This window comes from Rhinopithecus roxellana, chromosome 12 (genome assembly GCF_007565055.1).
Source record: "Rhinopithecus roxellana isolate Shanxi Qingling chromosome 12, ASM756505v1, whole genome shotgun sequence".
NCBI classification, from domain to species: domain Eukaryota; kingdom Metazoa; phylum Chordata; class Mammalia; order Primates; family Cercopithecidae; genus Rhinopithecus; species Rhinopithecus roxellana.
Genome location: NC_044560.1, coordinates 105,035,776 through 105,261,214, shown reverse-complemented (window position 1 = coordinate 105,261,214; position 225,439 = coordinate 105,035,776). Strand labels below are relative to the sequence as shown.

The window sequence follows — 225,439 nt, the reverse complement described above, 5'->3', positions numbered from 1 at the left end:
AATACAAAAATTAGCTGGGCGGTAGTGGTGCACACCTTTAATCCCAGCTACTAGGGAGGCTGAGGACAGGGAATCGCTTGAGTCTGGGTGGCAGAGGTTGTGGTGCACTGAGATTGTGCCACCGTGCTCCAGTTTGGGTGACAGAGTGAGACCTTGTCTCAAAAATAAATAAATAAATAAATAAATAAATAAATAAATAAATAAATAAATTTTAAAAAGAGATTTCGCTCTGGCCCTGCCTTCCCTCCAGCTGCCCTTTCTCTGCTCCCTGTGCTCGACTCTGAGCTCCACCCACCTTTTAACGTTCACAGGCCTCAGCTTTCTTCTGGCCTAGAGCTTTGTGCATGATGGTCTCTCTCCCTGGAACACCTTTCTCACCTCTCTCATCCATCCCCTCTTGCTGGTTGATTTCTTCTAATTATTTTCTGGCTCTACTCAAACCTCGCTTCTTCCAGGAAGCCTTCTCTGATCACTTGGCCAACACTCACACCCCACAGTTGACAGTAGGCATCCTGTCATAATAAGTCTTTTTTTTTTTTTCTTTTCTGGGACGGAGTCTTGCTCTGTCACCCAGGCTAGAGTGCAGTGGCATGATCTTGGCTCACTTCTGCCTCCTGGGTTCAAGCAATTCTCCTGCCTTAGCCTCCTGAGTAGCTGGGATTACAGACACATGCCACCATGCCTGGCTTTTTTTTTTTTTTTTTTTTCAGTAGAGATAGGGTTTCACCATGTTGACCAGCCTGGTCTTGAACTCCTGACCTGGTGATCCACCCGCCTTGGCCTCCCAAAGTGCTGGGATTACAGGCAGAAGCCACTGTGCCCAGCCCATAATAAATCTTTATGGTGACTTGAAGTTTTCCTTCACAGCACTTTTGCAGTTGTGATTATACATGCATGAGCACGCACGAGCGCGCACACACCCCACACACGCACATACACACACACACATTTGAGACAGGGTTTCACTCCTGTTGCCCAGGCTGGAGTGCAGTGGCACAATCACTGCCCACTGCAACCTCTGCCTCCCAGGCCTAAGTGATTCTCCCACCTCAGCCTCCTGAGTATCTGAGACTACAGGTGCGTGCCACCACGCCCAGCTAAGTTTTGCATTTTTTTGTAGAGACGGGTTTTTTTTTTTTTTTTTTTTTTGAGGCGGAGTCTCACTCTGTCGCCCGGACTGGAGTGCAGTGGCCGGATCTCAGCTCACTGCAACCTCCACCTCCTGGGTTTGCGCCATTCTCCCGCCTCAGCCTCCCGAGTAGCTGGGACTACAGGCACCCGCCACCTCACCCGGCTAGTTTTTGTATTTTTAGTAGAGACGGGGTTTCACCATGTTAGCCAGGATGGTCTCGAGCTCCTGACCTTGTGATCCGCCCGTCTCGGCCTCCCAAAGTGCTGGGATTACAGGCTTGAGCCACCGCGCCCGGCCATGTAGAGACGGGTTTTCACCACATTGCTCAGGCTTGTCTTCAGCTCCTGAGCTCAAGCAATGTACTTGCCTTGGCCTTCCAAAGCGCAGGAACTACAGGCGTGAGCCACCGCTCCAGGCTGTAATCATATATTTATTTGTATGTTTGATATCTGTTCTTTGAGGCCAGGCCTGGTGCCTCACCCCTGTAATCCCAACAATTTGAAAGGCTGAGGGGAGAGGATCACTTGAACCCGAGAGTTTAACCAGCTTGGGCAATGTGGTGAGACCTTGTCTCTAAAAAATTTCAAAAAATAAAAATTAGCTGGGCTTGGTGGTGCACAACCTGTGGTCCTAGCTACTCAGGAGGCTGAGGTGGGAGGATCACTTGAGCCCAAGAAGTGGAGGCTGCAGTGAGCTGTGACTGTGCCACTGCACTCCAGCCTCGGCGACAGAGCAAGACCCTGTCTCAAGAAAAAAAAGAGAAAAAAATCTGTTCTTTGAGGGCAGGTGCTGAGGGTGTCATGGTCACCTTTCTGTTCCCAGGGGCCAGCACAGGATTAGGTACATGGTAGATGTCACATAGCTATTTGTTGAAGAAACAAAAACTAGCATTTATGTTTTATTTTATTATTATCATTATTTTTATTTTTATTTGAAATGGAGTTTTGCTCTTGTTGCCCAGGCTGCAGTGCGATGGCGCAATCTCAATTCACCACAACCTCCACCTCCCGGGTTCAAGTGATTCTCCTGCCTCAGCCTCCTGAGTAGCTGGGATTACAGGCGTGAGCTGCCACGCCCGGCTAATTTTGTATTTTTAGTGGAGACGGGGTTTCTCCATGTTGGTCAGGCTGGTCCCAAACTCCCGACCTCAGGTGATCTGCCCGCCTCGGCCTCCCAAAGTGCTGGGATTACAGGCTTGAGCCACCATGCCTGGCCGCATTTATTTACTTATTATTATTTTTGAGACAGACTCTCCCTCTGTCACCTAGGCTGGAGTGCAGTGGCATGATCTTGGCTCACTGAAGCCTCTGTCTCCTCAGCTCAAGTGATCCTCCTGCCTCAGCCTCCTGAGTAGCTGGGACTACAGGCATGCTCCCAAGTAGCTGGGACTGCAGGTGTGTGCCACCACACCTGGCTAATTTTTAAAATATTTTTAGTAGAGACAGGGTTTCACCATATTGGTCAAGCTAGTCTCAAACTCCTGACCTCAAGTGACCCACCCACCTCGGCCTCTTAAAATGCTGGGATTACAGGTGTGAGCCACCACGCCCAGCCAAAACTAGCATTTATTGAATGCTTAGTATGTGCTAAACCCAGTTTTAACTGCTTTATGTGATTTGAAATTAACTCACCTAATTAACAGACTATCTACAATAGTAATATGTAATTAACAATAGTAATAGTCTTTAATTAACAATTAGATTATTGTAATGCTACAATGTAGCATCACCTACATTGTAGATAGGCTGATTATTAACTACTTTGCAGATACAAAAGTGTAACCCCAGGCCAGGTGTGGTGGCTCACACCTGTAATCCCAGCACTTTGGGAGGCCAAGGTGGGCGGATCACGAGGTCAAGAGATCAAGACTATCCTGGTCAACATGGGGAAACCCCATCTCTACCAAAAAATACAAAAATTAGCCAGGTGTGGTGGTGTGTGCCTGTAATCCCAGCTAATCTGTAGGTTGAGGCAGGAGAATTGCTTGAACCTGGCAGGTGGAGGTTTGCGTGAGCTGAGATCATGCCATTGCACTCCAGCCTGGGCAACAAGAGTGACGCCAGGATTATGAACCCAGGAATTTTGGTTCCAGAGCCCACAAGTTAGCAACTAAACCACACTGCCTTTTCGTTATTCCCTTATTAAAACACCTATCACAGTATTTGGCAAAAAGTAGGTGCTCAATAAATAGGAAGAGCTGTTTATAAGTTGTTTATACCATAGAAGTCTGGGATACAGCATGTATTTTATATCATTTTGACCATGTATTTTATTTTGCTTTGTTTTCATTCATTTGTTTTTATTTTATGTTATTTAAAAATTATTTGTATTACTTTTTTGTTTTAGAGCAGGTATTTTATAAACGCATTTTTGGTGCTGCAAAGCCATTTCTAACTTTGGGCCCAGAAAGGATCACCAGTGTCCCTGTCATTCTCCGTTAGAATCTCTATTCGCTACTGAGACGAATTTGTTTGTTTGTTTGTTTGTTTGAGACCAGGTGGAGGGGCGGGGGTTCTCGCTATCTTGCTCAAGCTGATCTCGAACTCCTGGGTTCGATCAATACTCAGACAATCTTGGCAGGCGCAGGAGGACCAAATTCTAGTGAATGAGATCGATTCTCTCGGCTCTCTCCCTTCCATGTTTTCTTTTTGATTGGCCCTCGACGATCCTCAGTGACGCCTCCCGCACCGCCTCTCGCGACAGTCAGCAGCCCTCGCTTTTCCGTGCGCACGCGCAGTATCCCGATTGGCTCTGCCCTAGCGGATTGACGGGCAGATCACCCAATGGTCTCGTAATATAGGTGGAGCGAGCCCTTGAGGTTGTCCACGACCCGGCCTCTTGCTAAATATTCATGAGGGAGGCGGGTGGATGCCGCTGCACACTCCGGCCGGCGCCATGAAGTGAGAAGGGCGCCGGGGGTCGCGGCTCGCGAGCGGGCGCCGGGGGGGTTCTTGAAGATGGGGTCACTAGTGGGCGCGCCTGGGTCCCCAGTGGGGCGAGGGGAGGGTGAAGGGGTGGGGCGGGGGCAGCTTCAGGGAGCAGCGGTGATAGCGAGGAGACACTGAGCCTCCTGAGTACCTGAGGGTTACCGGGGGCGCCGGGCAGGTCACCCTTCTGGGCCCCACGACCGGGCAGTGTGGAGGCGGGAGAGGGGCTGAGGGGACGGGGACTGACCCAGCAGCCCCTGCCGCCAGGCTCAACGTGGACGGGCTCCTGGTCTACTTCCCTTACGACTACATCTACCCCGAGCAGTTCTCCTACATGCGGGAGCTCAAACGCACGCTGGACGCCAAGGTGGGTGGCCGGTGGGCCCGACCCGCCCACTTGACCGGAGGGGCTGCCACGCCTGGGCCTAAAACAGATTGCAGGACGTCTGGATTTTAGAAGTACGAGGTCCTTGGGAATCCAGGACCCCATAATCTTCCGTTATCCAAAATAATAATGGCGAATAGGCTGGGCGCGGTGGCTCGCGCCTGTAATCCCAGCGCTTTGGGAGGCCGAGGCGGGCGGATCACTTGAGGTCAGGAGATCGAGACCAGCCTGGCCCACATGGTGAAACCCCGTCTCTTCTAAAAATACAAAAATTAGCCAGGTGTGGTGGCGGGCGCCTGTAATCCCAGCTACTCGGAAGGCTGAGGCAGGAGAATCGCTTGAACCCGAGAAGCGGAGGTTGCAGCTAGCCGAGGTGGCGCCATTGCACTCCAGCCTGGGCGACAGAGTGAGACTCGGTCTCAAATATAAATAAAATAAAATAATAATGGTCAATAGGCTGGGCGCAGTGGTTCGTGCCTGTAATCCCAGCACTTTGGTGCGAGGTGGAGGTGGGAAGATCACCTGGGACCAGGTATTGGAGACCAGCTTGGGCAACACAGCAAGATCCTATCTCTACGAAAAATTAGAAAATTAGCTGGATGTAGTGGTGCTTGTCTGTAGTCCCCACTGCTTGGGAGGCTGAGGCAGGAGGATCGCTTGAGGCCAGGAGTTGGAGGCTGCAGTGAGCCATGATTGTGCCGTTGCATTCCAGTCTGGGCAACAGAGTGAGACCTGTCTCTTTTTTTTTTTTTTTTTTTTTTTTTTTTTTGAGACGGAGTCTTGCTCTGCCGCCCAGGCTGGAGTGCAGTGGCCGGATCTCAGCTCACTGCAAGCTCCGCCTCCCGGGTTCACGCCATTCTCCTGTCTCAGCCTCCCGAGTAGCTGGGACTACAGGCGCCCGCCTCGTCGCCCGGCTAGTTTTTTGTCTTTTTTAGTAGAGACAGGGTTTCACCGTATTAGCCAGGATGGTCTCGATCTCCTGACCTCGTGATCCGCCCGTCTCGGCCTCCCAAAGTGCTGGGATTACAGGCTTGAGCCACCGCGCCTGGCCTTTTGAGACCTGTCTCTTAAAAAAGAAGGGAGAAAAGTTCACTATATATCAGCTACTGGGCTAAATATTTAACGTGCAATTTCTCACTAATCCTCGCAGTCATGTTATGAGGAAGATTTTATTAGGCCCATTTTATTTTATTTATTTATTTTTGAGACAGAATTACAGATGCACGCCACCACATCCGGCTAATTTTTTGTATTTTTAGTAGAGAAGGGGTTTCACCATATTGGCCGGGCTGGTCTCGAACTCCTGACCTCAGGTGATCCACCTGCCTCGACCTCCCAAAGTGCTGGGATTACAGGCGTGAGCCACCACGCCCGGCCTTAGGCCTGTTTTAGAGGTAGGGATACTGAGGTCCGGGGAGGTGAAGGTACTTGCCTAAGACCACTCAACAAGGAGGAGGCAGAAGTGGGTTTGAACCCCACTGCCCAATGTGAACTGCTGCTGTGTTATCCTGCTGTTCTAAGTTGGTGGCATTGGAGGTCGGGGAGAGTCCCCAGAGTTTGTGTGCCCAAGGTTTTGAGACCCTGTGTGTTGTCCCTCTGGTTCCCAACATGCAGGGTCATGGAGTCCTGGAGATGCCCTCAGGCACTGGGAAGACAGTGTCCCTGTTGGCCCTGATCATGGCATACCAGCGGGTGAGTGATGCGTTGAACCCGAAAAGGTAGACAAAAGAAGGGGCAGGACAGGGACTGAGTCCACTTGTTATCGGCAGGCATATCCGCTGGAGGTGACCAAACTCATCTACTGCTCAAGAACTGTGCCGGAGATTGAGAAGGTGAGCCAGGACTCATCCTGGTGCTCCAGCCCCACTGTTCCCTAGGCCCTATTGGTCCCCCTGGTGGTGGCCATCACCAGCTTTCGGGGTGTCTGGGAAGCTGGGGAAGAGGCTGGGGCCTGGCAGGGCAGGGGTTTGTGCCTCCAATGAACACAAGCTCCCCCTCCCTCCCCCCAACTTTGGAGTAGGTGATCGAAGAGCTTCGAAAGTTGCTCAACTTCTATGAGAAGCAGGAGGGCGAGAAGCTGCCATTTTTGGGGCTGGCTCTGAGCTCCCGCAAAAACTTGTGTATTCACCCTGAGGTGAGCACCCGTCCCTTCTCCTTGCCCTTAGCCCAGAGGTAGAGGAAACTCTTTCGTCCAACTGCAAGTCCTGGATCCCCAGGCCAGACCTCTTGCAAAGGCATGCAGTGGCTACACAGAGAATTCCTGTCTCACTGGTCAAATTCTCATCGTGGCCCAGGCAAGCACACTTCCTCCAGGGAGTCTTCCAATTCTACCCAGGCCTGGGAGAGGTTAAAAAGGCAGCTCTTAGAGGCTCTGGAAGGCCTGGCTCTGAAACTTACCATCCAGGTATTTATGGAGAGGTGTTTTCTGCCACCTGGGCCTCAGTCTTCCTTTCTGTAAAATGGGGATAATTATGTGCCTGCCTCATAAGGTTGCTGATGATAAAATTGGATGAAATGATGGCAGCTGATGCCCTTAGCATGTACAAAGAGCTAAAAGAATGTTAGAAATTCTCGGCTGGGCACGGTGGCTCACACCTGTAATCCCAGCACTTTGGGAGGCTGAGGTGGGCGGATCACAAGGTCAGGAGATCGAGACCATCCTGGCTAACACGGTGAAACTAGGGGTTTAGTAGAGACTAAACCCCGTCTCTACTAAAAATACAAAAAAAATTAGCCGGTCATGGTGGTGGGCACCTGTAGTCCCAGCTACTCGGGAGGCTAAGGCAGGAGAATGGCGTGAACTCGGGAGGTGAAGCTTGCAGTGAGCTGAGATCACGCCACTGCACTCCAGCCTGGGCGACACATCGAGACTCCGTCTCAAAAAAAAAAAAAAAAAAGCCGGGCGCGGTGGCTCAAGCCTGTAATCCCAGCACTTTGGGAGGCCGAGACGGGTGGATCACGAGGTCAGGAGATCGAGACCATCCTGGCTAACACGGTGAAACCCCGTCTCTACTAAAAAATACAAAAATCTAGCCGGGCGAGGTGGCGGGCGCCTGTAGTCCCAGCTACTCGGGAGGCTGAGGCAGGAGAATGGTGTGAACCTGGGAGGCGGAGCTTGCAGTGAGCTGAGATCCGGCCACTGCAGTCCAGCCCTGGCGACAGAGCGAGACTCCGTCTCAAAAAAAAAAAAAAAAAAAAATTCTCATGATAGGCTGAGTGCGTTGGTTCACACCTATAGTCCCAGCACTTTGGGAGTCTGAGGTGGGCAGATCATTTGAGGTCAGGAGTTCGAGACCATCCTGGCCAACAGGGCAAAACCCCATTTCTACTAAAAATACAAAAATTAGCCAGGGGTGGTGGCGTACACGTCGGTAATCCCAATCGCATGTACACAGGAGGCAGAGGTTCCAGTGAGCTGAGGTCACACTACTGCACTCCAGCCTGGGGGACAGAGTGAGACTCTCTAAAAAAAAAAAAGAAATTGTCATGATATTTATATACATAATATATGACAAATACAATATTAATTGTTATTAAATTATGCTATAAAACCATTGTATTTGGCTGGGCATGGTGGCTCACGCCTGTAATCGCAGCACTTTGGAAGGCTGAGGTGGGTGGATCAACTGAGGTCAGGAATTTGAGACCAGCCTGGCCGACATGGAGAAACCCCATCTCTACTAAAAAGAAAAACAAAAGTTTGTTGGGCACATGCCTGTAATCCTAGCTACTCGGGAGGCTGAGGTAGGAGAATCGTTTGAACCCCAGAGAGGGAGGTTGCAGTGAGCCAAGAACGTACCACTGTACTCCAGCCTGGGCAACAAGAGTGAAACTCCGTCTCAGAAGAAAAAAAAAAACACTGTACTCACTGTGTGCCAGGCACTGTTCTGAATACTTTACATGTGGTAACTCATAGAATGTATATATGTGTATATACTTACATATATGTGTGTGTGTGTATATATATATATATTTTTTTTTGAGACGGAGTCTCACTCTGTCACCCAGGCTGGAGTGCAGTGGCGCAGTCTTGGCTCACTGCAACCTCTGCCTCCCTGGTTCAAGCGATTCTGTTGCCTCAGCCTCCTGAGTAGCTGGGATTACAGGCGCATTCCACCACACCCAGCTAATTTTTGTGTTTTTAGTAGAGACAGTGTTTCACCATGTTGGTCAGGCGGGTCTCTTAACTCCTGATCTCGTGATCCGCCCACCTTGGCCTCCCAAAGTGCTGGGATTGCAAGCATGAGCCATCGTGTCTAGACTTAATTATTTATTTTTTTTGAGATGGAGTTTCACTCTTGTTGCTCAGACTGGAGTGCAGTGGCGTGATCTCGGTTCACCGCAGCCTCCACCTCTCAGGTACAAGTGATTCTTCCGCCTCAGCTTCCTGAGTAGCTGGGATTACAGGCGCCCACCACCACGCCCGGCTAGTTTTTTGTATTTTTAATAGAGATGCATTTCATCATGTTGGCCAGGCTGATCTCAAACTCCCACACTGGGCCCACAGACTATATATTACATCACATTATTTGTAAGAATATATGAGAAATAATATATCTAGTGAATGACAAAGAGCACAGGCCTCGGTGACTGATGAAAGGGGAAATGGAGAGGGAAGGGCTGGCTGCCTTGGAGCTTTCCGTTTGGTGTAGGAAAAGGATTTGTTCTTGGGAAAGATAGCCTTAGGCTGTGATGGTGCCTTAGAGGATACAGAGCAGGTCAGGGGTGACGGGAGTCCCAGACTGTGCAGGACCTCCTTTGATTCTTAGGCCCTGCCAGGGTTCCATGTGTTTTGGCATTTCCAAGGATGAAGTAATTATCCTCAATCTATATGCTAAAGATTTTCAAGGCTTAGTGTTTTAAAATATTAGTTTTGGTTGGCTGCGCACAGTGACTCAGCCTGTAATCTCAGCACTTTGGGAGACTGAGGTGGGAGAATTGCTTGAGGCCAGGAGTTTGAGACCGGCCTGGGCAACATAGCAAGACCTCATCTCGACTAAAAAGACAAAAATTAGCCAGGCATGGTGGTGCACACCTGTGGCCTCAGCTACTTGGGAGGCTGAAGGGGGAAGGATCAATTGAGCCTGGGAGGTCAAGGATGTAGTGAGCCATGATTGCACCACTGCATTCCAGCCTGAGTAGCAGAGGGACCTGTCTCCAAAAATATATATGTATAACTTGTAGTTGTAAGAATGTAACAATTTTACTACTCTCTTTTTGTTTTTTTGAGAAGGAGTCTCACTCTGTCGCCCAGGGTGGAGTACAGTGGCATGATCTCGGCTCACTGCAACCTCTGTCTCCTGGGTTCAAGCAATTCTCCTGCCTCAGCCTCCCGAGTAGCTGGGATTCCAGGTGTGCACCACCTTGCCTGGCTCATTTTTGTATTTTTATTTTTATTTATTTATTTTTTTGTGATGGAGTCTCGCTCTATTGCCCAGGCTGGAATGCTGTGGCGCGATCTCGGCTCAGTGCAAACTCCGCCTCCCGGGTACAAGTGATTCTCCTGCCTCAGCCTCCTGAGTAGCTAGGATTACAGGCACGTGCCACCACACCTGGCTAATGTATTTTTAGTGGAGACAGGGTTTCACCATGTTGGCCAGGCTGGTCTAGAACTCCTGACCTCAGGTAATCCGCCCACCTCGACCTCCCAAAGTGCTAGGATTACAGGCGTGAACCATCGCGCCCGGCTAATTTTTAGTAGAGATGGAGTTTCAGTTTCATCATGTTGGCCAGACTGGTCTCGAACTCCTGATCTCGTGATCTCCCCACCCCAGCCTCACCAGGTGCTGGGATTATAGGCGTGAGCCACCGCGCCCAGTCCAGTTTTACTACTCTTGTATCCCTGCATTAAGTTCCCATGTGTCTTAACTAATAATGCAACAGACTGAGGTTCAAGTTGTCCAAAACCCCAGCCAGCTGGGAGGTGTGGAGACCTGCGTTTGAAGAGTGGTTGGGTTTCTACTCTGTCTGGGTGCTAAGATGCTCCACACCCCCAGGTGACACCCCTGCGCTTTGGGAAGGACGTCGATGGGAAATGCCACAGCCTCACAGCCTCCTATGTGCGAGCGCAGTACCAGCATGACACCAGCCTGCCCCACTGCCGCTTCTATGAGGTGCCTGGAGGGCAGGGCTGAGGGAGGGAGGCTGGATGGGTGGCCTGGAGCAGGCAGCCTCCCTGACCCCTGGCACTCTTGTCCCAGGAATTTGATGCCCATGGGCGCGAGGTGCCCCTCCCCGCTGGCATCTACAACCTAGATGACCTGAAGGCCCTGGGGCGGCGCCAGGGCTGGTGCCCATACTTCCTTGCTCGATACTCAGTGAGAAGGCTGGTGGGGCGGGCAGAGGGGCGAGTATGAGGATGTGGGCTGCCCGCCCGTCTACTGTCTGCCCATGCCTGTCTGTTGCTTGCTGTGAGTCTGCCTGTCTGCATCTCCCTGTTGATGGGTGCCCATGTCTGTCAGTCTGTCTCTACCCATCTGCTCATATTTCTGCCTGGCCTGTGTCTGCCTCTGCAGGCCTGTGTGGGAATGATGGGCCAGTGTGGCCAGGGGTAGGGGTTGGGGTGGCAGGGCCCTGGTGACCCTGCTCCCTGGCCCCCCAGATCCTGCATGCCAACGTGGTGGTTTATAGCTACCACTACCTCCTGGACCCCAAGATTGCAGACCTGGTGTCCAAGGAACTGGCCCGCAAGGCCGTCGTGGTCTTCGACGAGGCCCACAACATTGGTGAGGGGGGCGCCAGGGGCCAAAGGGACGCCAGCCCCTCTGAGTGAGGCCCCTGCAGGCATGTCTGAGCCGGCTCTGTCCCCCTTCTCCAGACAACGTCTGCATCGACTCCATGAGCGTCAACCTCACCCGCCGGACCCTTGACCGGTGCCAGGGCAACCTGGAGACCCTGCAGAAGACGGTGCTCAGGTGGGGCCGGGGACGGCTGGAGGACCCTGGTGCCTGCCCTGCCCCTGGGACCCTGGCCTCTGTCTGACTTGTCCCCAGGGGTGCCAGCCCCACCCCAACCCCAGCTTATCTTCCCGCAGGATCAAAGAGACAGACGAGCAGCGCCTGCGGGATGAGTACCGGCGTCTGGTGGAGGGGCTGCGGGAAGCCAGCGCCGCCCGGGAGACGGACGCCCACCTGGCCAACCCCGTGCTGCCCGACGAGGTGCTGCAGGGTGAGCTCCCACCCCCCGCGGCCCCCTAGTCCCTTTCCCGCCTCCCCATGGCCACTGATAGCGTCTCCTCGCAGAGGCTGTGCCTGGCTCCATCCGCACGGCGGAGCACTTCCTGGGCTTCCTGCGGCGGCTGCTGGAGTACGTGAAGTGGCGGCTGCGTGTGCAGCACGTGGTGCAGGAGAGCCCACCCGCCTTCCTGAGCGGCCTGGCCCAGCGCGTGTGCATCCAGCGCAAGCCCCTCAGGTGCGGCCCCATACAGCGCGGGGATGGGGGCTCAGCAGGTCCTGGTTAGGCAGAGCCATGTCCTCCATGCCTGTAGCCCAGGATCACCATTGCCAGCCTCAGGAGTGAGTGAGCTAGGCGAGGCACGTGGGACCCTGTCTGGTCTAACCTGGCAGGTCCGGGAGCAAGGTTGGAGTTGGTCCTGGGTCCCTGCATTGGGCAGGGGCCTGGCAGGCAACACCTGGCTGGATTGGAGAGTCTACCCCACCCAAGAGAGAGTAGTGGGAGCACCATTTACAGAGGAGTGGACTGGGGGAGGAGCCAAGGAGGGTGGTGGGAGGTGAAAGCTGGGAGCTAAGCCAGGCCACAGCGGCAGGGAGGGAGTGTGTTGAGAACCAGCTGGTGGGGGCCTGGACAGGGGCTCCTGCTGGGAGCAGAAACCAGAACCTGGGTCTCGCAGGCTAGGAGCTGGGGGAGGAGGCCCCGGCCCATGTCTCTTCCCACCATTGCCTCTAATCTTCCAAGTCTGAGGGCAGGGGCGTCCCCATGGAGCAGTCTGGGCGCATTTTGGGGGAGTCAGTCTCTTGAGGCACAGGGCAGGCAGAGAATGACCAGGGATAGAAGGGGGCTTTTCCTTTGCTGCTTTGGGTAACTCATGGGTCTTCTCTAAACTGCAGTTTTCTCCTTTGTAAAACGGCCAAGGAGTCGGATCTTTACTTCACAGGGTTCTGTGGTGGTTAATGAGAGAGCAGCGAAGCCAGTCAGCTACCCTGTCCTGAGCACTAAGGAGGAGCTAAGCCCTTTATGTTCCTTACCTCAATTGTACCCCCAGTACAGCATCCCCACCCTGCACATGAGGACACTGGGGCTCCCAGAGGGGAAGCCTTTGCCCAGAGCCGCACAGCACTGTGCCCAGTAGTTGGGGCTTGAAGCCAGGCCTGTGGGCTCCAAAGGCCCTGGCTGCCCTGCCTCTGTGGGTGAGGCCACCTTCCGTGTGGGTTTGCCCATCTTCCCCAGAATTGGAGACTTGTGAGGGCAAAGAGGGGATCTCGGTCACTCAATACACATTCCCCAAGTGCCTGCTCCATGCTGGGGACACAGCCGTAGAGGCTCCATGGCCCAGTGTAGGGGACAGACTCATCCCCAGCTAGCGACCAGCCAGGGTAGGCACCTGGGGTTAGAGGAGACAGGCTGGGAGGGCTGAAGTGTGGGAGGCAGGTTTGCAAGTGTGACTGCCCGCCTGGCTTTAAAGCCAGCTGCTCCATGACTCGTCCCCGGGGCTGAGAGCCTCAGCGCTGCCTGTGTGCAGTTGTGGCCGAGTGGCCCTGTGTGTCCCATGCGTGAGTATCCGTGGGACTCTGCGGGATGTGGGTGATGACTGCATTCCTCTGTGAGCCCATGGGGTTCCGACACTGTCTGTGTCCCCGCAGGTGCATGAGAGACAGTGGGAGAGGTTCTGGATGTGAATGCGTGACTATGTGGCCATGCAGGATTAATGCCATGACTGGGGGATTCTGGGTGTGATAATGAGTCTGTTGTTTTGATCAGAACCCACTTAGGGCCGGGTGCAGTGGCTCGCACCTGTCATCCCAGCACTTTGGGAGGCCGAGGTGGGCGGATCACCAGGTCAGAAGTTCGAGACCAGCCTGGCCAACATAGTGAAACCCCCGTCTCTACTAAAAGTATAAAAATTAGCTGAGCGTGGTGGGCATCGTAATCCCAGCTACTCGGGAGTCTGAGGCAGGAGAATTGTTTGAACCCGGGAGGTGGAGGTTGCAGTGAGCCGAGATGGCGCCAGTGCACTCCAGCCTGGATGACAGGGTGAGAGTCCGTCTGAAAAAGAAAAAGAGAAGAAAAAAAACCCACTTAGGAGGTCGTGCTAGCAGGTATGACAAGTGACCACATGACTCTGGGGTGTCTGATTATTGCTCTGTCTGTGTCATCGTGCAGCAGTGGCTGTGTGTGACATGCAGATGTATAGCGTGGGGGTGCACGTTTCCAAAACAGGCCCACTGCCCGCCCTCACCGAGTGCCCATTGTCTGGGGAGACAGGCACGTGACTGCCATGATGGCGGAGGCAGGGCTGCTGGTCCTGTTCATGCTTCCATCTGACCCTGACCCTGACCCTGACCCTGCCTCTCCTCCCCACCAGATTCTGTGCTGAACGCTTGCGGTCCCTGCTGCACACCCTGGAGATCACCGACCTTGCTGACTTCTCCCCGCTCACCCTCCTTGCTAACTTTGCCACCCTTGTCAGCACCTACGCCAAAGGTAAGCTCACCTTTTTCTATCCCTGCTGGGCCTCCTAGGAGCTGGAATCAGGGTTGCAGCAGAGTCTAGAGGGTTGTTGGCAGGAACTTGGACACACAGGGCTTTGCGGGGCTTGGCTTGGAAGTGTGGGCTCTATTTTGAAGGCAGTGGGGAGCTGTAGATAGTTCTTGAGTAAGCCTTGTGCTCAGATTTACATTTTCACAGACTTCCTCGGGCTGCAGAGTGGAGAAGGATGGCGTGGGCAGTGGTAAGGGATGAGGCCAGAGAAGCTCTATGGGGTCAGCTGACACTAGAGGGCATGGTAATGAGTTGATCATTTTGCTCCTGTGGGCACTGGAAAGCCATGGTAGGTTCTAGCAAGCAAGGTGCCAGGTCAGATTTGTGCTTTTTTTTTTTTTTCTGAGACGGAGTCTCACTCTGTTGCCAGGCTGGAGTGCAGTGGTGTGATCTTGGCTCACTGCAGCCTGTACCTCTTGGGTTCAAGCAATTCTCCTGCCTCAGCCTCCCCAGTATCTGGGACTACAGGCGCATGCCACTACGCCCAGCTAATTTTTGTATTTTTAATAGAGATGGGGTTTCACCATGTTGGCCAGGATGGTCTTGATCGCCTGACCTCATGATCCACCCACCTTGGCCTCCCAAAACGCAGCGAGTCACTGCGCCCAGCCCAGATTTGTGCTTTGGAAAGACTTCTTCTGGGTGCCGGAGGTGGTGGCTCATGCCTGTAATCCCAGCACTTTGGGATGGTGAGGTAGGCAGATGACCTGAGGTCAGGAGTTTGAGACTGGCCTGGTCAACATGGCAAAACCCCATCTTTACTAAAAATACAAAAATTAGCCGGGGGCCGGACATGGTGGCTCACGCCCGTAATCCCAGCAGTTTGGGGGGCCGAGGTGGGCAGATCACTTGAGGTCAGGAGTTTGAGACCAGCCTGACCAACATGGTAAAACCCTGTCTTTACTAAAAATACAAAAATTTGCCAGGTGTGGTAGCGGGCTCCTGTAGTCCCAGCTACTTGAGAGGCTGAGGCAAGAGAATTGCTTGATCCCAGGAGGCAGAGGTTACAGTGAGCCAAGATTGTGGCACTGCACTCCAGCCTGGGCAACAGAGCAAGACTTGGTCTCAAAAAAAAAAAAAAAAAAAAAAAATAGGCTGGGCGTAGTGGCTCATGACTGTAATTCCAGCACTTTGGGAGGCCCAGGTGGGTGGATCACCCGAGGTCAGGAGTTTGAGACCAGCCTGACCAATATGGTGAAACCCCATCTCTACTAAAAATACAAAAATTAGCTGGATGTGGTGGTGCATGCCTGTAGTTCCAACTACTCAGGAGGCTGAGACAGGAGAATTGCTTGAACCCAGGAGGCGGAGGTTGCAGTGAGCTGAGATCGCACCAGCTGCACTCTAGCCTGGGCGAAAACAAGAGTCCATCTCAAAAAAGAAGAAAGAAAGATTTCTTCTGGCAGGGATTAGAGGCAGGAGACTGGGTGGCAGGCAGGGACCTGAGCAGGAGGGGAGGGGCCTTGGCCAGGATGTGGCCATGGTGAGAGAGAAAGGTATGGTTTGGAGAGAGATGTGGGAGGTAGAGGCTGGGATGTGGGGAGCATGGTGTCTGGGTTTTGGGACCTGGGACAAGAGGGGTACAGGCTGATGTTCAGATTTTCAGGTTGCGAGAGAGGGCCATCATTCTGGAGGCTTTATGGGCCAGTGTTCCCTCCCCGTCCTCAGCGTGAAGCTCACCAGGGGTTCAGTCTGCCTCCTGGGGGTTTATCCTGTACCCAGGAAACCAGATCAGGCCTCATGTCCTGCGGCAGGGCCTGACAGGAGGATGGAGATCTCGGCCCCTGCCCCGGGGCTGGGTAGCGAGGCCTGCTGGCTGCTGCTTCTGCCTCTGTCTCTCTGTCCCACCCCATCTTCCATCCCTGCCTTTGTCGTTCTCTATCCACTGTTTCCCAACTGCCAACACCTCATGTTCTTTCACCTGGAGCATCCTTCCTCATCTTCCTCATCCCCCAGCCACCTCCCCCTCATCCTTAGGTTCTCAGCTTAGTAGAGATGTCTCCTTCTCCAGGAAACCCTCCCTGACCCCCAGGCTGAGTCAGGCCCCTCCTCTGGGCACCTCTGTCCCAGCACTGCCCACTGTCAGTCATTCCTGTCTGAGGACAAGTCTGTCTCCTGCTGGACTGCGAACCCATGCAAGCAGCGGCAAGGCTGGCTTGGTCACCACTGTGTCCCCAGCACAGACAACTTGATTTTTTTTCACTGCGTGAAACTGAATATATAAATTCATTCATTCATTTATTTCTTCAACAAGCGGGCCAGGCTCAGCACTGTGGAAGCAGCAGGAACCAAAAAAGATCTCATTCCTAACCCCCCAGAACTTACATTCCAGAGGGGAAAACCAGTAACAAAGATGCAGTCAAATAAACAAGGAAATAATTCCAGAAAGTGGCAGTTATCATGAAGAAAAAAAAAAAAATGTTGTTGCATTGGAATATGTCTGCATAGAAAAGGTGGCTGGGGAGGGCCTTTCGGAGGGGTTGACTTTTGAGCAGTCTCAGATGACCAAATGGAGCCACCTCGGGAGGTTTTCCAGGCCACATGGGACCAGCAAGTGTAAACATGCCGGGGGGACTGAGCCTGCTGATTTTTGAAGGTCAGGCACCAGGCCACTGGAGGCATGTGGGGGCCATGGGAGGCTTCTGCAGGGGGCGGAGGTGATATGGCCGGGCTCAGGTTTCCATAGGGTCCCTCTGGCTGCCGTGACATGAGCAGGGGATGATGGGTCCAGGCAGGAGGTGATGGTGGCTGGCCCCAGGTGGGGTCGGGGGCAGTGGTCAGATTGCAGGTAGGTTTTGGAGGCAGAGCTGCCTGGCTTTGCTGATGGCTTAGGTAGAAAGGTCGTGGGAGGCCAGGCGCAGTGACTCATACTTATAATCCCGGCACTTTGGGAGCCTGAGGCGGGCGGATCACTGGAGGTCCCCCATCTCTACTAAAAATACAAAAATTAGCTGGGTGTGTTGTAGGGGGGGTGTACCTGTAACCCCAGCTACTCAAGAGGCTGAGGCAGGATAATCAATCACTTGAACCCGGGAGGCAGAGCTTGCAGTGAGCTGAGATCGCGCCACTGCACTCTAGCCTGGGCTACAGAGCGAGACTCCATGTCAAAAAACAAAAACAAGGGTCCTGGGAGAAAGCTTAAGGCTCTGGCTCCTGGCTTTGGTGTGGGTGCTGGGGGGGCCCTGCAGTACTGGGAGAGTGATCAGTGGGCGGGGCTGTGGCGCTCTCTACTTGGGATCCTTCGTGAAAGTTTGCACAGGTGTGGGCCCTGTGGAGAGGCAGAAAGACTGGGGTGTATTTTAGACTCAGATGCCTAGTTTGGGGCTTAAGCAGCTCATGTTTGGTCCCATTCACTCCCAGGCAGTATGGGATGGAGACTGGGGTGAAGCAAGGGAGCGGGAGAGGGAATGGCTGAGTGGGTGCCACTGTGGCTGTAGTGGGGGAATCTCACCCATCCTTGCCTGCCCTCTGCAGGCTTCACCATCATCATCGAGCCCTTTGATGACAGAACCCCAACCATTGCCAACCCCATCCTGCACTTCAGGTGGGACCCTGCCCGGTGGGGGTGTGACTGCACTGTGGGTCAGGGGCCCAGCCCTCCGGGCCCTCACCGCCCTCATCTCTCTCCAGCTGCATGGACGCCTCGCTGGCCATCAAACCTGTATTCGAGCGCTTCCAGTCTGTCATCATCACGTCTGGGGTGAGGACCCTTCTCCTGTTCCTCCCAGTCCCTGGCCTCCCTCCATGGGCCTCCTGGTCTCTGCCCAGTCCTGCTGAGATCCCTCCCACTGTCCCCCCTACAGACACTGTCCCCGCTGGACATCTACCCCAAGATCCTGGACTTCCACCCCGTCACCATGGCAACCTTCACCATGACACTGGCCAGGGTCTGCCTCTGCCCTATGGTGAGTGGGAGAGGCTGGGGCTGGGACTGGGAGGGGAGGTGGGAGCAAGGGGCCGCCCCCCTTCCATGGCTTCCCCCACTGCTCAGGCAGGAGAGTTTTACATTGAAGAGGCCGGGTGTGGGACTCAGACAGACTTAGGCTTGATTCTGCTTCTCCGTGGGTACAACTCTCAAGCCTCAGTTTTCTCATCTGTGAAATAGGAATGTATCCTCCCTGATCTCCCAGGGCGGTTGAGAGGATTGAGAGAACTGGGGTAAAACACTTAGGTAGCCCAGGGTCTGGCACAGGTAGGCACTTAGCATCTTGGTTAACGTGGCTTTGCCGGGTACGTGGTCTGGCTGTGACCCAGGTAAGTGGGCCTTGCTGTCCATCTCCATCTCTGTAACATGTGCATGTCAACATGGGCCCTCAGTCCCTTATCTGAAGTCCCAAGGCTGGTTTTTTGTTTTGAGACAGACTCTTGCTCTGTTGCCCAGGCTGGAGTGCAGTGGCACGGATCTCAGCTCACTGCAACCTCCGCCTCCTGGATTCAAGTGATTCTCCTGCTTTAGCCTCCTGAGTAGCTGAGATTACAGGCATGTGCCACGGCGCCCGGCTAAATTTTGTATTTTTAGTAGAGACAGGGTTTCACCATGTTGGCCAGGCTGGTCTCAAGTGATCTGCCCACCTGGTCCTCCCAAAGTGCTGGGATTACAGGTGTGAGCCACTGCACGCGGCCATTTGTTTTGGAATTCAGAATTTTCCAGCCTTTAGAGACAAGGCATATGCTGTGTGGTGTGTGATGTCCCCAGTGGGGTCTGGGTGGCTCCCCCGAGTCAAACTCCTATTTTGGCAGTAAAAGATTTGGAAGCATCACATTAAGGAGTAAGGCCTCTGCAGAGAGACTCAGGGCAGGGCAGGTTTTGCTACTTAATGAGTTTGTGCCCAACTGGAAAAAGAAATGTGTTCAGAGCTTTTGGCTTTTGGAGTTGCCTGTCAGAGGTTGTGGACCAGTAATGACCACCCACTGCATGGTGGTTGTGTGAGGTTGCCGGCTGGCGGGGATGCCCACCGGCATAGTGAGGGGTGTTCTTCGGGATCCGGCTGGCCTGGGGCCTGGGGCTGGCTAGAGTGTAGCTGCTGGTGGAGAGTGTGGACAGACTTGGGTCCAGTTCCATCTTTGCCACCTATTTGCTGTGTGACCTTGGGCAGGCAACTCACCTTTTCTGAGGCCAGGTCATTTGTGCAATGCAGATAACAGGGTAGCTGAGGGTTCATTCAATGACATTGTGTTTATAAAGTTTAGAGCAGACTGGGTGTGGTGGCTCACTCCTGTAATCCCAGCACTTTGGGAGGCCAAGATGGGACGGTCGCTTGAGGCCAGATGTTCAAGACCAGACTGGGCAACATGGTGACACCCTGTCTCTATTTAAAAAAAAAAAAAAAAAAGCTTAGAACAGCACCAGCAGGTGGTCAGCACTCACACGCTGGAGCAGTTGCTGCTGCCTCGCTTATCATGACCTCTGTTGCTCTCTTCAGATCATCGGCCGTGGCAATGACCAGGTGGCCATCAGCTCCAAATTTGAGACCCGGGAGGATATTGGTATGCTGCCAGTGGGGCTGGTTTCTGTGGGTTCCAACAGGGAGGTGTATCTGTCAGATGGGCTGAGTCACGCTGCTGTAACAAATATCCCTGGCCTTAGTTGCTTAGCCCAGAGCTTCCTTCTTGCCCATGGGACACGTCCACTGTGAGCTGGTAGGGGGCCTGCCCTGTGTCTCCTCACCTGGGAACCTCCACCGCTGGGTGCGTCAGAGGCAGCATGATGTGACAGGTGGGATCACAGTGGTCACAGTGAATTGTGCACTGGTTCCTAAGGGTGCTCCCCTGGAAGTGACACATGGCCTTTTTTTGAGACAGAGTCTTGCTCTGTTACCTAGGCTGGAGTGCAGTGGCATGATCTCGGCTCACTGCAACCTCTGCCTTGTGGGTTCAAGCAGTTCTCATGCCTCAGCCTCCCAAGTAGCTGGGATTACAGGCGTCTGCCACCACGCCAGGCTAATGTTTGTATTTTTAGTAGAGATGGGGTTTTGCCATGTTGGCCAGGCTGATCTCAAACTCCCGACCTCAGATGATCCACCCACCTCGACCTCCCAAAGTGCTGGGATTACAGGCGTGAGCCACCGCACCTGGCCTCTTCTGCACTGATTTCATTGGCCATGGCAAATTACATAGCCAGGTGTGACTTCAGGAAGTGGCAAGGAGGGTCCTCAAACACGCCTGGGAGGAGGAGGAAGGGGATGTGTGTGAATAGCCTGACAGCCAGCCTCAGTGGGGTTTCCAGAAACTCCTAGTTCGAAGACAGAAGGGGGGAGGAACTGAGCCAGGAGAGGGCCTAACCTCTGACCCCTCGCAGCTGTGATCCGGAACTATGGGAACCTCCTGCTGGAGATGTCCGCTGTGGTCCCTGATGGCATCGTGGCCTTCTTCACCAGCTACCAGTACATGGAGAGCACCGTGGCCTCCTGGTATGAGCAGGTATACCTGGCCACCCCCTCCCTGCACTTATTCTCCTCAGCCCCTGGCACTGCAGGAGGGGAGTCACCTGCTCTCCTCAGCCCCTGGCAATGCACTGCTGTGTCAGCTTCATTCCTCTTACCCTCTGATGGTGACAGGTGTCCTGTATGACAGGAGAGTGCATGCAGCATGTAGGAATGGGGTGTAAGCAGCACACACTCTATGCCCCGCCCCCAGTACATCAGGCTGAGAACACAGACATAAGCCCCAATGTGGGCCCCTCCCTCAGAGGAGTACCCTGTGGCAGAGTCACCCCCACCTTCTAGGTTCCTTGCTCCTCTGCTGCTCTTTGGGGCTACCCCATCCCTGTGATCCTCCAGCACAGATGGCCTGGTGGGGAGGCCCAGGTAGCAGGTGTGACTCTATCTAGGTTACAGGAAGGTTCTAGAGAATCAAGGCTGGACTGGGACTCGGCAAAGCCTCTCAAGGGTCTGCAGGAGCCCCTTCAGGGAAGTAGGCAGAGGAGGTTGTGGGGCATTCTGGAAACAGGGCTCACCACAGCCAGGCCCTGGGTGGGAGGGGAGGCCACTCTGCACTTTGTGCCTCTGAGCACACCATGGCCAGGCTCTCAGGAGTGGGTGAAAGCACTTTGGGGCGAGGTGAGTGAACTTGGCTAATCCAAGTATTGGAATGGCACTCATGGGAGGCAGGAACCTCATCCTCACAGCCAGGACATTGGCCTTGTGCTTCAATAGGTGGCTTCTACACGGCGGAAAGGTGATCCAGTCCCCACAGCCCAGGTGCCTTTTGTGTCCTATTTAAGACACCTTTGCCTACCCCAAGGTCATGAAGAGAGGCTGCTGTATTTCCTTCTAGGAGCTTGTGGTTTTAGCTTTCACATCTAGGTCTATGAGGTACTTCAAATTCATCTTTCTTTATGGTGTAAGGTAGGGGGTCAAGGTTCATTTTTTGGTTCCATTTGGAAATCCACTTGCTCCAGTAAAACTTCTCCCCACTGAACTGCACAGGTGGCTGTGTGTTTCTGAACTCTCCATTTTGTCCCACTGGTCTGTGTCTGTCCTTGCGCTGGCTCTACACTGTCTGTATTGTAGTGTCACATGGGAATTCTCACAGCAGCCTCTGCTTGACTCTGCCTGCCTCACAGTCAGTCCCTCCACCAGTCGCTGGCAGGGGATGGGGTGCCCTGATTGGCCACCCCCTTGGGCCACATACCTGCCCCACTTATCCAGCAGTGATTGGTTCCCCACCCAGATCACTAAGTTCCCCCCGAAGAAGTAAGGTTGGACAATTCCACCCTCCCTCCCCACATCTCAGATGAGCCAGCTGAGGCCCAGAGAAATGGTGATGTAGGAGTCCCCGGGAGAGTTGGATATAACCAGGATGGCCGTGCCCTGAACCCACCCTCTGCCACCCCCACCCTGACCTCCCTGGGTCCTCCCCAGGGGATCCTTGAGAACATCCAGAGGAACAAGCTGCTCTTTATTGAGACCCAGGATGGTGCCGAAACCAGTGTCGCCCTGGAGAAGTACCAGGAGGTGGGTGTGTGAGGCCAGCGTGGAGGGGGTGGGGAGGTGGCTCCAAGGAGTGATCCAACTTGCATCTTGCTTCCCCACCTCAGGCCTGTGAGAATGGACGCGGGGCCATCCTGCTGTCAGTGGCCCGGGGCAAAGTGTCTGAGGGAATCGACTTTGGTGAGTGGACTCGCTCTTCCTCCCCAGGTGTCTTCCCAGAGCTCTCCGAACACCTGCCCGCTCTGCTGTCTGCTCCCGCGGGGGACCACCCACCCACAGCCTGGGTGCACAGAGGGACCCTCCCCTCCCCTCTGTCCCTAGGCACCCGGCGGGAGCACACCCTCTCTCTCCCACTCAGACACAGCATCCTGGGGCGTGTGAGGCTGTCCCTGTCCCACCAGCCACACTTGTAACTCCCCTCGACCCCTCTCCTCTGCCCACCAGTGCACCACTACGGGCGGGCCGTCATCATGTTTGGCGTCCCCTATGTCTACACACAGAGTCGCATTCTCAAGGTGAGTAGCTCTGGCTCCCAGAAGTCCCAAAGTGTTAGGGCCAGGGGAGGGATGGCTCCCCCACCTCCCCAGCTCCTCATCCTTCGTTTCTGCAGGCACGGCTGGAATACCTGCGGGACCAGTTCCAGATTCGTGAGAATGACTTTCTCACCTTCGATGCCATGCGCCACGCGGCCCAGTGTGTGGGTCGGGCCATCAGGGGCAAGACGGACTACGGCCTCATGGTCTTTGCCGACAAGGTGCAGGTTCAGGGGTGCCCCTGTGCTCCCACCCCAGCCTCCGAGAACCAGGCTATTTGCCCGTTCATTTCCCAGATGGGGGGTGTCACAGGGTGGAGGGTGGCCCACGCTCCCCAACTCGGGTCCTGACGTTCTCTCCCTGGCCTGCGCTTCTGCCCACAGCGGTTTGCCCGTGGGGACAAGCGGGGGAAACTGCCCCGCTGGATCCAGGAGCACCTCACAGATGCCAACCTCAACCTGACTGTGGATGAGGGTGTCCAGGTGGCCAAGTACTTCCTGCGGCAGATGGCACAGCCCTTCCACCGGGTGAGGCCTGCATCCCCCTCCCAGCATCCTCCCAGGCTAAGCTCCTCCTCCAGAAAGGCCCCTTGGATTCTCCCCAACCCCAGCTTGTCCTCCTGCCCTCTACAGAGAGAAGTTTATTGTGCATCTACATGCCGGGCTCTGGGGGGTAGGGGGAGATTCAAGGGGCCACAGATGCCAGCAGGTGGCCCAGGCAAGGCGGGGTGAGGAGGTACCAGGCATTGAGACTGTGCTGGCCTGGGGAAAGCCCGTCCTCTGACTCCCTGGCTGGCTCTTATGTTGACAGGAATGTCTGTGGATTATACTGACACCTCCAAATTCAAACATCCTGGGCCTCATGTCTCAGACCCCTAATGCCCATCAGGGGTGGGTGGTCAGGGAAGTACAGCAGCTGCCTAGGCCCCTTCCTGACAGTGCCCCCCCTTACTTTCCTCTGTTCTCTGCAGGAGGATCAGCTGGGCCTGTCCTTGCTCAGCCTGGAGCAGCTGGAATCAGAGGAGACGCTGCAGAGGATAGAGCAGATTGCTCAGCAGCTCTGAGCGGGGTGGGCAGGGCCATAAATGGTTCCTGGTGACTCCTGAGTCTTGCCTGGCCCTGGGTCCCAGCAGCTCTGAGGCTGCAGCAGGAGTGGTGCTGGAAGGTCTTATGAACTCAGGTGACATTCCTCACTGTCACATCCACAGCCTTTAATCACAGAAGAGGGCAGGGGGCGTCTAAGAGATGATAGACCCCTCCCGCACTGTTCCCGAGAAGCTGAGGCCAACACAGGTCACTGGATGTTAGCGGGGGCTCAGGTCCTGGGTGCTGGCGCTGAGGGTCCGAGGGGCCTTGTCCATGTGCCAGCTGGGGAACTGGAGACAGGCACAGGGGATGGTTGGAGGGGCAGGTGCCACGTCCAGCCTGGCAGCCCACTGTCTACCCATCTGACCTCTACCACAAGTAAAACCCATCTTTGCTCCTGTCCTGGGTCTCTTCCAACACCAACCCACCACCTGCTGACTCCGATGCTGGCCCAACTGCCCTGCTTTTGCCTTATCTCTGCACCTACCCACATGGCCCCACTCCATTTTTGACCCAGGTGTCCCCTCACCTGAGTCCCAGGAGCCCTTGGGCCATCCACGTTCAGTGTGTTGAGCGACATGGCTCTCTTCATTCTGCAAAGGGGGCAGCAGGGAAGAAACGAGTGAATCCAGGATGGAGCTTTCCAGCACAGGATTTGATCTGTGTGTATCACAGGGGAGATGGGAGCCATGGAAGGTTCTTGAGCAGGAGGGGGTGGGGGGTGGGCTATGAATTCTGCTGATGTCAGGGCTCTTTGCCGACCTGATCAACACTCACCCGGCTGCCCCCACCGCCCCCTCGCCTCGGAGACGGGAGACCAGCTTCTCACTTCCTCGCCGGATAGACTCGCGGATTTTAGAGAGTGAGCTGCTGCGGCGAAGGGCCTGGGGAGGGGCAGGGATGCTGCTCAGTCCCCCGAGCCCATGCAGTCCCCACGCCTTCCCCAGGAACCGAAGCACAGCCCATCCTCACCTGTTCCGTGTCACCAGCTGTGCCTGTGTTGGGGGCACCTAGGGGAAAGATGGGGGACACTGAAATGGGGACATAGAGAAGCCACCAGGAGGGCAGGCAGGGGCTAGGGGCTCACCGAGAGGGGCAGGTAGATCCTCCTTGTGGAGGATTTCTTTGTACAGCTCTTCCGCTTGTTGGTACTTGTTCTGTTTCAGGTAGGCTGAGGCCTGCGGAGAAGGGAGTGTCTTGGGTGATCTTGGCTCTAGTCTGGGAACTTTTCAGACCCCAGTTCCCAACACTGCCTCCAGTCCCACTTTTTTTTTTTTTTTTTTTGTAGAGACAGGGTCTTGGTATGTTGCCCAGGCTGGTCTTGAACTCCTGGCCTCAAGTGATCCTCCTGCCTTGGCCTCCCAAAGTGCTGGGGTTATAGGCGTGAGCCACCACGCCTGGGCCCAGTCCCACTTTCTAATGTGCTGACCTGGCCGTATCCCTCCCCTGCCTAAAGCCTTGCCCTGGGGCAGAGTGGGTTTGGAGCTCCGTCCTACCTCCTGCCTGGGGGATGGAGGGCAGGCAACCTGTTTCTGAGCCTGCCTGCTCTGCTTTGGGCTGGTGGCATGGCCTCTGTGCCTCAGTCTTCTTACATGCAAAGTAGAGCGACAGCTCCCACCTCATAGGGACACTGTAAAAACTAGTGATGTGGGGACCGGGCTAAGAGGGGAGCCGGCCACAGTGAGCTCAATAAATGTCTGCTGCTGCCATCTGCGCCTGCCAGCTTCCCCTTCACTGACTGTCCTCTGGGTGCCGTGGACTTAACACATTTCCTGATTCCGTGTTCTGTGCTGAGCCAGCTCCTGTGTCTGATGGGACACTTGCTCCAAGGGCCCTGCCTCGGGGGGACCCTCCCCCATGGTGCGCACCCTGTATCCAACCAATGGGTGCCGCCCCAGGGCAGGACCCTCCCCTCCGGGCCCACTTAGCCCCAGGGGCCTCACCAGGTTGTTCTTGGTCTTGGCCACGTTGGGGTCATGGGGCCCGCCCAGGGCCTCATAGATGCTCAGGGCCCGGGCGTAGTGCCGCTCCACGTCCTCAAACTTGCCCTGGTTCTGGCACAGCAGGGCCAGGTTGTTGAGCTGCTTGGCCACATCTGGGTGGTCAGCACCCAGGACCTGGGGGCCAGGGGTCACAAGTCAGAGGCGTCATACAGGATTGGTGGGACACGTGACATCACTTCTGTATGGTGGTCACAAGTTAGGGATTACAGGGCCAAAGCAGAGTGATCTGAGAGGTTGGGGGCTGGGGCACAAGTGACACCGTCGAGCAGGATTACTGAGGTCAGAGGCCATGGTGATCCAGAAACTCGCAGGGCACCAGGTGAGATGGGTAGGTCAGGGCTGGGCTTGTGCCAGTGGCCATGAGGGGTTGGAAAGGCTGTGGGGGGACCCAGTTGGGGGGTAGCATGTGAGGTAAGGCAAGAGGTCAGAGTCAGGGTCAAGACCAAACTGGGATCTCAGAAGGTCAAGGGTGATGGGTTGGGCTCCAATTGGGGTCTCCAAGTACCAAACGCAAGGGGCCCGAGGATCAGGGTCATGATGTAAGTACTCAGGATCCACGGAGAGGGCTACAAGGGGTTCCTCGGGGTTGGGTAAGGGGGATGGGACCTTCTCTCGGATCTCCAAAGCGCGCTGGCACAGGGGCTCTGCCTCCCGGTAACGCCCGCGCTTCCCATAGAGGACGGCCAAGTTGTTGAGTGTGGCAGCCACCTGTGGGGTTAGGGGAGACACAGGTCAGGGATGGGCAGGCACGGCCCCACTTCGTCTCCCTGGGGCCCCACTCACCGCAGGGTGCTCGGGGCCCAGTGTCTGCTCTCGGATCTGCAGGGCATCATGGAGGAGGTCTGTGGCTTCTTTGTACTTGTTCTGGTCTCTGTGGGGAAGCCAAGGGATGGCAGGGGTTAGCCGGGGGTTGGGGCAGCTGCAGCCACAGGGGCTGGGCTGACCCTGGCAGGCCCAGGGAACCTGGCTGAACCAAGCATGGGTGGCACCCTTTGGGGGTCTTTTGTGGGCCCCTCCATACCTTCCAGTTCTCTAACACCAGGCCCTGTATCCCCAGACCTCTGCCAAGCCTCTAACCACCCCAGTTATCTTGCCTGCTCTGTTGGGGTCCCTGGTGTCTGTGCTCTGACTCCTCTCTGCCTGGCTCAGTGCCCCTGCACCCCCCCCCCCAGATCCCTGGCCCACTCCCTCTTTGCCGTTCTTATAGCAGGAGGCTTCCCTTCCTTTCCCATTCTGGCTGTCCCCTCCTCTGACCTCCCCAGGTGCTCCATGGTGGCAGAGGGGGCACCAGGGTCCCACCACTTGCACCCAATGGGTCCCTGCCGTGCCTGCCCCCTGCCATGGCCGGCCGCAGCTCTCACCGGTACACCAGCGCCAGGATGTTGAGCATGGTGGCCACGTCAGGGTGGCAGTGGCCCGAGCTGCGCTCCAAGTCCTCCAAGGCCTGGCGGCACAGGGGCACCGCCACCTCATAGCGGCCCTGCCCCGCGTACTGGATCACGAGGTTATGCAGGGTCCGAAGGCGAGCAGGGATCTCATAGCCACCCTGCTGAGCTGCTGCTGCTCCTGCGGCCTCAGGACCTGGGTGGGGCGGGGTGGGCTCTGGGTCACTGCAAGCCTCCTAAGCCTCCTGCCCCTCCATCCTCGCACGAGGAGACACACGCCCCAGACTGCCTAACTGGCCCCTGGGACTATGGGCCCCCATGTTAACTTCTGAGATTGTAGTCACTATCATCTAACCAGCTGGTGGGATGCATCCTGGCCTCAGGACAGGTACATGGCGGCCTACCTGCCCTGCAAGATGTGCCTACGGGGCCTGCCGGGCTCATGGCAGCTACCCTGTCTTCGCAGCTCCCAGCCTCACCTGCCCACTGTCACATTCAGGGTCCTCCTGACCCTGCCCTCACCTCCCCATCCCTGCTCAGAGACTTTGGGGTCCTGCAGCTCAGAGCCCCCTCCCCACCCTGGCCCACCATCATCTGTGGCATGTACTCCTGACACCCACCTTTCCTCTCCTCCTCCTCGCTGGGGAACAAGGAGGCCAGGCTGTCTCGGCGAGGCGGGGACTCAGACTGCTGCAGGGACAGGAAAGTGGGGGGCCGGGGGAGTGGGGGCTTGTTTCAGAGACTGGAGCCCTGGATCTATCTCAGGGTTTGAGGGAGATGGTGATCATGAGTGTCAGGGGCCCCCTGGGGGACTGGCGAGGCCTGGGGGCTTCGGGGAGCAGTTAGTGGGGGCGTCTACGGAAGTTCTGGTGGGTCTGGGGGCTCTGTGGAGGGTTGGGGGACTGGGATTCTAAGGAGGGACTGTGGGATTCTAAGGAGGGACTATGGGATTCTAAGGAGGGACTGTGGGATTCTAAGGAGGGTCTGGGGAACTGTGGGGCTCTGTGAAGGGCCCAGCACCCCCACCTTGCCCTGCCCATGGCACCTGGGTCTCCGTGGGCGGGTCGTACTGTCGCAGCTGCCCCAGGAACTCCAGGTGGCGCTTCTCCTCCTCCAACTGGGCCACGGCCTCCTCGCTGGCCCGAAGCCGCCGCTGCGTCTCCTCCAGTTCCTCCCGCAGCCACACGTTCTCCTGGGCCAGCCGCCGGGCCTGGGAGCGCAGCCGCTGCTTCTCTGCCTCCAGTGCACCCACATGTGCTGACAAGGCCAGCAGCACCTGCCCAGGGTGGGGGTCCCAAGTCGAGGTTGGTTCCTACCCTGCCAGCCAGCCCCTGACCCAGCCCAGACCTTGAATCAGGCTGCTGCACCCCACTACTATGCACGACACTCCCAGATTCTGCAGAGACTCCACCAACGTGGCTCCACTGCCCTCAGAGACTCTGAGGGGCCCCTCTGATTTTACCCCCGAAGTTGCCCTAGGACCCACAGTTTACTGAAGAATGCCATCTGGTTCAGGGGTCCCTGTCACATACAAGGACCCCCTAGAACTGCCAAGGGACTCCATCTCTGGCCTGGAGCCTCACCTTCCCAGGCCTCATTCCCCTAGGCCTCCGCCTGCCCCAGATGTGCCTTTCTGCCATACTTGTTTTTGTTGTTTTTTGAAACAGTCTCTCTCTGTCGCCCAGACTGGAGTGGAATGGCACGATCTCCACTCACTGCAACCTCCACCTCCCAGGTTCAAGTGATTCTCATGCCTCAGCCTCCCAAGTAGCTGGGATTACAGGAGCCCTCATGCCCAGCTCATTTTTGTATTTTTAGTAGAGATGGGGTTTCGCCATGTTGGTCAGGCTGGTCTTGAACTCCTGACTTCAAGTGATCTGCCCACCTCAGCCTCCCAAAGTGTGCCCCTCAGCAATAGTGAACCCCTCTCCCAGCCCCCTGCATACCTGTCCCCCTCATACCTGGCCCTCCCTCCGCCCTCAGTTAATCCTCTCCCAGTTCCCCAGCTGGCCCCCTCATACCTGGGCCTCGCCCAGCCCCAGCTCGATGGCCTCCAGCGAGTGGCTCACCACCTGCTGCTTTTCCTCCAGCATCTCCAAGCCAGTTGCCGGGCCCTGTCCCGCCAGGGCCTCTGCCAGGTGCCCAGCCAGGCCACGGTGCTCTGCCCGCAGCGCCTCCAGCCCCTGGACCACTTGCCGCGTCTGCCGTACCAGCTCCTCAGGGCTCAGGCGCTCTGGGCCCAGCCCCGCACTTCCGGGAGCTGCCACCTGCACAGACATTGCTGCTCCTGGGGGGCAACGGTGAGGGGTTTGGGGAATCATGGCCCAGGCCAGTCAGTTGGCCCCCACCCTCTATTCCCATAATGGCCATCAGGACCCCTAACTTCTCCCCATCTTGGCTCTTCCCTGCTCCACCCATCCTGGCCAGCCCTCTGCCTCCACACCCTCTCCATCCCAGTCTCCACACCCATCCCAGCCAGCTCTCATCTGGAACAGTCTAGTCTACCTTCGTCTGTCCTCCCATCCCAGGGTTCTGCCCTGAGGACAGTTCCCAAATCCTATGTGTAATTAACCAAGAGAAGGCAAACAGCTAGGCTGGGGTCCCCCATTTGCTCTCAGCTCACCTGGCCACCTTCCCCACCCCAAGGCCCCTGGATCCCCTGGCCCAGAGCTCCCGGTCGGCCGTGTGACCTGGGACCAGAGGCACCCTCCTCTGCCAGACGAGTGGGGCGGGGCGTGTGGAGGCGGCAGCCTCTGCGTGAGCTCATTCTTAGGGTGTTTTTGTTGGGAACAAGTCAGACCACTGGGGGTGGGTGCGGTGGGAGGAGAGGGCTGAGGGGCCAGGGCCCGCAGAAGCCCAGGAGGCCTCTAGGCTGGGGGGAATGAGGACGGGGCCATGTGTTGGCTCCCAGGCAGCAGATGGACCCTGGAGGAACAGGGGCTCTGCCCTCCTCCATCAGACAGGCTCAGCCAGCCCAGGGCCTGTCGGGACACACGTGTGATAGGTGTGGTCCAGGGATGTCACACTGGCCATGTGACAGCTGAGAGTCTGAAGCCCAGCTCATAGTGGGCGGGGGCCCCCCCCTCTATGGGACTTCATGCGGTTGTATGTGGGTGACAAGGTCACAGAAACTTAGCTGGTGGTGCCCCTGGGGTCCTCACAGACACACAAACACACTCCTCAGAAACACACCTCACACACCCGCACCCTCCCTTCTTAAAGACACAATGCAACATACACATTTTCCTCTCCAAAATACAATTTGACACACACATGCACTCTCCCTTCTCTCCAATACAACATGGGGCCAGGTGTAGTGGCTCACGCCTGTAATCCCAGCACTTTGGGAGGCCGAGGCAGGCAGATGACTTGAAGCCAGGAGTTTGAGACTAGCCTGGCCAACATAATGAAACCCCGTCTCTACTACAAATAAAAAAAATAAAAAATAAAAATTAACCGGGGTGGTGGCACATGCCTGTAGTCCGAGCTACTTGGGAGGCTGAGGCAGGAGGATTGCTTGAACCCGGGAGGTGGAGGTTGCAGTAAGCCAAGGTCACGCCACTGTAATCCAGCCTGGGTGACAGAGTGAGACTCCATTAAAAAAAAAAAAAAAAAAAAAAAAACCCACGATACACACACGCACCCTCCCAGAAATACAGTGACACACACACACACACTTCCGCATTAGAAACACAATGTAGGCCGGGTGCGGTGGCTCACACCTGTACTCCCAGCACTTTGGGATTTTGGCTGAGGCAGGAGGATCAGCTGAGCCCAAGAGTTCAAGACCAGCCTGGGAAACATAGCAAGACCCCGTCTCTATAAAAAAAATTTAAAAATTAGCCAGGTGTGAGGCCGGGCACGGTGGCTCAAGCCTGTAATCCCAGCACTTTGGGAGGCCGAGACAGGCGGATCACGAGGTCAGGAGATTGAGACCATCCTGGCTAACACGGTGAAACCCCGTCTCTACTAAAAAATACAAAAAACTAGCCGGGCGAGGTGGCGGGCACTTGTAGTCCCAGCTACTTGGGAGTCTGAGGCAGGAGAATGGCGTAAACCCGGAAGGCGGAGCTTGCAATGAGCTGAGATCTGGCCACTGCACTCCAGCCTGGGCGACAGAGCCAGACTCCGTCTCAAAAAAAAAAAAAAAAAAAATTAGCCAGGTGTGGTGGTGGTGTTCCTGGAGGCTGAAGTAGAAGGATCACTTGAACCCAGGAGGTTGAAGGTGCAGTGAGCCATGATAGTGCCACTGCACTCAGCCTGGGCGAGAGAGTGAGACCCAGTCTAGAAAGAAAGAAAGAAGGAAAGAAAGGGAAGGGAAGGGGGAAGGGAACGGAATGGGGAAGGGGAGGGGAGGGGAGGGAAGGGGGAAGGGGAGGGGAGGGGAGGGAAGGGGGAAGGGGAGGGGAGGGGAGGGAAGGGGGAAGGGGAGGGGAGGGGAGGGGAAGGGAAGGGAGGGGAGGGGAGGCAACATAATATACATTCTTCTCTTAGAAATAACAACATGGACTTGCTTTCTCCTATTAAATATACAATTCAATACAAATACCTACATTTTCCTTTTAGAAATACAACCTAAGACAACACACCAACTCAGGCGCACACATACACTATTCTTTCAAAAACAATCTGTATACAATCCCCTTCTGCAAATCCCACCTAACACACAGGTATATTCTCTTAGAAATAAAAACCAAGCCTGGGCACAGTGGCTCACATCTGTAATCCCAGCACTTTGGGAGGCCGAGGTGGGTGGATCAGTTGAGGTCAGGAGTTTGAGACTAGCCTGGCCAACATGGTGAAACCCCGGCTCTACTAAAAATACAAAAGTAGCCAGGTGTGGTGGTATGCGTCTGTAGTCCCAGCTACTCAGGAGGCTGAGGCACGAGAATCGCTTGAACCCGAGAGGCAGAGGTTGCAGTGAGCCAAGATTACACCACCACACTCCAGTCTGGGCGACAGAGCGAGACTCCGTCTCAAAAAAAAAAAAAAAAAAAAAAAAAAAAAAAAAGAGAGGAAAAGCCAACCCACGCAGAAACTAACTCTGTCTCTCCCACTCCCCAAATCACTCACATTCAGACCATCTCCTTGCACTTGACCGTGACACTCATTGTCCCCTGAACTCATACAACCCAACTCCCCACAATGTGCCCAACGCACCTCCAGATGCACACACTCCCAGGATTCACTGTGGATCCCTCACCAGTTTCCCCACTTCCTCTTCCTCCCCCTCCAGGCCTGGCCAGCAGGGACTCCCACACCTACACGCCATGCACTCATGAATACTTGGATTCAGTAGGAACAGACAGCTGTGAATAGGCATAGAGGGATGCCACGTTTTTGCACGCTTCACTTGAGCCACTGCATCCACCATAGGCAGCCCAGCGGTTTCTGCACAGGTTGCACACGCACAATCACATACAGTAAGGGTCCTGTACATTTTGTGCACCACAGACTTGATCATTTTTTAAAAAACTAAACTATGCCCAGCTAATTTTTGGGTTTTTTTTGTAGAGATGGGGTATCACCATGTTTCCCAGGCTAGTCTAGGACTCCTGGGTTCAAGCAATCCCCTCACCTCAGTCTCCCAAAGTGTTGAGATTACAAGTATGAGCCACTGCACCCAGCCAATCTCTATGTGCATGTGTATGTCACACCATACCTAGTCTCACACCTCACTCACAAACATCATAAATGGTTGAACTCACAACCACACAGGCTCATCAAGAGTCATCCTGACAACCACAACCATTCTTCACACAATTTTGCCGATGTAACAACCTCCCTCCATAATCTCAGACACAGCCTTACACACACCACTCCACAGCCAGATGGACAACCACAGCAACAAACACGGCTTAACCACAGCCATCCAGCACTCGGGCTGTGTCCCAGACACACAGCAGCTCCCAGACTCACACAGAGCCCCGGGTGCAAAACCGCACAGCTGATAATCATAGGCACAGTCTCACACACCGATCCCAGGTGCTGACCCCCTTTTCCATCTGGTCATCTGCTCAGAGGTGCACTCCACCTAAATGTCCGCATCTCCACTCCTGTCTCCCACACTACACAGCCCCACAACAAACTCTCCATTGCACACCACTGCCAGCCACGGCATCAGTGCAGGTCACACACCCTCCAGTTCCTCTCTCCACACACACACACACGGCTTTACACACCTCCACACCTCACTCATCCAACCCCGAGGTTCCACACACACCGTCCCATGAAACACTCCCGCTTCTGGACACAGTTCCGCCCAGCCCCATACATCATCAGTGACAATCAAAAGTCAATCATAAGGGCCGGCGCGGTGGCTCAAGCCTGTAATCCCAGCACTTTGGGAGGCCAAGACGGGTGGATCACGAGGTCAGGAGATCGAGACCATCCTGACTAACACGGTGAAACCCCGTCTCTACTAAAAAATACAAAAAACTAGCCGGGCGAGGTGGTGGGCGCCTGTAGTCCCAGCTACTTGGGAGGCTGAGGCAGGAGAATGGCATAAACACGGGAGGCGGAGCTTGCGGTGAGATGAGATCCGGCCACTGCACTCCAGCCCGGGTGACAGAGCAAGACTCCGTCTCAAAAAAAAAAAAAAAAAGTCAATCATAGTCACCTATCACTGATCCAGTGCCACACACTGTCCACCACACACACACACCCCCCCAACAGGCAGAAAGACAACCACAGCTGCACAACCTCTTGGTCAACATTCACACCTAATCCTACAACCAGTTCCACTCCCTGCCATAAACACAGCCACACACACAGCCACACACATGCACATCAGGCCAAGCAGAAAGTTGACTACAGTCGCACTCGCTCTTAGTCATAGACATAAAGTGCTACTGACAATCCGATTCTACACATACACCATTCCCGTCAGAGGTCGCCCACATTTTCACATTGCTGAAGGTGTCACATCGTACACACAGTCGCATCACAGGGTTACACGGAGGACAGTCGCTTTCACCCTCATACCCACAGCCTGACACACTTTCTTGCACACACACAAAGCCTCACACACACAGGCAGGCAGGAGGCTCCCATCGTGGCCCAGCCCCGCAAACCGCACCACCTTTCCCTGGCCGGCCCAGCCCTGCGCACCAGGCTTACCCGCCGTCACAAGGGCCCCCTCCTCCCTCCCTCCCCCTAGGCCACGCCCCGTCCTCGCTGTTTACCTGCACTGGGGTGGGGGGGCGCGCGGCCCCAGCCAGGCCTCCAGACCCCAGAGAGCCCCAGGACGGGCCAGAGGGTATCTGGGAGCCCCAAGGCCCTTCCCCGTCGCAAGACAAGCGGGCCCAGGGTTGCTCCAGGCCCCATCCTCACCCTTCGCTCCCGCCCCCCATCATCGCGGCTCTCCGAGAGTCCCGCGCCCCACTCCCGGCGCCCACCTGACCACGGGCGGCTCCAGGCTCCGCTTCACCCCACTGCGCTCGGTCGCGTCCCGCAGGCCAGGCACACCCAGCCGCTCCCGCTGCGCCGGGCGTCTGGGACCGCGGGCGGCTCCTCCGAGGGGCGGGGCGGCTGGTAGCCATGCCCCCGCAGGTGAGCCGGCCACGCCCACCGCCCGCGGGAAGTTCAGCCTCGTGGCTGCGGCCCCGCGGGAATGGCAGAACTTCGCACGCGGAGCTGGTAACCTCCAGGGCACCTCGAATCAGGGTGATTGCAGCGAAGGGGCCTTGGCGAAGCTAAAACCTTGGAAACTTTAGATCCCAGACCTGCGGTTTTCTTGCAGTGCCTGCCGCGGAGCCTTTTCCTTGTTTGCGTCGCCTGCTTCGATCACTCTTCCCATAGATCTCATCGTCTTTAGGTCTCTTCTCAAAGGCCACCTCCTCCGGCAGGCCTTTCCTGATTGCCCCCTTCTAAATGGCACCCTTCCACCAAAACATTACATACTCCTCTTGATTTTGTTCACAAAACTTTTCAGGGCCTAAAATTTTTAAATTTAATTTGTTTATTGAGAGGGAGTCTCGCTCTGTCACCCAGGCTGGAGTGCAGTGGCGCGATCTTGGCTCACTGCAACCTCCGCCTGCCAAGTTCAAGCCATTCTCCCATCTCAGCCTGCCCAGTAGCTGGGACTACAGTTGTCCACCACCACGCCCGGCTACTTTTCACATTTTTAGTAGAGATGGGGTTTCGCCATGTTGGCCCAGGCTCGTCTCGAATTCCTGACCTCAAGTGATCCTCCTGCCTCGGCCTCGCAAAGTGCTGGGATTACAGGTGTGAGCCACCGTCCCCGGCCCCTAAAGTTATTTTATATAACATATATCACATCATTATGTTATATAATATACATTACGTTATTGGTAAGAGAATGTGATATCTAAGAATTGGGCTCGGGGTTCAAATGTGATTCTGGCACTCACTTGCTGTGCAGGCCTTGGGCAAGTAACTTAACTTCTCTGTGCCTCAGTTTCCCTAGTCAATAAAATGGAAATAGTCTAAGGCTTTGAGAATTGAATGTTAACTAATACAGGGATTTTTTTTTTTTTTTTTTTTTTTTTTTTTTTTGAGACACAGTCTTGCTCTGTCACCCAGGCTGGAGTACAATGGCGCTATCTTGGCTCGCTGCAACCTCCGCCTCCCGGGTTGAAGTCATTCTCCTGTCTCAGCCTCCTGAGTAGCTGGGATTATAGGCACCCACCATCATGCCCAGCTAATTTTTGTATTTTTAGTAGAGATGGGGTTTCACCATGTTAGCCAGGCTGATCGTGAACTCCTGACCTTAGGTGATCCTCCCACCTCGGCCTCCCAAAGTGGTGGGATTACAGGCGTGAGCCACCGCGCCGGGCCAGGACAGTACTTTTATCAGGGCCTCGCACATAGAAAGTACTTAGTAAATACTTGCTACTGACTGTATATTTATCCTCTAGAATGTCAGCTCTGAGGGAAGGGCTCTATATTGTCACCACTGTATCTTCAGCAAGAGCCTGGCGCAAAGTTGGTGCTCAATAAATTGTGACTAAATGAAGGAATCAAGTCCTAGAACAGTAAACTGGCCAAAGCTGGGCGGGCACGATTCTAATATAACTTGACGACGGCACAGTGGCTCACACCTGTAATCCCCGCACTTTGGGAGGCCGAGGCTGGTGGATCACTTGATGTCAGGAGTTCGAGACCAGCCTGACCAACATGGTAAAACCATCTCTACTAAAAATACAAAATTAGCTGGTACTAAAAAATATAAAATTAGCCGGCCGTGGTAGCACACGCCTGTAATCCCAGCTACTTGGGAGGCTGAGGTAGGCGAATCGCTTGAACCTCAAAGGCGGAGGTTGCAGTGAGCCGAGATCACGCCATTGCACTCTAGCCTGGGCAACAAGAGCGAAACTCCATCTCAAAAATACATACATACATACATACATACATACATACACACTCACACACACTTGGTTCCATGCGCGCTGTACCCCTGGTCACTGCACTATGGGATGCCTCCAGCAGAGGGCGCCGCTGGTCTGTGGACCAAACGCCAGACTCAGCATAGATTCGCACTCGCTGGGAATTGTAGCTATCGTGCGCCCTACTTCCCTATTGTCTGAGCCCCAGTGCTGATGCTTCCTCCTCCAGGAAGCCCTTTCTTTTCTTTTTTTTTTTTTTCCGAGACGGAGTCTCGCTGTGTTACCCAGGTTGGAGTGCAGTGGCGCGATCTTGGCTCACTGCAAGCTCCGCCTCCCAGGTTCACGCCATTCTCCTGCCTCAGCCTCCAAGTAGCTGGGACTACAGGCGCGCACCACCACGCCCGGCTAATTTTTTGTATTTTTAGTAGAGACGGGGTTTCACCGTGTTAGCCAGGATGGTCTCGATCTCCTGACCTCGTGATCCGCCCGCCTCGGCCTCCCAAAGTGCTGGGATTACAGGCTTGAGCCACCGCGCCCGACCAGGAAGCCCTTTCTTACCTCCCAGGTTTCCAGCCTCTTAGGCTCCCATGTCCAGCTCCCATGTCCAGCTCTGGGTCATCAGTGTTGAGGTACAGGCCGTCCCATATTAGACTATGAGCCCCAAGAAGGGAAGAGGTGGCCAGGGTCCATGTCAGTCTCCACTGTGTCCCCAGTGCCACCCAGCACAGGTCCAACACAGACAAGGCATTCGGGAGAATGGGTGCTGATTGAATCATGGAAATAAAAATTCGAACTCATATCCTAACTACTCCAGCTCTTTTTTTTTTTTTTTTTTTTTTTTTTTTTTTAAAGACAGAGTCTCGCTTTGTTGTCCAGGCTGGAGTGCAGTGGCACAATCTTGGCTCACCGTGTAACCTCTGCCTCCCAGGTTCAAGCGATTCTCCCACCCCAGCCTGCCAAGTAGCTGGGATTACAGGCATTCGCCATCATGCCTGGCTAATTTTTGTATTTTTGTAGAGATGGGGTTACCCCATGTTAGCCAGGCTGGTCTTGAACTCTTGACCTCAGGTGATCCACCCACTTCAACCTCCCAGAGTGCTGGGATTCCAGGCATGAGCCACCACACCCAGCCTATTCCAGCTTTTTTTAAAGAGAGGCATCACTCTGTCACCCAGGCTGGAGTGCAGTGGCAAAGTCATAGCTCACTGCAGCCTCGATTTCCCAGGTTCAAGCAATGCTCTCTCCTCAGCCTCCCAAGTCCCAGGTAGCTGGGACTACAAATGCACCACCATGCCCAGCTAATTTTTGTTATTTTTGGTAAAGATGGGGGGGGGGGTCTCCCTTTGTTGCCCAGGCTGGTCTTGAACTTTTGACCTCAAGCGATCCTCCTGCCTTGGCCTCCCAAAGTCCTGGGATTACAGGCATGAGCCACTGCGCCAAGCTCCAGCTCGCTCTTTCCTTCCTTTCTTTCTCTTTCTTCTTTTCTTTTTTTTTTTTTTTTTAAGACAGCATCTCGCTGGACACGGCTCATGCCTGTAATCCCAGCACTTTGGGAGCCTGAGGCGGGTAGATCACCTGAGGTCAGGAGTTCAAGACCAGCCTGACCAATATGATGAAACTCCATCTCTACTTAAAATACAAAAATTAGCCGAGCATGGTGGCATGTGCCTGTAATCCCAGCTCATCAGGAGGCTGAGACAGAAGAATCTCTTGAACCGGGGAGGTGGAGGTTGCAGTGAGCTGAGATCGCACCATTGCACTCCAACCTGGGCAACAAGAGCGAAACCTCCGTCTCAAAAAAAAAAAAAAAAAAAAAAAAAAAAAAAAAAAAAAAAAAAAAAAAGACAGCATTTATCTCTCTCTGTCACCCAGGCTGGAGTGCAATGGCGTGATTTTGGCTCACTGAAACCTCCATCTCCCGGGTTCAAGAAATTCTCCTGCCTCAGCCTCCAAAGTAGCTTACAGGGATTACAGGTGTGTGCCACCATGCCCAGCTAATTTTTGTATTTTTAGTAGAGACGGGGTTTCGCCATGTTGGCCAGGCTGGTCTCGAACTCCTGACCTCAGGTGATCCACCTGCCTCGGCCTCCCAAAGTGCTAGCTGCAGCTATTTCTACAGCACAGGATTGAGGGGCAGCAAAGCTCTTCCCCCTGCCCCCCCCCATTTTTTTGGCCTCAGGACACTGGACATTGGATCTGGATCTGCCACATGCTTACCACAAGGCAGTGCAGGGACTGGAGCCAGGCAGCCCAGATATGAATCTCTGCTGGGTAATTTGCTAGCTGTGTGAACCTCTGAGCCAAGAAGCAACCTCTCTGGACCTCAGATTTCTGGTCTGTCGAACAGGACTCACAGGGTACCCTATTTTGAGGCTGTGGCGAGGATTAATGTATAATCCCTCAGAAAAAGCTTAGAACAGGGTAGCACCCGGTAAATACTGTGTGTTGGGGGAGGGCAGGGGATGAAGGACAGGAGGGAGCCAGGCAGATCTAGGTTTAAATCCTGGCCCTGCCATTTCTGTTCCATGTAAACTGGGAGAACAATGATCTCTGGCTGAGCCTCTGTTTCCTCATCTGTAAAACAGGGATGATCACACTCATCACACAGCGTTGCGGTGAGGATTAAATGAGATAAAGATTGAAAGAAGAAGATAGTGTAAGTGTAAACTAAGGAAAACCTTTCCTGTTTTTTGTTTTGTTTTGCGTTTTTTTTTTTTTTTTTTTTTTTGAGACGGAGTCTCGCTCTTTCGCCCCATCTGGAATGCAGTGGCGCGATCTCGGCTCACTGCAACCTCCGCCTCCCAGGTTCAAATGATTCTCCTGCCTCAGCCTCCCGAGTAGCTGGGACTACAGGTGCCTGCCACCACGCCCAGCTAATTTTTTATATTTTTAATAGAGATGGGGTTTCACCGTGTTAGCCAGGATGGGCTTGATCTCCTGACCTTGTGATCCGCCTGCCTTGGCCTCCCAAAGTGCCACCGCACCTGGCCAGGAAAACCTTCCTTTAGGCCAGGCCTGTTCCAAGTACTTTTGCACTACACCAGCGACAGCTGATGTTTGAGTTCTTACCCCAGAACGGCCCTGTGCCAACTCCTATGTGCAAATTGTTAATACTCACACCAGCTGCCATGATTTGCTCCGTTCCACAGGTGAAAAAAAATGAGGCACAGAGAGGCTGAGTAACTTGTCTAAGGTCACACAGCCAAGGAGTAGCAGAGCCCCAGAATCTTTGTAGCTGACCCCTCAAGGTAGGCAATATTACCGGCCCCACCTAAAAATGAGGGAACTGGCTGGATGTGGTGACTCATACCTGTAATCCCAGTGCTTCAGGAGGCCGAGGCAGGAGGATTACTTGAGCCTAGAAGTTTGAGACCAACTTGGGCAACATAGGGCAAACCTGTCTCTACAAAAAAAAAAAAAAAAAAAAATATATATATATATATATATACACACACACACACACACACACACACACACACACACACATATATATTATTTGTTTATTTATTTATTTATTTATTTATTTTGAGATGGAGTCTTACTCTGTTGCCCAGGCTGGAGTGCAGTGGTGTAATCTTGGCTCACTGTAACCTCTGTGTCCTGAGTTAAAGCAATTGTGCCTCAGCCTCCTGAGTAGCTAGGATTACAGGAAGCACACCTGGCTAATTTTTTTTGTATTTTTAGTAGACATGGGGGTTTTACCATGTTGGCCAGGCTGGTCTCAAACTCCTGACCTCAGGTGATCCGCCGGCCTCGGCCTCCCAAAGTGCTGGGATTACAGGTGTGAGCCACCGCGCCTGACAAAGAAAAAAAATTTTTTTTTAATTAGCCACACATGATGTTTCACACATGGTCTTAGCTACTCAGGAGACTGAAGCAGAGGGACTGCTTGAGTCCAGGAGTCTGAGGCTACAGTGAGCTATGATCATACCAAAGCACTCCAGCCTGGGTGACAGAATGAGCGCCTGTCTCAAAAAAAAAAAAAAAAAAAAAAAAGGAAACTGAGGCTCAGAGAGGAGAAACTGCTTGCATATCCAACATGGCATTCAACAAATACTCCACCCTATCCCTTAAGGCCTTAGTTTTCCATGTCAGGAAAATGGGTACATAGGGCAGGAGCTTTTCTATTTTCACCTTCTGGCCATAATTTTTTAATTTAAAAATAATGGCTGGGAGCAATGGCTCACACATGTCATCCCAGCACTTTGGGAGGCTGAGGCAGGTGGATCACTTGAGGTCAGGAGTTTGAGACCAGCCGGGCCAACATGGTGAAACCCTGTCTCTACTAAAAACACACACACAAAATTAGCCAGGTGTGGTGGCACCTGCTAGTAGTCCCAGCTACTCAGGAGGCTGAGGCAGGAGAATCACTTGAACCCGGGAGGCAGAGGTTCCAGTGAGCTGAGATCGCACCACTCCACTCCAGCTTGGGCGACAGAGTGAGACTCCATCTCAAAAAAAAAAAAAAGAGGAATGCAGTTAGAAAAAACATTCATAGAGAATAAAAGACTATAGAGTGAAAGTAGGCGTTATCTCACCCTGATCCCGGGACTCCCTTCCCGCAAGCAAACCTGATGACCGTTTCCAATATCCTTCCAGAGATATTCCATGAATATGGATTGCGTGTGGATGTACCAGTGCGTGGGCCCATTTAAGAAAAGCACACCGGCCGGGCGCGGTGACTCACGCCTGTAATCCCAGCACTTTGGGAGGCCGAGGCGGGCAGATCACAAGGTCAGGAGTTCAAGACCACGGTGAAACCCCATCTCCACTAAAAATACAAAAAAAAAAAAAAAAAAAAAAAACTAGCCGGGCGAGGTGGCGGGCGCCTGTAGTCCAGCTACTCAGGAGGCTGAGGCAGGAGAATGGCGTGAACCCTGGAGGCGGAGCTTGCAGTGAGCCGAGCTGGCGCCACTGCACTCCAGCCTGGGCATCAGAGCAAGACTCCGTCTCAAAAAAAAAGAAAAGAAAAGCACACCTGATATAATCCTTACCTGTGGAGGACAAAATGACAGGCCTTGACTTTGGGCGTGACCATGTGACTTGCTTTGGCCAATAGCAGAGGGGCATAAGTGACAGTCGTGTCGGTTCTGAGCTTAGGCCTCAAGAGACCCTGAACATTTCTTTCTGCATCTCAGCATGGCCATGAGAAGGGCTTCCCCTGAGAGGTTCCTCTCCCCTCAGCCTGCGCTCCACAAGGTTCCCATATGAAACAGAGCTTCCCATTTGAGCCCAGCCCACATTGGCCAACACTCAGCCAACCGCACATCCATTTTAGAGCTATTGACCAGGCATGGTGGCTCACATCTCTAATCCCAGCACTTTGAGAGGCCAAGGCAGGAGGATTGCTTGAGACCAGGAGTTTGAGACCAGCCTGGGCAATATAGCAAGATCCCCATCTCTACAAAAAAAAAAAAAAAAAGTTAAAATGAGCCAAGTGTGGTGACGCACACCTGTAGTTCTACCTACTTGGGAGACTGAGGTGGGAGCCCCAGAGGTCAAGGCTGCAGTGAGCTATGATGGCACCACTGAATTCCAGCCTGGGTGAAAAAGAGTGGGGCAAGAGGTGAGAACCTCTCTCCAAAATAAAAATATACCAAAATAAAATATAAAAAACCATAAACCAAAAATAAAATGTTAAAAAAAAAAAGCCAGTCGCAGTGGCTCATTCCTGTAATCCTGGCACTTTGGGAGATCGAGGTGGGTGGATCACCTGAGGTCAGGAGTTTGAGACCAGCCTGGCCAACATGGTGAAAACCTGTCTCTACTGAAAATACAAAAAGTAGCCAGGTGTGGTGGCAGGCGCCTGTAATCCCAGCTACTTGGGAGGCTGAGGCTGAAGAATTGCTTGAACCGGGGAGGCGGAGGTTGCAGTGAGCTGAGATCACGTCATTGCACTCCAGCCTGGGCAACAAGGGTGAAATTCCCTCTCAAAGAAAAAAAAAAATTACCTTTTTTTTTTTTCCCCCGCTTGCAGCCATGCGGTCCAAGGGCCTACTGCAGTCTGTGCAGGTCTTGGGTCGCAAGAAGACAGCCACAGCTGTGGCGGGCTGCAAACGCGGCAATGGCCTCATCAAGGTGAACAGGAGGCTCCTGGAGATGACGGAGCCGCGCACATTACCATAGAAGCTGCTGGAGCCAGTTCTGCTTCTCGGCAAGGAGCGATTTGCTGGTGTGGACATCCACGTCCATGTGAAGGGTGGTGGTCACGTGGCCTAGATTTATGCTCTCCATCAGTCCATCTCCAAAGCCCTGGTGGCCTATTACCAGAAATATGTGGATGAGGCTTCCAAGAAGGGGATCAAAGACATCCTCATCCAGTACGACCAGACCCTGCTGGTAGCTGATCCCTGTCGCTGTGAGTCCAAAAAGTTTGGAGGCCCTGGTGCCCGTGCTCGTTACCAGAAATCCTACCGATAAGCCCATCATGACAATCAAAATTTACCTGTATAATGAAGTTTTTGAGGGATTTTAAAATTTCAAGAAAAAAAAATTAGCTGGGCATGGTGGTGCACACCTGTAACCAGCTACTTCAGAGCCTGAGGCAGGAGAATTGCTTGAACCTGGGAGGTAAAGTTGCAGTGCGCCAAGATCGCCTCATCGCACTCCAGCCTGGGTCTCAGAGTGAGAGTCAAAAAAATAAAAAATAAAACAAAAAATAAAAGCTATTGCATTTTGGGGTACTGTGTTCCACTAAAAAGAAAGAAAAAAAAAAAAAGAACAAAGCAACAAAAGACAAAGCAGAGATTTATCCAAGACAATTCACAGAGTGGGAGAGGGCTTGAGCGCCTCCCCAATTAGGGTTCTTTTTGAGACGGAGTCTTGCTGTGTCGCCCAGGCTGGAGTGCAGTGACACAATCTCAGCTCACTGCAACCTCTGCCTCCCGCATTCACGTGATTCTCCTACCTCAGCCTCCTGAGTAGCTGGGACTCCTAGCACAAGCCACCAAGGACGTGCCACCAGGGACGCACCACCATGCCCGGCTAATTATCGTACTTTTAGTAGAGACGGGGTTTCACCATGTTGGCTAGACTGATCTGAAACGCCAGATCCCAAGCGATTTGACCGCCTTGGCCTCCCAAAGTACTGGGATTACAGGTGAGCCACTGCACCAGGCCTGCCAGTTAGGGTTTTTATTAAGCTAAAAAAGGACCCAGCAACACCCCTAGGTGCCCTTCAGAGGCCTCCAATTGGTTACACGCTATGAAGGACTGGCTCACGACCAATCAGAGCCCAAGTGGAGACCTGGCTCGCAGTCAATCAGAGGCTGGAGTGGCTTATTATCATGGGAGGGAGGATATAGCCTGTATGAACCTGTGGCTCTCCTGACTATATCAACTGGCTGCACCTGCTATTCTGTTGCTTATGCAAAATGGCGGTACCTGATGAACTCCCAGTTACCCTAATTACCTATTCTACTGCCATACCAGCACTTTGGGAGGCTAAGCCTGGAGCACTGGAATTGGAGGCCGTAGGCTCATTTGAGGCTGGGTGTTCAAGATCAGCCTGGGCAACATAGCAAGACCCACCCCATCTGTACCAAAAAAAAAGAGAGAGAGAGAAAGAAAAAAAGGAATCTCAAGAGACAGAAAGTTGAGCAAAAGAAATCACACAAATGGGCTGGGCGCAGTCACTCACGCCTGTAATCCCAGCACTTTGCGGGCTGAGGCGGGCAGATCACGAGGTCGGTAGTTCGAGACCAGCCTGACCAACATGGTGAAACCGCTACTAAAAATACAGAAATTAGCCGGGTGTGGTGGCATGCATCTGTAATCTAGCTACTCAGAAGGCTGAGGCAGGAGAATCGCCTGAACCCAGGAAGTGGAGGGTTGCAGTGAACCGAGATCAGGCCACTGCACTCCAGCCTGGGTTGACAGGTCGAGACTCTGTCTCAAAAAAAAAAAAAAAAGAAATCAGACAAATGAACAGACATCCTGTATGATTTTATTTATACGAAGTTCAACAAACAGGCAAAGCTAATCTATGGTGTAAAAAGCCAGGAGAATGGTTTTATTTACTTTCTTTTTCCTTTTCTTTTGTTTTTTTTGAGATGCTCAGTCTCCCAGGCTGGAGTACAGTGGTGCGATCTCAGCTCACTGCAACCTCCACCGCCAGGTTCAAGCGATTCTCCTGCTTCAGCCTCCGAGCAGCTGGGATTACAGGCACGTGCCACCACTCCCGGCTAACTTTTGTATTTTTAGTAGAGACGGGGGTTTCACCATGTTGGCCAGGCTGGTCTCGAACGCCTGACCTCAGGTGATCCACCCACCTCGGCCTCCCAAAATGCTGGGATTACAGGTGTGAGCCACCGCACCCGGCCTTTTTTTTTTTTTTTTTTGAGACAGAGTTTCAATCTTGTTGCCCAGGCTGGAATGCAATGGCTCCATCTTGGCTCACTGCAACCTCCGCCTCCTGGGTTCAAGCAGTTCTCTGCCTCAGCCTCCCGAGTAGCTGAGATTACAGGCATCCACCACCACACCTGGCTAATTTTTTTGTATTTTTAGTAGAGATGGGGTTTCACCATCTTGGCCAGGTTGGTCTTGAACTCCTGACCTCATGATCCACCCACCTTGGCCTCCAAAAGTGCTGGGATAATGGGAAGGGAAGGAAAGGGAAGGGGAAGGGAAGAGGAAGGGGAGGGGAGGGGGAAATTATGCCTCAATAAAAAGAGTAAATTTGGCCGGGCGTGGTGGTTCACGCCTGTAATCCCAACACTTTGGGAGGCTGAGGCGGCTGGATCACGAGGTCAGGAGTTCGAGACCAACCTGGCCAACATGGTGAAACCCTGTCTCTACTAATAATACAAAAATTAGCCAGGCATGGTGGCACATGCCTGTAATCCCAGCTACTCGGGAGGCTGAGGCAGGAGAATCGCTTGAACCTGTGAGGTGGAGGTTGCGGTGAGCTGAGATGGCGCCATTGCACTCCAGCCTGGGCAACAAGAGCGAAACTCCATCTAAAAAAAAAAAAAAAAAAAAGTAAATTTGAGAAAATAAAATATGAATAAGTGTGAATATCCATACACTCGAAATATAACAGTTCCAATAAAAAGAATACATTTGAAACGATAATAGAACATAAAAACAGGACAGGTATGTGCCAGGTGCGGTGGCTCATGCCTGTAATCCCAGCACTTTGGGAGGCCGAGGCGGGCGGATCACGAGGTCAGGAGATCGAGACCATCCAGGCTAACACAGTGAAACCCTGTCTACTACAAACACACAAAACATTTAGCCAGGTGTGGTGGCAGGCGCCTGTAGTTCCAACTACTTGGGAGGCTGAGGCAGGAGAATGGCATGAACCCGGGAGGCGGAGCTTTCAGTGAGCCGAGATCACGTTATTGCACTCCAGCCTGGGTGACAGAGGGAGACTCCAGCTCAAAAAAAAAAAAAAAAAAAAAAACCAAAAACCAGGCCAGGTGGTATGGTGGCTCACACCTGCAATCCCTGCACTTTGGGAGGCTGAGGCAGGAGAATTGTTTGAGGTCAGGAGTTCAAGACCAGGCTGGGCAACATAGCAAGACTGTGTCTTTACAAAAGATACAAAAATTAGCCGGGCGTGGTGGCACGCATGTGCGGTCCCAGCTACTGAGAAGGCTGAGGTGGGAGGATCGTTGAGCTCAGGAGATGGAGGCTGCAATGAGCCAGGATCACACCACTGCATTCCAGCCTGGGAGACAGAGTGAGATCCTGTCTCTAAACAAACAAACAACATAAAGAAAAAAGCAAAAATGGTTAAAACAAAACAAAAAAACAACCTGGGATAAAGCTAAAGCATCACCTACAGGGAAATGTATAGCTAATTTGATAAAATTGATTGATCTGGGGCCGGGTGCAGTGGCTCATGCCTGTAATCCCAGCACTTTGGGAGGCTGAGATGGACGATCAGTTGAGGCCAGGAGTTCAAGACTAGCTTGGCCAACATGGTGAAACCCCATCTCCATTAAAAATACGAAAATTGGCCGGGCGCAGTGGCTCACGCCTGTAATCCCAGCACTCTGGGAGGCCAAGGCGGGCGGATCACGAGGTCAGGAGATGGAGACCATCCTGGCTAACACGGTGAAACCCCGTCTCTACTAAAAATACAAAAAATTAGCCGGGCCTGGTGGCGGGCGCCTGTAGTCCCAGCTACTCGGGAGGCTGAGGCAGGAGAATGGCATGAACCCGGGAGGCAGAGGTTGCAGTGAGCCGAGTTTGCGCCACTGCACTACAGCCTGGATGACAGAGCAAGACTTCGTCTCAAAATAAATAAATAAATCAATCGGCCGTGCGCGGTGGCTCACGCCTGTAATCCCAGCACTTTGGGAGACCGAGGCGGGTAAATCACAAGGTCAGGAGATCGAGCCCATCCTGGCTAATATGGTGAAACCCCGTCTCTACTAAAAATACAAAAAAAAAAAAAAAAATAGCTGGGCGTGGTGGCAGGCACCTGTATTCCTAGCTACTCGGGAGGCTAAGGCAGGAGAATGGCATGAACCTTGGAGGCCGAGCTTGCAGTGAGCCGAGATGGCACCACTACCCTCCAGCCTGGGTGACAGAGCTAGACTCTGTCTCAAAAAAAAAAAAAAAAAAAAAAATCAAACCTTCCCACAGGGTGTGGCTGGGCTGTGCCACCCAAAATGTGTGTGGCATGGATCCAGTCTCTTCCCTGCTTATGACCCTCAGTGTCTCTGGTCAATCTCACAGTGAGATGATGATGATGATTTTTTCCATTTAATATTTTAAAAAATTATTCTGGCCGGGCGCGGTGGCTCAAGCCTGTAATCCCAGCACTTTGGGAGGCTGAGGCGGGCGGATCACAAGGTCAGGAGATCGAGACCATCCTGGCTAACACGGTGAAACCCCGTCTCTACTAAAAAATACAAAAAACTAGCCGGGCGAGGTGGCGGGCGCCTGTAGTCCCAGCTACTCGGGAGGCTGAGGCAGGAGAATGGCGTGAACCCAGGAGGCGGAGCTTGCAGTGAGCTGAGATCTGGCCAGTGCACTCCAGCTTGGGTGACAGAGCGAGACTCCATCTCAAAAAAAAAAAAAAAATTATTCTAAAAAAATTTTTGTGGGTATTTAGTAGGTGTGTATATTTATGGGGTACATGAAGTGTTTTGATCCAGGCATGCGACTTGTAATAATCACATCATGGAGAATGGAGTATCCATCTTCTCATGCATTTATCCTTTGTATTACAAACAATCCAATTATACTCCTTTAGTTATTTTATTTTAATTAATTAATTTTTGCATGCATGAGACAGGGTCTCACTCTCTTGCCCAGGTTGGAGTGTAGCAGTGGCTCGATCACAGCTCACTGCAGCCTCAACTACCCGGGTTCGAGCAATCCTCCTACTTCAGCCTCCTGAGTAGCTGGGACCCCAGGTGCACTCCACTACTCCCAGCTAATTTTTGTAGTTTTTTGTATTTTTTGCAGAGATGGGGTTTAGCTATGTTGCCAAGGCTGGTCTCAAACTCCTAGGCTCAAGGAAACCTTCCTCCTTGGCTTCCCAAAGTGCTGGGATTACAGGTGTGAGCCACCGCACCTGGCCTATTACCCTTCCCGGCCCCTGGTGTCCATCTTTCTGCTCTGTCTCCCTGAGTTCAATTGTTTCAATTTTATTTTATTTATTTTATCTTGTTTTTGACAGAGTCTTACTCTGTCACCAAGGCTGGAATGCAGTGGCACGATCACAGCTCACTGCAGCCTGACTTCCCCAGGCTCAAGTGATCCTCCCATCTCAGCCTCCTGAGTAGCTGCAACTACAAGATGTGTACCACTATATCCAACTAATTTTTGTATTTTTAGTAGAGACAGGGTTTCATCATGTTGGCCAGGCTGGTCCTGAACTCCTGAGCTCAAGCAATCCTCCTGCCTCAGCCTCCTTGTTTTGATTTTTAGATCCCACAAATACAGCTGGGCACAGTGGCTCAAGCCTGTAATCCCAGCACTTTGGGAGGCCGAGACGGGCAGATCACGAGGTCGGGAGATCGAGACCATCCTGGCTAACTCGGTGAAACCTCGTCTCTACTAAAAATACAAAAAACTAGCTGGGCGAGGTGGCGGGCGCCTGTAGTCCCAGCTACTCGGGAGGCTGAGGCAGGAGAATGGCGTGAACCCGGGAGGTGGAACTTGCAGTGAGCCGAGATCCGGCCACTGCACTCCAGCCTGGGTGACAGAGCCAGACTCCGTCTCAAAAAAAAAAAAAGATCCCACAAATAACATGTGATGTTTGTCTTTCTATGCCTGGTTCATTGAACAATTTCTTTTTCTTTCTTTCTTTTTTTTTTTTTTTTAGTGCAATGGCACCATCTCAGCTCACTGCAACCTCTGCCTCCTAGGGTCAAGCAATTCTTATGCCTCAGCCTCCCAACTAGCTGGGATTACAGGCATGTGCCACCACACCCGGCTAACTTTTGTATTTTTAGTAGAGATGGGGTTTCACCATGTTGGCCAGGCTGGTCTTGAACTCCCGGCCTCAAGTGATCTGCCCTCCTCTGCCTCTGCCTCCCAAAGTACTGGGATTACGGGCCTGAGCCCGGCCCATCTAACATTATCGCTGTCAATCACAATGGGATTAAAACTCCTCCCACAGCCCCTAGGGTACGATGGGTCTCCTCCTGGTCCCCCTCCAACCTCATCTTCTTCCTCCCACTCTCTCCTTGGCCCCATCTGCTCCACCCCGCTGGCCTCCTTCCTGTCTGTCCTCAGATGAGTCCAGCCATTCTCACCTCAGCGCCTTTGCACCTGCTGTTCCCCCTAGATCCACACACTGCTGGCTCCCTGCTCTCCTTCAGGTCTCTGCTCAGATGTCACCTTCCCAAAGAGGCCTGCCTCGACCTCCCCTGCTGCTGTGCTCTTCCCTCATCTGTGACCCTCTTGAAATATCACCTCCAGGAGGGTAGGGGTTTTGTGTTTTGTTGTAGCCTCAGGAAGTGTCTGATAGATTATTGTTTTAAGACCAGTTCCACTTAGTTTTCTGGGCCTCAGTTTCCATAACCATGAAGGAGACCCTTGCCGATCTGAGCTTGCTGGGAAAGGGCTGGGCCCCGGGTAAACATTTCTAAAGCACCCCTCTCCCCTCCTCCCTCAGATCAGGAGTCTGGGGGAGAGGCAGAGAGGCTCCCTTTTTCTAAGCCAGTCCTCACCTGCCTAAGAAGATATAAAGGAGACCCAGGAGGCCCTGGGAGAGGGAGGAACCCAGAAGGAAGGGACATTCTTTTCTTCACAATCCTGGGAGCTCCCTGGAGGAGGAGACCCGATCAGCCTGCAATCTTGGCGCGTCCCAGGAGGAGAAAGCGGCTTCCTCTATACTGTACCCGCCTCCATAGAACCTCCTTCTCAGCCCTGGAAGTCCTTGGTCACAGCCGAGGCGCCCAGAGTGCTTGCTATGCCCAGATCTGCGCGAGTCTGGCACTGGTGCTCTGAACCACATCGCTGCCCAGCCCCCTTCCCCGGGAGGTGGGAGCAGCCACCCAGGGCCCCGTGGCTGCCCTTGTAAGGAGGTGAGGCCCTGGGACACCCGAGACGCCCGGTTATAATTAACCAGGACACGTGGCAAAGCCCCCTCCAACACCTGCCCCCGAACCCCCCCATACCCAGCACCTCGGGTCTCAGCCTTTGCCGGGAGGAGACAGCAAAGCGCCCTCTAAAAATAACTCCTTTCCCAGTGGCTGAGACCCTCCCTGTCCCCCGCACAGCAGAAATCTCCCAGTGGCACCGAGGGTGCAAGGGTTAAGCTGGGGGAGGGTGACCACCGCCTCCCACCCTTGCCCTGAGTTTTAATCGCTCCAACTCAGCCAGCCTCAGTTTCCCCTCCACTCAGTCCCTAGGAGGAAGGGGCACCCAAGCGCAGGTTTCTGGGGTTAGACTGCCCTCTATTGCAATTGGGCTTGGTCAGACCCTCCCTATAGGTGGTGGCAGCAGGCGGCCACGCAGCCTCTCCCGGCCTCTGCTTCCTCCTGCTTACAGGGTCCCTGGTCCTCCTGGAGCAACAGCATGGTTCCCCGAGGTGCCGCTGGGACTCGGGTAAGGGCGAGGGCCCAGGGGGCACAGGAGGAGCCGAGGGCCACAGGAGGGGCTGGTGGCTGGAGGAGACTCAGGGCCAGGGGAGGGTGGCTTCTACGTGCTTGGGACGTTCCCAGCCACTGTCCCATGTTCCCGGCGGGAGGCCAGCTGTCCCCACCGCCAGCCCGACTCAGCACTTGGTCAGGGTATCAGCTTAGTGGGGGGGCTTGGGCCCAGCCCCTGGGGCAGCTCAGCCCATACAAGGCCATGGGGCTGGGCGCAAGGCATGCCTGGGTTCAAGGTGGGCATGGTGCCCGAGCAGGGAGGTGAGAGGCTCAGCTGCCCTCTAGAACTCCTCCCTGGGGACAGCCCCTCCCAGCCAATTGCACAGCCTAGGTCCCCCTATAAAACACCACGGCTGCAGGCCCTTCCTTTGGGTCAGTGTCACCTCCAGGATACAGACAGCCCCCTTCAGCCCAGCCCAGCCAGGTACTGCACGGGGTAGGAATCTGGGTGGGAGCCAGAGTAGGGGGTTTCTCTGGGTGCTAGAGGCTGTCTTGTCTTGGGAAAGGGCCTGTGTGTCACCCCTTGCTCCACCAACATCCTCCTATACAAAGGCAGGTCGGTGCGTGGGAAGGTTGACCTTGTGTGTCTGGGAGTCCCCTCCATCTGTGAGGACGCCTGAACCCCCGCTGGGACCTGTGATTTCTGTGGCACAAGTCTTGGGTTATGGGGAGGTATCCCAGAGATGAAAGGGGTCCTGACAGCTGCCAACTGTCACCCCCTGCAAGGGGCTGTTGAGCCAGGCCTGCGTTCATTACAGTTTGTCACCAACACTGGCGCCACAAGCCGTAGGAGGTGTGTCTGTCGCCTAGCAGAGTCTGCAAGAGCAGGTGTCACGGGCTTCTTTGCGTTTGCTACCGTGTAGGTCTCTGTGACCTTGTATCTGACTTGGTAGCGGACACATGAGTGCCTCTATCTTGGGCGTGTCCTTGAGCTTGGAAGTGTGACTGTGTGACTCAGTTTACAGTGTGATCTGGGGAGTCTGTGGTGGTGGGGGTGTGTGGCTCTGGGGCTTTCTGCTTGTGTCTTTTGGGGGGGGTCCCCCATCTTGCCTCAGTGCCCTCTCCTGGGGTGTCCCTGGCAGGGATTGGGGGGACATCCTCTGAAGGGAGGGGGTCTGGTCTGCCAGCCCGGGATGTCCTTGAGCCCCGGGGCTGAGCCCCGGGGCCTGGACCCGTGTCCTCCCAGCCACCCTGGCCCACCTGTCTTGGGCCTGCTGACTTGGTGCAAGCCGAGCCCCGGAATGTGGGGGTGGGGAGGGGCAGCAGCTGGGGGTGGGGTGGCAGGCAATTGCCAGAGTCTAAAAATAACCACTCTGGACAGCAGCGCCCAAGGTCTTTGGCGGGTCCCTGTTCCTCTTCCCTGGCCTCAGCTCACCATGGTCCCAATTTCCCTCCCACAATCCCACCTGCTTCCTATCCCCCTCTCCCACCGCTGTTGGAGGTCCCTTCTCCTTTCTGGGTCCAGTGAATAAAATAATAATAACAATAGGACCTGGTGCAGTGGATCACATGCATAATCCCAGCATTTTGGGAGGCCGATGCTGGAGGATCACTTGAGGCCAGGAGTCCCAGACCGGCCTGGGCAACATAGTGAGACCTCATCTCTACAAAAAAAAAGTAGTAATAACAATAATAGCAGCCACCAGGGTTCCAGGCTCCAACTCCATGTCAGGGCCTGTGCTCAGCCAACCTCATGGCCAAGCTCAGAGGATCCTGGCAATCCTATGGGGCAGGCTCAGTTCACAGGAGACAAGGTCCAGAGAGGCCTAGTGACTGGCCTGGGTTCATACAGCAGGGAAATGGCATAGCTGGGATTTGAACCTGGCTCTGACGACCCAGAGGCTGAGTTTTTCTTCCCTGCTGAACCCCGTGGGAGAATTGTCAGCAGGCAGAGGAGGGGCAGCCACCCAGCCCTCCCCCGACCCAGGCCCTTTGTCTTTGGATTGCTCATCCAAGAACCTGCTCACATACTCACTCCCAGCAACACCCTCACCTCCACCTTCTCACCAGCTCCTCACACGAACCTTTAAAATAACAACAGGCCAGGCGCGGTGACTCATGCCTATAATCCCAGCACTTTGAGAGGCAGAGGTGAGTGGATCACTTGAGGTCAGGAGTTCAAGACCAGACTGGGCAACATGGCAAAACCCCATCTTTACTAAAAATACAAAAAAAAAAAAAAAAAAATTACCTGGATGTGGCGCATGCCTGTAGTTGCAGCTACTCGGGAGGCCGAAGCAGGATAATTGCTTGAACCTGGGAGGTAGAGGTTGCAGTGAATTGAGACTGCGCCACTGCACTCCAGCCTGGGTGACAGAGCGAGACTCCGTCTCAAACATAATAATAATAATAATAATAGCTAAGTGAAATAATGCTTGTTGTGAACCAGGCACTGTTCCATGAGCTATACTTGCATTCACACATTTAATCCTTTCAACACCTGCCATGCGGTGGGTGCTGTTAGGATCCTCATTGTCCAGATGAATAAACTGAGGCACAGAGAGGTTAAGCAACTTGCCCCCGGGCACACAACTGGTTGTAGGTAGCAGAGCTGGGAATCAAACCCTGGGCCGATTCCAGAACCTACACTCTTACCCACGCATGATATTTTTCCAGCCTCCGCCTGGGGCCCATTTTCCACCTAGGGAAATTGAGTCTCCAAAAAGAATGACTAGTCCAGGCTCACCCAGCTGGGATGTGGCAGAGCCGGGCCCTCCATCTAAGACTCCGGATGCCTCCTGCTGAGACGTAGGGGCTCGGAGAGAGGATTTCTCTTGCTCCAAGTCACACAGCCTGCCTGACCCCAATGCCTGGCTCAGTTCTCTTGCTGCTGTCTGCAAGATACGAGGTAGGCGGGGCACAGTGGCTCACGCCTGTAATCCCAGCACTTTGGGAGGCCGAGGTGGGTGAATCACTTGAGGCCAGGAGTTTGACACCAGCCTGGCCAACCAGTAGAGATGGTGAAACTCCATCTTACTAAAAATACAAAAAAATTAGCCGGGCATAGTGGTGTGCTCCTATAATCCCAGCTACTCAGGAGGCTGAAACAGGATAATCGCTTGAACCTGGGAGATGGAGGTTGCAGTGAGCTGAGATCTTGCCACTGTACTCCAACCTGGGTGACAGAGTGACACTCCTTCCCAAAAAAAAGAGCTGTGGCTCACGACTGTAATCCCAGCACTTTGGGAGGCTGAGGCAGGCAGATCATGAGGTCAGGAGATTGAGACCAACCTGGCTAACACAGTGAAACCCCGTCTCTACTAAAAATACAAAAAATTAGCCTGGCGTGGTGGCGGGCGCCTGTAGTCCCAGCTACTCGGGAGGCCAAGGCAGGAGAATCACTTGAACCCGGGAGACAAAGGTTGCAATGAGCTGAGACTGTGCCACTGCACTCCAGCCTGGGTGACAGAGGGAGACTTTGTCTCAAAAAATAAAGAAAGAAAGAAAGAAAGAAAGAAAGAAGAAGAAGAAGAAGAAAACAGATGCGAGCTAATCTTCCCCTCCTGCCCTGCCCATCAGGTCTCACCGCCGCCATGCCGTTCGGTAACACTCACAACAAGTTCAAGCTGAATTACAAGCCTGAGGAGGAGTACCCCGACCTCAGCAAACATAACAACCACATGGCCAAGGTACTGACCCTTGAGCTCTACAAGAAGCTGCGGGACAAGGAGACCCCATCGGGCTTCACCCTAGACGATGTCATCCAGACAGGAGTGGACAACCCAGGTGAGCCTCCCCAGTGGAGCACTGAAGGGGCTACATGGGGGCTCCAGAGGCTGCAGGCTACGCCCCAATCCCACCTCCCCTGAAGTGGGGGGAGGGTCTCAGTTTTCTCATCTGTAAACTGGGGCTGTTGTGAGAATCAGTGCACTAATATACGTAAAGGGCTTGGAACAGTGCAAGGTATGCAGCAAACCACGCAATAAACATGCATGAGAATAATGTGAGATCCCCGAGGAGATCGGTTCATCTCCCGAACCTCAGTCCCCTCATCTGAAAAATGGGCACCCATGTTGTGAAAACACAGGTCAATGGCTGTGCGGTGCTTAGAGTGGCGCCTAGCACCAAGTGAGTGCTCAAGCTCTGATGGGAGTCCAGGTGCACTGGCTCATGCCTGTAATCCCAGCATTTGGGGAGGCCCAGGTGGAAGGATCGCTTGAGGCCAGGAGTTTGAGACCAGCCTGGGCAACATAGCAAGACCCTGTCTTGACAAAAAATACAAAAGAATTAGCCAAGTGTGGTAATGAGGGCCTGTGGTCCAAGCTACTCAGGAGGCTGCGGTGGGAGGATAGCTTGAGCCTGGGAGGTGCAGGTTGCAGTAAGCCGAGATCGCACCACAGAGGGAGACCCTGTCTCAAAAAAAAAAAAGAATCAGATAGGGGATGTTATTAATGTTATGGTTGTTTCTCAAAGCCCTTTCGCTCACAAGGCGAAGAGAGCTGGGAGTGGAGAGCAGGCTCTAGTGCCCCTCACGTCCAGCTCTCTGTGCGATGCAGTGGAGAGGCCTCTCTCTACAGGCCCCTGTTTTTCCACTGGGAAATAAGAGCCTTTCAAGTCTCTTGCCTTCCTGACCCTCTGTGGCAGGTGGTACCCCAAGATCCTAACAACATTTCAGGCTGAGACGTCATGACTTTGGGTGCTAACATTTCCGAGATGCTGATATTTTTAGCACCATGTACCCTCTGAAGCTCCCCCTTCTCCTTTGACTCCACACCCAGCATTCTTTCTTCTCTCCTACCTTGACCCCTCCCAGCCACCTTGACCTCTCCCAGTCTTCCCTCCCAGTTCCCACCAGTCCTCAGTCTTATTTCTTTCTTTTTTTTTCCTTTCTTTTTTTTTGAGAAAGAGTTGCTCTATCATCCAGGCTGGAGTGCAGTGGTGCCATCTCGGCTCACTGCAACCTCCAACCCCTTGGTTCAAGCAATTCTCGTGCCTCAGCCTCCCAAGTAGCTGGGATTACAGGCATGTGCCCCACACCCAGTTAATTTTTGTATTTTTAGTAGAGATGGGGTTCACCCTGTTGGCCAGGCTGGTCTCAAACTCCTGACCTCAAGAGATCCACCCGCCTCACCCTCCCAAAGTGCTAGGATTGCAGGTGTGAGCCACTGCGCCCAACCCTTAGTATTCTCAATTCCCACCCAGAGGTATTGAATGTACCCCACCCCCCACCCTGACACACACGTGTCCACAGAGTCTCCACTGAGCCCATGAGCCCAGGCCCTGTTTGCTGGGGACTAGCAGCTCTGACCTCACCCCCACCCCTCCAGGTCACCCCTTCATCATGACCGTGGGCTGCGTGGCTGGTGATGAGGAGTCCTATGAAGTTTTCAAGGAACTCTTTGATCCCATCATCTCGGATCGCCACGGGGGCTACAAACCCACCGACAAGCACAAGACTGACCTCAACCATGAGAACCTCAAGGTCAGTGTCTGCACGGAGGGGAGGGCCGAGGGGTGAGGAGGAGAGAGATCACAGGAGAGATGGGGGGAGAGAGAAATACAGAGACACAGAGGTGTGGAGAAGTAGAGAGATGGAAAGAGAGAGGGACATTGGGAGGCCGAGGCGAGCATATCACTTGAGGTCAGGAGTTCAAGACCAGCCTGGCCAGCTGGGCGCGGTGGCTCACGCCTGTAATCCCAGCACTTTGGGAGGCCGAGGCGGGCGGATCACGAGGTCAGGAGATCGAGACCATCCTGGCTAACATGGTGAAACCCCGTCTCTGCTAAAAATACACACACACAAAAAAAAATTAGCCAGGCGAGGTGGCGGGCGCCTGTAGTCCCTGCTACTCGGGAGGCTGAGGCAGGAGAATGGCATGAACCCGGAAGGCAGAGCATGCAGTGAGCCAAGGCCGAGACACTGCACTCCAGCCTGGGCGACAGAGCGAGACTCCGTCTCAAAAAAAAAAAAAAAAAAAAAGAATGGGCCAGCCAGGCATGGTGGCTCACGCCTGTAATCCCAGCACTTTGGGAGGCCAAGGTGGGCAGATCACCTTAGGTTGAGAGTTCGAGACCAGCCTGAACAACATGGAGAAATCCTGTCTCTACTAAAAATACAAAATTAGCTGGGTGTGCTGGTGCATGTGGTGGCACATGCCTGTAATCCCAGCTACGCAGGAGGCTGAGGCAGGAGAATCACTTGAACCTGGGAGGCGGGGGTTGCAGTGAACAGAGATCGTGCCATTGCACTCCAGCCTGGGCAACAAGGGCGAAACTTGGTCTCAAGAAACAAAACAAAAAAACAAAAAAATAAATTAGCTGGGCATGGTGGTGCACACCTGTAATCCCAGCTACTCAGGAGGTGGAAGCAGGAAAATCTCTTGCACCCAGGAGACGGAGGCTGCAGTGAGCTAAGATCATGCCACTGCACTCCAGCCTGGGTGACAGAGCTAGATTCTATCTCAGAAAAAAAAAAAAAAAAGGAAAGAGAGAGGGACAGAGAGACACAGAGACAGCCAAGGAGACAGAAAGAGGAGAGGGAGAGGGAGAAGAAAGGCACAAAAGCATGTAGAAAAGGAAGAGGCATAGCTGGGCACAGTGGCTCACACCTGTAATCCCAACACTTTAGGAGGCTGAGGTGGGTAGATCATGAGGTCAGAAGTTTGAGATCAGCCTGACCAACATGGTGAAACCCAGTCTCTACTAAAAATACAAAAATTAGCTGGACATGGTGGCGCGCACCTGTAATCCCAGCTACTCAGCCTGGGCAACAGAGCGAGACTCTATCTCAAAAAAAAAAGGGAGAGGCCGGGCGCGGTGGCTCAAGCCTGTAATCCCAGCACTTTGGGAGGCCGAGACGGGCGGATCACAAGGTCAGGAGATCGAGACCATCCTGGCTAATACGGTGAAACCCCGTCTCTACTAAAGAATACAAAAAACTAGCCGGGCGACGAGGCGGGCGCCTGTAGTCCCAGCTACTTGGGAGGCGGAGGCAGGAGAATGGCGTGAACCTGGGAGGCGGAGCTTGCAGTGAGCTGAGATCCGGCCACCGCACTCCAGCCTGGGTCTGGGTGACAGAGCCAGACTCCGCCTCAAAAAAAAAAAAAAAAAAAAAAAAGGGAGAGACAGAGACATAGGAGACAGAAGGGAGCATCAGAGAAGGCAGGAGAGACAGGCAGAGAGAGACATGCAGTTGCAGTCAGAGACAGACAGGGAGAGTGGGAGAAAGGGAGACAGGAAGAGAACAGAAATGGGCAGAAAGGCTGGGTGCAGTGGCTATACCTGTACTCCCAGCACTTTGGGAGGCTGAGGTGGGAGGAGCACTTGAGGCCAGGAGAGTTCACGACCAGCTTGGGCAATATAGCAAGAACCTGTCTCTACCAAAAAAAAAAAAAAAAAAAAAAAGCCTAAACATTTAGTTAGGCATGGTGGCTCACGCCTGTAATCCCACTGCGTTGGGAGGCTGAGGCAGGAGGACTGCTTGAGCCCAGAAGTTTGAGATCAGCCTGGGCAACATAGTGAGACCCTGTCTCTATTTTTTTTTTTTTTTTTTTTTTTGAGACAGAATCTCACTCTATCACCCAGGCTAGAGTGCAGTGGCTCAATCTCAGCTCATGGAAACCCCCGATCCCCAGGTTTAAGTGATTCTTATGTCTCAGCCTCCTGAGTAGCTGGGATTACAGGCACGCACCACCACACCCAGCTAATTTTTTTTTTTTTTTTTTTTTTTTTTTTTTTTTTTTGAGACGGAGTCTTGCTCTGTCACCCAAGCTGGAGTGCAGTGGCATGATCTCAGCTCACTGCAAGCTCCGCCTCCCGGGTTCATGCCATTCTCCTGCCTAAGCCTCCCGAGTAGCTGGGACTACAGACGCCCACCACCACGCCTGGCTAATTTTTTTGTATTTTTAGTAGAGACGGGATTTCACTGTGTTAGTCAGGATAGTCTCGATCTCCTGACCTCGTGATCCGCCCACCTCGGCCTCCCAAAGTGCTGGGATTACAGGCATGAGCCACCGCGCCCGGCCAATTTTTGTATTTTTAATAGAGATGGGGTTTTATCATGTTGGCCAGGATAGTCTCGATCTCCTGACCTCAGGTGATTGGCTCACCTCGGCTTCCCAAAGTGTTGGGATTACAGGTGTGAGCCACCACGCCCAGCCCCTGTCTCTATTTATAAAAAATTTATTTTAAGTTAGCCGAACATGGTGGCACATACCTGTTAGTCCCAGCTACTTGGGAGGCTAAGGCAGGGGAATTGCTTGAGCCCAGGAGTTTGAGGTTGCAGTAAGCTATGATGGCACCACGACACTCCAGCCTGGGTGACAGTGAGAGACCCTGTCTTGGAAAAAAAAAAAAAAAAAAAGGAAAAGAAATATACAAAGGTTGGGGGAGAGAGGTATAAAGAAAAACAGAGATAGGAGATGGGAGAGAGACAGAGAAGGGAGAGACAGAGCCCAGGTATGGGTGGCGGGGAGAGGCTCTGCACAACCAATCAGTGAGGACGCAGAGGGCAAAGGAAGCAACAGGGAGACTGAGGGGAGCATCTGGGGGAGACCTGGGCTTGCTGGAGGGGGCGGAGGATCTACCTGGTCCTGATCTCCCACCCGCTCTCCAGGGTGGAGACGACCTGGACCCCCACTACGTGCTCAGCAGCCGCGTCCGCACCGGCCGCAGCATCAAGGGCTACACGTTGCCCCCGCACTGCTCCCGTGGCGAGCGCCGGGCGGTGGAGAAGCTCTCCGTGGAAGGTGAGCGCCCCACCCCGTCCACTGCTGGGGTCACCCAACCCTGTCTCTGTTCCTCCATGGGCAGGTCCTCGGGTCTCTTTGGGCCCCCGTTTTCCAAAGTAGGGGAAGAGCTTGGTAAATTGTGGGGGCTTGGGGAGTGGTGCTGGCCGTCGGCATTGCCTGCTGTGCTGGAGATCCGGGGGTGCTGTCCAGACTCAAGGGCCCCTGAGAAGACCCACACAGACACCTGGCTGCCCCCAGCGTCCTGCCATCCGTTCATCCAGCACACATTTCCAGGGCTTCTTGCCCTGTGTGGGGAGATAGGGGTCCCTCACTGTTCTCATAGAGTGTTCAGCTGGTGGGGAGATGAGAAGAAATACAGAAACCCACAGATGAACAAGATAATTCAAAAGTGCCATGAAGCCAAGACATGGGTGTGGTGGAGAATGACCGAGGGGAGCCGCCTCAGAAAGGAGGAGTTGAGGCCGGGCACAGTGGCTCACAACAGTAATCACAGCAGTGTGGGAGGCCTAGGAGGGGGTATTGCTTGAGCCTAGGAATTCAAGACCAGACTGGGCCACATAGTAAGACCCCGTCTCTACAAAAAATACAAAAATGAGCCACGAGTGGTGACACACACCTGTCATCCCAGCTACTCAGGAGACTGAGGTGGGAGGATCGCTTGAGTCTGGAAGGTTGAGGCTGTAGTGAACCGTGACTGTGCCACTGCACTCCAGCCTGGGTGACAGAGCGAGAACCTGCCTCAAAAACAAATGAAAAGAGGCCGGGCACAGTGGCTCACACCTGTAATCCCAGCACTTTGGGAGGCCAAAGCAGGTAGATCACCTGAGGTCAGGAGTTCGAGACCAGCCTGGCCAACATGGTGAAACCCCATCTCTACTAAAAGTACAAAAATTAGCCGGGTGTGGTGGCATGCACCTGTAATCCCAGCTACTTGGGAGGCTGAGGCAGGAGAATCACTTGAACCCAGGAGGCAGAGGTTGCAATGAGCCGAGATCATGCCACTGCACTCCAGCCTGGGTGACAGAGTGAAACTCTGTCTCAAAAAAAAGGAAGGAAGGAAGGAAGGAAGGAAGGAAGGAAGGAAGGAAGGAAGGAAGGAAGGAAGGAAGGAAAGAAGGAAGGACTTCAAGACAAGAAGTCAATAATAAATGTAGTAAAATAATAGGAAGTATTAGTTTTGAGTATTTATTACCTTTGTTTTAAATATAATGTATTTAGCCTGGGCACGGGGTGGCTCACGCCTATAATTCTAGCACTTCAGGAGTCTCAGGTGGAAGGATTGCTTGAGCCCAGAAGTTTGAGACCAGACTGGGCAACATGATGAAACCCTATCTCCAAAAAATACAAAAATTAGCCAGGTGTGGTGGTATGCACCTATGGTCCCAGCTACTTGGGAGGCTGAGGTGGGAGGATTGCTTGAGCCTGGAAGGTCAAGGCTGCAGTGAGCTGAGATCACACCACTGTACTCTAGCTTGGGTGACAGATGGAGACTTGTCTCAAAAATAAATAAATAAAAATAAGCAATTTTTAAAATAATTTATTTAAATATAAAATTTGCATATTTAATCTTAACTATGTATAACATGGCATGTGATATGTAGCATAGTGTATAGTATATTACAGGCATACCTCAGAGATATTGTGGGTTTGGCTCCAGACCACCGCAATGAAGCAATTAGCACAATAAAGCAAGTCACGCAAATTCGTTTCCCAGTGCATATAAAAGTTACAATTGCCCAGGCGAGGTGGCTCACACCTGTAATCCCAGTACTTTGGCAAGTTGAGGTGGGTGGATCATTTGAGGACAGAAGTTCGAGACCAGCCTGGCCAACATGGTAAAACCCCGTCTCTACTAAAAATACAAGAATCAGCTGGGTCTAGTGGCACACACCTGTAATCCCAGCTACTCGGGATGCTGAGGCAGGAGAATCGCTTGAAGCTGGGAGGCAGAGGTTGCAGTGAGCTGAGATCATGCCACTGCACTCCAGCGTGGGGGACAGAGTGAGACTCTGTGTCAAAAAAAAAGAAAAAGAGTTATGTTTTCCCTATACTGTAGTCTGTTAAGTGCACAATAATAGCATTATGTCTAAAAAAAAAAAAAAAGTACATACCTTAATTTTAAAATCCTGCTAAAAATGCTGTGATCATTTGAGGACTCAGCAAGTTGGAATCTTTTTGTTGTATAGGGCCTTGTCTTGATGTTGATGGGCTGCTGACTGATCAGGGCGGCTGCCGTTCAAGGTTGAGATGGCTGATGCAATTTCCTTCCTTCCTCCCTCCCTCCCTCCCTCCCTCCCTTCCTTCATTCCTTCCTTCCTTCCTTCCCTCTCTGTCTCTCTTCAAGCCAAGGTCTTGTTCTGTTGTCCAGGCTAGAATGCAGTGGTGCAATCGTGACTTACCATAACCTCCAACTCCTGGACTTAGGTGATCCTCCCATGTTGGTCTCCCAAAGTGCTGGCATTACAGGTGTGAACCACAGTGCCTGGCCAGCAGTAATAGTTTGAAAAGAATCTCTTTTTTGAGATGGAGCCACACTGTCACCCAGGCTAGAGTGCAGTGGTGCAATCTTGGCTTATTGTCACCTCCACTTCCTGGTTCAAGCAATTCTCGTGTCTCAGCCACCCGAGTAGCTGAGACCACCAGCGTGCACTACCATGCCTAGCTAATTTTTGTATTTTTAGTAGAGTCGGGGTTTCGCCATCTTGGCCAGGCTGGTCTCAAACTCCTGATTTCAGGTGACCTGCCTGCCTCAGCCTCCCAAATCACTAGGATTATAAGCATGAGCCACTGCACCTGGCCTATGAAGCTTTTGATTTAAAGTGAAAAATGTTGACTCTTCCTTCCACTTGAACACCTTGAGGCCATTATAGGGTTATTAATTGAATTGGCCTGATTTCAAAATCGTGTGTCGTAGGGAATATGGAGGCTCAAGGAGATGGGGAGAGATGAGGGAACGGCCGGTCAGTGGTGCAGTCAGAGCACACACAACATTTATCCATTAAGTTCACCCTTTTATATGGGCAAGGTTGGTGGCACCCCCCCCCCAAAATTAAAACAGTAACATCAGAGATCATCGATCACAGATCACCATGACAGATCTAATAATAATGAAAAAGTCTGCAGTACTGTGAGAATTACCCACATGTGACACAGAGACACGAAGCGGCACATGCTGTAGGAAAAATGGCTCCAACAGACCTGCTGGACAAAGGGTTGCCACAAACCTCCAATTTGTAAAAAACACAATATCTGCAAAATGCAATAAAATGAGGCATGTCTGTATATTATATTAATATGAATAATATATATAAATATTATATATTTATTGTACATATGCACAAATATAAATTCATTATACACATATTTTTATATATATGAATATACAAAAAAACACACAATTTTTTTTTTTTTTAAGACAGAGTCTTACTCTGTCACCCAGGCTGGAGTGCAGTGGCGAAATCTCAGCTCACTGCAACCTCCACCTCTTGGGTTCAAATGATTCTCGTACCTCAGCCTCCTGAGTAGCTGGGATTATAGGCACGTGCCACCATGGCCGGCTAATTTTTGTATTTTTAGTGGAGATGGGGTTTCACCATGTTGGCCAGGCTGGTCTCGAAATCCTGACCTCAAGTGATCCACCTGCCTTGGCCTCCCAGAGTGCTAGGATTATAGGCATGAGCCACTGCACCCGGCCTACAATTGATTTTTTAAAGATGGGGGTCTTGGGGCGCCCAAGTGGAGAAACCCCATCTCTACCAAAAATACAAAATTAGCCGGGCGTGGTGGCACATGCCTATAATCCCAGCTACTCGGGAGGCTGAGGCAGGAGAATCGCTTGAACCTGGGAGACAGAGGTTGCAGTGAGCCAAGATCGCGCCATTGCACTCCAGCCTGGGCAACAAGAGCAAAACTCTATCTCAAAAAAAAAAAAAAAAAAAAAGATGGGGGGCTCTTGCTATGTTACCCAGGCTGGACTCAAACTCCTGGCTTAAGTGATCCTCCTGCCTCAGCCTCCCCAGTATCTGGGATTACAGGCTCATGCCAGTGCACCTGGCTACCATTCTGCTTTATAATAATTTTTACTAATGGCCTCAAAGTCCTGAGACTTTAGCCATCTGTCTGGCCAGCCATTAGGCGCAGGCACCAGCACACTGTAGCCTGCAGGTGGACTGGATGTGAGGGTCCCTCAGGGGAAGGGGTGGCTCTGTTCTCTAGATTGAACACATTGTGTGGCCATTCCTGGGGGCCTGGACAGATGGCAGGAACAGATTTTGGGGAACTGTCACAAGTGTGGGTTTAGACCACAGGGTTCAGATGCCTTTAGGACATCCAGGGGGCCAAGGCCCAGGCCCATTAGGAGCAGCAGCAGGGGGAACCCTGGGCCTCCACACCCTGGTTGAAGTGGGACAGGCTGCCAACCACTCCCTCGTGTGTCCCTATAGCTCTTAACAGCCTGACGGGCGAGTTCAAAGGGAAGTACTACCCTCTGAAGAGCATGACAGAGAAGGAACAGCAGCAGCTCATCGATGACCACTTCCTGTTTGACAAGCCCGTGTCCCCACTGCTGCTGGCCTCAGGCATGGCCCGCGACTGGCCCGACGCCCGTGGCATCTGGTGAGGCCCCTCCCCGCCCCCTGGCTTCCTCTTTCCCCAGCCTCCTCCAGTCCCACAATGGCCCTCCTCACTCCTCCACCAAAGCCAAGGCCATAAACATAATTATGATCTTCTACATGCCACAGAAAATGATCTTGCCCTCCACCCCTGCCTATCCTGTGGTCTGTGTGTCAGATTTTGGGAAATCTGGACCGGAGAAGTGGTAGTTAAAAACAGACTTGGCCGGGCGTGGTGGCTCACACCTGTAATCCCTGCACTTTGGGAGGCCAAGGCGGGCAGATCACTTGAGGTCAGGAATTTCAGACCAGCCTGGCCAACACGGTGAAACCCGATCGCTACTAAAAAATACAAAAATTTAGCTGGGCGTAGTGGCAGGCGCCTGTAGTCCCAGCTACTTGGGAAGATGATGCAGGAGAATCGCTTGAACCCAGGAGGCGGAGGTTGCAGTGAGGCGAGATGGCGCCACCACTGCACTCCAGCCTGGGCGACAGAGAGAGAGTCTGTTTCCAAAAAAAAAAAAAAAAAAAAGCCAGGTGTGATGGCGTATACCTGTGGTCCCAGCTACTCCAGAGGCTGAGGATCGCTTGGGCCCAGGAGATTGAGGTTACCGTGAATCGTGATCGAAGTACTGCACTCCAGCTACCCTGTCTCAAAAATAAGAACTTAGACTTGAACCATACTCCCTAAGTTCAAATTCCAGCTCTACCATTTACTAGCTTTACTAGCTTTGTGAACTTGGGTAACTTATTTTATTTTTCTCTACCCCAGTTTCCTGTCTATAGGATAGGGATCACAGTAATTTGTAGCTTCTGGTGTTCTTATGAGGATTAAGTGAGTTAATTTGTGTAAAGTATTAAAAGCAGTGCCTGGGCCGGGTGCGGTGGCTCACACCTGTAATCCCAGCACTTTGGGAGGCCAAGGCAGGCGGATCTCGAGGTCAGGAGATCCAGACCATCCTGGCTAACATGGTGAAACTCTGTCTCTACTACAAATACAAAAAATTAGCCGAGCTTGGTGGCAGGCGCCTGTAGTCCCAGCTACTCATGAGGCTGAGGCAGGAGAATGGCGTGAACCTGGGAGGCGGAGCTTGCAGTGAGCCGAGATTGCATCACTGCGCTCCAGGCTGGGCGACAGAGCGAGACTCTGTCTTGGAAAAAAAAAGCAGTGCCTGGTATACACTAAGTGTTCAGTATATCTTGGTTATTCATCTTATCTTTATTATAAACTATTATTGCTAGACTTGCTTTGACTCTTTGAATTCCTGATTCAGATAGTCAAAGATCTAAAAAGATTTAGAGAACCCAGGTTTCAATTGATGAGGGGAGCCTGGGTGCTAAGATATACAGGTGGGATGATTCTAAGATTTCAAGATTTTAAATATTTTCAGGTTTTAAGATTCCACTCATTTCAAATTCTGTGATTCCATAATTTGAAGCATTTCCGGATTTATTTATTTATTATTTTGAGATGGACTCTCACTCTGAGGCCCAGGCTGGAGTGCAGTGGGACGATCTCGGCTCACTGAAACCTCCGTCTCCCGGGTTCAAATGATTCTCACACCCTCCGCCTCCTGAGTAGCTAAGACTACAGGCATGTGCCACTGTGCCCAGCTAGTTTTCGTATTTTTGGTAGAGACAGGGTTCTGCCATGTTGCTCAGGCTGGTCTCAAACTCTTCACCTTAAGTGATCCGCCCACCTCAGCCTCCCCAGTGGCTTGGACTACAGGCATGTGTCCCACCATGCCTGCTAACTTTTTAAATTTTGTAGATATGTGGGTCTTGCCATGTTGCCCAGGGTGGTCTTGAGCTCCTGGGTTCAAGTAATCCTCTGGCCTCGTCCTCCCAAAGTGCTGGGATTACAGGCGTGAGCCACCACACCCGGCCATTTCCAGATCTTAATATTTTATGGCTTTTTTTTGTTTTTTTTTTTTTGGAGACGGAGTCTTGCTCTGTCACCCAGGCTGAAGTGCAGTAGCCTGATCTCGACTCACTGCAAGCTCCGCCTCCCGAGTTTACGCCATTCTCCTGCCTCAGCCTCCTGAGTAGCTGGGACCACAGGTGCCCGCCACCATGCCCGGCTAATTTTTTTGTGTTTTTTAGTAGAGACGGGGTTTCACCGTTTTAGCCAGGATGGTCTCGATCTCCTGACCTCGTGATCCGCCCGCCTCGGCCTCCCAAAGTGCTGGGATTACAGGCTTGAGCCACCGCGCCTGACCTTAATATTTTATGTTCTAAGATCCTGCTTCTGAGATGCTAGGATTGGGAGCTAACATACTGCAATGGGAAGATTTTCTGGTCCTGAGACCAGATGTAGGATTTCCAAGATGTTATCAATTCTGATCCCAAGCTTTTGTTTGTCAAACATCCTGAGATCCCAAGGATCTATAATAATGCTGTTCAAAGACTTTAAGTCCCTAAAAGTCCTTGATCCCAGGATTCAAGGTTTTGCAGATCCTGTGACGTTAGAGTCTACAGGTTCAAGCTTCTGCGTTTTGAGGAGGCAGATGCCACCCACCTCCCACCTCTTAGGCCCTCTTCCCCCTGACGGTGGGCAGATGTTTAGGGGAGGGCTGGGAATGGGGCTCCCGCGGGGCTGAGACCTTGGCCTCTTGCTGTGGCACCTTACCCTAGGCACAATGACAACAAGAGCTTCCTGGTGTGGGTGAACGAGGAGGATCACCTCCGGGTCATCTCCATGGAGAAGGGGGGCAACATGAAGGAGGTTTTCCGCCGCTTCTGCGTGGGGCTGCAGAAGGTGGGTGTCTGCCCTTAGCTGCTGACTTCTGACTCCACCTTGAACGCCCCACCTGCTTTCCGAGGCCCCGCCCCTGCCCCTATGCTAAGCCCTGCCCCGCCCATTTTCCAGGGCCCTGCCCCCCGGACCTGGCTCCACCCCATGCCAAACCCCGCCCCTCAAAACCAGCCCCATCCGCCTTTCAGGACCCCGCCCCTGGACCCAGCTCCACCCTATGTCCAAGCCCCTCCCTTAAGGATCCGCCTTCAGGCCGGGAGCGGTGTCTCACGCCTGTAATCCCAGCACTTTGGAAGGCCGAGGAGGGTCAGGAGTTCAAGATCAGCCTAGCAACATGGTGAAACCCCCCCGTCTCTATATTAAAAATACAAAAAAAAAAAAAAAAAAAAAAAAAGCCAATCGTGGTGGCACGGGCCTGTAGTCCCAGCTACTCGGGAGGCTAAGGCAGGAGAATCACTTGAACCTGGGAGGAAGAGGTTTCAGTGAGATGAGATCACGCCATTGCACTCCAGCCTGGGTGACACAGCGAGACTCTGAAGAAAAAAAAACCCGCCTTCAAAGCATTCTTAGTCCCCACCCCTCAAAATCCTGCCTTGGTCACCATTGTCTAGCCAGTACCCTCAGAATCTCCTACCTCCCGGCTCCCCTCAGAATCCCACCTCCACCACGTTCCCACGCCCTGTACCTCCGGACCCTGTCCATGTTGCGGGTGCATTTGGGGGTGCCTGCCGGCGCTGACCCCTGGTCCTGTCTCCCCAACCTCAGATCGAGGAGATCTTTAAGAAAGCGGGCCACCCCTTCATGTGGAACCAGCACCTGGGCTACGTGCTCACCTGCCCGTCCAACCTGGGCACTGGGCTGCGTGGAGGCGTGCATGTGAAGCTGGCGCACCTGAGCAAGCACCCCAAGTTCGAGGAGATCCTCACCCGCCTGCGCCTGCAGAAGAGGGGTACAGGTACGGCTCCCACATCCTTTTGCACCACGACAGGTGGGGAGAGCCCTTTGCGGGGATGGAAGGAGAGGTGCGACATCCCTGCGAGTTCTGGGGATCCGGGACGGGCTGACCCTCTGTGAGCTTGCATTTCTTCCTCTGTAAAATGGGTGTCAATACCCCTAAGTCACAGGAGTCAGTGTGGGATTTTCATGATTATATAATATGCATTGCACATGCCCTTGGACCTCCCTCGGGGCCTCAGTTTCCCCATTTATAAAGCGAGGAGTGGTCAGGATTCGACCGCAGGCCGCCTGGCTCCAGAACCCACTCTTACCCACTATACGATATTTTCATGTTTGATAATTGAGTCTAAAGCCAGAGACTCGTGAGTCCATGAATAAACAGGCATTACCTGTGTGCAGGTAACCTGTTACACAGTAGGCACTCACTACATGCCGCTGTTGCATTTGGCACGGGGACCACGTCCCAGCCCCTCTGCACCTTCGCTGCCTCTTCACTTCCCTGTGCCTTGCTCCCACAGGTGGCGTGGACACAGCTGCCGTGGGCTCAGTATTTGACGTGTCCAATGCTGATCGGCTGGGCTCGTCCGAAGTAGAACAGGTGCAGCTGGTGGTGGATGGTGTGAAGCTCATGGTGGAGATGGAGAAGAAGCTGGAGAAAGGCCAGTCCATCGACGACATGATCCCCGCACAGAAGTAGGCGCCCTGCCCACCTGCCACCGACTGCTGGAACCCAGCCAATGGGAGGGCCTGGCCCACCAGAGATGCGCCCCCTCACTCCTTGCCCCGCCCCCTGTCCCGGAGTCCCACCCTGTGATGGTGCTGTCTCCTGGGGACTTTCTCCACACTTCTCAGAGTTCCAATTTCAACCAGAGTTCCAACCAATGGGCTCCATCCTCTGGATTCTGGCCAAATGAAATATCTCCCTGGCAGGGTCCTCTTCTTTTTCTAGAGCTCCGCCCCCACCAGGAGCTCTAGTTAATGGAGAGCTTCCAGCACACCCGGATCTTGTGCTTTGTCTCCACGCAAAGCAACAAATAAAAGCAATGGTGGCTTTAGCTTTGTGCCATAGTTATTGAGGGAGGAAGTGCAATTGGCCACTGTGTGGCCTCGGAGTGGTTGTCCTTTCTCGGCATGTACTAAACATGTCTTATCCCGGGTCTAAAATGAGGCAAAGTTAGGTCACAGAATCTAGTCCAAAAATTAGAAGGCTCTGTGGGGAATCTGAGACCCGGAGAGACACTGAGCCCAGTGTCACTCACCCAAAGCATGGGCCCTTTCCAACTTTGGTTTTGAATTAGTCATGCTCAGATCTCAAACTGAGGAGGAATGCAGCCAAACGAAATGTCTGAAACTTGAATTTAGCCCAGGGGTCTCCAGTTCGAGGCTTCCCACGCAGCTCATCACATCTGCCTCTATTCTGCTTCTCACTGGCTTCCTTCTGTCCCGTCTGACTTCATCCCTCTGTAGCTGCTGCCAGGCCCTTACTTTGCTCAAGAACCTGCCATGGCTCCCCATTTCTCCTAGAAAGCCTTTCTGTTATTTGCAATTCAAGGTCACACTGAAATGCATACCATTTGCTGGAGACTCACCTTTCCAGTTCTTTCCCCATTACTCCTCTGATTCTTTCACAACTCCTCTGATTCTTTCACACCTTACACCCTCCAATTCCCACCTCAATGTCTTTGACCAAGCTGTTTTCCTCTCCAATCTGGAACTTTTGAGTCTGAGCATCTCCATGAAGTCTTTAGGGATAAGCATTTTGGAGAACTCAGTCCCAGGAAGGAACAGGAAAGAGGCATGGTAGAGCAATTGGTGGAGGGAGAAGAAGAATTAATAGGAGTCAAACAGTATCTGAACAAGCACTGGGCGTTGGACATGTCAATCACCTCCACCCAGCCAAACAGGCCAATGTCTCTAAGGACACAGTGGGTGGGCCCCAAAAGACAAAGGTTTTAGGGGTAAAAAAAAAGGTGAGGCGGGAGTAAATGGAAGACCTGACAGAGCCCTCAGGAACCTAAGGTGCTTTTTCAAACCTGAAGAGTCACAAAGATTAAGGGCCCTTGTAGTTCAATCTGCCCTGTTTTACAGAGGGGAAATTGAGGCCTAGGGATGTCCCCAAAAGTTCCCAGGGAGATTACTAAAGGAAAGGTTAGAAGAGATCCCAAACATCAAGGTACGCAGAACCTGTGAGATGCTGCGATGTTCTTTACTGTACTGTCCCCAGTTGAAGATGCCAGCTCCACACCCAGAGGCTACACAGACCACACATGCCAGTGGGGACCATCTGAGCCAGCCAAATCCACAGTCCAGACACCTGTCAGTAACCATGTCCCCCCCACTTTGCCTCATAGGACTCTCTTAAATCTATCCGTGCTTTCCCCATCTGTCGGGCCCAGACCTCTTTCCTGCTCTTCTGACCTGCTAACTTCCCTCCCTTCCACCCTGCACATAGCACAAACCCGCCCATCTCTACACTGCCCACAACCTTGCCATGGTTCCCCCAATGCCCTTGGAAGAAAGCCCAGGCTCGTCCATAACCTTCAAAGCCCTACTGACGCCCCTAGCCCCATACCTCACAGCAATTCTACACTTACCAAGTCACATGCCATTTGTTGAAGAATGTGTCCTCTCTCCTGCTCCCTGGCCCTTGTATGTGCCAATCGCTCTGCCTAAAATGCACTCCTATCCATGTCTAGCTGGCTCCTTCTCCTCCAGGAAGCCCTCCCTGGCTGAGGCAGGCATCACTTCTGGACTCCCCTACACCAGCCCTGCCCAGTTGCTGCCTGAGGACACGTCTGCCTCCTCCATTGGACTGTGAGCTCTATGAGGGCAGTGTTGGGGCTGTCTTGATTACCACTGTGTCCCCAGCACAGAGGATGCTCTCAGTAATTGACCAAGCCTCTTCCCTGAAGTACCCTGAACTTCCATGGCTCCCCAGTGTCATGGGGAGAAAGTCCAGCTTATTCATTTTGGCCCCAAAGGCACTGTGTGAATAAGCTCTCCCCTTCTGTACTGCACAGCTTTCAACCACTATAATCTGTCCAGCTCCCATGCCTTTTCTCCTGCTCGTGACTCCTGACCTTCCTTTGAGGAACCCCTACTAAGTGCAGTTCTAAGTATGAGTCTGGCCACTCCAGAGTCACAGTGATTGGTTTAGAGAAAATCACATGGCCCATTTGGGCCAATGACAGTCTGCCCTGGGACTTTTGCTGGGAAACTGACAATGAGGATCTTTCTGCTGCAGAAAGCTGGAGGGATAGAAATTTCTAACTGCTGAAGTCATCTGTGCCATCAGGAAAGGTGCACTTACTTGATAAAAACTACTAGAATTCAGCTTACACTGAAAAATAGATGCAATGGTCTGATGCCTAGATCAAACCTACCTGAAGTCAGGTGCCCCTGTAATATTAAGTAACCTAAGCCAACAAATACCTTTTTGCTTAAGCAGTGTAGATGGATTATTAGTCCTAATACAGCATTTCTCTTGTTAATTCTCCATCCATGCCCAACACAGTAGCCACACTGAAATTACCCAGTTCTCTGAAGATATACCACATACTCTCACTTCTGGGCTTTTGCCCAGGGCAAACGCAATGCCTAGCCAACTCCTACTCATCCTTCAACACCCCACTGCAGCATTAATTCCTCTAGAGCATCTTCCCCAGTGACCCCACCCTGCCCACTTTCTCTTCTGGACTCCCCTGTCCAGTGTCTGTATCAGAATCCATGTCTCCCACACAGGGCTTCATGTCTGTGTGTCCAGCACTGGACCTGGCATGGAGTAGGCAGGGGTCAATGATTGTTTATTGAATAAATTTACTACTGGAGTAAGAAGTGGCTTAGAGTCCAGTGTAACATGGTGGCTGGGAGTGTGAGTGGATGAATGGGGGCCCGATATAGGAACTGGGGCCTCGGGGATGAGGCCGAGTTCCATCCTGCCTTCTTCCACGACCATCCTTACCTTCCCACCCCCACTGCTCCCATTCTGCATATGAGAAAACCGAGGCTCCGAAAGGAAAAACCACTGCCTGGATTCCCAGGCCTCTTCTTCAACTCATTTGCAGGTGAGGGCAGGGAAGGAAAATCCTAGGGTCAGCACTGGGGTGGGGGGGACTCTCCTAAATTTATTGGGCAACAGGCTGCAGGTGAGGGGGCTGACAGGAGGAGGGTCGGGGTGTAATAACTTAAAAACCGTAGGTGACAGCGGCAGCTCCTCAAGAGACCTTTGCAGAGGGGAGGGTGTGGGGTATTTACAAGGATTTGTACAAAGTGCCCCGCGCCAGCCTGGGGCAGGAAGTGGGGGTTTGAGCGTGAGGGGAGGGGAGGGGAAGGAATCTGCCTCTCTGACCCCCACTCCCAGTCCCCCAGATTCTCCAGTCTTTAGGCTCAGCAGCTCTCCCTGCCCTTGCCCAAGGCCTAATTTTGAGCTGTTGGGAGGAATGGAAGATTTCCTCAGTTTCCCTCCCTGCCCCTGCCCTGTCCCCAAAGTCTCCTCAGGTGCCCTCTTGGTAGGGCGAGGGAGGACAGGACTGGCCGGAGGCTCCAGGAAGGTGCCAGCTCCCCCCACTGAGCCCCCTCATCCTTCTGTGCTGAGCGGCCCCAGAGAACAGCAGAGGGGACAATCTTTGCCCCCAAATCTAATTCAGGGAAACTGAGGTGATGATAAAGGGAGAATTTCCCTCCCTGGCCCCTTCCCCTCCTTTAGAAGTGAAGGGGACAAGGGAGAGGAAGAGGAAGGGCCCTGGGCCCGTGATGGCTCAGAGCTCGAGGTCGTTGGAGATGCGGGTGACGAGGGTGCGGAAGGCCAGGGCGGTGCCCGCCACACGGCGGAAGAGAACTCCCCGCAAGCCTGGCCGGGGCAGCTGGCAGACCTCCACTTCGAAGTGGGACAGGGGCTCGGGCCCGCCCGCACCCCCGTGCAGGCAGGCCAGCAGGAACGGCTGTGGCTGGCGGCAGCGGCAGCGGGCGGCTGCTGTGGCCTGGCGGAGAGCTGCCATCAGGGCCTCGGGAGGGCGCGAGCTGGTCAGCTTCACACTCCAGGGGAATCGGAGCAGCCGGGGGGCGGTTTCCGTTTGATCCCAAGGTAGATGGCAACTGAGGCGAGAAGATATCAGGGGTCAGAGATGGGAGCAAAGAGGAATGTGGTGGAGGGCTGAAGGGATACCTCTTCCCAATTTGGGACAGATTCCTAGCCATCCCCTCAAAAAACTTCTTCCCCTGCTATGCCAGTGACAGTTTCAACTGGAACAGAGCTGACCCCCAGCTAGAGACCACACTTTCCAGCATCCCTTGCAGCCAGGTGTGACCCTGTCTCTAAATTCTGGGACATGAGCAGAAGTGAGGTGTGCCATCCACATCAGTTCCTTCAGAGAACCTGCATGCTCCAGGCTCTCCTGTCCCACATCTCCCATGAGCTGGACTTAGCAGTGGCACAGGCCAGCCTCAACTGTGAAGATGACATAACGGCTCTAGGGAATGGGGATGGAAGAACCTGGGGACGTGAATGATTGCACAGATCAGGGTGGCCCTACCAGCCTGGCTTGGCCACATGGTTTGAATGAGAAATTTCTTTCTGCTTTTTTTTTTTTTTTTTTGAGAGGGAGTTTTGCTCTTGTTACCCAGGCTGGAGTGCAATTGCACGATCTCGGCTCACCACAACCTCCACCTCCTGGGTTCAAGCGATTCTCCTGCCTCAGCCTTCTGAGTAGTTGGGATTACAGGCATGCGCCACCACGCCCGGCCCTGGCTAATTTTTGTATTTTTAGTAGAGATGGGGTTTCTCCATGTTGGTTAGGCTGGTCTCGAACTCTCGACCTCAGGTGATCCACCCGCCTTGGCCTCCCAAAGTGCTGGGATTATAGGCGTGAGCCACCGTGCCCGGCCTTTGTTTTTTTTTGAGTCAGAGTCTCGCTCTGTCGCTCAGGCTGGAGTGCAGTGGCGCGATCTCGGTTCACTGCAAGGTCCACCTCCCTGGTTCAAGCGATTCTTCTGCCTCAGGCTCCCGAGTAACTGGGACTACAGGCGCCCGCCACCACAACCGTTTTGTTTTGTTTTTGTTTGTATTTTTAGTAGAGACAGGGTTTCACTGTGTTAACCAGACGGTCTCGATTTCCTGACCTCGTGATCCGCCCGCCTCGACCTCCCAAAGTGCTGGGATTACGGGTGTGAGCCACCGCGCCCGTTTTGTGTGTGTGTGTGTGTGTGTGTGTGTGTGTGTGTGTGTGTGTGACAGAGTTTCGTTCTTGTTGCCCAGGCTGGAGGGCAATGACACAATCTCGGCTCACTGCAACCTCTGCTTCCCGGATTCAAGCAATTCTCCTGTCTCAGCCTCCCAAGTAGCTGGGAGAACAGGCACCACGCCCAATTTTTGTATTTTTAGTAGAGACGGAGTCTCACCATGTTGGCCAGGCAGGTCTCAAAACTCCCGACCTCATGTGATCCACCCGCCTTGGCCTCCCAAAGTGCTGGAATTACAGGCGCGAGCCACAGTGCCCAGCCACTTTTTAGTTTTTTTTTGAGACAGGGTCTTGCAGTGCAGTGGTGCAATCACGGCTCACTGCAGCCTTGACCTCCTCGGCTCAAGTGATCCTGCTGCCTTGGCCTCCTGAGTTGTTGGAATTACAGGCATGAGCCACTTGTGTTCGGCCTCTGGGGGCTTTTTGTCACGTCTTAGGATGGGCGCACTGTTGGCATTGACTAGGTTAGGGATAGGTTAGGTCAGAGATGATAAACATTCTCCAATGTGCAAGAGGGCCCTGCACAACAAAGAACTGTCCCGCCTGAAGTACGAGAGTGCTGCACTGGATGAGCATCCCAGGGCTAGCCCCCCTTGTTTCCGTGTGGCCACCCCTCAACTTGGGTGAAGGAGAGCATTCTACTTCCGATCTCTGTGCGCGGATCAAGGGTGACCACATGACCAGGTCTGACCAACCAGAGTACGTCTCCTTTCTGGCTGCAGACATTGGCTTAGGAATGAGCATGTGACCTAGTCCCAGCCAATAAGAGTCACCCTTAGCAGTTTGTTGCAGCTGCTGGCAAGGCTCGGGTTTCCACCTGGGTCTCTAAACCGGGAACTCAGACTAAACCAGGGCTTGGCAAACTGCGGTGCTGTCTGCTTTTGTAAATCAAGTTTCATTGGAACACAGCCATACCCATTTGTTTTGTGTTGAATATGACTGCTTTTGCACTCCAGTGGCACAACTGAACAGGCGTGACAGAGGGTGCCTGGCCCTCAAAGCCTAAAATCATGATCTGTGTCTGTACAGATGTTTGCCTCCTGCTGGCCCTGAGGTGCCAGGCAAACATTGTGCCATGACTGGATGAGAAGCAAAAGGAGGTGGGGGCATAGACCAGAAGTTGAGTTGTAGATGAGATCAGGCTTTTTTTTTTTTTTTTTTTCTTTTTTTAGACGGAGTTTTGCTCTTGCTGCCCAGGCTGGAGTGTGATGGCACGATTCCGGCTTACCGCAACCTCTGCCTCCCAGGTTCAAGCGATTCCCCTGCCTCAGCCTCCCGAGTAGTTGGGATTACAGGCATGCGCCACCACACCCGGTTAATTTTTGTACTTTTAGTAAAGACAGGGTTTCTCCATGTTAGGTTGGTCTTGAACTCCCGACCTCAGGTAATCCGCCTGCCTCGGCCTCCCAAAGTGCTGGGATTACAGGCATGAGCCATGGCGCCTGGTCAGAGGCTGAAGTTTAAGATGGTCAAGAGAAGGTGCTTGTGATGGGGTGGGAATGAGAGGAGCTGGCAGAGAAGGCAGGGGCCATAGGGCATTTCAGGAAGTTGGCCTTGCAGGATGAGACTGGGGCCCCATCTAATTCCCTGGGGTAAGTGTCAGGAGGTGCGGAGGCAGGAGAGGGGAAGGGCTGGTGTGGCAGTCGGGGGTAGGCCCAAGCACTCACCTTGTGACCTCAGGTCCCCCGATTCTCTCAGGTTCGTCTGCGACCCTAGGGGAGGGGAGGGGGACAGAGTGTCTAATCTGGACATAGGGAACCCACCTCCCCCAACCCACTGCCTCCGGGATTCTGAGCAGCCCCTGCCTCAACCCCAGTCCCTCTGGGCTGGCTGGCGAGGGCCCGGAGACAGGATTTGATCTCCCTGTCCATCCCCATAATGGGGCTCATTCTGAAATGGGTTAGTGCAGGTCACAGGAAAGATACTGAAGAATGTGGAAGATGAAAGGGAGGGGAGTGGGCAGAGACACACCCTTATATAGAGAAGTGGCCAGAGACGCGCACACGTGCGCACACACACACTCACATATACAATCATGCTTTGCCCAAACAACACCTTTGTGAGGCCTGCCCTTTTTTCTTTCTTTTTTTGAGACAGAGTCTCCCTCTGACATGCAGGAGTGGCGTGATCTCGGCTGGCTGCAGCCTCCATCTCCCGGGTTCAAGCAATCTTCCTGCCTTTGCCCCTGAAGTAGCTGGGACTACAGGTGCGTGCCACAAATTTTTTCTTTTTTTTGGTAGAGATGGGGCTTTGCCACATTGCCCAGGCTGGTCTCAAACTCCTGGACTCAAGCGATCCATCCAAAGTGCTGGGATTACTGGTCTGAGCCACCTCATCCAGAGGCCTGCCTATTTAATGCTGCACCCCTCCCTTCCCCACACCTCTCATTCCCCTACCTGTTCTATTTTTTTTTTTTCTTTTTTTAGAGACAGCGTCTTCCTCTGTTACCAGGACTGATGATCATAGCTCACAGCAGCCTCGACCTCCTGGGTTCAAGTGATCCTCCTGCCTCCCAAGTCCATGGGACTACAGGTGCAGTCGCCATGCCCGGCCAATTATTTATTTTTTGTAGAGATAGGACCTTGCTGTGTTGTCCAGCCTGGTCTTGAACTCCTGGGCTAAAGTGATCCACTCGCCTCAGCCTCCCAAAGTGCTGTGATTCCAGGCATGAGCCACCAAATGTGGCTTCTATTCTATTTTTCTTCTTCGTTACTTCCCACTACCTAGACGTCTATATAATAAGTATATTTTACTGATTTCTTTTTCTGTCTAGATCCCTTAATAGAATGTTGGCTCTGCCAGGGCAGAAGTTTTATACTTTTGCTCACCCTCTACTACAGGGCCTAGGACAGTGCCAGGCACACAGTAAGGACTCAATGAATAATAGCAATTAATAACTAATACACATGTAAAGCACTTTCCAAGGCAAGGTTCTAAGCTCAGTCCATACATCACTTCATTTAGTCCTTACAATAACCCTAGGAGACAGGTACTGTTATTACTATAGCCATTTTACAGAAGAGGAAAGTGAGGCCCAGAGACCTTGAGTAACTGCCATTTGAACCCCCAAATCTGGCTCCAGAGGCTATGCTTCTGTGAGTAAATGAAAAACCAGACTCCACGTACTGACCCTGTACTCCACTCACATCTACAGAGCCCCCTCCCCAGTGCCCGCATACACAGGTGAGACATGCAGACAGGGAGGCAGAGCCAGCGAGAACAGGGCATGGATGGGACTTACTGATCTTGGATCCCTGGGGCAGAGAGGCGCCCGAAACACAGCGGTTAGAGTTCTGCCGTTTAGAGGGATCGAGGGTAACCCTGCAGTGTGAGGAGGGCGGTGAGGGACGACAGGGGAGGAGGAGAGGAGGAGGAGGAGGAGGAGGAGGAGGAGGAGGAGAAGGAGGAAATGTTCGGGTACAGGAGACAGAGCAGAGTAGAAGACAGGTTAGGTCCCATCAGCCCCCTACCCTGCTCCACCCCGCTTCTGCCATCCCTGCGGAGCTCACCTTCGGGTCAGTTTGGAGGTTAGCTTGGTGAAGAGGTTGGTGGTGGGGCGGGGCCGCCCGGCAGGCAGGGGTGCAGCCTCATGGGCCAGCGTGGGAGAGGCAGGGGGCCCATTCTGCACACCCCCACCACCCCCACCCCCTGCCCGCCGGTCCCGGACCTGGCCACCGTGGAAGGTGCTGCGGATGGTGGAGCCGCGTGCCAGGCGGCTCCGCTCCCCTGATGGGGGTGCCAGGCTGTGACTGGAGGGGGAGGCAGGGGGCACCCGTGGGGTGCCTGAGCTGTGGGCAGAGAGAGACAAGTCAGGGTGGGGGACTGAGGCAAGCCAGGACCCCAGTCCTTCTGATTCTTCATAATCCTGTCCTGAGACCAGGAACTGCAACCAGCCTGGAACTCAGAGACAGGGCTGCAATGTACAGTTGTGCAGGCTGTGCACTATACAATCCTAGCATTATTTTACTAACTCTCCTCTCCTATTACCCCTCCTTCAAACTGTCCCTTCTTCAAACTCTACCCCCTCCAAACCATCTCCTATCACAACTCTCCTCTCTCCAAACGCAGCAACTGAATAGATGCACAGAAAGTTTTGGGTGACTTCCTTGCTATTTGCCGAAACCTCAGGAACCAAATCAACTTGGCAAACACTTTGCTATCTGAACTCCCATCATCTAAAATCAGGAAAGGGAAAGATGTAAAGGTCAAGGATACCTGCATTCACTATGATAATTTGAGCAGTGGGGGTCCCACTGTCCCAGGACCCTCCTCCAGCCCCTCGGACCCTCCTCGTTGACAACAAGGGCCAGACCTCCATCTTCCGAGTTCAATTCTTCTGCCTCACCCTCCCGAGTAGCTGGGATTACAAGTGTGTGCCACCATGCCTGGGGTTTTTTTTTTTTTTTTTTTTTTTTTTTTTTTTGTGAGACAGTCTTACTCTGTCACCTAGGCTGAAGGGCCATGGGGCGATCTTGGCTACTGCAACCTCCGCCTCCAGGGTTCAAATGATTCTCCTGCCTCAGCCTCCTGAGTAGCTGGGACTATAGGCATGCAGCACCACGCCTGGGTAATTTTTGTATTTTCAGTAGAGATGGGGTTTCCCCATGTTGGCCAGGCTGGTCTCAAACTCCTGACCTCAGGTGATCCACCCGCCTTGGCCTCCCAAAGTGCTGGGATTCCAGGCGTGAGCCACTGCACCCAGCCCAGACCTCCAATTTCTATCCTCCCAGGGACTTCAGGCCCAGCCTGGATCTCAGAGAAGAATCCTGATTGTGGCACAGGCTGTTACTTCTCCCTTAGAATCCATCCTCCCTGTTTTGCTCTTGGTAACCAAACCCCTAAGAGTATGAGCACTGCACACGGCCACCCAGCCAGAGTCTACACTTCCCAGACTCCCTTGCAGTTAGGGATGGTCATGTGACCATGCTCCAGCCAATGGGATATAAGCAGAAGTGCTCTGTACGATCTTCGGGTCACGCCTTTAAAAAGAGTTGCTGCTTGTCCCCTGCTCTTTCCCCACTTCTTGCTGATTAGGAAATGATGGCAGCTGGTGCAGTGGCCTCAGTCCCAGAGCTGGAAACTCATGTTGGGGCTGGAAGAACTTACCTGGGTCCTTGGAGGACCCTCTGGACTAAATCTCCTTTTTATTTAAATTACTCTACCCTGGGATCTCTTTGTTTTTGTTACAGCAGCTGAGTCTATAATTTTTATTTTTTGTGTTTTTAAATTTTTAATTTAAATTTTTTTTTTGTCTGAGTCTGTAATTTAACTGTTCTACTGTCTCTTGAGCAGAACTGGAAGGCCATATATTATGGTGATTACAAATAGATTCTGGAGTCAGTCTGGAATCTGCTTCTTGACTTACCAGCTGTGTGGCCTTGGACAAGTTACTTAACCTCCCTAGGCCTTATGTTCTCAGCTGTAAAATGGAGATATTAGGATCTACCTCACAGAGTTGTTAGGGGCATTGAGCCAGGCGATAGACATAGAAGCTGCTATTATTTTTATTTGATAACTACCAAGGAAAAGCACTCTCAGTCACTGAATGAAGGCCTCTTAAGCATCAGACCCAGTGCCAGGTACAGGACACACCTGATCTCTACTGGATCTCTATAATGGGGCCTGGAAGTAGACAGCATCAGCCCATTTTTTTTTTTTTTTTTTTTTTTTTTGAGATGGAGTCTTGCTCTGTCGCCCAGACTGGAGTACAGTGGTGCCGTCTAGGCTCACTGCAAGCTCCACCTCCCGGGTTCACGCCATTCTCCTGCCTCAGCCTCCTGAGTAGCTGGGACTACAGGCACCCACCACCACGTCTGGCTAATTTTTTGTATTTTTAGTAGAGACGGGGTTTCACCATGCTAGCCAGAATGGTCTCGATCTCCTGACCTCGTGATCTGCCTGTCTCGGCCTCCCAAAGTGTTGGGATTACAGGTGTAAAAAGACCGCACCTGGCCTTTTTTTTTTTTTTTTTGAGACAGAGTCTCCGTGTGTGGCCCAGGCTGGAGTGCAGTGGCGCAATCCCAGCTCACTGCAACCTCTGCCTCCCAGGTTCAAGCGATTCTCCTGCCTTATTCAGCCTTCTGAGTAGCTGGGATTATATGCGCATGATACCATTCCTGGCTAATTTTTGTATTTTTAGTAGAGACAGGGTTTCACCATGTTGGCCAGGTTGGTCTCAAACTCCTGACTTCAGGTGATCTGCCCACCTCGGCTCCCAAAGTGCTGGGATTACAGGCGTAAGCCACCGTGCCCAGACAGCATCAAGCCCATTTTATGCAGGAGGAAACAGAGGCTCAGAGATTTACCCAGTCATTCTGCTAGCAGTGCGAGCACAGAGGTAAGATTCGAACTCAGAACTGAGTATTCACAGAATCGTGACTGTTAACTACCTCATTCCCCCGCCCACACCCAGTGGGAAGATCTGCATCCACTAATCAGGTGCATCCCACAGTGTGCCCTGGTGTTGGCCATCAATCTGCCCTACAGTCCTGGTGGGTGTCAGCGTCCTCGTCGTGGAGCTGGCCCCACTCTGACTGGCCTTGACCTGTGATGTGAACCAATCCCTTCCCTCTCTCTGCTCCAGCCAGTCTGAACTGGTTTATCTCCCTTGCCAGCTGGAAGAGACCTCACAGACTCAGGCCAACAAGCTGGAAAACCAGCCAACCAGATGATGCTGAAGCTGTGACATTCTGGGGCTTCTCTCAAGTTCTAAAAATGGATCATTCAAAAAATCAATTCAGGTTCCCAAGGCTTGTAGGCGGAGAACAGGGCCAACTGCTTTCCTGGTGCTGAAGACTTATTAATTAAGTGGGGAGGATTTTCAGGGGGGTACATGGCAAGGGCACATGGCCAAGGGCAGGGCAGATACACTCCCTCTCTGGGCCCCGGTCCCCACAGCACCAGCCTCCAACGCCTATCATCTCAGATCAAGGGAGGTCCTGTTCACCTACCCCCTACTTCCCACCCCTCACCCTGTTGCTGCCCGCTCCGTACCTGTTTTCTTTCCCATTTGGCAACAGTGACGGGCGCTCAGCCCCCGGGCGTTCTGTGCAAACGTAGGTGTTTCTGCGGGTCATCATGCTGGGAGGGAGGTTGTTCTGTAGGAGACACGGCCAGGAAGGGAGTGAGGGGGTGAAGACACGCCCCTGCGCTCCACCCTCTTCCCTTCTCTGCCCTCCCCATCGACGAATGAGTCAGGGGCTCGTGTGGGAAGCCAGGGTGAGTAGGAAATGGTCAAAGGTCTCAAAGACGTGAAAGGCTCATGAGAATCCCAATCACCTAGGCTGAGTCAAGGGAGACCCCTGGAGCCCGGAGAAGAGGGCGACACTGAGGGAAAACGAGGCAGGGAAGGTTTCCAGGGGGCATCTTGTCCACTGCTCTTCTCCCAGCAATGCCCACCTTCTCAAGGTCCGGCCCAGCCACACCAAACATTTGCTAACGTACTTATTCTTTTTTTTTTTTTTTTTTGAGACGGAGTCTCGCTCTGTCACCCAGGCTGGAGTACAGTGGCCGGATCTCAGTTCACTGCAAGCTCCGCCTCCCAGGGTCCACGCCATTCTCCTGCCTCAGTCTCCCGAGTAGCTGGGACTACAGGCGCCCGCCATCTCGCCCGGCTAATTTTTTGTATTTTTTAAGTGGAGACGGGGTTTCACTGTGTTAGCCAGGATGGTCTCGACCTCCTGACCTTGTGATCCGCCCGCCTCGGCCTCCCAAAGTGCTGGGATTACAGGCTTGAGCCACCGCGCCCGGCCTAACGTACTTATTCATGCCACATTCTGTCATTGTGCCTAGCCTTTGCACTGGCTGTCTCACCTGTTAGAACATTCCTCCTACCTTTTCCCCTGACTCACTCCTACATATCTTTCAGGTGTCAGTTCATAATCTACCACCACCCCCGGCCCCAGGCTGAGTCACGTGCCTCCTTTGGGTTCCCACAGGTCCCTGGGCTCCCCACTGCAGCTTCAATCACTGTGCTATCAATGTCTCTTCTCATATACATCCCCATCCTATACTGGGGTGTGAGCTCTGGGAACATAGGGAATATCAGGATTATGCTGCCTCATAAACCTGTTAGGCAGAGAGCCCTCTTTTTCTATTCTCTGGAAGTTTGTGTAAGGTTAGTGTTATTTCTTCTTTAAGTGTTTGGAAGAATTCCACTGGTGGGAGTCATCAGAGCCGGAAATTTTCTTTATGGGGAAGGTTTTCAGTTATGAATTCAATTTCTTTAACAAGAATATAAGACTGTTCAGGTTTTCTATTTCTTCTTGTGTCAGTTTTGATACAGTGTGTTTTTAAAGTAATGTGTCCATTTCATCTAAGTTGTTACATTTATTGGCATAAAGTAGTTCCTAATATCATCTTACTATCTGTTAATGTTAGAACAAAGTTCCCCTTTTCATTTTGGATACTGGTAATTCATGTTTGCTGTCTTTTTTCCTTAATTGATTTTTACCAGGGATCCATTGGATTTTATTTATTTATTTTTTAGGACAGAGTGTCACTCTTTTTGCCCAGGCTGGAGTGCAATGGCATGACCTCAGCTCACTGCAACATCCACCTCCCAGGTTCAAGTGATTCTCCTGCCTTAGCCTCCCAAGTAGCTGGGATTACAGGCGTGCACCACCACAACCAGCTAATTTTTTGTATTTTTGGAAGACACAGGGTTTCACCATGCTGGCCAGGCTGGTCTCAAACTCCTGACCTCAAGTAATCCACCCGCCTCAGCCTCTCAAAGTGCTGGGATTACAGGCATGAGCCACTGCACCCAGACTGATTTTATTAATCTTTTCAAAAAACCAACTTTAGGTTTTGTTGCTTTATTGTACCTCTTCCTTCTCCTTCCCTGATTTATTTTCTTTAATGCCTCCTCCCTTTTTTTGAGATGGGGTCTTGTTCTGATGCCTAGGCTGGAGTGCAGTGGTGTGATCATGGCTCACTGCAGCCTCCCAAGTAGCTAGAACCTCAGGCATGTGCCACAACACTTAGCTAATTTTTATTTTTGGCAGAGATAGGGTCTGTGTTGCCCAGGATGGTCTACAACTCCTGGGTTCAAGCAATCCTCCTGTCTCAGCCTCCCGAAGTGCTGGGATTACAGGCATGAGCCACCACTTCTGGTCCCTTCTACTTTCTTTGAGGTTTATTTGCTTTTCTTTTTTTTAACCTTCTTAAAGTGTGGGTTTTGTTTAGCAATAACAATAGCTCTCATTCACTGAGTGCTTACTGTGCCAGTATGTGAAGTACCTCACGTTTGAGATCTTACAAGATCCTCACAATGACCCAGGTTCTCTAATGAGCCCATTTCACAGAGTGAGACACTGAAGCTCAGAGAGATGAAGTTACTTGCCCAAGGTCACACGGCTCGTTAATGTAATTCAAACTCTACGTGGCTTCAGAATCCTGGCCACTTTCTCAAACTGCCTCCACCCTTTTTCTCTTTTTTAAGAGATAGGATCACAACATGTTGCCCAGGCTGGTCTCAAACTCCTGGCCTCAAGCAGTCCTCCCACCTCAGCCTCCCAATAGCTGGGACTACATGTGTGTGCCACCATGTCCAGTTGCCTCCACTCTCCTGTTCCTATATTGAGGGTATTTTCATACTATGCTGTTCTTGGGAACTCAGATGCAGGAAAGCCAAGTCTACATTTCCCAGAGTCCTTTGCAGCTCAGGTTCTGCATACAAGTTGGGTTCTGCCAATCTTTGCACTCATGAAGATTTGGAAGGTGTAAATGGGGCAGCAGCTGCTGTCCTGCCTGCTTTGACTTCAGCTCACACAGGCAAGGCTATGAGATGAAGGTCTTTGCTTCAGCAGGGCCCTACTGCCCATTGTCCAGCCCTCTGGGCATCAATAAGCTCTTTTGACTGATGGAGGATGAGGTTTTTGAGTCTTGGGTTACAGCCATGTCAATGTGTTGGGGTTTTTTTTGTTTTTTTTTTTGAGACGGAGTCTCGCTCTGTCCCCCGGCTGGAGTGCAGTGGCGCGATCTCGGCTCACTGCAAGCTCGGCCTCCCGGGATCACGCCATTCTCCTGCCTCAGACTCCTGAGTAGCTGGGACTACAGGCGCCCGCCACCACGCCTGGCTAATTTTTTGTATTTTTAGTAGAGACGGGGTTTCACCGCGGTCTCGATTGATCTCCTGACCTTGTGAACCGCCCACCTCGGCCTCCCAAAGTGTTGGGATTACAGGCGTGAGCCACCGCGCCCGGACTTTTTTTTTTTTTTTTTTAAGACGGAGTCTCGCCCTGTCACCCAGGTTGAAGTATAGTGGCGCAATCTCAGCTCACTGTAACCTCCGCCTCCTAGGTTCAGGCAATTCTCCTGCCTCAGCCTCCCAAGTAGCTGAGATTACAGGCGTGCACCATGCCAGGCTAATTTTTGTATTTTTAGTACAGATGGGATTTTGCCATGTTGGCCGGGCTGGTCTTGAACTCCTGACCTCAAGTGATCCACTGCCTCGGCCCCCCAAAGTGTTGGGCTTACAGGCATAGGCCACCGTGCCCGGCCTAACAATGCACTCTTGAATTTATCAGTGCTGGGACAGCCTCAGAAGCAGCAGCTCCCTTGGTGGGTCAGTTCTGCGGTGTGGTTGCGACTGTTGTTCCTGCAAATCCTGCCCACTGTCCGCTCCTCCAGTCCTTCCTACAATTTTTTCTTTTTTTTTTTTTTTTTTTGATAGGGAGTCTTGCTCTGTCGCCCGGGCTGGAGTGCAGTGGCCGGATCTCAGCTCACTGCAAGCTCCGCCTCCCGGGTTTACGCCATTTTCCTGCCTCAGCCTCCGGAGTAGCTGGGATTACAGGTGCCCGCCACCTCGCCCGGCTAGTTTTTTTGTATTTTTAGTAGAGACGGGGTTTCACCGTGTTAGCCAGGATGGTCTCGATCTTCTGACCTCGTGATCCACTCGTCTCGGCCTCCCAAAGTGCTGGGATTACAGCTTGAGCCACCGCGCCCGGCCTTCTTTTTTCTTTAACCACACTCCCATCTCATCCTCTCCTTCTCTAGCCCTGCTGCTCCCACCCATTCTCTGGGTTATGGATCACTCTCTGACACATGGGCCTCAGAGGCTGCCATGTGGAGCTCCAGGTCTCGGGGCTGGGGAGGAGCCAAGGGGCGTGAATTTGTACTGATCCGGAATACTCAGGACACACAGGCATCCCCGCCTCCCTCCTGTACCACCTGCCTGAAGTTGAGTTGATGCCCTCAAGATCTGTTTCCCCAAGGCCCTTCTGGTATAAGGTGGCCAGTGAGCTGTCCTCAGGTGCACCCTCTCCTGGCCCATCCCCACAGGGTCCCCTCACAACATTCCACTCCCCTCCCTACTGACCCCGGGCTCTGTGCAGCCCTGGAGTTCAGGGCCCTGAACACGGACTAGCAGTCCTCACAGGTGGTGGCAGAGTCACAGCTGGTCAAACCAAACACAGCCGGTCACTGCCAGTTGCTGCTGGCTACTGCTGGTCATGGCCTAACACTGCTGGTCAAAGCCTGTCACAGCAAGTTAAGGCTGGTCATGGTCAGACACCAACAGTCAGGGACAGTTAAAGCTGGTCATGAGTGGTAATGGCCAGACACCACTGGTCACAGCCAGATACCATTGGCCAAGGGTGGTCACGGCCAGTCAAGGCTGGTCAAAGCCGGTCACAGCCAGTTGCTGCTGGTTAATACTGGTCATGGCTGGACATTGCCAGTAAAGGCTGGTTAAAGCTGGCCACAGCTGGCTGCCACTGGTAACAGGTGGACACTTGCGGTAAAAGCTTCAGTAGGGCCCTGGCAGGCATTGCCACTGAAGGCCAGTCACAATCGGTCAAAGCCAGTCAAGGCTGATAAACGCTGGTAACAGCCAGACACCACCAGCCACTACGGCTGGGTTCCTCCTGATGGTCGGGACCTCCGCAGAAACGCCCCTACCCTGCAAACAGCCGTGCAGTGAGACCTTGGTTTGCCTTGGGTGTTTAGAACCAAAATAAACTGGAGGTACCCAGAGGCACCAAGAGCACTAAGAAGAAATTAAAAAGATGAATGTTCTCAAGTACGTACAAGAAAAATTAGTATTTAAAAACTTATTTTTTTGTTTGTTTGTTTGAGACAAGGTCTCCCTCTGTCGCCCAGGCTGGAGTGCAGTGGCGCGATTTTGGCTCACTGCAACCTTCACCTCCTGGACACAAGTGATCCTCCTGCCTCAGCCTCCCAAGTAGCTGGGACTACCGGCACGTGCCACCACCACACCGGACTAATTTTTGTATTTTTTGTAGAGAAGAGGTGTCACCATTTTGCACAGGTTGGTCTCAAACTCCTGAGCTCAAGCAATCCACCCACCTCAGGCTCTCAAAGTGCGGAGATTACAGGCATGAACCACCATGTCTGACGAAAAATGTAATTTTTATGACGTATTTTTGTTTTGTTTTGTCTTTTTTTTTTTTTTTTTTTGAGACGGAGTCTTGCTCTGTCACCGAGGCTGGAGTGCAGTGGCTGGATCTCCGCTCACTTGCAAGCTCCGCCTCCCGGGTTTACGCCATTCTCCTGCCTCAGCCTCCCGAGTAGCTGGGACTACAGGCGCCCACCACCTCGCCTGGCTAGTTTTTTTTGTATTTTTTAGTAGAGACGGGGTTTCACTGTGTTAGCCAGGATGGTCTCGATCTCCTGACCTCGTGATCTGCCCGTCTCGGCCTCCCAAAGTGCTGGGATTACAGGCGTGAGCCACCTGCGCCCGGCCGTCTTGTTTTTGAGATGGAATCTTGCTCTGTCGCCCAGGCTGGAGTGCAGTGGCGCAATCTCGGCTCACTGCAACCTCTGCCTCCTGGGTTCAAACAGTTCTCCTGCCTCAGCCTCCTGAGTAGCTGAGATTACAGGCATGCGCCACCACGCCTGGGTAATTTTTGTATTATTAATAGAGACAGGGTTCCACCACGGTGGCCAGACTGGTATCGAACTCCTGACCTCGTGATCCACCCACCTTGGCCTCTCAAAGTGCTGGGATTACAGGCATGAGCCAACGCACCCGGTCAACTTATTTGTTAAAGAGCAAAATCTTATGGTAAAAATAAGATAACTATAAGTATTTTGTGTCTGTGTGGGTAGTAACCCATGCTTTTTTTTTTTTTGAAACAGTCTCACTCTGTCGCCAGGCTGGAGTGCAGTGGCGCGATCTCAGCTCACTGCAAGCTCTGCCTTCCGGGCTCATACCATTCTCCTGCCTCAGCCTCCCGAGTAGCTGGGACTACAGGCATCCACCACCATACCCAGCTAATTTTTTTTTATTTTTAGTAGAGATGGGGTTTCACCATGTTAGCCAGGATGGTGTCGATCTCCTGAACTCGTGATCCACCCGTCTCGGCCTCCCAAAGTGCTGGGATTACAGGTGTAGGTGTAAGCCACCGTGCCCAGCCAATCATGCTTTTTTTTTTTTGAGACGGAGTCTCACTCTGTCGCCCAGGCTGGAGTGCAGTGGCCGGATCTCAGCTCACTGCAAGCTCTGCCTCCCGGGTTTATGCCATTCTCCTGCCTCAGCCTCCCGAGTAGCTGGGACTACAGGCGCCCGCCACCTCGCCCGGCTAGTTTTTTGTATTTTTTTAGTAGAGACGGGGTTTCACCGGGTTAGCCAGGATGGTCTCGATCTCCTGACCTCGTGATCTGCCCGCCTTGGCCTCCCAAAGTGCTGGGATTACAGGTGTAAGCCACCACGCCCAGCCGACCATGCTTTTAAAAGTTTAGGCCCACAACTGGCTCAGACTCATACCTGTGTGCACCCTGGTCAAGGCTGGGACTTGGCTGGTAGTAACCTGCCATGACCAGCCTTGAAAGGCCAAGGGCACAGCCACGTGGGGCGGCTCCTGAACATGTGCAGAGCAGAGGAGCAAGGAGTGGGACAGAATGTAATGTAGATGCCGGAAGAGCTGAGGAGCTGGGGAAGCTGCTGCTGCTTCCCACGACTTTTTTTTTTTTTTTTTTTTTTTTTTTGAGACGGAGTCTTGCTCTGTCACCCAGACTGGAGTGCAGTGGCCGGATCTCAGCTCACTGCAAGCTCCGCCTCCCGGGTTCACGCCATTCTCCTGCCTCAGCCTCCCGAGTAGCTGGGACTACAGGCGCCCGCCACCTCGCCCGGCTAGTTTTTTTTTTGTATTTTTAGTAGAGACGGGGTTTCACCGTGTTAGCCAGGATGGTCTCGATCTCCTGACCTCGTGATCCGCCCGTCTCGGCCTCCCAAAGTGCTGGGATTACAGGCTTGAGCCACCGCGCCCGGCGACTTTTTTTTTTTCTTGAGACGGAGTCTCACTCTGTTGCCCAGACTGGAGTGCAGTGGTGTGGTCTTGGCTCACTGCAACTTCCGCCTCTCGGGTTCAAGCGATTCTCCTGCCTCAACCTCCAGAGTAGCTGAGACTATCGGTGGATGCACCACACCCAGCTAATTTTCTGTATTTTTAGTAGTGACGGGGTTTCACTCTCTTAGCCAGGACGGTCTCGATCTCCTGACCTCATGATCCACCCGCCTCAGCCTTCCAAAGTGCTGGGAGTACAGGCGTGAGCCACTGCACCCAGCTGTTTTTTTTTCCTTTAATGGAGTCTCACCTGTCACCCATTCTGGAGTGCAGTAGCACAGTCTTGGCTCACTGTAGCCTCCGCACCCTGGGTTCAAGCGATTCTCCTGCCTCAGCCTCCCGAGTAGTTGCGATTACAGGTGCCCGCCACCATGCCCGGCTGATTTTCATATTTTTAGTAGAGACGGGGTTTCGCCATACTGGCCAAGTGGATCTCAAATTCCTGACCTCAAGTGATCCGCCCACCTCTGCCTCCCAAAGTGCTGGGATTACAGGCATGAGCCACTGTGCCTGGCCTGATTTTTAAAATTACTATTAATATTTTATTTATTGATTCATTAAGACAGGGTTTTGCTCTGTCACCCAGGATCACAGCTCCCTGTAGCCTCAACCTCCCTGTAGCCTCAACCTCCCGGGCTCAAGTGATTCTCCCACCCCGGTCTTTCGAGTAGCTGGGACCACAGGCACATAACATGATGCCTGGCTAATTTTTTTGATTTTTAGTAGAGATAGAGTGTTGCTATGTTTCTTAAACTCCTGGCCTCAAGTGATCCTCCTGCCTCGGCTTTCCCAAAATGCCAGGATTCCAAGCATGAGCCACCATACCTGGCCCTTCCCACATTTTTAAAAGCACTTAATTTCCTGTATCAAATCCTTTCTGCCAAGAGTATGTTCTTCACGACACAGAACGTTATACACGAACATCAAGTGTTTGTGTATAAATTGAGCTCAGGCAAACAGAGGCACTCGATCAATGTTTGTTGAATGAATGAATGGGTATAAGAAGGAATTGGTAAGAAGGAGTTCTGCCTGGGGAATGAGATGAAGGCAGGGCCTGAGGAATGTGGCTCAGGTGGTGGCCGCAGGCTGGCCACAGGTGGCGGCGCCCCCAGCCCTGCCCCCCAGCCCTGGTCACTCACGGGGGTGCTCGTGCTGTCCTTCCGCCGCTCTGGGATCTCTGCCTTGTTGGGGTTGTGGGCGCTGCTGACCATGGGGCTGGAGGGGGGCAGCCCTCGACTCCCGCTCCCCGCGGCACTGCAGCTCGCCTTCCGGCCTGGCAGCCGCTCCTCCTTCAGCTCTGCTTCCCCCGTGCTCGTCGGGCTGCGTTTGGGGTGCAGGGGTGCAGGGGATGGGCCACCTGGGGGAGGGGGCACCGTTTAGAGCTGGCATCACCACGGAAACCCAGAACTGACTCTGGGGGATCGTTGGAACCTGAGAATTCCTCATGTGGGCTGCAATCTCTGTGTGGGCCATTCTGACAGTATCTGTCAAAATTACCTCAAGATTACCAACGCACATATACTGACCTAGAAACTCCAAATCAATGACATCATGCACATACAGGCCATTCATTGCACCTTCTCTTTTTTTCTTTTCTGAGACAAAGTCCAGCTCTGTCGCCTAGGCTGGAGTGCAGTGGCGCAATCTCTGCTCATCGCAACCTCCACCTCCCAGGCTCAAGTGATTCTCCTGCCTCAGTCTCCCAAGTAGCTGGAATCACAGGTGTGCGCCACCCCACCCGGCCTGCACCATTAGACCCTTAGTAGGGGAATGACTACATAAGTCAAGGTATTTCCACAGTGGAAAATTATGCAGCTATAAAAAAGAATAAGGAAGCATTTTATGCACCAATACAGAATGACCTTCATGATAGACTGGAAAGTAGAAAAGGCAAGACAAGAGATGGGTCAACAATGGGTTATCATTTGTCTACAAAAGCAAAAAAGTGTGCATCTATATATCTCTATCTACTTGCGTATATATGAATATCTCCAAAAGACTATAACTTGTTTCAAAAGGGGAGAATTTACTTATTGTTTTTATGTATCTTCAGTTTCCTTCTTTCTTTTTCTTTTTTTGAGACAGGATCTCGCTCTGGTGCCCAAGCTGAAGTACAGTGGCGTGACCTCAGCTCACTACAACCTCGGCCTCCTAGGCTCAAGCCATCCTCCCACCCACTTCAGCCTCCCAAGTAGCTAGGACTATAGGCACACACTACCATGCCCAGCTACTTTTTGTATTTCTTTTGTAGAGACGGGATTTTGCCATGTTGTCCAGGCTGGTCTCGAACTCCTGGACTCCAGTGATCCTCCCAACTTAGCCTCCCAAAGTGCCGGGATTATAGGCGTGAGCCACCACGCCGGCCCTCATATCTATCTTTTTACATGTTTATTTATGAATAAAATCTCTCCAAAAGAATTCATATAAAACCCGTAACAGGGCCAGGCACAGTGGCTCACGCCTGTAATCCTAGCACTTTGGGAGGCCGAGACGGGCAGATCACGAGGTCAGGAGATCGAGACCATCCTGGCCAACACCGTAAAATCCCGTCTCTACTAAAAATACAAAAAAAAATGAGCCAAGCATGGTGGCAGGCACCTGTAGTCCCAGCTACTCGGGAGGCTGAGGCAGAAGAATGGCGTGAACTCGGGAGGCAGAGCTTGCAGTGAGCTGAGATCCTGCCACTGCACTCCAGCCCGGGTGACTGAGCGAGACTCTGTCTCAAAAAAAAAAAAAAAATTAGCTGGGCGTGGTGGCACGTGCCTGTAATCCCAGCTACTCGGGAGGCTGAGGCAGGAGAATCGCTTGAACCCAGGAGACGGAGGTTGCAGTAAGCCGAGATCACACCACTGCACTCCAGCCTGGGTGACAGAGCGAGACTCTGTCAAAAAACAAAACAAAAACAAAAACAACAACAAAAAAAACCCTAACAGTCGCTGTATTTGAGAAACTGGGAGCTGGGGATATGTGTTGGATGAAGACTTTTTCACGGTCTATCCTTTCCAAACTAACACATTTTCAAGGATGTGATTGTATGAACAATTTCAAAAGCAACACAAAATAATTCTGGTCCCTTGGAACATCTTAGGAATCTACTGTTTTAGAACCCAGGGGTGCCAAGTGATCTCAAACTTGAGAGAGTCAGAACATCTGCATGTTAGATCCTCAGGAGCGATATATGCTCCAAAATCCCAGAACCACAAGCTGAGAGCTCTACAATGACAATGACAGATACCTGGCACTCCTGAGAATCCCTCTCCTGAGAATCCCTAGAACTCAGGTCTCAGTGTGGGGAGTTCTGAAGGTTACCATGTTCTAACCATATGATACTGAACTCACAAGCTCCTTAGGAACTTTCTGGGCACATCCTGTCATTTTACAGGTGGGGTAGACAAGACACAGGGAATGGTTTCACCATCCAACAATGGTGGAGGTAGGGCAGAAGCACCACTTCCCGTATGGGGCTCATGCTGGGTCTCAGCTTCCCTGACACCTCTCTCCTCCCTTACTTCAGTGTGGAGGGGAGGCCAGAGCACAGGCTCTCAGCAGCCACTTTGTGCAATGTGTCTTCCTGTGCCCCCGTTACAGTGGATTAATCCCAACCAGACTCAATATCAGAGCTGCAACCTGATCCTGATGAGGGGACCAAGGAGATTCTAGCTAACACTTGGGGTGGATTCTTTTTTTTTTTTTTCCTGAGATACAGTCTAGCTCTATCACCCAGGCTGGAGTGCAGTGGCATGATCTGGACTCATTGCAACCTCAGTCTCCCAGGCTCAAACCATCCTTCCACCTCAGCCTCTCAAGTAGCTGGGATTACAGGTGAACACCACCATGCCCAGCTAATTGTTTTGTTTTTGAGATGGAGTCTCGCTGTTGTCGCCCGGGCTGAAGTGCAATGGCACGATCTTGGCTCACTGCAACCTCTGCCTCCCAGGTTCCAGCAATTCTCCTGCCTCAGCCTCCCAAGTAGCTGAGATTATAGGCACCCACCACCACGCCCGGCTAATTCTGATACTTTTAGAAGAGACAGGGTTTCACCACGTTGGCCAGGCTGGTCTCAAACTGCTGACCTCAGGTGATCCACCCAGGTCAGCCTCCCAAAGTGCTGGGATTACAGGCATGAGCCACTGCTCCCAGCCTAATTTTTGTATTTTTTTGTAGAGATGAGGTTTCATCATGTTGCCCAGGCTGGTCTCGAATTTGTGAGCTCAAGTGATCCACCAACTTCAGCCTCCCAAAGTGCTGGGATTACAGGTGTGAGCCACTGCACTCAGCCCTGGGCTGGATTCTAAAACTGAGATGTAAGAAATCTAGTAGCAGCCGGGCACAGTGGCTCATGCCTGTATTCCCAGCACTTTGGGAAGCCGAGGCAGGCGGATCACCTCAGGTAAGAGTTCAAGACCAGCCAGGCCAACATGGTGAAACCCCGTCTCTACTAAAAATACAAAATTAGCTGGGTGAGGTGGCATGCACTTGTAATCCCAGCTACTTGGGAGCCTGAGGCAGGAGAATCGTTTGAACCTGGAAGACTGAGGTTTCAGTAAGTCAACATTGTGCCACTGCACTTCAGCCTGGGCAACAGAGCGAGACTCTGTCTCAAAAAAACAAACCAAATAAAAGAAATCTAGGAGCTGAGAGATCTAGAAAATAAGATAAGGTGAAATATGCAAGAGACAGAAAAAAAAGATCAGATTAGCAGACACCCCAGTGCCTGACCCAGAGTAAAAACTTCACCCCTGCAGACAAGCAGGGCTGTAAAAAGAACAGAGTTGGAAAACACTCTGGAAGTTCCTCAAACTATTAAACACAGGATTACCAGATGACTCAGCAATTCCGCTCTCAGATATGTACCCAAGAGAAATGATGGCAAAACACAGCCACATGAAAACACGGACACAAATGTTCACAGCAGCGTCATTCACAACAGCCAAAAAGTGGAGGCAATCCACATGTTCATGAATGAATAAACAAAATGTGGTCTATCTATGCAATGGAATATTACTTGGCAATGAAAAGGAATTAAGTGATGAAGTGCTGATACCCACATCATGGATGAACCTTGAAAAATTTCTGCTAAATGAAAGAAGCCAGTTAGTGAAGGCCACGTCGTATAATTCCATTTACCTGAAACATCTAGAATAGCCAGATTCATAGACACAGAAAGTAGATTAGTAGCTGAGGGTGGAAGGGGGATTGGAAGTTGATTTTTTTTTTTTTTTTTTGAGAAGAAGTCTCACTCTTATCGCCCAGGCTAGAGTGTAGTGGCAGGATCTCAGCTCACCGTAACCACTGCCTCCCGGGTTCAAGCAATTCTCCTGCCTCAGCCTCCTGAGTAGCTGGAATTATAGGTGCCTGCCATTACGCCTGGCTAATTTTTGTATTTCACTGTGGAGACGGGGTTTCGCCATGTTGCCCAGTGGTCTCGAACTCCTGCGCGCAGGTGATCTGACTGCCTCAGCCTGCCAAAGTGCTAGGATTATAGGCATAAGCCACCGCGCCCAGCCTAGAAGGTGATTGCTAAAGGTTGTGAATTTTCTTTTTTGGGGTAATGAAAATGTTCTGAAATCACTCATCATGATAGATGTACAATTCTGTAAATATATTAAAGCCATTGAATTGTGCACTTTTTAATTTACTTTTTGACGTGAGGTCTCACTCTGTCACCCGGCTGGACTGCAGTGACGCGATCATGGCTCACCATGACCTCGATCTCCTAGGTTCAAGTGGTCTTCCTACCTCAGCCTTCCAAGTAGCTGGGACCGCAGGTATGCACTACCACACCTAATTTTTAATTTTTGGGAGGGCAGGGGGATGGAGTCTTGCTCTGTGGTCCAGGCTGGAGTACAGTGGCATGATCTCGGCTCACTGCAACCTCCACCTCCCGGGTTCAAGCAATTCTCTGCCTCAGTCTCCCGAGTAGCTGGGACTACAGGTGCCTACCACCACACCTGGCTTTTTTAGTATTTTTAGTAGAGATGGGGTTTCACCATCTTGGCCAGGCTGGTCTTGAACTCCTGACCTCGTGATCCACCCACCTCGGCCTCCTAAAGTGCTGGGATTACAGGCGTGAGCCACCGCGTCTGGCCAATGTTTAATTTTTTGTAGAGGCGGTGTCTTGCTTTGTTGCCTAGGCTGGTCTAAAACTCCTGGGCTCAAGCAATCCTCCTGCCTCACCCTCCCAAACTGCTGGGATTACAGGTGTGAGCCACTGTGCCCGGCCTGAATTGTGCACTTTAAATGGGTATGTTGTTTGGTATATGAATTTTAACCTTAATAAAGCCATTAAAAGAAATAGCAGAGAGAGTTATAATCTGATGAGTGTGGGGGTTAAGGGACCTCTTGGAAGTTTCTATGCATAATGGGTGCTGATGGTGGGTGTATCAATTTTTTTTTCTTTTTTTAATTTTTTTGAGACAAGGTCTCTCTGTTGCCCAGGCTGGAGTGCAGTGGTGTGATCTCGGCTCACTGCAACCTCGGCCTCCTAGTTTCAAGCAATTCTCCTGCTTCAGCCTCCCGCGTAGCTGGGATTATAGGCACGCACCAACACGCCCAGCTAATTTTGTATTTTTAGTAGAGACAGGGTTTCACCATGTTGGCCAGGCCAGTCTCAAACTCCCAGCCTCAGGTGATCCGCCCACCTTGGCCTCCTCAAGGAATTACAGACATGAGCCATCATGCCCGGCCCAGATTTATTTATTTATTTATTTACTTATTTATTTATTTATTTTTGAGACGGAGTCTTGCTCTGTCGCCCAGGCTGGAGTGCAGTGGCCGGATTTTGGCTCAATGCAAGCTCCGCCTCCCGGGTTTATGCCATTCTCCTGCCTCAGCCTCCTGAGTAGCTGGGACTACAGGCACCCGCCACCTCGCCCGGCTAGTTTTTTTGTATTTTTTAGTACAGACGGGGTTTCACCATGTTAGCCAGGATGGTCTCGATCTGCTGACCTCGTGATTCGCCCGTCTTGGCCTCCCAAAGTGCTGGGATTACAGGCTTGAGCCACCGCGCCCGGCCCGGCCCAGATTTAAACTCAGACTCTCTCTTAATTTTCTGCAGCAGATGAGATGTCTGTCAGTAGCAGAATGTGGGGTATAATCAGCTGTCTGCCCAGCCCTCTTCCACTAGGAAAAGCCTCCTTCACTTCAGTGTGGAGGCAAAGCCAGACGGCAGGCTCTCAGCAGCCACTTTGTACAATGTGTCCTCCTGTGCCCCAGTTACAGTGGATTAATTCAAACTGGACTCTGATATCAGAGCTCCATCCTGGACCAAAGAAATTCCAGCTGCCATTTGGACTGGTCTCTAAGGCAAGAAATCGGGGGCAAGGTGCAGTGGCTCACGCCTGTAATCCCAGCACATTGGGAGGCTGAGGTAGGCAGATCATGAGGTCAGGAGTACAAGAGCAGCCTGGCCAACGTGGTGAAACCCTTCTCTACTAAAAACACAAAAATTAGCCAGGTGTGGTGGCAGGTGCCTATAATCCCGTCTACTCAGGAGCCTGAGGCACAAGAATAGCTTGAACCCGGGAGGCAGAGGTTGCAGTGAGCCAAGATCACGACACCGCACTCCAGCCTGGGATACAGAGTGAGACTCTGTCTCAAAAAAAAAAGAAAAAAAAGGCTGGGCACGGTGGCTAACACCTGTAATCCCAGCATTTTGGGAGGCCGAGGGTGGGTCATGAAGTCAGGAGTTTAAGACCAGCCTGGCCACCATGGTGAAACCCCATCTCTACTGAAAATACAAAAATTGGCTGGGTACTATGGCAGGCACCTGTAATCCCAGCTACTCAAGAGGCTGAGGCAGGAGAATCACTTGAACTCGGATGGCAAAGGGTGCAGTGAGCCAAGATCATACCACTGCACTCCAGCCTGGGCAACAGAGTGAGACTCCATCTCAAAAAAAAAAAAAAAAAAAAAAAAAATCGGGGAGCTAAGAGATCAGGAAAAAAGATAGGATGAGATAAATAAGAGACAAAGGAAAAACCACACAAGCAGAGAGGAAGCAGGACAGAGTGTCTGCTCTGGGTCCGGCTGCTTTTCTGGTTTTAATCCCTTCCTGAGCCTGGCTGTGCACTCCTGCCTCCAAGTTCCGTGCAATGCCCTGTGTCTTTATAAGACATTCCTCCCTCTCTGCAGTTAGCTCCAGTGGGTTTCTGTTGCTTGCCAATCAGAGAACCTTGACATAACTGTAAGTCTGGGCCTTGGGGAGGAGGAGGGCGCGTGAGGGCGTGGGGTTGATACTCACAGAAATCGCTGTGCCTGCGCTGACGGTGGTAGGTGGAAGAGGAACTCCGCTGCCCTTTGCTGTGGCTGGTGCCTTTGCTGGAACTTGTTCCATTGGTGGTGTCGCTGGGCGCCCGCACCCGTGCCAGGGCCAGCCCTGGGGCGCCCCGGTCCCCACCCTCCTGTGAGAGGATGACAGATGAGGCTCTTCTGCACCCCAAGTCCCTCCACCCAGGCATCATGCATTCCCAAGGGCCCCTGGCGCCCACTGACCTCAGTCTTCCTGCCCAGCAGGAGGTAGGTGGCGGTCACTTCATTGTACTTCTGGCTGGTCAAGGCCTCTTTGATTTCTTCCCGTGTGTAGCCCATACCCACCATCACCTCTGGGAAGCGGGGATGGAGAGAAGGTTCAGACTTCTGGAAACTTTAACTTCTACCCATTTCTCTTTTTTTTTTTTTTTGAGACGGGGTGTCACTCTGTCACCCAGGCTGGAGTGCAGTGGCACAATCACAGCTTACTGCAGCCTCGGCCTCCTCAGGCTCAGCTGATCCTCCCACCTAGGTTTTTGTATTTTTAGTAGAGACAGGGTTTTGCTATGTTATCCAGGCTGGTCTGAAATTCCTGGGCACAAGCAATCCACCCACCTGGGCCTCCCAAAGTGCTGGGATTACAGGCATAAGCCACTGCACCTGACCCACTTCCACCCATTTCCGTATCATTCAGCGGTGTCTGCTCTTTGACCTGGCCAGCACCCATCCTCAAGGCCTTCCCAACAGCACGCTGATTTCCTCTGAAAGAACATTCTTGGCCAGGCGCGCTGGCTCACGCCTGTAATCCTAGCACTTTGGGAGGCTGAGGCAGGCAGATCACGAGGTCAGGGGATCTGGACCATCCTGGCTAACACAGTGAAACCCCGTCTCTACTAAAATTATGAAAAAATTGGCCAGTCGTGGTGGTGGGCACCTGTAGTCCCGACTACTCGGGAGGCTGAGGCAGGAGAATGGGGTGAAACCAGGAGGCAGAGCTTGCAGTGAGCCAAGATCCCGCCACTGCACTCTAGCCTGAGCGACAAAGTGAGACTCTGTCTCAAAAAAAGAAAAGAAAAGAAAAGAAAAGAAAAGAAAAGAAAAGAAAAAGAAAGAAAGAAAGAAAGAAAGAAAGAAAGAAAGAAAGAAAGAAAGAAAGAAAGAAAGAAAGAAAGAAAGAAAGAAAGAAAGAAAGAAAGAAAGAAAGAAAGAAAGAAAGAAAGATTCTTTCCGCTCAGATGACGTGGATGGCCCCTCTGCTCCAATCTTAAGGCAAGCAGATAACCCAGGTCTGGCTAATTAGTGTGTTCTACACCTAGAGCCACACTGACTGGTTCATTGCAGGCATGTGACCCAGATCTGCTTGCCTCCTAGGGTGACAGCAGCCTGGCAAAAAGCTACCATAGAAAACATTCCCCAAAACTGTCTCTGGGCACCTGGATTCAACTGTGCCTGAAGGCTGCATACTCTATTCATTTTAGTTATGTGACAGAATAAATTATCACTATTAGGTTAAACCATACAAAATTGGTGGTACTGACAATTTTAAACCAATAAAATGGCAATTTCATACGGTTCAACTTTTTGTTGTGTTCAACCTATTAATATCATTAGGTTGATGCAAAAGTAATTCCGGATTTTGCCATTTAACAGTAAATACCGTAATTATTATTATTATTTTAGATGGAATTTTGCTCGTCGCCCAGGGTGGAGTGCAGCGGCGTGATCTCAGCTCACTGCAACTTCTGCCTCCCGGATTCAAGCAATTCTCATGCCTCAGCCTCCAGAGGAGCTGGGAGTATAGGTGCCTGCCACCACACTCATCTACTTTTTGTATTCTTAGTAGAGACGAGGTTTCATCATGTTGGCCAGGCCTGTCTCGAACTCCTGACCTCAAGTGATCTGTCAGCCTCAGCCTCCCAAAGTGCTGAGATTATAGGCGTGAGCCACTGCGCCTGGCCCTTTTTCTTTTGAGACAGGGTCTCACCCTGTCGCCTGGAGTGCAGTGGCATGATCATAGCTCACTGCAGCCTCAAATTGTTGGGCTCAAGGGATCCTCCTACCTCAGCTTCCTAAGTAGCTGAGACTACAGGTGCACACCACCACAAATGGCTAACTTTTTATTTTTATTTTTTTGTACAGACAGGGTCTCCCTATGTTGGCCAGGCTGGTCTCCAACTCCTGAGCTCAAGTGATTCTCCTACCTTGACCTCCCAAAGAGCTGGGATTACAGGCATGAGCCACCTCGCCTGGTCTCTTTTTATGTCTTAATATCAAAGTGAACACGGGCCAGGGGCAGTGGCTCACACCTGTGATCCCGGAAATTTGGGAGGCTGAGGCGGGCAGATCACCTGAGGTCAGGAGTTCGAGACTAGCATGGCCAACATGGCAAAACCCTGTCTCTACTAAAAATAACAAAAATTAGCTGGGCATGGTGGCAGGCGCCTGTGGACCCAGCTACTTGGGAGGCTGAGGCACAAGAATCTCTTGATTCTGGGAGGTGGAGGTTGCAGTGAGCTGAGACTGAGCCACTGCGCTCCATCCTGGGTGACAGGATGGCTCTCCCTGACCCTCACCGATTCTCTTGGTGTCCCCGAAGTCCTCCTCGGGCTCTGTGTATGGCTTCAATTCCTCACCCTCATAGCCGATGTTGATCCATTTGTCTTTCATGATTTGCTGCAGGCATCAGGAGCAGGGAAGGGGGAAGACAGGTGTCAGAAGGAATCATACAGCTTCCCACCTCCCAGAGGCCCCCAGGTAGGGCTACCTGCCCTGTCCCAAACCTCCGAGGCCTAACACCCAGTATTGCGGGCTTCCTAAGAGATAGCGCCTCCTGGGCCTCCCTCTCCCCCGCGTCCCCTGCCGGAGCCTCCTGATGCCACCCTCCCTCCTCCGCATCATCTGGGTCCCTGGCACCCTGTAATCATCCTAGGAGCTCATTAGCTAATTACTGGCAAGGCGGGGAGTGGGTGAGCCTGTCGGGGGGGTGGCGTCAGGACAGGCCCGGGAGCTTTTCCGTGGATGGCCTGTCTACCCCCACTCACCAGCAGCAGATCTTAGGTGGGCATGGGAGAGGAAAAGTGTGTCAAGAAGGCTTTTGTGGGTGGGGGCAGGCAGAGTCTAGGGGAGTCAGGAGACAAGAAGGGCCCCCGCTGGCTGTGAGGCTGGGCTCACCTCGAGAGTACAGCGTTTAGCTGGGTTCAGCACCAAAAACCTCCGCAGGATGCTCTCACAGTCTGTTGACATGTAGAAAGGGACCCGGTACTTCCCTCTGAGGACTCGCTCCCGCAGCTCCTGCAGGGAGGGGGTTACTGGAGGCGGGGGGTCTGCCTCGCCCCCCCACCTATTACACACACACGCACGCACACACATACACGCACTGTGACACACACATACTACATATGCACACATACACACACACTACACACGCACACATACACACACGCGCACACATACACGTGCGCACACGCACATACACACATACATGGCACATACACACGCACACACACATACACACACACATATACACACACTCACACATACACTGTCACACACAGACACACACACACACACCTTTGTCCCAGCCCCTTTGATAGAAGTGACAGAAGCTCTGAGTCCCAGCTCTTGACAAGGTAGGCAAAACCCCATTCCTCTCTCCTGACCTCAGTTCCCTATCCATAAAATGGGAACATCATACGGACCCTGCAATTAAAAAAAAAAAAAAATTCTTGGCCAGGCGTGGAGGCCAAGATGGGAGGATCGCTTGAGCCCAGGAGTTTAAGAACAGCCTGGGCAACACAGAGAGACCTCATCTCTACAAAAAATACAAAATGACCTGAGCATGGTGGTGCACACCTGTAATCCAAACATTTTGGGAGGCCGAGGGAGGGGGATCACTTGAACACAGGAGTTCAAGACCAGCCTGAACAACCAGTCTGCCTCTACAAAAAAACAAAAAACAAACAAACAAAAAACTTAAGCTACATAACTTTTCATTCAGAGGAAAACTTGCAGAGAAAGTTTATTCTCTGGCCAGGCACGGTGGCTCACACCTGTAATTCCAGCACTTTGGGAGGCAGAGATGGGTAGATCGCCTGAGGTCAGGAGTTTGAGACCAGCCTGGCTAACATGGTGAAACCCTATCTCCACTAAAAATACAAAAATTAGCTGGGTGTGGTGGTGGCTGCCTGTAGTCCCAGCTAGTTGGGAGGCTGAGGCACGAGAATCACTTAAACTCTCAGGAGGTGGAGGTTGCAGTGAGTTGAGATCACGCCACTGCACTCCAGCCTGGGTGACAGGGCAAGATTCCGTCTCAAAAAAAAAAGGAAGCTTATTCTCTAAGTCAGGTAAGAGGGAGGTAGGTAAGTGAGTCAGCCACTGGGGCCTCAGTCTCCTTGTCTGTGAAAGGGATTACAGGACCCACTTCACATGCTTGCTGCCAGGGTACAAGTGAGTTAATATCTGTAAAAATGTGGCCAGGTGCCGTGGCTCACGCCTGTAATTCCAACACTTTGGGAGGCTAAGGCAGGTGGATCACCTGAGGTCAGGAGATTGAGACCAGCCTGGCCAACATGGCGAAACCCCATCTCTATTTAAAAAAAAAAAAAAAAATACAAAAATGAGCCAGATGTGGTAGCGGAAGCCTGTAATCCCAGCTATGCGGGAGGCTGAGGCAGGAGAATCACTTGAACCCAGGAGGCGGAGGTTGCAGTGAGCCGAGATCACACCACTGCACTCCAGCCTGGGCGACAGAGCAAGACTCCGTCTCGGAAAAAAAAAAAAAAAAATCTGTAAAATGCTTACCACATGCCTGTCCCAGAGCCAGTGGTATGTAAATACGAGATTCACTCAAGGGCAAGGAGAAGACCTCCTGCCTTCCCATCTCTCCCCTCCCCAAGCCATGCCTGTTGTCCAAAGATAGACTCCTCAAGGCCATTCATGGATTTATCTGATGACTTTCTCTTTAAGGGCCATTTATGAGAGGCCCTACCAAAGCTGTGAAAAATCAGATAAATCCATGGCTTGGCAGACCGGGGGAGCTCTTTCCATCTGAATAAAAAACTGCAACAGCCAGGCGTGGTGGCTCACGCCTATAATCCCAGCACTTTGGGAGGCCAAGGGGGGAAGATCGCTTGAGCCCGCGAGTTCGAGACCAGCCTGGGCAACACAGTGAGACTCCGTCTCTACAAAAATTACAAAAATTAGCCAGGTGTGGTGGTATACGCCTGTGGTCCCAGCTACTCGGGAGGCTGAAGCAGGAGGATTGCTTGAGCCTGGGAGGCTGAGGTTGCACCGAGCTGTGACTGCACCACTGCACTCCAGCCTGGGTGACTGAGTGAGACTTTGTCTCAAACAAACAAACAAACAAATGGAGGGAGGCAGAAAACCGGTAGGAATGAAGTAAGCGTGGGGGGTGAACAGGACTCCTTTGGGACAGGGTCCTCTGCTGGGGCATTCTCCTAAAATGGCTGAAAGATGCCCATGCCTGGGGAGCCTCTGCAGATCATAAAGGGCTATTAATATTTAATGTGGATCACTTTCAGGACACTTACCCCTTAGCAGGCAGTGTTCTAAGTGCTTTATGCATATTACATCAATTTTCACAACAACACGAAGCCCAGCTATAATGCCCACTTTCCAGACGAGGAGGTTGAGGCCCGGAAGGGTTTGGTCACTTGCCCCAGAATTGCACAGCCAGAAGGTGGCAGGGCCTTGGCTCTGGAGCCTGTGCTGTGTGACCACCATGCCATGCTGCCTGTCATGTGATGGGGAGAAGCAGCCATCAGGCCACCACTGCCACCTCCAGCGCAGCTCCCAAGCATGATGCTGTGGCCAGATGCCAAGCTCCAGCGAAGGGCTTAACACATGCAGACAGGCTGCAAGCAGACGCTTTTTTTTTTTTTTTTTTTTAAAGAGACAGGCTCTTGCTCTGTCACCCAAGCTGGATGCAGTGGTGTGATCATAGTTTGCTGTAGCCTGGAACTCCTGGGCTCAAGCAATTCTCCCACCTCAGCATCCCAAGTAGCTGGGACTATAGGCATGCACCACAATGCCCGGCTAATTTAAAAAACATTTTTTTTTTGTAGAGATGGGGTCTTGAAATGTTGCGCAGGCTGGTGTCAAACTCTTTTTATTTTTTTGAGATGGAGTCTTGCTCTGTCGTCCAGGCTGGAGTGCAGAGGTGCAATCTCGGCTCACTGGAGCCTCTGCCTCCTAGGTTCAAGTGATTCTCCTGCCTCAGTCTCCCGAGTAGCTGGGACTACAGGCATGCGCCACCACACCTGGCTACTTTTTGTATTTTTAGTAGAGACGGGGTTTCACCACGTTGGCCAGGCTGGTCTCGAACTATTGACCTCCAGTGATCTGCCCGCCTCGGCCACCGAAGGTGCTGGAATTACAGGCATGAGCCACCACACCTGTCCTGAATACTCTTAATGTCTTCATCTTATAGGTGGGAAATTGAGGTTCAGAAAAGGACATGTCCAAGGTCACTCAGAAAGGAACTGACAGAGCTAGAACCTGCCTCTTCTCAGCTGTGTGCCTCCTTTGCCCAGCAAGGCCAGGGGTGCCTGGTGGGAACACCAGGATGGCAGAAAGTGACAAGGTCCTGGGGCAGATGAGACACTGGCCTGGCCCTTCAAAAAGGTCTTTTAGCTTCATGCTTGAGGCTCAGAAAAATTATTCTGTGACAGCACCTCCCTACCCCAGGCTTCAGCTATGGCCGGAGTGTCAGAGGCTTTTTTGGTTTTTTTTTTGTTTTTTTGAGACAGAGTCTTGCTCTGTCGTCCAGGCTGGAGTGCAGTGGTGTGATCTCGGCTCACTGCAACCTCTGCCTCCCTGGTTCAAGCGATTCTCCTGCCTCAGCCTCCCGAGTAGTTAGGATTACAGGTGTGTGCCACCACACACGGCTAATTTTTGTGTTTTTAGTAGAGACGGGATTTTACCATGTCAGCCAGGCTGGTCTTGAACTCCTGACCTCAGGTGATCCGCCTGCCTCAGCCTCCCAAAGTGCTGAGATTACAGGCGTGAGCCACCGCGCCCGGCCAGGAGGCTGTCTTGAATGAGCACTTTGCATCCCAGATCTCAGCCAGTCCTTAAAAATCACTGCCACAAGGTTGGTATCATCTTTTTTTTTTTTTTTTGAGACAGAGTCTCGCTCTGTCGCCTAGGCTGGAATGCGGTGGCGCCATCTCGGCTCACTGCAAGCTCCGCCTCCTGGGTTCACACCATTCTCCGGCTTCAGCCTCCTGAGTAGCTGGGATTACAGGCGCACGCCACCACGCCCAGCTTATTTTTTGTATTTTTAGTAGAGATGGGGTTTCACCTTGTTAGCCAGGATGGTCTCGATCTCCTGACCTCGTGATCCGCCCGCCTCGGCCTCCCAAAGTGCTAGGATTACAGGCGTGAGCCACCGCGCCCAGCCTACAGGGTTGGTATCTTTATGATCCTCATTGAACAGCAGGCGAGACTGAGGCTTGGAGGGGTTAGCTACGCAGCCAAGGCCACTGTGAAGAAGGGACTCCCTCCTCCTTATCACTGAGGGCTCTGCTTTGATGGTCTGTCCCCTGCAAGTATTTCCCTGACTTTCCAATTTCAGATCACAGTCCATGCTCCTCATGGACCACACAGAGCAGGGCAGAGCGTCCCAGCTGCAGAATTCCTGCCCCAATGCACCCCGGATTCCAATCGAGAGGAAACACCAGGCAACACAAATTGAGGGACGTTCTGCAAAATTAACTGGCCTGAACTAATCGATAATGTCAATGTCACGAAAGACAAAAGAGAGGCTGAGAACTGTTCTGGATGAAAGGAGACACAAGAGATGGCGCAGCTAAATGCAACTCGGGGACCCGAGTGGATCCCTGACTGGGGAAAAAAATAGCTGCCAAAGATATTCGTGGGATGATGGATGAAATCTGAGTATGGGCCATGGGGTGGAGGCCAGGATTATACCACTGTTGTATTTCCTGTATGTCACCATCAACAGGAAAACGCCCCTGGTCTCAGGAGATAACCCGCTGTCGCCTTTAGGGATAAAAGGACACAGTGTCTGCAACTGTCAAATGTCTCATCAATATCAATGACAGCAGCAAAGATCATGTGCAAACACAGACAGATACAGCAAATGTGGACACAGGCCAGCGATTGTGAAGCTCCTGAAACATACCATGTGTTATTCGCTCTATTGTTGCAACTTTTCCATAGATTGGCAATGGTTCAAAATAAAAAGTTCAAAGGAAAAAAAAAATAAAGCAAGCAACAACTCAGCCCACACCTCCCACCCCCTTACAATATTCCCCCCACCCCGCACAGCACTGGCCAGCATCTGATATCGTATCTAGTTTGTGTATTTGTTTTGTTAGCTGCCTGGCTCCAGTAGGAATGTTAGTCTGAGAAGATAGGAATTGTTTTGTTTGAAGCGAAGGGCACAATTCGATGGTTTTTAGTGTACGCACAGAGTTGTACAATCATTACTACATTCAATTTTACTTATTTATTTTTTTGAGACAGAGTGTCGCTCTGTCACCCAGGCTAGAGTGCAATGGCACGATCTCGACTCACTGCAACCTCCGCCTCCCGGGTTCAAGCAATTCTCCCGCCTCAGCCTCCCGAGTAGCTGGGATTACAGGCGCCCGCCACCATGCCCAGTTAATTTTTGTATTTTTAGTAGAGATGGGGTTTCACCATGTTGGCCAGGCTGGTCTCGAACTCCTGACCTCAAGTGATCCACCTGCCTCAGCCTCCCAAAGTGCTGGGATTACAGGTGTGAGCCACCAGGCCGGCCACTACATTCAATTTTAGAACATTTTTCATCCCCTCAAAAGAAACCCTGTACCCTTTAGCAATCAGCCTCCAACTCGCTTCTCCCCACCAGCCTCAGGCAACCAGTAATCCACTTTCTGTCTCTATGGATTTGCCTATTGTGGACATTTCACATTAATGGAATCACTTAGCACAATGTTTTCAAGGTTCACCCACGGCGTAGCATATACGAGGGCAGGGTTTTTTTGTTTGTTTTTTAATTTCTTTTTGGAGACAGGGTCTCCCTGTGTCACCCAGGTTGGAGGGCAGTGGCACGATCTCAACTCACTGCAGTCTTGATCCCCCAGGCTCAAGTGATCCTCCCGCGTCAGCCTCCCAAGTAGCTGGGACTACAGGCGTGCGCCATTATGCCCAGTTAATTTTTGTATTTTTTGTAGAGACAGCGTCTCCCTGTTGCCCAGGCTGGTCTCGAACTCCCAGGCTCAAGTGATCCTCCCGCCTCTGCCTCCCAAAGTGCTGGGATTATAGGCATGAGCCACCGCACCCAGCCAAGCGGGAGTTTTTGTTCTCGCCTTACATGCAGAGCCCAAAACAGAGCCTGACACAGAGAAGTGGGCCATAAATATTAGCTCAGTGAACGGATGAGTCAGGATTTGAACTCAAGCCTGTTGGCTGCAAAGATCATGCCCTTAACCCCAGCATGGCACAGTCCATCCGGCCGGCCTCACTGCAGAGGGGACTTGAATCCTGCCTGTCCCGTCTTCCCATGGGAATTCAGGTCAGTCCCACCACTGAGGCCCTCTGTAGGGGAGGGGTGTGGGGGATGGGGGCCTGACTGTTGGGAGGGGCTGACACCCCCGCACCCAGCCCCGCCCGGTACCTTGAGGTTGTGCCCGTCGAAGGGCAGGGAGCCGCTGACAAGGGTGTACAGGATGACTCCCAGGCTCCAGATGTCCACCTCCGGCCCGTCGTACTTCTTGCCCTGAAACAGCTCCGGGGCAGCGTATGGGGGGCTCCCACAGAATGTGTCCAGCTTTGAGCCCAGCGTGAACTCGTTGCTGAAGCCAAAGTCAGCGATCTTGATGTTGGCCTCGGCGTCCAGCAAGAGGTTCTCAGCCTGTGGGGAGAGGAGGAGAGGGACTCAAGGCCAAAGCCCTTTGCGGACATGGGAGGTGGACAGGAGCACAGGTTCTAGGGTTGGCCCACAGGGATCAATTCTTGGGCCTGTCCCTTACTCTCTGCCTGACCTTAGGTAGTGACTTCACCTCACTGAGCCTCAGTTTCCTCATCCAAAGAATGGGGATAATCTTAGTCCCTACTTCACAGAGTAGTTTGAGAATTATGAGTTAACCTGCATAGAAAACCTAGCACGGGCTGGGCACGGTGGCTCACCCCTGTAATCCCAGCACTTTGGGAAGCTGAGGTGGGTGGATCACCTGAGGTCGGGAGTTCAAGACCAGCCTGACCAACATGGAGAAACCCCGTCTCTACTAAAAATACAAAATTAGCTGGGCATGGTGGCGCATGCCTGTAATCCCAGCCACTCAGGAGGCTGAGGCAGAATTGCTTGAACCCAGGAGGCGGAGGTTGCGGTGAGCCGAGATCACGCCATTGCACTCCAGACTGGACAACGAGAACAAAACTCTGTCTCAAAAACACATTAAAATAAAAATGAGCTGCCATGGTGGTATGCGCCAGTAGTCCCAGGTACTCAGGAGGCTGAGGCACAAAAATTGCTTGAACCTGGGAGGCAGAGGTTGCACTGAGCTAAGACTATGCCACTGCACTCCAGCCTGGGCAACAGAGTGAGAACTTGTCTCAAAAAAAAAGAAAAGCAGCTGGGCGCGGTGGCTCACACCTATAATCCCAGCACTTTGGGAGGCCGAGATGGGCGGATCACGAGGTCAGGAGATCAAGACCATCCTGGTTAACATAGTGAAACCCCATCTTTACTAAAAAATACAAAAATAAGCCGGGCGTGGTGGCAGGTGCCTGTAGTCCCAGCTACTCGGGAGGCTGACGCAGGAGAATGGCGTGAACCCAGGAGGCAGAGCTTGCAGTGAGCCGAGATTGTGCCACTGCACTCCAGCCTGGGTGACAGAGCTCCATTTCGGGAAAAAAATAAAATAAAAGAAAAGCTAAAACAATATTTCATACCCAGTGAACACTATGGAATATCACCATTACCCTGTGTGGTCTGCAGAGCTGGGGGTCTTCAGGTAATCTCCTGCCCCTCTTGGAGCCTCAGGTTACCCAGTAGAAACAAAATAAGGCCTGATTGCTCAAGACCCAGGAAAATGAAAGCAATAATTTAATCCTGGTTGCATACCTACCATGCACTGGGCTCTGTTGACTATCAATTATAACAGTGTCCGTCTGCATAATGTGAAGGTGAAACTACAGACTCTTGGAGAATTCCAGCTGCAAATCCCAGCTCTACCACTTACTCGCTGTGGGACTTTAGGTGGGTTACCAGACCTCTCTGTGCCTCAGTTTCCTTGTATGTAAACCGAGGGTGATCTCGACACCTGCCTCAAGCACTGTTGTGGGTTTAAGGGTAAAGTGCTCACAGCAGCCCCTAGAACGCAGTCAGTGATCAGTAAACATTTCCTGGCCGGACGCTGTGGCTCACGCCTGTAATCTCAGCACTTTGGGAGGCCAAGGCAGGCGGATCTCCTGAGGTCAGGAGTTCGAGACTAGCTTGGGCAACATGGTGAAACCCCATCTCTACTAAAAATACAAAAATTAGCCAGGTGTAGTGGCGGGCGCCTGTAATCCCAGCAACTCGTGAGGCTGAGGCAGGAGAATCGTGTGAGCTGAGACTGCATCACTGTACTCCAGCCTGGGCAACACAGCGAGACTCCATCTCAAAAACAAATAAACAAATAAACGTTCTGTATTGTTATAAAGTTTTGTCTATTTTTTTGTGGCATGCAGTCTTACAATTGCCATTTCACAGGGGAGGAAACAGAGGCTCAGGGAGGCCACATCTCATGCCCATTGCAAGAAAGCAGCAAAACTAGAATCTAAACAAGGCCACCCATTTCCACAGCGCGTGGAGGAAGAAGCCTCCAGCCTTCTGACTACAAACAGACGCAGAGTTCCACCTTTCAAAATGTTACCCGCATCTGGTCCATCCCAACTGCAGTCCTTCCCTCGCCCAGGTCACCAGCATCCCTGGCTTCCTCCCAGGTCTCCCTATGTCTCCTGGTTTATTTCTGGACCACACTTCCCCAGCTCCTGCCCCAGTAAAGTCCCAGACCCTACAAAGACACAGCAGAGAGCTCCTCCCCAAACCTGAATCTAATAGCATCTGCCTAGCTCAGGGCTTATATATATATATATATATATATATATATATATATGTATGTATTTTTTTTTGAGATGGAGTCTCATTCTGTCACCCAGGCTGGAGTGCAGTGGCACAGTCTCGGTTCACTGTAACCTCTGCCTCCTGGGTTCACGTGATTCTCCTGCCTCAGCCTCCCAAGTAGCTGGGACTACAGGTGCATACCACCACACCTGGCTATTTTTTTTTTTATTTTGCCTGAGGTGAGGTGATCCGCCCACCTCGGCCTCCCAAAAAGTGCTGGGATTACAGGTGTGAGCCACCACGCCAGGCCAGGGATTACGTTTCTTTTCCTGTCATTTGAGGCTCCGCAATCCAGCCCCAAGGTCACATTTGGGTTGGTCCCCTTGGTTGATACCCCTGGTGTACTAATAGGACCCCAAACTTCGTGTTAGCTGTTTTGGGGACCCTCCACCAGGGGGCGTACGACCTCCAGGTTAATCATGGAAGCCTCTAAGGTGCTGCCTCCAGGGCTGTGTGGAGGGACACCCTGGCCCAGCAGAAGGAAGTCAAGAGAGGGTTAGCACTTCAACCTCTACAGCAATTTGTTTTTTGTTTTCATTTTTCATTATTTTTCTTTTTTTCAGATGCACTTTCTGCTTTTGAATTTTTTGTTGTTTTTAGAGACAGGGTTTTGCTCTGTCACCCAGGTGGGAGTGCAGTGGTACAATCATGGCTCCCTGCTGCCTCAACCTCCTGGGCTCAAGGGATCCTCCTGCCTTAGCCTCCTGAGTAGTTGAGACTACAGGCATACGACCTAATCTTTTTCTGTTTTTTTTTTTTTTTTTTTGAGATGGAGTCTTGCTCTGTTGTCCAGGCTGGAGTGCACTGGCATGATCTCAGCTCACTGCAACCTCCACCTCCCAGGTTCAAGCAATTCTCATGCCTCAGCCTCCCAAGCAGCTGGAATTACAGGCACACACCACAACGCCCAGCTAATTTTTGTATTTTTAGTAGAGATGAAGTTTCACCATGTTGCCCAGGTTGGTCTTGCACTCCTGGCCTCAAGTGATCTACCTGCCTAGGCCTCCCAAAGTGCTGAGACAGGTGTGAGCCACTGCACCCAGCCAAGCTAATTTTTTACAATTATTTTTTGTAGAAATGGGGTTTTGCTATGTTACCCAGGCTGTTCTTGAATTTCTGGGCTCAAGCAATCCTCCCACCTCAGCCTCCCAAAGTGCAGGGATTGCAGGTATGAGACTGCACCTGGTCCTGCATAGGAATTCGACTGTGGAATTTTGCGTCTTTAGAATCTGATAATAGCTTTTAAAATGGGGTTTGTGGCTGAGCGCAGTGGCTCACGCCTGTAATCCCAGCACTCTGGGAGGCCAAGGCGGGCAGATCACCTGAGGTCAGCAGTTCGAGACCAGCCTGGCCAACATGGTGAAATCCTGTCTTTACTAAAAATACAAAAATTAGCTGGGCATGGTGGTGCCCATCTGTAGTCCCAGAAACTCAGAAGGCTGAGGCAGGAGGATCACTTGAGCCCAGGAGTTCAAGATCAGCCTGGGCAATGGAGTGAGACCCCCATCTCTACAAAAAAATTAAAAATTAGCCAGGCTTGGTGGCTCACACCTGCGGTCCTAGCTACTCAGGAGGCTGAGATGGGAGGACTGCTTAAGCCCAAGGGGTCGAGGCTATAGTGAACTGTGATGGAACCATCACACGTCAGCATGGGCAAGAAAAAAACAAAACAGCAAAAGCAACCCAGTCCTTCCTCACTGATAGTTCCAGAAGCACTTCCTTAAAGCACTTAGGATGCTACCTGGCACACAGGTGCTCACAAAACGACAGTCAATGGGATTTGAGCCAACCAAACGTTCAGCCACCTGGTCTTGGAGCGGGAGGCCAGAGACATGCAGCGGAAGGTGTGGAATGGGGACCCGGGGGCCACAGGTACTCGAGGAGGCTGCCCGGCTCAGCTCCTACAGGCAGCTGGAATGGAGCCCCGTTGAGTCCTTTCCTGCCTGGTACTGGCCAAAGTGGTTTTTCTCTCAAAGTCCCTTCCAAGACTGGGTGCGGTGGCTCACATCTGTAATTCCAGCACTTTGGGAGGCCGAGGCAGGTGGATCACGAGGTCAGGGGTTTAAGACCAGCCTGGCCAACAAGGTGAAACCCTGTCTCTACTAAAAAACCCTGTCTCTACGAAAATTAGCCGGGTGAGGTGACAGGCGCCTGTGATCCCAGCTACTCGGGAGGCTGAGGCAGGAGAATCGCCTGAACCCGGGAGGCGGAGGTTGCAGCCAGCCAAGTGGGGCCGCTACACTCCAACCTAGGCAACAGTGTGAGACTCTGTGTCAAAAATAAAAATAAAAACAAAGCCCCTTCTCAAGTTCAAAGAAACAAAGCCCCTTTTCAAGTTCTCAGATACCCTGCGGGCAGAGGGACTCTGGGGCTCTGCAACCTAAATCCTCGAGGAGTCCTGAACGTCCTAAGGTCGGAGAATGCCAAGGTCCCAAAGGCTCTGAGAGCGACAAACCCCTTATCATATCCCAGCGTCCTTATCCAACAGCCCTGTAGCATCCAGGGCCGTTCTGGGACACTTTGTTTCTCCCCGCTTTGTTCACTCCTCCTGTCCCCTCCTCCCCATCCGCTCCCCCATCTGCTGGCCTTGTTTCTGCCACAAAAGCTTGGGAAAGGGTCAAGGGGGTGCTGGGTGCGGAGGGAGGAGCAGGAGGAGAAAAGGGCTGGGGGAATTTGCTGGAGGCCAGAGGAACCATGGAGGGCTGGGGGCAGGGAGAAGTCTGAGGGCTGAGCTGGGGTCCCCGAGGTCACAGCAGGGTGGGGGCTTACCTTCAGGTCCCTGTGTACAATGTTTTTCTGGTGACAATAGTGCACAGCCGAAACAATCTGGGAGGGAGGGGGAAGGTTGGTTATTTGTGGCTCCCGAAACCCTCAGCCTCCCTCAGTTGGACTGTGAAACCACTCACAACCAAGCCCCAGGCCTCCCCAAGGCACAGCCTGAGACCTGAGGCCTCGCACCCCGATTCAGTCCCAGCAAGAGGTACCCGTGGAATCTGGGCAGACACACGCCTCCCACAGGACACCCCCATGCCCAGGGATGTCGGAACCAAGGCATGGGGACCAGCCTCTTTTAACCTTCACATCTGGAAATTCCCATGAGGATATCCCGTACCTGTAGATACACACGCTACCCCAATTCACCAGGGCTTACGGCCCTTGAGTTCAGGATAGCTGTGTCAGGGCAGCTGGACAGTCCCGAACAGACACCCTCACACCAGCACATCTGCTTACCCCTCACGCCCCGGCACCCTCTCACCTGCATCTCCTCTTATCCCACACACCTGGGTGCCTTCATACCTGCATGTCCTCTTACCCCACATACCTGAGCACCCTCACACCTGCACGTCCTCTTACCCTACACCTGGGCACCCTCACACCTGTATCGCCTCTTACCCTACACCTGGGCACCCTCACACCTGCACGTCCTCTTACCCTACACCTGGGCACCCTCACACCTGTATCGCCTCTTACCCCACACACCTGGGCACCCTCTAACCCACATCTCCTCTTACCCCCCACACCTGGGCACCCTCACACCTGCATCTCCTCTTACCCCACACACCTGGGCACCCTCACACCTGCATGTCCTCTTACTCCACACCTGGCCCCCTCCCACACTCTTATACACCTGGGTGCCCTCACTACCACACACCTGGAAACCCATACATCTGGGCACTCACACACCCAGGCACCCACACGCCGGCATGCCCTAGTATCTACAAGCGTACACAACCAACCCTCGGCCCTCTCTTGCCCATCTACCTGGGGTGCCCTACACCCTCTTCCCCACACACCTACATACCTGGACACCCACATACTTACTGCCCACACATCTTCTGACTCACACTCTGGCACACTCACACCTGGCACCTGGCACCTTCGTGTCCCCTCACCCACACACCTACGCGCTGGGCACACCCACATGCCCCACACAAGAAACACCTGCCCACCGGGGCGCCTTCATGCCCAAACATCCTCTCACCCACCCAAAGGGGCACCTGCAAACCTACATCTGGATGCCCTCACATCTGGGCGACTGCACGCCCAGCACACCCAGCTCTGCACCTTCACCCCTGCCTAGACTTAAGCCCCACCCCCAGGTCGCTGGACAGCCTAGACCATGCCCAGCTCTCGGACACCCTTCCCAGGGACCCAGGCACCCCGTCAGCCCCACCCTCAGCCCTGCCCCAACCTGTCGGAACTTGGCTCGAGCTTCCTTCTCCTTCATGCGGCCATGCGACACGAGGTAGTCAAACACTTCTCCTGCAGGGCAGAGGCCGAGCGGGGTCAGGATCAGGTGCAGGGGCAGGGGGAGGCAGCACAGGGGCAAGGTGGAGAGGGTGGGCAGCTCACCGGCACTTGCATACTCCATCACCAGGTACAGCGTCTTCTCAGTCTCAATCACCTCGAAGAGCTTCACTACAATGGTTGGGAATAGTGTAGGGGGTTAGGGAGAAACAGCCCCTCCTAACCTGTACTCGGTAACTATGCAAAAGGCCAACAATAACACCCCCCCCCCCAACTCAAGAACACTCAATGGCTCCCTACTGACAGCAAGATCTTCCAAACTCCTCACCCACCTCTACCACCCTTTTTGTTTTTTGTTTTGTTTTGTTTTGTTTTTTGGAGACAGAGTTTTGCTCTTGTTGCCCAGGCTGGAGTGCAATGGTGCGATCTCTGCTCACTACAACCTCTGCCTCCCAGGTTCAAGCGATTCTCCTGCCTCGGCCTCCCGAGTAGCTGGGATTACAGGCATGCACCACCATGCCCGGCTAATTTTGTATTTTTAGTAGAGACGGGGTTTCTCCATGTTGGTCGGGCGGGTCTCGAACTCCCAACCTCAAGTGATCTGTCTGCCTCGGCTTCCCAAAGTGCCAGGATTACAGACGTGAGCCACCGCGCCTGGCCACCCTTTCCACTTTCTCTCTCACAAGAATGTCGGCTCCATGAGGTCAGAGATTTCTGTCTTGTTTTCTTCCCTGCTGTGTCCCCAGGGTCCGGCACACAGCAGCCACTCAATCAACAGTTACTGAGTAAATGAATGAATGCTGCAGCCACATCCACGCGGAGCTAAACTCCGCTTCTCTCACTAAAGACCCCTCTCTACCGCCTCTTCCCAGTGATAACGACAGTGAGGATGCTGATGCTGGTGGAAATAATCGGACCAAGTCCCACAGCTCAGCCCAAACTAAGCATTTTGGACGTATGATCTTTGTCAATCCTCACAATGACCTGGTAATAGGCCCTCTTATCATCCCTACTCCAGAAAAAATAGAAGCTCAAGGAGGTTAAGTGACTTGCCCAAGGTCACACAGCAGTGATGCAACTATGAGAAACCAGGTCTCTAACTCTTTTTTTTTTTTTTTTTTTTTTTGAGACGGAGTCTCGCTCTCGCCCGGGCTGGAGTGCAGTGGCCGGATCTCAGCTCACTGCAAGCTCCGCCTCCCGGGTTCACGCCATTCTCCTGCCTCAGCCTCCCGAGTAGCTGGGACCACAGGCGCCCGCCACCTCGCCTGGCTAGTTTTTTGTATTTTTTAGTAGAGACGGGGTTTCACTGTGTTAGCCAGGATGGTCTCGATCTCCTGGCCTCATGATCCGCCCGTCTCGGCCTCCCAAAGTTCTGGTATTACAGGCTTGAGCCACCGCGCCCGGCCTCTTTTTTTTTTTGAGACAAAGTCTCGCTTTATTGCCCAGGCCGGGGTGCAGTGGTGTGATCTCGGCTCAATGCAACCTCTGCCTCCTGGGCTCAAGCAATTCTGCCTCAGTCTCCCAACTAGCTGGGATTATAGGCACCCACCACCACACCCTGCTCAAGTTTGTATTTTTAGTAGAGAGAGAGCTTTCACCATGTTGGTCAGATTGGTGTTGAACTCCTGACCTCAAGTGATCTACCAGCCTTGGCCTCCCAAAGTGCTGGGATTCCAGGAGTGAGCCACTGCGCCTGGCAGGTCTCCAACTATTCTAACCACTGCCACCACCCCCAACTCCTTTCCAAGTGTCCGGTTGGTGGCCTGCCCCTGCGCCCGTTCCCTCCTCACCGATGTTGGGGTGGTTTAGGCCCTTCATGATGCGGACTTCTCGGAACAGCTGGGTGTGGCCAGAAAGGAAGACAGAGGAGAGTGAGGGTGGGTGGCTTGGGGGATCCTTTCCCCAGCCGGGCCCCCGCAGGAGGGGTCAGGTGGGTCACCCGGCTGTCCCGGAAGCCTGGCTCCTGCTCTCCCCCATCTTCCCAGCCTCACCTTCTGCAGGCTGCTGGGATTCAGCTGGGTTTTGTCGATGATCTTGATGGCAACCTAGAGGGGGAGGAAAGGAGGAGGGAAGGTCAAAGTACCACAGGCCCCACTGGGCGTGGTGGCTCAGGCCTGTAATCCCAGCATTTTTGGGAGGACCAAGGTGGGAGTATCACTTAAGGACAGGAGTTCGAGACCAGTCTGGTCAACGTGATGAAACCCTGTCTCTCCTAAAAACACAAAAATTAGTCAGGTGTGGTAGCGGGCGCCTGTAATCCCAGCTACTTGGGAGGCTGAGGTGGGAAAATCACTTGAGCCTGGGAGGTGGACGATGCAGTGAGCCAAGATGGCGCCACTGCACTCCAGCCTGGCCCAGCTCAGATCACCCTAGGATATCCTTCCCTTGCCCCTCTCCCAGAAGAGCCCTCACTCTGGGCCATACCCAGTGGATGGGGAACTTGGGGACTCAGGGCCTTTGCACAAGCTGTCCTCACTGTCTCCACTGCCACCCTCACTTCTGCAGAGAAATATCCTTATTCCACAGCAGGGCCTGCTCCAGAGCTGCCTGAGGGGATGTGGGCATGGCCAAGACCTTGAGGGGATCCCTTTGTGAGGGCACTGCAGATCACTCGCCTATCACATCTTTGTTTTGAACAAACGGACAGTAGAATAAATAACAACTGGCTAACATGTACTAAGTCCTCACTCTACCAGGCCTATGTGCTTTACAAATGAGAACTCTTAATCCTCACAACAACCTGTGAGGTAAGTGCTAGGATTATCCCTCCCATTCTCCACACCCACCCCCCCACTTTTGTTTTTTTTGGAGGCAGAGTCTCACTCTGTTGCCCAGGCTGGAGTACGGTGGTGTCATAGTGGTGTCATTATAGCTCACTGCAACCTTGACCTCCTAGGCTCAAGCGATCCTCCCACCTCAGCCTCCTAAGTAGCTGGGACCACAGGCACACGCCACCAACACTTGGCTAACAGGATTATCCTCATTTTACCAACAGGGAAACTGAGGCACAGAGCTGTTGAGTCACTTGGCCAAAGTTACATGGCTAGTAAACTGTAGCAAGTTGTGGGCCAGACTTAAATTTACACAGCCCGATGGAATCTACCTCTTAAACACAACTTTTAAAACAGCTTTGAGATACACCATGGGAAGGAAATCAGAACGTCATTGAACTCTCCTTATACTTCTTTTGCAGTGAAACTTTTTTTTTTTTGAGATAAGAGTTTCCCTCTTGTTGCTCAGGCTGGAGTACAATGGTGCGATCTTGGCTCACGGCAACCTCCACCTCCCGGGCTCAAGGGATTTTCCTGCCTCAGCCTCCCGAGTAGCTGGGATTCCAGGCATGCGTCACCACACACGGCTAATTTTATATTTTTAGTAGAGACAGGGTTTCTCCATGTTGGCCAAGCTGGTCTTGAACTCCCGACCTCAGGTGATCCACCCACCTCAGCCTCCGAAAGTGCTGGGAATACAGGCGTGAACCACCGCACCCGGTCTGCAGTGAAACTTGCATTTTATTTTTAAAACAGAGATGGGGCCAGGTCCCTCTCAGAAACCCCTGGAACCAGATCCACATACAGGGAACCATGTGTTCTTCATGGAAGAGAGGGCCCCTTAGCTTCCCTCATATTCTCACGAATGGGTTTTTAAAAATTTTATCAAACACTTTTTATGCCAGTATTGAGACGATCATATGGTTTCTCTCCTTTAATCTGAGAATGTGGTGAAGTACATGAATAAATTGTCAAAGGGAAAAGAACTTTGCATTCCTAAGACAAAGCCAGCTTCGTCATCACACAGTTTTCTTTAATTGATTTGCCAGGTTCTGTTTGTTAATATTTTGTATAAGATTTTTGTACCTATGTTCACCAGATTGGTCAGTAATTTTTCTTGTCTGGTTTTGCTCTTAAGGACAAACTGGCACCTAAAAACCTATCGGGCAGTGGAAGTTCTTTCTTTAGTCTCTGGAAGAACTGGCATAAAATGTGAACATCCGGTAGAATTTGCCCGTAAGACCATCGGGCCTGGGTGTCTTTTGCGTGTATGGTGTAGACAGTGTGAGGGCAGGAGAGAGTCCATCCAAGGCAGGATAATTCATTCCAATCATTTCTCTAAAATTGAAGGAGGGGTGGGGAAATCATGAAATCACCCACCATTCTTTTTCCTCTAAGTGAGTTAGAGACCTCGTATCTAGGCCGCAAAGCCTGTGTGGGCCCTTTTTGCAATAATGTCGCCATACTCAGCACAGATGCCTGCTCTGGAAGAGGAGGTGGGGAGAGTGAGGCTGTGTGTAACTGAGAATACAACATAAATAAACCTGCTGTGTTCTCCAGATCACAGGAAGATTTCAAGGAACCAAAGTCTACCCTTAGAACAGACAGGCAGCTCAGGTTTATTTAACTTGACTTTTCAGTTTTAATTTATTTACTATTTATTTTTGAGATGGAGTCTTGCTCTGTCACTCAGGCTGGAGTGCAGAGGCATAATCTCAGCTCACTGCGGCCTCTGCCTCCTGGGTTCCAGTGATTCTCCTGCCTCAGCCTCCCAGGTAGTTGGGATTACAGGCACGCACCGCCGCGCCTGGCTAATTTTTGTATTTTTTTTTTTAGTAAAGATGGGGTTTTGCCATGTTGGCCAGGCTGGTCTCAAACTCCTGACCTCAGGTGATCCACCTGTCTCAGCCTCCCAAAGTGCTGGGTTTATAGGCATGAGCCACTGCACCTGGCCAATTTTTTTTTTTTTGTTTTTGAGACAGAGTCTCACTCTTGTTGCCCAGGCTGGAATACAGTGGCGCGATCTTGGCTCATTGAAACCTATGCCTCTGCCTCCTGGGCTCAAGCAATTCTCCTGCCTCTGTCTCCCAAGTAGCTGAGATTACAGGGGCCTGCCATCACGCCCAGCTAATCTTTATATTTTTAGTAGAGACGGGGTTTTACCATGTTGGCCAGGCTGGTCTTGAACTCCTGACCTCAGGTGATCCACCCGTCTCGGTCTCCCAAAGTGCTGGGATTATAGGTATGCGCCACCACGCCCAGCTATTTTTTTTATTTTTAGTAGAGACAGGGTTTCACCATGTTGGTCAGGCTGGTCTTAAACTCCTGACCTCAAGCAATCCACCTGCCTCAGCTTCCCAAAGTACTGGGATTACAGGCGTGAGCCACCGTGCCCAGCCCTCTTTTATTTTTATTTTTTGAGATAAGGTCTCACTCTGTTACCCAGGCTAGAGTGTAGTGGTGAGGTCACACCTCACCGCCGCTTCAAACTCCTGAGTTCAAGTGATCCTCCGGCCTCAGCCTCCCAAGTAGCTGGGACCACAGGCACGCATCACTGCACCCAGCTAATTTTTAAAAAATTTTTATTTATTTTTTAGTAGAGACAAAGTCTTGCTATGTTGCCCAGTCTGGTCTCAAACTCCTGAGCTCAAGCAATCCTCCTACCTTGGCCTCTCAAAGTGCTGGGATTACAGGTGTGAGCCAACGCATCCAGCCATAGCTCAGGTTTATCTACAAAAGCTGCACGCATCCTTAGCAATGCACACATTGGACTGCCTGTGATCTGAGACCTCCCACGGGGGTGGTTCTGGGAACATCCAGGATATTGTGACCTGTCCCACAGAGAGTCGGGAACTTACCTGAGGCCGTAAAGCAAACCCAGGGCCGATCCCGACCTCTATCAACATACCCCGAAGACCTGGTCCCGCAGGAAACTGCCCCGAGCCCCACCCTGTGCCCATACTCACCTCCCGACCAGTGAGGATGTGCCGAGCCAGCTTGACTTTGGCAAAGTTGCCCTTCCCGATGGTCCTCAGCAGGCGGTAGTTGCCCACGTGGGGCTGCTCCTCGGGACAGGAGGCGATGGAGTTCCGGCAACGGGCACCCAGTGAGCGGCTGGACCAGGACGGGCCTTTGTCCGAGGAGCGGCCACTGCCCAAGGTGCCATGCTGGGCAGGGGAGATGGAGCATGAGCTATCCAATCCCACCTTCCGTGGCACCCGTAGGCTGGTTAACTTGAGGCCTGGCTACTGACCCCTTTGGGGCCCTTTTCAAACTCAGGTCACAGAGAGCCAAGCATCCTTCATCTTTCCCTACAAAAAGATGCCTCCAGGAACAACAGCTCCCATGTCCCCCAAATCTGCAACATCCAGGACCCTAGGCATCAGACCCCTTCTTCAACCCTCACTGCAGTCTGACTACCACCAACTTCATCTTTTTTTTTTTTTCTTGGGATGGAGTCTTGCTCTGTCACCCAGGCTGGAGTGCAGTAGCACAATCTCAGCTCACTGCAACCTCCGCCTCCTGGGCTCAAGCCATTCTCCTGCCTCAGCCTCCCGAGTAGCTGGGATTACAGGTATGCACTATCATGCCTGGCTAATTTCTGTATTTTTAGTAGAGACGAGGTTTCACCATGTTGACTAGGCTGGTCTCAAACTCCTGACTCAAGTGATCCACCTGCCTCAGCCGTATAGATTACAGATGTGAGCCACCGCATCCAGACCCAACCTCCTTTTCTAATTACACACATACCTCAGAGATATTGCAAGTTTGGTTCCAGACCACCATAATAAAGCATATATTGCAAAAAAGTAATGCACATAAATCTTTTGGATTTCCAGTGCATATAAAAATTATGGGCCAGACAGCTGGGAGCAGTGGCTCACGCCTGTAATCCCAGCACTTTGGGAGGCCGAGGTGGGTGGATCACGAGGTCGGGAGTTCGAGACCAACCTGGCCAATATGGTGAAACCCCATCTCTACTAAAAAAATACAATAATTAGCCAGGTATGGTGGTAGACACCTGTAATCCCAGCTACTCAGGAGGCTGAGGCAGGAGAATCGCTTGAACCTAGGAGACGGAGGTTGTAGTGAGCCAAGAACACTCTACCTGTACTCCAGTCTGGGTGACAGGGTGAGACTTGGGTCTTAAAAAAAAAAGTCCAGGCGCGGTGGCTCACGCCTGTAATCCCAGCACTTTGGGAGGCCAAGGCAGGCGGATCATGAGGTCAGGAGATCGAGACCATCCTGGCTAACACGGTGAAACCCTGTCTCTACTAAAAATACAAAAAATTAGCCAGGCGTGGCAGCTTGCGCCTGTAGTCCCAGCTACTCAGGAGGCTGAGGCAGGAGAATGGCGTAAACCCGGAAGCCGGAGCTCACAGTGAGCCAAGATCGTACCACTGCACTCCAGCCTGGGCAACAGAGCGAGACTCTGTCTCAAAAAAAAAAAAAACTTATGGGCCAGGAGGGGTGGCTCATGTCTGTAATCCCAGCACTTTGGGAGGCCAAGGCAGGTGGATCACCTGAGGTCAGGAGTTTGAGACTAGCCTGGCTAACATGCGGAAACCCCGTCTCTACTAAAAATACAAAATTTAGCCGGACATGGTGATGCACACCTGTAATCCCAGCTACTCAGGAGGCTGAGGCAGGAGAATCGCTTGAACCAGGGAGGCGGAGGTTGCAGTGAGCTGAGATTGCGCCACTGCACTCCAGTCTGGGGGACAGAGTGGGACTCCATCTCAAAAAAAAAAGAAAGAAAGAAAGAAAAAATGTGTTTACACCATACTGTAGTCTACTAAGTGTGCAATAATAGCATTACAGCTATAAAAACAATGTACATACTTTAATTTTATAATACCTTATTGCTAAAAGATGCTAACAATCATCTGAACCTTCAGTGAATCACAATAAAAAAAATCATTGACGAGGTGGGAGGATCGCTTGAAGCCAGGGAGTTTGAGACCAGCCTCGGCAATGAAGTGATATGTCCACCTCTAGCAAAACGTAAAAAAAAAGAAAACCAGCTAGGCATAGTGGCATGTGCCTATAGTCCCAGCTACTCAGGGGACTGAGATGGGAAGATTACTTGAGTCCCAGGAGGTCGAGGCTGCAGTGAGCTATGATTACGGCACTGCACTCCAGCCTGGGCAACAGAGCAAGACCCTGTCTCTTTAAAAAAAAAAAAAAAAAAAAAGGCCGGGCGCGGTGGCTCAAGCCTGTAATCCCAGCACTTTGGGAGGCCGAGACGGGCGGATCACGAGGTCAGGAGATCAAGACCATGCTGGCTAACATGGTGAAACCCCGTCTCTACTAAAAATACAAAAAAAACTAGGCGGGCGAGGTGGCGGGCGCCTGTAGTCCCAGCTACTCAGGAGGCTGAGGCAAGAGAATGGCGTAAACCTGGGAGGCGGAGCTTGCAGTGAGCTGAGATCTGGCCACTGCACTCCAGTCCGGGCGACAGAGCGAGACTCCGCCTCAAAAAAAAAAAAAAAAAGGGCGGGCCGTGGTGGCTCAAGCCTGTAATCCCAGCATTTTGGGAGGCCAAGACAGGCGGATCAGGAGGTCAGGAGATCGAGACCATCCCGGCTAACACGGTGAAACCTTGTCTCTACTAAAAATACAAAAAACTAGCCAGGCAAGGTGGCGGGCACCTGTAGTCCCAGCTACTCAGGAGGCTGAGGCAGGAGAATGGCAGGAACCCGGGAGGCGGAGCTTGCAGTGAGCTGAGATCCGGCCACTGCACTCCAGCCTGGGCAACACAGCGAGACTCCGTCTCAAAAAAAAAAAAAAAGAAAAAACATCACTGATCACAGATCACCATAACAGCTATTATAATAATGATGAAAAAGTTTGAAATATTGTGTGAATTACCAAAATGCGACAGAGACATGAATGGTACACAGGCTGTTGGAAAAATGGAGGCTACAGGCTTGCTCAACACAGGGTAGTCAGAAACCTTCAATTCGTAGAAAACACAGTAATCTGTGAAGTTTGATAAGGCAAAGTGCGAAAAAGCAGGATATGCCTGTCCTGGAGCCTGGATCACCTCTGCGATATTTTGCTCTAAATGAGACTGCCCTCAACCCCAATCAACACTGACCTCAATCTGGACTCGAGGCTCCTCCTCCACCACCACTGGTCCTGACATGCTATTTGACCCATCGACTGTCTCCTCTCCAGCCACCAAATTCTACTTCAAACCCAAATGGCAACATTTGATTCCCAGTGGAATGCCCCTAACATTTTATCCCAATCACTGTTGCCCCAGATTGGACTCCAAACATTGTAACCAAGTCTTTTTGTTTGTTTGTTTTTTGGACAGAGTTTCGCTCTTGTTGCCCAGGCTGGAGTGCAGTGGCGGGATTTGGTTCACTGCAACCTCCACCTCCTGGGTTCAAGCAATTCTCCTGCCTCAGACTTCCCGAGTAGCTGGGATCACAGGCATGTGCCACCATGCCTGGCTAAGTTTGTATTTTTAGTAGGAACGGAGTTTCATCATGTTGGCTAGGTTGGTCTTGAACTCCCGACCTCAAGTGATCCACCCACCTCGGCCTCCCAAAGTGCTGGGATTACAGGCGTGAGACACCACCCCCTGCGGATAACCAAGTCTTTCACTGGCCCTGAGACCTGGCTGAATCCCTGTTATCCTCCTTCCATGGGAAACATTGTTGCTTCTGCCACCCCCCAAAAAACCCAGGGTCTGAGCAGCCCCTGACTTGCTGTCTCCCACACCATGGCTTCTCTCCTCCGGATGTTCTGTTCCTACTGTCCTGCCCCTCCCTGCCTCTCTCCCCCACAGGTCACCCGCCTGCTCCAAGCTGCCCTGGCCTGATTGGAAGCCCCAGGGACTGTGTCTCCCTTTCAGGGCTGGGACTCAGGGTGCCGGGACTCGGGGTGCCTGAGGCCCCCTGCCAAGGCAGTTCTGCCTGTGCCCTTCCAGCTGGGAGTGGGAAGCAGGAGGACAACAGGAGGGGAGGAAGAAAGGCCAGGAGGCTGATAGGCTGGTGTCCCAAGTCTCTGAGAAAGGCACTGCCGGGCCACTTGATAGCAACAACTAACATTTAATTAATGTTGGTCATTGATGCAATATGAGGCCATTACCACACTATCATCTCCACTTTACAGGTGGGGAAACTGAGGTCCAGACCCAAGATCTGAACCCAAACAGCTTCCGCTAGTCTTTTTTTTTTTTTTTTGATGGGGCTTCACTCTTGTTGCCCAGGCTGGAGTGCAGTGGCGCCATCTCAACTCACTGCAATCTCCACCTCCCAGGTTCAAGCAATTCTCCTGCCTCAGCCTCCCGAGTAGCTGGGATTACAGGTGCCCACCACCACGCCTGGCTAATTTTTGTATTTTTAGTAAAGACTACTACCATGTTGGCCAGGCTGGTCTTGAACTCCTGACCTCAAGTGATCCGTCTGCCTCAGTCTCCTAAAGTGCTGGGATTACAGGGGTAAGCCACCATGCCCTGTAGTTTTCACCAGTCTTGATGCTCTTCTCTGTTACAACACCACACTGCCTCTCACACCTGAACCTTTTTTGTTTTTTTGAGACAGGATCTTGCTCTGTTGCCCAGGCTGAAGTGCAGTGGTGCAATCAAGGCTCACTGCAGCCTCAACTGCCTGGGTTCAAGCAGCTCCTCCCACCTCAGGCTCCCGAGTAACTGAGACCACAGGAGTGCCCCACGACACACAGCGAATTTTTAAATATTTTTGTAGAGATGGAGTCTTGTTATGTTGCCCGGGCTAGTCTTCAGCTCCCAGGCTCAAGCCATCCTCCTGCCTGGGTCTCCCAAAGTGCTGGGATTATAGGTGTGAGCTACCACGTTGGGTCATGAACCATTTCTACAAAGCAGCTCATGCTATGGACCAAGTCCTGTGTAAACAGGCAACTCGCCTACACTTGATTCCTGCAGTAGCCCAGTGAGTGACTCCATGTTCCAGCAGAGAAACGGAGCCTTGGAGAGGGAAGATGCTACATAAAGGTCACACAGTCCATTCACAGGGGCAGAAAGACAATCTCCCCACGGCTGGGCAGTTCCAACCACCACGGCCAGGGCTCCAACCATGCGTCTGCCACTGCCTGCCGTGCCCTCACCCTGGCCTCCAATGTGGGTCCAATTATGATCTGCAGTCTCCAGATGGGGACCCCCAGGCTCAGGTAGGGGGAGCCCCTCCCCCAAGGTCACAGGGCAGATGGAGCAGAGTGCTGGGATGCGAACCCCAGCCTGTTGATTCCTCTTGAGTGCTGAGCCAGGCTTCCCCACTGCTCCAGGCTTCCTCCCGGCAGAGACCAGGGAGGCAGGTGGAGATCCTGGAGATAAGGCCTCCGATCCCCACCGAGATAAGGACCTGGAGAAGAACCCCCGTCAGGTGGCACCAGGGCAGCCAGCTGGAGGTGGGATGGCACCACATTGAAGGCAGCATGGCTGAGGGACCCCTGCGAGGGGCAGCTGGGGCAGTGGGTGACAAAGCCCCTGGGGGCCGGGGGTGGGAGCTAAAATTGGCCTGCACCACCAGCTGGCCTGGCTCCCTCTCGCCCGGCTGGCGCCCCAACACCCAGGCCTGTTGCTAGGGAACCTGGGGAGGCTGGCCCCCTGGTGGGGGGCCCTGGAACTTGGGGTGGGGGAGCATGACCCTATGTGGCTGTAGCCATGGTAACCAGGTAACAGGAGAGGGGGCTGCAACCTCCCATTCCAGAGGCAGGCAGGTGACTCCCCATCAGGACTGACAGGCAGGTCTTAGTGACAAGAGTTGGAGGAGAGAAAAGGGGATTAGCCATCCTCAAATCCGCACCATGCACGCATCTTAACAACCCAGGGAACAGCAAGTCGTCATCAGGCGTTCCACTTAACAGACAAGGAAACCAAGGCTCAGAGAGGTGAGGTTACTTGCCCGAGGTCACACAGCCAGGGAGGGACAGAAGCAGGATATGAACCCAAGTTTATCTGAACAATTAAACTAGCACTAATAACCACAACAGCCACGACACATGCCAGGCCCTGTGCACCTTAGTCACATCACGTCATTGGCTCCTGCAAACATCCCTAACAGCGGAGGGCCATCAGCAACCCGATTTAGAGATAAGGAAACTGAGGCTGCAAGCTGGGAGTGAATCTGCAGCCTCACTCAACAACTAATAACAGCCCTGAGCTGAGAATCCACGGGCCGTCTGACTCATACCCACAGCCACAATAGCAGCTGGCATTTGTGGAGTGCTTCCTAGGTGCCAGGCTTCGCCTGAATCGAGTAAGCCAAGGAGGCACTCAAGCGGTCACCCCTATTTTCCAGGGCAGGAAACTGAGGCTCAGAAAGGGAGAACTGGTTTTCTGAGGACACAAGGCAAACCAGCTGGCCATGCCAGCATTGGAACCCAGGACTGTGGAGTCCCTAGCACCTCACTGTAGATTGTAGTGACCAAGGAGCAGAGGTGGTGGGCATTTCATTAGACTCCACATTGGAGTTCTGGCCCATAGTGATGATAGGGGTGGTCTTTGTGAGGGAGGGATCTGCAAGATGAGGAAGGGACAGATATAAATCTCTGATGGTGTGTGTGTGCGGGGGGCCGGTCTGTCAGAGGTGAGGGAAACAGGGGGAAGGGGAACAGGGACCTGGCAGAAGGATTTGGAGAAAGACACAAAGATCCCAGCTGGGGAGACGTCTAGGATTGGGTGGTGGGCAGGTCTTTGGAAGTGATCAGAGTGATCAGAGACACAGGAGATGGGGAGGGGCCTCCCTGGGACTCTCTGGGAAACAGTGTAGGGGCAGGGGGCGCCTGGGAATGGTGGAAAGTGATAAAGCCATTGGGGCAGTGGAAGTCAGAGGCCAGGAATCCCTGGGTCTTGGGAAGCTCCTAGGAGTCAGAGAAGGGGGTTTCTAGGAGCAGTCCTTGAAACTAGAGAAAGGTCTGGGGGGCCTGGAAGTATGGGGTAGGGGTTTCTTGGGCAAGGAGCAGCACAGACAAATAAAGGCGGAGCCCTGGGGGAGGTCAAGGGGTCTAGAAATTTGGGGAGAAGGCTTCCAACAGATTGACCCCAAGGGAAAAGGGCTTGAAGCCAGGGCAAGATGAGGGGCTTGAAGTCAGGGCAAGATGAGAGGCTTCAGGTCCAGGAGTTTTCTGGAAGAAGGATCTGGGGCCAGGCCCTGTAGCTGAGGAAGGCCTCTGAAGCTGAGGAGGGGGCTTCCTTGGGAGGCCAGACCCCCAGCAAGGAAGGAGGAGGTACTGGGGCAGGAGAAAGGACGGTGGTTTGTGGGGAAGGGGCCTGAGTTTGGCCTAGCATGGGGTCGAGAGGTTGGGGGTTGGGGAAGGGGCTTGCCTGAAGCTGAGAAGTTGATAGAGGGCGGATGAGGCCTGGAGTCAGACTGGTCCAGGGCCTAGAAATACGAGCCTTGGTGAGGTGGGGGCCTGGAAGTTGGAGGCCAAGGCTTCCTGGGAGAGGAAGAGACCAGAAAGGGTCCAGGTGGCATCTGGGGGCCCCGGAGCGCTGGGATCTAGGGACAGAGCTGCGTGGAAGATGGGGACCAGGCCTGGGACAGGAGAGACCTTGAAGAAGCCAGAAAAGGGCCGGGGCCCAGGAGAGGTGGAAATCAGCTTCCTGCCAGAGGCTGCCCACAGGCGCCCCGGGTGCGTCCTGGAGGGGCAGAGGACTGGCAATGAGAGAAGGGGGGCTCCTGGGGAGCCGGCACCCAGCCCCAGATAGGGAAGGCCAGAGCCACAGGCAGGACTGGGCCAGGCCCTGCTGGGAGAGCCAGGGCCGGGCCTTGGGGGGTCGGTCAGGGGCCCTGCAAATCCGGGAGGGGGCGAGGTGTCGGACGCGGACAGCCTGGAGGGGAAAGGGCTTAGCACGCGCGAGAGAAGGGAGGGGCTCCTGGAAGCAGGGGAGGGGGCTTCCTGGAGGGAACAGACCCGAGCGGAAGCGGTCTGCACGGGGACAAGAGAGGGGTCCCGAGAGAGGGGCGCCCCCAGGGGTCGGGCTGGGCTGGAAAAGGTGGGGAGGGCCGAGAGGCCTGGAAGTCTGGGAGGGGTCGAGAGGTGACGAGCTGGGTCGAGCCCAGGAAACGAGGGTAGGGGCTCGCGGGGCGAGGGGCACAGCGGGGCGAAGGGTTTGGCGGCTGGACCCAGCCAGGGCTCCCCAAGGGGCCGGGCCCCACTCACCGTGTCCGAGTTCCGATCGTTGCCCGGGGCCAGCACCGTCCGCGAAGACATCTTCTCCGGGTCCCGGGGGGCAGGGGCGGCCGGGTGGGGGGGGCGGGGGTCCCAGGGTCCCCTCTCTTCCCCTCCCCCCCCGCCGGCCTGGGGACGCGAGCTCAAAAGCTGGGCGCCAAGAACGCCCGGGTCCGCGCCGCGGGAGAGAGGACAGGGCGGGGGAGGGGAAGGGACCCCGAGGGTCCTAGTGGCCCCGTGCAGCGGGGACCCCGGGCGCCATGGGGGCGGCGGGCAGGCGGGCGGGCGGGGGCCGCGGAGGGGGCGCGGAGCCGGCCCAGGCGGCGGCGGAGGGAGGCGGTGGAGGGGCTGGGGAGGTAGGAAGGGACGTCAGGGGGAGGGGCGGGCAGGGCGGGGCACCGGGACCCCGCCCCCCGCCGCCTGCCCTTAAAGGCGCAGGCCCGGGCTGGTCCGGGGCGCCGGGGGCGGAGGCGGGTCTGGGCGCGCCGGCGGGGAGCGTGTTCTCGCCCAGGAGGAGAGGCGCACTAGAGAGGAGAGAAGGGGAGAGAGAGACCGGGGCAGAGCGCCAGAGACGCAGAGAGAGAGATCGAGAGGCGTAGAGATAAAGAGACACAAAGAGAGAGAGACGAGTTACAAAAGGGTGGAGAGAGAGGCGCAAGGAGATGAACGGAGCGCCAGAGGACAGAGAGGGAGAGACGCAGGGACACGGAGACAGAGAGACCCAGAGACACAGAGGGACAAAGACTAAGAGAGACCCCCCCACACACACAAGTAGAGACAAAGAGATACAGAGACGCAGAGATCTGTGAAGAGATGGAGATAAAGGGACTGGTCCAGAGAAGCCCCCAGAGGCGCTGCCCACATTGTCCCTCCTCCTGGTCCATTCTCTCCCCAGATGGCGGAGGGCGGGGGAAGCTCTCCCCTCGGAGGCCTAAGGGTGGGGTGGGTCAAGGGGATGGTGTGCGGGGGTTGGCCAATGCTGAGGGCTCAGCGACCTCCCTAGTCAGGCCGCCTCCACCAACCCACATAGCTCTAGACCCCCAGGTTGGGGCTGCAGTATCCTTCCTCTGCACCCCAGCTGGGGACCATCTCTGTCCACCTGTATGACCCAGGGCAAGTACTTGCCCTTTCTGGGCTTCACTTTCCCAGTTTGTAAAGTGAGAGGAAGAATCCGTGTGTTGCTCACTGGCAGGTGCGAAGGAACCCTGTGCAGGTATTCGCCTGCAGGGCATGGCCACTCCCCATGCGGGCAGACGGAGACCAGAGAGGGCAAAGGCCTCTCGGAGGCCACACAGCGCTGTGGGGACCATCCACAAGAAAGACGGGCATTACATAGTCTTGGCCTGGGAGTCACACGGTTTTGGGAAGGGGTCTGTGCCCTGCCTTCGTCTATCTGAGGCCTACTTTCCTGACCCTCAGTTTCCCCTTCTAAAACAGCAGTGTGCTGGATCTGGCTGGAGCAAGCTGATTGTTATGTCTCAGGAATTTTGGAACTGGTTGTTAAACACGGCCATTATTAAAAATTAAATTATGCAAACATACAATTAAATTATATTAAAAGTCCAGGTAATACATACTCATCACGTCCTAATTATCTTACTACATTTGCCATTATCTGTGATCTTGAGGTTACTTACGTCTATTGTAGCTGCACAGTAAAAGTGCTATATAATGGGGGACAAAAATGCCTTGTGACATCACCTTGGTAGCTTGAAATTAGCCGTGGTGGGAATATTTACACCATGGAAATTGGCAAATGCTACAAATTAAGGCTCCCCACCCCCACCTGCAGAGAGCTGGGGGTGTTTTGTTTTGCTTCGCTATGTTTTGTTTTTGAGACAGGGTCTCACTGCATCACCCAGGCTAGAGTGCAGTGGTGCGATTATGGCTCACTGCAGCCTGGACATCCCGGGCTCAAGCAATCCTCCCAGCTCAGCCCCACCGAGTCGCTGGGACTACAGGTGTGCATCATCATCACGCCCAGCTAATTTTTTGTAGCCATATTGCCCAGGCTGATCTCCAACTCTCAAGCTCAAGCAATTCTCCCGCTTCGGTCTGAGTGCTGGGATTACCCTGCACTCAGCCAAAAGCTGGTTGTGAAACAGCAGCACAGCACTGCTTCATACTATCAGTAACACAGACTCATGGCAGCTGCCCTTGCGCCAGGCTCTGAGCACTTTCTCCTTTCTGCCACCCCAGGAGGTAGGGAGCATCTTTATCAGTCCCATTTACAGATGAGGAAACAGAGGCCCAAGGAAGGGAGAAACGTCGCACGTTGAAGGTCACACGGCAAATTAGTGGCAGGGCTACGATTTGAATCCAAGTGCTCCCAAGTTCCCAAACTTGGAGCCTCTCTCAACCACTGTAGTTTCCTGTCTCCAAATAATAATAGCAGCAACCTCAGGCTGCTACTATTCTTATTTGTCAATTTGTTTATATTTATTTGTTATTTTAATTTGTTACTACTAACAAATCAATGAGAATCTGTCAGTAAAGTGCTTCACAGGGGGCCAGATTCAAAATTCGTATGTGGGAACATTATTATTACTATTTGGCAAATGTGGCCCGAGGAGTCTCAGGGACAGTGGCAGAGAGGGAGGAGTTCTGGGGTAGTGTTCTAGAAGTACTGTGATCCCAGGGACGCTGCAGGGTGAAAGTGGGGGTCTTGGGGGTGGGCTAGAGGGGCTGAGCGCCGCCAACCCCTTCCCTCCATTGGCGCTGAGAGCTGCAGTTCTACCATGCACCACACGGGGGCAGCCGATCACCTCCCTACACGCGCCCCACACACACCAGGGTCCACCCCTGCCCTCCCTTCCCCAGCAGCCTCCCCACCCGATTTCCCAGACGCGCAGGGACTGAGGCTTACAGAGAGGGAGGCTGCAAAGTGGATGAACCTTGAAAACAGCATGTTTAGCGAAAGAAGTCAGATGCAAAAGATCACTTATTGTATGCTTCCATTCACATGAAATATTCAGAATTGGCAAATCCATAGACAGAAAGTAGATTAATGGTTGCCAGGGGTTGCAGGAGGGGGAATGAGAAGTGACCGCTGATAGCTACCAGGTTTATTTTTGGGGTGATGAGAATGTTCTGGAATTAGATAGTGGTGACGCTTGCTGCAGCCTTGTGAATATACTAAAACCTACCGAACTCTGTTTGAAAAGGGCGAATCTTTGGTATGTGAATTGTATTTCAATAAAATAAATAAATATATATCTATATATATATATTGAGACAGAGTCTCGTTCAGTTGCCCAGGCTGGAGTGCAGTGGTGCGTGTTAGCCAGGATGGTCTTGATCTCCTGACCTCATGATCCGCCTGCCTGGGCCTCCCAAAGTGCTGGGATTTTTACTAGAGGTGGGGTTTCATCAGGTTGGCCAGGCTGGGCTCAAACTTCTGACCTCAAGTGATCCACCCGCCTTGGCCTCCCAAAGTGCTGGGATTACAGGCATGAGCCACTGCAACCAGCCTAGTTTTATTGAAAAAAAAAAAAAAAATTTTTTTTTAATTTTTGAGACAGTCTCTCTCTGTCACCCAGGCTAGAGCACAGTGGTGAGATCATGGCTCACTGCAGCCTCCATCTCCCAGGATCAAATGATCCTCCCACTTCAGCTCCCTTAGTGGCTAGGACTACAGGGTGCCACCACGCCTGGCTAATTAAAAAAAAAAAAAAAAAAAAATTTGTAGAGATGGGGTCTTGCTATGTTACCAGGCTGGTCTTGATCTCCTGGGCTCAAGCAATCCCCCTGCCTTGGCCTCCCAAAGTGCTGGGATTACAGGCATGAGCCACCACACATGGCCCTAGTCTTTTAAAGTAACCCTGACTCTCATACCCAGCTCCACCCAGCACCAGCTCCAGCCCCAGCCCTCACTTCACTTGGCATCTCCAACTCTAGCCGGAAGTCCATCTCCAAACCCACCTCCAACCCTCAGCTTCAGTCTGTCCCCACTGATGCATTCATTTGAATTTATTTAAATCTTGACTGCTGAGGGCCAGGCACGCAGCTAGGCTTATAAAGATGACCAGGATCAACAAAGTGAGCTTTGCTGAGTTTATCTGCAAGGAATCCAGCTGCATCTGATAATTTCAGATTGTAGAAGGTTCAATAAAGAAATCGACAGGCTGGGCACAGTGGCTCACGCCTCTAATCCCAGCACTTTGGGAAGCCAAGGCAGGAAGATGGCTTGAGGCCAGGAGTTTGAGACCAGCCTGGAGAACCTAGTGAGATCCCTGTCTCTACAAAAAATACAAAAATTAGCTGGGCATGGTGGCGCATGCCTGTAGTCCCAGCTACTCAGGAGGCTGAGGTGGGAGGATTGTCTGAGTCTGAGAGATCCAGGCTGCAGTAAGCTATCATTACACCACTGCACTCCAGCCTGGGTGACAGAGCGAGACTCTGTCTCAGGATAAAAAAAAAAAAAAAAGCAAAATAAATTGACAAAGCAGAGTGACGCCTCTGTGAGACGGGACAGTGGAGAACAGAGGAAGAGACCATGGGGCTGGTACTGGGATGATGCAAAGGAGGGCCCCATGCACAGACCTGGGTGCAGGAGCTTCTAGACAAAGAGAACCACAGTTTCAAAGCCATGCCCAGTGCCCTCCTCCATAGGTCCCCCTCCCCAGCCCCTGGGCCCAGCAAAACTTCCCTCCTGGTCTTCAGCCCGTGGCAGGGAACTCTGGAGAGATGCTTGCCTGCCCCCAAGTTCTCATTCCAAGTCCTCGGGGCTTGCCCATGCTGGAAAGCAGCTCTGGGCTGGCGTCCAGCTTGGGGTGTCTCCCTGGGGCGCCCAGGATGGTGTTGTCACCTTGGGAGGCGTGAAGAGCATGCAGGCGTGGGCGGATTCCGGCCTGGAGTGGGGGTGAGGGTGGGGGCCCGGCTGTGGGCCTCGGCCTTCCCAGCCCAACCGCAGCCTGGCCTAAAAGGGCAGACAGATAATGAGTCCTTCCCGCCCCTGGCCCCAGAGAGGGAGGGGTTTCCTGACAGGAAATTGTCCTCCTCCGAGCACCCCCCCAACTCAGATCCAAGCTCTCAGCAGTCCTGGCTGAAGTAGCCTGGGGACAGGACAGCAGCTGGAACTGAAGGACGGGCAGGAAGACAGAGGTGAGTGTGCTGGGGACAGGGGGAAGGGGTCCCACCTCCCACTGGGAGCCCTTCTGGGAAAAGTGTTGCCCTGAATTGCACTGGACCAGAGCTGATGAGAACCTGTGCCTTGAACCCAGCAGGGGCTGGGGGGAAAGAGAGAATCTGGGGCCTGACCCCAGGGGGGTGCCGGCGAGAAGGCAGAAAGGAGATGAGAACAAGAGGAGGGTGCAGGGGAGAATTTGAGGACTCGAAGGGTCCAGAGAGGGTGCAAGGGAGCATTGGAAACCTTAGCCACCAAGGGAGAAGAGAGATGAGATGACATTGGGTAGAACGTCCTGCGAGTCTGGGTGGGAAGCCTGAGGCCAGGAAGGATCGAGTATTTGTTCCGTCCCAAGAGATGGGGTCTCGGAGATGGGAGACAGGGACCAGGTGGGGATTGAGATCAAGCAGGAGAGACCTAGATCAGGTTGGGATTGGAGATGCGGATGAGCTTGCAATGGGCTGGGCCCATGACAGGATTGTGTTTGGGGTCAAGGACTGGTTTGGGGTTGCACTGGTTGGGGTTGGGCTTGGGGACACACCATGCAGAAAGACTGTTCTCTAATGTAGACACTGAGCGTTAGAGGTGATGGATTCTGCAAACCGAGGTCAGGGCCGCTGCAGAAGGTTAGGAACTCCAGGGAAAAGGCTGGCAGTGAGGAAGAGGAGGAGGGGCTCAAAGAGGGAAGCTCTGGTGGCCAAGACATCCTGCGGGCCTGAGAGGCTGGGGGCTTGAGGGATGCCTCGGAAGTGAGTCAGGGGCTGGGCACTGGGAGGCAGACAGAGGGATGGAGGGGGCAGGATGTCAGCACCACTTTGCAGAGGCGGGTGTTGGAGCCAGGAAGGGGAAAGGCGTCGGAGCCAGTTTTGGGAAAATGTTGCAGCCAGTTTTGGGGATGCTGGATCCAGATTGGAGGCGATATTGAAGCCACGTGGGGGAAAGTCAGATGTAGTCTGGGCAAGGTTGACTTCAATTGGAGGGAAATTCAAGCCTGAAATTTTGAGAGGAAGATGGAGACAGCTATGGGGTGGAGGGGGGATGATGGAGCCATTTTGGGATAAGGCCTGTGGATGCTAGTTCAGAGGATGAAAGAGAAATCAAGGATGGCTGTGGTGGCTCATGACTGTAATCCCAGCACTTTGGGAGGCTGAGGCAGGTGGATCACTTGAGCTCAGGAGTTGGAGACCAGCCTAGGCAACAGGGCGAAACCTCATCTCTACTAAAAATACAAAAATTAGCCAGGTGTGGTGACTCACACTTGTAATCCCAGCTACTCGGGAGGTTGAGGTGGGAGGATTGCTTGAGCCTGGGAAGCAGAGGTTGCAGTGAGCCGAGACCACGCCACTGCACTCCAACCTGGGTGACAGAGTGAGACTGTCTAAAATATAAAAGAGAAGGACAGAGTGCAGTGGTTCACACCTGTAATCCCAGCACTTCGGGAGGCTGAAGCGGGTGGATCACAAGGTCAGGAGTTTGAGACCAGCCTGGCCAATATGGTGAAACCTCGTCTCTACTAAAAATACAAAAATTAGCCAGGCGTGGTGGTGGGTACCTGTAATCCCAGCTACTTGGGAGCCTGAGGCAGGAGAAATCACTTGAACCTAAGAGGTGGAGGTTGCAGTGAGCTGAAATCGTGCCATTGCACTCCAGCCTGGGTGACAGAGTAAGACTCCATCTCAAAAAAATAAAATAAAATAAAAGAGAAATGAGTGTGCAAATAATGTGTGTGCATGGGGGGTATCTATTGCACACAGCCATGGGGGCTCCAGGCAAGGGGTTGTCATGGTGACTGCCTCCTGGGGGGTGGGGGCCCATGGAGACTGGAAGGAGGTCCGAGAGTATTTCTAGGAACCGGAGGGTTGAGAAGCAGCAGCTCAGGGGTTGAAATAGGGGAGGAAAGAAGGGGCCTCTCCATAATGGAAAGGGGTGCTCTTACCCACAGCCTAGGCAACCCAGGCCTTTTGCACACCACCCTCTTTCCAGGCCTCCTGTCCACCCCCACACGTCTGCATAATCCTGACCCTGTCTCAACCTGCTCAGAACCCTGTCCTGGTGACAAACAAACTACGGGTCCAGCAACAGGAGAACGAGTGAACATCTGACCCTTTATGCAATTCATACAGTGGAATATTGCATAGCACTTAAATGAACTGGGGCTGTATAGCTAGACATGGATAAATCTCACAAGTTCATAATGTGGGCAAAAAAATAAATTTTAAAGCAAGTTACAAGATACAAATAGTATGATACCATTTATAGAGAGTCTGAAACCGTGTAAAACAGTATATTATTTCTGGATACAAGTCTATGGAGCATGGGATAAAAATCTACTTGGATGGATAGACAGTACATTCATTCTGGATGCTGGATTCCTTAAGAGAAGCCTAGAGCGAGTGGGACCAGGAGAGGTGGCGAGAGGAGGCTGCACGCATTTGTAATTCATTATTATTATTATTTTTTCTTGAGATGGAGTTTCGCTCTGTTGCCCAGGCTGGAGTGCAGTGGCACAGTCTGGGATCATTACAGCCTCTGCCTCCCAGGTTCAAGCAATTCTCCTGCCTCAGCCTCCCAAGTAACTGGGACTACAGGCACCTGCCACCACACCCAGCTAATTTTTGTGTTTTTAGTAGAGGCAGGGTTTCACCATGTTGACCAGGCTTGCCTCGAACTCCTGACCTCAGGTGATCCATCCGCCTCAGCCTCTCAAAGTACCGGGATTACAGGCGTGAGCCACTGCGCCTGGCTTATTCTTTAAAACAAAAATCAGGCCAGTTTGCAGTGGCTCACACCTATAATTCTAGCACTTTGGGAGGCCAAGGAGGGAGGATTGTTTGAGACCAGGAGCAGGAGTTCCAGACCAGCATGCACAATATAGCAAGACCTCATCTATAACAAAAAATGAAAAGATAAAATTAGCAGGGTGGGCCAGGGCGCGGTGGCTCAAGCCTGTAATCCCAGCACTTTGGGAGGCCGAGACGGGCGGATCACGAGGTCAGGAGATCGAGACCATCCTGGCTAATACGGTGAAACCCTGTCTCTACTTAAAAATACAAAAAACTAGCCGGGCGACGAGGCGGGCGCCTGTAGTCCCAGCTACTTGGGAGGCTGAGGCAGGAGAATGGCGTAAACCCGGGAGGCGGAGCTTGCAGTGAGCTGAGATCTGGCCACTGCACTCCAGCCTGGGTGGCAGAGCAAGACTCCGTCTCAAAAAAAAAAAAAAAAAAAAAAAAAAAAAATTAGCAGGGTGTCCCCGTTGCTTGGGAGGCAGAGGTGGGAGGATCGCTTGAGCCCAGGAGTTGGAGGCTGCAGTGAGCCATGATCACGCCAAGGCACTCCAGCCGGGCAACAGAGTGAGACCCTGTCTCTAAAGACAAAAGCAACAACAAAAACCTGAACCAAGAGAACAAATGTTTGTGTGAGCTGTGGCTAGGATTGTAGGCGCAGAGGTGTTTATTAAGCTTGTCTTCTGTACTTTTCTGAATGTTTGAACTATTTCATCGTTTTAAAAAGCACCCATCTGTGGCTCTGCAGGGCTCTTGGAAGAAAGTCTGTCCCTTATCAAGGAATTTAAAGCCTTGTATGGCCTGCTCCCAATGACCTCTTCCAGCTTGACTCACCCTCCTCCTCTCCACCCAAGGAATGAACTGTCTTGCCTCTTTGCTTCCTTCATTTCCTGTTTAGCACCCATTCCCTGAGTATCTGCCCTGTGCTGGGAGCTGGGGACACAGTGGTGACTAAGACAGCCCCAGCCCTGTCCTCCTGGGGTTTGCAGTCCAGTGAGGGACACAGATCTGTCCCCAGACAGGGATGACCCAGAGCAGGCAGGGGTGAGGTGTGAGAACCCAGGGACTGTGGGAGCCTGAGGGTCAGGGAGGGCTTCCTAGAGGAGGGGGCATGGGGCTGAGTCCTGAAGTGTGAGTCCTGAAGTCCTGACTGGAGCATGGTGAAGAGGTGTCTACGTAGAAGCACCAGCAGATGCTGAAACCTGGAGGGTCCCAGGGTAAGGAGGAGGCTACGGGACAGCGCTAGTGAGGTATGCAGCTGCCAGAGCATGAAGACTGTGGTGACAGGCCTCAGCTTTGTCCCAAAGTCACTAGGGAGCCATGGAAGGCTTAAGAGATGGAGAAGAGCAGGTCTGTGTTTTTTCAAGGTCCTGAAAGGTGGACTGGAGGTGCTAAGACTAGAGGCTGGGGACCAGGGAGAAGGCCAGAGCAGGGAAGTGGGTAAGGGTTCCGCTTGGGGTAGGGGCTATGGGAAGGGAGTGAAAGGAGGGAGTGCAGACTGAAGAGAGGCTTAGGAGATGGAATGGGCAGGACTCAGGACGCTGTGAAGGCAGGGACTGGAGCTGCCCTGGCCACCGCTGTGTCCCTAACACCTGCACAGGGCTGGGCCCATGGAAAATACCTAGTAAATTTTTTTGTTTTGTTGTTTTGTTTTTTGAGACTGAGTTTTGCTCTATCTCCCAGGCTGGAATGCGGTGGCAGGATCTCAGCTCACCGCAACCTCCACCTCCTGGGTTCAAGCAATTCTCCTGCCTCAGCTTCCTGAGTAGCTGGGATTACAGGCGCCTGCCACCACGCCTGGCTTTTTTTTTTTTTTTTTTTTTTGTATTTTTAATAGAGACAGGGTTTCGCCATGTTGGCCAAGCTGATCTCGAACTCCTGACCTCAGGTGATCCGCCCACCTCCGCCTCCCAAAGTGCTGGGATTACAGGCACGGAACCACCACACCTGGCCTCAAGCCATTTTAAAAGCATACAATTAAGTGGCATTTAATGCATTCACAGTGTTGTGCAACCATCCCCTTTATCTAGTTCCAGAGTGTTTTCCTTTCCCCAAAAGGAAACCCTGCATCCATTAGCAGTCACTTCCCATTCCCCGATTATCTCCAGTCCTATAGGTAATTGTCAGTCTCCTTTCCATCTCTAAGGATTTGCCTAGAGACCCGTGAGGCGACTCGCACCTGTAATCCCAGCACTTTGGGAGGCAGAGGCAGGCAGATCCCTTGAGGCCAGGAGTTTGAGACCAGCCTGGGCAACATAGCAAGACCCTGTCTCAATAAATAAATAAATAAAGTTGGGCATGGTGGTGCACACCTGTAATCCCAGCTGCTGAGGAGGCTGAGGTATGAGGATCGTTTGAGCCCAGGAGTTTCAGGCTGCAGTGAGCTATGATGGGGCCATTGCACTCCAGCACTGGGGGACAGGCTGAGACCCAGTCTCAAAAAAAAAAAAAAATTTAGGCTTTGCCTATTCTAGACATTTCCCAATAAGTTTTTGCCGAAGACATGAATGAGGGAGAGATGACAAGGGTACTAATCAAATAGGAGAGATGAAGGGGATGAGGGGGTGTAGGCAGGCGCTCAGGAGTCTGTCCTGGATGTCTGGATGGATGGTGGGACCTGGGTCCCCATACCATCTCTGTCCTTGGCTGACTGTGTCATCTTGGGAGGGAGCCTTCCCCTCACTGAGCCTGTTTCTCCACGGAATAGGAGCAAGAGGATCAACTTAAGACAGAGAATATTCCAGGCCATGAGCGGTGGCTCACGCTTGTAATCCCTGCACTTTGGGAGGCTGAAGTAGGTGGATCACCTGATGTCAGGAGTTCAAGACCAGTCTGGTCAACATGGTGAAACCATGTATCTACTAAAAATATAAAACTTAGCCTAGTGTGGTGGCACGCGCCTGTAGTCCCAGCTACTCAGGCTGAGGCAGGAGAATTGTTTGAACCTGGGAGGCAGAGGTTGCAGTGAGCCGAGATTGTGCCACTGCACTCCAGCCTGGGTGACAGAGTGAGTGAATGAGACTCCATCTCAAAAAAAAGGGAGAATATTCCAGACACGAACATTGCTCCTTAGTGACAGGGCAGGAGTAGGGTAAGGAAAGGTTCTAATGTGGATATGTAGGGAGAGCACCCAGGCGCTGGAATCAGACGGTCTGAGTGCAAATCCTGACTTTGTTGTCAAATCATCGTGGGACCTTAGGCAGGTGCCTTTGCCCTTCTGAGCCTCCATTTCCTCATCAAAATGAAGATAAAGAAAATCCCCAGCATGGCCGGGCATGGTGGTTCGTGTCTGTAATCCCAGGACTTTGGGAGGCTGAGGCAGGCGGATCACCTGAGTCCAGGAGTTTGAGACCAGCCTAGGCAACATGGCAAGATCTTCATCTCTACTAAAAATATGAAAAATTAGGGCCGGGCGCGGTGGCTCAAGCCTGTAATCCCAGCACTTTGGGAGGCCGAGACAGGCGGATCACGAGGTCAGGAGATCGAGACCATCCTGGCTAACATGGTGAAACCCCGTCTCTACTAAAAAAATACAAAAAACTAGCCGGGCGAGGTGGTGGGCGCCTGTAGTCCCAGCTACTCGGGAGGCTGAGGCAGGAGAATGGCGTGAACCCGGGAGGTGGAGCTTGCAGTGAGCTGAGATCCAGTCACTGCACTCCAGCCCGGGAGACAGAGCGAGACTCCGTCTCAAAAAAAGAAAAAAAAAAAAGAAAAATTAGCCAGACGTACTGTCATGCACCTGTAATCCCAGCTCCTCAGGAGGCTGAGGTGGGAGGATTACTTAAACCCAGGAAGTGGAGGCTGCAGTGAGCTGCACTCCAGCCTGGGTGACAGAGTGAGACTCTGTCTCAAGAAATAAAAACAACAAAAAAAGTCCCCACCTTGGGCTCCTGTAGTCCCAGCTACTCGGAAGCTGAGGCAGAAGAATGGCGTGAATCCAGGAGGCAGAGCTTGCAGTGAGCCAAGATCGCGCCACTGCACTCCAGCCTGGGGGACAAAGCAAGACTCCGTCTCAAAAAAAAAAAAAAAAAAAAAGTCCCCACCTTATAAGCTTGTGCAGATCCAGGGATTATTAAGTGCTCAGGCAAGTGTCTGGTACGCTCACCCCAAAGTGCTCGGTACACAGAGGCACTGTCATCCACACCACCATTGTCATCAGCATCATCCATGGTCATTATTTTTTCCCCCAGGTCCTCACCTGTCAAAATGCCTATCCTGAAGAATCTGGGAGTGTCAGACCCTAAGGTGCCCCGGGCAGGGACCTTGCCCCTGAGGTCCTCTCGGAACCCCTTTGAAGAAGTTTCAGGGCTGGAGGAAGAAGAGGCCGGGGAGCTGGGGTCCCTCCCCAATGGAACATCTTGTCGCCGCCGCGCCACCCTGGAGAAGCTTGCAGGCCTGGCCCCCTTCCGTCTGGGCTGGGCCCCGGGCCGGCGGGCAGGCAGCCCCGGGGATGGGCAGTCCCGCTCTTTCTTGGGCCGTGTGCTGGTACCAGGGATACGCAGGAGCTCAGCAGATTTTGGCCTCCTGGCCCGGCTGCATGGGACCCGAGCCCATGGCGACGAGGAGGCAGCAGGGGAGGCCGCCCGGAGACTGGCCTTCCTGAGACTCGGGCGTGGATCCAAGCCCCAGCGTGCGTCCCTGGCTGAGAGAGTGGTGCCTGCAGGCGAGGCAGCTCCAGAGCCGCCACCCAAGGTCCCAGAGCCCCCAAAGATGAAGGAGCCGTTGTCAGGTGAGTCCAGAGCCCTGACCCAGTCCTGGGAGAATTCCAGTGCCCATGTCCATCCCCAGCCCTGGTGGTCCCAGGCTTCATACTTAAGCCCATCCCAGGTGCCACCTGTGACCCCGACCTGCAATTCACGTGTCTGACTCACATCTCCTGCCTCCATGCCAGCTCCAACCCGTTACCACGGCAGTCCTAACTCCTGTCATCAACCTTCCTCTTCAGCGCCACCTGTTAATATACGCCCACCCTCAATCTTTGCCTCCTCCACCTGCCGTCTTCAGCCCTACTCCCACGTCTAAAGCCAAGTGAATACCTGATTTTGGTCCCATCTCTCCCCCTTCCCTTTCTATCCCCAATTTCTTCAATTTCTTTATTTTATTTTATTTATTATTATTATTTTTTGAGATGGAGTCTCGCCCTGCCGCCCAGGCTTGAGTGCAGTGGTGCAACCTCGGCTCACTGCAACCTCTGCCTCCCGGGTTCAAATGATTCTCCTGCCTCAGCCTCCCGAGTAGCTGATATTACAGGCATGTGCCACCACACCCAGCTAATTTTTGTATTTTACTAGAGATGAGGTTTCACCATGTTGACCAGGCTGGTCTCGAACTCCTGACCTCAAGTGATCTGCCTGCTTTGTCCTCCCAAAATGTTGCGATTACAGGTGTAAGCCACAGCACCTGGCCAATTTCTGCTTTTTATGAGGACACCACTCATATGGGATTTGGGTCTGCGCTATGATCTCCCTTTAATTTGATTGCCTCTGTAAAGACCCTATTTCCAAATCAGGTGACATTCTGATGTACCGGGGTGAAGACTTCACATATCTTTTTTTTCTGGGGGGACATAATTCAATCCCCAACACCACCCCATCTTCATCCTCAGTACCCATTCCTACTCCAAGCCCCAGTGTCTTCATCAATGCCTTTTCTGTTCTCACCCCACACTTATTCCAAGCCCACCATCAGTCTCTATCTGAGACACATCCATATGCTTCTCGTACAGCTCATCCTTTCCTCCAAATGCCATCTACTTTTGGAGACAGGGTCTCACTCTATCACCCAGACTGGAGGCTAGAGTGCAGTGCTGCAATCATGGCTCTCTGCAGCCCTGACCTCCTGGGCTCAAGCAATCCTCCCACCTTAGCAGCCTGAGTAGCTAGGACTACAGGCACAGGCGATCACACCTGGCTAATTTTTACATTTTTTGTAGAGATGGGGGTCTCACTATGTTGGTCAAGTTGGTCTTGAATTCCTGGCCTCAAGTGATCCTCCTACCTCAGCTTCCCAAAGTGCTGGAATGACAGGTGTGAGCCACCACGCCTAGCCCAAACACCATCTTTTTTTTTTTTTTTTTTTTAAGACAGAGTCTCACTCTGTTGCCCAGGCTGGAGTGCAGTAGCACGATCTCGGCTCACTGCAAGCTCTGCCTCCCAGGTTCACACCATTCTCCTGCCTCAGCCTCCCAAGTAGCTGGGACTACAGGCGCCTGCCACCACACCTGGCTAATTTTTTATATTTTTAGTAAAAATGGGGTTTCACCGGGTTAGCCAGGATGGTCTCAATCTGACCTTGTGATCTGCCTGCCTCGGCCTCCCAAAGTGCTGGAATTACAGGTGTGAGCCACCGCGCCTGGTCCCAAACACCATCTTTAATATCGATGTCTATGTCCAACACCATGGCAACCCCCAGCTGGTCCAGTCCCATTTCATATCCCATTCTTCCCCATGTTCACCTTCAACCCTTTTACACTCTTTTGGTCTCACTCTTAACCCCCAGCCCCAGGCCCCTCTCAGCATCCACCTTCCACCCATTTCCCTCCTCCGGCGACCTCCTTTTTTTTTTTTGCTTTGAGATGGGGTCTCACTCTGTTGCCCAGCTGGAGTGCAATGGTATAATCTTGGCTCACTGCAACCTCCACTTCCCGGGTTCAAGCAATTCTTCTGTCTCAACCTCCCGAGTAGCTGGGATTACAGGCATGCATCACCCCCATGCCTGGCTAAAATTTTTTTCCGTATTTTTAGTAGAAATGGGGTTTCGCCATATTAGCCAGGCTCGTCTCGAACTCCTGATCGCAGGTGATCCACCTGCCTCAGCCTCCCAAAGTGCTGGGATTACAGGCATGAGCCACCGCACTTGACCAGCAACCTCCTTATTCAGTCCTATTTGAGTTCCTAGTCCTTCTTCAGCCCCCAGTTTCAACTCCAATTCCAAATTCAACCTCCTCTTCATCCCTAATCTATCTTCACCCCTATCCTGAGTCCCAATCCTAAACCCTCATCCCCAACCCCTCCATCTTCAATTCCATCCACATTCCTATTCCTAAGCCCAACTCACTTCCAGAATTCATCTTCAAACTCAACATCAATCTTTTTTTTTTTTTTTTTTTTTTTTTTTTTTTTTTTTTTTTTACGACGGAGTCTAGCTCTGTCATGCAGGCTGGAGTGCAATGGTGAGATTTCAGCTCACTGCAACCTTCGCCACCCCGGTTCAAGCAATTCTCCTGTCTCAGTCTCCTGAGTAGCTGGGACTACAGGCATACACCACCATGCCCGGCTAATTTTTGTAATTTTAGTAGAGATTACGTTTCACCATATTGCTCAGGCTGGTCTCGAACTCCTGACCTCAGGTGATCCGCCCAACTCCCAAAGTGCTAGGATTACAGGCGTAAGCCACCATGCCCGGCTTTCACATCAATCTTTATGTCCTTTCCATCCTCAGATTTCACCTACACTCCCCTTCCCCACCTTTCCAACCTCATCCCTACCCAGATCCCAATGTCATTCTTCCCTCCTTTCCCATTTCTGTCCAGACTCCCACCCGACTTAATCCTAACCCTAAACTCCCTCATCCCCACCCCCACCTTCCCCCCATCCTCACCTCCAGCCCCATCCCCATCCTTGTCCCAATCCCCATCTTAATTCACTGCCATCCCCAGCCCTGCCTTTATCTCTGCTCCTGTGCCTGAGCTCTGCTTTTAGCCCTGAGGCCTGAGCTGCTCCAGGGCTGGGGACTCAGGAGAGCCTTTTCTGTCCTCTGATGCCCTGCGCGTTCTGGCCAGAGGCTATTTCAGCCCCAGCTCCCTGGGGACTGGGAGGGCACTAGAGGGAGGTGAGGAGGGGGTGACTAGAGCCCCGCCTTCTGGAAACGGATGGGCAGAAATAGCGCTGGCCAGGAAATAGTTTCTCTGCCAGGGAGGAAGTGGAGGGGGGTGGAGGTGTCGAGGGTAACCCTGGGCTGCCAGGACCCTCCTTCAGCCTCAGAGGCCTTCCAGCCCCACGACTCCCCTTTCTCCAGACAGTCTGAACTCATCAGAGGGCCAGATCACCCCACAGCCATCCCCACCCCAAAAAGACCCCATCAGTGGTCCTACATCCTCTCCTCATCTCCAAGCCCCCACCCTGCCCCTCCTGCTCCCACCGCTGCCTCCATTCCTCTCCCCCTTACCTGGCTCCTCTCTCAATCCTCTCGCCTCCTCCGACCCCTCCTGCATCTCTCCACCCCGTAACCTCCCCAGATCCCTTCTTCAGTTACAGGCATTTTTCTTTTCTCTCTCTCTCTTTTTTAAGTTTTTATTTATTTATTTTTGAGATGGAGTCTCACTCAACATGTTGCCCAGGCTGAAGTGCAGTGGCGCAATCTCGGCGCACTGCAACATCCGCCTTCCGGGTTCAAGCGATTCTTTTGCCTCGCCCTCCCGAGTAGCTGATATTATAGGGGTACGCCACTACGCCCGGCTAATTTTTGTATTTTTAGTAGAGACGAGGTTTCGCCGTGTTGGCCAGGCTGGTCTTGAACTCCTGACCTCAAGTGATCTGCCAGCCTCGGCCTCCCAAAGTGCTGGGATTACAAGCATGAGCCCCTCACCCTGCCCCCTCCCCTACATCCTTCATCCAACACCCTTCTTTCTTGCTCTTCTCCGGGCTCTTTTCTGCCCCCAACACCTTCCCGCCTCCTGTAACCCTTTTCCCCTCATCTCCCTTCGCTTCCTAAGCACCCCCCCACCCCTGCGTCCGGCATCGCCCCCCTCCCCCCACGCACTGCTGACCTCCCGCCTTCCCCCCTGCAGTGCTGGAGATCCTGAGCCTGATCCAGCAGCGCGAACTAGCGCGCGCGGACGAGCACATCCTGGAGCTGGAGGCCGAGGAGCTGGCGCCGTCGGGGGGCGGCGCACCTGGGCCTCCCAAGGCCGAGGGCGCTGGCGGGGGCCGCCGGGCGCGAGACGTGGCGCTGCTGTACGAGGCCCTGCAGCGTGAGCTGTGGGCGCTGGTGCGCGAAACCCTGGCGGGCCCCGGGCCGGGCGCGTGCGCCGGGGCGGGCGCTGTGGCGCAGCTGGGCCAGGTGCTGGTGCAAGAGGAGGCGGCGGATGGGCGTCGAGGGCCCGGGGCGGCCCGCAAGCTGCGCGCCCGCTGGGCCGAAGCCGTGGCGCGCGCGGCCCGGGAGCGACTAGAGGCGGCGGCTCCCGGGGCGCCCGGAGGCCTGGCCGGGCAGCTGGAGGCGCTGCGGGCGCGGTTGCTGGAAGATATGGCCGTTGTGCGGGGCCGCCTGGCCCCCGCCTACCCCGCCGGCCTGGGCGCCTTCGGCGTCTACCTGCGAGGCTACCACGGGGCCCTGGCCGAGTGGCTGGGGGCCTCCGCCCGTCGCAGGCTGCCGCTGGCCGACCGCTATGCGCTGCTGCACTGGCACAATCAGGTCTACCCCAGGTGAGCTGGACTCGGTTGCCAACCCCCGAAAGCCCCAGTCCCAACCCCTAGCACTGGCCTCTTCAGACATTAAGGACCTTGGGACAGCTGACCCTACAGTCCTAGCACTTAGCACCATTGACCCATCCAGTCGTCAGCACCGCTGACAGTTATAATCCTAGAATGGAATTGCTACCCAGGCTTCCGGTTCCAGCGCCTCAGTGCCACGAACCCTTGCAGTCCTAGAAGAGCTCCGGCACCACTGTTGTCCAAGAACCTCAGCGCTCTGTCAACACTTACACTCTAGATCGCCTCACTGTCCACCCTTCCAGTCCCCGAATCTTAGCACCGTTGATTCCTCCAGTCCTAGAACCTTCGCGTGGCTACGTTTCCGTTCCTAAAATTTCAACACCATTCATTCTTCTAGACCTACATACAACCTTAGCATCATCAGACAGTTACACTCCTAGCATCTTTTTTAAATCTTTTTTTTTTTTTTTTTTTTTTTGAGACGGAGTCTCGCTCTGTCGCCCAGGCTGGAGTGCAGTGGCCGGATCTCAGCTCACTGCAAGCTCTGCCTCCCGGGTTTATGCCATTCTCCTGCCTCAGCCTCCCCAGTAGCTGGGACTACAAGCGCCCGCCACCTCGCCCGGCTAGTTTTTTGTATTTTTTAGTAGAGACGGGGTTTCACCATGTTAGCCAGGATGGTCTCGATCTTCTGACCTCGTGATCCGCCCGTCTCAGCCTCCCAAAGTGCTGGGATTACAGGCTTGAGCCACCGCGCCCGGCCTACACTCCTAGCATCTAAGTAACACCGATGCTTCCAGTCTTAGAATCCTAGCATTCCCACCCTTTCAGACCTAGAACCTATTGGCACCATTGAGTCTTCAAGTTCTACAATTTTAGCACTATCAACAGTTTCAATCCTAGTCGCTCAGCACCGTGGGCCCACCAGTCCGAGAACCTGGGCTTCATGACACTTTCGCTGCTAGAATCTTAGCTGTTCACACTTTGAGTCCTAGAGTTTTAGCGCCGTTGACCATTCCTTCCTAGAACCATAGCCCCACTGACCCCTAACCTTAATACAATGACACTTAGAATTCTAGAATCCTACACTGCTCTCTCTTTAGAGCCTAGGTCAGTAATAGTGTTGACATTTCCAATCTTAGAACTTAGAATTTATGACTCAACCATAGAAGCTTAGTACCAATGAACCTTTGAATCCTAAACCTTAGCCTCATTCCCTCTTTCGGTCTTAGAACCTCAACGCTGTTGATCCTTCTAGTTTTAGGACTTTATTTATTTATTTATTTATTTTTGGGACAGAGTCTTGCTCTGTCGCCCAAGCTGGAGTGCAGTGCTGTCATCTCCGCCCACTGCAACCTCCGCCTTCTGGGTTCAAGCAATTCTCCTGCCTCAGCCTCCCAAGTAGCTGGGATTTATATAGGCGTCCACCACCATGCACAGCTAATTTCTGTATTTTTAGTAGAGATGGGGTTTCACCATGTTGGCCAGGCTGGTCTTGAACTCCTAACCTCAGGTGATCCACTTGACTCGAACTCCCAAAGTGTTGGGATTACATGCCAACCATGGGATTACGAGCCACCGTGCCCGGCCTAATTTTTTTGCATTTTTAGTAGAGGCGGGGTTTTACCATTTTGGCCAGGCTGGTCTCAAACTCCTGACCTCAAGTGATCCACCCACCTTGGCCTCCCAAAGTGCTTCGATTACAGGTGTGAGCCACCACACCTGGCCCAGTTTTAGGACTCGAGTGCTGTTCGCCCCTTGAATTCTATAAGGATAGCCCCCAGAACCTCAATGCCACGGTCCCTCCCAGTCCTAGAATCTTATTACTGTTGAGGCTTTGTGTCCTAAAACATATCCATTCTTGTGCCTGGGGGATGGAATATGGTGATTAGCTACCTCCAGGTCACCTGTCTACCCCAGAGAAAAGGGAGTTAGCCACATCCAAGCCACACATTGGGCAGTGAAGGGGGTGGGTGGTTCTTCCAACAAAATCAGGGTGCTGTCACCAGAAGACTGGGAAGGCAACAGATACCCACATCAACCACATAGATCTGATTTGGGAATGTATGTTGATAATGCTCTCATGTTATCTATAAGGGATGGAGGCAGGATAGGGAGTCCAGAAAGCTTCCTAAAGTGCTGGGAACTGGGTTTGGTCCAATTTATAGGGAGATGGTGTTTATAATTAAGAGGATGCCGTGAGCCCAAGTCTGGGGTGTATGGGGGTGGATATTGATGATATCACATAGCTCCAGGCATGTAAGCAACTAGAAGGTGGGGAGCAAGGGCTGGACTGGGGAAGCCTGCAAGGCCAGGTAAGGGAGCAGGGCTTCAGAGCATAGGCGCAAAGGGAACTTCTGTCTGTTGAAACAGATCATGGGCGAAGCTTTGCGTGTCAGATCTTCAAGCCTGAACTTGACCCTTAAATATCATGCCCGGACACCATCCATCAGGGAGCTGACTCAGAGAGCTGGAGCCGGGGAGGCAACAATTCCAAAGACTTCCTCTGAGGGATGAGCAGAGCTGACTTAGAGAGAGGAAGGGAGTGGCCTAGGGTCACAGAAACAGTGGGTAGGAGGGTGTAGGGAAGGAGCCAACTGCCCAGCCCCACTTTTCACAGACCTCCTTTTCTCTCACCCCCACCCCCAGAGAGGTCTTAGGGTTGGTGGACATGGCTGCCCTGGAGAATGGGGAGCTGGGGCCCCTTTTGTCCCCTGGCACCCTGCGGGGTTTGGAGGATGAATGCGTCACAGATGTTAAGGTACCTGGGACTTTGCATTTTGGAAGTGGGAGGTGCTGTGGAGGGAGGGAGGGGGTCACAGTGGGCTTGGGAGGCCTGTCCCCTCCCCCTTTCACTCTTTCAGCTCCCTTTTCCCTTTATGAATTTCTGAGTTCTGTCCATACGCCATAGACACAAAGGCCGCCTGTACAGAGACACTTGGTAAAGGTTCAGTATATCTGGACACTTCAAACCTTAGAGTACAAGAAAGTCACAGAACTGGGCCGGGCGCGGTGGCTCACGCCTATAATCCCAGCACTTTGGGAGGCCGAGGTGGGTGGATGACAAGGTCAGGAGATCAAGACCATCATGACTAACACGGTGAAACCCCGTCTCTACCCAAAAAATACAAAAAATTAGCCGGGTGTGGTGGCAGGCGCCTGTAGTCCCAGCTACTCGGGAGGCTGAGGCAGGAGAGTGGCGTGAACCCGGGAGGCGGAGCTTGCAGTTAGCGAAGATGGCGCCACTGCACTCCAGCCTGAGTGACAATGTGAGACACCGTCTCAACAACAACAACAACAAAAATTGTTTTGTGAAACATTTAAAAAGTTAGCTGGGTGTGGTGGCAGGTGCCTGTAGCCTCAGCTACTCAGGAATCTGTGGCAGGAGGATTGAGTCCAGGAGTGTGAGGCTGCAGTAAGCCATGATGGTGCCACTGCACGCCAGCCTGGGGGACAGAGCAAGACACGGCCTCTAAAGAAAAACAATATTTAATATAAATAATACTTAATACATATTATGTACTAGTAGGATTTATATTAAATATAATATTTAATTTAATGTATATTAAATGTAAATATTAAATATACATTATGTATATGTATTAACATAAATAATTATACACATTGTAAATAATATACACATGTGTACATTAATGTACATATATGTATATTAATGTACATGTATCTTTTTTTTTTTGAGATGGAGTTTCGCTCTTGTTGCCTAGGCTGGAGTGCAGTGGCACGAACTCGGCTCACCGCAACCTCCTCCTCCTGGGTTCAAGTGATTCTCCTGCCTCAGCCTCCCAAGTAGCTGGGATTACAGGCATGCACCACCATGCCCGGCTAATTTTGTATTTTTAGTAGAGATGGGGCTTCTGCATGTTGGCCAGTCTGGTCTCGAACTGTTGACCTTGGTGACCTGCCCACTTAGGCCTCCCAAAGTACTGGGATTACGTGCATGAGCCACTGAGCTTGGCCGAACCACAGACTTTTGATACAAAAGTTCCAAACCACAGAGTTAGGAGTGGGAAGGGCTGCGGAAGTTTTCTGGCTCAGCCTCCCTCCCCAGCATCACCTTGACAAGCTCATAGCTAGAAACCAGAACTGCTTGGGGCTAAGGTATAGGGCATTGTGGTAGGACAAAGAGATAGAAAAAGACCCCCAGGCAGCCCCCAACTCCTGCCTGTCTCCCGTCTCCCCACTGTAGGCTCAGACCCGGGCCGCCCTTCTCCGTGTGCTGCAGGAGGACGAGGAGCACTGGGGGAGCCTGGAGGACCAGCCCAGCAGCCTGGCCCAGGATGTGTGTGAGGTAGGAGGTGGAGGGAGGCTTGGGGAATGGACTGGACGGCGCAGGTGTGGGAAAGTGAGACCTTGCCCCTCCTTACCTCTTCTCGTCGCCCTGGACCTCGCAGCTGCTGGAAGAGCACACAGAGCGAGCACCCCGCATCAGCCAGGAGTTTGGGGAGCGGATGGCCCACTGCTGCCTGGGGGGGCTGGCAGAGTTCCTACAGAGGTAGGGGAACCTGGGAGCATGGGTTAGCTCTGCTGGGGTTGGGCATCGGGACCTGGGATCCTACAGAGAGAGGAGAGATGAGAGGGAGTCACCTAAGGACAGGTAGAGTGCCACCACAGGGATGGTGGCTTTGGCAGGAACCATCCTGGTGCCCAGCCAGGAACCCTGACCCAACAGCGCCCCATCTGTCCCCTTTCCTCCCACCAGCTTCCAGCAGCGTGTGGAGCGATTCCATGAGAACCCAGGAGTCCGGGAGATGCTACCTGACACCTATATCAGCAAGACCATCGCCCTGGTCAACTGCGGCCCCCCGCTGAGGTGAGGGCATCCCTGGTGTGATGGAGGGAGGACCAATCCAAGGTGGAAGCTGACCTGGGATGCCCAGATCCTGGGTGGGGATTGCAGAACTGACTTGGGAGCCTGAGCATGGCACCTTAGAAGCATAAAATCTGGGAGTCCTTGAAACAGCCATAGCACCACAGAGCATCTGAATATTGGAATGTTCGAATTATAGAAACCTAGACCCCAGACTCAAGACTCTTAAGAATGACAGGATTTTTTTTTTTGTCTTTTTATCCTTTTTGATTAGTTTAATTAAAAAAAAAAAAAGATGGGGGCCGGGTGTGGGGGCTCACGTCTGTAATCCCAGCACTTTGGGAGGCCGAGGCGGGTGGATCATGAGATCAGGAGAGCAAGACCATCCTGGCTAACATGGTGAAACCCCATCTCTACTAAAAATACGAAAAAATTAGCCGGGCGTGGTGGCGGGCGCCTGTAGTCCCAGCTACTCAGGAGGCTGAGGCAGGAGAATGGCGTGAACCCGGGAGGCGGAGCTTGCAGTGAGCCGAGATCGTACCACTGCACTCCAGCCTGGGCAACAGAGTGAGACTCCGTCTCAAAAGAAAAAAAAAGAGAGAGAGAGATGAGGGTCAGCTGGGCACAGTGGCTCACACCTGTAATCCCAGCACTTTGGGAGGCCGAGGTGGGCAGTTCATCTGAGGTCAGGAGTTCAAGACCAGCCTGATCAACATGGTGAAACCCCATCTCTAAAAAAATAGAAAAATTAGCCAGGCATGATGGCAGGTGCCTGTAATCCCAGCTACTCAGGAGGCTGAGGCGGGAGGATTGCTTGAATCCGTGAGGCGGAGGTTGCAGTGAGCCGAGATCCCGTCACTGCACTGCAGCCTGGGCAACAGAGCAAGACTCTGTCTCAAAAAAAAAAAAGAAAAGAAAAGAAAAGAGATGAGGATCTCTCTATGTTGCCCAGGCTGGTCTTGAACTCCCAGGCTCAAGTGATGCTCCTGCCTCAGCCTCCCAAAATGCTGGCATTACAAGTGTGAGCCACCGCGCCTGGCCATTCCCATTTCGTATCATTGTGGCAGTCTGTGTTCTTCCATTGCTGAATGGAGAATAGTCCAGACCGAGCACTTTCTGCTCAAATCACAAACACTGGGCCCTTGACCCAGCAGATCCTCTAGGAATCCACCCTTCAGAGGCCAAAAGTTCATGGGAGATGACATGTGTGCGGGGTTCCTCCCTGGAAAAAATGGAACCAACTGTCCATCTATCGGGGGCCAATTAAATAAATGATGGGACAGCTAAGCAGTGGAATCCAGCACAGATGTTAAAAAGGAGCGTGAGAACTCTTCATGCCCTGACGGAAAAGTCTCCAAGCTGTTGAAGGAAAGAGCAGAAGTGGGTATACTATTCTACCATTTGTATTACAAAAAATAATAATAATGGCCGGTGCAGTGGCTCACGCCTGTAATCCTAGCACTTTGGGAGGCCGAGGTGGGCAGATCATGAGGTCAGCAGATCGAGACCATCCTGGCTAACATGGTGAAACCCCGTCTCCACTAAAAATACAAAAAATTAGCTGGGCGTGATGGTGGGTGCCTGTGGTCCCAGTTACTCAGGAGGCTGAGGCAGGAGAATGGCGTGAACCCGGGAGGCGGAGTTTGTAGTGAGCCGAGATCGCACCACTGCCCTCCAGCAGGGTGACAAAACGACACTTTGTCTCAGAATAAATAAATAAATAATAATAAATGGCCGGGGCAGGATGCAGTGGCTCACGCCTATAATTCCACACTTTAGGAGGCCAAGGTGGGCAGATCTCTTGAGGTCAGGGTTTCAAGACCAGCCTGACCAACGTGGTGAAAACCTGTCTCTACTAAAACTACAAAAATTAGCCGGGTGTGGTGGCCGGCACCTGTATTCCCAGCTACCTGGGAAGCTGAGGCAGGAGAATCACTTGAACCTGGGAGGCGGAGGCTGCAGTGAGCCGAGATCGTGCCATTGCACTCCAGCCTGGACAACAGGAGCAAAAGTCTGTCTCAAAAAAAAAAAAGAGAAGAGTAAGGGTAGAGTTTCAGAGTCGTAGACTATCAGAACCACAGACTTTTAGAATGGAGGCCTCCCCACTCTCACCCAGAAAGCACCAAGAGAAACTGAGACCCGAAGACCCAGCAAGACCTCCCCCAATGTACCCTAGACCTCCTAGCCATCCATCCCTCAGCCCCCCAATATCCATGAGTCCACTGACATCCCGACATCCCCAATCCCCAGACACCCCCAACCTGTCAAGTATCCCCTGTCCCCTCTCCAGAGTCCCTGACCTTCCTTGCCTCCCATCTGACCTGTCACCCCTGTGCCCCTCTGTTCTACCTAAGGGGAGACAGGTCTAGGCAGTTGGGCTGAGATGTTGGGGTCCCTCACTTTTGGCTCTGTTGATCCCCACAGAGCTCTGGCCGAGCGCCTGGCCCGGGTGGGGCCCCCAGAAAGCGAGCCTGCCCGGGAAGCGTCTGCTAGTGCTCTGGACCGTGTGACCCGGCTCTGCCACCGTGTGGTGGCCGACCTGCTATTCCAGGAGCTGCAGGTGAGTGAGGTGGGAGGCCAGGGTTGGGGCCCTTGCCGGGACAGGGAAGTGCTCCCGCCTCAACCACCATCCTCCAGTGCCCTTTAGCCCAAAGCTCAGTGTTTGGGAAGCAGACAGGGGCGGGGGGCGGGGGCGGTTAGGGCCACGCCTGGGCTGTTGGTGGGGTGGAGAGGGTGCAGGAAGGAAGACATGAGGATGTGACCAGGGGGAGAACAGAGGGCCATCAGCAGGAGGGGGCTTGAGGTTTGGGTGGAGCCCCTCCCCACTGAGGTCCCCCAAATCCCTGCTTAGGCTCTCCTAGACCTCAGAGCCCCCTACACCCATCTCTAGGCCCTCGTGCCCACCCTATAAGGATTTGGTGCAAAGGTGGGTTAGTGAATGTGGTGGCGGGGGGTGGGAGCACTGAGGAGAGAGACTGCAGGCGGAGTGTGTTCCTGGCCATAACACAAGCTCAACCCATGTTATACAGTGGACCACTCCCCTTCTCTGCTCTGAATCCTCTCAGAACTCCCAGCTCACGCAGGGCAAATGCCAAAATCCCGCCGTGGCCCCCACAGCCCTGCACAGTCAGCCCCTTCCCTCTCCCTTCTCTCTCTCACAGACCTCATCTCCTCCCTCTGCCCGCCCCCCAACTCTCCCGCTAACCCCCACGCCAGCCACACCAGCCCCCTTGCTGTCTCTTAACCCAGTAGGCACATTCCTGCCTCAGGGCCTTTGCACTTGTCCTTCCCTCTGCCTGGAATGCTCTCCCTCTCACAGCCACATAGCTCCCTCTCACGCCTCTTTCAAATCTTGTTTTGTTTTGAGACAGAGTCTCCCCGTGTCGCCCAGGCTGCAGTGGAGTGGCACAATCTTAGCTCACTGCAACCTCTGCCTCCCAGGTTCAAGCAATTTTCCTGCCTCAGCCTCCCTAGTAGCTGGAACTACAGGCATGCACCACCACGCCTAGCTAATTTTTGTGTAGTTTTAGTAGAGATGGGGTTTCACCATGTTGGCCAGGCTGGTCTCGAACTCCTGGCCTCATGTGATCTGCCCACCTCGGCCTCCCAAAGTGCTGTGTGAGCCACCACGCCCTGCCTCAAGTCTTGACTCAAGTGTCACCTCAGTGTGACCTTTTCTGATTGCCCCATTTAAAACAGAAGCCCTGGCCAGGTGCGGTGGCTCATGCCTGTAATCCCAGCACTTTGGGAGGCAAAGGTGGGCGGATCACTTGAGGTCAGGAATTTGAGACCAGCCTGGCCAACGTGGCAAAACCCCGTCTGTACTAAAATTACACAAATTAGCCACGCGTGGCAGCACACGCCTGTAATCCCAGCTACTCCGGAGGTTGAGACAGGAGAATTGCGTGAACCCAGGGGGCGGAGGTTGCAGTGAGCCGAGATCATGCCATTGCACTCCAGCCTGGGTGACAGAGTGAGACTCCCTCTCAAAAAACAAAAAAAAGAAGCCCCTAGACGAAACCCCCCTCCCAACTTCCTGCTGTTTTCCTCCAAAGCACTTACTGCCACCTGCCATGCTATAGCGTTTGCCACCACACCCAGCTAATTTTTGTATTTTTAGTAGAGACGGGGTTTTACCATGTTGGCCAGGATGGTCTTGATCTCTTGACCTCGTGATTTGCCCACGTTGGCCTCCCAAAGTGCTGGGATTATAGGCATGAACCACCGTGCCCTCCCTATTTATTTGTATTTCTGGTAGAGACAGGGTCTCACTATGTTGCCCAGGCTGGTCTTGAACTCCTGGGCTCAAGCAATCCTCTTGACTTGGCCTCCCAAGGTGTTGGGATTACAGATGTAAGCCACCACACCCAGCTTGCTATCTTAAATGTACAGACTTCGTAGCAACAGCAAACACATTCTCAGGACTCACTGTGCCAGGTGCTTGAGAGTATTGGTTCGTTTAATTCTCACTGCAATCCTACAAGATGGGTTGTAGGTTCATTTTACAGGTGAGGAAGATGAGACCAGCAAATGGCAGAGCCCATTGCAAATCTACGATCTTAATCTATAAACCACTGTGTGGCTGGGTATGGTGGCTCACACCTGTAATCCCAGCACTTTGGGAGGCCGAGACTGGCAGATCACGAGGTCAGGAGATCGAGACCATCCTGGCTAACACGGTGAAACTCCGTCTCTACTAAAAATACAAAGAATTAGCCGGGCGTGGTGGTAGGTGCCTGTAGTCCCAGCTACTAGGGAGGCTGAGGCAGGAGAATGGCATGAACCCGGGAGGCGGAGGTTGCAGTGAGCTGAGATCGCGCCACTGCACTCCAGCCTGGGCGACAGAGCGAGACTCCATCTCAAAAAAACAAAAAACAAACAAAAAAAACCACTACGTGTTTTTGCTTTTTTGTTTTTGTTTTTGTTTTTGAGACGGAGTCTCGCTCTGTCACCCAAGCTGGAATTACAGGTATGAGCCACTGTGTCCGGCTTTATAAACCACTATGTATGTTTTGAGAGAGAGAGACAGAGACAGAGAGAGCGGAAGCAAAAGAAACAGGGAGAGACTGAGAAAACAAGATAGGTGAGGGAGGAAGGAAAGGAGAGAGACTGGGACAAAAGGACAAAGGCAGAGACATCAGAACCAGCTAGAGACAGACCACGCATGGTGGCTCACGCCTGTAATCTTAGCACTTTGGGAAGCCAAGGCGGGCAGATCACTTGAGGTCAGGAGTTTGAGACCAGCCTGGCCAACATGGTGAAACCCCATCTCTACTAAAAATACAAAAAATTAACCAGGCATGGTGGCAGGCACCTGTAATCCCAGCTACTCGGGAAGCTGAGGCAAGATAATCCCTTGAACCTGGGAGGCAGAGGTTGCAGTGAGATGAGATCATGCCACTGTACTTCAGCCTGGGCAACAGAGGGAGACTCTGTCTCAAAAGAAAAAAAAAAAAAGGAAAAAAAAAGAACCAGCTAGAGACATGAAGAGATAGGACACAGTGCTGTGCTTGCATGCCTGCGTGAGTGTGTGAATGGCTGTACGCTTTTGAGGGAGTGTGTGTGTGTGTGTGCTGTGTGCATGAGTGTGCGTGTGTGTGTGAGCATCAGCCAGGGTGTGGACCCTGGGAGAATCACCAGGGCCCAGGCATTATGTGGGTTCCCTCATGCCTTGCTCCATTTTTGGAGGTTCAAAAAACAGAGCTGGCCGGGCACAGTGGCTCACACCTGTAATCCCAGCACTTTGGGAGCTGAGGCGGGAGGATCGTTTAAGCCCAGGAGTTGGAGACCAACCTGGGCAACGTAGTAAGACCTTGTCTCTACAAAAAATAAAAAACAATAAGCCGGGTGTGGTGGTGCATGCCTGTGGTTCCAGGTACTTGGGAGGCTGAAGTGGGAAGATTGCTTGAGCCCAGGAAGTCAAGGATGCAGTGAGCCGTGTTCGCACCATTGCACTCCAGCCTGGGAGACAGTGCAAGACCCTGTCTCGAAAAAGAAAAAAAAAAAAACCACCCTGCCGGGCGCAGTGGCTCACACCTGTAATCCCAGCACTTTGGGAGGCGAAGGCGGGCAGATCACAAAGTCAAGAGATCGAGACCATCCTGGCCAACACGGTGAAACCCCTTCTCTACTAAAAATACAAAAATTAGCCGGGCATGGTGGCAGGTGCCTGTAATCCCAGCTACTCAGGAGGCTGAGGCAGGAGAATTGCTTGAACTGAGAGGCGGAGCTTGCCGTGGGCCAAGATCACGCCACTGCATCCCAGCCTGGTGACAGAGTGAGACTCTATCTCAAAAGAAACAGTAAAACAAACAAACAAAAAACCCCCAGCAACACGCTAGACATGGTGGCTCACACCTGTTGTAATCCCAGCAATTTGGGAGGCTGAGGTGGGAGGATCGCTTGAGCTCAGCAGTTCGAGACTAGCCTGGGCAATACAGTGAGACCCTATCTTAAAAAAAAAAAAAAACCAATAAAAGAAAACTGGGCTGCTGTCAGGGTGAGAGAACAGGAGGGGGTGCTGAGGCTGAGCTGAAGAGGGAATTAGACCTCCCCCGTGGATACCATCCTGGGCATGTCTCCGAATTTCACATGCCCTGTGTCCACCCAGACTGCAGCCTCTCCCCCAACCCTCCTCTTGCCCCTGTATCAGGGAGAGACCCACAGCCTGCCCATCTCCAGGGTCTCTGGTCTCCTCCAGATACCTCCTTTCCCTTCCCATGGGCGGTGGTCACTCACTTCATCCTGTGAATTCTACCACTGGGATTCTCCTCTTCCCCCTCCTCACCCTCTTTCATTCCCTCCCTATCTCCGCTTTCCCCTTTTTTCCAGCCTCCTCCGTCATTTCTACCACAGTCGCCTCCTCCCATTTTGGTAAAGCACAAATCTGACCCTCTCCCTCCCCAGTACAAAACTGGCCATGACTCCCTACTGCCCTCAGGAGAAAGCTGGGGCTTCTCCCCCAGCCCAGGAGGCCCTGTGCACCCCAGGCCTGCCCCAGCCTCCCCTCTCCCCTCCCTGTCTTATACCTGGAATAAGCCTCAAAACTGGCTTCAGGGTAGCACAGCCCCACTCACCCCCAAAACACACACTTCGAAAGGCCCAAGCTTGGTTTAATGTTCTCCGTCACTGTCTTAAAGTTATTATTATTTTTTGTTTTGGGGAAAAAGAGTTTTGTTTTTGTTTTTGTTTTCAGAGATAGAATCTTGTTCTGTCACCCAGGCTGGAGTGCAATTGCATGATCATAGCTCACTGCAGCCTCAACCTCCTAGGCTTACGCGTTCCTCTCACGTCAGTCTCCTAAGTAGCTAGGACCACAGTGTGGGCCACCATGCCCAGCTAATTAAAAAAAAAAAAAATTACAGAGAGGGAGTCTCACTATGCTGCCCTGGGCCCAAGCAATTCTCGAGCCTCAGCCTCCCAAAGGGCTGGGATCACAGGCATGAGCCACCATGCCCAGCCCTTAACATTTTTTTTTTTTTTTTTTTTTGAGATAGAGTTTTTCTCTTGTTGCTGAGGCTGGAGTGCAGTGGATCGATCTCAGCTCACTGCAACCTCCGCCTCCCAGGTTCAAGAGATTCTACTGCCTCAGCCTCCTGAGTAGCTGGGATTACAGGCACCCACCATCATACCCGGCTAATTTTTTGTATTTTTAGTAGAGATAAGGGTTTCACCTTGTTGGCCAGGCTGGTCTCGAACTCCTGACCTCATGATCCACCCACCTCAGCCTTCCAAAGTGCTGGAATAACAGGCATGAGCCATTGTGCCTGGCCCCTTAATAATTTTTCAATAAGTCTGCCTGGTCAAAAGACAGTTTTTAAAATGATGAACTCAATTCATTTGGTGCATTTGCAAGGTGCAATGCTTTCCTTCATTAACCAGTGAAAGAAGTTAGAAATTAACTTCCCCCAGAATCAGCAAATGGCAAACACATTTCCTTGAAAGTCACAGTTGCATATATATACAGTGCATTCTAGAAAAGAGGGGGCAAGACAGGTTCCACCCACTTTCACAAGTTTCATCAAATACCGGATCTACTCAAGGGTGGAGAGAAAAGGCAACTTTCAAAAAGGAGGATGTTATTAACTGAAGCATTTACTATATTCCTTCCTAAGAGCCCCAGATGGGGAACCTGTTTTCTCAACCAGATCTAGGAAGTGGAATGTGGAAGCAATTCGTCCTCCTCCCCTTAAGGGCTGTGCATAGTTAATGAATTTTAAAAATATGTCTTAAAGTTCTTACTTTTTCTTTTTCTTTTCTTTTTCTTTTTTCTTTTTTTTTTTTTTTGAGACAGGGCCTCCCTCTGTTACCCAGGCTGGAGTGCAGTATCATGATCATATTTTACCGCAGCCTTGAACTCCTGGGCTCAAGCGATCCTCCCACCTCAGCCTCCTGAGTAGCTGGGACTACAGGCACATGACACCATACCCAGCTAATTTTTATTTATTATTTTTATTTATTTACTTATTTTTGAGATGGAGTCTTACTCTGTCACCCAGGCTGGAGTGCAGTGGTGCGATCTCGGCTCACTGCAGCCTCCACCTCCCAGGTTCAAGCAATTCTGCTGTCTCAGCATCCAGAGTAGCTGGAACTACAGTTGCACGCCACCACACCTGGCTAATTTTTGTATTTTAGTAGAGACAGGGTTGAACTCCTGACCTCAGGTGATCCACCCGCTGCAGCCTCCCAAAGTGCTAGGATTACAAGCACGAGCCACCACTCCCAGTCCCAGCTAACTTTTAAATGTTTTGTATAGAAGGGGTCTCGCAATGTTGTCAGGCTGGTCTCAAACTCCTGGGCTCAAGCTACCCTCCTGCCTCGGCCTCCCAAAGTGCTGGGATTACAGGTGTGAACCACTGTGCCCAGCCCTTTATAGATACACACACACACACACACACACACACACACACACACACACACACACACATATATATATATTTTTTTGAGATGGAGTCTCGCTCTGTCACCCAGGCTGGAGTGCAGTGGCGCAATCTCGGCTCACTGCAAGCTCTGTCTCCCGGATTCACGCCATTCTCCCGCCTCAGCCTCCCGAGTAGCTGGGACTACAGGTGCCCGCCACCTCACCTGGCTAGTTTTTTGTATTTTTTAGTAGAGACGGGGTTTCACCATGTTAGCTAGGATGGTCTGGATCTCCTGACCTCTTGATCCGCTCGCCTCGGCCTCCCAAAGTGCTGGGACTACAGGCATGAGCCACCGCGCCCAGCCCCTTAATAATTTTTAAATGAAGTCCCCTGTTTTCATCAGCCACTCTGACCTTTTTGCTGGTCCTCTCCCTGGCATTCCCATCTGAAATCTGAACTGTCTTAATACTCACGATTTTCTCCCATTGAGCCACTCCCTCCCCCATCCCATCCCTAAGGAAGGTCATCACTAGGGCATCAGTTCTGGTGTCCCTTCCTCCAGGAAGCCCTCCTAGGCTCTATGCTGAGTCAGGCATCCCCTCTGGGCTTCCTAAACCCCTGGGCTCCCGGGTCCAAGCCTTGCCAGCTTTTGGTCATCACTACCTGGGGACCAGTCTCCCCTTCTGGACTGTGAGTCCCAGGATGCCAGGGCTGGGGTTATCTGTTCCCCATGTGTTCCCAGCACCACACAGCCTTGGTTCAACACAGAGCAGGGTTCCAGGAACAAATACCTAAGTGAAGAAGGAGGGTGGGAGGGAGGAGAGCCGTTACCCCCTACTCTGTCCCTGCCAGCCACACTTCAACAAGCTGATGCGCCGGAAGTGGCTGAGCAGCCCGGAGGCCCTGGATGGCATCGTGGGCACGCTGGGTGCCCAGGCCCTGGCCCTGCGCAGAATGCAGGATGAGCCTTACCAGGTGCGCCTGCCTGAGGGGAGGGGAGGTGAGGGTGGAGGAGAAGAGGGGAGGAGGAAAGGGGAAAGGGGCGGGAAGAGGGGAGGTTGGGAGAGCAAGAACACTCCTGCTGGAGGAAATCCCTCTAAGGTGGGGAGCGGCTCCCTATGGATGGAAGAGGTGGCCCCTGCCCAGGGTCTGCGGGGAGCCGTGTACGTGGAACTGGGGCGTAAGGTGGGGTGCAGACTGAGTCAGGGCCCCTGAGAGTGGAGCTTGGGGAATGGGGATAGGCTGGGATGGAGCACCCTTTGGGGGCCGGCAGGGGCTGTCCGCGGGCTTATTAGGGGGCCAGGGAAGGCACCCTAGGATAGTGCAGGGGCTGGGGCGTGGGCACGGGAAGGGTGCCCATGGGTGCCCGAGTGGATGTGGGCGAGTGGGGCGGGGCTGGCCTTAAGACTGGCGGGATGGGAGTCAGTGGGGCATGGCTCACACCCCTCGGGTTTCCCTCCTCCGCTTCCAGGCGCTGGTGGCCGAGCTGCACCGGCGGGCGCTGGTCGAGTACGTGCGGCCCCTGCTCCGTGGGCGCCTGCGCTGCAGCTCGGCGCGGACCCGCAGCCGCGTAGCTGGGAGGCTCCGGGAGGACGCTGCGCAACTGCAGAGGCTGTTCCGGCGGCTGGTCAGTGTCGGGACGCGGTTTGGGGGGCTTTCAGAAACCAGGACAAGGCTTGGCTTCCGAGAGTCTCAGGTCTCAAAAGCCAGGGGGAGAGGGGCAGGGCTCAGGACAGAAACTCTCAGCCAACTTCTGGTCAATAGCAACCAGTAACTTTGATCCACACCCTTTGCGCTTAAAACCTGGCTTTCTTGCTGTGAGAACTCGCCTCTGGGCGCTTTCCTTGGCTATTAAATAAGGCGAATAATGGTCTCTACCCATTGTTTTGAGAATCAGATTGGTTAATTCCTGTTAAGTACTTAGGACAGTGCCTGGCTCACAGTTAAAACTCCTTGCATTACCAAAATTACCCGGGTGTGGTGGCTCACGCCTGTAGTCCCAGCTACTTGGGAGGTTGAGGCAGGAGAATCGCTTGAACTAAGAGGCGGAGGTTGCGGTGAGCCGAAATCCTGCCACTGCATTCCAACCTGGAGACTCCGTCTCAAAAAAAAAAAAAAAAAAAAAAAAAAAAAGACTTCATGAACGTACAGAGAAGCTACATGCAAGAGAAATGCAGAAATCCTAACATTTCTTTTCTTTTTTTTTTTTTTTTTGAGACGGTCTCGCTGTGTCGCCCAGGCTGGAGTGCAATGGCGCGATCTCGGCTCACTGCAAGCTCTGCCTCCCGGGTTCACGCCATTCTCCCGCCTCAGCCTCCGAGTAGCTGGGACTACAGGCGCCCGCCACTACGCCCGGCTAGTTTCTTGTATTTTTAGTAGAGACGGGGTTTCACCGTGTTAGCCAGGATGGTCTCGATCTCCTGACCTTGTGATCCACCCGCCTCGGCCTCCCAAAGTGCTGGGATTACAGGCTTGAGCCACCGCGCCTGGCCAAATCCTAACATTTCTAAACCCTGGAATTAAAAACCGCCAGATCTTATTTGTACCCAGTTGTATTCAGCTGGGCTGGAAGGGCCTCATTCAGTCGCTCTTCCCGGAGTCTCAAGCCCAGAGTCCTTGGAATGTTTTCTTTGGAAAATGTTTGAGATAATTGTAGATTCACATGCAGATGTAAGAAAGAATGCAGGAAGCTTCCTTGTACACTTTATCCAGTCTCCACTCCCCCAAAGGCAATTTTTGCAAACTTGGAAGAGATTTGGAGGGGTGTCCCAGAGTTCCAAATTATCTGCAAAACTGGGAGGAGATTATATTATGGATTTTTCTCAAATGTGACCACAGTACGTCTTCTGCTACATTTTAGTTTTTATTTTTATTATTTATTTATTTTATTTATTTATAAATAAATAAATTTATTTATAAATTTATAATCTCGCTGTGTTGCCAGGCTGGAGTGCAGTGGTGCGATCTCCGCTCACTGCAAGCTCTGCCTCCCGGGTTCACGCCATTCTCCTGCCTCAGCCTCCTGAGTAGCTGGGACTATAGGCGCCTGCCACCACGCTCAGCTAATTTTTTGTATTTTTTATAAAGGTGGAGTTTCACTGTTAGCCAGGATGGTCTCCATCCCTTGACCTCGTGATCCACCCACCTCGGCCTCCCAAAGTGCTGGGATTACAGGCGTGAGCCACTGCACCCAACCTATTTTTATTTTTATTCTTTATTTTTGAGACAGAGTCTTGCTCCATCGCCCAGTCTGGAGTGCAGTCGTGCAGTATCCGCTCACTGTAACCTCTGCCTCTTGATTTCAAGTGATTCTTCTGCCTCAGCCTCCTGAGTAGCTGGGATTACAGGTGTGCACCACCACGCCTGGCTAATTTTTGTATTTTTAGTAGAGATGGGGTTTCACCATGTTGGCCAGGTTGGTCTTGAACTCCTGACCTCTAGTGATCTGCCCACCTCAGCCTCCTCCCAAAGTGCTGGGATTACGGGCTTGAGCCACCGCTCCTGGTTTCTGCTACATTTTAGAGATGGGATAACAGGCCAGGAGGGGCAGGAATTGGCAGGGTCAATCTTGGGAGGGTGTGAGCCCTGCGTCCTCCCTCCCCTGCAGGAGTCCCAGGCCTCGTGGCTGGACGCCGTGGTGCCCCATTTGGCTGAAGTCCTGCAGCTGGAAGACACGCCCAGCATCCAGGTGGAGGTGGGAGTGCTGGTGCGCGACTACCCAGACATCAGGTGAGACACCCCGCCTGGGCCAGGGCTTGCAGTGCCTGGCCGAGGTCTCCTGGTGGCCTTGGCATCCATCCCCACATTTCCTGCCTCCTGGGCGAGGGAGGGAGCCGGCGAGCGTGTCTGACGGCCGTTTCCTGCTGGAACCAGGGCATTATTAATACGATTTCCCTCCTTCTCCTGCCGCTGCTGCTGCCTCCGCCGCCACCGCCACCAGGGCTCACAAACAAACAGGCGGTCACAGGAAGCCCAGGGCAGGGGGGCGCAGGGCTGCCCGGAGGCAGGAAGGGCCGGCCCGCAGGGGAGCCACGGGGGACTCAGGGACACGCAGGGCACACGGGCGCACATGCACTGGGACAGCGGCAGGCGCAGGCGGCATTCAACTCCTGCTAGGTCACTTCCTTTCTAGGTGACCTTCTCAGAGCCTCAGTTTCCTCATCCGTTCCATGGGGATAATAGTATTCTCGTCATAGGGTTATTAGGGAAATTTATCATCATCAACATCATCATCATCATCATTCATGACTATAGTAACAATTTCAGTTCTCATTCAATGAGTTCTTATTTCAGACCTGAGTAAGCATCTTACATGCTAACCTTTTTTTTTTTTTTTTTTTTTTTTTTTTTTTTTTTTTTTTTTTGAGACAGGGTCTTACTTTGTTTCCCTGGCTGGAGTGCAGTGGCACAATCATGGTTCACTGCAGCGTTGACCTCCTGGGCTCAAGCAGTCCTCCCACCTCAGCTTCCTGAGTAGCTGGGACCACAGGCACGCACCACAATGCCCAGCTAATTTTTTGTGTTTTTTTTGTAGAGGTGGGTTTCACCATGTTGGCCAGGCTGGTCTCCAACATCTGGGCTCAAATGATCCGCCTGCCTCGGCTTCCTACAAACAGGGAAGCATGAGCCACCGTTGCCCAGCCCATGCCAACTTTATAAGGGGTATTTTGTTGTTGTTGTTTTGTTTTGTTTTGTTTTTTGAGACAGAATCTCACTTTGTCGCCCAGGCTGAAGTGATCTCAGCTCACTGCAACCTCTGCCTCCTGGGTTCAAACGATTCTTCTGCCTCAGCCTCCCAAAGTGCTGAGGCATGTGCCACCACACCCAGCTAATTCTTGTATTTTTAGTAGAGACCGGGTTTCACCAAGTTGGCCACGCTGGTCTTGAACTCCTGACCTCAGGTGATCCGCCTGCCTCTGCCTCCCAAAGTGCTGAGATTGCGGTGTGAGCCACTGCACTTGGCCTATAAGGGGTATAATTAAAGCTATTGAAATATCACACCTAGCAAGTGGCAAAGGTGGAACTTGAACCCAGGCAGTAGACTGGCTCTAAAACTAGTGCACCAGATTGGCCGGGCACGGTGGCTCACGCCTGTAATCCCAGCACTTTGGGAGGCTGAGGCAGGCGGATTACCTGAAGTCAGGAGTTCGAGGCCAGCCTGGCCAACATGGTGAAACCCCATCTCTACTAAAAATACAAAAATTAGCCAGGTGTGATGGCACATGCCTGTAATCCCAGTTACTCAGAAGGCTGAGGCAGGAGAATTGCTTAAACCCGGGAGGCAGAGGTTGCAGTGAGCCGAGATTGTGCCACTGCACTCCAGCCTGACCAACAGAGCTAGACTCTGTCTCAAAAAAAAAAAAAAAAAAAAAAAAAAAAAAAAAAAAAAAACACCACAAAACAAAAAAAAACTGGTGCACCAGATCAGCACACCACACCACCATGTGACAGTGCTGGATGGTGGTGGCAGTGGTGGTGGCTGCTGGAGCACTGCCAGTCCCTGCAGTGATATTCAGGCAGACAGACATTCTACATTCAGAAACAGAACCCCAGAAAAACAAGGAGTGAGGCATGAGCGGGTTTCAGTTTCAGCACTGAGGGTGGGGGTCCTGGAACTGATTCAGGGTGGTCAGTTCTGGTTCTGGGGGATAGGGTCATGTCCTTGGGAAGGCACAGATTCCTGGAGTCCCATGGGGGTCCCAAGAAGTCCCAGTATTCTTGCTGATAGTGGAGTTTCTGAACTTGAATATTGGATCATGAGTCAGAACTTAAATCTGTAGCTAAGTTTGAGAGTTTGCTAGCTGGGTTGGGTTTAGGGGGTTGAGCTTGAGGAGATTAGGAGGTGCCTAGGGCTGAGGATTTAGGGGGAGTGGGGTACAAGGTTTCTTTCTTTTTTTTTTCTTGAGATGGAGTCTTGCTCTCTTGGCTGGAGTGCAGTGGTGTGATCTCGGTTCACTGCAAGCCCCACCTCCCGGGTTCATGCCGTTCTCCTGCCTCAGCCACCTGAGTAGCTGGGACTACAGGCGCCTGCCACCACGCCCGGCTAATTTTTGTATTTTTAGTAGAGATGGGGTTTCACCATGTTGGCCAGGATGGTCTCAATCTCCTGACCTCGTGATCGGCCCGCCTCGGCCTCCCAAAGTGCTAGGATTACAGGCGTGAGCCACCGTGCCCGGCCTCTTTTTTTTTACTTTTGAAATGGAGTCTCGCTCTATCACCTGGGCTGGACTGCAGTGGCACGATCTCAGCTCACTGGAACCTTTGCCTCCCGAGTTCAAGCGATTCCCTTGCCTCAGACTCCCGAGTAGCTAGGATTATAAGTGCCTGCCACCACACCCAGCTATTTATTAATTATTATTATTATTATTTATTTTTAGTACAGATAGGGTTTCGCCATGTTGGCCAGGCTGGTCTCGAACTCCTGACCTAAGGTGATCCACCCGCCTTGGCCTCCCAAAGTGCTGGGATTACAGGCATGAGCCACTGCACCCAGCAGAGGTGAATTTTAATCACAAGCTGAGGCTTGGAGTGAAAAGGAAGATCCCAGGTCTGGTTCTGGAGTTGGTTGTAAGGGGGATTTGGAGATGGTTGGAAGTGAAGTTCTGGAGGGACCTGGTATGAGGTGAGGGCCTGGGCAAGGGAGCTGATTGGATGGAAGGCTCTGGAGGGGGCACAGAGGCCCAGAACTTGGGCAGGTTCTGGAACAGGTGAGGAGGTCAGGTGGGGTCTGTGGGTGGGCTGGGTGTGTCTAGAGCTGGGGATCTGCATGCACCTGTCTGTTCCTCTCCCCACAGGAGGAAGCATGTGGCAGCCCTCCTCGACATCCGTGGCCTGCGCAACACAGCCGCCCGCCAGGAGATCCTGGCCGTGGCCCGGGACCTGGAACTCTCTGAGGAGGGAGCCCTGTCACCCCCTCGGGACCGTGCCTTCTTTGCAGACATCCCCGTGCCCCGCCCATCTTTCTGTCTCAGCTTCCCTCTCTTCCTGGGCCGCCTCCCCCTCTCCCGGCTGGCCAGGCCCACTTTGGCCTGTCTGCCCCGGCCCCGGCCTCCGTCTCTAGTGCGGCCTCGGGCCCGGCGCTGAGGGTCACCCAGCCGCCTGCTTTAGTGACCCCATCTATGCTGCTGACAAGCCAGCCTCCCGTACGGCGCCTCTCCTGACTCCCTGCCTGGGACCACACACCCCTGGGATAGAAAGACCCTTAGATGTCTTCTCACCCAACCCCAAACTCCCTGTACAGAAGGGAAATGAAGGCCAGGCACGGTGGCTCATGCCTGTAATCTCAACACTTTAGGAGGCTGAGGCCGGAGGACTGCTTGAGTCCAGGAGTTCAAGACCAGCCTGGGCAACATAGTGAGACCTGCCCTGTATCTCTACAAAAAATAAAAAATTAGCTGGGCATGGTGGTGTGTGCCTATAGTCCCAGCTATTGGGAAGGCTAAGGTTGGAGGATCGCTGGAGTTTGAGGCTGCAGTGAGCTATGACTGTGCCACTGCACTCCAGCCTGGGCAACAAAGCAAGACCCTTTCTCAAAAAAAAAAAAAAAAAAAAAAAAGGGTGGGGGGAACCAGAGGCCAAAGAGACAAAGGATTTTCCCAAGGCCGTGAAGCCTGTTCCCAGCGCCTCCCCTCCTGCCATAGCCCAGAGTGGTGAGTGGCGTTCTGGAAGTCTCTACAGAAATATCCCAGCTCCCCCGCCCCTTTCCCCCACCTCAAGGTCTGGCCCCAATCCAATGTATTAAGGAACGTTTGATACTTAGAATAAAGAGGTTTCTATTTAACACAAGGAAGGGCTGAGTCCTGAGTGTGTTGTGGGGAGGAAGGACCGGGGGAGCAGGGCCCCGGGCCAGTGGCTTCTCACACACCCAAGGCCGGGCTGGGCTCCAGCTCCTGGGCAGGGCAGTGGAGGCAGAGGGAGGCTGCGTGTGCCGGGAGCGACGCCAACCCATGTACACCTCCCGGCTGTGTGGCTCTGAGGCCAGGCCTCGGCCACTCTGAGCCACGGTCCCTCGTCTGGTCAGTCTCGAAGTGCCTGTCCATTCCTGGTCCTGGTGGCTCCATCTTGGCGCGCCCTCCCCATCCATCCTTAGCCGGGAAGCTGCCCTGTCAGGAGAGGAAGGAGGTTGGGGGCAGGGCTGGCGGCATCCAGGGCGCCCTCCTGGGTTGACGCAGGAAAGTCTCAGGGTGGGAAAATTTCCAGCTTCTCACCCCCAGCCCCGCCGGATCCTAGTCCCCACGGAGACCTTGAGGTCACCTCCCTGTTGACCCCTGCCCCTCCGGCCTGGGCTGGACAGCCCGTGATGGATGTTTCCTGACTTGTGGGATTTTTGTGTGTATGTGGTGGTGGTTGTTTTTTTTCCCTGAGAAGTCAGAAAGAGGAGGCAGCCAGGGGTTAGCGTTGGGGCTGGGTTTGGAACCTCACGCATGCACATTTGAACTTGGGGAGGTAGAGACGAGGGACTCTTGGAGCCCAAGGCTGTGCTACGCGAGGCAGGAAGCTGCCCCTCTCTGGGATGAGGTTCCTGTGCCTCTCTGGGGAATTGCTTAAACTCTTTCCCCAGGCTGAGGCAAGAATGTCCTGAGGGTGCACCCTCCTCACTTTGCCCTCTGAAAATGACGTTTTCTTTTCTTTTTTTTTTTTTTTTTTTCCAGTCAGAGTCTTGCTCTGTCGCCCAGGCTAGAGTGCAATGGCGCGATCTCCGCTCACTGCAACCTCCGCCTCCCAGGTTCAAGCAATTTATTCTCCTGCCTCAGGCTCCTGAGTAGCTGGGATTACAGGTGCCCTACCCCTCCAACCACCACCATACCCAGCTAATGTTTGTATTTTTAGTAGAGATGGGGTTTCACCATGTTGGCCAGGCTGGTCTCCAACTCCTGACCTCAAGTGATCCACCCGCCTCAGCCTCCCAAAGTGCTGGGATTACAGGCATGAGCCACCGTGCCCAGCCCGAAAATGACACTTTTTCTGTTGCCAATATGCAAAAGAGCAAGAGAGGAATTGAGGAATCAACAATATTGTGCAGTCCATAGGCATTTATTGTTTATTTTTTAGAGAAAGGGTCTTGCTCTGTCGCCCAGGCTGGAGTGCAATGGCACAATCATAGCTCACTGCAGCCTCTATCTCCTAGCCCAAGTGATCCTCCTGCCTCAGCCTTCTGAGTAGCTGGGACTACAGGCTCCTGCCACCACACCCAGCTAATATTTTAATTTTATTTGTTTAGTAAAGACAGAGTCTCACTATCTTGACCAGGTTGGCCTCAAGCCATCCTCCTGCCTCATCCTCCCAAAGTGCTGGGATTACAGGCGTGAGCCACTGCCACTGCCCTGTAGGCATTTAATTAAACATATAAGAGCCTCAGTTTGTCAGTGTCCTTTTCAGATGTTGGTCCCCCATTTAAAAACAGGTTTTGGCTGGGCGTGGTGGCTCAAGCCTGTAATCCCAGCACTTTGGGAGGCCGAGACAGGCAGATCACGAGGTCAGGAGATCGAGACCATCCTGGCTAACACGGTGAAACCCTGTCTCTACTAAAAAATACAAAAAAAACTAGCCGGGCGAGGTGGCGGGCGCCTGTAGTCCCAGCTACTCGGGAGGCTGAGGCAGGAGAATGGTGTGAACTCGGGAGGCGGAGCTTGCAGTGAGACGAGATCCGGCCACTGCACTCCAGCCTGGGCAACACAGTGAGCACAGTGAGACTCTGTCTCAAAAAAAAAAAAAAAAAAAACAAAAAAAACAGCTTTTGGCTGGGTACAGTGGCTTATACAGCAGTTTGGGACACAGAGGTGGGAGGATCGCCTGAAGCCAGGTGTTCAAGGTTGCAGTTGGCTATGATTGTGCTATGATTGTACAGTCTGCATTGTAGCCTAGATGACAGGTGAGACCTTGTCTCATTTAAAAAAAAAAAAAAGTGGCCGGGTGAGGTGGCTCACACCTGTAATCCCAGTGCTTTGGGAGGCCGAGGTGGGCGGATCATGTGAGGTCAGGAGTTCGAGACCAGCCTGGCCAATATGGAGAAACCCCATCTCTACTAAAAGTACAAAACGTAGCAGGGTGTGGTGGCGCACCTATAATCCCAGCTACTCGGGAGGCTCAGGCAGGAGAATCACTTGAGCCCAGGAGGCAGAGGTTGAAGTGTGCCGAGATCGTGCCCCTGCACTCCAGCCAGAGACGGAGCAAGACTCCATCTCAAAAAAAAAAAAAAAAAGTTAAAATAGTAGTAAATTTTATGTATATTTCAGCACAATAAAGAAATTTTAAATAAAGAAACCTCATACTCATTTGTAGTTAATATCCAATCTCCTTAGTCACTTTCTAGCCCTAAGCAGACACTAATCTCTCTGTCTCTATTAATCTACCTATTTTGTACTTTTCACGTTTGGAAATACACAACGTAGTCTTTTGTGACTGATGCATATTTTTTTTTTTTTTTAGACGGAGTTTGGCTCTTGTTACCCAGGCTGGAGTGCAATGGCGCGATCTCGGCTGACCACAACCTCTGCTTCCTGGGTTCAAGCGATTCTCCTGCCTCAGCCTCCTGAGTAGTTGGGATGACAGGCATGCGCCACCATGCCCAGCTAATTTTGTATTTTTAGTGGAGACAAGGTTTCTCCATGTTGGTCAGGCTGGTCTCAAAACTCCTGACCTCAGGTGATCCGCCCACCTCGGCCTCCCAAAGTGCTGGGATTACAGGCATGAGCCACCACGCCCAGCCTTTTTTCTATTTTTTTAAGGTAGAAGCTTATATGATTTTAAATCCTCCTCTCTCTCTTCCTTCCTTTCCTTCTTTCCTTTTTTCTTTCTTTCCATCCCTCCCTCCTTTCCCTCCCTTCCTTGACAAATAAAATTATATCTATTTGTGTCATACAACATGATGTTTTGGGGCCAAGCTCAGTGGCTCACACCTGTAATCTCAACACTTTGGGAGGCCAAGGTGGGAGGATCGCTTGAGCCCAGGAGTTCAAGACCAGCCTGAGCAACATAGGGAGACCCTGTCTCTATGAAAAATTAAAAAAATTAGCCAGGTGTGGTGGTGCACACCTATGGTCCCAGCTAATGGGGAGGCTGAGGTGGGAGGATGGCTTGAGCCTGGGAGGTTGAGGCTGCAGTGAGCCATGATCACGCCACTGTCTGGGTGACAGAATGAGACCCTCTCTCAAAACAAAATAAAACAAATATCAAAAAATAAAAATAAATACATAAAAACCCATGATGTTTTGATATATGTATACATTGTAAAATGGCTAATCAAGGTAATAAACCTATCCACCTCACGTACTTATTTTTTGTGGTGAGAACATTTAAAACTACTCTCTCTGAGATTTTCAAGTATACAATACATTGTTATTAACTGTAGTTGGTCAGGCGCAGTGGCTTATGCATGTAATCCCAGCACTTTGGGAGGCCAAGGCGGGCTGATCACTTGAGGTCAGGAGTTCGAGACCAGCCTGGCCAACATGGTGAAACCCCATCTCTACTAAAAATACAGAAATTAGCTGGGCATGGTGGTGGTCGCCTGTAATCCCAGTTACTTAGGAGGCTGAGGCAGGAGAATGGCTTGAACCCAGGAGGCGGAGGTTGCAGTGAGCCAAGATGGTACCACTGCACTCCAGCCTGGGTGACACAGAGAGACTACATCTCAAACAAACAACAACAAAAAAAAAACTGTAGTCACCATATTGTGCAATAGATCTCCTAAACTTATTCCTCCTGCCTAAAATTTGTATCCTTTGACCACCGTCTCCCCAATCCTGCTTTTCCTCTTTTCTAATTATGCATTAAAAAATCTATCAATGTCTTTCTAAGCATTACTTTACCTCATGTCGTGTATTTTGATATCTTTTTTTCATTGAGTTTTATGTAGTTTATACTTTCTTTTTTGATTTCTTCGACTTCTGGGTTATTTACATTCCAAATACTTGTGGGTTTTTTTTTTCTGAGACAGTTTTGCTCTTTTTGCCCAGGCTGGAGTGCAATGGCACAGCCTCAGCTCACTGCAACCTCTGCCTCCTGGATTCAAGTGATTCTCCTGCCTCAGCTTCCCAAGTAGCTGGGATTACAGGCACCCGCCACCACGCCCAGCTAATATTTGTAATTTTAGTAGAGATGGGGTTTCACCCTGTTGGTCAGGCTGGTCTCGAACTCCTGACCTCATCAGGTGATCCACCCACCTTGGCCTCAAAGTGTTGGGATTACAGGCATGAGCCACCATGCCCAGCCAAGGGTTTTTGTTTTTTTGGAGTTATCTTTGTATTACTGATTTCTGTTATGGTCACAAAACATATTTCATAATATTTTAACCTTCTAGATAGATCTTGCCTTTTATTTATTTAATTAATTTATGTTTTGAGACAGAGTCTCTTCTGTGGCCCAGGCTGGAGTGCAGTGGTGTGATCTCAGCTCACTGTAACCTCTGTCTCCTGGGTTCAAGCATTTCTCGTGCCTCAGCCTCCTGAGTAGCTGGGATTACAGGCACTCGCCACCACAACAGGCTAATTTTTATGTTTTCAGCAGAGATGGGGTTTTACCATGTTGGCCAGGCTGGTCTCGAACTCCTAACCTCCAGTGATCTGCCCACCTCAGCTTCCCAAAGTGCTGGGATTACAGGCATAAGCCACCACACTCAGCCTAGATCTTGCCTTTTTATCCAGTTTGCCAATCTCTACCTCCTAATGGAGTGCTGAATTTCTTTACATTTATTTGTAATTACGGAAATAATCGGGCATAAGTTTACCATCTGGCATTTCATTTGTCCCTTCCGTTTTCGTTGTTGTTGTTTTTCTTCAGTTGCCTTTTTCCTGCCTTCTTTTTTTTTTTTTTTTTTTTTTGAGACGGAGTCTCGCTCTGTCGCCCGGACTGGAGTGCAGTGGCCGGATCTCAGCTCACTGCAAGCTCCGCCTCACGGGTTCACGCCATTCTCCTGCCTCAGCCTCCCGAGTAGCTGGGACTACAGGCGCCCACCACCTCGCCCAGCTAGTTTTTGTATTTTTAGTAGAGACGGGGTTTCACTGTGTTAGCCAGGATGGTCTCGATCTCCTGACCTCGTGATCCGCCCGTCTCGGCCTCCCAAAGTGCTGGGATTACAGGCTTGAGCCACCGCGCCCGGCCTTTCCTGCCTTCTTTTAGCTTAATTCAGTAAAATTTTAATATTCCATCTATCTCCTCTTTTCTTTTGTAATTTTTATTACAAAGTTGAACATTTTGTGTTTGTATTTTTATGATTACAAAGTTCTAAAATGTAAAATTATTATTTTTCTTTTTTTCTTTAATTGAGACAGAATCTCACTCCATCACCCAGGCTGGAGTGCAGTGGCGGCATCTTGGCTCACTGCAACCTCCGCCTCCCAGGTTTGAGCGATTCTCCTGCCTCAGCCTCCTGAGTAGCTGGGATTACAGATGCCCGACACCACATCCAGCTGATTTTTGTATTTTTAGCAGAGACAGGGTTTTGCCATGTTGGCCAGGCTGGTCTCAAAGTCCTGACTTCAAATGATCCACTCACCTCGGCCTCCCAAAGTGCCTGGATTACAGGCATGGTCCACAGCACCCAACTGATTATTTTTATTTCTAAGAGATTATAGATTCATAAGAAGTTACGAAAAGAGTACATGGTGCTGGGCGTGGTGGCTCACGCCTATAATCCCAGCACTTTGGGAGGCCAAGGTGGGTGGATCACCCGAGGCCAGGAGTTCAAGAGCAGCTTGGCCAACATGGCAAAACCTGTCTCTACTAAAAATACAAAAATTAGCTGGGCATGGTGGCAGGCACCTGTAATCGCAGCTACTCGGGAGGCTGAGGCAGGAGAATCGCTTGAACCCAGGAGGCAGAGGTTGCGATAAGCCGAGATCTCGCCACTGCACTCCAGCCAGGGGGACCCAGCGAGATTCCATCTCAAAAAAAAAAAAAAAGAGTCCATGGTGGTCTTGTTTGCCCTTCGCCCACTTACCTCTGATGCTAACATCTCTTTTTTTTTTTTTTTTTTTTGAGGCAGAGTCTTGGTCTGTTGCCCAGGCTGGAGTGCAGTGGTGCTATCTCAGTTCACTGCAAGCTCCGCCTCCTAGGTTCACGCCATTCTCCTGCCTCAGCCTCCAGAGAATGCTAACATTTTTTTTTTTTTTTTTTTTTTGAGACGGAGTCTCACTCTGTCGCCTGGGCTGGAGTGTAGTGGCCGGATCTTAGCTCACTGCAACCTCCGCCTCCCAGATTTACGCCATTCTCCTGCCTCAGCCTCCTGAGTAGCTAGGACTACACGCGCCTGCCACCTCGCCCGGCTAGGTTTTTGTATTTTTTTTTTAGTAGAGACGGGGTTTCACCGTGTTAGCCAGAATGGTCTCGATCTCCTGACCTCGTGATCCGCCCATCTCGGCCTCCCAAAGTGCTGGGATTACAGGCTTGAGCCACCACGCCCGGCCGCTAACATCTTATATAACTATAATACAATATCAAAACAGGCCATTGACATTAGTTCAATTCTAAGACCTTATTCTTCCGATTTCACTGGTTTTACTCACTCATATATGTACCTGAGCACATGTGTGTGCATGCAGGTGTATGTGTGTGCACCTGCACATTCCTATGTGTAGCACTAGGAAAAAATTTTTTAAAAAAATTTTTTGAGATGGAGTCTTGCTCTGTCTCCCAGGCTGGGGCGCAGTGGTGCGATCTCAGCTCTCCGCTGGTGCGATCTCAGCTCTCCGCAACCTCTCCACCTCCTGGGTTCAAGCAATTCTTGTGACTCAGCTTCCCAAGTAGCCGAGACTATAGGTGTGTGCTACCACGGCCAGCTAGTTTGTTTTTTTGTTTGTTTTTTGTTTTTGAGACAGAGTCTCGCTCTCTCACCCACACTGGAGTGTGGAGTGCAGTAGCACTTGAATGTAGTCTGCAAGAAGTTAAAGATGTGGACTATAAACTCTACAGTGACCATTAAAAAAACAAAGCAGACCAGGCGTGGTGGCTCACGCCTGTAATCCCAGCACTTTGGGAGGCCGAGACAGGTAGATCACCTTAGGTCAGGAGTTTGAGACCAGCCTGGCCAACATGGAGAAACCCCATCTCTACTAAAAATACAAAAATTAGTCGGGTGTGGTGGCAGCCGCCTGTAGTCCCAGCTACTCAGGAGGCTGAGGCAGGAAAATCGCTTGAACCTGGGAGGCAGAGGTTGCAGTGAGCTGATATTGTGCCACTGCTCTCCAGCCTGGGTGACAGAGTGAGACTCTGTCTCAAAAAATAAAATAGCTGGGTGCGGTGGCCTACACCTGTCATCCCAGCACTTTGGGAGGTTGAGGCGGGTGGATCATCTGAGATCAGGAGTTCAAGACCAGCCTGGCCAACATGGTGAAACCCCATCTCTACTAAAAATACAAAAAATTAGCTGGGCATGGTGACGGGCGCCTATAATTCCAGCTACTCTGGAGGCTGAGTGAGGCAGGGGAATCCCTTGAACCCAGGAGGCAGAGGTTGTAGTGAGCCTAGGTCGTGCCACTGCACTCCAGCCTGGGCAACGAGCGAAACTCTCAAATAAATAAATAAAATAACAAAACAAAGAGCTATAGCTAATAAACCTACAAAAGAGAGAAAATAGAATGATAAAAAAATTACCTGATTAATTCAGCCAGGCATAGTGGCTCATGCATGTAATCCCAGCCCTTTGGGAGGCCAAGGCGGGAGGAATCACTTGAGCCCACGAGTTCGAGTCCAGCCTGGGCAGCACATGAGACACCATCTCTATTAAAAAAAAAAAAAAAAATTAACTAGGTGTGGTGGCACATGCCTATAGTCTCAGCTACTGGAGAGGCTGAGGTAGGAGGATCACTTTTGTCCAGGAGTTCGAGGCAGAAGTGAGCCATGATCACACCACTGCACTCCAGCTTGGGCAAAAGAGTGAGATCCCAGCTCAAAAAAAAAAAAAAAAAAAAAAAAAAAGGCCGGTCGCGGTGGCTCAAGCCTGTAATCCCAGCACTTTGGGAGGCCGAGACGGGTGGATCACAAGGTCAGGAGATCGAGACCATCCTGGCTAACACGGTGAAACCCCGTCTCTACTAAAAATACAAAAACTAGCCGGGCGAGGTGGCGGGCGCCTGTAGTCCCAGCTACTCGGGAGACTGAGGCAGGAGAATGGCGTGAACCCAAGAGGCGGAGCTTGCAGTGAGCTGAGATCGCACCACTGCACTCCAGCCTGGGCGACAGAGCGAGACTCCGTCTCCAAAAAAAAAAAAAAAGAATGTGGAAAAAGAGAACAATGACCAAATGAATCAGGAAAAAGCATGAAAATAATATATATATAGAGAGAGAGACAGAGTTTCACTCGTTGCCCAGGCTGGAGTGCAATGGCGCGATCTCGGCTCACCACAACCTCCCCCTCCTGGGTTCAAGCGATTCTCCTGCCTCAGCCTCCTGAGTAGCTGGGATTATAGGCATGCACCACCACACCCAGCTAATTTTGTATTTTTAGTAGAGACGGGGTATCTCCATGTTGGTCAGGCTGGTCGCGAACTCCCAACCTCAGTTGATCTGCCCTCCTCAGCCTCCCAGTGTGCTGGGATTACAGGCGTGAGCCACTGTGCCCAGCCAACAGATTTATTTATTTTTTATTTTTTGAGACATAATTTCACTCTTGTAGCCCAAGCTGGAGTGCAATGATGAGATGTTGACTCACTGCAACCTCTACCTCCAAGGTTCAAGCGATTGTCCTGCCTCAGCCTCCCGAATAGCTGGAATTACAGGCATGTGCCACCATGCCTGGCTAATTTTTTGTATTTTATTTTATTTATTTTTTTTACTAGATACGGGGTTTAACCCTATAGGTCAGGTTGGTCTCGAACTCTTGACTTCAGGTGATCCACCTGCCTCAGCCTTCCAAAGTGCTGGAATTACAGGCATGAGTCATTGTGCCTGGCCCCTAATTTTTATGTTTGTAGAGACGGTGTCTTGGTATGTTGCCCAAGCTGGTCTCAAACTCCTGGCCTCAAGTGATTACCCTGCCTCTTTTCTCCATGATAACCACTCTTGATAGGTGGAGAATGACCTGTGGTTTTCATTTGCATTTTTCTAAGGACTAATGATGTTGAGCAGCTTTTTATGTACTTGTTTTCATCTGCATATCTTCGTTAGTGAAGTGTTTATTCAAATCATTTGCCCTTTTAAAATAATTGGGTTGTTTGTTTTCTAGCTATTTACTTTTAAGAGTTCTTAAAATATTTGGATACTAATTGTTTATCAAGTATGCAATTTGCAAATATTTTTCTCCCACTGTTTGGCTTATCTTTTCATTCTCTTAATAATGTTTGTTGAAGAGCAAAAGTTTTTTTTTTTTTTTTTTTTTTTTTTTTGAGACGGAGTCTCGCGCTCTGTCACCCAGGCTGGAGTGCAGTGGCCAGATCTCAGCTCACTGCAAGCTCCGCCTCCCGGGTTCACGCCATTCTCCTGCCTCAGCCTCCCTAGTAGCTGGGACTACGGGCGCCCGCCACCTCGCCCGGCTACTTTTTTGTATTTTTAGTAGAGACGGGGTTTCACCGTGTTAGCCAGGATGGTCTCGATCTCCTGACCTCGTGATCCGCTCGTCTCAGCCTCCCAAAGTGCTGGGATTACAGGCTTGAGCCACCGCGCCCGGCAGCAAAAGTTTTTAATTTTGTTTTTTTTTTTTGAGACGGAATCTTGCTCTGTCGCCCAGGCTGGAGTGCAGTGGCCGGATCTCAGCTCACTGCAAGCTCCGCCTCCCGGGTTTACGCCATTCTCCTGCCTCAGCCTCCCGAGTAGCTGGGACTACAGGCGCCAGCCACCTCGCCCGGCTAGCTTTTTGTATTTTTTAGTAGAGACGGGGTTTCACCGTGTTAGCCAGGATGGTCTCAAACTCCTGACCTCGTGATCCGCCCGTCTCGGCCTCCCAAAGTGCTGGGATTACAGGCTTGAGCCACTGCGCCCGGCCAAGTTTTTAATTTTGATGGAGTCTAATTTATCAAGGTTTTCTCTTATGATCATGCTTGTACATAATGAACTTTTGTATATAATGAACTTTTGCATCATCTAGGGTCACAAAGATTTTCTCCTATGTTTCCTTCTAGAAATGTTATAGTTTTAAGTTTTGCATTTAGTGATGTGGTCCATTTTGAGTTAACTTTTGTATAGAACATCTATTTAAAGTGCATTTCGGCTGGGCGCGGTGGCTCACGCCTGTAATCCTTGCACTTTGGGAGGCTGAGGTGGGTGGATCACAAGGTCAGGCGTTCAAGACCAGCTTGGCCAACATAGTGAAACCTTATCTCTACTAAAAATACAAAAAATTATCTGGGTGTGGTGGTGGGCGCCTGTAATCCCAGCTACTTGGAAGGCTAAGGCAGGAGAATCGCTTGAACCCAGGAAGTGGAGGTTGCAGTGAGCCGAGATCACGCCACTGCACTCCAGCCTGGGCAACAGTGCGAGACTCCGTCTCACAAAAAAATAAAAAAAATAAAAAATTATTGTGGGCAGCATAGAGTGGGGTCATGCTTTTTCATTCAGTCTGAAATCTCTGTCTTATAATTGGGTGTTTATATAATTTAGAGTCAATGCAATTATTAGTATGGTTAGATATAAATTTATTGTTTTCGGCCAGGCATGGCAGCTCAGTCCTGTAATCCTAGCACTTTGGGAGGCCAAGGCGGGTGGATTACATAAGGTCAGGAGTTCAAGACCAGCCTAGCAAACATGGAGAAACTCTGTCTCTACTAAAAATGCAAAAATTTCACCGGGCGTGGTGATGCATGCCTGTAATCCCAACTACTCGGGAGGCTGAGGCACGAGAATCGCTTGAACCCAGGAGGCAGAGGTTGCAGTGAACCAAGAGTGCACCATTGCACTCCAGCCTGGACAACAAGAGCAAAACTCCAAAAAAAAAAAAAAGGGAAAACAAAAATCAGCTGGGTGTGGTGGCGGGCGCCTGTAATCCCAGCTAGTTGGGAGGCTGAGGCAGGAGAATTCCTTGAACCAGGGAGGCAGAGATTGCAATGAGCCAAGATCCCGCCACTGCACTCCAGCCTGGGCGACACAGTGAGACACTATCTCAAAAAAAAAAAAAAAAAAAAAAAAAAAAAAAAAAAAAAAAAAAAAAAAAGGAATCAGCTGGTTCAGCTGGTTAAACCCTAAATTAACCCATTGAACCATGAGAGGTAATATTAGACTGCTATTTTAAGCCAATGAGCTTTTGGGGTGGTTTGAGCTTTTGGCATGGGACTGCTATTTTAAGCCAATGGGCTTTTGGGGTGAGGTGCCATCCCTCCCACATCTCCTGGCAGCAGTCAGATGGCAAGGAGAGAGAATCTGTGCATTTGGGGTAGGGAGAGCTCAGTGACTGACTGGAGCTTTGCATTGGATCTCAGTGCTGTTCTATTACAGTGGAAAGCAACATGGGGCAGAAATCAGACACCACCCACAGAGAGAGCATTTAAATAAGCATTAGACAGAGGAAAATCCATTCTAGCGGTGGGAACCTGAGTTCCGGCCTGCCTAGCCACTGTGGGCCAAAGTGCTCTGGGACCCTAAATAAACTTGAGGCCAGGTGCGGTGGCTCATGCCTGTAATCCCAGCACTTTGGGAGACTGAGGTGGGTGGATCACAAGGTCAGAAGTTCGAGACCAGCCTGACCAACATGGTGAAACCCCATCTCTACTAAAAATACAAAAGTTAGCCGGGCGTGGTGGTGCACGCCTGTAATCCCAGCTACTCAGGGGGCTGAGGCAAGAGAATCGCTTGAACCCAGGAGGCAGAGGTTGCAGTGAGCCAAGAGCATGCCACTGTACTCCGGCCTGGACAACAGCAAAACTCCATAAATAAATAAATAAATAAATAAATAAATAAGAAAGGCAATCAGGTCACAAAAACTGCGATTCCTGGGCAAGTCCTGGTGCCTTGTTGGGCTCAGAACAAGTGGACCTGGAGGACATGAGGTCCAGTGAGACACTGGCTGAGGAGCCAAGGGAGTGCTTGAGCCCCCAAGCCCCAAACCCCAGGCAGTATAGCTTACAGTTCCAGGAGAGACTCCTTCTTTCTGCCTGAGGCAAGGAGAGGGAAAAGTCAAGAGGTCTTTGTTTTGCAACTTGGATACCAGCTCAGCCACAGGACGATAGGGCATCAGGCAGAGTCCTGAGGCCCCCATTCCAGGCCCTAAATCCTGGATGACATTTCTAGACACACCCTGGGCCAGAAGGGAAGCCACTGTCTTGAAAGGAAGGACTCAGTCCTGGCAGGATTCATTACTTGCTGACTAAAGATCTCTTGGGCCTTGAATAAACATCAGTGGTTTGCCAGACAGTACTCGCTTCAGGCCTTGGGTTAGACCCAGGACCGTGCTGATTTCAGGCATGACCCAGCGCATTCCCAGCTGCGGTGGCCCTGGGGAAAGACTCCTGCTTGAGGAAAGGAGAGGAAAGAATAAAGGAGACTTTGTCTTGCATCTTGGGCACCAGCTTGGCCACAGTGGGGTAGAGCACCAAGTGACTGCTGGCATCCCCAATCGAGGTCTTGGCTCTTGGACAGCATTCCTGGATCTGCTCTGGGCCAGAGGGGATCCCTCTTCCCTGAAGAAAAAGACCCAGGCCTGGCAGCATTCACCACAAGCTGACTGAAGCTGGCTTGGGCCTTGAGTGAACATCAGTAGTAGCGAGGCAGTACCCGCCATGGGCCTGGAGCAGTGGTGGCCACAGAGAGAGACTCCTGTGTGAGGAAAGGTGATGGAAGAATAGTGTATTAGTCCGTTTTCACGCTGCTGATAAAGACATACCTGAGACTGGGTAATTTATAAAGAAAAAGAGGCTCAATGAACTCCCAGTTCCACGTGGCTGGGGAGGCCTCACAATCATGGCAGAAGTTGAAAGGCATGTCTTACACGGTGGCAGGCAAGACAGAATGAGAACCAAGTCAAAGGGGTTTTCCCTTATAAAGCCATCAGATCTCATGAGGCTTATTCACTACCACAAAAACAGTATGGGGGAAACTGCCCCCATGATTCAAGTATCTCCCACCGGGTCCCTCCCACAACATGGGGGAATTATGGGAGCGACAGTGCAAGATGCGATTTGGGTGGGGACACAGCCAAGCCATATCTAGTGGGAAAGACTTTTTCTCGTAGCTTGGGTGCCAGCTCAGCCACAGAATAGAGCACCAGGTAGATTCCTAAGGTTTCTGTCTCCGTGCCCTGGTTCCCATATGGCATTTCTGGACATGCCCTGGGCCAAGAGGGAACTCACCACCCTGAAGGGAAGGACACAAGCCTGGCTGGCTTCACCACCTGCTGGCCGAAGAGTCCTTGGGCCTTGTATGAACATTGGCGGAAGCCAGGTAGTGGTTGCCACGGGCCCTGAGTGAGACCCAGTGATGTGTTGGCTTTGGGTCTGACCCAGTGCAGTCCCAGTGGTGGTGGCCACAAGGGTACTTGTGTCTCCCCTCCAGCAGCTCCAGGCAGCTCCGTACAGAGAGACAGACTGTGTTTGTTTGGAGAAAGTAAGGGAAGAGAAGAGTTTCTGCCTGGTAATTTAGGGAATTCTCCTGAATCTCACCCAAGACCACCCAGACAGTACCTCTAAGATTCCTTTTTTTTTTTTGAGATAGGGTCTTACTCTGTCACCCAGGCTGGAATGCAGTGTTGCAGTCTCCACTCACTGCAACCTCCACCTCCCATGCACAAGTGATTCTCCCGACAGCCTCCCAAATAGCTGGGACTACAGGTGCCCGCCCCTACGTCCGGCGAATGTTTGTATTTTTTGGTAGAGATGGGGTTTCACCATGTTGGCCAGCTGGTCTCAAACTCCCGACCTCAGATAATTCGCCTGCCGCGGCTGCCCAAAGTGCTGGGATTACAGGCATGAACCACTGCGCCTGGTCAGTACCTCTTAAGATTCTGCAAGAATCACAGCGTTACTGAGCCTGGGGTGCCCCCTAATGCAGATACAGCTGCAGTGACCAAAAGTTTAGATCACAACACTCTATTTCCTTTAAATACCTGGAAAGCCTTCTCAAGAAGGATGGGTTCAAATGAGCCCAGACTACAAAGACTACAGTAAACACTGAACTCGAACACCCACAAGCATTGACACCATGCAGGAAAACATGACCACACCAAGTGAGCTAAACAAGCCTCCAGTGACCAACCCCACTGTGACAGAGCTATGTGACCTTTCAGACGGAGAATTCAAAACAGCTGTTTTGAGGAAGCTCAGTGAAATTCAAGATAGCACAGAGAAGGGATTCAGAATCCTATTGGATAAATTAACCAAAGAGATTGAAGTAATTTTAAGGCCGGGCGCGGTGGCTCAAGCCTGTAATCCCAGCACTTTGGGCGGCCGAGACGGGCAGATCACGAGGTCAGGAGATCGAGACCATCCTGGCTAACACGGTGAAACCACGTCTCTACTAAAAAAAATACAAAAAACTAGCAGGGCGCGGTGGCTCAAGCCTGTAATCCCAGCACTTTGGGAGGCCGAGACGGGCGGATCACGAGGTCAGGAGATCGAGACCATCCTGGCTAACACGGTGAAACCACGTCTCTACTAAAAAAAATACAAAAAACTAGCCGGGCGAGGTGGCGGGCGTCTGTAGTCCCAGCTACTCGGGAGGCTGAGGCAGGAGAATGGCGTAAGCCCGGGAGGCGGAGCTTGCAGTGAGTGGAGATCCAGCCACTGCACTCCAGCCTGGGCAACAGAGCCAGACTCTGTCTCAAAAAAAAAAAAAAAAAGAAAGAAAAAGAAATAATTTAAAAAAATTAAGCAGAAAGGGGCCGGGCACGGTGGCTCACACCTGTAATCCCAGCACTTTGGGAGGCCGAGACGGGCGGATCATGAGGTCAGGAAATTGAGACCATCCTGGTTAACACCGTGAAACCCCATCTCTACTAAAAATACAAAAAAAATTAGCTGGGCGTGGTGGCGGGCGCCTGTAGTCCCAGCTATTCAGGAGGCTGAGGCAGGAGAATGGTGTGAACCCAGGAGGCGGAGCTTGCAGTGAGCCGAGATTGTGTCACTGCACTCTAGCCTGGGCGATGGAGCGAGACTCCATCCCAAAAAAAAAAAAAAATTAAGCAGAAAACATTCAACTGACACACTGAAGAATGCATCAGTCTCTGAACAGTAGAACTGATCAACGTGAAGAATTGGTGAGCTCAAAGACAGGCTATTTGAAAATATGCAGTCAGGCTGGGCACAGTGGCTCATACCTGTAATCCCAGCACTTTGAAAGGCTGAGGTGGTAGGATCACCTGAGGTCAGGAGTTTGAGACCAGCTTGGCCAACATAGTGAAATCCTGTCTCTACTAAAAATACAAAAATTAGCCAGGTGTGGTAGTGCATGCCTGTAATCCCAGCTACTCAGGAGGCTGAGGCACTAGAATTGCTTGAAACTGGGAGGTGGAGGTTGCAGTGAGCCAAGATTGCACCACTGCACTGTAGCCTGGTCGACAGAGTGAGACTCTGTCTCAAAAAGAGGAAAGGAGGAGAGGAGGAGAGGAGAGGAGGGCAAGACACAGTCAGAGGAGACAAAATAAAAAATAAAGAATAAGGGCCAGGTGCGGTGGCTCACGCCTGTAATCCCAGCACTTTGGGAGGCCGAGGTGGGTGGATCACAAGGTCAGGAGTTTAAGAACATCCTGGCCAACACGGTGAAACCCCATCTCTACTAAAATACAAAAAATTAGCTTGGCAGGGTGGCAGGCGCCTATAATCCCAGCTACTTGGGAGGCTGAGGCAGGGGAATTGCTTGAACCTGGGAGGCGGAGATTGCAGTGAGCCAAGATTGTGGCACTGTAGTGTGGCAACAGAGCAAGACTCCATCTCAAAAAAAAAAAAAAGAATAAGGCACACCTACAAGATCTGGCAAATAGCCACAAAAGGTAAAAATCTAAGAGTTTTATTGGCCCTAAAGTAGAGAGACTGGAACGGAAAGTTTACTAAGTGGGATAGTAACAGAGAACTTTCCAAACCTAGAAAAAGACATCAATATTCAAATACAAAAAGGTTATAGAAACACTAGGCAAATTTAACCCAAAGACTACCTTCAAGGCATTTAATAATCAAACTCCCAAAGATCAGGGATAAAGTAAAGGTCCTAAAAGCAGCAAGAGAAAAGTAACAAATAACATACAATGGAGGCCATGTGCAGTGGCTCATGTCTGTAATCCCCAGCATTTAGGAAGGCTGAGGTGGGTGAATCACTTGAGGCCAGGAGTTAGAGACCAGTCTGGGCAACATGGTGAAATCCTGTCTCTACCAAAAATACAAAAAAATTAGCCAGGCATGAGGCCAGGCTCAGTGGCTCACGCCTGTAATCCCAACTACTCAGGAGGCTGAGGCACAAGAATCGCTTGAACCTGGGAGGTGGAGGTTGCAGTGAGCTGAGATTTCGTCATTGCGCTTCAGCCTGGGTGACTGAGTGAGACTCTGTCTCAAAAACAAAAACAAACCTACAACGGAGCTCCAATACGTCTGGCAGCAGACTCTTCAGTGGAAACCTCACAGGCTAGGATAGAGTGGCACGACATATTGAAAGTGATGAAGGTGGCCGCGGGCGGTGACTCACGCCTGTAATCCCAGCACTTTGGGAGCCCAAGGCGGGCAGATCACAAGGTCAGGAGATCGAGACCATCCTGGCTAACACGGTGAAACCCTGTCTCTACTAAAAATACAAAAAATTAGCCAGGCGTGATGGCGGACGCCTGTAGTCCCAGCTACTCGGGAGGCTGAGGCAGCAGAATAGTGTGAACCCAGGAGGCGGAGCTTGCAGTGAGCCAAGATCACACCACTGCACTCCAGCCTGGGTGACAGAGTGAGATTCCGTCTCAAAAAAAAAAAAAAAAAAAGAAAGAAAGTGATGAAGGTGGCTGGGTGCAGTGGCTCACATCTGCAATCCCAGAACTTTGGGAGGCTGAGACAGGTAGATCACCTGAGGTCAGGAGTTCAAGACCAACCTGATCGACACAGTGAAACCCTATCTCTACTAAAAATACAAAAAAGTTAGCCAAGCGTGGTGGCGGGCACCTGTAATCCCAGCTACTTGGGAGGCTGAGGCAGGAGAATCGCTTGAACCTGGGAGGCGGAGGTTGCAGTGAGCTGAGCTTTCACCATGGCACTCCAGAGCCTGGGCAACTGAGCAAGACTCTAGAAAAAAACAAAAAACAAAACAAAACCCTTCCCCATATGGTTCTGAGTTAGAGTTGGCCAAAAGAGAAAATTGCATGAAAACTGGAAGAAAGAAGTTGAGCATGGTATTTTTCTTGGATGGTTGCTCTATTTAGATGTGGCAAGAGACAGATGTAGATGTGTTAGGGGGTTCCCATGTGCTCTTGCTCTGCCCTGAAGGGTGTGACAGATGTAAATGTTCAGGACCTTGTTTCCCCCACACTCCTGTTTATCTCTTCTCAATTGTCTGCCCTGCTAACCACCAGGGACCTCAGGCTCAACACCAGATGCAGAGGCAACAGCCTTTCATGACTCTGATAGTTGGATATGCCTGACTTTCCAGATTTTCCTGCAAAGTCTGACTTGTTCCCCTGTCTAGTGCTTCAGGAGGGCTGGCTAGAGATTTTTCATGGACTCCCTAACTCTCCTTTCTAGATCTTTTTTTTTTTCTTGAGACAGAGTTTCGCTCAGCCATCCAGGCTGGAGTGCAGTGGTACAATCTTGGGTCACCGAAACCACCGTCTCCCAGGTTCAAGCAATTCTCCTGTTTCAGCCTCCCGGGTAGCTGGGATTACAGGCACCCAGCATCATGCCTGGCTAATTTTTGTATTTTAGTAGAGACGGGGTTTCACCATGTTGGCCAGGCTGGTCTTGAACTCCTGACTTCAGGTGATCCGCCCACCTCGGCCTCCCAAAGCACTAGGATTACAGGGGTGAGCCACCACACCTGGCCTCTAAATCTTTTTTTTTTTTTTCTTTTTGGTTGTTGTTGTTGAGACAGAGTCTCACTCCATTGCCCAGGCTGGAGTGCAGTGGCACAATCTCAGCTCACTGCAACCTCCACCTCCCAGGTTCAAGTGATTCTCATGCCTCAGCCTCTCGAGCAGCTGGAATTACAGGCACCTGCCACCACACCCAGCTAATTTTTGTATACTTTGTAGAGACAGGGTTTCCCCATGTCGCCCAGGCTAGTCTTGAACTCCTGAGCTCTAGCAATCTTCTCCCAAAGTGCTGGGATTACAGGTGTGAATCACCACACCTGGCCTTCTTTTTCTTTTTTTGAGACAAGGTCTCACTCTGTCACCCAGGCTGGAGCGCAGTGGTGCGATCATAGCTCACTGCAGCCATAAGGGGGTAAAGGAAAGAATGCCCCTCAGCCCCCTCCACTCCCAGCATCCCACCCACCTGCTGAGGTCCCACTCGGGTCTCTGTGCCTGGGAGACCCCGTGGGACCTCAGCAGGTGGGTGGGACCTGGTCCCTGTGGGACCATGCCCCCAGAAAGAAGCCATGGTTTCTGAGCACTTCCCCACTCAAACTCTGAGTCACTGATCTCTCTCAGACACCTTTATAAAACTGATTTTTTCTTTTCTTTTTTTTTTTTTTTTGAGGTGGAGTCTCGCTCTGTCGCCCAGGCTGGAGTGCAGTGACGCAATCTTGGCTCACTGCAAGCTCCGCCTCCCGGGTTCACGCCATTCTCCTGCCTCAGCCTCATGAGTAGCTGGGACTACAGGCGCCCACCACCGCGCCTGGCTAATTTTTTGTATTTTTAAGAGACGGGGTTTCACCGTGGTCTCAATCTCCTGACCTTGTGATTCGCCCGCCTCGGCCTCCCAAAGTGCTGGGATTACAGGCGTGAGCCACTGAGCCCGGCTATTTTTTCTTTTTTTTTTTTTGAGACGGAGTCTCGCTCTGTTGCCCAGGCTGGAGTGCAGTGGCACAAACTCGGCTCACTGCAAGCTCCACATCCCAGGTTCATGCCATTCTCCTACCTCAGCCTCCTGCATAGCTGGGACTACAGGCACCCGCCACCATGCCTCCCTAATTTTTTTTTTTTTTTGTATTTTTAGTAGAGATGGGGTTTCACCGTGCTAGCCAGGATGGTCTCAATCTCCCGACCTCGTGATCTGCCCACCTTGGCCTCCCAAAGTGCTGGGATTACAGGCGTGAGCCACTGCGCCCGGCCATAATATTGATTTTTAAACATTCTTTTTTTTTTTTTTTTGAGACAGAGTCTCGCTCTGTCGCCCAGGCTGGAGTGCTGTGGCCGGATCTCAGCTCACTGCAAGCTCCACCTCTCAGGTTCACGCCATTCTTCTGCCTCAGCCTCCCGGGTAGCTGGGACTACAGGCTCCGCCACCTCGCCCGGCTAGTTTTTTGTAGTTTTTAGTAGAGACGGGGTTTCACCGTGTTAGCCAGGATGGTCTCGATCTCCTGACCTCGTGATCCGTCCGTCTCGGCCTCCCAAAGTGCTGGGATTACAGGCTTGAGCCACCGCGCCCGGCCAACATTCTTTTTTAGAGACGGGGGTCTCACTATGTTGCCCAGGCTCGTCTCAAACTCTAGGGCTCAAGCGATCCTCCCTCTTTGGCCTCCCAAAGCACTGGGAACCACTGCTCTTGACCTCTAATGAGCCTCCATTATCTCTAAGCGCCTATGCTCGCCTTTTCTGAGCTACCACCCTTGTCACATCCCTTACAACCCCCCACGGAGTCTGGCACCTGCATAGTGAGACCCTCAGGAAGTACCCTGCACCCACGGCCGAGAAGAAGCTTCACACAAAGGCCTGTGGAGGAAGAGGAAGGAGGATCCCAGGACAGAGGGCCTTCCCTCTGGGGCAGGAATGTCCCTGTATCCAGCCTGCTGTTCCTCCAGCCCTGTCTGTTTCTAAAACACTCCATGGCTCTAGAGGGCCCCAGCCTCACCTCAACCCCTGCACATCTCCATGATCTAAGCCTCCCTCTATTACCACACATCCATTCTCTACTCCAGCCGGGCCAGTCTCTTAATTCCCTGACCTCCTTCACACCTCCAGGTCTTTTCTTGACTCTCAGCCTCCATTTTTCTTTAAAAAAAAAAAAAAGAAAAAGAAAAAGAAAAGAAAGAAAAGCTGGGCGCGGTGGCTCACGCCTGTAATCCCAGCACTTTGGGAGACCGAGGCGGGTGGATCATGAGGTCAGGAGATCGAGACCATCCTGGCTAACACGGTGAAACCCCGTCTCTACTAAATATACAAAAAATTAGCCGGGCGTGGTGGTGGGCGCCTGTAGTCCCAGTTACTCGGGAGGCTGAGGCAGGAGAATGGCGTGAACCCGGGAGGCAGAGGTGGCAGTGAGCCAAGATTGTGCCACTGCACTCCAGCCTGGGTGACTGAGCAAGACTCTGTCTCAAAAAACAACAAAAAATATTTTTTTCCCTTTCAATTCTCTCACTTACCCAAAGACCCCTGCCTCCTGCTCATCAAATTAATTCCCAGCTCCCTAAATTCCCTCGGGAATATTCCCCTAGCACCTCCTCCGTGGTAGGCTCAGTGCTGTGGGACACTGAGGACCACTCAGAGGGGTCAGACCTACCCTGACCTCGGACCTCCTAGTCCAGCCTCACCTGGACCATGGACATCATGCTGCGTTATATTTGAGACAGAGTCTTGCTCTGTCACCCAGGCTAGAGTGCACTGGTGCGATCTCAGTTCATTTCAACCTCCGTCTCCTGGGCTCAAGCAATTCTCAAGCTTTAGCCACCCAAGTAGCTGGGATCGCAGGCGTGTGCCACCATGCCTGGCTAATTTTTGTATTTTTAGTAGAGACAGGTTTTCACCATGTTGGCCAAGCTGGTCTCAAACTCCTGGCCTCAAGGGACCTGCCTGCCTCAGCCTCCCAAAGTGCTGGGATTATAGGTGTGGGCCACCATGCCCAGCTAGGGACATTTTTTGGGGGGGGCGGAGACACGGTGCTTCGTTCAGGCTAGAGCGCAATGGTGCGATCTCAGCTCACTGCAACCTCTGCCTCCTGGGTTCAAGCAATTCTCCTGCCTCAGCCTCCCAAGTAGATGGGATTACAGGCGCCCACCACCCCCCCGCTAATTTTTGTATCTTCAGTAGAGACGGAGTTTCACCATGTTGGCCAGGCTGGTCTCAAACTCCTAACCTGGTAATCTGTCCACCTTGGCCTCCCAAAGTGCTGGGATTACAGGTGTGAGCCACTGTGCCCTGCCTAGGACAGGCAGGCTACTTTTCTAAAGTAGCACCTAAGGCTGGGCGTGTTGGCTCACGCTTGTAATCTCAGCATTTTGGGAGGCTGAGGTGGGAGGATCACTCAAGCCCAGAAGTTTGAGGCCAGCTTGAGCAACATAGTGAGACCCCATGTCTAAAAAAAATAATAACAATTAAAAGGAACTGGCGGGGCTTGGTGGTGCACGACTATAGTCCCAGCTACTCAGGAGACTGAGGTGGGAGGATCACTTGAGCCCAGGAGGTCAAGGCTGCAGTAAGGCATGACTGCACCACTGCACTCCAGCCTGGGCAACAGAATGAGATCCTGTCTCAAAAATAATAATCATAATCATAATTAATTAATAAAAAATAAAAAATAAAGTAGCACCTAACAGAATTTTAAATGTACTCACTCTTTGACCATCAACTCCACATCTGGAAATGTGTTTCTTTCCAAGATACTCATACATGTGGGAAACAAATATGTTCAAAGATAATCTTTGCAACACCGTATGTAGTCACAACAATAGGGAACACCCTGAATGATCAATAGGGGAATGACTAGCAGATGGCTGGGTCACTGTATGAGTAAACAGAACGGCTCAGCTGTTTTTCATTCGGATTAGAATACTCTCCAAGACATATGACTACTTGAAAAAGGCAGGCTGGGCGCAGTGGCTCACGCCTGTAATCTCAGCACTTTGGGAAGCCAAAAAGGGTGGATCACCTGAGGTTGGGAGTTCAAGACCAGCCTGGCCAACATGGTGAAACCCCACCTCTACTAAAAAACACAAAAATTAGCCAAGCGTGGTGGCATATGCCTGTAATTCCAGCTACTCCGGAGGCTGAGGCAGGAGAATCTCTTGAAGCCAGGAGGTGGAGGTTGCAGTGAGCCGAGATCAGGCCATTGTACTCCAGCCTGGCCAAGAAGAGAGAAACTCTATCTGAAGAAAGGAAGGAAGGAGGGAAGGAAGGAAGGAAGGAGGGAGGGAAGGAAGGAGGGACGGAGGGAGGGAAGGAAGGAGGGTTGGAGGGAGGGAAGGAAGGAGGGAAGGAGGGAGGGAGGGAAGGAGGGAGGGAGGGAGGGAAGGAAGGAGGGAGGGAGGGAGGGAAGGAAAGACGGGAGGGAGGGAGGGTGCAGAACAGTAGGCTTCCATGTAAATTAAATATACATCTGTGGCTGGGCCCGGTGGCTCATGCCTATAATCCCAGCACTTTGGGAGGCCAAGGTAGGTGGATCACTTGAGCCCAGGAGTTCAAGACCAGCCTGGGCAACATGCCAAAACCCCGTCTCTACTAAAAATACAAAAAGTAGCTGGGCATATTGATGTGAACCTGTAGTCCCACATACTCGGGTGGCTGAGGTGGGAGAACTGCCTTCACCCAGAAGGCTGAGGCTACAGTTAGCCATGATTGTACCACTGCACTGCAGCCTGAGTGGCAGAGTGAGACTCTGCCTCAAAAAGAATTAAACATTGGCTGGGTGCGGTGGCTTATGCCTGTAATTCCAGCACTTTGGGAGGCCAAGGTGGGCAGATCACCTGAGGTCGGGAGTTCAAGACCAGCCTGACCACCATGGAGAAACCCCATCTCTACTAAAAATACAAAAATTAGCCAGGCATGGTGGCGCATGCCTGTAATCCCAGCTACTCGGGAGGCTGGGGCAGGAGAATCGCTTAAACCCAGGAGGCGGAGGTTGTGGTGAGCTGAGATCACGCCATTGCACTCCAGCCTGGGCAACAAGAGCAAAACTCCATCTCAAAAAAAAAAAAAAAAAAGTATAAGACACACCACCACACACACAGTACACAAATCTTTAGTATGAACACAAATCTTTAATTTCCACCCATATGAAGAGATACAATATTGACAGCGGCTCAGATGCAACCCCTCATGCAGTCATCACCCCTTGCCTCCTCCCCATTAACTACTGTCCTGACCTTCAACACCCCTTAGCATGGATTTGTCTGGTTCTAACTGGAGATAAGTGGAATCATACAGTATGGGCTGTGGCTTTGTTGGCAGAACATTATGCTTGTGAGATACATTCATGTTGTGTGCAGCAGCAGGTCATTCGTGTTCATTGTTATAATGTCTGTTGTATGAATGTAGCATGCTTTACTTATCTAGTCACCAATGGATTGACATTTAGATTGTGTCTAGTTTGAAGGTACAATTTATCTAGGAATCCTGTCTTTTGGAACACATATGCGCTCATAATAAACCAGAGGGAAATAAATGGAAGGATCGCAGGTGTATTTAGCCTGTTTTTTTTTTTTTTTTTTTTTTTTTTTTTTTTTTTTTTGAGACGGAGTCTGGCTCTGTTGCCCAGGCTGGAGTGCAGTGGCGCAATCTCGGCTCACTGCAAGCTCCATCTCCCGGGTTCCCGCCATTCTCCTGCCTCAGCCTCCCGAGTAGCTGGGACTACAGGCGCCCGCCACCACGCCCGGCTAGTTTTTTTTTTTTTTTTTTTTTTTTTTTTTTTTTTTGTATTTTTAGTAGAGACGGGGTTTCACCGTGTTAGCCAGGATGGTCTCGATCTCCTGACCTCGTGATCCGCCCGTCTCGGCCTCCCAAAGTGCTGGGATTACAGGCTTGAGCCACCGCGCCCGGCCATTTAGCCTGTTTTTACACAGCTATAAATACCTGAGAAACTGGCTGGGTGTGGTGGCTCAAGCCTGTAATCCCAGCACTTTGGGAGGCTGAGGCGGGTGGATCACCTGAAGTTAGGAGTTCGAGACCAGCCTGACCAATATTGTGAAGCCCCGTCTCTACTAAAAATAGAAAAATTAGGCAGACGTGGTGGCGGGCGCCTATAATCCCAGCTACTTCGGAGGCTGAGGCAGGAGAATTACTTGAACCCGGGAGGCAGAGGTGGCAGTGAGCTGAGATCAGGCCACTGCACTTCAGCCTGGACGACACAGTGAGACTCTGTCTCATTAAAAAAAAAAAGAAAGAAAAAAGAAAAAGAAATATCTGGGAAATTGTGGCAGAAAGTGATGGGGAAGCAAGGCACATCTTACATGGCAGGTGAGAGAGAAGAGCACAGAGGGGAACTGCTGGACACTTTTTAAAACCATCAGCGGCTGGGCACGGTGGCTCATGCCTGTAATCCCAGCATTTAGGGAGGCCAAGGTGGACGGATCACGAGGTCAGGAGATCGAGACCATCCTGGCTAACACAGTGAAACCCCGTCTCTACTAAAAATACAAAAAATTAACCAGGCATGGTGGCAGGCGCCTGTAGTCCCAGCTACTCGGGAGGCTGAGGTAGGATAATGGTGTAAACCCAGGAGGTGGAGCTGGCAGTGAGCCGAGATTGCGCCACTGCACTCTAACCAACAGAGCGAGACTCCGTCTCAAAAAAAAAAAACAGAAAAAAAACCCCCACAAAAACCATGAACTCTCGTGAGAGAGTTCTCACCATCACGAGAACAGCATGGGGGAAACCACCCCTATAATCCAGTCACCTCTGACCATGTCCCTCCCTTGACATGTGGGGATTACAATTCGAGGTTAGATTTGGGTGGGGACAGAGAGCCAAACCATATCAACAGTGTACGCATATTTCTAATCTTAGGAAGTAATGCTAAACAATATCCCCAAATTGTCCAAATTTTTATGCCCTCCTGATGGAGAGCAGGATGCGATCCCCATAGCCATAATGGGGCTGAGGAATGGGGGTGCTAGGTGATACTGTCCATACCACTCACACTTACATAAGATTATCAGCCTCTCCATGAAGCACTCCCCTGATTATTATTAATGTCCAATCAGGCTCCAGACTTCTGAAATAATTTATTTCAATTGCTCTTTCCAGTTCAATGGTGGCTTCAGTGGAGGAAGTGACCCCTACAGCTTTCTGTGTGATGCTCATATATAAATATATATATACACACACACATATATATACACACACACATATACACACACACACACACACACACACATATATACACACACACACAAATAGGTTGTTTGTTGTTGTTTTGTTCCTGGGTTGGTTTTTACTTTTTTTGAGATGGAGTCTTGCTTTATTACCCAGGCTGGAGTGCAGTGGTGCAATGTCTCCTCACTGCACCCTTTGCCTTCTGGGTTCACGTGATTCTCCTGCCTCAGCCTCCAGAGTAGCTGGGACTACAGGCGCATGCCACCATGTCCGGCTAATTTTTGTATTTTTAGTAGAGATGGGGTTTCACTATGTTGGCCAGGCTGGTCTCAAACTCCTGACCTCAAACAACCTGCACCCACCTTGGCCGCCCAATCAACATATATATTTAAATAACTATGATTAATATATTCAACATATTAAAAAATCCCAATTGACAATTTACTCGGTAAATGGAGATTTTAAAAATTCAAATTCTAGGGAATTTGGAGTGCCTAGCTAGTACCAGGGAGGGCAGTGGTAACCTTGCCTTCCAAACCTTTGGAGTTGTGCATTTGGATTGGTCTGGTGGTGCCCAAGGGACAGGTGAGGATGCTTGCCTTAGTTTTAGCCATCTCAGCAGAAGTGGCTTCCCCTGGCAGGATAGATCAGAAGATTTAAAGAGGCAAAAAAGACACTCTCTGTTCCCCTTTTTGGAGCCAGACATTTAAAAAAAATCTTTTCCAGGTCACTTGCTGATCACAGAAAAAAATGGAATAGGCCAGACATAGTGGCTCACACCTGTAATCCCAACACTTTGGGAGGTCAACATGGGCGGATCGCTTGAGGTCAGGAGTTCAAGACCAGCCTGGCCAACACAGTGAAACCCTGTCTCTACTAAAAATACAAAAATTGGCTGGGGGTGGTGGTGGGTGCCTGTAATCTCAGCTACAAGGGAGGCTGAGGCAGAAGAATTGCTTGAACCCAGTAGGCAGAGGTTGCAGTGAGCTGAGATCATGCCACTGCATTCCAGCTTGTGGGACAGGACAAGAGTCCATCTCAAACAAAAAAAAAAAAAAAAAGGAAAAATGGTATTCCATTCCAAACTTCAGTGACCACATAGGAAAAAGAATACACATTTTGCAAAAATAATTTTAAAAAGTCAAACAGATGGCTCTAGCCCTTGACAAGCAAAACTCAGCAATTTCTAAGAAAGGGTGAATCCAATTTCAATAATTAACATATTATAATACTCCAGAAGTCCAATTTTCAACAAAAATATTACAAAACATACAAAGAAACAGGTGAGTAGGGCTTAATTATAGCAAAACAAGTTCTTTTGACAGAGATTATCTCTAAGGAAGTGCAGACATTGGAATTACTAGTTACAGACATTATCAACTGTCTTAAATCTGCTTTATGAGCTAAACGAAACTATAGAGAACAAATGGAAATCAGGAAAATGATATATAAACAACATGAGAAAATCAATAAAGAGATAGTAATTATGAGAAGGCAGGGGAAGATGGCTGAATAGAAGCCTCCAGCAACCATCCCGTCAGAAAAACAGCCAACTGAACAACTATCCACACCAAAAAAGCACTTGATAAGAACCAAAATCATGTGAGCAATCACAGTTCCTGGTTTTAACTTCATATCACTGAAAGAACCACTGAACGGGGTAGCAAAGATAGTCTTTTTTTTTTTTTTTTTTTTTTTGAGGTGGAGTTTCACTCTTGTTGCCTAGGCTGGAGTGCAATGGAGCGATCTCGGCTCACTGCAACCTCCACCTCCTGGATTCAAGTGATTCTCCTGCCTCAGCCTCCCGCGTAGCTGGGATTACAGGCGCGTGCCACAACACCCGGCTAATTTTGTATTTTTAGTAGACACGGGGTTTCACCATGTTGGTCAGGCTGGTCTCGAACTCCTGACCTCAGGTGATCTGCCTGCCTCAGCCTTCCAAAGTGCTGGGATTACAGGGGTGAGCCACTGAGCCAGGCCTGAAACGCCTTCCTCACACTGGAGGAGATAAGCAGGAAGAGTAAAGAGGTCTTTGTTTTGCATCTTGGATATCAGTTCAGCCACGGTAGGATAGGGCACCAAGCAGAGTCCTGAGGCCCCCATTCCAGGCTCTAGCTTCAAGGCGATTTCCAGAAACATCTGGTCCAGAAAGGAACCTGCTGCCTTGAAGGAAAGAGCCCAGTCCAGGCAGGATTGATTCATTACCGGCTGACTAAAGAGCCCTTGAGTAATGAGCAGCAGTACCCAGGCCGTACTCGGTGTGGGCCTCGAGTGAGACTCAGAGACATAACTGATTTTAGACATGACCAAGCATATTCCCTGACATGGTGACTACGGGGAGAGGCTCCTACTGCTTGAGGAAGGGCGAGGGAAGAGTAAAGGGGCCTTTGTCTGACAGCTTAGTTACCAGTTGGGCCACAGTGGAGTAGAGCACCAGGTTGGCTCTTGGGGGTCCCTGATTCCAGGCCTTGGCTCTTCGATGGCATTTCTGGACCTACCTTTGGCCAGAGGGGAGCCCACTGCCCTGAAGGCAGAGACCCAGGCCCGGCAGCCTTCACACAAGCTGACTGAAGAGACCTTGGTCCTTAAATGAACACTGGCAGTAGCCAAGCAGTAGCTGCCATGGTCCTGGGGCAGTGGTGGCCACAGGGAGAGGCTCCCCTGTTTGCAGAAAAAAGAGTGGGAAGGATTTTGTCTTGTGGCTTGCATGCCAGCTCAGCCACTGTAGAATAGAGTACCAGGTAGATTCCCTAAGGTTTCCACCTTCAGGCCCTGGCTCCCAGATGGCATCTCTGGACGCACCCGTGATGGGGGGCTTGTACCATCCTGAAAGGATGAACACAAGCCTGGCTGGATTTGCCGTCTGCTGATTACAGAGCCCTAGGGCCTTCAGTGAACACAGGTGGTAGCCAGGCAGTGCTGACCATGGGCCTTGGGGGGGACCCAGTGTTGTGCTGGCTACACGTCTGAGCCAGCACAGTCCCAGCACTGGTGGCCATAGCAGTGTTTGTATCCCTCCCCCAGCGCTAGGTAGCTCAGCACAGACAGACTCCATTTGTTTGAGAGAAAAGGAAGAAGACAAGAATCTATGCCTGATAATCCAGAGAATTCTTCCAGGTCTTATGCAAGACCACCAAGGCAGTGTCTCTACAAGTCGCCAAGGGCCACGTCATTCCTGGGCTTGGGGTGCCCCCTAATGCAGATACAGCTACAGTGACTAAAGACTTAGATCACAACACACAAGTCTTTTCAAATACCTGGAAAGTCTTCCCAAGAAGGATGAGTACAGACAAGCCAAGACTGTGAAGACTATAATAAATATCTAACTCTTCCATGCTCAGAAATTTATGAACATCCTCAGGTATCAAAACCATCCAGGAAAACATGACCTCACCAGAGAAACTAAATAAAGCCGGCCGGGCACAGTGGCTCATGCCTGTAATCCTGGCACTTTGGGAGGCCAAGGCGGGCGTTGGAGACCAGCCTCACCAACATGGAGAAACCTCATCTCACTAAAAATACAAAATTAGCCGGGTGTGGTGGTACATGCCTGTAATCCCAGCTACTTGGGAGGCTGAAGCAGGAGAATCACTTCAACCAGGGAGGTGGAGGTTGCGGTGAGCCAAGATCGCGCCATTGCACTCCAGCCTGGGCAACAAGAGCAAATTTCTGTCTCAAAATAAATAAACAAATAAAATAAAAAGTAAACTAGGGAGGCAGAGAAGGGCGGATCACAAGGTCAGGAGATCGAGACCATCCTGGCTAACACGGTGAAACCCCGTCTCTACTAAAAAATACAAAAAATTAGCCCGGCAAGGTGGCGGGTGCCTGTAGTCCCAGCTACTCAGGAGGCTGAGGCAGCAGAATGGTGTAACCTGGGAGGCGGAGCTTGCAGTGAGCCGAGATCCGGCCACTGCACTCCAGCCTGAGTGACAGAGCGAGACGCCGTCTCAAAAATAAAATAAAATAAAATAAATAAATAAATAAATAAACTAGGTTGGGCACAGTGGCTCATGCCTGTAATCCCAGCACTTTGGGAGGCCGAGGCAGGTGGATCACGAGGTCAGGAGATCGAGACCATCCTGGCTAACACGGTGAAACCCCATCTCTATTAAAAATACAAAAAATTAGCCGGGCGTGGTGGCGGGCGCCTATGGTCCCAGCTACTCAGGCGGCAGAGGCAGGAGAATGGCATGAACCTGGGAGGCGGAGGTAGAAGTGAGCCGAGATCATGCCACTGCACTCCAGCCTGGGAGGCAGAGTAAGACTCTGTCTCAAAATAAATAAATAAAATAAAATAAAACAAAAATAAAATAAAATAAAAGCATCAGTGACCAATCACAGAGAGGCAGAGATATGTGACCTTTCAGACAGATAATTTAATAGCTGTTTTGGGGCTGGGTGCAGTGGTTGACGCCTATAATCCCAGCATTTTGGGAGGCTGACGTGGGCAGATCACTTGAGCTCACGAGTTCAAGACCAGCCTGGACAACATGGCAAAACCCCGTCTCTACAAAAAATACAAAAATTAGCCAGGCATGGTGGTGTGCACCTGTGGTCCCAGCTACTCAGGAGGCTAAGGTGAGAGGATGGTTTGAGCCCAGGAGGTGGAGGTTGCAGTAAGCCAAGACTGTGGCACTGCACTCCAGCCTGGGTGATAATAGAGCCAGACCTTGTCTCAACAAGAAACAAACAAAAACTATATATATGGGGAGGGAGAGAGGGAGAGGGAAAGAGAGAGAGGCAGAGAGGGAGAGGGAAAGAGAGAGAGGCAGAGAGGGAGAGGGAAAGAGAGAGAGGCAGAGAGGGAGAGGGAAAGAGAGAGAGAAAGAGAAGGAGGGCTCTGTTTTGAGGAAACTCAACAAAAATTCAAGATAACACAGAGAAGCAATTCAGAATCCTATCAGATAAATTAAACAAAGAGATTGAAATAATTAAAAGGGGTGGGCTGGGTGCGGTGGCTCACACCTGTAATCCCAGCACTTTGGGAGGCCGAGGTGGGCGGATCACGACGTCAGGATTTGAAACCATGGTGAAACCCTGTCTCTACTAAAAATACAAAAAATTAGCTGGGCGTGGTGGCGGGCGCCTGTAGTCCCAGCTACTCAGGAGGCTGAGGCAGGAGAATGACACGAACCCGGGAGGCGGAGCTTGCAGTGAGCCAGGATTGCGCCACTGCACTCCAGCCTGGGCAACAGAGCAAGATTCCATCTCAAAAATAAATAAATAAATAAATAAATATAAATAATTAAAAGAATCAAGCAGGCGTTCTGGAGTTGAAAAATTCAACTGATAAACTGAAGAATGCATCAGAGTCTCTCACCAGCAGAATTAATCAAGCAGAAGAAAAACTTAATGGCTGGGCATGGTGACTCATGCCTGTAATCCCAGTACTTTGGGAGGCCAAGGCAGGAGGGTCACTGGATCCCAGGAGTTGGAGACCAGTCCAGGTTACATAGCAAGACCCCCTTCTCTATCTTAAAAAAAGAAAAATAAAAAAGAATGAGTGAACATGAAGAAAGGCTATTTGAAAATACACAGAAGAGACAAAAGATAAAAGAATAAAGCATACCTACAAAATCTAGAAAATAACCTCAAAAGGACAAATCTAAGAATTACTAGACTTAAAGAGGAGGTAGAGAGAGTCAGAGGTAGAAGGTTTATCTAAAGGAATAGTAACACAGAACTTCCCAAACCTAGAGAAGGATATCAGTATTCAAATGTGAGAAGGTTATAGAACACCAAGCAGATTTAACCCAGAGAAGACGACCTTGCCGGGCACAGTGGCTCATGCCTGTAATCCCAACACTTTGGGAGGCCAAGGTGGGCAGATCACCTGAGATCGGGAGTTTGAGACCAGCCTGGCCAACATGGAGAAACACCATCTCTACTAAAAAAGGCAAAAAAAAAAAAAAAAAAAGCTGGTCATGGTGGCACATGCCTGTAATCTCAGCTACTTGGGAGGCTTAGGCAGGAGAATCGCTTCAACCCAGGAGTTGGAGGTTGTGGTGAGCTGAGATTGCACCATGACACTCCAGCCTGGGCAACAAGAGCGAAACTCTGTCTCAAAAAAAAAAAACAAAAAAAAAGAAGACTACCTCAAGTCAAGAGAGAAGTAACAAATAACATTCAATGGCGCTCCGGCTGGGCGCAGTGGCACATACTTGTAATCCAAGCACTTCGGGAAGCCAAGGTGGGCAGATCACTTGAGATCAGGAGTTTGAGACCAGACTGGCCAACATGGTGAAACCTTATCTCTATTAAAAATACAAAAACTAGTCAGTGGGGTTGGGGAGGTGGCAGAGAAGGGGATGGTTAACGGGTACAAAAATAATAATTAGAAAGAAGAGCCAGGCACAGTGACTCATGCCTGCATTCCCAGCACTTTGGGAGCCCAAGGTGGGAGGATCACCTGAGGTCAGGAGTTTGAGACCAGCCAGGGCAACATGGTGAAACCCCATCTCTACTACAAATACAAAAATTAACTGGGCAGAGGCAGAGGTTGCAGTGAGCAGAGATCACGACACTGTACTCCAGCCTGGGCAACAGAGCAAGACTCTGCCTCATAATAATAATAATAATAATAATAATAATAATAGGCTGGGAGTGTTGGCTCATGCCTGTAATCCCAGCATTTTGGGAGGCCGAGGCAGGTGGATCACCTGAGGTCAGGAGTTTGAGACCAGTCTGACCAACGTGGTGAAACCCTGCCTCTACTAAATACAAAAAATTAGCCGGGCATGGTGGCACATGCCTGTAATCCCAGCTACTTGGGAGGCTGAGGCAGGAGAATTGCTTGAACCCAGGAGGCAGAGGTTGCAATAAGCCAAGAATGCACCATTGCACTCCAGCCTGGGCAACAAGAGTGAAACTCTGTCTCAAAAAATAATAATAATTAGAAAGAATGAATAAGATCTACTATTTGACAGCACATCAGGGTGACTAGCTGTACGTTTTAAAGTAACTAAAAGAGGCCGGGCGCCATGGCTCGCACCTGTAATCCCAGCACTTTGGAAGGCTAAAATGAGGGATTCTTTGAGGCCAAGAGTTCTATATAAGCCTGGTCAACATAGCAGAGACTATCTCTACTAAAAAAAAAAACAATGCAAAGGGTGTAATTGGCCGGCTGCGGTGGCTCATGCCTGAAATCCCTGCACTTTGGGAGACTGAGGCAGGCAGATCACCTGAGGTCAGGAGTTCAAGACCAGTCTGGCCAACATGGTGAAACCTTGACTCTACTAAAAATATAGAAATTAGTTGGGTGTAGTGGCACACGCTTGTAATCCCAGCTACTCGGGAGGCTGAAGCAGGAGAATTGCTTGAACCCAGGAGGCAGAGGTTGCAGTGAGCTGAGATCGCACTGCTGCACTACAGCCTGGGTGACAGAGTGAGGCTCTGTCTCAAAAAAAAAAAAAAAGTGTAATTGGATTGGTTGTAAGACAAAGGGTAAATGCTTGAGGGAGTGGATACCCCATTTTCTATGTTGTGATTATTACATATTGCATGCGTGTATCAAAACATCTCATGTACCCCATAAATATATACATCTACTATGTACCCACAAAAAATTTAAAAATTAAAATAAAATAAAGTGCATGGGAGGGTGTGCATAGGTTATGTGCAAATACTAGGCCATTTTGTATTAGGGTCTGGAGCAATCAGCAGGGGTCCTGGAAGGAATCCCCCACGGGTACCAAGTAAGGACTTTACCTTTGTATATTATGCAGGTTTTCCAACAGAGGGCACTAAAGAGTTGGAGGAAGAGGTGCCAGGCAGGCTAGGACTCGGTTTCACTCTGGCGACATTCTTACAGCGGCTTCCTCAAGCGTCCCTGCGCATACAGCATGCCACATTGTTCACTGGGTGAGAGGGAACAGGCTGTGTCACCCCAATAGTCCCAGGGAGACCAGATGGGGCCAGAGGGAGGGCAACCAGAGGGCCCTGGGTCAGTGTGAGATGCCTGCAGCTTGGCGGGGCTCCCCAAGCAGGTGTGGGGACATACCCAGCATCTCAATCTCTAGGCCCTGCAGCTCTGCCTCGATGACCTCAAAGATCTCCAAGCCTCCAGCGAAACTGGCCACAGTGACTCCTGTGGTCCTGCCGTGAAGCCGCTCTGGAAAGAGAGGTGTTGGGGAGTCAGGCCCTTAACTGAGGTCACCCCCAATCATGCCCCCTCCCTAGCCCCTGGCCTTGTCCCTCCCATGGCCCCAGTCCCCATCCCTGCCCCAGTTCCATCCTAGATTCTGCTCTTGGATGGACATCAGCTCCAGCCCCTGACCCTGACCCCCGCCCCAGTCCCTATCCTGGAATTCTACCAGCCTGGTCCTCCTGGCCTCCACCCATCTCCTTTGCCTCCTGCTCCAACTAGCTCAGGTTTCTACTGATGAGGATGATGTTCAGACCTCTCCATTGGAGCTGCAGGGGATTCATTCATTAAGTCAACAAATAGTGACTGCTTGCTGACTGCCTGTTATACAGTGTTACTACAGGCACTGCCCATACAGAGCTGAGTGCAAGAGCAAAACAAAATTGCAAAGGCCCTGTCTGGCAGCTCAGAGGATAGCCCAGAGTCCAGTGTTACTCAGTGAAGGGGCCAGGTGTCTAAGAGCTCAGCGAGATGGACCCAGGACCAGATCACAGGGCCTCCAACATCCTAGTAAAGACTGTGGTGTTGAGGCTGGGTGTGGTGGCTCATGCCTGTAATCCTAGCATTTTTTTATTTCATTCATTCATTCATTCATTCATTCATTCGAGACGGAGTCTCATTCTGTCGCCCAGGCTGGAGTGCAGTTGCACGATCTCTGCTCACTGAAACCTCCAGATCCCAGGTTCAAGTGATCATTCTGCCTCAGTCTCCCGAGTAACTGGGATTACAGGCGCATGCCCAGCACGCAAGGCTAATTTTTGTATTTTTAGTAGAGACGGGGTTTCACCACGTTGGCCAGGCTGGTTTCGAACTACTGACCTCAGGTGATCCGCCCACCTCAGCCTCCCAAAGTACTGGGATTATAGGCTGGGCATGGTGGCTCACTTTAGGAGGCCAAGGTAGGAGGATTGCTTGAGCCCAGGAGTTCAAGACCAGCCTGGGCAACATAGTGAAACCCCATCTCTAAAATAATGATGATAATAATAATAATAATAAACAACGATTTGGCATTTATTCTCAGTGACAACAAAAATCCAATAATTCAAGTGTTTGTCGCTTCCTTCATTCATATCTTCATTCAAAAGGTGTTTACTGAGCACCTGCTCCTTGCTAGCAGTGCTGGGGACACAGAGTGACCAGGACAGACCCACTCCCTCTCATGCACCCTCCACTCAGTAGCCAGAGGTTTCTTTCTTTTTCTTTTTTTTTTTTTTTTTTTGAGACAGAGTCTTGCTGTGTTGCCCAGGCTGGAGCGCAGTGGCATGATCTTGGCTCACTGCAACTTCTGCCTCCCAGGTTTAAGTGATTCTCCTGCCTCAGCCTCCTGAGTAGCTGGAATTACAGGTACACACCACCATGCCCAGCTAATTTTTGTATTTTCAGTAGAGACGGGGGTTTCACCATGTTGGCCAGGCTGGTCTCGAACTTCTGACCTCAGGTGATCCTTCCGCCTCAGCCTCCAAAGGGCTGGGATTACAGGCATGAGCCACCATATCCGACCCATCTAGATATCTCTTTCTAAAGCACAAACTTGTCTCTGCCTCTCTCCTGCTTGGAACTTGCCTTGGCACCCCAGGGCCCTTGGGACAAAGCCCTGCTCCTCATTCTGGCCCCGTGTGGCCTGGCTCTTGCCTAAGTCGTCAGCTCTGCCTCCTGCCAAAGGCCCCTTTATAGCAGTCCATGCACAACAGACAATTCATCTCGCCCCAAACAAGTACCGCCAGGGTTTTCCTGCCTCTGGGTCTTTGCACATGCTATTCTTTCCTCTTCTTTCTGCCTTGAATGCCTTTCCCCTTGCAATACGGTTAGCAAATATTTGTGGAGTGGGTGTTATCAGCATTTCGGTGCATGTCTGACCCTCTCATCCAGCATATCTGAGGGTGAGGTGTTATGTGGGACCGAGTGCTCATCACCTCTGGAGGGAGGCTGTGCCTGAATATCTCAACAGTTCCATGCAACTGAGAGGCTGATGCTGTGTGATGGTGTGAAAGCCATTCATTCATTCAACAAACACTTTGCCCAGTATCTAGTCTGTGGTTTCCCTGGGTTAGCTGGCACTGGTCAAGACAGCCTCAGCCCTGTGCTCATGGGGCCAACAGTCCAGTGGGGGTGACAGACCAGTCCCCAGGCAGTGATGACCAGAGTGGTCATCACTACCCAGTGACTTACAACTAACCACAAACAGTCTCTCTTACCCCAGTGTTGCCCTTCCCCTTGGGGGCTATCTCCTCCTCCCTCTTACCTACTCCAGGACGATGGTCTGGCTTTTCTCTCATCTTTCCCCCGTATCACGACTTCTCCCTCTTCTGAAACATTCCCAGCAGCATACAAACCTGCCATGACCCCTCCCATCTTCCCCATCTAGGTACTTCCCCCATCCGCCCCTCCCTCCCTCCCTTCCTTCCCGTTCTTTTTTATTTTGAGACAAAGTCTCACTCTATTGCCCAGGCTCGAGTACAATGGCACAATCCTGACTCACTGCAGCCTCGACCTCCTGGGCTCAAGTGATTCTCCCATCAGCCTCACGAGGAGCTGGGACCACAGGTGCACACCACCACACTCAGCCAGTTTTTGTATTTTTTGTAGAGATGGGGTCTCGCTATATTGCTCGGGCTAGTCTCGAACTCCTGGGCTCAATCGGTGCTCTCACCTCAGCCTCCCAAAGTGCTGAGATTACAGGTATAAGCCACCATGCACTGCCACTTCCCCATTTCTTACCATCCCACCCCTTCACTCAACATTGCAAAGAGGATGGTCTCCTCTGGCTCTCCTTCCACACCCTCTTGTTCCCATCCCTGCCATGCCTAGGTGGGAAGATTGAGGCCAGGAGTTCAAGACCAGCCTCTGCAAAATAGTGAGACCCCACCAAAAAAAAAAAGGGGGGGGGGAGGAAAGGAAAGGAAAAAGGAAAGGAACGGAAAGGAAAGGAAAGGAAAGGAAAGCGGCTGAAAGCCAGGCTGGCTAGTGAGCTGGAGTTTAAGGAGTGAGGGAAGCTCTGTGCTCCAGGGCTGCAAGTCTACCACAAGACCACCAAGCTGCCACTCTCCCAGGCAGCTCTGCTCCTCAGGGACTCTCGCTAAACTCATTGAAAAGGGAAGTCCTGGCCAGGGGTGGTGGCTCACGCCTGTAATCCCAGCACTTTGGGAGGCCGAGGTGGGCGGATCATGAGGTCAGGAGTTTGAGACCAGTCTGGTCAATATGGTGAAACCTCATCTCTACTAAAAAAAAAAACAAAAAAACAAAAATTAGCCGGGTGTGGTAGCACATGCCTGTAATCCCAGCTACTTAGGAGGCTGAGGCAGGAGAATCGCTTGAACCTGGAAGGCGGAGGTTTCAGTGAGCTGAGATCTCACCACTGCACTCCAGTCTAGACGACAAAGCGAGACCGAGACTCCATCTCAAAAAAAAAAAAAAAAGGAAAAGAAAAAGGAAGTCCTGGGAGAGCATCCCCTTTGAACTGTGATCCACTCACTCCAGGTATGGAAGGGGAGCTGGAGGGAGTGCTCAGGAGGGAGGAGATGCTGGTTGATCTGCATCTACTTTTTTTTTTTTTTTTTTTTTTTTGAGACAGAGTCTCTCTCTGCCCCCTAAAGCTAGAGTGCAGTAGCGCAATCTTGGCTCACTGCAACTGCTGCCTCCTGGGTTCAAGTGCTTCTCCTGCCTCAGCCTCCTGAGTAGCTGGGATTACAGGCATGCGCCACCACGCCTGGCTAATTTTTTTTTTTTTTTTTTTTTTTGAGACGGAGTCTTGCTCTGTCACCCAGGCTGGAGTGCAGTGGCGCGATCTCAGCTCCCTGCAAGCTCTGGTTCCCAGGTTCATGCTATTCGCCTGCCTCAGCCTCCCAAGAAGCTGGGACTACAGGCGCCCGCCACCATGCCCAGTTAATTTTTTGTATTTTTTAGTAGAGATGGGGTTTCACCATGTTAGCCAGGATGGTATCGATTTCTTGACCTGGTGATCCACCTGCCTCGGCCTCCCAAAGTGCTGGGATTACAGGCGTGAGCCACCGCGCCCAGCCGCCTGGCGAATTTTGTATTTTCAGTAGAGCCAGGGTTTCACCACGTTGGCCAGGCTGGTCTCGAACTCCTGGCTTCAGGTGATCTGCCCGCCTCGGCCTCCCAAAATGCTGTAATTACAGGCGTGAGCTACAGCGCGCAGCCAATAATACAATTTTTTTAAGGCTCACCTTTATCTGGCCCTTTCTGGTACTTCACTCAGCATCCCCTGCTCCACCCCCACCCCCCGCACACTTCTCCACTCTAGGTGGAGAGCAGAAATCATCTTCTTCTGTTAAATAGGTTCTGGTCCCTTCTGTCTCAGGGCCCTTGCATATGCTGTTCTCCGTGTCTGCAACTCTTCACCCTACTCCCATTTCACCTACTTCCACCTTCTGGGCTCAGCTCCAACACCACTCATCACTTCCTCTCTCTTGTCCAGATTAGGTCAGACAGATCCTGCTCCACCTTCATAAAGCTCCTTTACTTTTTCATGGCTCTAATCACAGTGCCAAGAAAATTGTATCTAAATTATAAATTACGGCTGGGTGCAGTGGCTCATGCTTGCAATCCTAGCACTTTGGGAGGCCAAGACGGGAGAATCCCTTGAGCTTAGGAGTTCAAGACCAACCTGGGCAACACTGTGAGAGTTCGTCTCTATTTTATTTTTTTTAAATAATTTTTTATTTTTATTTATTTTTGAGATGGAGTCTCACTCTGTCACCCAGGCTGGAGTGCAGTAGCCTGATCTTGGCTCACTGCAACCTTCACCTCCTGGGCTCAAGCGATTCTCCTGCCTCAGCCTCCCAAGTAGCTGGGATTACAGGCATGTGCCACCACGCCTGGCTAATGTATTTTTAGTGGAAACAGGGTTTCACCATGTTGGCCTGGCTAGTCTAGAACTCCTGACCTCAGGTGATCTCCCAAAGTGCTGGGATTAAAGACGTGTGTAACTGCGACTGGCCTATTTTTTTTTGAGACAGGGTCTTGCTCTGTCGCCCAAGCTAGAGTGCAGTGGCACAATCTTGACTCACTTCAACCTCTGCCTCCAAGGATCAAGCGATTCTCATGCCCCAGCTCCCTGAGTAGCTGGGATTACCAGCACCTGCCTCGGCCTCCCAAAGTGCTTGGATTACAGGTATGAGCCATCCCCCGTAATTTTTGTATTTTTAGTAACAGTGGGGTTTCACCATGTTGGCCAGGCTATTGTCTCTATTTTTGAAAATTAAACTATAAATTATGATTACCAGAACTATCTGTGAGAACATCTTATTACTGTTTCTCCCACTGGACTGCGACCTCTGTGAGGGCAGGGACTGGCTGCTACACCCCCAGCCCCAGCACAGGTCAGGTACCCAAAATGTGTGCATTGAATTAATAAAATACAAGTAAATACAGAACCAGGGCAAAAATCTAGGGCCCCTGATTTCCCAACTACAGCTTCACCTTCCGTAAGCCAGGCATGGAGGTCTTGGGACCCCCATTCTCAGAGATATCAACCAACTCACCCTTAGCTTAGGTAGGGAGACAAAAGGAACTAACCATAATGGTTAATGCTTAAGAGTTTTAATCAGTCTGCCATAGAAAGCTCCTCCCCATTCTCCATCTTGGGGGCTAAGATCTTGGCTTTGGGTTGGGATGAGGGACAGGGGTATCAGGTTGGGAGGGGAGAGTAAATATGAATACGGTTGAGGGACCAGAGCTGGGATCAGAAGAAAGCGCAGGTGAGAAGGAGCAGAAAGAGGCTCCTAACCCCAGTCCCTGAGCCAAATCAGAAATCCAAGTCCTTTTATAGTATCCAGGAGCCAAGTGTAGTGAAATCCACACGTCATATCGTTCTTATCTGCAAAGTGCTGTCATCTGGAGCCCAAAGCACCAGGGCAAGGTTGAATTGGGCCCGAAGTACCTGAAGGGTGTCACTTTAGGTCTGGAGAGTCAGGAAGAGATGCCACTTTGGCCTAGAGAGTTGACAGCGAGCATCATCTCGGCCTGGAGGGACGTGCAGGAAATGCCACCTTGGTCCAGAGTTGGGAGGAAGATCCCCTGCCTTAGGTTAGGAGGGGCCATCATTTTGGGCCTGCCGAAGGAAGGAAACCATGGGGAGTCCCCAGAGCCCAGGATCAGGTAGGTGTAAGCACGATGGAGACAGCAAAAGCAAGCAAAACCTATCCCACCTATCCCATGGCACAGCTGGACTTGGGAAACAGAAATCAGGCTGAGAGGGCGGGGCTAAGCTCAAGGAGGAGGCAGGAGGCAAAAGATGGGAGAACAAAAAGTAGAACCAACCCACGGAACCAGGGCCAAGCCTGGGCAGCAGAACAAGGACCCAGCTGGCCGGGTGCAGTGGCCCACGCCTGTAATCCCAGCACCTTGGGAGGTGAGGCTGGGGGATCACCTGAAGCCAAGAGTTCGACACCAGCCTGGCCAACATGCTGAAACCTCATCTCTACTAAAAATATAAAAATTAGCCAGGCATGGTGGTGCATGCCTGTAATCCTAGCTACTCCGGAGGCTGACGCAGGAGAATCACTTGAACTCTGGAGGTGGAGGTGGCAGTGAGCCGAGATCACGCCACTGCACTCCACTGCACTGGGCGACAGAGTGACACCCTGTCTCTAAAAACAAAACAAGCACCCAGCCCAGGGGGAGGGCAGTTCTGGAGGTGGAGCTAGGATGGGAGGCGTAGCCAACTGACTGAAGGAAGACCGCAGGGAAGCTGTGCCACATCCTGGGTTCCTGTGGGAAGAGCGGGAACAAGCCCTCCACCATAAGCAGAAACAAACTCAGAAAGCGCACAGCCGGGTGTGATAGCTCACACCTGTAACCCCAGCACTTTGGGACGTCTGGGTAGGGGAATCGCTTGAGCCCGGAAGTTTGAGACCAGCCTGGGCAACACAGTGAGATCTTCTCCCCTCTTCAAACTGTCACAAAAAAAAATTAACCGGGCAACTGGGCATGGTGGTGTAGGTCTGCAGTCTCTGCTACTCTGGAAGGCTGAGCTGGGAGGATCACTTGAGCCCAGGAGGTCGAGGCTGCAGTGAGTGATAATCCTGTCACTGCACTCTAGCGTGGGTGACAGAGACACCCTGTCTCAAAAAAAAAAAAAAAAGAGCGAGCGTGAAAAGAAAGGCAAAAGACAAAATATGACATGATGAGCCCCCAGGGTGGAAACAGATTAAGGAGCAACTATTTATCAAAGGTTGGAGCTAAGCCTCAGGGTAAGGCTCAGGACCAGGCGGCAGGGTCAGGATAGGTGGAGGAACCAGATCTAAGGGTAGTGGGGCCCTGGTCTCCACAGTAGGGGTTGAACTATATCCAACATAAAGCATTATCCAAGGGGACCGGATTAGCCCCTATGGGTGGCACTAAGATGGGAGCGGGGGGGTGGGGGGTGATAAGAGCCACAGGGGACAGAGTCAGGTCCCAGAGGCAGCAAGGCCTACCCCCAAATTGCAGTCAGGTTGGGAAGTAGAATCATGGCTAGGCCCGCGGCCCCGGGTCTTGCTCAGGCTCGGTCCCTGGCACGCCGCGGATGTCCGGCAGCAAGCGGCAGCCAGCCACGATGTCCAGACGCTCGGCCAGCGCACAAAGGTCCCCGCGCGCCAGGCGCACGCTGTGGGCCGCCGCCAGCCCCGCCGCTTGGGCTGCTGCCAGCCTACCAGCCAGGGCGGCCACGTCGCGGCCCGCACGGCGGTAAACACCGCTCACCGCGGCCGCCACGTCGTGGTCCAGCCGCGCCTGGCTCTCCGCCAGCCGAAGTTGCAGGAGCGAGCGCGCGGGGGCGGGCGCCGGGGCCTCTTCCGCGCCCCAGGCCTCCTCCGCCAATTCCCGCTGCACCACGAGCGGAGGCAGGTCCCTCGGCGCGGCCGTCGGCTCCGGCTCCGGGTCCGAGTCGGTCTCTGCGGCCTCCCCAGCCACCCGCAGCCCCGTGGGGCGGCCGCGCGTCGCGCCCGAGGGACCCAGGTACAGCTCCTCCTCCTCCGACGAGGACACAGAGGGCTCGGAATCCGTCTCGGTCGCCTCCCCAGGCACCACCGTCTCCGGCCTCCGCAGGGGCCTCCGCCGACGACCCTGGGACGCCATGGCGCCGAGCTAGGGGAGAAGAACGAAGGGACTGCACGTGAGACGGGCGCCGGGGTGGGTAAAAGGCGCAGATCCTGGATTCCCAGCCCCTTCGCTGATTCTCTTAACGACTTGGGGTCAGTTGCTCCCCCTGCCTGGGCCTCAGTTTCCTCTTCTGTAAACTGGGTGATGATGGGGGTTACTGGACCCCAGGCTCTTCAGCGTACAGATGGGGAAACTGAAGACCAGCTCCATCAGGGATCTGGGGCCCGAGTTCCCGGAGTCCCAAGCCAAGCTCTTTACGAATTTGCCTCCTAGTAGCGGCCACACCCTCCACCTGGTCCACCATGCCCATCTCAGACCCGGAAGCACTCGGGCCCTTGAGCTGCTCGGGACCAGTGCCAGAGTCGCAGAAAGGATGACAGTCCGACTGGACTCCGCTGGGGGCACTCATGGGATGGGGGAAGCGCTATAGCCAAAGACCGTACCCGGCAGCTGACGCTCCGAGCCTGCGGGATCCTCTTCCTAGCCCGAGTGCCGAGTCCTCACCGTGGCAGCTGAAGGGCTGCGATCTCGACCAATAGGGGAGCGGGTTGGGCGGGCATTAGCAGCCAAATCACGTGGATTCGCTCGGCTACCAATCAGGATGCAAGTTCTCAGCATCAGCTTTGAGGGAGCGTGCAGAAGATCACATGAATGGAGGAACTGCCAATAGAGAAGCGGCTGGGCCGGCTTTTCCAGGTTGTGCGACGAAGAAAGTCTGGAGTGGACAAATAGGGATTTTAAAAGCCGAGTAATTTGACCAATAGGAATGCTCGAGAACCCGGAAATAGGGAAGGGACGGCAGCAAGGGCCGAAGATGTTGTCACGTGTGGCCAGAGGAGGAGTAGGCCCGCCCCCTAGTATCCCAGGCTCACGCGCACACCACATGAGCCCGAGGTGGGGAGGCGGGGCTAGTCTAAAACACCAGTGGAAGCGGGAGTAGGAGGGCTCGCGCCGTGACTTGAGAGGCGTGGCTTACCAAGCCTGGCCAATGAGAGCGGGAAGCGCTGGGCGCATCTTTAGGCGTGCGAGGAGGGCTCATGGCGGATACTGTGCTGTTCGAGTTTCTTCACACGGAGATAGTGGCGGAGCTGTGGGCTCACGACCCCGACCCCGGCCCGGGGGTGAGCGCCAGGTCCCGTGGGGAGGAAGCGGGGGCCACCACGGTAACGCCTCGGGGAGAGCGGAGGGCCTGTCAGGCGTCCGGGTTCGAACCCCGACCCAGCCCCGGCCTTGCAGGGCAACGTCTGGCGCTGGCTTCCTCCTCTGGAAAGTGGGGTTCGCGACGGTGACGGCTCGGGATTATTGCTAAATTGAGCGAGATGACTCAATTGAGCGAGATGACTAAATTGAGCACTTAGCTCACGGCCTGAGTAAGCGGCAAGTAATCATAATAATGCTGTTATTGGGCGTGTGCTGAGGACTCGGCACTCACAAGGTGTGCGACCCAATGACTTAAACTTTGTGTGTCCTAGTTTTCTCTTTTGTAAAATGAGCATCATAACGTACCTGAGCTTCAGCATGGGACATTTATTCATGCGACACCCACTTACTGAGTGTCTTGTATTCCAGGCACTGTTCTAAGACAGAATCCCTGTCCTCGTGAAGCTTACATTTCACTAGGGGAGTCAAATAACAAACTGAAATATGCCGGTTGGGTGCTGTGGCTCACACCTGTAATCCCAGCACTTTGGGAGGCCGAGGCGGTCGGATCACCTGAGGTCAGGAGTTCAAGACCAGCCTGGCCAACATGATGAAACCCCGTCTCTACAAAAATTAGCCAAGCATGATGGCGAGTACCTGTAATCCCAGCTACTCTGGAGTCTGAGACAGGAGAATGGCTTGAATCTGGGAGGCGGAGGTTGCAGTGAGCCAAGATTGTGCCATTGCACTCCAGCCTGGGCAACAGAGCGAGACTCGTCTCAGGAAAAAAAAAAAAGAGATAGGGTTTTGCCATGTTGCCCAGGCTGGTCTTGAACCCCTAGACTCAAGTAATTCTTCCGCCTGGGCCTCCCGAAGTGCTGGGATCACAGGCGTGAACTACCACGACTGGCCTGGGATGTGTGTGTGCGCACGCATAACAGGGTCCTGATTGGTTGTCCAGGCTGCCTGGAGTGCAGTGATGCAATCATGGCTCACTGCTACCTCAACCTCCTAGGTTCAAGCGATCATCCCACTTCTCGGCCTCCCAGGTAGCTGGGACCACAAGCGCAGCTGGCGCCACCACTACTGGCTAATTTTTGTATTTTTAGTAGAAATGGGGTTTTGCCACGTTGGCCAGGCTGGTCTCAGAACACCCGACCCCAGGCGATGCATGTGCCTTGGCTTCCCAAAGTGCTGGGATTATAGGCGTGAGCTAGGGCGCATGGCCGTTTTTTGTCTTTGTTTTTGTTTTTGAGACGGAGTTTTGCTCTTGTTGCCCAGGCTGGAGTGCAATGGCACAATCTTGGCTCACCACAGCCTCCGCCTCCTGGGTTCAAGTGATTCTTCTGCCTCTGCCTCCGGAGTAGCTGGGATTACAGGCATATGCCACCACGCCCAGCCAATTTTGTGTGTTTAGTAGAGATGGGATTTCTCCATGTTGGTCAAGCTGGTCTTGAACTCCTGACCTCAGGCGATCTGCCTGCCTTGGCCTCCCAGAGTGCTGGGATTACAGGCATGAGCCACCATGCCCGTCCTTGTTTTGTTTTTGAGATGGGGGGTCTCACTCTGTCACCCATGCTGGAGTGTAGTGTTGCAGTGTTGGCTCCCTGCATCGTCCACCTCAAAGGCTCATGCGTAGCTAATTTTTTTTTTTTTTTGAGACAGAGTCTTCCTCTGTCGCCCAGGCTGGAGTGCAGTGACGCAATCTCGACTCACTGCAAGCTCCGCCTCCCAGGTTCACACCATTCTCCTGCCTCAGCCTCCCGAGTAGCTGGGACTACAGGCACCCACCACCACCCCCGGCTAATTTTTTGTATTTTTTTTTTTTTTTTAGTAGAGACGGGGTTTCACTGTGTTAGCCAGGATGGTCTCCATCTCCTGACCTCGTGATCCACCCGTCTGGGCCTCCCAAAGTGCTAGGATTACGGGTGTGAGCTACTGCGCCTGGCCAATTTTTTTTTTTTTTTATGTTTAGTAGAGATGGGCTTTCACCATCTTAGCCAGGCTGGTCTCGAACTCCTGACCTCGTGATTCACCCACCTCAGCCTCCCAAAGTGCTGGGATTATAGGCGTGAGCCACTGTCCCTGGCCATGTAAGACATTTTTATTGGCTCTGGTTTCCTTCTAGGATTAGAAGCCCCAGGGAGGATGTTGCTTGTTACCATCTCGACATACAGATATAAACCTGTCATAAGTTGAAAACATCATAAATCGGCCGGGCGCGGTGGCTCAAGCCTGTAATCCCAGCACTTTGGGATGCCAAGACGGGCGGATCACGAGGTCAGGAGATTGAGACCATCCTGGCTAATACGGTGAAACCCCGTCTCTACTAAAAAAATACAAAAAACTAGCCGGGCGAGGTGGCGGGCGCCTGTAGTCCCAGCTGCTTGAGAGGCTGAGGCAGGAGAATGGCGTAAACCCGCGAGGCGAAGCTTGCAGTGAGCTGAGATCCGGCCACTGCACTCCAGCCTGGGCGACAGAGCAAGACCCTGTCTCAAAAAAATGAAAGAAAACATCATACATCAAAAATGCATTTAGCCAGCTGTGGCGACTTGCACCTGTAATCCCAGGTACTCAGGAGGCAGAGGTGGGAGGATCACTTGAGGCCCAGTGTTCAAGACTAGCCTGGACAACATAGCAAGACCCCACCTCTAAATTTTAATTTTTAAATTTTTATTTATTTTTATTTATTTATTTTCGAGACAGAGTCTCTCTCTCTCTGTCGCCCAGGCTGGTGCAATCTTGGTTCACTGCAAGCTCTGCCTCCTGGGTTCACACCATTCTCCCACCTCAGCCTCCTGAGTAGTTGGGACTACAGGTGCCCGCCACCACTCCTGGCTAATTGTGTGTGGTTTTTTTTTTTTTTTTTTTGTATTTTTAGTAGAGACGGGGTTTCACCATGTTAGCCAGGATGGTTTCAATCTCCTGACCTCGTGATCTGCTTGCCTCAGCCTCCCAAAGTGCTGGGATTACAGGCGTGAGCCACTGCGCCTGGCTAAGAAAATTTTAAAATTAGCTGGGTGTGATGACATATGCCTATACTACCAGCAACTTGGGAGCCTGAGGTGGGAGGATCACCTGGGCCCAGGAGTTCAAGGCTGCAGTGAGCTATGATCATGCCATTGCACTCCAGCCTGGGTGACAGAGTGAGACCCTGTCTCTAAAAAATCATGGGGATTACTCAGTGAGCCATCAAAAATTTTTGTCCTCCTGGAGCTTTGTCATCATTGGAGGAGACAGACAGTAAATGAGTAAAGTATCTGGTACATTGTGTAACTGCTATGAGGAAGATACAGCATGGCCCAGAGAGTATGCATCAGCCTGGGGGTGGGTAGTAATGTCTCAACACTCCATATCCTTCCTGGCCTTCAAACCAGAAACCCCGGAGTCCTGACACCTGCCTTTTCTCCCTTACCTGCAACCCTGCCCCAGGCTCTGCCCAGTCTGCTGTCTAAATACCTTTCCCACGTGGCCCCTCCTCTGCCCTGGTCCAGCACTTTCCCCTCTGCTCCTGTTAAATGAGCCTGCTCCCTTCTCCCAGCCCATTCCACCTGTCACATCTTCATCATGCTAACACCTATTAATCCTTCAGATCTTAGCACAACAATCCCTTCCTCAGGGATGCCTTCCCTGAGCCCCCAGTCAAATTTGGATCTCCTTTATACATTCTTCTGGTCTCGCTCTCCCACTTTTTTCTTGGTAGGCTTCATCATACTCAATAAGGATGTATCTGATTTTTTTTTTTTTTTTTAAAGAGAGTCTTGCTTTGTCACCCAAGCTGGAGTTCAGTAGCATGATCATAGTTCACTGTAGCCTCACACTCCTGGGCTCAAGTGATCCTCCCACCTCAGCCTCCTGAGTAGCTAGGAGTGCACACCACCATGCCCTGCTAATTTTTTTGTTTGTTTGTTTGTTTGTTTGTTTGTTTTTTGAGACAGTCTTGCTCTGTCACCAGGCTGGAATGCAGTGACTGGATCTCAGCTCACTGCAAGCTCCGCCTCCCGGGTTTATACCATTCTTCTGCCTCAGCCTCCCGAGTACCTGGGACTACAGACGCTTGCCACCTCGCCCAGCTAGTTGTTTGTATTCTTTAGTAGAGACGGGGTTTCACCGGGTTAGCCAGCATGGTCTCCGTCTCCTGACCTCGTGGTCTGCCCGTCTCAGCCTCCCAAAGTGCTGGGATTACAGGCTTGAGTCACCACCGTGCCTAGCCTCTGCTAATTTTTAAATTTTTTGTAGAGATGGGTTCTCACAATGTTGCCCAGGCTGCCCTTGAACTCCTGGGCTCAAGCGATCTTCCAAAAACTCACACCTGGGATTACAGGTGTGCGCCACCATGCCCTGCCAGAATGCATCTGAATTGTGTATCTGTATGATCCTTTGATTCACATGCATCTCCCCCTGCCGGAGTGTACTTTGTGTGGGATGGGCCTGGGTGTGTATTGATGACCACTATATGCCCTGGCTCGTAGTGGGTCCTCAGCGTGGACATGTTGAGGAGATGAATGCAGAGCCTGTGTCGTGGTGGGTGGGGATGGGTGGGAACTGGGATTCATTTGGTTTATGAGCAGTGCTAGCTGCTCCCTCCCTCCCCCCATATGAGTGCTTCCTGTGCGTACTCATGGCTTCTCACTTTTGATTTCATTTGATCTTCTGACGATCCAGAGAGGTTGGCGTGGTCCTCCCTGATTTATAGATGAGGCGGCGGAGGCTTTGATGGACGGAATTCCATGCTCTCAAGTGGCAGAGTCAGGACCGCAACCAGGCCTCCCACTTCCAAAGCCTGTGCTGTAAACTCTCACTTGCATTTTCTGGTATTTGCCCTGGGAGGGATTTTAATGGGTTTCTGTGGTCAAGCGAGTGTGGGAAACTGGCTTACTCAGCTCTGCCTTTTAGAGCACATGAGTGTGCCTGGGATCTTGGGCAGGGGTTCCCTACCCAGCTGCCACTACGTTCCGATGCTGGAGTCCCACACCAGAGACTCCGACAAACCCGATTGGGGTGAGGCCTGAGTGTCAGGCCTCGGAAAGCTCCCAGGTGGCTCTCGGTGCAGCCAGGGGCAAGAACCGCATCGTTCCCCGCACTCCTTCCTCCTGGGGAGCCCCGTTTCTCAGGGGGCCCATCATGAAAAACAGCTTCATTTCCTCAGTCCTTTCTCTTTATTGGCCCCGCCTCCTCTCTTCATTCCTTCTCTTTGGCCCAAAAGGGTTCCTCTGAACCAGACAGGCCTCCCATTTCCTGAGGGCGTCTGTGCAGCACTTGCACAGTGCTGACTGCATTTAGTCCTCAGGACAGCCCTCCCGATTCACAGAGGAGGGACCCATGCTTGGGAGAGGAAGGGACTTCCCGAGGCTGTTCAGCAAGACTCAAAGGCAAAATTAGAACTCAGGCTTCTGGCCTCAGGGCTTCTGGGTAGTGCAGGCCTGCCTTTCCCACCAGCTCCACAGCTCCTTGAGGACAGGGATGGTGGCTTCTTCGTCTCTGTTCCCATAGCACAGGTGCCCAGGAGCCATAGCCAGTGTGTAGGGCTTTTGTGACCTCCTATCCTGCCTGGTACAGTGGTTATTTGTGGCTGTTCTCCTGGGCTGTCACAGGTTGTGAACTGGAGAACCCGCCAGAGAGGCCAGGAAGGCCTTTGTTCTCACAGCCGCTTGGAGGAAGCGGCTGTGGCTTTTCTATCTCAGAGGCTTTGAAGATAAGGGAAGCCTTGGGCAAAGAGAGGATTCCTCTGAGTGCATGTAGTAAAGAGCTAAGGCGCTGTCACCCACTGTCTGAGACCAGGCCCGAGGCGCCCTGAGAACAGCCCTGCTGGGCCAGGCCTCCATCCACCACGCCTCGAGAGTGCACTTGGGCAGCCCCTTATCTGAGGAGGGTGTGGGGCGGGCGGAGCAGCTGTCAGATAGGTCCCTGCCCCGAATGCCGCTCTGAGCATCTGAGGCTGGGAACCCCAGCGAGGCCCTCCTGGGAACTGGGGTTCCACCCCGAAGGCAGTGGGAACCATAGCAGGGTTTAAACTGAGGTGCACGTGGCTCATATTTACATTCTAGAAATGCCTCCCTGGCCACAGGAATGGACTGGATGGAGATTGGCCTGGGAAGGGCCCCGCTGTTGCAGGAGCTTAGGGCAGAGGCTGTGGCGGGCTAACCTTCTGGGCTGGGCCAGGGGACAGGATGGGGAGTTCTGAGTGGGCAGAGGCAGGATCTGGTTTTGCTCAGGGCGCCTTGCTGGATGAGGGAGGAGAGTTGAGGGCGACAGCGGGGAAGTCCTGCAGGCTTCTCGTACCCACCCCTCACTCACCCATCCATGTGCTAGCACTTCTCTCTCTGTGCTTTTCTTAACCAGGGCTGCTTCTTCCCTGGGTTCCCCACCACACCCCTGGGCCTGGCACAGAGTGGCTCTGCAGGTGGGCGTTGAACAGGGTCAGCCTCTGCCCAGGAGCTAGCAGGTGCCTAAAAAACAATGGAGGGGTAGGGCAGACACAAGAGACAGGAAGGGGCGGAGCACATGGCCCCCACCCGCCTCCCTCCCACTTCAGGGCAGAATGTTCTCTGTTCCCAAGTGTCTGAAGGGGCTTTGGTTTGCATTTTCCATTCATCCTCCTTAGAGCTTACCCCTCGGCTTCAGTCTGGACATGTGGATCTTCGTTTAGCTCAGGACATTTTTCTCCTGTGATCTCTGATGATTTCTTCTGCATTGTTCCCTGTATGTCCTGTAGGCACCGCAGGGAAGATTAGACTTCCTGCATCTCTTCCAAGCATCTTGTAGCTTTTCTCTCATTTTTTCCTCCCTCCTGTTTTTCTTCTTGCTGGGAGGTGTTACCTGTCTTACAGGTTTCTCTGCTATTCAATTCCCTTGTTAAAAAGTGTTGATTTTGGCCACCATATTTGTTCATTTCCAGGAACTCTGCTTTGTGTCTGATTGATCCTTCCTGTGTAGTGGATGTCATTAGCACCGATACTGATAAGACTTCCTTTCTGCCTTTCCTTTCATCCGGTCTGTGTGTAAACTCAGCAGAGGCAGGTGTGGGGAGCCCCAGAAATGCACTGGCTCTGGGCTGGGCTCTGGCAGATTCATATGAATGGTAGAGTCTCTGTCTGGCCAGCCCTTCTGTTTTGTTTTTGGTTTTTGTTTTGTTTTGTTTGAGACTGAGTCTTGCTCTGTCGCCCAGGCTGGAATGCAGTGGCGTGATCTCAGCTCACTGAAACCTCTGCCTCCCGGGTTCAAGCGATCCTGGTGGCTCAGCCTTCTGAATAGCTGGGATTACAGGTGTGTGCCACCACGCCCAGCTAATTTTCTTATTTTTAGTAGAGACAGGGTTTTGCCATGTTGGCCAGGCTGGTCTCAAACTCCTACCCTCAAGTGATCGTCCCGCCTTGGCCTCCCAAAGCGCTGGGATTACAGGCAAGAGCCCCCACGCCCAGCCCCTTCTGTTTTTAACAAGATAAACCCCTGATCTCTGAAGAGCTTTTGCAGTGACACAGGCATGGACGCCACCAAGTCTCCCTGTGATGAGGTGGGTAGAGGCTTCTCCCTTCCTCCTCTGCCCTTTCTTCCCTGTCTCCTGCTCCTCCTTGGCCCCTCCCTTTTGCTGTGATTCCCCACATCCCTTTTCAGTTCAGCAGGGATCTGAATGGCCCCCGTCGAGGGCTGGGTGCAGTGGGGCCAACAGTCACACAGCCGTGTATCCAGCTGCTGCCACCTGCCAGTCACACCGCCACTGTGAGCAGGCACTGCCATTAGCCCCATGGTGCATGTGGGGAGACTGAGGCATGGGATGGTTGAATAATCTGCCCAGGGTCACACAGCCAGTGAGTGGCAGGGCCGAGACTCAAACCCAGGCAGCGTGAAGTTCGTGAAGGGAAAAGCTGAACTTGCTGGAACCCCTTCAGACTCCACGCTCCTGGCCTGGCTGATGGACCCCACTGACTCTCTACCCCGACTCACCCTTCCAGGGGCCGCCGTCATGGCTGTGACTTGGGCCTGGTGTGCCTTCACAGCCCACTCCCACTGTTGAACTCTTCCTCTTCCCTCAGGCTCAGTGCAGTCGGGGTGCTTCCTAGGGATGGGCGTGCACCCTCGCAGCACACCCTGCCTCCCTCTTGGCAGTCGCTGTGAGCATAGTGAAGCTGGCCATTGCATCTTTGCCCACTCCCCGGGTAAAACGCCAGCTCCAGCAGGGCAGGGACTGAGCCTGTGGCCCACTGTGGCTGACATTCAGGCAGCGTGGCCTGCATTGACCCTCGGGTTGGCTGCACTTGCCTGCAGGGGAAAATGCCCCCTCTGCAGTCCACTCTGAGGGCCCCTTCCCTTCCCGCTTCTCACCCCTGCCTTGGCACATGCCCTTTGCTTGGAATGCCTGCCCCCTCTGGCCCTCTCCTGGAGGGCAGGCTCTGCACGGCACTGCCCGGGCCCCTTGCACTCAGTCTCCCAGCCCTTCCTAGATTGTCAGTTGGCATCATCTGGGCACCTGTCAACCCCACCAGGCACGGTAGGTGAGCTCCTGGAGGACACCAAGAAATGTTTGTGGCATGAACTAGAGAGGGACATGAAGGTGCCCTTACACGCAGGGACACAGATGTGTTCTGTCAGAGTGGAGCCTGGGCCCTACCTCCAGGAGCTGCGCTGCAGGAGGAGGTGACACAGGAGCCGCAGCCACCAGGCAGCGAGCTCTCGCCCGGGCTGTTCTAGGTGCTGGCTACAGGAGCCCACAGAACAGACCCCCTTCCTTCCTGAGGTTTTCCTCCAGCCAAGGGCTTCATCCCTCATTGGCTGGGGCCGTCTCCTCGTTTGACAGACATAGAGGCTGTAAATGACAATAAGTAAGGCTCCCAGAGCTGCCTTGAAGTACTCAGGTTGCCTTTACCAACCCTTACTCCTGGTGAGGATCCCGGAGGTAGCTGCCATTAATATTCCCCTCCTTTGGGCCAGGCGTGATGGTTCACACCTGTAGTCCCAGCTACTTGGGAGGCAGAGGTAGGACGATCACCTGAACCCAGGAGGTAGAGGCTGCAGTGAGCCAAGATCGTGCCATTGCACTGCAGCCTGGGTGACAGAATGAGACCCTGTCTCAAAAACAAACAAAATGACCCTCCTTTTTACATGAGGAAACTGAGGCACAGACATTCAACCACTGGCCCAGGTCCCACAGGTAGTAAGTGCTGGGGTGGATCTGGACCCGGGCGGTGGTTCTGCACCTGCGCTGCTGGTAGTGCTGCTATGAAGGACCCACGGGCAGGGGTCTCTTCCCACCCTGTCTCTCTCACACACCTGCCCTTCTCCTGCAGTCATCGGCCCCTTCCCTGAGCCTCTGCTGTGTGGCCAGCCGTGCTGTGCCTGAGGACACCGGAGGAAAGCAGGTGGTGACACCAGAGGGAGCCAGTGCAACAGGAAGTCATGTCATTGTCACCCAGGAGGGCAAGGCCTGGCAAGGGGCCAGGCAGAGGAAAGGGCACCTTAGCTTCAGATATGGGCGACCTCAGCTCAGCACCTCCCCCATTCCAAGCGCACCCCACTTCCATGAGGCCCTCAACAGCCATGGCTGTCACCCCACCCACCCTCCTATGTGGACCTGCTGGGGTGTGAAAGACAGCCCTGTGCTGAAGGTGCCTTGGATGGGTTCTTAACCTCGGACCCCCAGTTTCCGTCTGGAAATACAGCCTCCTGTGAGAGTGGAAAGGTAAAACGAGGGCTGTAGAAAACTCCTGCCGCACAGTTTGCTGGTCCTGGAATAATACTTTGTTGTGATATTGATGAGGAAAAAGTACTGATTCCCGGGACCACTGTCTGGGTGGTGGTTGCAGGTTCTCCCCGTGCTGGTGCAGGTTCCTCTGGGCACTCCTTTCCTTGTGCATCCTTGGGGTGTGTCCGTTAGGTGAGCTCCCGGGTCTCCATGGGCCCAGCGTGAGTGATTAGGGACCTGTGTGTGCCCTGTGATGGGATGGCATCCTGTCCAGGGTCCATTCCTGCTTTTGGCCCTGCCGGGACAGGCTCTAGCCCCCCAGGACCCTGAGCTGGAGGAAGTAAGTAAATGTCTTCCTGGTTTTTTGTGGTTTTTTTTTTTTTTTTTTGAGACGGAGTCTCTCTCTGCCGCCCAGGCGGGAGTGCAGTGGCCAAATCTCAGCTTCCTGCAAGCTCCGCCTCCCGGGTTCACGCCATTCTCCTGTCTCAGCCTCCCGAGTAGCTGGGACTACAGACGCCCGCCACCTCGCCCGGCTACTTTTTTGTATTTTTTAGTAGAGACGGGGTTTCACCGTGTTAGCCAGGATGGTCTCGATCTCCTGACCTCATGATCTGCCCATCTCGGCCTCCCAAAGTGCTGGGATTACAGGCTTGAGCCACCGTGCCCGGCCGGTTTTTTGGTTTTTATTTATTTTTTAAGACAGGGTCTTGCTCTGTTGCCTGTGCTGGCGCACAGCGGCATGATCGTGGCTCACTGTAGTTGTGACCTCCTGGGCTCAGACGATCCTCCTGCCTCAGCTTCCTAAGTAGCTGGGACACATGTGCCCGCCACCACGCATAGCTAACTTTTGTATTTTTTTGTAGAGAAGGGGTTTTGCCATGTCGCCAAGGGTGGACTCAAACTCCTGGGCTCAGCTGGGCACGGTGGCCCACGCCTGTAATCCCAGCACTTTGGGAGGTCGAGGCGGGTGGATCACGAGGTCAGGAGATGGAGGCCATCCTGGCTAACAAGGTGAAACCCTGTCTCTACTAAAAATACAAAAAACTTAGCCGGGCTTGGTGGCGGGCGCCTGTGGTCCCAGCTACTTGGGAGGCTGAGGCAGGAGAATGATTTGAACCTGGGAGGCAGAGCTTGCAGTGAGCCGAGATCGCGCCACTGCACTCCAGCCTGGGTGACAGAGGGAAACTCCGTCTCAAAAAAAAAAAAAAAAACCTCGGGCTCAAGTGACCCACAAAGTGCTAGGATTGCAGGCATGAGCCACCGTGCCCAACCTATCTTACTTGTTTTAATCTTTATTTATTTATTTTTTTTTGAGACAGTCTCGCTTTTGTCGCCCAGACTGGAGTGCAGTGGGATGATCTTGGCTCACTGACACCTCTGTCTCCCGGGTTCAAGCAATTCTCCTGCCTCAGACTCCCAAGTAGCTGGGATTACAGGTGCCTGCCACCATGCCCGGCTAATTTTTGTATTTTTAGTAGCGACAGGGCTTCGCTGTGTTGGCCAGGCTGGTCTTGCACTCCTAACCTCAGGTGATCCACCTGCCTCAGCCTCCCAAAGTGCTAGGATTACAGGAGTGACTCACTGCGCCCAGCCTAATCTTTCTCATATGTATGTGTAGCTCACGTTTATTTCAGTGTTTAATATTACGTTTTCATTGTTATTTAGAAGTTTGGTGATGTTTTTGTACCAGAAACATGGCATTGGAACTTCACTCTTGTTTATGTTAATTAACCTGCGTGAAATTGGTTTCATCATGTGTCATTTTGCTTAAAGCCGTAGTTTCCCAGAGCCCGTTGACAGCATTAGGTGAGGACTTACTGTGTCCTTTGTTGACGCACGTTGTCTCATCAGCCAGTCTATTAAGCACCACCCACATGCCAAGCCCTATGTTGGCTGCCGAAGGCCGGATGTGAATTGATCAGCCTGGGTCCCCACCTTCACAGAGCTGTGTCCTCATCCATTGACAGTGCGCAGTGGGCAGCGCTGGGGACGCCAACTGGGAGGGAGGGAAGGAAGTCAGTACAAAGGCCCAGAAGTCTGAGCCTTCCCAACCAAGGAAAGCGAGTGTCCCGAGTGGGTGGAGCGGGTGAGGGAGGGATGGAGGCAGCTGGACCGGCAGGCTGCAAGAAGCCTTCCTCGGACACCCTCTCCAGGCTGGGAGACCCTCTCCAGGACTGGAGCCAAGCAGAGAATTCCCATTCCCATTCGGATGGCTGCATTGATGGTGCAGCCCTGGAGGGAGGAGGCTGTAACTGCCACTCCTGAGTGAAGGTGGGGGTGGAGGGCAGGAGAGGGAGGGCTGCAGGGCTCAGGCCAGGTGACTGCAGGCTCCTGAGAGCAACCAGCAGGAGGGTGAGCTTCCTTCAGCTCAGGGCTACACACCAGCCTCTCCTCTGTTCCCCCACTTCAGCTCTGCCAAGCTTTCTCTGAGAAACCTGGCACCTCACGCCCAAGCCATCCTGGGATTTCTGGTGTGCCCCCAGTCTGGGCCCCCCGCTTCCTCTGCTTGCAGCAAATCACCGGAGGGGGAAAAAAAATCCATGGCCAGGTGCAGTGGCTCTTGCCTGTAATCCCAGCACTTTGGGAGGCCAAGGCGGGTGGATCATTTGAGGCTAGGAGTTTGAGACCAGCCTGGCCAACATGGTGAAGCCCCATATCTACCAAAAATACAAAAATTAGCCAGGTGTGGTGACACACACACCTGTAATCCCAGCTACTCGGGAGGCTGAGGCAGGAGAATTGCTTGAACACGGGAGGTGGAGGTTGCAGTGAGCCTACAGTGTACCACTGCACTCTAGCCTGGGCCACAGTGAGACTCTGTCTCCAAAAAAGAAAAATTGCCAGGAGCAGTGGCTCACACCTGTAATCCCAGCACTTTGGGAGGCCGAGGTGGGTGGATTGCCTGAGTTCAGGAGTTCAAGACCAGCCTGGGCAACACAGTGAAACCCCTTCTCTACTGAAATACAAAGAATTATTCGGGCGTGGTGGTGGGCACCTGTAGTCCCAGCTACTTGGGAGGCTGAGGCAGGAGAATTGCTAGAACCCAGGAGTCGGAAGTTGCAGTGAGTCGAGATCAGGCTACTGCACTCCAGCCCGGGCAATGAAGTGAAACAACATCTTTAAAAAAAAAAAAAATTCATGAACACCTCATCTCTTCCAGCCATGCCATCCACACACACAGGCACGTGGACAGACACTGAGTGCAGCCCTCCTGCCTGGGGCCTGCCTCTGCCAGCACAGTCCCCTCCTGTGTGGACCCTGGCCTACCCTCCAGACACTACATGAATGCCACTGTCCTTCCTGAGTACCCAAAGATCTGCCTGTTCTGAGCTTCCATGTGTACCCCCAGGGATCTTGGCCAATATTATAAGGCATGATGATCATGGTTGACTTCCACAGCTCCTTTTCCTGTGGCCCAGCCGCCAGCCCTTGGGCAGGTCACCTGGAGCCTCTTGGTGGAGTCACAGCTCCCACTTCCAGGGCATTGTGAGGGTTCGTGCTGAAAGCATGTGCAGCGTGTGACCGATGTTGTGAGGAAGAGTCGTGCAGGGGGCAGGGAACCTGGGGAAGACCCCCATTGTTCCTGGGGGAAGGAGGAGCTGGTTCTTGGGGGCTGATGATCTGGGGATCCAGAGAGCCTGCGAGGTCTGCAGAGGTGGGTGAGGGAGCCCTGGTGCCCTAGAGGCCTGCCCCTGCCCTGGCCAGGCTGTGCCAGAGCCTCTCCCTGCTTACCCCTGAACTGATTGATGGGCACTGGCAAATTGGTCTTTGGGTCCCCTGGCAGGTGGCCAGGGGTGGCCCCGGGTTCGAGGTGGCCAAGGGCTCCTGAGTGTCTCTCTCCTGGCCTTCTAGGGACAGAAGATGAGCCTGTCGGTCCTGGAGGGTATGGGGTTCCGCGTGGGCCAGGCTCTAGGCGAGAGGTGAGCGCGGCTCCCCCTGCTCTCCCCGAGCCTAGCTGGCAGGGCTGGGCAGGCCCCGGGCAGGGAGGTTGCATTGCTTCATGTGGGAGATGGGCCTGGCTTCTTCCCTGTTCCTCGCCCGGCCCCACGGCCTCAGCCTGGCACTGCCCCACCAGACTGCCCCGGGAGACGCTGGCCTTCAGGGAGGAGCTGGATGTCCTCAAGTTCTTGTGCAAAGACCTGTGGGTGGCTGTGTTCCAGAAGCAGATGGACAGCCTGCGCACCAATCACCAGGTGGGAGCGCCCCAGCCTGCCCATCCGGCTCCCTCCCGAGGGCGAGGGCGAGACCAGGAGAGTGGGAGGGGAAGCCCCGGCGCCAGAGCAGCGGCTGCTGGACCCGCCCAGAGCTTTCCCTCAGGTGGCTGCAGCTCTTGCTCTGTCTGATCCTCTAAGGGAAGCCAGGAGGCTGCACTGGGGCATAGGGGGTATTTCCAGAACTTCCCCAGCCTACCAGGAGTGAGCCATGCATGGGCAGAAAGCCCCTGGTGGCTGCCTGCCCTCCCCCCAGTGCGATGCTGCTTGTCCCAAGCTGGTCTAGTTCCCCAGTGAATACCCCAGGCTGTGCCCGCCCCTCCGCAGTTTCCTGGGCCGGGTCCCCAGCTTTTCTGCGCAACCCTGGGAGGCGAGGGCAGGACCCACACTCCCCAGGGCACAGGCACCTAGTCCAAGTTTGGAAGCCCTGGGCCCTACTGGAGCACTGGCGGCCAAGGCCATGATTCCAGTGGTTCTCAGGGAGGGGGACTTCCCAACCTCAGCCCAATCTAGGACCTGGGTTCCCGCTTCCCCTCCCTGCGCTTCAAATGTGCAGGCCCCGCCCCCACCCACCGGCCTCTCCTCTCCCCCAGGGGACCTACGTCCTGCAAGACAACAGCTTCCCCCTCCTCCTTCCAATGGCCTCTGGCCTGCAGTATCTGGAGGAAGCGCCCAAGGTATGGGGGGAGCTGGGGCCTTGTCCACACCTCCCTTCCTGTTACCCAGCCTCTGCCCCACGTCAGGCCTCTCCCAGGCCTAAGGAGTGCCCCAGACCTCGATGCTGGCCTCCCCTCTCTTCCCATGCTTATCTGTGTCCCCTCCCCAGTTCCTGGCCTTCACCTGCGGCCTTCTGCGTGGCGCCCTCTGTACCCTGGGCATTGAGAGTGTGGTCACCGCTTCTGTGGCAGCCCTGCCTATCTGTAAGTCATGGCGGGTTGGGGGGATTCTTCTCATCCCTTGAGTTGCTGAGGCCTTCAGAGTTCCAGCCCCACTCCTGTGTGGGTGCCCGGGAGGCAGGCCCAGGTTTAAGTCACCTGCTCAGCCACACAGCCAGTGCAGGCCCATCTGTGCCCCTGGCTCCATGACGTCGCCAGCCCTGCAGAGAGAACTGTCTGGCTGTGTTGAACATCTTTTCCCAGCACGGGATCCCAGGTGGACGTAATAGAAGTCATCCTTGCTGATCCTTTGATGTGGGGGATGGCAGGTTTCAAGGAACTTGCAGCCTGCCTGACTAGGTGTTCTCTGTCAGACAAGCTGGAACCCCATTTCTGCCTGGGGACAGCCTGTCCCACCACCTCCCCAACCTTCAGTTATTTTCGCTCTGCTGGTTCCCCAGGCCCATTCGTGGGGGGGCCCCACGGCCCCCGTGGGGTAGGACCGAGTGATGCATACCACAGAAGCCTGTGCTGGGCGCCTCCCTGTGGCCACATTCGTGGCCCTCATGCCCCTGGTTACTCACACAGCCCAGGGATGTGGCCACGTGGGCGGGAGGAAATAGCCCAACCTAGCCACTGGGGTGTCAGTGCAGGACAGGGGTGAGCACCTAAGAGCTGTCCAGGTGCCCTCTGCCTCTCTCCCATCCCATCCTCAAGCCTAAGCCAGGCCTTCTCTTCCAGGTAAGTTCCAGGTGGTGATTCCGAAATCTTAAGCCCGCCCTGCACCCGCCGAGCCGCACTGCTGCCCCCAGTCTCACCGGCCTCAGGAGAAGGCGGCTGCATTGGGCCCCAGGCTGCTGCATTTGGGGATGGTGTTGGGGCTAGTGCTGGGGATCCCAGGCCCTAGGGGTCACATTTACTCAGGAAGTGGGTATCAAAGCGAGGTGGGGGTGTCACAGGAGGCAAAGGGGTCCCAGCTGCGGTCAGGACTGGGGTGGGATTCCTGCCTGCCCACTGCCCAGCAGCTGTTCAATAAAGGCTGTGTGTGTGGAATCTGACTCACAGCAGCGGGGGAGGATCTGTGGAGCAACTGTCACAGGTCCTGCAGGGGAGTGGGCACCTCTCTGGCTCCCATGCCCCTCAGACCCTCCCTCCCCTGCCAGGTCCCCCTCTGCTCCCTCCCTCCCCGTGCTCCTGGCAGAGGGATGCTGGCCCCCGGCATGGGCGGCCTCGCTGGCATCTCTGCCGAGTCAACAAGTCTGGGGCTGCCCTCTGCCCGGCGATCTGCACGGAATGGAGCGTCCTCCTGGGGAGCAGGGCTGGGAGTGCCCAGAGTGTAGGCTGGGGCTGCCAGGGCTGGGGATGCATGGGGTAGGGGGAGGCCAGACACCCCCATGGACACACGTGGCCCCTACGCACTCCTGCTGCCTGTCCATGGGCAGAGTGGCCCTTATGCTGCCCCCTTCCACCCTGCTCGCATCTGTAGCATCTGGGGACTCCTAGGCTTCGCCACCCGCTGCCTGATGTAGGTAAGTGCCCCAGCCTCACAGCTTCCAACCGAGGCTGGGGGTTAAGACCCAAATGGGATGAGAAAGGGGTCCCTTGCTAAAGAAACTCCCCTGTAAAGTGGGGTCCAGTCACCCCGTCAGTCACTGCCTGGGTCACCTCTTCCCAGCCCACCTGGCTGAGTGTAGCTCTGTCCTGTGTCTGCCTCTGCAGTGCTGCCCCTGCCTGGCCCACTCCCCAAACACCTGCTCCCCCTAGTGTCCAGCAGCCTCCTGGCTGCTATGCTCCCAGCCCGGAGCAACCTCATTCTGCGGAGATGTCTCGTTTACGTTGAGCCACGCTTCATGTTCCAGCCAGGGGTGTGGGGGGTTGGCACAGATGTCCACTGCAGACATGCCCACGCTCAGATGCCACGCCTGATGGGCCAGGGAGGAACCTTCCCAGAGCAACCGGCTTGAAGGGTCGGGGAGGAAACAGAGCAGGTCCAGGTAGCAGGAAGGGCCCTGGCTCTGGCCGTGGGGAGCAGTGTTTGGTCACCTGGGCAGAACCCAGGGCCGGGTGGGTTCCCTTTATCTTGTCCTGGGCACTGTTCTGGGGCTGCCTCCCCCATCCCCATCAGAGCACCCCGTCTGTCAGGGAAGCAACTATTGACCCCGTCACGCCAGCAGCCACAGGGAGCCAGGGCCCCAGAGGGCCGAGGGGCCTCCAGGGCGTCTCCTGCCCAGCCTCTCCCCAGCCTTCACCCCTCAGAGGGCATCTGTGGGGAGACAGTCACTGAGTGCTGGCCCTCGAAGACAGGAGACAGAGCCTTGGCAAGCCTGGGAGTAGCAATCACTGTCTGCTTTCAAATCCCTGCTCTGCCTCTGTTGCCCTGGGGCAGAGGACTTCACTTCTCTGGGCCTCAGTGTCCTCATCTGTGAAGCAGGCATCACACCTGGCCCCCTGGGTGGTGGAGAGGAAGATGGAGCTAGGGTGCAGCCAGCCTTGATGTGTGTGCTGTTGCCTTTGTCCTATGGATGTCCATTTAGAGCAGCACCAGGTAAATGGGTCAGCACAGCCCCGGGTCAGTCGCGCCAGGCGCTGGACTGAGGGGACTCCTACCCCATGCCTCCCTCGCGGCAAC

General features: G+C 52.5%; 8 protein-coding genes and 2 pseudogenes across 20 annotated transcripts in view; 6 read left to right on the top strand and 4 right to left on the bottom strand.

Annotated features, from left to right (window-relative positions):
* The first annotated feature begins 3,937 nt into the window (after nucleotides 1-3,937).
* ERCC2 (ERCC excision repair 2, TFIIH core complex helicase subunit) lies at nucleotides 3,938-25,419 on the top strand. 6 transcript variants are annotated; one of them, XM_010377489.2, is made up of 23 exons: nucleotides 3,939-4,032; nucleotides 4,327-4,426; nucleotides 6,059-6,136; nucleotides 6,214-6,276; nucleotides 6,465-6,578; nucleotides 10,441-10,557; nucleotides 10,645-10,761; nucleotides 11,046-11,169; nucleotides 11,262-11,358; nucleotides 11,478-11,611; nucleotides 11,686-11,854; nucleotides 13,986-14,104; nucleotides 17,636-17,705; nucleotides 17,792-17,861; nucleotides 17,965-18,066; nucleotides 19,585-19,648; nucleotides 20,460-20,581; nucleotides 22,024-22,116; nucleotides 22,200-22,272; nucleotides 22,537-22,607; nucleotides 22,703-22,846; nucleotides 23,009-23,152; nucleotides 23,596-25,419. In XM_010377489.2, exons 1-23 carry the CDS (start codon nucleotides 4,001-4,003, stop codon nucleotides 23,686-23,688), a joined length of 2,310 nt encoding a protein of 769 aa, XP_010375791.1. In that variant the 5' UTR covers nucleotides 3,939-4,000; the 3' UTR covers nucleotides 23,689-25,419. The 6 variants fall into 6 exon arrangements, 5 of the variants coding, with proteins under 5 accessions (XP_030769021.1, XP_030769022.1, XP_010375791.1 ...); XM_030913159.1 differs by lacking the exon at nucleotides 6,465-6,578; XM_030913160.1 differs by lacking the exons at nucleotides 6,214-6,276; nucleotides 6,465-6,578.
* On the bottom strand, nucleotides 23,868-34,596 carry KLC3 (kinesin light chain 3). Of its 2 annotated transcripts, XM_010377488.2 has the most exons (13): nucleotides 34,496-34,596; nucleotides 29,120-29,385; nucleotides 28,144-28,374; nucleotides 27,719-27,788; nucleotides 27,075-27,294; nucleotides 26,497-26,584; nucleotides 26,320-26,421; nucleotides 25,654-25,827; nucleotides 24,798-24,888; nucleotides 24,683-24,720; nucleotides 24,488-24,594; nucleotides 24,240-24,303; nucleotides 23,868-24,000 (listed from the first exon to the last, which is right to left on the bottom strand). In XM_010377488.2, the coding sequence occupies exons 2-13, from the start codon at nucleotides 29,375-29,377 to the stop codon at nucleotides 23,929-23,931; spliced, it is 1,515 nt and encodes a 504-aa protein (XP_010375790.1). In that variant the 5' UTR covers nucleotides 29,378-29,385; nucleotides 34,496-34,596; the 3' UTR covers nucleotides 23,868-23,928. The 2 variants fall into 2 exon arrangements, with proteins under 2 accessions (XP_010375790.1, XP_030769023.1); XM_030913163.1 differs by lacking the exon at nucleotides 34,496-34,596 and having other exon boundaries at nucleotides 29,120-29,402.
* A 7,828-nt stretch (nucleotides 34,597-42,424) lies between these two features.
* On the top strand, nucleotides 42,425-42,865 carry LOC104673447 (annotated as a pseudogene).
* A 7,910-nt stretch (nucleotides 42,866-50,775) lies between these two features.
* CKM (creatine kinase, M-type) lies at nucleotides 50,776-68,569 on the top strand. Its single transcript, XM_010377491.2, has 8 exons — nucleotides 50,776-50,926; nucleotides 54,022-54,228; nucleotides 55,770-55,924; nucleotides 59,057-59,189; nucleotides 63,635-63,806; nucleotides 66,437-66,560; nucleotides 67,323-67,512; nucleotides 68,033-68,569. Exons 2-8 carry the CDS (start codon nucleotides 54,036-54,038, stop codon nucleotides 68,209-68,211), a joined length of 1,146 nt encoding a protein of 381 aa, XP_010375793.1. The 5' UTR covers nucleotides 50,776-50,926; nucleotides 54,022-54,035; the 3' UTR covers nucleotides 68,212-68,569.
* A 2,727-nt stretch (nucleotides 68,570-71,296) lies between these two features.
* On the bottom strand, nucleotides 71,297-126,991 carry MARK4 (microtubule affinity regulating kinase 4). 3 transcript variants are annotated; one of them, XM_010377493.2, is made up of 18 exons: nucleotides 126,616-126,978; nucleotides 118,428-118,628; nucleotides 114,682-114,735; nucleotides 114,481-114,529; nucleotides 112,796-112,861; nucleotides 112,635-112,705; nucleotides 111,212-111,268; nucleotides 105,950-106,186; nucleotides 99,481-99,600; nucleotides 98,883-98,982; nucleotides 96,553-96,662; nucleotides 96,302-96,461; nucleotides 89,199-89,416; nucleotides 80,744-80,847; nucleotides 77,260-77,538; nucleotides 76,992-77,071; nucleotides 75,418-75,462; nucleotides 71,297-72,608 (listed from the first exon to the last, which is right to left on the bottom strand). In XM_010377493.2, the coding sequence occupies exons 1-18, from the start codon at nucleotides 126,664-126,666 to the stop codon at nucleotides 72,544-72,546; spliced, it is 2,067 nt and encodes a 688-aa protein (XP_010375795.1). In that variant the 5' UTR covers nucleotides 126,667-126,978; the 3' UTR covers nucleotides 71,297-72,543. The 3 variants fall into 3 exon arrangements, with proteins under 3 accessions (XP_010375795.1, XP_010375794.1, XP_010375797.1); XM_010377492.2 differs by lacking the exon at nucleotides 76,992-77,071 and having other exon boundaries at nucleotides 126,616-126,991; XM_010377495.2 differs by lacking the exons at nucleotides 71,297-72,608; nucleotides 76,992-77,071 and adding an exon at nucleotides 75,164-75,203 and having other exon boundaries at nucleotides 126,616-126,991.
* A 4,674-nt stretch (nucleotides 126,992-131,665) lies between these two features.
* Nucleotides 131,666-165,424, top strand: EXOC3L2 (exocyst complex component 3 like 2). The gene is made up of 12 exons (XM_010377496.2): nucleotides 131,666-131,727; nucleotides 138,723-139,261; nucleotides 143,321-143,954; nucleotides 146,610-146,721; nucleotides 148,168-148,269; nucleotides 148,373-148,473; nucleotides 148,681-148,791; nucleotides 151,213-151,348; nucleotides 158,502-158,624; nucleotides 159,121-159,276; nucleotides 161,257-161,378; nucleotides 164,444-165,424. The coding sequence occupies exons 2-12, from the start codon at nucleotides 138,739-138,741 to the stop codon at nucleotides 164,730-164,732; spliced, it is 2,409 nt and encodes an 802-aa protein (XP_010375798.2). The 5' UTR covers nucleotides 131,666-131,727; nucleotides 138,723-138,738; the 3' UTR covers nucleotides 164,733-165,424.
* Nucleotides 165,425-204,347: 38,923 nt separating this feature from the next.
* BLOC1S3 (biogenesis of lysosomal organelles complex 1 subunit 3) lies at nucleotides 204,348-207,467 on the bottom strand. 3 transcript variants are annotated; one of them, XM_030913058.1, is made up of 3 exons: nucleotides 207,349-207,467; nucleotides 206,242-206,890; nucleotides 204,348-205,884 (listed from the first exon to the last, which is right to left on the bottom strand). In XM_030913058.1, the coding sequence occupies exon 2, from the start codon at nucleotides 206,879-206,881 to the stop codon at nucleotides 206,279-206,281; it is 603 nt and encodes a 200-aa protein (XP_030768918.1). In that variant the 5' UTR covers nucleotides 206,882-206,890; nucleotides 207,349-207,467; the 3' UTR covers nucleotides 204,348-205,884; nucleotides 206,242-206,278. The 3 variants fall into 3 exon arrangements, with proteins under 3 accessions (XP_030768918.1, XP_030768919.1, XP_030768917.1); XM_030913059.1 differs by having other exon boundaries at nucleotides 204,348-204,875; nucleotides 207,349-207,464; XM_030913057.1 differs by having other exon boundaries at nucleotides 204,348-206,890; nucleotides 207,349-207,464.
* Nucleotides 204,351-206,138, bottom strand: LOC115892226 (annotated as a pseudogene). The gene has a single exon (XR_004052115.1). The product of XR_004052115.1 is annotated as a putative uncharacterized protein encoded by LINC00269 (transcript).
* A 375-nt stretch (nucleotides 207,468-207,842) lies between the features above and the next one.
* On the top strand, nucleotides 207,843-223,868 carry TRAPPC6A (trafficking protein particle complex 6A). 2 transcript variants are annotated; one of them, XM_010377497.2, is made up of 6 exons: nucleotides 207,891-208,026; nucleotides 221,577-221,644; nucleotides 221,800-221,917; nucleotides 222,529-222,612; nucleotides 222,762-222,855; nucleotides 223,552-223,868. In XM_010377497.2, the coding sequence occupies exons 1-6, from the start codon at nucleotides 207,943-207,945 to the stop codon at nucleotides 223,581-223,583; spliced, it is 480 nt and encodes a 159-aa protein (XP_010375799.1). In that variant the 5' UTR covers nucleotides 207,891-207,942; the 3' UTR covers nucleotides 223,584-223,868. The 2 variants fall into 2 exon arrangements, with proteins under 2 accessions (XP_010375800.1, XP_010375799.1); XM_010377498.2 differs by lacking the exons at nucleotides 221,577-221,644; nucleotides 223,552-223,868 and having other exon boundaries at nucleotides 207,843-208,068; nucleotides 222,762-222,817.
* A 107-nt stretch (nucleotides 223,869-223,975) lies between these two features.
* NKPD1 (NTPase KAP family P-loop domain containing 1) overlaps nucleotides 223,976-225,439 on the top strand; it is a 13,073-nt gene continuing 11,609 nt past the window's right edge. The window contains exon 1 of the mRNA XM_030913055.1: nucleotides 223,976-224,339. The gene's annotated coding sequence lies outside the window, so the exon portion shown is untranslated. The remainder of the gene's footprint in view (nucleotides 224,340-225,439) is intronic.

Coding starts and splice junctions, on each gene's coding strand:
- ERCC2 (XM_010377489.2), top strand. CDS start 4,001: ATGCCGCTGCACACTCCGGCCGGCGCCATGAA. Junction 10,558..10,644: donor CCCACTGCCGCTTCTATGAG/GTGCCTGGAGGG, acceptor CTCTTGTCCCAG/GAATTTGATGCCCATGGGCG. Junction 23,153..23,595: donor TGGCACAGCCCTTCCACCGG/GTGAGGCCTGCA, acceptor TGTTCTCTGCAG/GAGGATCAGCTGGGCCTGTC.
- KLC3 (XM_010377488.2), bottom strand. CDS start 29,377: ATGTCTGTGCAGGTGGCAGCTCCCGGAAGTGCGGGGCTGGGCCCAGAG. Junction 25,828..26,319: donor CTTTGGAGATCCGAGAGAAG/GTCCCATCCCCC, acceptor CCTGGCCCCCAG/GTCCTGGGTGCTGACCACCC. Junction 24,304..24,487: donor GGGGCGGTGGGGGCAGCCGG/GTGAGTGTTGAT, acceptor CCCCCTTTGCAG/AATGAAGAGAGCCATGTCGC.
- CKM (XM_010377491.2), top strand. CDS start 54,036: ATGCCGTTCGGTAACACTCACAACAAGTTCAAGCTGAATTACAAGCCT. Junction 59,190..63,634: donor GGAGAAGCTCTCCGTGGAAG/GTGAGCGCCCCA, acceptor GTGTCCCTATAG/CTCTTAACAGCCTGACGGGC. Junction 63,807..66,436: donor CCCGACGCCCGTGGCATCTG/GTGAGGCCCCTC, acceptor ACCTTACCCTAG/GCACAATGACAACAAGAGCT.
- MARK4 (XM_010377492.2), bottom strand. CDS start 126,666: ATGTCTTCGCGGACGGTGCTGGCCCCGGGCAACGATCGGAACTCGGAC. Junction 96,663..98,882: donor CGGGGACACCAAGAGAATCG/GTGAGGGTCAGG, acceptor CCCGCTTCCCAG/AGGTGATGGTGGGTATGGGC. Junction 77,539..80,743: donor CCAAATGGGAAAGAAAACAG/GTACGGAGCGGG, acceptor CTCTGCCCACAG/CTCAGGCACCCCACGGGTGC.
- EXOC3L2 (XM_010377496.2), top strand. CDS start 138,739: ATGCCTATCCTGAAGAATCTGGGAGTGTCAGACCCTAAGGTGCCCCGG. Junction 148,270..148,372: donor TGGCCCAGGATGTGTGTGAG/GTAGGAGGTGGA, acceptor TGGACCTCGCAG/CTGCTGGAAGAGCACACAGA. Junction 159,277..161,256: donor AGAGGCTGTTCCGGCGGCTG/GTCAGTGTCGGG, acceptor CCTCCCCTGCAG/GAGTCCCAGGCCTCGTGGCT.
- BLOC1S3 (XM_030913058.1), bottom strand. CDS start 206,881: ATGGCGTCCCAGGGTCGTCGGCGGAGGCCCCTGCGGAGGCCGGAGACG.
- TRAPPC6A (XM_010377497.2), top strand. CDS start 207,943: ATGGCGGATACTGTGCTGTTCGAGTTTCTTCACACGGAGATAGTGGCG. Junction 208,027..221,576: donor ACCCCGACCCCGGCCCGGGG/GTGAGCGCCAGG, acceptor CTGGCCTTCTAG/GGACAGAAGATGAGCCTGTC. Junction 222,613..222,761: donor ATCTGGAGGAAGCGCCCAAG/GTATGGGGGGAG, acceptor TCCCCTCCCCAG/TTCCTGGCCTTCACCTGCGG.